The 268,097-nt window shown below is 41.6% G+C and overlaps 2 protein-coding genes and 1 long non-coding RNA gene across 6 annotated transcripts; 2 read left to right on the top strand and 1 right to left on the bottom strand.

The window, feature by feature from the left end:
• The first annotated feature begins 40,868 nt into the window (after window positions 1-40,868).
• Window positions 40,869-242,259, top strand: TMEM108 (transmembrane protein 108). Of its 4 annotated transcripts, none has more exons than XM_044419167.1 (6): window positions 40,869-40,939; window positions 53,696-53,827; window positions 147,001-147,082; window positions 222,653-223,795; window positions 238,942-239,192; window positions 242,108-242,259. In XM_044419167.1, exons 3-6 carry the CDS (start codon window positions 147,043-147,045, stop codon window positions 242,228-242,230), a joined length of 1,557 nt encoding a protein of 518 aa, XP_044275102.1. In that variant the 5' UTR covers window positions 40,869-40,939; window positions 53,696-53,827; window positions 147,001-147,042; the 3' UTR covers window positions 242,231-242,259. The 4 variants fall into 4 exon arrangements, with proteins under 4 accessions (XP_044275102.1, XP_044275105.1, XP_044275104.1 ...); XM_044419170.1 differs by having other exon boundaries at window positions 239,038-239,192; XM_044419169.1 differs by lacking the exon at window positions 40,869-40,939 and having other exon boundaries at window positions 53,760-53,827; window positions 146,997-147,082.
• LOC123017678 lies at window positions 114,221-118,443 on the bottom strand. Its single transcript, XR_006413643.1, has 2 exons — window positions 118,062-118,443; window positions 114,221-115,247 (listed from the first exon to the last, which is right to left on the bottom strand). It is a non-coding gene; the product is annotated as an uncharacterized LOC123017678 (long non-coding RNA).
• Window positions 242,260-246,207: 3,948 nt separating the features above from the next.
• Window positions 246,208-261,692, top strand: BFSP2 (beaded filament structural protein 2). Its single transcript, XM_044419171.1, has 8 exons — window positions 246,208-246,678; window positions 251,755-251,837; window positions 252,061-252,217; window positions 255,165-255,326; window positions 255,705-255,836; window positions 257,745-257,965; window positions 259,680-259,751; window positions 261,448-261,692. The coding sequence occupies exons 1-7, from the start codon at window positions 246,223-246,225 to the stop codon at window positions 259,717-259,719; spliced, it is 1,251 nt and encodes a 416-aa protein (XP_044275106.1). The 5' UTR covers window positions 246,208-246,222; the 3' UTR covers window positions 259,720-259,751; window positions 261,448-261,692.
• Window positions 261,693-268,097: the final 6,405 nt, after the last annotated feature.

A 268,097-nucleotide genomic window follows, 5' to 3' on the forward strand; every position in this document is an offset into this window, starting at 1 on the left:
AGGCACAATCATTTACACTGTGGAACTGATTTGTGTAAACAAAAATCCTCTCCAACAGGAGAGCTGCTGTCCTGTTGACCCTCCAAAAGAAATGCTGCCACTCTTGTTGGATCATTCATTTCTCTCTTCCCCACCCAATGTTTTGCTGTTGTGAAGTTGTGACAATTCAGGGGTCAGTAGTGCAGCTAGGCCAGGACCTTACAGCTGATATTCACAGCCCTGCAGTCCTGGGAGCTTGAAATGAGCACCCGGAGAGTCAGAAGGATGAGAGAATCAAAGACGTTCAGGATCACTGAGATTCTTTGGACTCTGCCTTGATGTTTGGATTGCCTTGCTCTTACTTACACTTTGTGATGTCTTTCTCTTTTCATTTAAATGCTGAAAGTGGGCATTTTAGGTTTTTTTTAAAGAATGCATTCAAATGCAGAATTTCCTCCCATACACTACAGAGTAAAGCTCATAACTGGGGTATGGGAGTTCACATTTTTAAAATTGCAGTTTTCTAAAGCCAACATTTAGACGTCTTAGCTTGCCCAATGCCAAATGCTTTTGTGTTCTCATTTGTAGACATAAACAGGGTAAATTGAGTAGAAACTGGAGAAAACAACATTTTCACACATCCCTTGAGAGCTGCTGGTGCTGAGAACATTAAAGCAGCAGAAGCAAAGACCTTTTAATCCTGTAGACATGATTTCATCTGTGCAGCATTTTTTGGAGGCAGGGATGGAGGTGCTGCCATTGAAAGGTGAAGCAGAACATTCTATACCAAGCCAGAGATTGGACCCAATGACTTTCTGGCCCCTTCCAACCCTACTATTTGATGATTTTATGATCTACAGAAGCTAAACCTGTATAAATGTGGATCCACCCCTTCCTTTTCAATGCTTAATGTGTTGCTGTTAGTGCTTGTCCCATAGATTTCTTTAAGGGAATGATCCCCAACCTGCTGCCTTCTAGATGCTGCTGGAAGATGCTAGGAGTTGTAGACCAACACATTTCTAGGCCACTAGCCAGTTTCCTTTAGGAAGGCTCCTTCCAACTTGTCTCCTCTTTCTGTGTTACCTGCATCGGTTGCATTTGGGAGGGTAAAACTGGACACAAATGTTCCATATAAGGTGCCTGAATAAGGAGCCAATTGCATCGCCATCCTTTCTGGATGTCCAATGAGGAGAAATTGCCCTTTGCAGCACTAAACACATGGATGGGTCAGAGCATTGTTGCATAGACTCAGAGTATGTTACACTGAGATCAAACACATTTATTAAATCACATTACTATGTCTACATGGCCACCTACTACTTATTTATTTAAACCATGTAAACAGGATTTGCCACTGCATTTTGCATGCCACATGATGGTAGGAAGGTTTAGAAATTTCCCCATCTAGTTAATGATAGTGCCTGCATCTAGGTTTATCTCTGCAACAATATTTATTTGGAATAGGTTTGCTTTGCTTTGAGTGGATACTAGTGATACCAGAAGATGCAAATGTTAGAACTTTTCTACTTTTTCCTATATTGGTTCACATTATAATCAGCTGCTTGTGCATGGTCTGAAGAATTTATTTCTGTACAGAGAGAGGAGTGCTAGGGAGAACTACTTGAGGCTAAGATGTGAGAATGCTGGGGCAGCACCATATTCTCTCCTTCTGAAAAAGCAAACATGAAGACACCCATAAGGAGAGCTGCATTAGATATTATAGATAAAGCTTTGCTCAGCATTATTAAGAACACTTAATCTAGGAGAACAGGAAGATGCAGTAAATAGCAATACTTTCTTATAGACATTTTTATCCCGTAATATAACAAACTTACAAGCTGGTTTTCCAGGTTACACAGCAGTTGGTTTCATTGGGTCATAAAATGTCTAACAACTGTCTTTTAATCAATAGGTCATAAAATGCATTACATTTCCAGTTCAGGCCCTGTGGCCCCAACTGCAAATTGCTGAAATGCACGATTTCTAGATTCCTTTTCACCCACCTCAAGTTAAATGCAGATGATACCAACCAAGGGGTCATGCCCACAACAGACCTGCTTCATAGTATAAATTGGCAGGCTGATAATAAAGGCAGTTCCATATACTGATTATGTATTTTTTTCAGAATTTATATTCCACCTCTTCCCCAAAGTTTCAAAGTGAGAACAGTAAGACACACAATAAAAAATGTCCCATACTGACAACCCATCAGGAACAAACAGAGCTGAATTTGCAGATAAAACCAAATAATCATTTAATAACTAAAAGTCAGTTGTAGTGGAAAACAAGGAAGAAAACTCAGAGAATGTAAATGCAACATATACCTGACAGTCACTTCCTGCAGCTGCAAAGCCCCGTTCCGCAACTGGCTATTTGTGGCTACTCAGTGGAAGCAGCACAATCAACATGCTTAGAATGGCTTTCTATTTTACTAGTACTTCACATGCTGAACTGGGTCCATGCTTTTGCAGGCCCTTAGAACAGACTGTGTCAATGGACCCCCTCTGTCAGTAAGCCTCCCTTCTCTCCATCATTATCACAAGCTTGTACATCATTGTCACAAGCTGGTACCTGCTTCTCATCATTGCTACCACTTGCCTGCTTGACAGGCGGAGAGCCAGGGAGCCAGTGGACAGATGCTCACTGCCACTAATGTCTAGGCTGGAACAAGGCTTGAGCAAACAAGCAGGTTGCGTTGAGGGAGATCAGATCCAGGGGGCCCAACCATGCTTGCAGTTCTGTTGGTGCTTTGGACTGAGCTTGCCATTTAAATTAGGTTCAGGACTGAGCCTTAGCTAGAACTCTGCTAGCAACTTCCTTTGCTACTAAGTTGCTGGCACTAACCCAGGAAATGAGAGCATCATCTCTTTTAAGGCATGCTTAGAACTTTATCTAGCAAGCCCCAGAAAGCTGCGGTTTGTGAATTCCCAGGAAGCCACCTGTCTTGTATCTTACTCTCAGAGAAGAGGCATTTCTGGTTTAGAGCATGCCCTGTGTCCCCTGCAGTGCCCTCACCACACTTAATGAGAATGTGAACCATCTGGAAGCAATGCCTGTGGGAACAGAACAATCAAAAAGGGGTGGGCAGGAGACATATTGGTAGTTAGCAAGAACTGTAGCAAAAGCAGCGATATCTTGCTCCTCAGTAACAAGGGGAATTGCAGGTCACCAGTATTAACTTACAATGGGCATTACAGAAATAATAACTGAAAACAAAAGCCTTGGATTCAGAGGTCAGAACAAGGCCATTTGGATCACAGTGGCTCCATGACAGGTGCTGCATTGCCCCAGTAGGAAAAAGCACGGAGAGCTGGCCTGCAGAGATTAGCACGGCGTTTCGAGGAAGGAAGTCACACGAGGCTGGCCTGGCATGCTGTGTGTGTCAGTAGCAATATCACTATAGCTACTGATGCTAGGTAGGGGGTATTTATATACTTGCCAACACAGATGGCTCCTTGGTGATCAAAATGTGTACAGCAACTTTCTCCAACTAGATACACTCCAGATGTATTGAACTACAACTTCCATAATTCCTGGCAAAACATCTGGATAAAGGATCACTTGTGCCTGAGCCTATTTACCTGCTAGCCATGTAATATCCTTTTCAGTGTTGTGTTAGAGTAGTAATGGCAGCTCCTGGCAGTGGTGTTAATGGAACATGTGTATGATGCTTTGGTACATTGTTATTTGACTATTAAAGAATAATTTCCTTTTTGTATTCCAGAAGATTCAAGTAGGTTCTCTCTCCCAAAACAGGGTTTTTGTGAAGCTTCTCTTGAATGGAACGCTCCATAAGCATTGCAGCATTATTCCATATATTCACTACAGTCCTTAGCTTAGTCACTGAGTAGCTCTCTATATCCTTGCTAAAAAAAAAACATGCTCAGAAACATGTAATTGTTATGATTTCTATATCTTACTGGTGTATTTGTTTGAAGACATTAGGACATCTTCTCATTAATCCTATATAATGTATGTCTCTGTTAATAATATTATTGATATCATCATCATCATCATCATCGATCCTGGAGTGGATCCAGATTTAGACATAAGCTGTGGAAGCACACTTCCTCATCTCTTTCTCTGATGGCAGTTACCAATCCAGTTCTGTTCACAGAAGGAGCCACCACCAAACTTGAGGGCATCTCCCTCTTTTCAGCCCCCACCCAAACACATAGCTTTCCCCATTCAGCCGCTCCCTGTCCTCCCCCAGATCATCAGTACAGCATTTTCAGAAGACTGGAACCTCATCTTGGATCCAGGATGTCGGGCTGGCTATGAATATAATCCTGTGGCCCTTGGGAGAAATTTTGATTGAATTCCAGGGGAATTTTTGAAACACATCCTTGTGATATTTCCATACCAATAAAGGTGTCTGCAAGGTAATGGGCATTGCTTGGAAAAACTGAAGTATACACAGAGTGTTGTCCTTATGGAACAGTGTGAATGGTTGTTCAACACTGGTTGTATCTGTAATCTACTAATGGGTTTTGTTTCAGTGGAGATACAAATCTCCTCCCCACTGCACATGTCACATGTGCTCCCCCTCTTAGATCCCCCATTCTGAAGACCTATATTTATACTATTTGAATGAGCAATTCATTTTTACTGCAGTTTTTGGATGCTTGTGGTGATACAGAATTATCTGGAATGTTTAATCAGAAAACACTCAGTGTCCCATCTTTCTGGGTGCAAAACACTGTGTTTACTATTCGCACCAGGTTGCTTTTAGTGTATCTGTTTTATAGCAAAAGAAAATAAAATCCTAAAGTAGATCTCACAAGCCTGTTATCTGCCCAGCCTGTTCCAGAAAAAATTCTCTTTTGGAGCCTAAAGATAATTCTCAGTGCCTGTAAACCCCAGAGCTTTCTGCACCATCTAATAGCTCTCACTTACACATGCTATAAAAAGAGTACATCACTTGGTTTGTCATTAAATCAATACAGTAATGGGCCAACTGAGCATTATTCTCTAGCTCATTTTCTACCAAAAATGCAGCACTCCTGTACTGTTCCACAGACTGTACCTATGATAGATACACAATGCTGTGTCATCCCCAGCCCACCATCTTAGAGCTGTGTAAAGCTTGCTGCCTTGAAAACAGTACTGCATCCTGTAAACATAAATTCCACATTCAGGTTCAGACTGATGGCTGACCTGATCTGGATTGGAACTGTCACTAGATGGACTTGACTAGGTAGACATATGTTCTAATGCAGTAAGGCAATTATTATTTTATCACTTGACCAAGTAGGAGCAGTCCATTGCAAGGCAAATACTGGGCCTGATCACCACCTGTCATCTAAACTCTTCAGAAAAAAATAACCTGTTCAAAAAAAAAGCTTTCCACCATTTAAAAAATGGAATATCACAACAAGTGGGCATGAGGGAGTGCCTATCAGTGATCTTTGCAATAAGTTGAGTTAGAAAAGACGAGAGTTTTCATATTGTAATTTTCCTTCAACATTCTCCTTTTTATTAGCTTAGAAACTGCAATTAGGGAATATGTTTCTGATTATTTTGATGTGCCTGCACTTGAAATTGTTCTCATGATGAGCTCTCTATTCTAAATAGCATATAAACTGCCACCTTTTCCTTTACTTTATGACTACATAGATGCTGGAAGTCTAAATTGAAGGGACCATGAACTCAGTGAACCTCAGTTTTAAAAAAATGGTTACTTCTAGAATGGGTACTGCCTGTCCGTAAAAGGCAATCAGGCCACTATTTTTAAAAAAAGCAATTATCCTTCCAATTTCAATCCAATTTATTGCTTAATGGAAATACATCCCTGTAAGGTAGCACAAATTGCTATGTCCTGAAAAAGAAATCTTTATAAAGCAACACAAGAGATTCCTCTGGAGTGTGCTCAGTGTAGTATTTGCCCCTTGAAAAATTGCTTGTTTTTCCCTCTATTCAGGCGCCTTCTGGCCTCCTTCCCATTCCTTTCATTCAGTCTGTCTTCCTGCTTCTCCTTGCATCCTCATCCTGAGACTAACCAGATTCCTGCCTCATCCTTTGCTCTGCTTCTTCCCCTGCAGCTTTCCTAGGCCCCGTTTCTGCCTTCCCTGTCCAGCTCTAGGATAAGGACAGCTCAGCTAACATGGAGCTGGAGACTCTTAACTTCCAACCTCCTCCCCAATGAAATGTTGGCGCCTCTGCCCATGAGCCCTAAACTTCATCACTCTTGTCCTTGCCGATGCATTTACTTAAAACATTTTTATACCACGCTTCATTTCAAAATTTCCAGGGCAACTTCCAATAATAGTTAGAAACATATTAAAACCAAAGAAAGGCCATCCTAAACACAGTAGAATAAAACTGGGGTCTACTGAGGGATTTTTTGGCCAGCATTGCAACACAAGGAATTTGGTTTGGTGTCACATAATGTTCACCCCAAACCAACCTCCTCACACTATTATTGCCATGATATCCTGGGTTTCTTCAGATATTATTGCAACTGTTTGGTATGTTGCTTTTTTCCTGTTCTATGGGGAGGGAGATTGTCTAGTGGGCTGGGAAAAGTCACCAAGGGAAACTGTCAATAAGGTTCCTCATCCATTGCAGAATTTATTTTCAGGAGCTATCTATGGTGCTGAACCTCACCTTCAAATAGGTTGACCACCATGGAGAACCAAGAATAGTCTCTATAAAGCTAGAAGTAAAAAATGTGCTTCCTGTAAACAGAAGAGCTGTAATGTAGATCCCCCACAGTTCTATCTAAGGAACAGGTGTTGTTTCAATGGTAGATCCATAAAAAACAGCTGCAGAACTTTTCAGAATGAGGAGTTGCCTGCCGTGCCCCCCAAGTAATCTGTCCAGTGCACACATAGAGAGAGAAAATCCAAGGATGCAACACAGCTCAGTTATAATAAGAAACTTTGCTTGGCTCACTCCATCACAATATAATGTATTTCCCAATCTAACACAAGTAGGCCTTGCCAACTTTTAAGCTGAATCTTAAGTTCTTGTAATGAGAAATAAATTAATATTTTATGTTGTCTCTTATGACAACTCCAGGCAGTTTAATCTTAGTATGTGAAACATATTTTAATTTGTGCATAACTGAAAGCTAAAATATGTGATCTGCAATGAGGCTTGGTTCCTTCCTATACTGTCTTGGACTGAAGCCAATGCAGGGATGGGGTTCCTTCCCAGTGCAAGTAGCAGCCAGGCTGGGAAATTTCTAATGGCCCCATGAAGGCTGGGAAAATTTAACTCCTCCTTCCTACCCACAGTTTTTGCCAGATGAGGATCCACCTCAAAGATGCCATAGGGCATCCCTTCAAAATACTACCCATTGTTATTTCCTTGCATTGTCCTACAAATAATTGTTAACTCTGGTAAACGGAGAAGAACTAAATAGAAATCATATACAAAATCAATAGTTAACATGTTTGGGAAACTAAAAGTCATCACTGAGGAGGAAAATGGATCCTGATAACCCAGCTGATATTGGGATGCACCACTGATATGTAAATAGCACAGTTCCCTCTTCAGGTATTTCTCAGTATTGCACCAGAACATGTAGAGCCCGGTGCCTATAATGTCAGTGGGGCCGTGTATCCACTCTGGTTTTAGTCAAAACTTTCAAGGAGCAATCCATGGTGCAGAGCCATAGCTGCCAAAAAAGTTCAGGACCATGGATAGCTCCAAGGTCAGGCTGAAGCCTGGAGTGAATACAATGCCCTGCTGACACTGGAACCACCAGCCCCCATGTTAAAATGCACAACTGACTCCCCACCGCACTGATATTTAATGCTCGTGTTCAGATCGAGCATTTCCCTGCATTCTTTCCATTATGCAAGGAGAAGCAAGGAATCCCCAAGGGTACCCATTAAATGAAATACAATTATTTGGCATTTTTGCTAATGTTCAGGTTAAGCTTCTCCAACACATTTTAAATTATCTTTTTAATGTAAATATCCCCAGCCATGTATCGATCACAGACAAATGCAGCTGCTCAGAGTGCAGAAAGCTGCTTGCAACATGTAGACAGGAGGTCACAATACTTTGAAATGTGATGGTGCAATCCTGTCTGTGTTTACTCGGAAGTAAATCCTGCTGTGTTTAATGGGATTGACTTCCATGTAAGTGTGCAGAGGACTGCAGCATCATACCCATGTGCTTGCCCAGGGAATGACAACAAAAAGGGATTGTAGGAGGAATGAAATAAATTCTGAGCAGGCAATGAAAGGGGAAGGAAAAGGGAAAACTTGTCTCTTCTGGTTAAACAAAAGACTGCTTAAAGCTCGACAAAGCCTTGGAGCCACTTTAATGTCGCATTCTGTTCACCCCTTTACAGTGAAAGAACAAATCTGCAATGGCAACTGCACAAACTACAGATGCCATTCTGGATGTCTATGTAGGCGGTCTGAGTTTTTGACGGAGGAAAACATCTAGAAGAGTTGCTTGGCACAGTGAACTTGGGGATCCACAGCCTGGTCACTGAACCCAGAGCAGGGGGAGAGAAGTGTGTGTGTGTGTGTTGGGGGGGGGGGTCTGTCTTTCTTTGTGACCCAAGTCCTGGTTCACACTTCACAGGACATCCAAATAAAGCTGTATAGGATTGTTTTAATATATTCAAACTTTAGCTCAGTTAACACAACCTTTTCAGTTTAGCATATTTTGTTATGTGCTTCCCATGTTTATTTAGGCTCCAATATGCTGGGAAATTACAGGCCATAAACAGAAGTATTAATATAGTTATGGTATTTTATTCTATGTTGTGATTAGTTCTTGCTATTCAGAGTAGCACCACTGAGTTTTAGATCTGCCTGTTTGTGGAACAGACCTTGGAGGGGATCTGCACTACAGCTCGTAGTGCAGAACAAGGGTGGAGATTTTTTTTAAGCGGAGAAGGGAAAAGGAAGAGGAAAAAGGGAGGCGCTGCTGCTGTTTGCTGCCATTTTCCCAAACAGGTGAAAGCCAGCAGGGTCAGTACCCCCATTTCTCTCCTCTCAAAAATATGTCTAGTGTAGCTTCCTCCTATGGAATCTATACAACTGCAGCTACCATTCCTCATTACAAGGACCTAGCGACTGTTACCATCCACAGAGATTTATACTAAACCACTGACCTAACCTGACACAACACATCTTTTCCCCAAAGACACTGCATCAATGGAAAAATTGGCCCATAAAATTTAAAATCTAGCTAAGTCTATGAGAAACAAAACAGGCAACAGCTGTCAAACTGCTTGAGGTCACCTATGAAACTTTTAACTCCCTATAAATAAGCCATTTAGTACCCTTTCTGCCTTGGCACAGACCAACCTCAGGCCATTCTCTTCTACATTACCAAGTCTCATTAGTCCTTTTTCTGAGTAAAAGCCAGAGAATCTTCTACCCTCCTAATTTCTGGTTATAATGGTAGAATGTAATTTAACTCACCCTCAACTTGTTAAACCAGCCTTGTTCATGGGGAAAAGCTTTAGTAATATCAGTCTCCTGTCTAATTTAGCCTAAATATAAAGGATGGTTTTTATGTAGACATATGTGAGTTTCTGTGCCTGTGACCCTTCTTGGGGCTAATCTTTTCATCATAATCTTAAGTGATTATTTCTGTCTGATTGGTTGTAGAGAAGGATGATATCATGAAACTCCAATTTTAAATGGGAAAGAAAATGTTGCTTAAGAAAGTGAATGATCATTGCTTATTCTTGCACAGAATATAAGCAGAATATATAATAATTCTATGCTTCTTAAAATGAGTATTTTGGACCACATAAACTGATTATGATTCAAGCATGAGATGAGAATGAAAGCATTGTCTGTATAGGTTTTTTAAGAGGTATCTGGATTTACTGATCTGTGGGACACAGAGTTAAGACATATATGTATGTCTTTAAAAACAGGTGTTGTCATTGAAGACATTATTAAACTAAGATAGGTCAAACAGCTGCTTGCATTTGAACTTTGCAACCCTGAGTTCACTTCTGATGAATGTCAGCAATCCACATGTGTTGTGCTGCTGACTGCTTTCCAGTTCTTTAGAGCAAATTTATGGCTGGCAGCCTCTTTCTCCCATCTCTTGTTCTTCACTAAGCTATGTATAATGCTTCTTTATTCTGTGGCTGGTAGAAGCACGACTCATGGCCCTAGAGCAGGGGTGATGAACCTGCAGCCTGTGGGGCTCCTGAAGCTGCTACCCGCACACACTTTAAACAAATCTAAATAGCAGCCAGGCTGGTTGGGGAATGCTGGGAATTGGAGGGCTCTTTTCTATCTGAATGTTGCATTCTTACTTCCAATCTCCCCTGTCAGTTGCTACTCTCTTCACCCCTGGGCCTCCTCTCACAGCCTTAACACCATGGCAGTCTTTCAGTTTAACCAACACATGACCTTCCTTAGGACAGAGCACTGTTACGACATCAAATGCAAGCATGGGACCATCCCCAGACAGGCTTCATGCTACACTGATGTGCTTTTCATGTAGGAAGACTGTGGTATGTAGAGAGGAACTTGTTGCAGATTTTCTTCCCAAAAGTTAATTATATTTTATCAGTAAAATAGCAAGAAGTCTGTGGAATGAGGCAGAGAGAGACCTCAAATGTGTATGAAAAAACATTGTCCCAACACATCTTACGGTGAAGCCCTCTTTCTTAGGGGTCTCCTATTCATTGTTCCCAATGTCATGTCCACCTCCCCTTTTATGAAGTAAATAATGAAGACAATGTATTTTTAAGAGCGTTTCTAGCCTGCCTTTTTGCCCTAACAAGATCTGGAAAAATATGGAAAACAATCAGTTTACAGTGGACCCATTAAGCTGCATGGATTCTTCCGAATGAGTAGCCAACTCTGATCTGTAGTCAGAATTTACTTCAATAGTTCTGTACTACAGTAGATTATATATTGCCTAAAAAAAAAATTGCCCCACCGTTCATAAGGTCAGAAGGGCTTATGTTGGTATTACCTTACCAGTCAGGTGCCCATCCTACTTTCCAGAAGCTATTTCTGTCTCATCTCACAAACCTGTTAATGTGCATGCAGGTGTCATAGTTAACTCAGTGAGGGTGCTAGTGAAAGCACTCAGACCTGGGCATGAAACATTTTTCACCTAGCATGGCACTGAGGAAAATGAGGCTGTCTTTTCTCTTGTGCCGTGCTGGTGAATTTTCCATTTTTGAGTCTCTTTTTTAAAGAGACTAGAAATATTTTATGTTTTTGAATGTTTATCTTATATTCTCAATAAGGCATCCAAGAAAAACAATGAACAGCAAGAACTGAGTGTTAGTAGTCAAAACAATAAAAGCAGAGACAGTAAAAAGGAACTCTAACTGACCCCAGAATGTGAGAAAACCATCTAAAATGCCAGTAAAGAGCAAGTCAACCATATCTACTGAAATAGGGGGCTGCAACTAAAAAGACCCTGTCCTGGATCCTAGCACATTTTCAGTGGCATTGAGACAGAAACCATGATTTGCACTAATGTGTGCAGCGGACCAGCAGGCATGGATGGATAAAGACAGTCCCTTCAAGCACCCTGGACCCAAACTTGAGGGCTTGGAGGCGGGCAGATAACCTTTATTTTGAATTGTGCATGGTAGCAGACTGGAAGCAGATGAACTTCGAAAAGTTAACATACATCAAAAATGACACTCCAGCCAAATTCCTAGATGCACTATTGTGTTCTAGCTAACACTTAACACTTTTCAGAGGCAGTGGTGGAAAATACTGCAGCGTTATAAATGGAAGATGATGTCTGGACCACTGCAAAATTTCAAGTTTCAAACAGAGCAGTGGCACAATAAAAACACTTGTCTAGAAACACCTATGACACCCTTTCTGTAGAAATTACACTGTATGATATTAGGTTTGAGCCAAAAAAATCCCTTATTTCCATTTTTAAGGACTGAAAACAGTGTGTTCATGGGGATCACAAAGCAGTTGTAAGCATATTCAGCTTTCTCAACTCTGTTCACTGCCAATTTACTATTTGTCCTGTTTATTAAAATTTCTGTGATATTTTTCTTCTACTTGCTGCTGCTCCCTGATTCATTCTATGAGTGTTTCCAACCAAGCATTTTGGCAAAAGCCAGAGAGCTTCAACTGTTCAGAAGTACAGCAATGCAGTAAACCAATCCATCAATATTTCTCATGTAGTGACTGTGGTACCTTCACGATCCTGCATATTGGTTTTGTCTGTGTACAGACATCCCTGAAAGCCACTTGATTTGGACCAAAGATGCATACATTCTTGTCCCAGTTGTTACCAGAATCTGCCAGTGATAATTGGATTATCCATAGATAAGAAAGAAGCACATACCTGCTACATTAAAAGTAGTTGTTTTCTCATTAGTAAAGATAAACACAACAAGAATAGGCTTGGCTACAAAGGGAGGTCAATACATCTGCCAGCAGCACTGGCCATTGTTCTTTGATGGTTACAAAGGACCTGCTTTGTTGCCACTGCTCCTCGCCTTCCTCTTGGTGGGAGGATTGGCAAGTATAGAATCTTATTACTTAAGTGGTTCCATTTATTCATTTCTTCAGAAAACAATTTCCCTTAGCACCACAGCTGACAGTTCAGCAGCCCCGTGCTTCCTCAGGGCCCCAGCACTGGCAATATATTTTAATTATTTTAAAATATTTATAGCTTTGCTCCTATCTCTGAGCTCTCATTAACAGCACAGGGAGAACCTCTTCCATTACATGCTGTCATTGTGTAGGGATTTATTTTGGGGGCATAGTACACTTGGCGTTTAGAACTAAAGTCTTTCTTTGGCTGAAGCCAATGAAAAGGCAGATTATGGCACTGCATTATTGCACCCCCCCCTTCACACAACCCTGCATATTGATATTATAACATCTCATCAGTCAATTGGTTAATTCAAATCTATTTGTGTGATTCAGTTTGTCTATCCCACCATCTCAGGCTGTCTAGTTGGTGACTTTAAAGCCCAGGATTCCAAATGCAAGGGTGGGCAATCATCAGCCCATGAGCTCTTCTTGTGGCCCTTGTGGTCCCAAAGAGCCTTATACCCTTTTCTTCACAGCTTGGGAATTCAGCTGGAAGGCTGCTACCTCAGCAGCAGAACTGCAATTCTCATGGTAGTTGTGGGGTTGCAAGGAGGCCTTAGCCTTCCCCTTCCCCAGTAACCATGCCTCTCCAATTCCTGCCCTTTCATCTCCTGACCTCCCAGGACAACCACCTGATCAATATTACATTATTTAGTCTCCCTTCTTTACCCTCTCCCTCACAACTCCCCCTGTCCCAGTGGTTGGATGAGAGTTTCCATAAACAAGCTGCCATTTAAATTTGACTTAGCTGAAATGTCACAAAATATTTAAGGCTTGCAGTTGACATCAGAAGACAAAAGGCTGTTGAACTTTCCAAGAATCCAGAACAGGTGGACCAGGAAGTGTGGAAGAGGGAGGCCTGTATTAATAGAAGTATCACGTCCAAGCCAGTTACTAGATCCTCTTTACTCAGCACATGGGCAGGCCATGTTGCAAGGATGCCAGACCACCGCATCCCCAAACAGCTTTTCTATTGTGAGCTGTCTCAAGGAAAGCGATTGCACAGGGGACAAAAGAAGCAATACAAAGTCACACTAAAAGCCTCTCTCAAGTCCCTGGTTATCGACACCACCTCCTCGGAGACCCTGGCACAAGACTGATCGACATGGCACACACTGATCCATCAAGGCTGCCAGACTTCTGAAGCCAGAAGGACAACCATAGCACAAGAGAAGCAAGCACTCTGTAAAGCCAGAGTTGCAAATGTTGCAACAGTGGTGCCCACACATGTCTGCCTGACATGTGGCAGGACACTCTGTGCCCGTATCAGCCTTATCAGCCATCCGCAGACACATCATGGACAACTCACAACCCATTAGATGTCAAGGTCCTCATCGAAAACGATGGACAAACATCACTCAGAACTGGTTAGGACTCATCTGAAGAACTGTGTCCAGTTTTGGGCACCACAAAGCTACATATAAGCTGGAAAGAGTTGAGAGGAGGACAATTAGTATACTCCAAGGACTGGAAACAAAGCCCTATGAGCAGAGATTGAAAGAACAGGGCGTGTTTAGCCTGTAGAAGAGAAGACAGGGTTGATATGATAGTGCTCTACAAGTACTTGAAAAGCTGTCACACAGAGGAAGGACAGGATCTTTTCTCAATCATCCCAGAGTGCAGGACACAGAATAATGTGCTCCAATTAAAAGAAGCCAGGTTCCTGCTAAATACAAGGAAAATTTTCCTGACTGTTAGCACAGTATGACCATGGAACCAATAACCTAAGGAGGTTATGGGTTTTCCCACACTAGATGCTTTCAAGATGCAACTGGACAACCATCTGAGAGGGGTGGTTTCACTGGGTCCTGCAATGAGCAGGGGTTTAATTTAATTTTAATTTAATTTAATTTAAATATTTATATGCAGTCCTTTGCAACAAGCCTCAGGATGGCTTGCACTGGCCTTCTGCCCACTTACAGCTCTACTATTCCATGATTCTATGCCTCTGCATTCAGCAGCTTCTTCTATTGTTGAGTTGCTTTGACATATTTGCTGACGGTTGTCAGGACTATATAAGGCCTAGTGGCCTTATAAAGATTGGCTGGACTCAGCTGATAATATTGGAGCCCTAGAGGATACCCTTGCCCATGGTTAATCTTCCTGGTTTGTGGACAAGCAGGGCCAAACCTATCATTAGACCAAAGGAGCAGCTGCTTCAGGTTGCGGACGCCAGGGACCAGGGAACAGAAGCAAAATAGTGCAGGCCATAGAGGCCACACAAGGTGGCCAAGTCCTCGTTTTTGGAGAACATTCCTCCAAAAAACAGTGCATTTGATTTGGAGGGATGCTAGAAGGTAATCATGCATTTGAAGGACTAAAGGACCAGTTCTAGTTTAAAAATAATGAATCATAAGAAACATTGCCAAACACCTGGCATCAGGCTGGACAGGCAGGCCCACCAGTCTTCCACAGTGTGGTGCAATGTACTGTATTTCCATTTGATTTATAATAATTATTTCTAAGTTTGCTTCTATACATATATGCAAATACTATGCAAAGGCAGCATTCTGTTTACCCACTTTCTTTGGACATTCACAAGTGGCCACAAGTGTTGACTAGTATTTGAGGTCAATGGAGAAAATACTCAACATTTTGTAGGATTTGTGGATGCTGTCGATCACATCCTGAGCCTATGGGGCCTTATTTAATCTCCTTTCAAAGTTTTGTCTGGCATTGTGCTCATGAAAATGAATTAATGAGTCAGTTAATCTTTCACCTGGCCATAATGTAAACACATTTATAATGCATATAATATTTTGTAATTTTGTTATTAAATGTTAAAATAATGGCATGATGTAGGAAGCTTGATCTTTTTGATTCTGGGGATGGGAAGATATAACTGTGATGAACATTGGGAACACATAATTTCAATACACATAGCTTTAAAAAAAAAAGAAGCTCATATCTGTGATTCATATTCCTTTTCATATGAATTGCCCTTCTTCCACACTTCACTCAAGGGCATGGCCAATTACATATGCTACTCAGAGGAAATGCTTTTGATCTGTCAAAGCAACACAAGTCAGCTTTCATCTCATTTCTCTCAAGCTTGATATGTATTAATAATTTATTGTCATTATTATCATCATCATCATTATTATTATTATTATTATTAGACACTGTGTGTGTATGTGCTGCTAAAATTATAAATAAGGAAACCATAAAAAAGGGCTGACACTTTTGATTCAGAGGCAAAATGCTAAGTACTAAAGCCAAACTAGTTGGCTGAAGATCGAAAATAGCCATTATGCACTATCAAATACAGACTCCCACTAAGACCATTAAAAGCCATCATGGCTTGGGCAAGTGGTAGGAAGGCTACAGAAGTGATGAAACTCATGAAAGGGAACCTTCAAAGAAAGACTAGCATGATGAACAGTATATTTCCTTGTGTCTCATGACTATACATACAATGCAACATAGAAACTTGAGACAGAATTTCTTTTTAATGAAAATGTCCAGTGAAGCTATGCAGTATCTGGTAGGACAGGTGCTTGGATCCTTGATTAGATTATGAATAAGAAATCAGATCTTTGCAGGTATGAAATAACCTGCTCCACAGCACTTGCAAATTGGTACATAGCTATCCAGGAGATCAGGGGCCCACAATCTTGTTGGAATTTTGGAATTTGTGAAACTGTAGTGGGTACCAACAGCACAAAATGCCTAATCAGTGGATCACCCCTTTGACATCTACCCAGCTCATCTATGGATCTTAGATTAGTGTAATTTGACAAATGCTAAGGCTTCCTATTTATTTATTTGTATATTTATTTCTATTTACACTATTTGTATATCATCCCATATTTAGGCAGAGTCCTAAAACAGACAAAAGTGTAAAAACAATGCATTAAAACATATTTCTGAAAAAATATGCTTTGGTAATATTCATTAGCTACTTCTTTTTTGGAGGCAGGTCTTATACAAATCCATTTTTACTGGAACAATCTTTAATATTCATTAATGTGCACACCCTTTTAAATTATTTATCTGCTTCATGGAAATTAACAAATTGTCTGAGTCACTGGGATTCTCTGTGACCTTTAGATAGCTAGGAGACTGCTATTACAACATTGGAAGGATAAACATGCAGCATCAACCATGCCATGGATTGAGGACTTTACAATGCTTTAACTGTATGAGCAGGTGGCAGATAGATGCCACCTTCACATGAATACTTATTTGGATACGCAGTCCACTTTGTTGAAGCCTATCATAGCTGAAAAGCTGCATGCATTTCATAAGTATTCACTGCTATAGATATATAAAATCAATGTACCTTGTTTTGTAAAAAATATATTTTAGAAGTTAACTGGATGCCGATGGGTGCCACACTGGGGAATCCTTCGTGGGTGTCACTGGGGGTGCCCACAAGCTCCATGTTAGAGATCCTTGCACTAGGTATCACAGTTCAGCAAAGCTCACAATACAGTTCTCAGTTGTTTTAACCTATTTCTCTTACTTGCACATAGCTTATTAAATGTTCACTCTGAAGCAGTGTCCCTTTACTTACATATCATTTATTCTAGGCTAGGAGTACTATGTTGTTTGCAGAGCTTTGCATATAAAATTCCTATTCAAAGCCTATTTGCTGCCTTTCATTTTCAACTCTTCTTGAGTAAAAGCTTCTCTACATGAGGCACTTATTTATTTATTTATTTATTTATTAAAACATTTCTATGCCGCCCCATTCACCGAAGCCTCGGGGCGGCTCACAACATTAAGTTAAAATACAAACATTAAGTTAAAACATTAACTTAACATAACATTAAGTTAAAATGTTTGTAAAATACAAACATTAAGTTAAAATACAAAAAATAACAATATAAAATAAGACGCCCTGGCCATATTGTGTGTGCTTGACCCTTCACACATGGAATTTTGTGGTACCTTTCCCAGACATGATGGTCCTTCAGAGCCTCTTCTTCAGCCATTCAGAAAATTCAGCCATTTTCATGGCTTTTTAAGAGTGAAGAAAGTGAAGAAAGTTAGATATCTTACTAGATAGCACTAGTTTTTGCTATGGAAGTCTAGTGCTATTTTGTAATCCTACTTTTGTAATTCACAGTGCCCCTTTGTGTTGCATAACAGAACATATGGGAAGAAATAGAAAGGCAGAGAGGAAAACGCCAGGAAAAAATCCTCCTGCGAAGGATGCTCTAACCTTCCCGTAAAGAAGTGAAAAAAGCAGTGTTGGTAAAATGCTGGGTTATATGCCTGATGTAGAGAGATCCTAGGTCAAAAGAAACAACATAGGATCCAAGGGAACTTTGTGGCTTACTCTTTTTCATGATTTTTTGTACCACTTTTCAATAGCCTTAACAAGGACACATGCAACTTTAACCATAACTCATTAAAGTCACTTTTATCTTGCAGGCAAGTTTAAAACAATAAAATACAGAAGTTAAAAAAACATTTAAAATAATTTTAAAAATTTGAAATAGTATAAAATTAAAATGCAATACAAATATTCAGTCCATCTCCTATTTGGTCTTTCTTTTCTTCTTCTGTCTTCAACTTACTTCTCCAGGGAGGTATGTCAGCCTCAGGTTTGTCATTTTTGCATCTACAGAAAGCTCTGGTTTGTTTGATTTAATCTAGGACTTGTTTGCCTTTCTGTAATTCCAGGGTATTTACAAAGAACTACTCTAGCACCATGTTTCAAATGTTTCAGATGTGGTCCTACCAGATCTAAACTCCTATAATTGGTTTGTTGATCTGGATCAGTGCTTTTGGATTCTTCTTGGGAGAGCACCTGCGCTTACATTTACCACCAGCTCACTACAAGGATTGCAGTCAAGAAATGCAGCTAGGAGTCAGAGTAAGGCAACACACACAAACACAACAGCAAAGCAAAGAAGATTCTGTTGGTGAGGACGTGAAATGTAAAACAAAGTGAGCTATAAAATTAAACACAGGGTTGGAAAATAAGGAAGAAAATACAGCTAGAAAAGGTTGAATACACAGTTTGAAACTTCACACCTATAAACTGATGAGTATCTTAGCTTTTTTCATACAGTTTCACACATACTCAACCAAAGCTATGGCTCAGATACTTTCTTTTCATTTGTAAAAAGAGAGGGAGAGAGATAAATAATTGTGCATTCCTCAGGGAGAATAACTTAATAAGTCTTTATGCCTGTTTCCGCTCACTTTTTAACCAGATAATTGCTTTCTTATGCCACTCTGTAAGCTACTATGACTTAACTATTCAAATAAGGAGCTCATTGACTTCAAACGGAGTGGCATTTGGTTGACTTTACACATTTTTGCCTCTGAGGATTAGTGGTAATAACAGAACCTCAGGCATTAGTGTAGCAAGAGCAAGGGAAAAGGAGGCTCACTGCCAAAGAATGCCAAGAAGTGTGTAGAGGAGTGGGAACTTTTGCTGTGCTCACATCCAAAGGGTTTGGATGGACCCTGAATTCTTGTACCAGTAAACATATTTGCAATTGCTAGGGTCTCTAACATGGCACCTATGGACACCAGTGTGTCTCCCCATGCCCTCCAAGTTTCCTGGACCTCCTGGTTTTTATTTTATTTCCAATGTTTTCAAAAATAAATTTATTTTGAAACTAAAAGGCTAGCATCCAACATCACCTTTATTTGGCTTCAAAAAGGTGGTTTGGGGTACTGAAGCTTTGCCCTCACCTCTGACTCACACTTAGGTTCTTGGGCAAGTTACCTTTCCTTCAGTCTTGTCAATTTGTTTTCTGGGAAGTGAGTGTTTTGTAATGGCTGTGTTCACTATGGCAGCCATTTTATGACTAAGCAAGCCTACTGGAGAGCACTCATTTTTGTGAGGGACACCCCTTACACCATCTCAAAATTTCACATGTGCCGCCAGCCCCAAATGGCTGGATATTTCTGTGCTACTGTCACTGCCCTACCCTCTCTTCAGGATATCTCTTCTCCCAGCTCCCTTCACAATCCTGTTGACCACATTATTTGTGTATGCCACACTTTTCTTTCTGTTTTCTTCTAAGCAGCAGTAGCTTCTCCACTCACAGTTCTTAAATGCAAGCTGATTTTTAACCGGAGCTTGATGGTAAGTGATAAAGTTTAAAAAGAGACCCAGGTTGGTGTAGTGGTTAAAAGTGCAGGGCTGGGACTCAGATAATCTGGGTTTTAGTCCTCACTCAACCATGGAGCCAAATGGGTGACCTTGGGCCAGACTCTCAGCCAAAACTACCTCAGAGGGTTCTTGTTGTGGGGATAAGATTGAGAGCCAGAGGAGGAGAATGATGTAAGCCACTCTGAGTTCTTTAAAAACAAACAAACAAACAAATATAAATCAGGTCAGGATTGTTAATGCTTATGCTGTCATTTGCCCTGCTTGAGTGGACCATTCAACTGCAGAACCATTCAAGGTCTCACTAATGCCATATCCTGTTTCAGAATAGATGCAAGATGGTTTGAATTAGCACCTAAATGTTAGCTTTTCCTCAAGAGATGCATTTCAGTAACTTCCCATTTCAACTCAATTTGTAAGAGTTGGCTTAGTGCCTCATTCGCTAATATCATCCTTCTAACACATTCTTCCTCTACGGATGTGTCTACCACAGGCTTTTTGACAGGAAGTAAATGTGCTTTCAGGTGACTCCTGGATGTCTCTAGATTTCAGGTGGATATAGAGTCTTGTTTTAGAATACCTCAAAATTTAGAATATGCATGGGCTCTGATTGTGAGCTCACAATTCAATCCTACAGCTCTGTATAGAACATTATATTATACTCTTGGTGTCCTGATGAAAACAGCTCACCTGCTCAGGTAAGTAGGTGAGCTGGATGGATCAGGTTGATACCCATGCAATCCAGCATGAAACCTATTAGTTTGGAAACCTACATTGTGAGAAGCTAGTAAAGATGATTGGTGCTGAAGTTCTCAACTTATTTTCACTTAGAGGACTTTGGCAGACATCACCAAGTTGTGGGGTGGTTCTGTTTTTAAAGTGGGCCACAATTTGTGTTCCTCTCCATGAGTCAAATGACGGGTAATTTGTTAGTCCTTGTACGCAAAATCTATTAAGGTTGGGAAAGCTATTTATAATTAGCAATTAAACAGAAATCTGTAGAGCTCTAATTATAATGGCACAACAGTGAAAAGAAGCATCTTCTGGACAGGGAGAAGGGAAGGAAAGGATAAGAGAGGAGAATATGCATCTCTCCATTTTTGTAATGTTTATCATGATGCCATGAATTGCTAGCCTCCCTGTTGTCAGGGTGATGATCTCCAGAGAGTTCCTCCTAGATTTATATTACAATGCCACCACACAAATATAGGCATTATTTATTAAAACCTTGTGGCATCATTAAATGCTTTCCTAAGAATGTTTAGCAAAAGAAATGAAGATAGCTAAAGCTGTCTCTATCTCTGCATCTGACTCACATCTATTATTAATTCTTCCCCTCTTTGCAAGCCTGTGCTTTTATCTTCTGCTACTGAAGCTGTATCACTAGGAAGCACTTTTGTTTGATTGAAACTGGGGGAAACAAAAGAAAATTGTGAAGATTCCCATTTACCCCCAGTACACTGTTCATTCCTGGTCAAAAGATATTGGCGTTTGTTCAATTAACTGCAGAGTAGGGCCAGAGCTATCATTAGGCAGAGTGAGGCATCCAGCTTGTGCAGGAGATGCCGTGGGGCAGGCAGGAGGGCAGGCAGGCAGTGGCTGTAAGGTGTTGGAGGACAATGCTGTGTGTGCTGTAGCCCCTAAGCTAAGCTGCTGTGGTGTAGGTCAGAGTCCCACTGACACTGGTGAAGAAAAATTCAACTCTGATCAGCTTCTCTATGTGGAATTAGAGTGAGGGTTGCCAATTTGTCCACTGCCTTGGGCAACAAAATGCCTTGGGACAGTCCCTAAGGTGGAGGTGTTGCCCATAACTAAGCCTTAGGAGAGGCATTTCAATGAGTGATGGATGATCTTACACCTTGGAAAGTAATAAATTAGCTCAAATGAGCTTCAGTGAGCATTCTGCTTTAATGTATGCTGTTTATAAGACGAACATTTTGGAAGCTGTAGTCTGACCATACATAGGGTGGCATGGTGTCACACACACCGCCTTCCTAATTGCTTGTTTCTGTATGGCATGTTGGTGTGCAGTGATATTTACTCACATCTGCAGTTGACAGTACATGGAGGAGAGAAAATGATGGATGGAACCAGAGTGCAGCAATGATGACAAGGGAAGCACGGGTGCATATGTAGAAATGCTGTTGCTTAGATGCAGACTGAGCATGCGCTGAAGCTCAAAATCCATTGCAAACTGAATAGCAAATCTGTAATATATTGTTCCTGGCTGGCTGCAAAGGTGAGGAGTTTAAACAAAAAGGGGTTGACACAGGAACAGTATAACTCCTTTCAGCCTTTTAGAACTGGGGGGAAACTGTACAAAAGCCAGGGCACCACCACCAAATAATTGGCAGCTGAGAACTTGGGGAGAGGGACATGGCCATCTGGGGAAACTCCAAGGGACTGGGCTTGAACCCCTGGAGGGCAGATTTGCCATAAAGCATCATCTTACAATACAATATGCAAACAGTACTTGGTTTTACCCTCTCTGATTGGCCATTGCCTCATCCTGGACAGGAAGACGTCTAAGAAGGCTTCCTGCTTCAGCTGAGCCTTACTTGGACAACAGAATCATACTTTGGTTCTGACTTCTGGCTTGCATTATCACCCTGGCTCTATTGGTCCTAGCTAATCTCATATGGATGCTTCCAGCCCGGCACCGACAGCTTCCTACCCTCCACATTTGGATCCACTGCATATTTTTGATATTTTTGTGCCTAGGCCAATCTTTCATTTTTAAACTAACACTTTGTTGTTGTTTTAAAATGTTTTGAGGCCCTGTCCTATCAACTGCACCTTTATTACGTCCATATATGCCCGACCGCCCTTTGAGATCTGCGGGAGAGTCCCTTCTCCGGGAACCCTCCATGAAAGAAATTAGGAGAGTAAGTACTCGGAGGAGGGCTTTCTCTGCGGTGGCGCCCAACCTATGGAATTCACTCCCCAAAGAGGTCCGCCTGGCACCGTCGTTACTGGTTTTTCGGCGCCAGGTAAAGACCTTTTTATTTAAACATCATTTTAATTGTTAAAACATATGATCTGGCCAGGGCAACTTCTTCTTCCTTCTCTTTCTCCTCCTATATTTTTATTTACTTAATTTATACTGATAATTTTAATCTTATATTTGTAAATCAATGTATTTTTTGTATTTTTGTATTTAATGGTAATTTATTATGTGCTATTGTATTTCAATGTATTTTATCGTGTTGTAAGCCGCCCCGAGGTTTCGGCAAGGGGCGGCATAGAAATGTAATAATAATAATAATAATAATAATAATAATAATAATAATAATAATAATAATGATCAGAAGCCCCCAAGCCTGGTGGCATTCAACCATCCAGTGCAGGGTGGGAGGAACAGTGGAAGCAATTTTGCCTTCCCAAGCTCCTGCCTTCCAGACCTTTGGCACTTTGGAAGGAGAAGAAAGGATCTGTATCCTGGCCTTTCCAGTCTGCTCACCTCCTTGCCCACTAAAACACCCCCTCTCCTCATCTGCTTTTCTGACATTGGAGAGTAGCTGAGATTATTCTTTCTGTGCTACTTACAAGGGGGCAGGCTTTCCAGCTCTCCCTTTTGAGATCACAATGCTGGGTCTGACCTTGCAAGGGAGAATCTGAAATTCCTTCGTTCCCTGGCATGTTTCTTCAGAGACCAGATGATTGTGTTAATTTTTTCTTTAAGAAGAATTATTACATTATGCTTCTTGGCAGATTGAGCCTTATGCAGAAGGCAGGATATATTTTCCTACAGTAAATTGGTCAAAAATTCAACATTGGCCAATACCTTCAGTAGGACCAACCAAAATGCTACCAATTTGGATACCACCCCCCACCCCCGCAATGGACCAGTGACATTTAGAGTTTTTTAATACATTATAAATCTATACATAAAGTTGGTGTGTTGTAAAGCATTTGCAAAGCCATCTTGCATCATAACAAGGTGAGGCTAAATCTAACAGCACCTCAGCCCTAAAAGTGTGGGTAAGGAATTATGGCCACATTACTGTATCACTGGTACAACTTAATTTTTCTTTATGCCTGAAGCAGCTGTTGTGAGCACACAGCAAAATGGTGCACTGATTTCTCCAGAATCTGCCATTCTTGCTGCCATCCTAAGCCTCCTCCATGAACCTTGTTCAGTATGGCAGGTAATCTCTAAGACACTTTCATCTTTCCTGCATTGCTGAAGTTCACATGTCTGTTGGGGCTTGTAACCGTGCTGCAATCTGCAGTAATGGAGCTATTCTTATTCGTTTAATGATTTATGTCCAACACATCTACATAATGCCATTGAGACTTAATCAGTCCTCTTTGAATGAAACTATTTACATCTCCCTCTCTCCCTTCTCCTAATACTTAGGGAAATAATTGAGAATTTGGATGCCTGAATTTACTTTGTAGGATTAATGAGCTTAAAATGTCCAAAAAAGAATGTTTGTTTCTAAAATCCATTTCACGTGGTTCAGCTTCATATAGGTTCATCCTCATTGATGCATGAAAATACAGGTGCAATGCAGTGTTAAAAATATGTCAGTACGATACATTAAAAACACACTCCTATTCTTTAATTAGAAGCTTCCTTCATCTGGTTTCTGCCTCAGTTGCTTCCTCTGCATTAGAAATTATTTGTGTCTTAATTACTATTAATTATTGTTCTGTGGTAAGATTTAATTTATGATTCCTTCCCATTATTGGGTTTTTCCGCCTTAATAATGCTATTCCACAATTAAAAGTGAGTGGGGGAAGAATGAAACCAGTAATTAAAGTCATTTCTTAAGAAAAGAGCAACTGCCTATTTAAGGTGCAATGAAGGGGAAATATATCACTAATGATGCCCTGAAAGGGATTAGAGGAAGTAGCCCCAAGAGGGAAGCTTTTAATTAAAGTTTCAGGAGACCATTGCTGAATGGGACTCAGTACTAAATATTTTTATAAGATGTATCCATTTGGTGTATGGCATATATCTATTTGGTGTATGGCATATATTGCCCGGGAGTCTACAATGTTTTACACACAGTAGATGTTCTGGCACTTGCAGTTCCTAACCTGGTACTGGGCCAGTGCACCACAGGGAGAGAACTAGCTTAGCACCAGTTGGCTAGTGACATTCTTGTTGAAGTCAGTTCATCTGGGGCTTTTCTCCGCTGCTCCTCTGCCAAGTGTGCCCAGACAGATCCAGCACCAGTGCTTGCTTTGCAAATGAAGCCAGCAGGTTTCCTACTGAGGAGAGGTGGTCCCTATTTATCTACTTGCAGACAGATAAATGCTTTCAAACTGCTAGGTGGGCAGGAGCTAATGGTGAACACTTAGCTGGACTTGAACCACTGGTGTACTGACCATTTCTGAATGGCAGTTACAGTGTTATTAAGCCACTGTGTCACCCTTTTTTTAAAAGAATCCAGGAATGAAGTGAGGTATTCCTGGATAAATGTAAACCTCTCTTAAATGCATGTGGAACTACTATTTTTAATTCTACTTTCAGCTGACAGCAGAAAATCAGCAGTGTTAAAGAGCCCTAGTGTGGAGGCAATAAAAAATCTTTAGCTGCATCTACTTGTTACGTCATATTTGTCAGTATGAATGCCTGGCATGTGCTATTTGACCGAATCCCAATATTCATGGATTTGTGCATAATTGTTTAGAATCTAAACCTATTGTTTATGCCAATGCCTATTTATGGCTTCTTTTAAAAATCCAATCATGCATTTTAGCTTTGATGCAGATGATTAAGACTTCTGGCTATTTGTCTGATAGAAGTCTGAAGTGATGTTGATTTGAGATACTATTTCTCATAATGTTTTAGCTAACTACTCATTTAGACTCTGCCGAAACTCTTTTACTTGTCCCCAGAGATATATCACAAATGATTCAGCATGACTTGAAACAGCTTACAAATGAGATATTATACTTTATCATTAGAAGTCCATCTTTAAAGATGAGTTTGTGGGAAAGGGTAAATATACTTAAGATGAATGCAATACTTCAAATTGTCCATATGCCACATAGTATTCCTTTACTTATACCTGGCAAATAGTTTAAACAATTCAATGCTATGTTTTGTAAATTTTGATAGAGCTCCACCCCATCAAAATATCTTTGCAAAGGATGCAACAGCGGATGAAAGATAGCAGGTTTGGGTTTCCTAATCTCATCTTATATCATCAGGCCTATTTGTTGACTAGTGTTACATTTTGGTCTTTTCCACTCAGATTACAATTTTCACTTTGGTCAGTTTTAGAATCTTCATGTTTGAATCCTCTCCCCAAATGACTGCATAGTGATCTCAAAATAAGCCAAAATGAATAGCTTATCTCTACCCTTATATTTGATATATACTAATGCATCAATTAGTTTGATCCATATGTGCACCTAAAATTAAGATTATGGGGAAACCCAGATTAAAGAATTGACCAGTAACTATTCATTAGACAGACAGTCAGCCAGCAAGCCCTCAGCATAAATGTCCTCAATTCTCTGTTTGGCAGGCTAAATATGATCTTTCAGAATGGCAATATGCTCAGTCGAAATATGTGCTTAAGTCTGGGATTGGCCCTGATACTTTTCTGCTTCAAAGCCTCCTGTATTATTGGAAAAAAATTAATAAGGCTGAGCAGCTATACTGATCCAGGTTTTTAAATATTATTGGCCATTAAATATTATGCACTGGAATAAAGAATAGGATTATCTTATTTTACCTGGTCAAAGAATTGCAGGCTTGGTGTCTGTTACAGAAGAGTCAACACATCTGAGGTATCATCTAATTCAGTAAAAAAATTACAGCTCAGGTACATTAAATGCCACAACACTCAGCCATGGAACCAACTGGGTGGTTTTGGGCCAGTCACAGGCTCTCAGCCCAACCTACCTCACAGGGTTGTTGTTGTGGGAATAAGATGGAGGAGGAGATGTAAGCTGCCTTGAGCCCTTTGCAGGAAAAAGGCAGGATATAAATCAAAAAATAAATAAACAAACATCTTTTTATCAGAGTTTATCAAAATCAGCCAACTGCTTGGAGGTGTAATATAATGCTTCTCTCATTGATATGTTTTGACAATGTCTAATGGATGCCTCATTTGGGGACAAGATAATAATATGGGTAAACTTTGTGGTGGAACGTTCTTTAATATTCACAGATGTGCATGTTCTTTTCAATTATATACTTCTTGGAACTTAATTAAGGTCAATGTACATGGATTTTCATTGTCTTTTCTATAGCTAAAAGACAAATATTGCAAGACAAATGTTGCAAATACTGAAGGATAAATTGGTACCTTCAATAATGCAATGGACTGAGGACTTAATAATGCTTTCAGTTTCTGAAGTGGTCATTTTTGGGTGTAATTTACAAATTATCTGCTTTTCTTGAAGCCTATGCATATATTTGCCCCGAAATAGTAGTACATCTTGTCAAATAATGTGTGTGTCTCTGTGTGTATGGATACATGAGATATATGTCTCTATTGTGATATTCAAACTTTATGCTAGAAAATGATCATACTTTACTTTTATTTTTGTGTTGCTTAATTAACATTCAAAATAAAAATAAATGAAAATTATTTTTGCCAGTATGGGGCCCCTTACCAAGACACTGTAGGAGCACTGGGACACACCTCACATTCTTTTCGCCTTTCTTGCTTGAACAACCCACCCAACAGCAGTCAATAGGCTTCCTTCCTGAGTGCCAGAAAGATATCCCCAATTAGAGCTGAGGAAAATGGGATAAGGAAGGATGACTTCCTTAAAGGAGTTAACAACAAAAACCAGAGAGCAACCGCTGGGGGTGTACAGTCAAAAGAACACTGGCAGTTTATTCAGACATGCAGGAAATACATGCGCCATGTAGGCAGCCCCCGAAGAGACTACAAAGATGGAGTCTGTACAAGATGCTTTTATAACCCAGCAGTTACATACACAGTTTCTGGGGTGTGGGATCAGGTGGGGTTTCACATACACAGTATACAAGAAGCACATTAGAATAAAAGGTTTGAATGGGGTTAGGACAATACAAAGAGAAGAACCTTTAGGACAGGTAAAGAATTGGCACATCTAAGAGTGCAGCTCCGAAGGCCAGGCCTTTCATGACAGAGATATTAGCATTTCTAGGGTGTATGTGGGAAGCAACACAGTTTGGAGAAGGATGGGGGGCATGTAGACAGGATTACATAGGCAGTTTGCAAGAGGCACATGAGAAGAAAAAGATGGGTTGAATGTGGTTAAGACACACAAGACAGGCATACCTTAGCATATCTGTATGTGGGGAGCAAGATTTGCAACATGGATTCCTGATCAGTTCAGGAATCCCACCTTAAGCCTAAAGCTGTTTACAGTGTCAGGCTTTTAGCAGCCATATTATGTCAGAGCTTTTGCTCATTTTGTCCTGACAGAGCCCAGAGACTGTATCCAAGGGGTTGTAATGTTACTGAAACGTAAGTCCCATTCATTTCAGTGGGTCAGCTCTTAAGATGTACTTATACTGGGTGCAACGCAAGGATAGATTCAGTAAGCTAAAGGAACAGACATCTCATAAATAAGTGCCACCTTTCCTTATAAATTAAGGCTGCCATTGTTGCTGAGAATAATAACTGTTAATCACTGAGGCTGCTGAAACTCCTATGCTTATCAGCATGATTTCTTTGAGGTTCTTTGTATGTAGTATTTCTAAAAGAGACCACATGTCTATGTGCCCTTACTTGGAAGTAAACACACAGAACTAAATGAAGCTTACGCAAAAGAAACATGGTTAGGAGAGATTGTTATTTTCATTAGGCAAAAATAATTGTAGTGGCATGAATAGCCATGATTCATTAGATGAAAATAATCATAGTTACATAATTAACCATGATTCAGTACAATGTGAGAACAAAACAGTAAATAAGGGATATGAAAAACCTTCCTCCTAGAAAAGGAAGTGGCCCTAATGAGAAAACATAGGTTGATTACAGTGACAACATAACATGAATGTTACATTAGTAAACATTTTGGCTTCTACCATTGCTTTAAGACTTTAATAGTTATGTTATTTACTTATTTTAATTTTTATATACTGTCAAATTATTTTAAAATCTCAAGATGGCTTGCATATGTAGCAGAGTATTACAAATCGGGATCCAGGAGGGACTGAGCAGTGCCCCATTCCAACTCCCACTTACTCATGCTAGCCAAGACATAAGGTCTGTCTGAAGATGTTTTCGTGATATAATATCAAGTTTAGCCTGCCTGTGGACCTTAGTGAGGATCCTCCAGTGCTTCCCTCCAAATGCCCCACTTTGGGGCTTGAACCCAGGCCAGGGGGGAACCCCAATTCTTCCAATGAACTAGCTTTATGAAAAGGGTGAGCAATGTGTGTCCCTCCAGATGTTGGTAGTCTGCAACTCCCATCATGTAGACTGGCTATGCTTGCTGGAATGATGGGAGCTGTGGTCCACAGACATCTGGACGACTACACATTGCCCTCTCCCATGTTCTTGTGATTGTGACTGCCCTCATCATCACTGGGATGCCCAGAAAGAAATTGCACTGCTGGATGCTTTAATATTAATTCATGTCCATCTCTGTTTTTCTCTGTCTCTCTATATAACCTGCTTCCAGTGTTTCATGAATTTTAAAACCACTCCTATTACAAGCCACACCTCATCAAATTTCTTGTGTAGATCAGATTATTTTTAACATAAAACACATTCATTTTTAGTAATGTTTCTCTATCATTTATTAGAGTGTTTAATAAGCTCAGGGGACAGGTTTCAAGTGTGTGGGGGTCGATAGGAATTATCTACTGTGCAAGCAGCGGAGGAGGAAATGATTACAATTTTCTTAGGCAAAGAGATTGGTAAAATAAAGAACTCTGTATGAAGACTTCTTGTTGCTTTAGCTGTTCATAAAAATGAAAAAGTTGTTTCCAATGAAATACAACGGACGAGTGATTCACAATGGTTCTGAAGATTTTAATTGTACCAGAGTGAGGCCCCTTATATATGCTAAGTGGCCTTCCAGGAGTTAAAATTAATGCAGCCATAGCAGTAGGATAATTTCCATCTCTTCATATACTTATCCAGACTATACTTATGATGCTATTGAGCCAAATGCTGTTGCCATGTCCAGCAAAAGTGAGTCACATCAGACAAGATGCTTCCAGGCACTGCCAACCCAGCCACGTGCTACATAGGGAGTGTGGGAGAAAACCTACATGCAGCAGCAGCTTTGCACACACAGGGCTCATTGCTGATTCAGGGCTGCAAGTGACGTGTCAAATAGATGGAGCCAGTCTTCTGTTGGGATGTGGTGAGAAACACACACACACACACACACACACACCTCCCTTGCCACACACCCCTAATGGTATAAGAGGTGCTATAAAGTAAAACATCTGCTTGAAGCCAAGTAAAAGGATTTATGACCTGTCCAATATGCATTCAGTTAAGGCTACAAGAACCAAGGACTAGCCAATCCAGAATTCCATTTCCTGCATAACCAACAAGATGCCCCAGAGAAATTCGTTAGCTACTGTGGTCCGTATTGTTGACAGACCTCTCCTCCATGAGCTTGGCTCAATCAGGAATGGGGAATTTGAAGGCCTCCAGGTATTGTTGGAGAGCAGATCCCATCATTCTTGCCTATTGTCCCAGTTGACTGGGACTGATGAGTAGGAGTCCAACAACCTAAGGGCCACTTATGCTAACCTTGTTTTGAGGTATTATCCTTTTCACTAGATAACTTCCATTTGGAACTTTCTATGCCTTCTTTCTCAGCAAAGTTTCCAAGAAGCCTGTGAAACAACGGTTGAATAGCTTGAAGGAATAGCTAAGAAACTCTAATAATTAAATTGTGAATAACCTAAAAGGGTTTCATTGAAACATAGTTTTCATATATTGGCTATTGAACCTGAAATTATGTATTTACAGCAGCTAATATTTTTCACTGGACAACAATGGGTAAAGCCACTTGCAAAGGCCTTTATAAAGTCAAGCAGTTTTTTTCCTCTCTTCCATCAGAATGTATATGTGGGTGGTATGGCTATTGAAAAGAAGGCCTTCTGCCTTCTTTGTGAAGGATTTGGTATTCATAAACCATAATAAGCCATCATGAGTCAAAACTAGGAGTGGGTCTACAAAGCCAGGGGCAGGTGAGTGGGAAGTAAAGGAAGCGAAAAGTCACGCACTGGGAGCTGTCTTGTAAATATTGATACTAAAGGGAGGAATATATTCTTTTCATATAAGTAATACTTCAATCATCTATGTTGTTGTTGAGTGTTGTGGGTACAGTACAGTGTGAATGTTCAAAAGCTTTCTTCTGCTAGAAACAAGGCATGGCTGGGGTGGGATGGGGAGAAAGAAATGAAATGAAAAGGTGGCTAAAGAAAAAGCTTGTGAGGCATAGAGATTACAAGTCTACTCCATCAACTGAAAATGTTCCAAAGAGATTGTGTGGCCCATGGGAATGTTAGTGGACCACCCCATAGGGAATATCACAAAGGCCCTGTGATAGGAGGGAGCTTACCAGCCCCTGCAGCTGCCCACAGGACAACTGACCTCCCAGGCTGAAGTCCCCACTACCATAGATGGCTGTGTTGCTGCTGGGGAAGCCTTGCTAGGCATCAGTGCTCATATGATTTTAACCAGGTGATACATGTACTCCAGAGAAGGAATGGAGGAGAGTGGAAAGGGGACCCACAGAATTGTCTAGAGAGGAATTAAGATCTCTTTGAGAAGGTGGATCCAGAGACTTTTCACCCTCTGTCAAGATCACCCAATGAAGCTGAATGGTGGGAAATTCTGGACAAATAAAAGGAAGTATTTTGTTGCATCGTGCACAGTCAAGCTGTGGAATTAGCTACCACAAGATGGAGTGATGGCCACCAATCTGAATGGTTCTAAAAAAGGATTAGACAATTTATGGAGTATCAATGGCAACTACTTATAATAGGTGAACATTACTTCCAGTATTGGAGGCAATATGCCTCTGTACACCAATTGCTGGGGAATACAGGTTGGAGGGTGATATTACTACACTTATCTCCTTATAGTGGGTTTCTATGTGTATGTGGTTGGCCACTGAGGAAATTGAATCCTAAATAGGTCTTTGTTGTGATCAAGTACAACTCTTCATATGCTTTTAGGGGCAGGTTGCTGAGCAGTCCAAACCACTATGGAAGGAGGATGATGAGGAGTAGAACTTGCTCCCTTCTAACACAAAAAGTGGGATGGTTCTTTCTTTATGATGTTTGTGTTCTGTCTTTCCTCCAAGAAGTCCAAAACAGCATAAGCTGATCCTCCTCCTCCCCATTCCATCCTCTCAACAACCTTGAAAATAGATTATGCAGAGAATCAGTGACTGGTCCAAAGAGCACTACATGGCCAAGTGGGAATTAGAACCCACATCTCCTGAGTACCAGTCAACTATCCTAACCACTACATCACACCAGCTTTCTAGTGTGCCACTTTATTTTCATTTATTTACTGTTTCATGTGCCTGGGGTGCTTTGGATTTTGTTTTCCCAACATCAGCCTTCTGTGCTGCATAAGAAGCCACATTTGAGACTCAGGAGAAATCCACTGATGCTGCTGACACAGCCTAACAACGAAAAAAGCCTGAATTTATTAATTGTCAGTTTTCCCCAAACAATGGCTTGTGGTGCTATAAAGAAAGATAAATGTAAAACAGTGTGTTGCATTGCAAATGTAAATGACTATGTTTAACTGCAGATTGCTTTGAACTGTGTAATGAACATGAAACCAGCAGGTAATGAATGCAGCCTGTGCATTTTGAGAGTAGAAGGGAGAAAGTAAATCCAAATATGAGCTTTGGCACAACAGCGCAAGAGTTGAATATGCACACTGAGATGATAGCAAGTGCAACACAATAGTATTCTCTTGATTCTTGAGCAAAAACATTTTACTGAAGAAATCCAATGCTCTGTTGTCACTGAAGGACCTTTTCACATTACACAGCAGTACTGAGGCCTGCCCATCATGGGAGGCTTACAGGATACATTGGTCAGAAAACAAGACAAGAACTTTGTTAATTCTCCTACAAGTGCAGAACAGCAGCAGGAAACCCCTGACATAGTGAAGTCTAGCACCAGCTAGTGACTAAACTATATAATGACATTATCCACACACTCTCTGGAGGCCCAGTCAGTCTTGTCCTTCTGATTGGTTCACCGGCGTGATGCACTTGTTTCTGGGCACTGTTTTGTTGCATTGACTTGGTACATATTTTGGTTAACCCATAAAAATTTGGGGACTACACCAGCTATGACAGTAGATAGGTGATTAGGATCTCCTACATTCTTTGTTGTACCAATTAGCAGTCCCGTAGGGCTACTTTGAAGATCAGGAAAAGGGTGAACACCTGCAAAAGGGTGTTCAACATGTTCCAACTAAAGGTCCAGAAGAAGCAGACCACAACTCAGTGCTAGGTTACATCAGGACCTTGGCTAGGACATGACAGGCAATCATGACTAGAGTAGTCTTCCAAAAGGAGTTGTTGCCCCAGTGAGGGAGGGCAGTCTTGGCAGAACCTGGCAGGGCTGGGTCATTCAGAGTTTGCACTCATACTGCATGCTGACCACAATTATTAAAAGACCAGGGTTTGTTTCTGCTCTGGAACACCTAGGAGTTACCCGATCTGTACCTCCCACACTAATTTTCACATCAGAATGGGTCATATCCTTTGGATTTTGCACTTCTATGCATTTTGTCATGTACTTCTTGGCTCAGTAAAACTGTGAAAAAGTATTAAAAATCCTATCTTGAAATAAAATGCAATCCTATTTAAAGTGCAATCCTATGCATGATTAGAGATACATAACGAATACCTCCAAAATGTCAATTCCTAACCACACACACAGAGGTACACATTCAAGAGGAAAGGAAAAAAGATTCTTAGGCAAAACATTAAGCCCTCTAATATCTGATGTTTAAGAAAAATCAAGAATAAAGAATTGCCAAATATTTCATGTGTATTTTAATATTTCTGTTTTGGCATGACATGTGCCATTTAAGCCCATTGCTCATTACATCAAACTCATACTGCAGCAATTTCTCTGTGGATTTATCTTCTGATCTTTTTTCCAATCACATTCCTAGCATTAACCGCCTCCCTGCCAAATAACATATAATTGCTGAGGTTGCATAACTAAAACACCTTTAAAAAAGGGAAAATGCAACAGGGGCAATGTTGATTGTTCTTATAGCTTGTTTATTCAGTCCTGTCAATTGATTCGCTATACATTTCAGTGCCTACTTGTTCTTCTAAATTGGAGGAGCTCAGATGGTTTCCTGGTTAAATTGTAGGGACACAGGGAGGCTGAGTTCAGATTCTTATCCATCTCTGATTCTCACTGAATAGTCTTGGACAAGTCACTGTTTCTTAGGCTAATCTACCTGATGGTAAGTTAAACAGCTGCTCTAAGCCCCCTGGGGGAATCAAACTGTAATGAATAAGAGAGCTAAATGTCTCAAGGGTCATGTTTGCAGGAGTTGCTTAAGTGTGTGCTCTCAAATGGGGCTGACCGTCATACATTTTGAAAAGAAATGCCATATCTGTGTGCAGGGACACCACCAGTACTGGACCAAGAGGCACAGGTCCAAGGCATGAAGCCTCAAGGGTCCCATATGCTGTCCCCTTAAAACATAAGTCTTTAAAAATAAGCAAAGACATACCCCCACCCCCACTGGCTGAGCTTTCCATCTATCTTCTCTTTTCTCTTCCACTTGCTTGCATTCCTCAATACAGGCAGCCACTCTTTCCCTTTGTTTATCTTTCTTTTAACTTTGATACAAGACCTGGCATGCTGTGGAGGAATGCCTTGCATTTCCTTACTCCAAAGAGCCACATGGACCCAGAAGCATGCTGAGAAAACCAAGATGTGGCTTTCCCTTTCCTAAAACTGGGGAAATAAAACTAGGGATGGAGTGGAGCACCAAGGAGCACCAGGGATGTGCAAGGATTTTGTCTGGCATATATTTCAAAGTGCATTGACCTGATGTGTACCTCCCACACTGACTTGCATGTCATAATTGAACTATCCTTTGGGCTTTGCATTTCTACAAATTTGGCATGCAAGAATAAAAATACTGGCTGGGGAACACTGGGAGCTATAAGACTTTTTCTCTCTAAATATGCATCAGATTGTTTTATTAGTCACACAAGCTTGAAGAGAAAATAAGTTAGAGTGCAGTGCTGTTAACTTGTTTGATATTGTTAATTTATAGTTTTTTAATTGATTTATTTGTAAGCCGCCCCGAGGCTTCGGTGAATGGGGCAACATAGAAATTTTCTAAATAAATAAAATAAATAAATAAATACCTGGGAGTCCCAGTGAACTCAGTGGAAAGTATTTCTGAGTAGTTATCAGAGGACCATGCTGTAAAAAATGCACATTTTGTGAGAAAATATGTTCAAAATCCATTCACAAACACATGAATGGGTTCTGCAGTTTTGTCTGAATTGCAGAGTAATGTAGATATAGGATGAAATGGACTTAGGATGGAACATTTGGAAAGCAAACAAGGGGAAGAAATAAACTGATCTGTCCAGCCCTAGTAAAAAGTTTGTGTATGTGAGCTGGAGTGGAACTGAGATCTAAGCCCACCAAGCACCAGGATGAGATCATCTCTTGCCACAACAATAATCCAGGCCACTGGGCAGTTTTCAAGATCTGCATTGAGAGATCATCTAGCACACCCTCTACTATTCTGAGGGTCCAACAGCATTATCTTTTTTTCAATAGTGCCATCAATGTGCACAATGCTTATTATGTAAAAAGAGGGCAGATCCCTGCCCCAAAGGTTTAACAAGGAGGCCTGCCTGGCACCAACATGTTTGTCTTTGTTGTACCAGGTTAGGAACATCCTCTTCTCTCAGAATGCTGGTAGCATTTTTTAATCTATTCCTGGATCTTTCTTATTGATGATAAAAAAAAACCAGTTTAGATAAGTGTGTGTCAGTGTGTGTATTGTCTCTTTATGTGTTTGTCTGAAAATGGGCTGTTATACGATGCGTCGTATATTTCTAATGGCTTTTAAACTTTGCATCTGTCTAGAGAGATTCAGCTCTTGGGTGGTATAGAAATGTAATAAACGAAATGAACTATCTGAAGTTCAACACAAGGGAAAGAACAGAGGAAGGCAGGACGGGGTGGGGGAGTACAAGTAGAGCTAATCAAGTGGATCTTGCAAGTGACTTCCTTCAGGATCACTGGCTGAACTCTATTGTTCAAAAAACATCCCTTTCTTGGAACCAGCTATACCAAATCCCTGGAGGCAGAAATACATTATGCAAAGAGAGCCTGGGGAAGGGACAGGCCTTCCTTCGCATAGCAGGTCATCACTCACTCCAGCATCCACCAGAGAGCTTTTCACTCTGTGGAAGATGCTCTTAGGCTTCTGAATCCCCGTAACTCAGAGCAATGGTACAACTAGGAGGCCTCCAAATGGCCACCCAGAGGGCAGCAGGTGATGAGGGCATCTGGACATCAGGAGCAATTTTAGTTCATTTAGCTGTGATGGCACTATGATTTAAAGGAGCTTAAAAAGCACAACAGCACATGCTCAGAGTATTTCATTTACTGGGGTTGGAAAACATTCTAACATATTGGGAATGCTGTATTTGATGGAATGCCTCTCCCATCCACAGTCTACCCAGATACTACAATCAATATCCAGGCATTCCTCCAACTGCCACCTCCAAGGGAGGTTTGGTTGGCAGCAACAAGAAGAAGTATCTTTTCAGTGGCGGCCCCCCAATTATGGAACGAGCTCCCTGCTGAGATCTACCTGGCACCAATTCTATATTCCCTTCAGTGCCAGATGAAGACTGTTGTCTATGCCAAGTCATTGAGCAGCTTGAAATAGTGTATGTTAGCTGTTGTTTTAATGTGTGTTAGAGACTCAAGTTGTTTAAATTTGATTTGTAAATCTGGTTTTAAAATCTGTTGTGGTGTTTTATTGTTATCTGTATTTTATAATGTATTTTATAAGCTGTTGTAAACCACCCAGAGAACTTCAGGCATTGGATGGAGTGGGAATAGAAATAAAATAAATAATATTAATTAGACACAGTTACCAGGCATGGGATGGTGGCTGTGGGGAGAAAAAGAGGTGTTATTTGGGTGTTTCACATGGACCATCATGTCTAGTGTCAAAGATTACCTCACTGAACAACTGGCTAGGATATATAAAGGGTGTGGGTGGAGAGAGGAGTAAGAGAGAGAAAAAACATTAATTGTGCAGCTAAAACGACTGCCTAGTGACAGTGACACACGCATTGGTTACTTCGCGGTTGGATTTCTGTAATGTGCTCTACATGGGGCTGCCCTTGAAGACAGTCCGGATACTTCAGATGGTGCAAAATAGAGCAGCCAGGTTGCTGACGGGCATTATTCTCATATAACCCCAGTCCTCTACCAGCTTCACTGGCTTCCCATCGAAGTCCGGGCTCAATTCAAGGTGTTGATAGCCCTTAATGGCTTGGGACCCGGATTCCTGAAGGAACGCCTGCGGTCATATTTGCCCTCCCACTCCTTGAGATCGGCAGCAGGGGCTCTCCTCCGGGAGCCTTCAGTAAGAGATATCAGGAAGCAAAGTACCCGGAGGAGGGCTTTCTCTGCGGTGGCACCCCATCTGTGGAATGCGCTCCCCAGAGGTCCACCTGGCACCGTTGTTATTTGTTTTTCGGCACCAGGCCAAGACCTTTTTATTCAAACACTATTTTAATAATCTTTAATATTTATAGTTTTAATTTTGCAGCCAGTGTGTTTCCAAGTTTTAATTGTAATTGTAATTCTATTTGTTTTATTTATTTGTTGTTGTGAGCCGTCCCGAGGGTGTGTAGGAATGGGGATGGCATATAATAACTTTAAATAAATAAATAAATAATAAAAGGCTGAGTACAAGAGGGATAAATCTATTACCTTTCTGTGCAAAACTGAAATGTCTTCCTGTCTCCTTTATTACAGTGCACCATCTTATCTGCGATGGAAACGATGTGTTTTAATGATAAAGTGGCCCATTCGTGCTCTTCTTCTTATCCCATTCATCTTGGCAGGTGATATCGCTCATGTATTTTGGCAATAAAAATGTTATCCTTATCCTTCCGTGTGTTTCCTTTGAACCCAAAGGAAGAATCATGAATGTCTGTATACACTCTAGATCTCCCCCAGGTCTAATCATATTCCCTGGATCTTATTCCTCTGCTTTCCAGACAATTCTCAGTGCTTAGAGGAACAAGTACTTCTACCTGCTGCTAAGCAAGTCTGGGCAGCCTGCAGCACCCATCTGCAGTGTGACTGATGGCCAGGGATGGTGATAATTCTAGCTAAATGACACCAAGAAGGCCACAGGTTTCCCGTCACTGAATCTAGAGTATCCATTTGATCCAAGAAGTCCTTCCATTCCAATTATAGTTCTTTACAGAGCTGCTGGTCTATGTCTATTAACCCCTTTTTTAAACAGCTGGATTAATGGAGTCCATCTCTGCAAATCTTTTTGGAATGGATCATCATGGATCTGGAATGGATTCAGACTGAGCCTTTAGGGGTCTCTAGGCCATGAGCAATGTCCCATATCTGGTCTTGAGAGCTAAACCCTTATTTTTAAATTTTATGTATTAGATTCATATCCTGCTTTTTCTTTACAATGAACTCAAAGAGGCTTACATCATTCTCCTCCTGCTGCTCTCAGACTTATCCCCACAACAACAAACCTGTGAGGTAGACTGGGCTGAGAGTCTGTGACTGGTCCAAAGTTTCCCAGTGGGCTCCATGGCTGAGCGGGGACTAGCACCCAGATCACTAGAATCCCAGTTCCAAGCTCTTAACCACCATACCACACTCTTAACCACCTTACACCACAAACCAAAGCATCCCTACTTAGAGTGGCCATTTGCACAGTACCAGAAAAGAGGGCCCAAGTATGCATTCGCTACTTTACATCTATAGATGCACATTTAGAAATAGTTGCTATTATGTCAATAGAAACACATCACATCTCATCTGGAATGTGGCTAGGTGACTGTTGTACCTACTCAGACTGCTGTCCACGTGCGAACTCTTGATGGGCAGCTTCAAAGCCCAGCACCTTCTTTTGAGAGTTGTTTCTCTAAGCTAAGCTTCCACAGGGCAACCCTTCAAATGGAGCCAATGAAATCAATACCATATGGAAGTTCTAGGTCCTTATCTTTTCAGCCAGACAACATGACCTAATCTTAGGGCAGTACAGATGTTGCTCTCTACTGTTGTTGCTTTTCTTGTATTCCTTTTCTGTGTTACTGTTAGCCACCCACAAAGCTATGCTGTTTGCACAGGGTAGAATCTTGTGTTAAACAACCAAATAAATAAGGAAAATGCTAATGAGAAAAAGGCACCAGAGGACCATTACATGGAGCACTGTTTTGAAGCTCTTCCTGAGTAAATGCTGTTTCTGCGAATAATCCAAAATGTGTTTGCTAGTAATCCTTTTGACTTAACATCTCATTCACAGTTGGATGAAACCCTGGAAAGTTTGCAAGTATCTTAGAAGTCAACCCTAAGCAATCAGTAGAACAACTGCATGTAAAGTCTGTTTGCTGTACAGCTCTTGGCACCCAGCTGAATGTCTTTTCAGTCCTGTTTACATACACTTCTATTGCAGCCTTCTCCAGCTTGGTGCCTAAACTTGGTCATGAAAAATGAAGCTCTTCTGACTTTAATGAGACTAAAGCATCAGCAATTCTTCTGGACCCAGCCCAAAATATACAGGGAGGTTTGGAGCTCGTAGGGGTACTTCCCCAACAACCCAACAGACCTATGAAGGAAGTTGATTCCAAATATCACTGCAATGACACAGAACCCCAACTGTGGGGAACCATGTTCAGTGCTTGCTTGATATGCTCCAAATCATAATCATTTGGAGGCACAAATCTTTTGAGGCTTTTTAACTTAGTAAAAAGATGAGTGGAAGCAAGGTGGACATGAGAGAGGTATATAAAATTATGCATGATATGAAGAAAGTGGATGTAGAGAACATTTTCCCTTGTCCCATGATACTAGAAGACCAAGCTTAATGGTAATATAAGGAAGTGGTACCACTTCACACACTGCATAGTCAGATTATGGAACTAAGACAAGATGTAGCCATGGCCGCCAGCTTAAATAGTTCTAAAAGGGGATAAGATAAATTCATGGAAGAGAAGGCCATCCTTGGCTACTAGTCCTGATGGCTATGGTGTCTCCAATACCAGAGAGGGTAAGCTTATGTACACCAGTTGCTGTGGAACGTGAAATGGAAGAGTATTATTGTGCTAATGCCCTGCTTCTGGTTGATCACTATGGGAATAAATGCTGGAAAAGATGGTCCTTTGATTTGATCTAGTGGTGCTCTTCTTGCTCAAGAAATGAATCACACAAGTTTACTCATGTGCTGAAGGTGTTCCATATTGGCATTAAAAATTCTTTTACAAAACTGTCAGCATAGCCATGTCTGTTCTGAAATGGCTATTTCAAAAAGGCTTGAGTAGGATCGTTCCACCTTGCTAGAGACTTCCTAGATTGCAATGATATACCTACCATCCTGAAAGAACTGCACCCCCTAAATTGAATTACATTTACTTTTGAGTAATTCCTTATTGGATTGTACTGTTAGTTACAAGGGGGCTATTTTTTCTCTATCAAAACATGGAATTTGTGCAATTCCAGACTGGAATGTACTCATGATATTGTTGTTTTTAAGTGCTACTTATGAATAACACCTGTTTCCCTCATGATGTTTTTAATCTTTTAAAAACTATCCCAGCTAAATAAGGGACTTCCCATTTTGGCCCAATTATGGCTAATCCAATACAGCTCTTGTAAATCCTGCCTCTAATCTCTGTAATAACCTGTCCCTGCTGTTGTAAAGTCCTCATTTATATTCAGCCACTTCTGTTTGTCTTTAAGCTACTCTGCTCTGCATCCCCCTGAAAAGACTCAGGGCTCCTTCCCGGACCCAATTTGTAATGTTTTCACAGCTGGGAATTCCTTACCCGCCTGACCCCTGGTGACCTCACTATTGTCAGTCATTAAGTGCCAAGTGCCTGTTCCTCGTGAGGCTCATCCAGACAAACAAGTGAGGGGGTCGAGCTAAACTCCTGTTCCTTCCCCGCGCCCCATTGTGGCTGACCTGAACCAACTGGGAGCTCTGTGAAAGATCCCTTGGGAAGCAGGAGTGAGAAGCGCCGGGGGATTGGTTGGCACCTGTCATGTGACTAATGCTAGGCAACATGTGCTATTGGCCTTCTGGATTGCAGGCAGCTCTGAAGGAGTCTCAGTTGGTGTGCATATGTGGGCGAATGAGCCCCGATTTCTTCTCCGAGGCAAGCTGGGAAATCTTGAAGTGACACTTCAGGTGAGGTAGGTGATCACCCAGCCTCTTCATTCCGATAAATTTCCTACCCGGGGTGCGGGGAAGGCTTCAGTGGCGTCTTCTGGATCGTGTAGCACAATCTCCCGTTCATTCTGTCAGAAAGGGGTGTGTTTTCACGTTCCCAGTTCAGTGTGGTCTGCAGCGAAGAGCTAATCATATTCTAAACAGCCGTTCTTGCTGATGGAAGTGATTGTATTTCACACTGGCTGAATGCAGATTTTTCTTTGTGAGAGTTAGAGTCCAATTAAAGAGCAGCTTGAGATCAATGAGCCTGCGAGGAAACGGGGGTGAACCAAAAATCTGACTTAGATTTTATGTTATTGGTCATTGTGGGGGGTCACAGGAGGGCATTGCTCTCCTCAGAGGAAGGGCATCCTGGCACTTTTTTTTTTTTTAAACAAAGCATACTCTTTCAAATAAAAGCCATAAAATAAATGCCTCTCTGGTGAGAGATAATTTAGTGACATTTTGCCTGAAGGACAAGACGAAGGATGCTTGGCATGCCCAGATGGATGGAAATGAAATGGATCCTACGTTCCGTACTGTGAATTTTAAGCAGAACAGAGCTACTGAAAAGAGCCGCCTTTTGAAAGCGGGCTGGAAACACAGCCCGTTAAAAAGGTATCTTACAGCCCCGATTTAAGTATACGTCTGAGCTAGCCAACATATCGAAGCTTTTGTGGCGGGAGGAGGGGCTGGAGAAGGGAAACCAGGAGCGTTAGACCAAATATTAAGGGAAATAAAACATTAACTCTTTGTTGGACATGAGCACCTATACACAGAATAGACAGAATGGTTGCTTGAAGCAGAGAAGTCTTACTATTACTGCTCCAAAAGGAAAGCATCTGTGTACGTGGTAGACATTTCTAAAAATAAAGGATTGTACAGCAGAAGTAAAGAACCCATATAGTTAAGCAGAGAAAGGTTTTCCTTGATGTGGTCAGAAAATGTAAGTGTGCGTGTTGGCATTTGTGTGTAGACACATGCTCCCGTACATTGCTATGGAGATTTCCTAGCTTGTCGGAACAAGATTAAAGAATGAAATTCTTCTGTGCACACTTACCCTGGAGTAGACCCCACTAAATCTAGGAGAAGTTACTTCTGAATAAGCATGTACTAGATTGTGCTCAATTGGGTTGAGTTCACTGCACCAGATCCTGGAGACAAGTTCCTGCAGCCTTTTCCAGTCTGGTTTCCTCCTGATATTTTGGGATAGGGCTCTCACTGCCTCTAACCATTGGCAATGCTGGCTGATGCTGTAGGGAAATGGAATCCAGACATGTTGGAGAAGGCTGATTTAAGTTTTTAGAGTGACTTTCTTGATTTGCCTCTCTGGAAGTAAGCTAGCAGAAAGAATATTTCTGAAAAATGGTGTTATCATATCTCCGCATCCCACTTCCACCATGCTAGCTTCGCTTTATATTGCCAAAAAGACAACAAGAGAGAAAAAAAGTTAACTGAAGCTTTGCATATTCAGCACTAGCACCAAATATCAAATGTCTCATCCATAAAAATATTTGAGTATTTTGCATCAGCAGATTTTTTTTTCATTTGTCCTGGATACTGTGAAGAACTCCTTTGTCATATAGCACAAACAAGTATATCATGTGCTCGCTAGCATTTTGTTATCTGCTGAACATTCTAAACTGAGAAAATCTATGTCTTCAGCAATATTCTGCCTTCCCAGAACCTACCCCCTGTGAGCATTTGTGTTTGTACAAGTGTTTTTATGCAAGTGCTTTCAAAGTTATCTTGAATACACAGGCACTAAGCTAATTATGGTAAACCTATTTCTGGCAGGTCTGATTTTCAGGGATTCTTTAGATGCCATGAATTCTACAGGAATATTTCAGGATTCAACAACTGAGGAAAACCTATAATCCATTTAAGGAGCAGAGAGTTTACTTCACACTTGTAAATTGGTGTCCTTGGTCTGCATGCCAGATATGGATAGGGAAAGTATTTATTCATTTTAGATGGTGGGTTGGAAGAAAGGATAAATCAGAAGGGCATGAGCAAAACGATTAATGAAGATGACAACCCAATGAATATGTACAAACAAAAAAATCACAAGAAGATATACTCTGTAGGCTCAGTTCTATGGCCTCCTGACATCACTTGGGAAGCCAAAGAAGGTTTAGAGTCACAGATGTCCAAAAGTCAAGCCCCTGCCTCTACTTCTCACAAGCTGGCTGTCCCACTCAAGGTTGCAAGAGGACCTTGAAGGGGAATAAGGGGGCCTGCTGAGGGGCAGAGATGGGAGAAGCCTGGGCCATGGAATTATACCTACTCCAATCAGACCCCTCCCCCCCCCACTCTGATGCTGAATCTAGACAGATGGAAAGAGATTTCTAGAGAAAATGCAGGACATGAAGTTTGCCACTATGCCTTCTGCCTTGCACTAAATGTTTGTAAGTCTCTGGGTTTGGAGTTTTGCAAGCATCTGCCCCGGAGGCTTAATTTATTACATTACATTTCTATCCTGTCTTTCTTCCTCTTGCAAGGAACCCAAGGCAGCTTACACAGTCCTCCTCTGCTCTATTTTAAACTCACAACAGCAACCCTGTGAAGTACATTAGGCTGGCCCAGAGTCACCCAATGAGCTGCATGGCTGAGTGGGGACTAAAACCCAGATGTCCTGAGTCCCAGTTCTGCACTCCTAACCACTACACCACACTGGCTGTCTTTTTAAACTTGCACCTAAAATACTTTAGATCAGGAGCAGGCAAAAAAAAGATCTGGATTTCAACTCTCTCCTGGCTAATGTTGGAGTTTTAGTGGAAATTTACTTTCTTCCCAACCCTGAGTTAGATGCAAGAGCTGACTGTTTGGAAGCTGAAGTCAGAAATGCATTCATATCTCAGCGTATCCCCTGGCCTTCACCCAAGGATAATTCTGTGTGCTTAAGGTTTCAGTCATACTGACTAAGAAGCAAGTCAATACTCAGGAGGGTTTAACTTCTGCCTGCGTAAACTTACATGTATCATGCTCCATGCCCCATTGAATTCAATGGCTAGGGTCAGCTAATGTTGGTTGTGTCCAGCTCCTACACATAGTCACAACTAATCTGCTTCATTGGTTTTGCAGCCTCATTATGATCAACTTTAGTTGGGTTTGGTTGCAATGCTTGTTGCCCTAGAAGGTACTCATCATATGGAAGTAGGAATATAATATCATAGAAGCTCCTCTACATCACAACAAAGGAACACTGATCCTGTATAAGAACATCACAAGTTGACTAGACTAGACCAAAAAACCAAATGCCTATTGAAATTTCACCAACATGTCACAAGCATAAAACTCTGTCTTATCAATCTTCCCCAGCAGCTGGCATACAGATGTATACTGTCTTTGATGCTGGAGGCAATCTATAACCATCATGACTAGTATCCATGCATAGCCTTCCTTTAATTTGCCTAATCATCTTTTAAAACCAACTTGATGGCCATCACTCTATCCTGTGGTAGAAAATTCTATAATTTGACTGTATAAAGCAGTACTTCCTTTTGTTTATCATAAATATTCTACCCCTGAGGTTCATTGGATGACCTATGGAAGCCAGTGTGGTATGGTGCTCACAGTGTTGGACTGAGACTCTTGAGAATATGCACAGTATTGTATTTTAAAGGGTTTTTCCTCTTATCAGGTGGTAAAGAAATGCAATAAATGAAGTGGTATTTCCAGTTTCCTTTCTAATGATCCTCAGCATGGAGTTTGCCTTTTTTGTAGCAGCTGCATACTGGGTAGCCATTTTCACAGAGCTATCTCCCACAACCCCCTATCTCCATTCCTGCTCAGTCACCACCAACTCAGACCCAGTCCACATGTGTGTGAAATTAGGAGTTTGATTTGTTTTTGTTTTTGCCTCGATGTTACTTCACACTTTTTTCATGACGCATTTACTGTGCACTCTTGATTCTTCACTCAGGATAGTTTGTGGATGTTTTACACAACATTGTCATCCTCCAGGTCTCTGCGGTGCTTTGCAACCATTTTAGGGTTGGTTTCACTTTTTTCTGACAAAGTTCAGGCATATCCCTGAATGTTGCCGTGCAATCTGACATATTTGCAAAATTCTGCTCTACCACAAAGCCAGCTAGAACATACGTGTTATGGAATATATAAAAGATCAGAGGATGAAAAACTCTGGAAGAAAGCATGTATAAAGTAGATAATTTTAATCCACAGACGATCCAGAAGCAGAAGCCTTGGTAACATCATGAGTTAAAAGGCCCACGTAGAAAAGGCCTTGCTTATATAGAATTACATTTGCCATTTTAGTATTCACTCTCCAGTTTGGAGGGGCCCTTTTGAAATTGCTTACCAGCCCTTTTTGTTTGAACCACCTGACTAATTTGGTGTCTTCTACAAACTTTGCTAACCCCTGAAACCAGATAATGTATGATAATTAATATCTATTTGAATTATTATTAAAAGCACCAGTTTCAAAGATCCTCCAAGGACCCCATTGTATTTATTTATTTATTTATTTATATTTTCTCTGCCCTTTTGCCTTCAAGGAACCCACAGTGGCTTACATAATCTTCCTCCTCCTCTTAATCTTATCCTCACAACAACGCTATGAGGTAGGTTGGACTGAGAGTTAGTGACTGGCTCAAAGTCACCCAGTGAGCTTTGTGGCTGAGTAGGGACTAGAAACTGGACCTCCTGGATTCTAGTCCATCAGTATAACCACAATGCTACACTGAAACTCATTGTCTCCAATGATCTCTCTCCTTTGTGAGTGCTGGCCATTCATTCCTACCCTCTTTAACCAGTTTCAGATCTATAACAGGACTGCTAAGTCTTCTTACTGCTAAGGACGTCTCAGTAGTGAAACGGGTAAGAAGCCTTTTCAAAGTCCAAAGTCTGTCAAACGAATCACTAGTTTTGGAAGTGGGGAATGTCCTGAAATGTTTGAATAAGCTTTTTCGATTTGTAACAAGTATCCTTGGTCCTGGTGGTGGGGGCACTGTATTGTAAGTATTCTTTTGATTGTATGTTTAATTTTATATGTTTTTTATTTTAAATGCAGTATCTTTTGGCTGTATTTTAGATTGAAAATTAATTTAAAAAGTCCAAATAAACAATGTTTCCATGAATGTTTTCTGAATTCCTGTTTGAAGTCACCCAAGTCATCAGTCATCATTATGAAGTCCTTGTATTAATGGACTGCTTGAAATTTTGGTTCTACATAGAGTAGACCCACATCTAACTCAAGTCCCATAAATTCTATGTGTGTATATTGAGTAGGTCTAACATGGCCTGCAGCCCAATGTTTTCCATGGCACTGCTTTGTACAAGAAGATAATCTCCATGTATATCTCACATATTTGTTTGTGCATGGCATGACTGTTCATTTTGCCTCAAAAGAGGAAGATATAACCTCATGAGTGAGGAATGTGTTGCTTAGTACATTATCTCTTCTGGGAAAAGGATAATGCATGATGCACCCCATTGCCCCATTTACTTTCTTGGAACTTTCTTCTAGGATAAAAGTGTCAGGTCTAGGATAAAGATGACAAGCAGAAGATCCATTAAGGGAAGACATTCCAGAGTTATCTCCCTGGGATTGGGGACTAGGGTAGTTGTCGTTTTTTTAAAAAATCTGCTTTTCATACAGAGTTAGATCAGTGGATATAGGATGGATTTAGCATATCAGCATGGAGTATTTTGCATTATTTTTTTCTCCCTAATTCTTCATAATACTAAAGCCTGAGATCACCTGATGAAGGTGAATGGTGGGAGACTCAAGACAGACCAAAGGAAGTACTTCTTCATGCACTGCATAATTAAACTCTAGGATTTACTTCCACATGATGTAATGATGGCCACCAATTTGGACAACTTGAAAAGAGGATTGGACTAATTCATGGAGTTAAAGGCTATAATTGGCCCCTAGTCCTGATGACTATATGCTACCCTTAATATCAAAAGCAGGAATGCAAGCTGGATGGAGCTGTCGCACTCAGGACAAAACAGGACAGACACCAATACTCCATTGTAGAGGTCTCTTGGGCATGGTAAGGGCAGCATTTTTTATGGCCTGTTTTTTCTATCAGCCATAAGATCTTCCCATATGTACACAAAGGGCTTTTCTACAGCCAGTTGTTAATTGCATGGTGTTTTGTTGCATCTGCTTTTGAGTTTCAGCACAAAACTGAGAGCTGAGCCCTATAGGAGCACAGTTTCTTTTCCTGCTTTTCCATTATATAACCTCTAGGTGGCACTGTGGTATAATAAAGGTTTCCCCTTGACATTGAGTCCAGTCATGTCTGACTCTAGGGGGCGGTGCTCATCTCCATTTCCTAGCCGAGGGAGCCAACGTTTGTCCAGTGTTTGTCCTCAGACAGTCTCCGTGGTCATGTGGCCAGCATGACTAAACACCGAGGTGCATGGAACACTGTTTACCTTCCCACCAAAGTGGTACCTTTTTATTTACTTGCATTTGCATGCTTTTGAACTGCAAGGTTGACAGGAGCTGGGACGGAGCGGGAACTCATGTAATAGAACTCATGTGGTGTAATAGAATAGCACAAATTAGCAAGAGGAAATTGCATTTTATTTCACTTTTGCTTGCTTTCATGCCTGCTCTAAAAATATTCACTGCAAGCCCTATTGGATACAAAAGCAAAACTGGAGGGTCAGATAACATCTTAAGTACCTGCAAACAACTATAAGGAGAGAATGCCAAGTGTGTGATAAATGCCCCTCCCCTTTTTAAGAAAAGCTCAACTTCTGGTTCTTTGATGCTTATGGAAAGTTGTTTCTTTCAAGTGGATGCTTTAGGGACCTCTGCTTAGATGACCTGAAGGAAAAGAAAAAAAGCATACTGCATAACTTGCTAATGCTTGAACTTCATATGTACTGGGGTAGGCATATTAAAAAGATATATTAAGTACTAACATTCAAAGACCTAAACAACCTAGGGCCAGGTTATCTCATCTCATATATACCTACCTAGACCCTGAGGTCATCTTTGGGGGTCCTTTTCTGGAAGCTCCTTCCAAAGAAAGTGAGATGGGTATCTATCAGGAGGAGGGTGTTTTTGGTTGAAGCACCCTGGTTTTGGAATGAGCTCTCAAAAGAGGTGCACCTGGCACCTGCTTTGTATTCTTTTTGGCATCAGGTCAAAACCTCTTTATTTTCCCAGCATTTTAACAATGTAACTTTTAAACTTTATTTTATATATTCAATTTTATTCTGTACCACTGCTATGTTTCCATGCTAAATAATAGCAATAGCAATTGCTATTATGATTTTCTTCATTTAAATTAATTCTTTTGCACATATCTTTTTAACTTTAGGGGGACCTAAGTGGGGGACCTTTAGGGGGACCTAAGTACCCTCAATTGGGTAGCCTGGATCTAAATGGGAGGCCTTGGCCCCCAGTTCTGCATTGGCCCCAAAGGAGGAGGACTCAGTGGGGGATCTGGGCCGCCCTGAAGAGATTTGAGGGGGCATGATGGGGATGGTGGAGAGGTACTACACGGGTGCATGGAAGAAAATGCAGGGAAAGAAAGGAATAAAAGTGCAAAGGTGAAGCAATCAGCATGTCTTCTAAAAGAGACTGCTTTGCGCAGGATGACCCATGCAAGCAACCAAATGTCTTTCATGCAGTGAAGTTCTTGTCACAAGGACAATTACAAGTGGATTTATGGAAGAAGAGGAAGAAGAAGCAGCTATGTGTGACGGTAATAGCAGAGCTCATTAAAGGTGCAAGAATGACATAATGAACAGCCTTTGGCTTAAGCGAGGCCCTGAGCAGTGCTGAAACACCAGCTGTGGCCAATGCCCTGCCGCTGAGCAGCAGCACCACGCTGTGTGGCTCAGCTTGAGTAAGGGCACGTGGGGAGCGGCTCCGTGTGGCAGCTCCTGCTGTGCAACCCGATCAAAGTCCTGTGCTCATCGGGACACCCTCTCTGCCGCCAAACATACGCAGGCCTCAGCAGCTGGCTGCTTCTATATTCTGCAGCGGGCCACACTGCCGCAGTTGGCATTCACAGTTCAAAACGGCATCCCAATTGTGGCAGGCTATCTCCCGCTCTTCGCATGCCCCTCGCCAGTTTGAAGCATTAGCAGGCAAGCCAGTTCCCCCTGTTTCACAAGGCGTCACAGTGCTTTGACAAGGCGTACACAGGAGCATCGTGGAGAATGCCTTGTCAAAACATCCTCCCACTGCGTAGGCTGTAGGCGAGATGGGTTACACTGAACACATTGCAGTGCATATTCCATGTTAGTGTAGGAAGAATAGTCTGTCTTGGGTAATTTCTAGCAGAGCGGTAGTGCCTCTATTTATAGATTTATGACATTTCTGTACCACCAAATAGCCAAAGCAACCCAGGCGTTCCACGAAAACTAAAAATCTAAAATGCAACATTTAAGAACCCGATATAAAACCTTCAGCTGTTTAAAGCATAATAAACCCAGGGTAAAAAGCACCAGCAAGGAAAGATGTAACAACCCAATAAAAAAGTGAAAGATTGAAAGGCCTGAAAGGGTGGGCAGGGAAGGGCTTGGCTGGCCAGCAAAAAGACCACATGTATGCACCAGGTGAACCCCTTTGAGGAGCACATACCACAAGCATGGTGTCACCAACAAAAGGTCCTCTCCTTAATTGTACCTGCCTCCAAAGCCCTGATGTCGAGCCCTGCTGATGGGAATTGTAGTTCAATGCATCTGGAGGGTTTCAGATTGGGAAAGGCTGAGCTAGACCTCTAAATATTTATAGTGGCATGTGTTACATTTCAAATGTTTCAAAATTAGGAGACTGACTTAAAATAGTTTTTAAAAATTAATGCCAAGCCAATCTTTATTAAGCATTAGTCATGTTCTCAAGACATTGCTCCTATTTCTTTGTCCAAATAAATGGGTCTTGCTTGGCCAAATATTGTGCACCTCAGTGATATATGAGCTTGAAACAGTTGGAGGGGTATAGTTTTGAACGATTGAAAAGAAATGCTGCATTGCATGATGTCATCTGGCGTTTTTATGAAGCCAGTTTCAAAGGATTTCCTATTGTCAGCTGACTGCTCACAATATTTGAAGTGAGTATGTGCCTCATCAAAGTAATTAATCTTATTGAGCGACTGAGAAAACATATGGCTCCAGATGGTATCATGCAAACTCTTTGGCTTGTTTAATTCCTTTGAGACTATTCCCCCCTTCTCCCACCATGCATATTGCCCCATTGATATAATTGTATGTATCTCATCCTGCAGCATATCTTATAATCGGTCAAGTGCAAATGAGATAATGTCTCAGATTAAACTTTTATCTCATGGAATTGCAACAGTGTATTACTGCTTTCTCCCACCTCAGTGTTAGCTATTACTAAGGCAGTGAGAGGGTGGGGAGGGCTTTGGACACAGCTTTGGCCTTGGATGGGCTGTGCTTCAGTGTCAGAACACATGCTTTGCACGCAGAAGTTCCAAGTTTGAGCTCTGATATCTTCAGGTAGGGATGAAAAAATTCCTGCCTGAAACCCTGGAGAAATGCTGCCAGTCCATGCCAAGGATACAGTGGTACCTTGGCTCACGAACGCCTCAGTTCACGACCAAATCAGGTAGCAAACAAAAACTTCGTAAAAATTTTGACTCAGGTCGCGAACTCCACATTGAGTGGCAACTGTGATAGTGACATCTCCCCCCCCCAGTGTGCCCATGTTCACGCCCGTCTCCCCCCCCCCAGCACACCGGGATGATGGGCATGTGCAGGGATGACAGGTGCAATTGCAGTCATGCTGGGGGGCCGGGGAGATAGCCTCACTCATGCTTGGGGGTGGGGGGAGATGGCCGCAATCTTTGTTTTTCTTTGTCACTTTGCTTCACATTTTTCTGATTAAAAAAAAATAGTTACAGAACGGATTATTCTTATTTACATTGAACCTTATGGGGAGATTTAACTTGGCTCACAACCAATTTGGGTCATGACCAGAGTCCTGGAACGGATTAAGTTTGTGAGCCAAGGTACCACTGTACTGGTTTAGGTGTGCCGCAGTCTGAATCAGTATAAGACAGTTTCGTATACCGCTGTGTCCCCATGTGCTGTGCCCATTCCTGGAGAATGCAGAGATGGCCACAGTAGCATGTGATTTAGTTACAGCGCATGCTCTACATAGGCCCACCTTTGATAAGTGTTTAGAAATCTTTGGGCCAAATTCCTGCACCCAGGCTCTTAAAAAGGCCTGTATACAGAGAGAACATAAGGAAAGTCATGCAGGATCAGACCAAGGTGCATCTAGTCCAGCGCTCTCTTCAGACAGTGGCCAACCAGCTGCTGATGGGGTCCTACAAGCACAAGCTGTCTGGAGGCTTGTGTACATACTGGCCAGGTTGGCATGTCATGAGAAGCCATGGTGATTTCTTACACTTGTCCTGTTGTCCAAACCCTGTTGTGCTGTTTCTACATGGTATGGTTGGTTTCCCCAAACCACGAAGAGAAGCTGTTGTCTGTCCTAAGGTTTCCATGCTTCACTGCAGCTTCTGTAGTCGTCTGGGCACAGGATCACCATTTAGCCATTGCTGGTTTGGAAACACTATAGAATCCCATGGAAAGAGCAGTGGCAGAAGCAGTCACTCAGCCATTTCTTCTCTACTACCCTCAACTTCTCTACTACCCTAGCAACACACACATCAGCTGTATTCACATATAATGACCAGCCATGGCAGGAATGGCCTGTCATTATGTATGAGTTCAGCAAGCATGCTGAAGCATGGCCATTCGATTACCTTGAAACCCCATGGAGAATTACTGGTTTGTTGTAAGGTTTCCACATTTGAGCATTGCTTGTCATTATGTGTGAATCCAGCCTGTTTTTTTGCTGTCCAGTTCTGCCTAGCAACTGCTGAGGTAGCCACAGCCATACTCTGATTGGCTGCCTCATGCTGCGTTTTCCTTCTCTCTGTGTGCTGCCTTCCTAATTCCCAGCTGCAGTTCTGGAATAGCAGCAGGGCATTGTACCACCCCATCCTCAACAGCAGCAATCGCGGAGGCAGCCATGCTTGACACTCCAGTCTGGTCACTTTACCGGAGCAGCACTTTGAAAAGGCTGAATGTTTGCTCAACTCGGGCACCCAACTGTTTCCTCTTCTGAAGGCAGCTTTACACACAAGAGGAACACACTGGCTGTGCACAGGCATCCTCATCAGGACGATCCCCCTGCAGAAGCCCAGGTCTCCCACTCTTTTGCCTTGCCCTCTGCTCCTATCTTGTCCCAAGCATTTCTGAGTGCTGTCAACAAGCCCTGCTGCCCCTCACCGCCTCCCCACACCTGCAGGACAAACACCTTCCTTGTGGCCGGCCAGCAAGCTTCCCCGTGCAGATGCCCACACATGCTCCTCTGAGAAGGTCATTCTGGCGACACACTCCCTCTCTACCTGGCATAGCCTGCCCACAAAGAAGCACTCAGCGTGACTGGCTGCAAAGGGAGGTGGCCTCTGGTGGCACATCCGAGTCATATAGCCATATGTATCCACTCCCCACACCATATAGCAGTGTGGGGAGTGGATACATGTGGTGAGCAAGGGGTAGAGGTGGGTGTGTAGGAGGGTGTGCTTGAAGGTGGAGTCAGAGCAGGGCCATTCCTGCAGTGCTTCTCTGGAGCAACAGTGCTACTCCAGTGAATGGGCAGTTGCTTCACAGAGCAGCAGAAAAGCAACCACAAAAAGGCAGCTTGCTGAGGAATATGTGGACCCATACTCCTCAGAGAGGCATGTGGGGTGGGTAGCAGTGGTGCATGTTGGGATTGATTTTCAGCCATGGGGGCTGATGGGATACTAGCTGCCGTTGGGAGGGAATATGGCAGTATGTAGAAATGACTCATGCTTAGTTACCTTGTGAATGTGAGTACAGGACACAGAAAGAAAGGTAGCCTTGTTGTATTACTTAGTGTTAAGTGTGAACAACCCCATAATCACTTGCTTTATTCATATTTGCTAAGCAAGGATCCCATCTCCCTGTTTACTTTTGGAAACAGGAGAAAGTGGATAAACAGAAGGAGGGAGAAGGAGGAATCATGGCAAAATTATTATGATTTAATAAAAATTCATTTGGGAGCTGGAATGGCTAGGAATCATTGCAGGCATGTGGGCATACTTGGAAGGGAAAGAGGGAGAACTCACCTCAAAACCTCAGTGGACCAGTTAGGTCAAGGTTGCTGAGGTCCACAGGGAGCAAAAGAACTAAGACGGAAGTATTGCTCAAGGGGGCTGATGGGTTCTGTGGTAAGAGCAGGCAGATGGAGCAGGGAGCAAAGAAACTGCATGGGGTTGTTTGGTAAGTTTGGGCAAAAGTTCACATGTCCCAGAAAGAGTGTATGCAATGAGTATCCACTGTGAATGAACTGTCATTCCTCCATCCTTCCCCTTGACAGAGGGGCTACAAAAATAGCCCACTGCTGCATATCACAGTGATGGTGCCGCCATTAGAGAAAATGGTGCTCTCCCATTTGGGAGCTCTGATTCATAGAACTGTGGTAGCCACTGGAGAGAAAGGTGACCTTTCTGGAGAGAGGCTATATGCCAACTTCCCCCTGCTCAGATCTTGCACTACAACTCCTGCCATCCTCAGCCAGCACTCCAAGAACAAACTTGGCTGGGGATCATGGGAGTTGTAGTCTGGTGTGCTTGGACGACACCAAGCACACCAGGTTGGGGAAGCCTGCTGTGGGCATTTAAAGTGAATACTGAGCAGAATGTAATGTGAGTAAATATGTTGACATCAGCACGTTTCAACTTTTTCAGGCTTGTCTCGAGCTGGTAATAATTTCAAAAGCAAGGGACAGAAGGAAAAAACACCACTGATGAGCCAGAGGAGAACCAATGGGCTATGGGAATGAAACTGTGACCGAGAGCTTCTGTACATCTCACCCCAGGGTACGTGTGATCAGTTTCTTCCATTGTGGTATTTCTGTATGTGAAGCAGACAATGCAGAAGATGCATTCAGCTTGTGCAGGACAAGATTCAATTTCAGTACTAATGTCCCGGTCACTATTAGTATTAGTAATGCCATTGTTTCTGGCAGTCTTCAACTGTGCTGCAGTACAGGGGGATTGCTGAAAGCCCCTGAGCTAAACTTGGCTGTGCAGAATCTGATCTGGCCTTGTAATAGCCAATGGGAGGCAAAAAGGTGTAGAGAATGTCTTGGGCAATGGAACACACTGGCAGACCCCATCCAGAAATGAGTAGATGCTGGTAGTTCAGTGTGGTAGAGTGGTTCACAAACCATGTTGCTGGGTTCAGACAACACAGCAAGCCACCCCTGGCTTATAAGCCACCATGGCTTTCATATTGTGTGAACCTAGCCACTGAGTTAAATGGGGCTTACTTTCATTTAATTGCCCTTAATGCCAGGTAAGGTCATAGAGGACTGCAGTTTCTCCACAGCAACAAGCCATCAGGAAGAATTAACTAAGGACTAAATTAGTTACTATTGCTATGTTTTGAGTAGAATCAGTGATGTGATTACTGCTTAGTTTAAGATTAAAGAGCCCTTGGATAAACAGAAGCCATAGAGAAGGGCCACCCAGATGGCACACAGTTTGAAGGCCCCTGAATCCTAGCAGGCCACTGGAGAGCAATCCCTGAATGAAACATCCTCCAATGCTCTGGGACTCTTGAAAACAGGCATTCCTGTAAAAAGAGATATATAGTCCATCATGCACAGGTAAAAGCATCTACACTCCAAACGATGAACATGTACAGTGGGGGACAATAATAAAGAAATGTTGCCCGAATAAGTGCAAAATGCTGTCATCAGCATCTTTTCAGAATTGACCATCGATTCTGGAAGATTTGCTGAGACTCTTGAAATAAATACAGTACTCGCATTTTCCTGGAGCTGGCATGTACTCAGGCCAAATGGCTGCATTTTAAATTCAGCCCACTGTGAAATAGATGCTACTGTGCACAGGACAACTCAGAGAAGTTATTGCACCGTTTCCTTGTACAGATTTTATGCCATGACTGAAGAGCAGCTACTGAAAAATAGGTAGAATAAACTTCGACATTATTGCTCTTGTTGATTTCATTTCTATATTGCTCAATAGTTGATGCTTTCTTGGTGGTTCGCAATAGCCAAAGTTCTTTGTCACTCCTTTTGAGATTTTTTTTAAGGTTCAAAATAATGCCTTGAGAGCTGCAGTGATATCTTACAGGTTTATTAGGATGCTGTTTATTAGTTGATAGCTAATGGATCTTGTCCATAAACACTATGCAGGAATGCAGTGATCCAGCATGTGCTCACATTTTCCCCCCCTTCAGAGCAAACAAGCTAGGAAGGATCTGAGTTATTTTACTTCCAAGAATGTTGTTGACATCCCACATTTCTCCCTCAAGGTAATTACCTCAGTGTAATGAGACTGGGGGCCAAAGCAGACCTTGCTCTATACCAGTGTCTAGCAGCTGCACCTTTAAAAATGTGTAACTGGGTGCAACTGGATAGTGATCCTACATGAGGAGAGCTATGGAGCTTTTAAGATTGAGAATAGGGCCACTGTGTCTAATCTAGAGTAAAAAATAATTTAAAAAGAGAGTGAGTTTCTAGACATTTAAAATAACATCTGGTTTTGCCCTAAAATATGTAAGGAAGGGATGCTTTCAGAATGTTTCCTAGCCTGAGTCAGACAGTGACTTCTGCCATTCTTCCTTCAAAGCTTGGACTGTGGGCAGTAGCTTAGACATGTGACTATGAGCAATACAGATTCTTTGTCTACAAAGCACTAACCTGTCCTAAATATCAATTCAAGCATAGACAGTTGACAAATATGGAAAGCAGAGATATTGGTGAAGAATCTAAAGGGCAGTTGGCAAAGATCTATCTATAGTTTGATTTGTGATCATAATAATGGTAGGCCAAAATATAGTTTTGAGTTACTGATTACAGAACAAGACTGGCTTGATTTATATCAGTCTATTAAGCATCTATCTGTATGTTTCTCAGTGTATCAAATACAAAATAAAGTTTTTCTTAATGCTATGTAACTCTAGGATCTTCTCTGTCTGCAAAGGACCCAGAACAGAGATATATCTGATGTGGTTGGGGGCAACTATGTATATGACATCTAGTATCATCGGTCAATATTGTGTGGTATATAATGTATGGTAGGACACACAATTTGTTGAAATTCTTTATTGATCCTACTCAGTGTGATAGAGACTAGTGTGTCAAGATGAATATGGTTATTCAACTGTTGTTTCCAGCTGCTTGTTGTTAATATTGCACGAGCAAGTTATTGGGAAAAATGTGGTCTTCTGTTGATGTTGATGACAGAAAGGGATAAACTACTGAAGTCTAAGGGAGACAGAGGGAGCAGCAAGTATATTCTCTAGCAGATATATGGGAAGCTTTTGTTATATAGGGTTTACATATTTCTGTAAATATTAATGTTTTCATATTTTGTACTTTGTCCCCTTCTTTAGTCTCTTCCTTTTCTTTATTTTCTCCTTATGTGAAATTGTTATATGTTGCAATGATTTTATACAAAATATTTTCTTAAGAAAGCTTGACAAAGGAAGAAGGAAGATATCCAGCTTTTCCAAAGCTGAACCTGCCTTTATGCCTCCAAGGCTATGATTGACTATGTTCTCTTGCAGTTCTTCATGCTTGCAATTCAGTCCTTCCAATCTGCTCTTTCTCCCTTCAGACTGCAACTCATAAGCTACCTCTTCCTGGAGCCTTTAATGTAACCCCATAGCATCTGAAACAAAATCAGACATAGCAAGTTCAGTCAAATCTACTCCCTGTGTTTAGAACTGTAGCCGTGGTAGATGTAGATTTGTGCATTTTCATTCCTTGGTTTCCTTTGCTACTGTCTTTTTCCTGTCATTAACCATCCACTAAAATTTAGATTGAAAACTCTGCAGGACAGGATTGCACTTGTTTGGGTTGTTCACACAGAGATGCAAGTTAGGTCATCTATAGCTAGGCTGCCCACTTATGAATTGCCCGAAAAGGAAACCACTCAGAAATGAGAACAGTCACCTGTACATTTGCACAGGCTAATTTATATGTAGGGATGCAGATTTAAGAATGGGCATAATTTAAATACAAACACAATATTATTGCTCTTAATTATATTTCTACACTGCCCAATAGCCGAAGCTCTCACCATAGTGTGGAAGATGGTGACCAGGTGTTCACTGTGCCTGACTTGTTTATCCTGTTGCCCAGGGCCAACTGTTCATGGACAAGAGTTGGAAAGTCCTAAAAAGAGAGGACTTTCCTCTGTAGAAGAAAGCAAATGACTGAAGTTGTTGGCAAGCTAGACTTCCTCCTTCAAGCTCTGATGGGTCTCCAGGTTTTTCCTGAACATTGGCCAGCATTCATAATGATACCACTATGTTTTTACACAATATGCGCAATGTTCAATTGGCCCAAAAGGACAGCTCAGTACCGAGCATGGTCCACATTGAGTAACTGTGCTTGCATTTATCTTGCACTAGAAAGGCTCACTCAAACAAGTCTGAGGTCACCTCCTGTTCCTGTTCCAAAATCAGAGCTCCTATATGCCCCAAGGCACCTCAGTGAAATAAATTAATATACTGATATATATCAACAGCCACACTAAATGCTTAACTTCAGAAATATTTTTAACATAGTCTGGTCTAATTTTAAGGGCACAGAATATAAACCTTACCACAGACAGGGTGGCATACCTATTGGTGCCAGTCAAAGTTAGAAATCATGTCAGCAACAAGGGAACCTGTTCAGTAAAGGTAATATAAACTTGCTCTTACAGAAGAATATGGATGACAGCTGAATAGAAAATGTGGTAAAATTTCAGTCACACCTCTATCATAAGGGCAGGGTCTCTGCGGGCAACTAATATTCTCACAGCAACCTAACAGTTCTGCAAGTGGTAAAGCGTTTACTCTAGCCAAGAAAAAGACTTGGCAGAAACATGGGACTATTATAGAATTAAAATAGTTCAACAGTACAGGAAAAAGAGGTGCTGAGAAACCTCCCCAAAAGAAGGGAGCAACGTCTCCTAGCCTCTAAATTAATAGCCTCCTGGTCTCATCTCCTCAACATTTTCAAAGCCCCCTTTAAACATTAGAAATATCAGTAGGAAGGGCTGATGAAGATTAAGCGGGGTGATACCCTTGAAAACATTCTCTTCATAGCCTGCCTTCTTTAAACTGTAGCCTCAGAATGACTTCCTTCATGTAGCCCCATCTCCTCCATCCCTGGTGACTGCTTCTTCCTCTTTTCACAGAACCTACTTTGTATTTCTGAAGTAAAATGAGTGAGGTTGCAACTATGGTTTTACACACACAAGCACGCATGCACACAATTTCCCTTCCACAGCAGGAGGATATGTTAAATGATGCCATTAATTCTTCATGAGACAAATAATGAAGGGCTTAGTTGCAGAAGTTTGGCCGTCCCCAGAGGAGATTTTACCATGCACATGTATCAACAAAGCCAATGCGGCAATATGAAATGTTCTGCTGTTAATTCTTTTGCCACTATTCTTACTAATATTTAGTGTCTTGGCCTCAAAGTGTTATTTACATTCAGAAGCTGATCAGAGAGAAGGAATCTGAGACATAGTGAGTCTAGAGAATGAAACAGTTAAAACTATAGAATTTGCTGCCATAGGAAGTGGTGATGGCCACCATCTTGGAAGACTTTGAATGGGAATTAGACAGATTCTTGGAGGAGGTGGCTATCAGTGGCTACTAGCCTTGCTGGCTATGTGCTGCGTCCTTTACCAGAGGTGACATGTTCAGGAAGGAGTTCAGGCAGGCAGAAGTCTTGCACCCATCCTGCTTGAGGGATCCTATGCTTAGCTGGTTTGCCACCAGGTGTGCAGAGTGCAAGACTAGATGGACATTTGGTCTGATACAGCATGGCTTTTCATATGTTCTTTAATTGCAGGGCTTTTAGATGAGAAAACTTCTGGGTAGTCCGTCCCAGGATTTGCTCTCTCTGAAGTGAAGTGGAAGCCAAGCATCAGTTTTTTCCCCCCTGGAAAGACTGGAGCACTAAAAGTTGCTGTTCTTATTCTTAAGGTTTCAGTTCTATGCACATTTCCTTGAATAATTTCCAATTAACTTAATAGAACTTACTCAAAAGTTAATGCACAGAAATGGCATTTAGTAAATGTATATTTATTCTAAAGTGGTAAATTAAATGTTCTGCTTTTTTTCTTTTTTAGTATCCAATATGGTTAAGTAGAGTCAGGCTTCCAACATTATTCTTGAATGAACATTTTCTGGAACTCCCTAGCTTTCTCCATGATCCAACGTTATGTTGGCAATTTGATCTCTAGTTCCTCTGCCTCTTCAAAACCCTGCCTGTACTTCTGGTAGTTCTCGGTCCACAAACTGCTGGAGCCTAGTTTGTAGGATTTTGAGCATAACTTTGCTAGCATGTGAAATGAATGCAATGGTGCGGTAGTTTGAACATTCTTTGGTATTACCCTTCTTTGGAATTGAATTGTAAAGTGACCTTTTCCAGTCCTGTGGCCACTGTTGAGTTTTCCAAATTTGCTGGCATATAGAATGTAGCACTTTAACTACATCATCTTGTAGGATTTTGAATAACACAGCTGGAATACTGTCTCCTCCACTAGCTATGTTGTTGCTCAGACTTCCTAAGACCCACTTGACTTCACATTCCAGGATGTCTGGCTCAAGGTCAGCATCCACCCCATCATGGTTGTCATACACATTAAGATCTTTCTTGTATAGTTCTTCTGTGCAATCTTTCCACCTCTTCTTAGTCTCTTCTACCTTTGTTAGGTCCCTGCCATTTTGGTCCTTTATCATGCCCATCTTTGCACAAAACATTCTCTTCATATCTCCAATTTTCTTGAAGAGATCTCTGGTCTTTCCTATTCTGTTGTTTTCTTCTGTTTCTTTGCACTGTTCATTTAAGAAGCCCTTGTTATCTCTTCTATCTGTTCTCTGGAATTCTGCATTCAGTATCTTTCTCTTTCTCCCTTGCCTTTTGCTTCCCTTCTTTCCTCAGCTATTCGTAAAGCTTCCTCGGGCAGCCATTTTGCTTTCTTGCACTTCTTTTTCTTTGGGATGGTTTTAGTTGCTACCTCTTGTACAATGTTGTGGACCTCTGTCCAAAGTTCTTCAGGCACTCTGTCTATCAGATCTAATTCCTTAAATCTATTTGTCACCTCTACTGTATATTCATCAGGGATATGATTTAGGTCATACCTGAGTGGCCTAGTGCTTTTCACTACTTTCTTCAATTTAAGCCTGAATTTTGCAACAAGAAGCTCATGATCTGAGCCACAGTCAAGCTCCTGCTCTTGTTTTTACTGACTGTATAGAGCTTCTCCATCTTTGGCTGCAGAGCACATAGTTGATCTGATTTCTGTATTAACTATCTGGTGATGTCCATGTGTAGAGTTGTCTCTTGGGTTGTTGGAAAAGAGCATTTGCTATCACCAGCGTGTTCTCTTGACAAAATTCTGCCAGCCTGTGCCCTGCTTCATGTTGTACTCCAAGGCCAAACTTGCCTGTTATTCTGGTTATCTTTTGGCTTCCTACTTTAGCATTACAATCCCCCATGATGATAAGGACATCATTTTTTGGTGTTAATTCTAGAAGGTGTTGTAGGCCTTCATAGAACCAATCAACGTCAGCCTCTTCAGCATCAGTAGTTGGGGCGTAGACTTGGACGACTGTGATGTTGAATGTTTTGCCTTGGATTTGAACTGAGATCATTCTGTCATTTTGGAGATTGTATCCCAGTACTGCTTTTCCTACTCTTTTATTGAATATGAAGGCTGTTCCATTTCTTCTGAGGGATTCTTGCCCGCAGTAGTATACCTGATGGTCATCTGAATTAAATTCACCCATTCCTGTCCATTTTAGTTTACTGATTCCTAAGATGTTGATGTTGTCATGTCTTGTCATCTCATGTTTGACCACGTCCAGTTTACCTTGATTCATAGGTCTTACATTCCAGGTTCCTATGCAGTACAGATCTTTACAGCATTGGACTTTCCTTTCACCACCAGATACGTCCACAACTGAGTGTTCTTTCAGCTTTGATCCAGTTGCTTCATTCTCAATTAAATGAGACTTTTGCATAAATCTACCCAAATCTGCATACACTTCCTAATTGGCACAAATTTCTTCCCTAGACTAAAGAGGGGCTGACTCAGTCTACTGAAGAAATTTGTGCAAATTAGGAAAACCAAACAAATTGAGCTGGGAATTGAGCATGGGACGAACCAAACACATGTTAAACAGTGTAATATTTTTGGTGAAGGCATGCTCACACTCATGCTCAAAGCTTCAGATGGAGCATGCTCACATGTTTTGTGAGCAAATTGAAATTCACCTACATCCCTGCTCTTGGCTTATCTCCCTTCTCCTGTCATGAAATAGTGTAAACAGCACACAATTGTTAAGGTAAAACTCCAATTCCACACACCAGTGAATGACCCAGAATAGTCATCTGCAAAACAAAACAAACAAAAAAACCCCAGGTACTTTGCTTCAGTGTAAGAAATAGAGTTGACTCTTCAGATTTCAGATCAGGTTTAGGATTATCCCAGAGTAGGAGGTAGTTGGAGAAAAGTTCATCTTGTTAGAACAGACTGCTCAGACTGAACTTTTCACCTTTTCTATCTGTCTGTGAAAGTAAGCTATAGCTAGAACAAAGTCACCTTGTCTTTCTCTTTATTATTAACCAGAAATTGTTTAAAGAGACAATGCTAAATGGTGTATGTGTTGCGCTATATACAATTATTTAACCTTATGTTACTAAGATGATGGTTTAATATGCATATCATAAATCCCATATTCAGCTACCTTTATAATATTTTTGCTCCAAATATTTTTCTTACCTGTGGAAATATTAACCTTTGCCTCCAATTAGAACTCTTTAAAATTCAACCTTTTATAATATCTAAAAATAATATATGCATTTTCATAGTCATAAAGGTAAGGGCACAATGCCAGCTGAAGTTAAGCATTCTTCAGTTATATTAGTTGCAATGGTAGAGTCAACTGCCTGTTCAGTTCTCTCCCATTAGAATCAATAGAACTATCAGTCGAAAAATATGTTCCTTTCACCAGATCACACCTAAACATTTTACTTGGGAACCTAAGTAGATACTGTAGAAAAACAATATAACTGTAGATTTTTTAATAAAAGAATGCATTGCCATCAGAGAGTCACTATTATTGTTCTCTAAAATACTATTATAACACCTATTGTAAGTAGAGAAATATTGCTGTAAGGATCTGATCTCTTTGGTTCCCTTTCATTAATGTTATCTCTTAAAACTGTAAGATTAAGTACAACTTTAGACTTCAAATGAATTAAGCATACTATAGGTATACGTAACATAAACCTATCAAGGTTAATTTTGATGAGCTTAAATATGGTTACAAGGAATTAGTACTAAGTAATATTCCATAAAGGGACGCAGGTGGTGCACTGGTTTAAACTGCTGTGCTGCTGGGCTGGTTGATCGAAAGGTCGCCGGTTCGAATCTGCACAATGGGGTGAGTTCCCATTGCTCCGTCCCAGCTCCTGCCAACCTTGCAGTCTGAAAGCATGCAAATGCAAGTAGATAAAAAGGTACCACTTTGGTGGGAAGGTAAACAGCATTCCGTGCACTTCCGTGTTTAGTCATACTGGCCACATGACCACCGAAACTGCCTGTGGACAAACGCTGGCTCCCTTGGCCAGGAAATGGAGATGAGTATCGCCCCCTAGAATCAGACATGACTGGACTCAATGTCAAGGGGAAACTATTCCATAAAGGCATATTTTTCTGCTCTTCCCCAACAAACTTCTCTGAGCCCAAGAACTCCAGTGCACACACAGAGATCCTTCCGCACAACAGCTTCCACATTCATTTCAATGGTGTAGGAGTACAAGAAAGAGAAAAAGGCAAGGTGTGCATGTTGTGTTTGAAAGAGGAACTTTTTATACATGGGTGGAGAATTTTTAAAAAATCATTTTACAAAAACTTATCCTATATGAAATAAAGCTACCCACAATGTATATTCCAATAGATTCTGTAATCTTACAGCCTTTATACTTCATTAAGTATAGGGTGTTGCTTAGCTAAAGTAGTATTGCTTAGCTAAAGCAGTCTTAGTACCAGTGGAATATATATGGATTTTAAGGTAGGTAGAATTCTCAAACTCCACACATCTAACAATGCAGCAAAGGTATCCAAAGGAAGAATTTGGGTGATGTTTTGACGAAGACTGACGTTCAGAGAGCTGTTCTAGAAATTATCACCAGATTGTGATGAATCAGTTCGAAGTATGTGGTATGCCTGTGCATAATCATTTTCCTTGATAGACAAATCTGAAATGTCTTCAGTCCAGTGCTCAATTATTCAAGGGGATAGTTCATGAGTTCAAGAACTGTAATACAGTTTGTTTTGCTACAAATGATCTCTTGCAAAGCAGAGAACCAGGGAAGGGGGTTTGAAAGAGTACAAATTGTGGGAATCTGCCCAAAATAAGGTCGTTGTATAAAAATTCTGCTTTTTCACAGACAAGACTAAAATTTCCATTAACTTTCATCCCCAAAAGATTCAGAGACACAGAAATTACAGATTATGTATAGTAGAGTTGCTGGAGAATTGCCCCAGCTCTGGCATGTGTCATCTATAAACTGTCCACATCAAATAGATTTTTGGGAGACCAATTATTGTGAAAAACTATCCTCTGCTCAATGATTATAAACTGTAGGTCAAGAAATGACAAAGTGATTGTTTTAAGTACAGTTTAAAATTGTGGCTATGTATTCTTTTGCCCAGAATCCAATTAATACTTTGGTAGTTCGTTTTAGGTTTGGTATCATTTGGACTAAATGTATATAACATTACAGCTGGTCTCAGAAGAAAGAATAAAACATTATTTTACTGTTAAGAAGATCCCTATTCTTATGTCATGGGGAACATGTTAAGAGGGAAGTAGGAGAGTGCACTGTTCCCAGTCATATCTTTTGCTGAACATCTGCAGAGGTCCTAAACATGTGGAACCCTGGGAGAAGCACAGTTGCACATCAGGTTAAGGCAAGTGGGACACAGCCAAACCAAACCAAAACCAGGCAGTATTCTATGACCTCTAAGCATTTCTAGACCTCACTGGACTTTTTTGTATGCTTTTGTCTCCTTGGAGGAGGCCCCCTGAATGTTGTTTTGTACTTCTGCAGATTTTCAGATTGACCTGAGCATGGCAACATTACTGCTTGTTCAGGGATGGTACCAATTTGGCTTATAAGGATACACACTTGGAGGATGAGTTCACTATTGTGATCTGGAATGAAATGTGATGGAGTGGCATATTCTCCTGTTCAAGGGTCCAACCAGTCAGCCCTACCTTCTTCCAGGATACCCCATTCCCTTTCCCTGCCCCATATGGCCTTTCAGCCTCCCCACAATCAGCCAGCATTCATTTTCCTTTGCATATGCCCCATCCAGATTGGGCTGATCTGGAAGGGTGTGCATCTCTCCTTAGGTTTTCCTTACCTAAAGAGTTTTTGTACTTCTATATAGCTTGGAGTTCCAACAAGCTTGCTGTTTTCTCCCTCTTTACCTTAGATGATGCTGGACTGGCTACATAAGAATACACAGAGGATTCACTATTAGCATGTATGTGGTGGTGCAGTGGGTTAAACTGCTGAGCTGCTGGGCTTGTTGATCGAAAGGTTGACAGTTCAAATCTGAATATGGAGTGAGCTCCCGTGCTTTGTCCCAGCTCCTGCCAACCTTGCAGTTTGAAAGCATACAAATGCAAGCAGATAAAAAGGCACCACTTCGGTGGGAAGGTAACAGCGTTCTGTGCACTTTGGTGTTTAGTCATGCTGGCCACATGCCCACGGAGACTGTCTGCAGACAAACGCTGGCTCCCTCAGCTAGGAAACAGAGTTGAGCACCGCCCCCTAGAGTCAGGCATGACTAGACTTTAACATCATGGGGAAACCTTTACCTTTATCTATCTATATGGCTTTATGCGATGCAGACCTTCAGCTGAATGCAGAGAAGATAGAGTGAGGACAGTACACACACAATCACCCATCTTTCTTATTCCTTGCATTGACTGTACCTTGAGAACAGGATGATGGTCTAATGTTTGTAGAGATCCTGAGGCCAAGGGAGATAAGTAGCTGTAACTGATTATATTAACATTTTGCTGTTGGTAGCAATGCATAAAATTGTTACTATAAGAACAACAATAGAATTTAATCACCAGAGAGCATTATTTGAGATAAACTAAAATTCCACATGCAGTTCATTTCTTCTCACCAGACCCTCTGAAATACTCATAATTATTATTTTCATTTCTATACCACCCAATAGCAAAGCTTTCTGAGTGGCTTACAACATCTTATCACCAACACACACACAAACACACAGCATAGCAACAGACATACCTTCCTCCTGAGTGAAAAGAAGCTAAGCATGAGAGCTATTCCTGATGCACATGGACATTTGGACAGTTAACTTTTATGGAAGGCAATCCTCATACTTGGCTAGCTTTTAAACTCAAGTTAAATGCACAGTTCGGCATTCTTGTGTCCTATCCTGCCCTTCAGCCTCTCCTATCTGAGGCTCCTCTTTGCTGTATCTTCCAGTCTGGTATGAATGCAGAACCTTCCTTCGAAAAGTCCTGTGTTGCTTTTTGGATGTGTGATGTCTGCATTGTCTGTTCATATTTTTTTTTACAGCAGATTGTACCTACTTCCTTAGAGTGTTGCTATGGGAATAAGCCGATTCACCTCCTCCCACCCAAGCCATAACATCTCACTAGTCTGGTTGTTAAGGCATGCTCAATTTTGGCATGAGAATGTGGAACATTTGAACCCACCACCTTATGACACTTCACTACCTTTGTCATGCTCCCTCTCTACCCATTTAAATAACACATGTGGGGAAGTAGCAGCTATTCTTGGCCGCAGCTTCTACATGAATGACACCCCATGCCTTGGACAAGAATGGGCCCTAAGTGCATATATCTACACCAAGAGGCCCATTGACTGAAAATTCTGGTACTATCAAGTTTTCCACACCTGCATAAAGGCCCTGTGTAAAGTATGCACTTAGATTTAGGGTGCATTCTTGCATTGTGTTTAACAGGAGAAGGTTGGGGACAGGGCTGACCGCTGTACACGGACTGGGGGAGCAGTGACCACCATCCCACTTCCCTACATGATTTATTTAAACCAGGATGTAGTAATGAAGCTATAGCATTTGCCAGCAGAAATACTGCCTAAAAATGACATGGTTGTCTATTCATTTGAGAAATCTGTGATCGGAATTGTGTTCCAATACCTGGAAGATGCTTCTTTTGTGGGGCAGAATAGAAATGAATGCATGCATACATGAATGAATGAATAAAATGTGTAAGTAGAATTAGCATTTTAAGCCCTTGGTATGAATGCATTTTATAACAGAAAGGTGACCGCCTCATTCAAGAAAATGAAGGTGGAAATGAATGGAACTGGTTTTGAAATTGCTTTTAAAAAAAGAACTTCAGGAAAAGATTTCAGAGCATTAATTCCTCTAACACCTCAGTGAGATATGTTCTTATTACATAAACATTTTTAATTATATCCTCAATTGGTAGTTATTCATGTCAAATTTTGGGATATTAGATTACAAAAGGACTAAGAGCTTATGCTACTAGCATGGAATGTGATCATGATGTCCCTGCTTCCTCCCTTTAATGATTTCCCTGAATTTGTTGTTTCCCCTGAGTAGCCACATTAAGGTTACACTACTAAGGTCTCAAGCAGGCATACTATCAGCTTTAATCTGCAGGCAGTGCACTAGTACATGAATTGCCAATCTACAAAGCTGGTGGTTCTTTTTTTAAAAAAGCAAAACTGGAGTGGCTGCAAAGCAGTGCTGTGTGTCTGTGGCAGTCCTGCTAGTTCTTTACTGCACTGTCTTACACAGTATCCCACAAGTATAGAAGGCAGTTAAAACCCATTGGTTATTTCTGATTTTTGTAATGGTACATACAGCATATTATCCAGGGCTTCACATCCAGGAGTACTTTTAGAAGAATGGATTAGTAACACTTCTGTCTTCTGGGCTACCTTTACTGATGTCATGAATTTGTATAGGGTCTGGACCCACCTACACAATTTGGGAGGCCCATTCTTGTTGACCCAAAACAGCTGTGGCTGAAACGGGTGGTCCCAATGATGTCTTGAGATCTTCTGCACATGAAGCAGGGTCTAGCCCACCATCCTCGATTCACAGTACTTACTGCAAGAGCTAAGGGCAGCACTGGAGAGTTTCTGTCCACTCATTTCACAAGGTCCTAGGCCAATGGAAGCTTCTTATGGCTGATGGAAGCTTTGGGCATCACGGAGGATTTTTATTGGGCTCACATTGTGATTATGCTTACCCCAACCTCACTGTTTGTTAAATGCAGACATGGTAACCATATTTTCACATAATGATAAGTCAGGAATCCAGATCAAGTAAATCATGTTCTGAATGAACTTCATTGCCACCAGCAGCCCCCATCACATCCCCGAGTAAACAGATTAGAAAATCAACTTTGTGGAACTATTACGTACAACCAGAAAAGGCTACATTGTAAACCAGGGTTTGTTGTCTTATACATCCTGTCTTCTTCATTAGCCATAATGCTGGTGTTTGAAGATCCTACAAACCTATCCTTTTCTTAGTTTATTTATCTGCTTGTGCATAGGGAAGAACAAAGTGAGAGCTAACTGGCTGGATGGACTAGCATGGAGCTTGTTAATATCATGGTTTATTAAGCCGGAATGTGAATGCTCCCATTAAATGCATTCATGCATTTAACATCATGTTTTGGTCCTGAGTGGATTTAAAAATGGTGTATTGCTGGGATTTGCTAAAAGAAGAAAAGACTGGAGCTGTCAGCCTCAGATACTTACTTGAAACTATGTTCTATTGAAATGCAGAAGGCTTTGGTTTGCATAAATATGTTTAGAGTTGTGGTGCAACTTTGTTCTTTACCACAGGGGAAAAATAAATGAACAAAATGTGCTGGTTCCTCATAGCTGAGATCCTGCCATTTTTAAAAATTCCTTTACATGACAAAGGCATTCAAAAGAGAGAGAGAGAGAGAGTGATACAAGGCCCAGATTAAAACAAAGCAGGATAAAGCCATAGCACGATTAAGCAGACAGCTAGACTTAATTAGCATGTGAGAGGGCAAGAAAATAATTTTTCCAGCCTAACAAGAAAGGAAACAGATGTCAAATGCTGGCAAAGAAATTGTAATATTTATAAATACAGGTAAGGGAATGATGTACTGGAACACAATGCATGTTTAAGGCTAAGGATGTGGGCAAGGTGCTTGGATTGGTTCAGCCTACTACCTTTATACTTGACACTTGCCCTTCTTGGCTGGTCATTCAAGGTAAAGAGGGGGTGCACCCCTGGGACCTGGAGACTGTGAATGCCTCATTAAGAAAAGGAGTGGTCTCAGCCTTGGCAAAAGAGACTGTAATTAGACCACTCTTGAAGAAGGCCAATTTGGACCCAGGGGATGTCAACAACTATAGACCAGTTGCTAATATCCCCTTCCTGGGCAGTGTGCTCAAGTGGGTGATGGCTGGCCAACTCCAGGCTCTCTTGGTTGAAATAGACCATCTTGATCCATTTCAATCAGGATTCAGGCCTGAATTCAGAATAGAAACTTCCTTGGTCACCCTGTAGGATGACTTATGCCAGGAGAGGGACAGGGGGACTGCAACCCTGTTGGTTCTCCTGGACCTTTCAGCAGCTTTGAATACAATCAATCATGGTATCCTTCCATGCAGGTTGGTCGAGTTGGGAGTAGGAGGCACTGCATTGCAGTGGTTTCACTTCTTCTTGGCTAACCATGTCCAGAAGGTGGTGCTGCAGGATTATTGCTCTGTGCCATGGCACTTATGCCATGGCACTTATACATGAAACTGTTCAGGTGGGAAACATCTTGCCTGCCCTGGATGGGATCACACTTCCCCTAAAAGACAAGGTTCACAGCTTGGAGGTGCTCCTGAACCTTGAATTGTCCCTGGAATTCCAGGTGGATTTGGTGGCCAGAAGCGCCTTCCATCAGCTGAGGCTGATCTATCAGCTACAGCCATATTTGGTCAGACAGGACCTGGCAACACTTATCTATGCACTGGTAACCTTGCACCTGGACGACTGCAATGCACTTTATGTGGGGCTTCCCTTGAAGACAGTCTGGAGACTTCAGTTGGTCCAGAATAGGACAGCTAGACTGCTAATGAGGACTGGCAGGTACAATCATACAAAGCCAATCCTCTACCATCTTCTCTGGTTACCAGTTGAAGTCTGGGCCCAATTCATGTTGGTAACCTTAGTGTTTAAAGCCCTAAACAGCTTGGGCCAGGATATCTAGAGGAGTGCCTCTTCCCATATGAACGTACCCACCCCCTTAGATCTGCATCTGAGTCCCTTGTAACCCCTCCTCAGGATATTATGAGCATGGCAACTAGAAGGGCCTTTTCAGAGAGATTTGCCCAGTGCCATCTTTATACGCTTTTTGGCACCAGAAAACGACCTTTTTCTTCTGCTGGTATTTTAATTGTTAAACTGTTAAAATTGTTAAACTGGTTTTTAATGGTACCATTAGGGTACCAAAGAAGGGATATGTCTTTTATGAAACCTGGAGTTCTGGTGGGTGCATTTTATTGTTCTATTGTTGTTTTTATGATTTATGATTGTGATGTTTTTACTGTTTTTATTTTTTATATGGTTTTTATAGCAAACCATAGTTAGCAATACACTATTCACAACCTAACAAAAAATCCATAGATTTTCTTTGTGGGTTGCTCATCATTAACAAGCCATGGCTTGTTCGTATAGCTGGGTTCATACAACACAATAACTCACATTTTAATAATCCATTGTTCAAGGACAACCCACACTTGATTCAACCTATATTCAACCCTTGACTGTGGGTTCTTGTGTTGACTGTACCCAGCTATAGAATCTAGAAGCTATCCAGTTTGTTTTTTCTTCCAGAAAGGGAAATGCATTAAATAGGAATCATGGTGGTCACTGCAGAATATAATATGATGCCAGGTTCATTCTGAAATGTACAGAACTGTCACTACTGTTACAGTATGAGGGAATATGTAAGGCTTTACATTTGACTGGATCACACTGCATGCAGAATTGGTTTTAGCAGGAATTGGTTTTAGCAGGTGGCGGTTGAGATGCTGAATGCAGCTCTCCTGGACAATGGAATCTGCTTCTCCATTATTAACCCATTTCCTTCCCCATTGTCCCAGCCATAGCCTTGAACACAGATCATATTATTTAGAGGAGGATGAATTCTCCCTCTTTCTCACTGTGTCTTGCCACAGAGATTAAAGGAAAGGAGATAAATATTGGTTTATTCAGGTGAGAGAAATGGATTCCTGCTGGTTCAGAACTGTGTCATTTATTCTTTCTCTTGCCTGAATAAAGCTGGATTTATATGTGCTTTCATACCTTACCAGTGCATGGATCCAGCTTAGGTTGGAATAGGACTTAGGTTGATTAAGTGAAGCCTTAAGGTAAAAACATGCGGCTTCCATCACTGAAAAATACTGCTTCTACCTCATATGAGTGAAGAAATGGCCATTGTCACCCCTAGGTATTGGACAAGTCCATAGCCTGTGGAGAAGCCACACCAACAGACTTCAATCACATGAACACACACAAAAAATGTTTAAATTAAATAATGCATTTTAAAAACAATATAAGCCCAACATGCACTTCCCTAGGTTCTCATTAGGTATGTCACATTTCAGATATCTAGAGGCTTTGGTCTTGATGCTGTGCTGTTAGCAGAGAGTAGGAAGGTATAAGAAATCCAGTGAAATGAGTGAAATGTTGACAGATTTTTCTGGTTCAGCCCTGCTGGCTTTCATTCTGTGTTCCTTGTGGTTTTGACTTGACTTGATTGGAATCCCATTTTTTAATAGTGGTAATTCATGAACATTGGATACTTTTGGAGCAGGGGGGAGGTATGGAAACTTGACGCATTGGGGTGGAAAAAAATAATTGAGTTGATGCTAGTAGGGGGAAATGGAATAAAATCCCTCATTGGAAGAATCTGTTAACATTTTACCCCCCAAATAGAATTCTCATACATTAACATTTATGCAAATCATGGGACCTGAAAAAAATGCTCAAAACATTTCCAGAATCGGGGGGGAATCCACTAGTTTGCCACTACTTACCGGAGCATGCACACTGCAAGCTTAGACAGAAAGAAATTCCCTGTGTCACACATCTCTTACAAATCTCTAATTGATGTGTGATTGTCATTACCGAAGACTACTCACTATTCACTCCACCTTTGCATCTCAAGGAACATGGTACAAAGGGAAGAGTTTAGGAGAGCAGTAGCTTGACTTGTAATAGGTCACCCAGTTTGGGTCATCTGGTCCCATTAAGGGACACCCATCCCCACCCCCAAACTCAGAGTTGTTCACCTGGGGTGTAGAATATGAAATTTCTGCTGAAAATATGGCAGAGTGATGGATATTTGTAAACTGCTTTCTTTTCAAGGAAAGTAGTCTATATCAAAACATTATAAAGGCAACTACAGAAACATCCTATGGGAACTTGAATGAGTTGTTCAATGAACAAGCATTTGTTCTTTATTTGAAATATAAGAAAGTAACACGATTGCCATACTGTTTGATATAAACAGTTAAAAAATGATTCTCACCACCATGTGCAATGGTCAACTGCTTTACTGTTGCTTACATTGGCAATCCATTCTTCATATACTGAGCTTACAGTTGCATACATGGGGGCAGGTTTGCACACTTCATCCTCATAGTAACTGTGGAAGGTAGGCAGATGGTGACCTGCACATGGTCACCTAGTGAACCTGGTGGCTGGACAAGAATATGAAACCAAGGTGCATCCTTTGACAGCTTATATAACATCCCAGTCAGCTAATCCGGATAAAATGGGCATTATTCTATGTGTTGCTACTTTTGGGAGATGGTGCAGTACTCTCCACGGTAATGTGGCTATTAGAGCTGTTGCAATAAGCTCCTGCGCTTCAGAGTTCAGCACTGCACCATTGTGAACAAGACAACAGATTGAATCCAGATTTACAGATGATCCACTAAAATCAATGAGAGTTCAATTAGTCATGATTTACTTGTCCCATTGATTTCAGTTTGTCTGTTCTATGCACGAATAAATGTGGATCCAACCAATCTGCTGTCCAATTCTATTAAGAAAGCAAGTGGACAACATTACAGAGGTGAACGATACAAGGTGACTGCAACTCTGTAGCTATTTTTAGCTTGAATTTAAAGGAAAAACAAAAGAAAAAAACCTTGCTTTTGGAGAACAGTGATGCAGCAAAAATGAGTGGACTAGCTCCACCCTTTCAGAAAAAAATATGGACAATTTCAAAGTCATTACATCAGCCAATTAGCAATAATGATAACAACATCTTGTGTTTGATTAAATGAAGGAGTGAAACTCAGAAAGTGAATGCAAGACCATGCTTTCAAGGCAGAGGCAAACAGAATAATCAGTGTTGTTAAAAATAGCTCTTTCTGAAACTCATGGAAACCTCCACACTGACTTGGCCCATGAGCTAGGACAGACCAAGTACAGCACATCAGATATCCTCTTCTATCATGATAGAACATATTATCCCACCCTTTTACCCCAAAAATCAGTAAGAAAAGTGTAAAACAAACAAGTGGTCCAATCTATCAATGCAGGTTTGCCCAGAATAAAATAAATAGTGATCTCATAGAAACATAGTGAGTCAGAAGGGGCCTCCCAGGCCATCTAGTCTGACCTCTGGCACCAGCCGGCTCCGCTCACGACATGCCCACCATGTGCATGTCCAGCCTATCCTTGAACACCCGCACCAATGGGGTCTCAACAACCTCTCGTGGAAGCCCATTCCACACCCTCGGGGTCCTAACTGTCAGGAAGTGCTTCCTGGCATCTAAATGGAACCTTGGCTCCCTGAGCTTTGCTCTGTTGGAGCGCGTCCTGGCTTCCTCTGCAGGTGAGAACAGGTCTCTACCCATCTCCATGTGACATCCCCTCACATACCTGTATGTCGCCAACATATCCCCTCTGAATCTCCTCTTCTCCAGACTGAAGAGACCTAGTTCCCTCAGTCTCGCCTCATACCCCATCCCCTGCAAACCAGCCACCAACCTTGTGGCCCTACGCTGCACTGACTCTAACCTGGCTATATCCTTTCTGTAATGAGGGGCCCAAAACTGAGCACAATACTCCAGTTGTGGGCGCACCAGAGTCATATAGAGTGGTAGTAATACCTCTCTTGATCTAGAAGCCACACTTCTGGCTATACAACCAAGGGTGGCGTTCGCCCTCTTGACCACTGCATCACACTGCTGACTCATGTTTAGCCTGCAGTCAAGCAGTACCCCGAGGTCCCTTTCACGAGTACTGCTCTCCAGCCACTTGTCACCTAACCTGTACTTATGACAGCTATTCCTATGCCCCAAGTGCAAGATCTTGCACTTATCCACATTGAACGCCATCCTGTTGTCTTCTGCCCACTTCCATAGTCTGTCCAGATTCTTTTGGATCTGGAGTACCTGCTCCTCAGTTGTGGCCACTGCTCCAGTTTTAGTGTCGTCTACACATTTGATCAGCAGACTGTTCACCCATTCTTCCATGTCATTAATGAAAAGTTTAAACAGGATCGGCCCCAGGACAGAGCCCTGGGGGACCTTGCTTGTCACTGGCCGCCATCCCAGTGATTCCCCACTAATGGTTACCTTCTGCTTTTGGTTAGTCAGCCATGCCCTGATCCACTGGACAGTGCTTTGGTGTATCCCAAAACTCCTCAGTTTCTCCACCAGGATATCATGGGGCACTTTGCCAAAGGCCTTGCTGAAATCTAAGTATACCACATCCACTGCATCCCCTCCATCTAGCCATCTCGAAACCTTGTCATAGAATTCCACAAGGTTTGTCTGGCAGGACCTGTTTTTGCGGAAGCCGTGTTCTGTGGCTGTCAGCCTCCCTTCCCTATCTAGCATCACTAGATCTCTCTCTATTATGAGCCTTTCCATTGTTTTTCCTACAATGGACATAAGGCTAACCGGTCTATAATTCTCCATGTCCCTTCTACTACCCTTTTTGAAAATTGGGACCACTGATGCCACCCTCCAGGCCTCTGGAACTTCACCCGTTCTCCACAAGGCCTCAAAAATGGAGGCCAGCGGGCGTGAGAGAACCCCTGCCAACTCTCTAAGTACTCTCGAGTGTAACCCTTCAGGGCCTGGCGCCTTCGTAATGTCCAATGCCCTGAGGAGCCCCTTGACTTCTAGGGGGGGTGACTCTAATCTGTGCCCCTAAGTGCCCAGCCTCATCTAATCTCCTATGCAGATATCCCCCGTCCTGCTCTGGGGAGAACACAGAGGCAAAATAGTCATTTAGCATCTGTGCCTGTTCCCTCATATCAGTCACTGGATCGCCTTCCTCCTTATTTAGTGGTCCCACCACTTGTCTCCCCTTCCTCTTCCTATTTACATGCTGAAAGAAGCCCTTTTTGTTGCTCTTGATATTCTTGGCAAGTCTCAGCTCATAATCAGCCTTAGCTTTGCGAAGAATCCTTCTGCAATGGGCCTCCTCCTCCCGGTATACCCTTTTGTCTATTCGTCCCAGTACCCATTTCCTACGGAGGTTCCTCTTTCGTCTAATCCCTCTAACCACCTCCTTTCGCATCCATGGCGGCACTCTCCTCCGCCTCCCTACCTTACTCACTAGAGGTATTGTCAAGGCTTGCGCCTCCAAAACCTCCCTTTTGAGTGCTAGCCACCCCTCCTCAACTCGCTTACCTTCCAGTAACCTATCCCAGGAGACTTTCCCCAGTCTGGCCTTCAGTTGGCCAAAGTTGGCCCTCTTGAAGTCCCAGCTTCTAGTGCTCGACCTGCTGCACGTCCCCAGTCCCCTGATCTCAAAGCAAAGGATGGAGTGATCACTTGCATCCAGAGCTCCCCTAATCTGTACATCACCTATCAGCTCCACATCATCTATCAGCTCCATGCTGACAAAAATATTTCTCAACTTCCCTTCAGCCAGATGAATACCAGGGCAGTGTAAAAAGGTTTGAATTAAACTCATTATCCCAATATAAATTTATTATTTATTTATTTAAAACGTTTTTATGCCATCCCCATTACAACAAAGCCTCGGGGTGGCTCACAACAGTAAATACAGTAAAATAAACTTTATCCTGACTCAAACCACACAACAGAAACTGGACCTCTAGTGGTTTTTACATTGCGGGTTCCCACTGAAACCTTTTTGTTTAAAAATGGCCACTTTGAGCTTAGTTGCAGAGTGCCCTGGAAAACTGAGTTATTTTCCCCATTGGATTTTGAATATTGCCATCCTTGATGTTAGAGTTATGTTCATTTTTTCTTTTGCATAAACTAGAGATTGACCTGTTCATTCTATGCAAAATTAAGAAAGTAATTGTTATCAATGGATGGCAGTGTGGTCAATTAAAAAGCTTTTCAAATAAAAGTCCAGTTCCATAACAGCCCCAAGCACATAGTTTTTTGGGCTTGTTCACAGGCTATTAATCTAAATGACCGTTGTCCTCTCTTTTGAGAGAAAGAAAATATTATTATTCCCATCTCATAGCTGGGAAATACTGAGCCAGAACTAACTTTTGAAAGAACATGAAAATTCTACAGATGGACCCAGATTTCAGCCTAGTTTTTCCTCTCCACCTTTCTTGTGTAGCAGCTTCATAGGCACTGAAGTATCTTTCCCAACCAATCACAATGAATTCTATGATTCCATTAGTAAAGTATGCTCCCTCACAGTTTGATGTATGAGGACAGATTTTTGTAGCCTGACTATTTGAATGTCTCCTAATACTACATCGATTGTCATCAACATAGGCAGGTTTTGTTCATACCAGGTGAATGAGGATGCTATAATCTAGACCTGACAGATGTCCAGATAACCTTCTCAGGACTTGATAGAAAGATGATAGACCTAGCGGGAGGGAAGAAGGAGCCAGACATCTGTACTTGCTTTTTCTACAGAGACTTCCACCTAAATTAAAACCTTGCTAGTTCTCATTGGTAACTGGACATTGTAAAATCAATGTAATTTGTTCATTAAATCCCTGCAGCTGCTTTTAGATTTAAATTTGCTAAAAATGAAACAGCAGCCTCATTCAGTTTAATTTCCAGATTGCTTACCTCTTGCCAGAGAATCAATAAACAGTGCGTGAAAACTGGCAATACTCTGGCTGATTTATGATGGAACATCTTTTCAAAATCGCCAAAGCATTCCATAGAGCAGGGAAGGTTGAAAAACATCAACATAAAGAGGAAACAGTCTCTTTCTTTCTTCAGATGATCAGCATCTCTTGAAAGGCCATATTATAAGATATGTGGAAGTAAATGTGGCCCCTCGAGTAGTGACACTAGAGAAGACAGGGTACTGAACAGGCATACCTGGCACCGTAATGAGCATTTTAGCTTGAATTGGTGCCTACAATTCTTGCCAGAATAAGAACTCCTGGCTATCCTGGATATGTGTGTCTTCAGAGGGCTCTATAATGAGCTGCAGTAACATGTAAGAGGAGAGGCTAGGGAAAGGAGTGAGCAATGGTTCATGACAGCCCTTGAACAAAAGAGGAATGAAGGTCCAAAAGGTGCTAGTTAAAAATGTATTGCTGTAATTCAGCAGGTGTGTAAAAGCCAGAGTTCCCTGAGGAAGGATCTGTAATATGACTAAAAATTGGATGTTTTTTCCTTCCCTTGGTTACATGGCCATCATATTTGTCAGTTACTTAACCATCTGAGCCATCTATAAGCACCATTAACTTGTGAATCAATTGTATGAAGGCCCCTTTCTGGAGCTATTATTGGGCTGGATTCAGATTTACTCATGTGGAGGGAAAACCTATTAAAATAAAAGGGGCTCAAATTAATCATGACTAACATAAGTCTCATTGATTCCTAAGTGTGGGTAAAGCCAGATCTGACCCATTAACTCTTTGCCAATTGGAGTGAACATTTTTATCAGTAAGGAAGCACTAATCTAAGTCAATCATTTTCTCAAGGGTTGCTGTTACTGGTGCATTGTGATGATCCTAGAGAAGAGAGATGTCTTACAACAGGAGGAATTCCAGGAGACTGACTACCAGGCCTCTCCCTCATGACTTGCACTGCTCCCATAAGTGCCCCCTAACCGCACTGATGACCTACATAAACCAGCATTGGCAACTACAGTAGACAGCGAGGGTCAAACAAACTCACCATTTAAAGAACGACAAAGAGTGTCGTGGCATCTGAAAGTGTAGCTAGTTCATTCTGACATGAAGTTTTGTGGACTGTAGTCCACTTTGCCAGATATATCATCTTTTAAAGTTCCCAGGTAGGGGTTTCTTATCCCATCACTACAATCAACAATAGACTTCAACTTAACCAAGTTCCGTTGTCAGATTCTAAGACAAACAGAAGCACAGCCAGGAAACCAGTTATTTCAGCACTGATCAGCCTTTGTCCCAGAAGGAGCCATGGTGGGCAACAAATTCAATGCATACAATTGAGTTGATGGTATTTATTTATTTATTTGTTTATCTAGCTATTGATCGATTTATATCCTGCCTTTTTCCTACAAAGGGCTCAAGGCAGCTTACATCTCCTCCTCCATCTTATCCCCACAACAACAACCCTGTGAGTTAGGTTGGGCTGAGAGTCTGTGACTGGCCCAAAGTCACCCAGTTGGCACCCAGATCATCTGAGTCCCAGTCCCATGCTCTTAACCACTACACCACACTGGCTCTCCATATTACTGGCTTTTACTATCAAAAACATTTAAGATTTACTTTTTCTATATCATTACTGGTAGAAAGGAAGTATATCCATATTCCACATGCTTATCCCAGGAAAAAAAGTCTGCCTCTTTTCTGCATTCCTCCTAAATCCTTAATTGTATATTATTCATATGCATTAATTTTATCCTGTTTATTTTCTTCATCTTAATTTTCATTGTAATATCTTCTAGAAATCATTTATATTTGATATGCAGGAGCTACAGTGCTCATTCACATGCTTCAGCTCTTCTTCTCATGCCACTTGAGCAGAGCAGTGCAAATGAATGGGTGCATGTAATGAATGGACAATAAATGACAACCAGTATAATTGCCATTAGCTGGTGTGAATGAATACTGCCATCTGCCAAAGTCACGCGTGAGACTTTCAGACATTTGAGCCATCCTGTATCCCATATTCTGGTTTTCTACACTTGCATGAAAACTCTGTACAGATAAGCATCTTCTATTTTTAAGAAACACATTTCAAAATGTGAAGAAAGAAAATGGATCACAGTGCTTTTTACTGTTGCTTTCCTGCCACTGTTTTCTTTTCTTGAAGAGTTTTGATGAAAGCACTTTCCACAATGAAGAGGGAGAAAATAAATTGGAATCTCTCATCAGTACAATGGAGTGCCATTCAGGCCATACTCCACAAACCACTGGAGCTGATGAAGCACTTTATATCACTTTATATCACAATGGCTTGCAGGGTGTGTTCAGGCCATTGCTAATTGCATAATAGCTACTCAGATGGTAGCTCTGAACCAAATGAAGAGGCATCCTCAGGCCACATGGTAAACCCAGTGCTTCTGTGCTCTCAAAACTGCTTGAAAGTTGACAAGCTGCAAGTATTACATGGACTCACATGGCTAAAACCAACGCACAATAAACTTACGTTCATTTGCTGCATTATTATCTTGAACCTCTTCAACCAAAATTATGTGCCTGCAATAGGAAATTGGGAGCCACAATTCATGACTTTCATATCTAATTTCCCAGGGTTTTGTCAACAACACTATGCAGGTTGAAAAACAGAAAGTCCTATAATTCCCAGTGTTCCACAGACAGCATGCAAGGAATTCTGGGCGTTGTGGAACCCTTTTCTGTCTAAACATGCATAGGATAGTGCCTTGGGGCTATAATCCTTTGTATACATCCTCAGCATAAACTACATCAGACAATGCATCTTACTTGGATTGGATGTAACCCAAACCAATGCATATATTCTAGAATCCAGAAACTGTGTCCAGAAAACTGCAGAGAAGTTTGCAGTCTTAATCCAAGTAAACTTGTACAGAATTGCACTGCATGTTGGGTAAAACAGACACCCTTCTTAATGGACTGTGATGATTATAGATATTTGAGTGCATTTAAGGCTCTTGCCTGATAGATTTGAAATCATATTGAATGGTTCTTACCACACACACACTAAAAATGCTGTTCTGTTTTAGGGATAGTCAGTTATCAAATTAATAAGATTTCTCTTCTGGGAGAAGCCAGATTCAGATACATTGTTATTAAACCATGGGTTGTTGTTGAAATGTGTGTTACTGTGTTGTTTGAACACAGGCACAATAACAGCCTATGGTTTCTTCTATGAACAACTCATAAAGAGAACCCATGGCTTCTTGTTGGGTTGTGAACTGCAGTTTGTTCGCCATAGTTTCTCATCTTTGCTGGGTTCAAAAAACCCAAAGTCTTTTGACTCAACAAGAACCCACACTCAATCCCTGAGTGTAAGTTATTGTGTTGCCCGAGCCAAGTATGCATAGCCTTCCTTTGTACTGGAATCAAAATTGTGTATGGTGCCACTAGAAAAAGATGTAAATGCTTCACACTGTTTCTTTCATGTCAACTCTGTGGGTTTCTTCTAGAGCTGAATGGAGATTTCTCAGGATACTTTTTTCTGATTTTAAAAATAGGGATTTTTCTTTCTTATGCCTCTAGGAGGAGGAGACCAGTTTGCTGAATTTTATTTGCATAGTCTGTATCGTATTGTTTTGGGCAGCCACCATTCCACTATTTTCCCTTTGCAGCCCCACTATATTGGGGGCATTGTGGAAAATGAAAAATGGTGGCCAGGCTACCAACAGAGACACAACTGTTGCCACCTGAACCAACAGCAATAAAACCTAAAGAAAGAAATCAAGCCGTGCACGACTGCTACTGCTACTGGTGCTGCAGAATTTTGCTTCCATCTAGAGAGATTCCATGAAATGCTTCGCCAAAGTTTCTCTGCTTAGAGTTGGAGGATTTGTGGAGGGTGGCATTGGCACACTGCTCTTGTTTCCAAAATAATTGCCCACAACTGAGTTATTAAAAACTCTTTTTGTGGATGCCTCATTTTTTTCCAAAGGAAAAGACAGTTTGAAACTTTATGACAGAAAACCCAAGTAGGTAATTTTGGTTTATCAACCCAACAAAACCTGTTTATTCAATCATTAGACTTTTCTTGGACATAGACATGCTTCAGTTGTAATTTCTCAGATACTGTGTGTTCCTTACTCAAATCAGCTAATATTTCTTAATACAGTTGCCTTTAAAAACACACGGGTACCCTGTTTTATAACCCTGGGATGGCAGAACTTTTCAGGTAATATGAAGGCTTAAAAATACATACCCAAACATATATAATCCAAGTTTTTTGTGACTTGGCTTGCAGAGATTTCTATGGCTTTAATTCAGTGATAAACCATACAGAAGTTAGCAGATAATGTGAAAAATAAGCTGAGATGGCATTTTTAAAAGCTGCATTTCTTTAAATGCAGGTCACAGTCTGGGCCAAAAGTAAAATGGAATATGCCCATGAACAAATATAATTGGAGAAGCTCATATAATGTTTTAGATGAATTTGGCAAAAAGCAGTAATGAAGCAGTAACTTCCATAGCAGCCTGGAGCCTGTTTCTCCCACAAGGCAACCCACAGAACTTGTGTTTGGTTCCATAGGAATTACTCATGCCATGGGAAGGAAGGATGCAGCCACAGCAAAGGACCTCCAAACTTCTAAGCATGTGGCACTGTTCCATTATCAGATAGTGGCCACCACTGATCAGACTCCTTGGGAGTAGCAATGCCACTGAAACTCAAAATTAGTTTGTAAGTCAAGTCTAATAAGTTTACAATACTTAAATGTATAATGACTTCATTCCAGTGAACTAATATTGCCATAATTCAGATAACAGATTATGAGTCAATTCATCTTTTCTGCCCTTTCACAGTCTGCATCATTGGTTTGATGAAGCAGCCAAATTCCCCTACGTCCTCCTTTATGGGGTAAGCAACATGTTGGCATTTTACTTGCTGTCTCTGCTTTGTTCTGATCCATAGATGTTGCCTCTGCCTGTGGTTCCATGACAAACTACTATTTTAAAACAAAGCACATGTGATAACAGCCGATCAAAGAAGGAATACATCATGCCACATGACAATATGACAGATGGGAGAAAGAAGCACCCATAATACGTACCACCCAAGATGCACACTGCTAATGCTGTGCTTTGTCCTGATTTTCTGTCTCTGATTTTGCTGAAATTATGACTTCTGGCACGGTCACTTCTCCCATCACCATTCAAGATGCTTCATTATTGTAATATTTGTGGTGCTGGGAAAATCTCTGTGGTCTTTCATGGTTACTGAGAATGTTACTCTAGGTTTATTGCAAATAGCTGTATAGAAAGCCATAGACTGCTGTGGCCATATGGAAACCATTGATCCCATTAGATTTATGTCCTGCAATCCAGATTCCATATGGATAGTCATCTCTACCAACACCCCCCTTTTTTAAGCAAATGGGAACTGAGTAATTATTTCCAAGTTCTGTGATCAACTTAAAAAAAAATCCTGGCTACTTTAATGTGAATGAAAAACCTACACTGCTCAGAATGAATATTTGCTTTAATTAAAAAAAACTCTTTTGGGGAATGCATTAATGTATTCAAAAGCAAAGTCTTCCAAATTAAAATAGAATTTTAGCATTATCAATGCTACTTTTGCACTCAACCTTTTTGCTGTAACCTCTTCTTCACATATTTTTCAGAGAATCCAAATATTTCACATCTTTCGGAGTACTGCTATGTTCATGCACCCCAAGAAGTGAGACATTTCAGGGGTTCTAGCACTTAGTCAGACTTCAGTGTTCTGAGACAGAGGACACTGGAGACTTATGATATTTCTTCCATAAAGGATGTACTCATAATGAATTCATGATATAGTCATGTAATATTGCCAGCAGATCCCTGCCCCCGCCTCACAATTCTCTAGGGATTTAGAAGAGAAAACCAAAATTAGCTTTTTTCTCTTTCTTAGAACCTGATAGATACAAAGGCCTCTCTTGGTCCCTTCCTTTGGCCTAGCAGAACAAATCATTACTAGCTCCATTGTTGGGGGTGAAATTTTGAATCTCTTTCCGATCAGAGGCAGTGACTGGATTTAGACAACCTATGGATCAACATAGGTTATCATATTGTATGAACCCAGCCACATTAACAAACCCTGTTTTATTTTTAAGTTGTGAACTGTGGGTTGTTCATGGATAAACTCTGGTTTGATGGCATGGCAGGGTTCAGAGAATACAGCAGCCCCAGTTTCAGTGACAACCTATGGTTCAACCCTCTGCCCTTGAGTGTGGGTTATTATTATTATTATTATTATTATTATTATTATTACATTTCTATGCCGCCCCTTGCCGAAGCCTCGGGGCGGCTTACAACACAATAAGATACATTGAAATACAATAGAACATAATAGAACATTAGAACATAATAGAACATACAATAGAACATTATGTTGTCTGAATCTAGCCACTGAGTTATACAGGAACCTGGAGGGTAGCTGAACACATAATATATAAACTTACCAAGAATAGAAATCTGCATTTAGAGTTTTGAAGCCATAGAGAAAAAGACAGGAAGACAAGTCATCCCTTGAAAGGCTATTCTAGAAAAAAACACTGTAATTTAGTATATTTCCCCATTCGGGATTACTATGGCAGACAACCAACCCATAGGATGACAAAGCAACCACTGAGAAGAGACAATGCCTATTATCTTATGGTCCATTTGTAAGCCCTGCTGAGCCTGCCTCAGTTGGCATGCCCTTGATCCTTCTGCAATGTTATTAACAAGAACAGCTGCAATGGCATGTTCAGGGGCCGCATGGTTGTGAGTTATGATCTGCTGGACATATGCTGCATGTCCAGGGGCACTGAAAGGATTAATTTACATGAGTTGGGCTGCTGAACGAAGCTAGTGATGCTTAGCTGAGATTCATTAGCCACCATGCTGAAGCACACAACATTGCACTGGCTTGTTTCTGTTTATTTATCTTCCCCAGTATTGGGGAAGCAAGCATTGCATCATTCTGTAATTACATCTGGTGACAACTGTCCCTTATTTATTATTTTGGAAAGGACAGAGTCACCATTTCATTGGTCTAAAAATACTACCACATTTATTCCCTTATACTACCATAACTCTTCCTGATATGACATGCATTGTACTTTTAAAAATTCTGTTTTACACTTAAGCCAACAGAAAAGTAGTTTTTGCATGATTATTCAGTTTTCCAAATAACTGTTCATTTTATTTAAGCTTTGTTTGGGGTTGTGTCCAGGTTTGTGGCCACATGGTATGGTTTCTGCCCTTCTTTCTCTTTCTTTGGCATTATCATTTTCTAGGGCAGCCATATTGTCTATTTTACAAAGGCCTCTCTTTGAAGAGCTGCACAGTCCAGTTCCAATTTAAAAATAGACAACTGTTCTTTCGGTTCTTTATCAGCAGTCAGCATCTCAATGGCAGTCCAGGCATAATTAAAATTATTTATTTAAAACACAGCAATTATTTCTTAGGCCAATCTGTACACTGGTAATGCCTAAGTGGCATTGCCTAAGAATATTTTCCAGGTGTTTTGGAGTTCACCTCTTGTCAGCTCTACTTAGCATGGTTGATTGCCAGGAATGATAGAGAACCCCAGCTTTGGGAAGGCTGGTCCATATGTTAAAGGACTGACAAGGGATTCTCATGAAACAACAAGTAGGTCTTGCCCTGTGATGCTTAGATGGGACACTGGCTGTGAACTAAGTTTAGGTCCCTCTGAACATCTTGGAGAAAAAGCCAGGTTTAAGTATAATAGATTGGTTTCATTGCAGCAACTAGCTGGTTGGAAACTTTCAAAACCTACAGATTTCCACAGAGACGATGCGTTCAGAGGAGAAATAAAAACAGATTGTGTTCAGTGCTTGAAGTTTTGCAGAGGCAGTCTTTTATCCAATTAAATCTGTTATTGTTTAAAATGGTTGCACATTTTGAACCAAACAGATGGCTCTTGAACCAGACATACAGCAGACTATGTGAATGATGGCTGGGGGGCTTTTTATTACTTATTTTTAAAGGGGATGTAGCCATACTGAAGGACAGAACGTTTCAGTTGAGTATCCCAGCCAGCAAGCCAAACCTTCTTTCACCTTTTCCATTTTCAGCCTCCCACCCCATTCCACAGCAGACACACCGCATTCTGCAGCCACCAGGTATGCTTATTCATGATAGAGCCACCTTGAAAAACATCCCCTTCTACAATTGATACTGGGTAACGCTGAGCTGCTGATGCCTAATAAATTAGCATTTAGTCTTTTTACATGAATATGAGTGATTTATAACATTCCCAGGTCTTCCTCGGCTCTGTATGAAGACTGAAAATTGGCAAAAGACTTCCCCCTCAGGCTTATAATTTAAAAGACATAACAAAAGGAAGGAAGGAAGGGCCAAGGAAGGGAACAGACACATTCAGGAACTTCCTTAGACAGTATCCCAGGGGTGATCTCTTTGTGTGTGTTATAAAACTTCTGAACCTTTTACTGGCTCTCTTCTCAAATTCAAACCTATCTCAATGATTCTGCCTGAGCACTGTGAAAGTTAATAAAAACTAAAAATTTGTCTGTGTGGGAAATTATGTACCAGTAAGGAATTTCTGAGTGCATTGGAGGCCAATTAATGTCTGCTGAGACTGACAAAAGATTTCAGGTTGGCCCATTGATGGACATGTGAGAAAGGTTTGCTATTTACCAAATAAAAGGCACTAGCATTGCTGTGGCAATTTAAAAAGCCATTTAAGACTTATATCAACAACATGGTACCTTCCACATATGTGAAACTACAATTTCCAACATTCTCACAGCATGGAGGCTGGGGATGGTGTGAGTTGTAGTCCAACACAACTGGAGTGTACAAGTTTGGAAAGAGTTGATATGAATCACTATGATATACACCTATAAAGCAGGGGCACCCAGGAGATAACTTTACTAGACTAAGCACACTCATATACATATTTACTCAGATGGATATCTCACTGATTTCAGTGAGACTTGCTTCCTTGTAAGTGGGCATAGGATTACAGTTTTAATTGAGGAACTTTCCACTTGGGAAAAATCTGTTTTCCTTGTTCTGAACTAGAAGCAGGAGGGTTTACAGAAAAACACAAGCTTTTATGTCTCGCATTCCAAGCTTAAATTGGTGAATGGCCATGAGGTGAAGGTTGCTAAGTCAGCTAAGCACCGGTTAGGTTTGTTTAACTGAGATTTAAATCCTCAGGAAAGAATTTGCTGATTTTTAAAATAATAGGCATAAGACAATGTGGACAGATCTGAACAGGATGATGATAAAGAACTGCCATACTATTAATTTGCGCCCCAGAGATGTGAAAATCCCAAAGCCTCAAAGGGCCACAATTTCAGACAAATAAAAGGTTCTGTTCCGAATCTGTAGTAGAACAAGTTACACTAAAGAAAATGGTTTAGTTACTGCCTTGAACAGATTCTGTTAACAACCTTAATTAACATTTCTTTCAAATAAAATCTGTAAGTGTAAAAAAAGTAAATACTGTTTTTTTCCCTTGTCTGAAAAAAGGAAAGTGCCAACATGCTGCAGAACCTGTGCAGCCTGCTGTTGAGAGAAAGAATTTCAGATTGGGTCTCAGAATTTTATTGCCAAATGTGAAAAGTCTGTTCTAATGTTTTTAGATGAGATCATCACTCCTTTATTTTGAATATCATTTTATGCTGACTTACCAAACAGAAGGAGAGCACTTTCATGGTTTGCTGTCAACTAAAAATACTTTGAAATTGATTCTTTAAATACCAAATGCCACAGACACCCAGTTATTAACCTTGGCTGTCTGCTTTTCTTCACAAATTGTACTCCAGAGACAAATCAAAGGCTGCTTTTGTTTCTATTTAAAAAGAAAATAAAATTTAAGGATTTTTGCTTTGCTTTCAACAAATATATCTCTGCCAAATGCATTCTAAGTTTCTAAAAACTGGATTGATTAATTAATTACTGCAACATGGTAATACACCAGTACAATATTCATTATTTTTAACCAGGATTGAGCCAAAAAAGTGTGGGGGTGTGTGCAATGGTTTTTTGTGGGCTGTTTTGTGCCCCTCTTTCTGTGTTTTGTAGGTGGTAGTTTCAAAACCCTGGACTGACAGAAGACCAAATAAGTGCGTCCCAGATCAAATCAAGTCAGAGCTTTCCCTAGAAGCAAAAATGACAAAACTGAGGTTTTTATACTTTAGACCCATTGTGAGAAGGCAAGACTTCCTGGAGAAGACAATCATGCTAGGGAAAATCAAAGGCCCCCCCAAAAAAAAACAAAAGCGGGGGAAGAACATGAGAAGGCAAAACTCCTTGGAAAAGACAATCATGCTAGGGAAAGTTGAAGGCAGAAGAAGAAAAGGAAGACCAAATATGAGATGGATTGTCTCCATAAAGGAAGGCATAGTCTTGAATTTACAAAAGCTGAGCAAGGTCAAGGACAGGATCGTCTGGAGGGATTTCATGCATAGGGTTGCCATAAATTAGAGATCATTTAATGGCACATAACAACCACCAGCTGAAAAAAGGGCAGAGAGCTAAATTCTATTTCAGAGAAGCTGAGGGCACATTCCACTGGTGTGTGCTGGGGGGGGGGGGGGGAGAACGGGAACGGCTAAGCTAAAAGGCCCAAAATACTTGCTACCAGCAACTAAGCCTTAGGAGAGCTATTTCAGCCTTTTAAAATGAGAAAAAATCTTCACAAAAGCTGGGAAACCAAAAGCCCCAAAAGCTAAGTGATTGGGGCAAGGGAGGCACAGCCAGGAGAAAGTGCCAGTTTGGGACCCTCAGGCTTGAGGTTCTTCAGCCCTGCCTTAAACCAAGCTTCCCCATCGTGGTGCTTTCCAGATGTGCTGGAATACGTCTTCACTCATCGCCAGCCTCACTAAAAGGCACAGGTTCAAGAAGGCCGCCTTTAACCAAAGTGCCATGTTCCACATCGCTTGCATAATATTGGCCCTTTGGCCACCCTAGACCAGCCTTCTCCTGCTGTGTGCCTTCCAGACACATTTGGACTGCAACACCCAGACTTCCCAGTCAATCGCCCTGCTGGATGGGAATTCTGGGAGTTGTGGTCCAAATGCTTCTGACGGCTGTCCTAGAACCAACAACAGCATAAACCAACCTTCTCCAAAGCTGTACCCATTGAGATGTGGTATTCTACCACATCCATCTGGCCCAGGCAGCAGGCCAATGTTGGGGTGATGGGAGATGCAGTCCTGAGCATTTGGGGGCCACAAATTTGGGAAAGACTGGCATAAATCCACCTCGATATTTCAGTGCTTTCTTGCAGCTTTGGCCATGAGGCTGAATGCAAAGGCTGTGAAAGACACCCCGAAGTGTATTTTACAGGGTAGCTGAATGCAACACCATTGTATCATCCACTGGGGGTGCTATAAACTGGCAAGACACAGACCAAAAGCTAACTCTAATAAATTCCTTCCTCCGGTTTTATCTCCAGTGGGTGCTGACCTCTTGGCACCTTTCTCTAAGGGGTAATGATTGTTTTGCACAGTGAATCAAGTCTGTGATGGAATGTGTAATATGATGCTTCAAAGAGCTAAAATAGCTATTTACTTAATCGAAAGGGAACTTTTTCACATCTGTTTGTTTTACCTCCTTGCTTTTGGACTGTATCCATTCTTCTGTGTGCTTGTTTTTCTTTTTTCTTTTGCTGGTTAAATTTGTGCAGCCAGCAAACAGATGATTGATGACTGGGAGTTCAGGGCATTGGGGAAGTACGTGGCTCACTTGCTGCTGCCTTGTTTTTCCGTCTGGCTCATCATATTTCTCCATTTGGTAAAGCCTTGTTCCCACATTTGTGGTGCTGCTTTTTTCCACCAGCCTCTAATAGAAGTGAGGCAGTATTAATTCACAAAAACCAAACACCTTTCAAAATGCTGCACCATAATAAGGTGAATGCAGAGAGTCCCGCCAGTTACAGAAAGATTTTGCTTGGATTGCTGATTTGCTCTGTGAGGCATGGAGAGGGGAAAGCAAGTTCAGGGCACAGAATCCCTTTCCCTGCTCAGCCTTCTTATGTAGGAGATTTGAACAGAAATGGCCCAAACTTAACTTTGTAGCCATAAGTGCTAAAAATTTGCTATTGAAAAAATGAAAGCTGAGAATCTAAAATTAATCGCAGCACAAGTGTTGGTCTTCATATTTCTGAAAGTGTAAAACACATAGAATCCAAAGAAGCTATTAGCAGTGAGAATATAGGACTTTTTTCTACAAGAGATGAAAGGTGCAAGCACTTGAAGTCTTTGAGGGCAATAAATCAGCTCCTGTGACACATTAGAAAATGAGTGTTGATATGAATGGATTAGAGAAATACAACTTTCACAAGCCTGACACCCTCTGGTGTTTTGGACTACAACTCCCGTCACCCCCAGCCAGCATGACCAGCAGTCAGGAAGGCTGGGAGTTATAGTCCAAAACATCTGAAGGGCACCAGACTGGGGAAGGCTGGCAGTGTGCTTTTATGGACTTTCCCATCTGAAGAAGTTTCTTCAGCTTTGAGAGGGGCTGGCAACTTCATGTGGTGTTCATGGCAGTAAAACTATGTACATAATCATTATGCAGGTGGAGGGAAAGGGATGTTTGAAATGCTTCCTTTTGTGCTCTGTATGTAACTTTCTACATTTGGGGATAAAACAAGTATCAGCATCTGTTAGCAAGAGTCAAATGCTGATGCATTTGAAATTATGTGCCTCTGAATTTCTCCCCAGATTTGGGCAGACCTGGTTTTGTTTTTGAAGTGGAATCAATGCTGTTGCTATGTTTTGTATTTCTGAATTGGCTCAGTGCATGTGCAATTTGCTGTAGTTTCATGTCTGTCTTTGCCCCCATTCCACTAGCAATGTCCATGTGTGCATTGATAAAGCACAGCCAGATGAACAAACAACATTAATGAAATTGTATGATTGGTGTAGTAAGATGCTTTTACCTGAGTAAAGAAGAACACATGTGCAGTAGGAAAATATCACACACACATACATAAGTTGCTGCACCTGTACAGACATTTCATCAAGATTGCATTGTTTGTACAATGCTTTATCCATTTTCACAAGTGAACTTGGAGAAAGACATAAAAGAGAAAGAACTTAAATCATACATGTTCCAATTCTGAAATTAATTTTTAGCAATTTTCTTAGTTAAAATGGAATTCAGGGAAATTTGAACCCAGGGCACAATGAATTTTGAGGGTTCCTGGAGCAGGAAAAGGGGCAGGTGGGCATGCAGAGAAAAGTATTCTGGTCCCAAACTGTTTAGGTATCCTGGTCCCAAGCCATTTAGAGCTTTATAGGTCAATACCAGCATCTTAAGTTGGGCCCGGGCTTCAGTTGGAAGCCAGTGAAGCTGATAGAGAACCAATGTTATATGAGAATAATGACCGGCCCCCGACAGCAATCTGGCGGCTCTGTTCTGAACCAACTGAAATATCTGGACCATCTTTAAAGGCAGCCCCACATAGAGCATGTTACCATAGTCCAACTGGGAGGTTACCAGAGCGTGTGTTACCATTGCTAAGCAGTGCTCATCCAGGTAAGGACGCAGCTGATGGATCAGTTGAAGCTGAATGAAAGCACTCCTTGCCACTGCTATCACCTGGGCCTCTAGGGACAGCTCCGGGTTGAGGAGCACTCCTAAGCTGCAGACCCTGTCCCTCAGAGGGAGTGCAACCCCATCCAGGACAGGGCCAAAATCAGTTACCTGAAAACCTGAACCACCTACCAAAAGGACCACTTTCTTATCTGGATATAAGTAAAGAATAAACTTTACTTAGAACCACATCCCTTGAAAAAGAATATATGTATAAAATATGTATATTTGCTGAGAAATGTTTAAAATACTATTTCAATTAGTATTTTGCCTGGATATATTTTTTAAAAAATTGCAGAGTAATAAGGAAACAGGAAGAAATGAACTTATGACTAAGCATGTGCAGAATTAATCCTTGCCATTATTTACTTGGCAAGTAAATAATGAACCTGCTTGATGCATTTTATTATGTATTTATTAGCCTGAGATGTTGTCTACATCAGAGATTCCCAGAAAGTTTCCTGACCAAAAACTTTCATTCTGTTTCACAGTCAGGAAAGACATTGTTACACAATCCTCTTGTGACGCTACTACAACAGTATTAGATAAGTACAGAGCCTTCTGGAAGAGTGCCGCCTATTGATTTGCCCAGATCATCTCTTACCTTCTGCACCCACATTTACCATGGATGCCTTCCAACAGACGTAATATTCTATTTCTCATTCTAGAAAAATAGAATAATAGAGTTGGATGTAACAAATAAAATCCAACTTCTTGCTCAATGCAGGCCTCCAAGTTAAAGCATCTTAATCAGATGGCTGTCCAATTGCATCTTAAATGCTTCCAGTGTGAGAGAGTTCAAAACCTCTCAGGTAATTGGTTCCATTGTTGTATTATTCTAACATCAGGAGGTTTTTCCTGATGTTCACCTGGAATCTGGCTTCTTGTATCTTGAGCACAATATCTCATGTCCTGCACTCTGGGATGATGGAGAAGACTAGCGATGCTTAGTAATAAGGAATATAATAATAATAATAGGAAGAGGAGGAGGAGGACTAGCAATCACTGTGGGGAGGGGGGAGCAGGCAAGTCAGTCCCTTGGACCAAGAGGGAGGGGTACAAAGAACCCATGGTGAGCCCAAACATCTGTCAGGCACATTGTAGGTGGTTTGCACTCACAATCAGCTCACCTTGGCTTAGGGCAATCATACTGCCTAAAAACTGAAAGATTCCTGAATCATCAGTAGTTGTAAAAACAGGGAATAATATTGGAGTCAGTCTTTCCTCTCCTTTCATAACAAGCAATGCTTGCCAAAATTCCTTCCAACCCTGTCTTCACAGGTGAGATCAAAGAGCAAGGAAAGTGGCTTGCCCTTGCCCTTTGCTTTCCTATTTCATTGTTATTTCTTTCATAACTCTTAACACATGGGGCAAAGTTCACCTTTGCAGCAACACACTCTTCCCCCCTTCTGTGCCAATGGTTCTGCCACTGCCTACCTTCCTTCAGTGTCAGGTCACTGTAGAGTTAATTCATTCATCCAGCCAAGCAGAGACCATAAACTATATCATCTGCACTTGGTCTAAAAAAATCACCACATCACTCCCACATAAATAATGAAATATGGACCACAAACTGCTCTTTATTCTAATTATCCTCTTGAAAGGGGTAGGAGCATTGATAATAATTAAGGTAGGTAGTATACAAATGCCCATAAGTTTAATGAGTTATTGTTCTAATTCTCAAACGTCTCTCTAAGGCTGATGTATTTTTGGTGAAGCTAAGCGTCCTTATTAGACAGGATTTATATGTTGCAGTGTAGCCCTTTTTGACACTGTATTTTTCCTCAGGCCAGGGTGGGATGGCAGGAGGATCTCGTAAAACCTGTGTGCAGAATTGCAGGTTAATAGAGGATTTCATCCTTGTTTTATTTCCCTGCTACTATGACTGCTGTGCCTTTAACAGCTAAGCGGAAACTGAGCCAGGAGACCCACCAATGTCCCCAAATGCTGTGAGAAAAGCTTTACCAGATGAATCACTGTTTGTCATGCTCTTAAAGTTGAGAACATTACAGAAAACTGGACATCACCAAGTTTATCTCCCAAACTTGCACTTACTGTTGCTCCGAACCGTTGCTGTAGGTCAAATGATGCATAATAAAGATAGAACTCATGTCAAAGGTAGGAATGGCCAGCCATGTGTCAAGATCCCCAGTACAAACCCATGGACAAGACCCCTTTGAACTGCTGTTCCTCTTCCCCATTCCAACCGGCTTGTTCACCTGCCTCTCATTCTGGGCACAAAATCATGGTGGTGAAGAGGAGCAGAAATGCCACATCCTACTCATTTCCAGGCTCTTTCTTTCGATGAGGGAGAAAATGCACTGCTAGAAAGTGAAGGGAATTATGAGCTATGTGTTCCACTGTTATTGATTTTATCATTAATCTCATTGGAATCAGAGGAGCTTGGACAGTGCACAGGATGTCAAAAGCTAAATTTCAACCTTTTTCTTTTGTTTTCTTTCTCCGTCACCGCGTCCACTCCAGCTCAGCAGGAGAGGAATGAAGCCTGAAACACGCATTACTTTCAGTCCATATCTACCAGCCAAATCTTTCCCTCACTCGTTTTTACTCTAGAGCTGGTGCCGGGCCCCTAATCTGGACATTTAAAGTCTCCCTACCAGCATATACCCAGACATAACAGTTCCAGTCTTTATTGGGCCTCCTGGGGCAACTCCAGAGGAAAAAAAACGGTGTGAGGGAGAGATGTAGCTTCAAAGTATGGGTTTAAAGGAATGTCTGTGTTGTGTGTGCCCATCCTGCCAGATTTCAGGCATGTGCATGGGAGGCTACTTGTTCCGGTGGGTCTGACAGCTCAGATTCTGAAGATGAGATTGTTTTTGAAATGGTTTAAACCCCAGCTGCAACAAAAGATCCTGAGATGCCATAGGAATTAGCTGTGGGGCAGATTATCCCAGACAAAGGGATGAGTCTACTCAGCTATGGGAACAAGAAGGAGTTGCAGGCCAAGGGAGGAGACATTGAAGTGGGTCGTTTTTCCAATGGGGAACTCCCGCCTCCTGAAGAGGTAGATCCGGATGCTAGATGTCATCATTGGAAAGAGGTCCAATTAGGAGCACAACAGCAGAGGTGTGCTCATTTTTACAACATCCCTTCCCTGGGGGCAAGCCACAGAAGGATACATAAAAATTGTTTTGGGTAATGAACAGCAGAAAGGGTTCAGCATTTTACTTTGTGTATGCTCAGAGACTTGAATGTGACAAAGAAATGCTGGTGATACTGATTTTGCTTGGAAGGAGAAACATGGCTCATAGCAGTCCATTCTGCACCTGACCTGTGAGCCCGTGCTAATCTGGCCCAACAATACATCACAGCCTACTTGCCATGCTGGTTGGGGAATCTTGGGAGTTGTAGTCCAGCACATCCAGAGGGCACCAGGTTGGGAAAGAGTGCTGTCTGGCATCTTTGCAACTCTCAGTAGAAGAACCTGGAGGTGCTGTGCCACCAGTTCCAATCCTTAAATGAAGCCTGGATTGCCTAAGAGATTTCCCAGTCCTGTTGTTTCTGGCATCAAGCCTGCTGCCAGCTTTATTACTTGGAGAGGCAACCATCATGCTGAGAAGCTCATTTGGCCCCAGCTACACAAGCTGTAAGCACTGCCTGGAGACACGGGAGTCTCACTTTCTGCAGGCACCTGCATTTTTTAAATAATGCCATCAGATTCTTGAGGACGGAAGCGGAGTGTGTGGAATAAAGGAACCTGCAAAGCAAAGGTTAATTCCTATTCCCAGTATCCCATTCATTCTGCCTGCTTCCACTATAGCTCTCTGTTTTGTAAGTCTGCAAGGTGGGCTGCTACTGATGTTTTGCCTGCATATAAATCAAATGAGTCATCCAACTGGGCATTGCTGGAATATGAAGATATTGGGGTGCAGGGAGGAAATCTGATAACTGCTCTTGATTCTTGTTTTCAGGGTGAAATATAGATTCTGTTCTTCTTAGCTGAAAAGTTCAAGTATGATTTTTTTTTTCAAAATAAACCAACCAGAATATGGGGCTTAATCAGACTGATTGAATTTTTAATAAGACAATGCCATTTATTTGACCTTTCTTAAAATATTTTGCCTTGGGTGCATGAAAGTATAGCATCTTATTATGGCTTTTTGCGCCTTCTAGGCAACATGGTCTGGTGAACTGTCTTTCAAATGAAACTATTTTTACTTGTCAATGAGAGGTGTTCAAGATTCACATTGAGAACTACTTCAGATTATAATTTACTCAAATGTGACTTTCTAATTTGGAACAAGAGGGTTCAGTCACTTTGAGAATTGCTTATTCCATCTACTTTATCAAATTGTATAGCTCTGGAACCCAAATAAATTAGATCGACTTAGACTAGTATATCCATTGAAATTAATGGGATACATTAGCCAGGACCAACTTCAGTCCCATTGACTACAGTAGGGTAGTTTTAAGCACAATTAAGACTGGATCAAACCTACTGTCAGTATTTGGCAATGGGCAAAAACAAATTTTATCAGCTATATTTTTCCTGGAAAGAGGGTGTGATCACTGTTGCCCAGTTGTCCTAACTGAGCTGTCTACATGGGGCTGTCCTTTAATGATGTTCAGAAGCCACAGTGGTTTAGAATGCAGGAGCCAGATTACCATAATATCAAAGTACAGAGTTAATTTGTGTTATTTGTCTCCACTAATTGTGATAGCCTTATTATGTCCTAGAAGAAAAACCTGCCCTTCTGCAAAGCAGCTCAGTCTACACCAGTTTCCAGAAATTTGCAATCTGTATGCTGCTGGTTAAATCAACTTCAACATGGCACTTTTAATTCTGTAAACAAACCATTTCACATCCTTTTGCAGACCCTTTCAGCCCTCCTGCTTTGCTTTTGAGAGCAAAGTTTCACAAATTAATACAGCTTATTCACTCACATGTAATAATTATAGTGTCTACTTCTTAGAGCCGCCAGAAGCTGCACCCCACCAGGGTGAAAAATAGTGACAGCAACAAAGAACAATGCACTGTACAGAATCCTAAGCAGGGATTTGCTTGCTTGCCATGTGTAATGAAACATCAGTGCCTTTCATCATGCTGAAGTAAGTTATCGTACTAAAAGCTCTTTCTATATTGCAATCTGGGCAAGTACAGAGTGGGCGTGCTCAAAAGGAGACCTGAACAATGGATAATTTAATTTTGCTGTTGTTATGATGATTGTCATCTCCTTGGCAGTTTTCCATAATAAAGACAAGTACAAAACTGGCAAATTTAATTATTGCTACCTCAACTCGTAGCGTGAAGTAATGTTTAAAGCTTCACATGGATTTGGAAATGCTCGTCCTTCATGTACTTTGCTTTCCCTATAATTTCAGAAACTCAGAACAAATCTGGGTTTCCATTCCTAAAGACAGTTGTTTCTACCACCAGCTCCAGTGGTTCAGCATGGGGTAGACAACCTTTTTTTTGTTCCACGAGAACTTCAGGCAATTTGAGAAACTGTCTGGGAATCCATCACATAATGGGCATACTGCAGGTGAAAGCCCACAGACACTTGCCATCTTCATTTCCTAAGAGCATATCTTAGTCTCATGGGTGTCCCAGAGGCACACATGGGAAAAGATGGAAGCTGTTCACACTCTCCGGCTTTGAAGCAATACAAGCTTTGACAGCAAAAAAGTTTGCTCTTCTCCTAAAAAATTAAAAGTGCAAGCAGTAGGACACCTCTGTGTGCAACAAGAAAGCTGCCTGAAGGCAAACATGGCCCACAGGGACTATATAGCCCATCCAAATTATAATTGAGAAGCTGTTGCCAAATTTCTTGCCGTGAACAACTCATGTGCTCTTTCTTGTTCCTGTTCTCCACTGCTATGGCAATGGGCGGTGATGTTCATTCTCTCTTTTTCCATCTTTCTGGCTTGTACTATGCAACATTTACAAGAGCTTCTGTGCCATGCATAATTCTCCTTCTATCCTCAGGGATCTCACAGATTGCTCCCAGTTATGTATGTCCCCCAGCCCATGACTTCTTGTTTTTGCCCTCTATAACCTTAGTCCTCGTAAGAGAAGAAAAGGGGTGATGTAAAAGAACAAGCACATTCACCATGCTTGACTGAAGCTTTTTATTATCCCCGGCGCTTAAGCTAATTAACCAAGTGATTCTCTGAGTAGTTTGTTTCTTAACAGCAGCCTAATAATAAGCAACTTCAATTCCCACTGAATTCACTCAGAGAGTCGAAGCCACACAACCTTGCCAGATAGAGTCTTAAGGGAACATATAAACATACTTGAGCGACCAATATTTTCATAATGGCTTTGTTTATGTGCTAGTAAAACTACTGATGGAAAGAAACTCCTGCCCAATGATGTGGAGATGCCTGATGGACAAAACACCTGTCTCTGGCCTCATCAATTTGAACTTTCTATTGTTTTCCTTTTGTCTTATATGAAGCATCACAGGATGGGGGTGCTTCCCCACTCCTTTGTCGTGTCTTACTTATTTTTAAAATTCATTTGTATTGCAAAATTTTGAGAAAAAAATGAATATTAAAGAAATTCAGCACTGATATGCATTACCTAATGTGATTAGTGCAAATGGGAAAGTATGCAAGAGTGTATCACTGCTAGTTGCATTTATTTATTTTATTATTTTATTTATTATGTTCCTTTAGTCAAATGACTCTCAGGATACGTTATAAAATCAGCCTTTCCCATAAGAGAAAAAAATTATCTGCAAATCTTCAGAATCCAGATGACTCAGAAAAAGCTAGTCCGCTAAGGGATCTGCAGGTCACATCTATAGAAATCCAAAGTTATTTGAATCCATTGTGGATTTCCTTGACATCCCTACTAGAAACTCCCATTTTACTCTGTTCCAGGAAGTCAGATCTCTGGCAGCTTCAGATCCAGCAGGCTCTGCTAGTACTGACCCCTTCCCATAGCTACTACAGTTATTCTCAGCCCTCATTATTGTCTGATCCTAAGCTGCAGCATAACATTGGCATGTCTTCTGGGTTTTCTGATATTTCAGATATTGCAGATATTTTTCACCAATGTGTTCCTCACATGTCTGAATGTACCCACTGGTTTTAATTTTCACCCAGTCTCTTGTCCCAAGGATTCAGCGAGCGTGAGTAGCACCCATAAAACATTAGAGACATTTCCCTGTCTCCCAGAAGGCTCACAAACATATGTGCAGAATATTGCAGTCTAATAGTATAATTAAGATGAGCACTATTGGCTTGATTGCTCGGTTTTCATATTAGAAGAGATACATTGTTGTCTCCTTTTGCTGACCCACCGTTCACCCACTTTTTAATCTTGCTTTAAGTGTTCCCCTGGCATTTCTTTTGTTCCCTGGAAGCTTTGAGGAAGACAGATTGTTTCATCTGAGTTTAGTTCTGGGGCTGCTAAGCTGCTAACAAAACCCTTGGTGTAAACTAAAGCAGCTTCATTACCACTACATTTTTCACATGGCTGCCATATGTGGCTCCAAGGGACCATTCCATCAACTGAGAACTACTCCTCGTTTTTTTCTAAATGCCTTGTGTGTACTTCTGTTTGTGTGGTTTGTGAGGGAAACTAAACTGGGAGAAGTCCTCCAGTTTCAGCTTTTGTGTGTCATGTTTATTGGCTTGGAAGAGGAATTTAGGAAATGAGCGGTGGGGTATTTTCCAGGCAGTCCATATTTTTCCATATTTTCTGGATGGCAACTTCAGAGAGGGGTGAAAGGAGATGAGGAGGGGAAGGGACTGAGGAGGCTAGGGTATGAGGTACCCTTCCCCCCTCTTTTGAGAAACTCCAGCTACATAGGCAAAAAAGGCAGATTACCAGGACAAGGAAGTGAGACTTCCCTCCTCCAGTCCTGCTCTGCAATGGATGCCCAGAAGCCTCCTAGTTCAAGGGCCTGCAGACATCACAATAGGACTGTGCCCTCTGTTAATTGCTTAGAAAATGTGAGTGTCCTTAGTGGAAGTCAGAGAACATCACCAATTCTCCATCCTAACAACTGTCAACAAGAACAAGAAATCTGCCTGCCCGTCCCCAGGGAATTCAGTTTCAAGGAGCAGGACATAGAAGCTAACCTGCTACAGTATAGATTCCTTGTTAGGAAGACAAGATTTGACTTTTTGATAGAAGATTCTGAAACATTGTCCTGCATATCCCACAGGACGTTTTCCTGTATTCCCTGAGGAAAGATTGTTTGCATTGCTGCCTAACTTGCTATCTTCTAACTTGCCTGGAGGTACCCCACTGGATATTTTATTTCACACTCTGCAGCAATATTTTGCTCAGAAGAAAAGTAGGCTGATTCATTCTCTCTTTACATCAAGAGAGTGACTGATGACAGAATCTGTAGTTTGTCTAAGGGATTTTGCAATCCCCAGAGAGTCTGCAGCTTCCTTGCAAGAATGCCTAAAAGAACAACTGGACTTTGAGGTCTTCTGTGAGGTCTTGCATTCAAAGTTGTTTCCTGCCAGCTATTCGAAGCTCTTAGCCCAAAGCCATGGAGAAAGAGGTTATCAGGTCAAGTCTGCACATTTTTGCTTCTGCAGAAACCATTCACCTGAGACACAGTTCATTCCATTTTGACAAAGGATGGAGTTAATCATTCACCTCAATCTGAGCTTTCTAGTTGGGTTCAGCTAGAACTATGGACTTTACAGACAAATGCTGGGCAGCTACAACTGGTCAGCCATGCCTCCATCACTTAGGCAGTCTTTTCTCATAAGCATATCATCTCATGAACACTGACTGCAACACCTGTAAGAAACAAAGATGCTTGGCTAGGGCATGCACAAAGCATGGGGCAACCCAGTGACATCAAAATGATCACTGAGTGGCCCACCTCAAACACCTGATGGACAGAATCAAGACATAGAACCATTTCCTTTTTCTGGTCCACAGGAATGGGACTTGCATGCCTTGCAGGGACCACCAGCAGTTGTCACCGTACTGAATTGTGGTTCATATTATGTATGATCTGAAGGCACATAAGGCATCCACCATGTTGAAGCTAAACAGGTCTGGGGCTGGCCCTTGCTTGGATGGGAGACCACCTGGGAGCCACATGTAGCCACCTTGAATTCCACAATAGGAGAAAGGTGGGATATAAATATATATAAAATATAAATAATATAAATATAAATGAATAAATATCCTTTATGGGGCACCAATAGACACAGTGTTAGACACAGTAGCAGCATGAGGCACAGACATTCTACCAGGCACACTCATCTCACCTTGTTCTATTTGCTGGCAGGTAAATGGAAGCCGCCCCGAGGCTTTTGCGAATGGGGCGGCATATAAGTGTTCCAAATAAATAAATGTCTTCTGTATCGGTACATGGTACAGTTACTGGGGAACCTACAAGTTCCCTGCTGTTCACTTCAGCAGAGCCAGTTTCATCTACTCATCACAAAAGATGCACATAGGATGCAACTCATAGGATGCAACCGGCCTGAAGGTTTTAAATTGAGTTGGTCAGCTCTCCTGCATTGTCAGATGCAGTGCACCAACTATGCACACAATGTGGACCTGTACTTGACAAGAGAGGTGCTGAAGGGATGTCAGGTTTGAATGACTACTGAAGAAGGAGCTACAGTTTTTCAAGGCTGACCCAGGGAAATCTGTGTTGAAGGAAGGCAGATACCACTTAGATCAGATCACCCAATTGCCTATACATCTCAGGATTATGCTATGAATCATTCTATTCCTTTCTTATATTCTTTGTTCCAAGCATTCTTGATCTGTTGAAAGATATTGTGCATACAGTCTTGATATTCCAAGACATGAACAGTGCACCCTTTTGCTCTTCTCCATTTTTTTTTTTTTCTGGTGAGAATTTCACGCTCCATTCTGTATCCTCAGCTGTGCCTCACATTTAGTAAATGCTCACATCAAGGGAATGTTTGTGTTTCTGTGTCTGTCATTTCCAGCCACTGACTTGGAAAAGAAATCCTTTTATCCTGTTATGCGGGATTTTCACAAACACCAGCTTCTGTCAACCAGGCAATCAAATCAGTCCAGATCTGACATGATGACACTAGATCTATTCCCCATTTGTGTTATCTTACTGTGCAACCCTCAGGTAGACCATGGTGCGCATTGCTACTGAGTGTATCCTCTGCCATCCCATTCTCAATGCTATGTGTATTCCTGTAATAATTGCTTCTGCAGACCTCCATGTTGGTGCAGTGCTGTTGGGCATAACTGTACCGATCTGAAAACATATGTTCTTTTCCCTGCTAACATCCAGGACAGATGTCATGTTTTATGGCTCTCTGTAGATCCTTACCTCAAGCAGACATTGTGGTAATGACCAAAGTATCTTCCAAGCTTTACTCCCTTGCCAGTTAGGTGGCACACAGTTTAAATAGTGCTGTCCCAATAGAATTTTCTCACTTTTATGCCCATTCTCATTTAATTTGATAAATGGGAAGTTGACTTTGAAGAGAAATTCAATAGTGAAGAAAATGTTAGAGAAGTTCTCATAGGTTGTGTTTGGATTTCTTGCACTTACCTTACTTAGCACATGGCCAAGGAGTGTGCACAAGTGTCCTTTTATTCATTGCATAAGTTTCTTGTCTGGCAGCCCATAGCCTCCTTGGCTTCCCATCCTTTAATTAAAAGCCAAGGGAAGACATCATGAAGGCATTATTCTCACTGGCTTTTTCAGATCAGGATAGATAGGCAGCCTGGGAAATTGCAGGCCAATGGAGAGATGCATGATAGAAATAGCACACATATACATGAGCATGAGCACTCTCATCCACCTCACTGTAATTAGATATGCTCAAAACCACCACACAAATAGAAGATAAACCATCCTGAGAACCAAGTAGAACAATGGAAGCCTCTTTCATGGGGGAAGAAAATATTGAAAGACTCAGAGGATACTGGAGTTCACATGATACTGTTCCCCTCATCCCTGCAATGTGGTGGATATGGAATGGGAAGTCCAGCCTGCCCCCAGAGTTGATGCTGTTGCCAGTTGCAGCAGCAACCCAAGGAAATGGAAATCCCTTCGGAAAAATGAAATAAGTGGTGCTGTACCATGATGACAGGGAGCCCTACCTGTGAGAAAATGTGAAGCATAATTCCCACCCAAGAAGAAATCCTGTGGAATTGTCCCCACAATTTCTCTGCCTACTAATAGGGCACAGAATTTTGAGAAGCCATATGTGCACAGTCTAGTTTAAAGTAACTCCTCTTTCTTGAAGGAAAAAAGTAAAGCAGATAACGATGATAAAACCATGGCATGCAATGTTTTTAAAACAGAATTTTCCATGCAAAAGCTCTACTTTCTGTTCATGGTGCCTTGAGGAAAGAATGGTCTGATCTAGCTTTGTTTGTTTTTCTTCTGATTTTCCTGCCTCAGCTGTGTACAAGAACTGCATATCACAGCAATTTTCAGCAAATGTAGCAGACCTATTTTTAAATGCAGAATGATTGTTTTGTTTCTAGAAAGATGGCTGGGTCCTGTTCAATTTTTAAATGAAGATCATTACTGAGTTTAATCATTTTAATCCTGTAATATGAAATTTAATTTCTAAATAATGAGGTCACTCAATTCTTGGGAATTCCAATATGAGTACATATAACCTGTTGACATGAGTTACCCAGAAGAATACATGGGTTTATGGGAGTGGCCCATAGGTGATGTTTCACAAAGTAACAATTGTAGAGCTTCATGTTAAAATCCTGATAGGCATGAGCAAGTCTGCAAGATGCAGCAGTTTTCCTTTGTATTCTTTCCATGTGGATCAGTTCAGCCATGTGGGGTGGTTTCTCCATGCCTGCTTTAAATACCTACTCAGACAGATAAAATCTGAGTCTTCATAGATTTGAAGCTCTGCAATGAAGGGCAGGGACATCTGGGGAATCTTTTTCACTCTGTACCTGTAAAGAAAGCCTCTAATAATCAATTATGGTGTGGTTCACCCCTGCAGATTAATCACTTGATGTGACTGGATTATTCTGGGTATTACAGGGAACTTGTACCTCAAATTTAGTCTTTGTCAGTGGAGGCAGTTCACCATTCAGTTGCCAGATATCACATGTAGATTTTCCGTGTAGATTTGAGGGGAGGTAGTCAAGAACCCTCCTTCATGGATCACTGCCTTGTCGTGGCAAAGGGTCTTGTGTAGCTCAATGAAGCTATGAGCTATGCCGTGCCCAAGACAGACAGGTCATAGCAGAGAGCTATGACAAAATGTGATCCACTGGAGAATGAAATGGCAACCCACTCCAATATCTTTGCTATGAAAACATCATGGACAGTACCAAAAGGCAAAAAGATAGGATGCCGGAAGATGAGCCCCTCAGGTCGGAAGGTGTGCAATATGCTACTGGGGAAGAGCAGAGGACTAGTACTAGTAGCGCCAGAAAGAATGAAGCGACTGGGTCAAAGCCAAAAGGACACTCAGTTGCAGATGTATCTGGTGGTGAAAGGAAAGTCTGATGCTGCAAAGATCTGTATTCCATAGGAACCTGGAATGTAAGATCCATGAATCAAGGCAAGCTGGATGTGGTCAAACAAGAGATGACTAGACTGAACATTGACATCTTAGGAATCAGTGAACTAAAATGGACAGGAATGGGTGAATTTAATTCAGATGACCATCAGGTATACTACTGTGGGCAAGAATCCCTCAGAAGAAATGGAGTAGCCTTCATAGTCAATAAAAGAGTAGGAAAAGCAGTACTGGGGTACAATCTCCAAAATGACAGAATGATCTCAGTTCGAATCGAAGGAAAACCATTCAACATCACAATAGTCCAAGTCTGTGCCCCAACCACTGGTGCTGAAGAGGCTGAAGTTGACCGGTTCTATGAAGGCCTACAACACCTTCTAGAATTAACACCAAAAAATGATGTCCTCATCATCATGGGGGATTGGAATGCTAAAGTAGGAAGCCAAAAGATAACTGGAATAATAGGCAAGTTTGGCCTTGGAGTACAAAATGAAGCAGGGCACAGATAAAAACTCCTGTGAGTCCCTTGGACCACAAGGCAATCAAACCAGTCAGTCCTAGAGGAGATCAACCCTGACTGCTCTTTAGAAGGCCAGATACTGAAGATGAAACTCAAATACTTTGGCCACCTAAGGAGAAGGAAGGACTCCCTGGAGAAGAGCCTAATGCTGGGAAGAATAGATGGCAAAAGAAGAACGGGATGGCAGAGGATGAGGTGGCTAGATGGAGTCACTGAAGCAGTTGGTGTGAGCTTAAGTGGACTCCGGGGGATGGTGGAGAACAGGAAGGCCTGGAGGAATGTTGTCCATGGGGTTGCGATGGGTCGGACATGGCTTTGCAACTAACAACAACAACAACAACCAAGAACCACTTTAAACCCTTTGAATCCACCTGCAGGCCACACACCACCTCACTGCTGAATATGGCAGCAGCGAAAGGAAAAAAAAGTGGCAGTTTGCTAACACATTTAAGCGGCAAACTGTTCTGGAGTGGTAAAAAGGTCAAATTTAGTCTGAGAATAAGCTAAAAATGATATTTGTCAGCAAACCACACAATAAATTTTAGAAATGCAGTGGAAGTGGCAGCAGCACTGCATTGGGAAGTGGTGTTGAGGCATGTGGGAAAGACCAGGTCCATGCTGTTGATTTGTGTTGTGCAAGTGAAAGCATGTTTAGTTGGGCTGCTGGTAACTGAGAGCCAGTGTGGTGTTGTGATTAAGAGCACAGGACTGGGACTCAGGCAATCTGGATTAATGGAGCCAACTGGGTGACTTTGGGCCAGTCACAGACTCTCAGTCCAACCTGCCACACAGGGTTGTTGTTGTGGGAATAAAATTGAGAGCAAGAGGAGGAGTATGATGTAAAGCTCCTTGAATTCTTTAAAAAGGAAAAAAAGGTAGGATAGAAATCTAGTAAATAAATAAAGATTTGCCTAGGACACAAGAGAAGGTCATTCTTCCTAGGGTCATATATGTGAGCAGACTGGGGGGGGGGGTTGCATTCAGATGCTCCAACCACTAAAGCACTTACTTTTCTTCAGTCCAGTAATAAGCAACATCTTGTATGCTTGCCTGAAAATTTAGTGATGGCTCTACTTTTCCCTGATAAGTCAAGAGAGCTGTCTTTGTAGGTATTGGCTGGACTTTCTGCTTGCTGTTCGGATTTGTACTGCTGCCTTACCTACTGAATTAATAGCAGACTGTTCTATTATGATGCCCTGAATAACCATGGTGCCAGTTGTCAAAGAGATAACGCTTGATGTTCTGGGGTGCAGACTTGGATGGGAGGAAATGAACTGCATCATTGTTAATGCTTTAATACTTGATGCTACTTAGCCATGCATAGTCAGATCAAAGCTTTCCTTGAGAATATCATGGCTTCGGGATAGAAGATCCTGGAGGCAGTTTGGATGAGTGCATTTTAGCTGCCTCTGGGATGAGAAAAAATATGGAAACATAAATTGTCTTTAGGTTCTCTTACACCCTGTTTTCTCTCATCCCATGCTACATAAATACGCATAGGATTTCACCCTATGTGCTTCAGAAATCTAGTTTTAATCAAGATTCCAGCATTTCATCATTTTGTGACCAAGGTACACCTGCATTGATTCTATTCTATTCTCTCTCTCTCTCTCTCTCTCTCTCTCTCTCTCTCTCTCTCTCTCTCTCTCTGTGTGTGTGTGTGTGTGTGTGTGTGTGTGTGAGAGAGAGAGAGAGAGAGAGAGAGAGAGAGAGAGAAACTTTTAGATGTACTTTGAAGCACATCCAGCAGGTAACAGTGTGGCAGGAAAAATTAAGCTAGTTCACTCAGCACTGACCAGTTGCCCCACAAACTTAAATATTAAGAGAGAGAAGGCATCACAAACCTGGCAATAAACCACAGAGGGTTAGGTGTTGTGCAAACAGCCAATGGTGCACCTGACAGATGATCAAGCTGATTATGGGCTCCCTGTTTCTCCTTCCCCCTTGATCTTTTCATGGGTATCCCAAGAACCAGTTTGCTTCCTACCACATTTGTGAGCTGCTTTTGCCCCACTGTGGTATTTGGAGATTTGTCTTTTCTTTCTTCAGAGAGCTGCTGTGGAGTAGTGGTTAAGAATGTTGGGCTGACACCATCTAAGTTTCTAGTTCCCACTTGACTATGAAGCTCACTGGGTGACTTTGGGTCAGTCACTGACCCTCAGCCTAATGTACTTCACAGGGTTCTTGTGAGGATCAAATGAAGAGGAAGAGGAGGATTATGCAAGCTTCAGGACAGAAATATAATAAATACATAAAATAAACTGCTGGCAAAGTTATATTGGGAGAGACTCTCAGTTTCCTCCTGAAGTTAAATATTGCCAGTGCCCCAGTGCTTTGAATTCTGATATGAGGCGAGTGAGAACAGCAGATTGTCAACTGAAATCAGATTGATGTAAATTTGAAGGTTGAAGGAATGACACACACAGATTGACATATCACTGATGCAGAGGGGGATGAAAAGGAGAAAAGCAATGCTGGACTCCTGTACAGGCTCACTCAGAATAGCAACATATTCTGAACATATACAGTCATGTCTATTCATTTACACAAATCTATCCAGTTCATTATTTGTTTGTGTTCTCTTTTTAGTTTGTGTTTGTGGGGGGTTTTTTTGTTGTTGTTTTTCAGAACAATACTGTAATAATAATTTCCTTTGTAAAAACTGAGGAAATTTAATGAAAAAATGCTAGTTTAAGACCAGAGTAAAGGCTATCTCATCTTGGCTCTACAAAGTCAGGAAACAGGACAGCCTTAACAGACTTTGCCCCATGATCGCTAACTATGCTGTGCAATATCACAAATGGTACTTGCTTAGAAGCGATGAACAGGGGTGGGTCAACTCTCCAGATGATTCTTCTGTCAATACAGGAATGCTCCAATGCTTCAGAAAGCAATACAGGGCCAGAACTACTTAGAGTTTCTGTGTTGGTCCCCAGCATTCAATCCCACCCATCTGAATTTGAGCTTGAAAGACCAAAGAAAACTATGGTGCATAAGTTATAAACAAGCACAGTTTGTGATATTGTACAAAGATCAGAGGGCACATCTGTTGAAGTATCAGCAGCCTTCGTTTCAATTTCCTGCCTTTGTGTAACATGAGCAAACATCAGAAAGCCTTAACTGTGGTCTTAAACTGGCGTGTTTTGTTTTGCTTTGCTTTGTATCATTGAATGCACACACAAAGTCAACTAACGAGCCAGGTACCAAATCACAAAGATCCATCCAAAGTATTCTGATATTTAACCAGAATTATAACAGGTGTGTGTGTGTGTGTGTGAGTGTGAGGATTTTTACTGTTGTGAAGGTATAAGCAAGCTAAGAGATATTGATAACAAGTGTTAGTGTAGTTAATAAAATGTGGAGGGAGGAATCCTTCTGGACTCAAAGATTTTTAATTGCCACCCTTTAAAAGGTTGATAAACAAAGAAAAGGATATGCCTTTATATTATGTGGTTGTTGCCACTGTAGTGTATGCAACACATTGGGAATCTAATCAACTGCCAGGAACTCAATATTAGTACACAGGCAGAGTCCTGAACTCTGCAAGAGTCCCTGTGACCTCAGCAGAGGAAATCTGATAGTGGACCGTTCTCTCTTTCTGCTCCCTGTGCCCTCACAGCCAGGACAGAAAGCACTGCTGCAGCTGAATTCAAGGTTGCAACATAAACTGCGATGACTTCATGCAGTCAAAAAATGGAGAGGGACAAGAGGCCAGGGTCCACAGGATCTTGTAGCCTTTCCATTGCCATCCCCACCTAGCCCCATTAAGTCAGCTAGATGGGATTGCAGGCTCATCTGGCTGAATTTGACTTTATTTTGGGAGTAACAAGAGGCAAAGGTGCCACCATCATTCCTCCTGTTCTGCCTGGATCTTGGAGCCCTTTGTCTGTTAGTAGAACAATCCATAGAATTGCTTCATAAGCTATGGTACTTTACCAATCTAAATAAATCAACTTGGCCTACAATCCTGAACATACTTACCTGGGAATAAGTCCCCTGAATGAGGCCACCTTCTGAGAATTCATCACCAAATAGGACCAGGTTCACTGCAAAATGATAGTTTTGAATCTGATGTTGGGCAAGCATCCCAGAAGGATGCTGTAATAAATGCTGTGGAGTGATCCAGCAGCATTAGTAGGGATACACTCCCTCTGTCCAGCTTCCAGCACAGATCCTCCACTGCAGTGATTAAGGCTGTTCCTGTTGCCACTCCTGGCCTGAATCTTACTTTAAAGAGCAGAGATTAGAAATTGACCTAGAATGCAGTCCCACACTAATATACACATTGAGACAAAGAGCAAATTAATCTACTTAAGAACAATAAAACAGAGGAAATGTGCTTTTTTTTAAAATAGCGTAAGTTTTCTAACTTGCACTGAAATATGTGTGTGTGTGTGCATTAATGCACCTCCTCAGTAATATTGGAGAATTGCCTCTTAGGCAGAACAACAGTAGATCTTCAGATTAGCATCACAGGAAGCTTCTTAATAGAGTGGGAATAAGCCTCTCTGTGCAATCTTTGTACATATCACAGTACAAGAGTACATAATCACTAGCCTATAATGTATTTATTTTCATTTATTTATATCCCATCCAAAGCAGGTGAACACAGTTTAACACATAAAAAGCATTAAAATCCAAACTCTTAAACAGGGTTAGGGAAGCTCTTTCAACTGCAGGGCCAAATTCAATTTTGGAGGCACTGTTGGAGTCCATATTCCTGTGGTGGGTGGAAATGAAAGCAAAAGGGGACAAGGGCAGAATTTAAAGAAAAAAGATGTGCACTGAAGCAAAATAACAAAACCTTCAATGCAATCAGTCAGGGAAACAAATAAAACTGTTGGTCATACTGCAAAAGCTTGCCCAAATAATTATGGCTTTAACTGGAGTCTAAGTGACATGCAGCCTCATTTCAGGAATGGTGGAAACCAATGAATTTTTCATTATTGAAGGCCCCGAGGAAGAGAATATTGTACCAATAATTGAAATGGGCTCTTAACCAATGGATTGTCATGTACAAGTGGGTACTCATGGCTCTTTGCTAAACAACACTACAGTCGGAGTCCATGTGTCACACTAAACAGCCAAAGATTGGGGTGATCCTGGGTTGTGTGATAACCTGCAAGCGGAGGGTAACCTGCAAGCGGCATGCCCATGTGATTCCAGCAGCCAATCAGTTTGGGGTTTCTGTCATGTTCATTGCTGTTTAAGAGTAGAGCAATCACTTCTCCCTAACATGAACTCTTTGTACCTCAGTGCTGTCAGATCACAGGAGGGATGGCTTTCAGAAGCAATATCGACAACTTTCTGAAATCTGACCTCATGCCTCTGGCAAAGACCATTCCTCTCTTATGGAGCAGCTGCTCTTCCGATGAAAAGTCAACCTTTCTTCAAGGGACTGATATTTAGAAAAGTTCAGTAGCAGTCAAGCAGCAAAAATATGTGTCAGACAAAAAGTATGACAGAGTAGAGCAAGAAGGACACACAATCATATAATGCTCTTTTTCTTCATTCTTCAACCTATGTTGTGAAACTCATTGCTGGAAAAGGCTGGATGGTTTTTATCTACTCATAGAATACCCCAGTGGCACATTTCATTCAAGTTCGGAGATGATTCATTAATGACTTGCAGCTCTTTAAAGTAAAAGAAGCAATTTTTTTTTAAAGATGTTGAGGCTTTAAGTCAGCCAATAATGAATACATTTATTCCTTTGAAACTTGGTACCAGCCAAATGTTGACAAAATGAGTCAGCCTGTGGATGTAAAGCAAAGGGAATAAGCATATGGAAGGCAGCAACTCACGAAGAACCCAAGGATTGCAGTTGCATGTAAACTAGATTGATGTAAATTATCAAAAATGGAAAACAAAATGCATAAAACCTTTATTTCAAAGAAAACTCATAAAATAAATCAAATATCAGTGAAGAATTGGGCCGAAGAACAAAAGAAAGAAAGAAGAAATAGATTATTTTTGTGCAATCTGATAGTGAAGTGTGTGCATGCGTGTGTCTTCATAGACATACACTCTGATCATTCCATTGTACTGTTGCATTTTATCCTTTATTTTTGGTTAACCTCCTTTGGAGCCTCGACTGAGACATATGCTGTAAATCTGAAAATTAAGTACATGATGATAATTTATCTTTTAGATGTAATTTTTATTTCCACTCTGACAATCCCTTAAAAGGATAACCAAGATACTTTTGAGATGGAGTAAGCTAAAGTGTACTACCAATGATCATGTGGTCCCTCCTTTTCCCACTGTTCACCCAAAATTACCAGCTCCATTTCTTGTTTCTGGAATGCAACATTTGTACTCAGTTGCAGCTCTGTTGCTAAGGAATCACAGCAGATGCAGTAGAGCACGTGAAAGTCTGGTTTCTATGGATTCTCGCAAACAGCTTCTAGTGGGAATTCCCTTTGGATACACATCACATTCATCTTTCCATCTCACATCAGAATGGTAGTAAATGAAGTTATGTTCCAATATCGCAGCTTGGCTGTGGAACACTCTGAATGATCCGCTGTAAACACAAATAAAACAAATGACTCTCCTGTGAGCTTTAGTTGCCCTTTCCCCCCCTTGTCTCCACAAGGCAATTGCAGAACAGTCAAATTATTTTCAAATTTCCATGCAAATTTGCTGTTCAAGAGTTTAGATACTCAACATCCTGCTTTACTCACACAATGACACGAAAGAAAAAAGCAAATGTCTTTCACTGCATATCTCTAGGTGGCAATTGCATGGCTGGCATTTGCTAACCAGGAATAAAAACAGACCTAATGCAGTCAGCAGCAAAACCAACACCACCAAGAAATGTACAATGCAAAAGCAAATCCTGTGGCTGTTAGTATTTGTACTTCAGGTGGGAGCACCACACAGCAGTGCCGATGGTTGTAAGAATGATAGAAATAAACTCATTACAAATGCAACAGCAACAGTGGTTACATGTGAATCACCAAAGAAGAAAATTGTGCCTCACCAAAACAGAGGACTAAAGAGAAAAGCTGTTTGTGTAAAATTTGCACATGCTCATTTTCATATTTATATGGAGAATGGAAACAATTATAGTTTAAATATAAATGCAGTACATCTCAAGATGAGACACTTGGGCCAGGATTGTAAGGAGCTCCAAAGGGATCTCTCTAAGCTGGGAGAATGAGCATCAAAATGGCAAATGCAGTTCATCATAAGCCAACGTAAAGTAATGCATGTTGAGGCAAAAACTCCCAAGACTGATGGGATCTGAGTTAGCTGTGTCTGAACAAGAAAGGAAGGTTGGGGTGGTGGTGGACAGCTCAATGAAAATGTGTGTGCCCTGAAAAAAGCAAACTTAATCCTGGGCATAATTAGGAAGGAATTGAAAATAAACCTGCCAAGATCATACTCCTTTTATACAAATCTTTGGTGTGGCCTCAGTTAGAATATTGTGTAAAGTTCTGGTCACCAGACCTGGAAAAGGTCATTACTGAGTTGGAAAAAGTGCAGAGGAGGACAACTAGAATGATCAATGAGCTGGAGCAACTCCCCTATAAGGAATGGCTACAAGTACTGGGATTATTTTGCTTAGAAAAAAAGGCAAGTACTGGGAGACATGATGGAAGTGTTTAAAATGATGCATGATGTGGAGAAAGTGGAGAGGGAGACATTTTCTTCCTCTCCCATAATACTAGAACCCAGGAGCATTCAATGAAACTCATTGGTCAGAGATTCAGAACAGATAAACGCAAGTATTTCTTTACACAGCAAATAATTAAACTATGGAATTCACTGTTATGGGATGTGGTGATGGCCACTAATTTAGCTTTACAAGGTGACTGGACAAATTCATGGGCGAGAGGGCTATCAGTGACTACTAGCCTTGATGGCTATATGCTACGTGTTATCAGAAGCAGCATGCTTGCATACACACGTTGAGCTTGGGTACGGAGACACTTTGAAGGGTCCAGTGGGCACCTGCTTTGCTACTGTGCAGTTGAAGCGCTGGACTAGAAGGACCTTTGGTCTGATCCATCATGGCTTTTCTTATGTTCAGGTGCCCTGCATGCCTTGCTCAGTCTGCTGAACAGGTGCTACTGATAAGTAATTTAAAGGCCCAGCTCTACCATCTGATGGTTCTTTATTTTGAAAACAGATTTAGGACTGGACAACCCTTCAAACAAAGGATGCCTTCAAAGTAGAAGGTAACCCTCTGGTAGCCCTTCAAACAGAGGGCTGTGCTCTGTAAAAGAGAACAATCCCATTATGAGTGACAGAGGCAGTCATGTTAACTTCCCACACTTCTGTGAAACTCGTCCAGGGCACTGTGGGATATTTAAATGGCAGCTCCCTGGAGCCATCATGAGATCTAAGAGACACCAGAGCAGATGTCAGCAGCTGGGCCTAACAAATACCCAAAGATGCTGTGTGATGACACCAGCCCTTTCTAATAATAACAGCTGGCACAATTAGTGGTGCTATTACTGTCAGGATTTTGGCCACACACAGCTCCGTTACTTTCTTTTCACATGCACTGCATGGATGTGGTGCTTTCATCCTTAATATTCTTGATAATATTTCTTGTCTACATCTATTAGTGTTCTGCCCTAAAGTCCTGCATAACTTGTGACAGATAACCTCCCTAATGAAGCCTCCAGTGAATTTCGAGGGATGCCGACTCCCTGTTCTGTGCCCACGAGGGACTTCAGACACAGGGGTATGTCAAGCACATGGGCTACTACAGGTGCTTGGAGGGCCACACAATAGAGGGGTGGTGATTTGTAGTGAAGTTTTAGAGAGCTCTACTAAGACTTTTTGGTACAGGGAGTAGAAATGCACAGGTTCTTTCATTTTGGCAGATCTGTAGCATAGAAAAATAGAAGTATTAAAAGTAGAAGTATTTACTGTTATTTAAAAAAACAACCCTGTCCAGGACATTCTGATAACAGTGTGGATTTTACTCCCAGAACCACTTTGCTCACCTATATATTACTATATCCCAAGAGAAACACATTTAGAAGTAAACCAGAAGTATGCATAGCCCTTAAATATTCTGATAAAATCTATGTGTAATTTGTTCATAGAGATTCTCCCACATGGAAAAAAGAGAACAGCACACTTCTGTGCATGTTTACTGAGAAGTACTTTTGTTCAATGGATCTTATTTCTGGCAATGTATGCATGATAGCCTAACATTGTAGATATATCTCTCAGTGTTGTATCTATTTTTTGCCTATATGGGTTATTTAAGTCTAGCAAAGTTTCATCCATTTTATTGCTCAATATGATGAAAAGGATATAACCTTTGAACTGCAAATCAAACTTACCCCCCATGCAGTTTATTACTATCTGGAGAATAAGACATTTGAAATGAAAGAAGAGAGTTTCTCCACCCCACTCCCAGAATAAGATGTTACAGCTTAAACCCACGTAAAGCTTCAAAAGCTACTTCTTCTTCAGACACATGAATTGTTAAAGAACTCTTCACAGCCCATCAAGCAATGCCAATATTATAAAATTTATAGTCACGATTAGCCCTAGTCTCATCAGGGAAAGCAAGCAACTGACCTGGAGCTTTTAACTCTCTGGGTCCATGAAGCCAAGGACTGAAGTAATGCTGACAAAGCATTATGTTAGTAAGACCCAGGACATGAAAGAACCAAACAGGACTGGATGGGAGCAAAGTGATTTTGCTGGGGGATCCAACTTGTTCAAAGAAAGAGAAGAGTGCAATTCTGCAGGTGACTTTCTGGAATTATTGCACCAGCAACAAATTCCTATACCTTAAGTGGAAGTTTTCTGGTTTGGATTTGCAGAGATTACACAGTCATGTATGATAATGATTTCATTCCAAATGTGAGAAAAAAATACACCAAAGCATCCAACGCCCCATTAGAATAGGAGGCAGATGTGATAAATGTTCCGAATAAAACATGGCCATTAAAAGTCATGCAATGTGGAGTGCCCTTAACACATCTTGTATGACTCACCTCCTCCCTTGGGAGGGAAGGGTTATCCTTTGATTGGCTGACTCAGGCTAGGCGAATGAGCCGAAGAGCTTTTAAAAAATTATATTAACCCAGGGAATGTGACCTCAGGAAAGGGAAAGCATTGCACGTGTGTGCCAGCATGTGCATGCACAATTAGCAAAATGCTGCTGCTGAACCAGGATTCACACCTTCTTCCTGACACTGCACTGCAGCATGCCAGCAGCCAGGAAGATGGAAGAAGCCTCTGCACAGTACCGGGGCAGGGGAGAGGGAATTTGGCAGGGGGAGAGCATCACATACCCTACCCTTTGATTGACCCCATGTCTGGTCAGGATGCTCTATGTCTTTACCTGCCTAATCATATCCAACCATAGTGTATACAAAATGCAGGTTAGCAGGGAGGTTTGATCAGCTTCTTAAAGAGAAAAGCAGCCATGGAGCAGTTCAGCAAGATTTCACAGTAAAATCCAGCCGGCTGCTATGTAACTATTACTTAAATAGCAAATGTCCATGGTAGGGAGAAGATAATGGGTTATATCTTGACATCTTTCCTGACACCATTGATATTCTCTTTGTTTTGGCAGGGAGCTACCACAAGGAATAATTTCTCTAATGGATATCCTCTCTGCCAAGGCCTTGATACCATGATATGTATGTCAGCCATTTTAATTAAGAGACAGAATTAGACTTTCTCAATAATTAACCTTTCTTTATTGTTGTATGCTTCCCCCCCCCCATTTCCCTTCCATGTAAGAAAAAATGTTCAGTAGAAAAAGAAAGCCATTGTCTGTATGCAGATGTTCTTCTCTCTGCTCCACTGCAATGCTTTTCATCTGATAAAGGTGGCATGCGTGTACCAAACTCTCTAGGCAACTTTCCACATGGGAAGCAGCTCAGGGTGAATGGTTGATTGGCATAGTTGGCTGAGAGCATGAGCTAATTGATGCTAGCCCTGTTAGGAATGAACAAGCATGCATGAAAAAAGGGAGGTTTTGATAGCATGGCTGAAATCAGCCTGTATCATGTGAAGAGGATCTGAACTAGAGCCCCTCCCCTGTATCAGGGAGTGCTGTCCTGGTATTTATGCAAAACACATGTACAACTGTTGGGACACCTGCTAAGGAACACAGCACAATTTCTGCCATGCTGAAAATGCAGTCCACATGATTGCAATTGCCCAAGAAATAGGAGGAGTTGGAAATTTATTTATTTATTGATTTACTAAATTTGTTTAAAGGCCACCTATTAGCATCAGGAAAGGTGACAAGTGCAGGGGAAATGACCCTTTTGATTTCATTTTCGTGTATTTGTTTTTAGATCTGTTAAGCTTATGCGCATATTAACCAATGTGAAGGAGCAGAATTTTTTTAAAGTCACTTTTTGCTCTTTTGCAAAGCCTGAACAAACCCTGCCTTCTGTGCTGACCTAAGCACTATGGAAAACAGGGTGATTTACTTCTGAGTAGATGTGTACATCAGGTGAGCTCTCAGCTAGTTGTTCTCAGAGGCAAGAAAATTAAAGGGACAAAAGAGACAATTGGAAGGCTTGAAAGTACATTCCAAACTTTATTTTTTCAAAGAATATGACAGAGGAAGGAAGAGTGAAAGCATTGCATTTATTCTCCAGTTCACTTGGCAAGGGGTAAGCCATTGTGTGGACAGTGAGGGAAGAAGGAAAACAACTCAGGGCTGACTTGGCTTGCCTCCTCATTGGAGATGCTGCTATTCTGCAGTATCTATTTACTAGACCCTGCTAGCACAGCCTTAAGCAGCCTTCCTCACCAGACACTTGAAGCAATGTGAGATGTCTGAATTAGTCATGGATTCCCCCTTCTGCACATGCTCATGAGCAAATCCTTAAAAAATAAAAGGCTAAATAGGACATGTCCTCATTGCAGTGCCACTCCCCACCCCTCTACCCAACCGCTTTCTTTCAAAATAGATACTGCAGAAAAACATGCAGGGTATAAACATGTAGGATATAGTAGTAGAAACCATGTGAGGTCCATTTAGGGTGAGTGTCGTCGGACATCCTCATGAGCCATGCATTAGGGCAACTGTCAAAATCTGAAGTATAGATCCCTCCCATGTGGGAGTTCATAACTGGCAAGCACTTGATTCAGAATGGGTCCAGTAAATTTGGGTCCAGTGCAATTTGGATCCTATACAGCAGGGGTCTCAAACTCGCAGCCCGCAGGCCAATTGCGGGGATGGGCGGGGAACAGGGGAGGGGCCCTGCAGCCTTCAAAGCACCGGTGGCACCCAGGCCGGCCTCCGGATGAGCGGCCCACCACCACCGCAGTGGTGGAATACTTGATGTGGCCCAGCCTCACCCAGACTCTACTTCCAGCGGCCCCCAGGTAAGTTGAGTTTGAGACCCCTGCTATACAAGATGGATCAGGAGCAGAATGGGGGCTGGACATGTCTCTGCTCCTAACTCCTTCTCAGTCATTCCTTTTCCCTTCTCTTGCAGCCAGATGATTGCTTTCTTTTCTTCCTTTGAACATAATAGGCCTTTGCCTACTAACCAGAGATGGCCTCTTCCAGGGCTTCGGTTCAGTCACTTCAGGCATTTTGTACCTGTGGGTACAAAACAAATATAGATTCTACCAGAATGCATAGGGTTGTCTCACTCTCCAAATGCTGGCAGGCATAACAGCCACCCTGGGTAATGCATCATTTCAGTCAGCTGGGCTTATGTGTGTAGGATTCCCTCAGTCTGACACTGATGACATGGCCTGCATGCACATTCATGGCTATCTCAGGAACAAACTTATCCCATGTTTTCTCAATAGCTCCTTCACGTTTTGGCCTTCCGACACACCAAAGGAATGAAGGAATACATAAAAGAAGGCACAGTTTCCAACTTGGAAGAACTGGACAGGACTGTTTGGAGGGCTGTTGTTCCTAGGGTCACCATAAGCCAGAGATGACCTGACGGCAAATAAAAACAACATGTACCAAATGCTTGAAAGGGGATCTAGATAATGGTCTAATAATGCATAATACCAGCTAGACTGTTAGGAACTGTAAGATGTGTAGCTCCCTTAGTTCCTGATGTTCCTGGATCATGAACAATGCCTTTGACTTTCTAATTCCCCTTCTGAGATCTCCGAGTATCGTAGCATGGGCTGTTTTCCACAGCACAGTCCCATCAAAGGGCAGCCAAGAAGGAAGGCACCACAGTGCTTGCTTTTATGGTCACAACCATGCCACAGATTCAGCATATTTAATATTTCCTGTGCAAACTCACTCTTTCAAATGTTTAATATTTCCTTTCAAACTCGCTTGTTCAATGTTTGTGCAGTACCAGCTGCTGAAAGAGTTTACATTATTTCAACAATTAATTGTAATGGCATATGACATATTTCTGGTGAGCCCAAAGGGATCTCTTCCCTATTAATTTTTATTCGTGGTGAGAGGTCAAATATATAATGACAACCAATTAGGAACGTTACTTTTCTTGGCATTTCACAGATATATTATAGGAACTGATAACTATATGAGGAGGCAGATATAACTATGCTTTACAATTGCACTGGCTTTGTTTAGTAAAATAATTGTGTGGGGCAACTGGGGGAAAGTGGTAACGCCTGGATCTCTCTTGCATTAGTGCTATTATTTATGTATTGCTTCCCCCTCCTATCTGGTGCTTTTCAGTACTTCACTCCAATTAACTCTGTTCTTTATATTGTTTTGATTCCTTCATCTTCTTAGAGCGTTCATGATTCGACTGAAAATGTCTTTCATCCATAATCAAAAGTAGATTCTGTATACTAAGCTCTATGTTTCAATTTTTGTCTTCCTTGTTAACATTTTGGGAAGTTAGTAAGATCAATCTTTGAAGCACAGCTACCCTAGTAAAATGGAGTGGAATAGGATAGCTACCTGGCATAGCATTTCCGTAGCTAATACTACTATAAGTCAGTCTGACACTAAAGGGTATTCCAAAGACCAGGAAATAAAAAGGCATTAAATGAGAATGCTGACAATTGCTAATTGCTTCTCTCTTTGTTAATGTATATGGGATATCCAGGTTTTAGTTTCAGTACTGCTTGTGTGTAATGCTGGATTATGGTGCTGAGCTTGATCTGCAATGTTTGATCTGCAATGTTTAGCTGCAATTCTATGGAAGCTTTCCTGGGAGTAAGCCCCATTATTGTTACCCTCACAACAACAACAACCCTGTGAGGTAGGTTGGGCAGAGAGTCTGTGACTGCCTAAAGTTGCCCACTGAGCTTCAAGGCCAAATGAGAACTAGAACCAGGATCTCCTGGGTCCCCCATCCAGCAGTCTAACCACTACTCTGCACTGGCTCTCCATTGAACTTTTTGAGGAAAATGCATAGGATTCCATTCTTCACTTTTACTCTTTTGCCCAGTTTGCATATAATGACATATTAAGCCATGATTTATGTATTAATGCATAACTGATATGGTGAACTCCACTATCTCTTTACATATGCAGCCTCCCATAGGCTTCAGATTTGCTCCACAATAGGATGACACCATGGGTTAACCATGGGTTAAATAAACCAAAGGTTCAAAATAAACCAAAGATTTATTTTAGGGTTTAGTTGCTAAGTTCCAAATAGTAATGGCATACATGTAGCATGCACTGCAGCAAATTGTGAGTTAATTATTCTACAATTTGCCACTGTTACATCCAAGCAGACTCTTTATTTTCATCCTTGTTCACAGATGAAAAATTATACAGAATGTATTAATGCATAATTTAACAGTACAATATATGGCATTGCCTGTCTGATCATTCTGAGGCCTCTTTGCCTCTTTTGAGATATAGATTGTGTATAGTTAGACATTGGGCTTTGGGAGTGGCAGGAAATTTACCCCTCCTTTCTTCCCCACTCCAATTCTGTGGATGCTGGCTGATTGGCCATAGGAACTTTTCAGGACCCAGCTCCAACCTTGGAAATGTTCGCCCTCTGAACTTGCAGCTGTTGCAGAAAGAACTACCCTGACTGTAGCTCTGGCATCACAAGACCAGGAAGTGTGGCAAGGAGGCTCCTGTAAGATAGGCTGATTTATTTATAATTATATGCCACCTCATAACCCTGAGGTGCATTGAAAACCTCTGAGGTGGGCTGGATCTGGCCCCCGGGCCATAGTTTGAGAAACCATGTCATAACCCAAAGGTGCTAGAGTGCTAGAGCATAAAACATGCATAAATTACATTAAAACAGTTATTAATCAAAGATAAATCTATAAAATAATAGAATGATAGCATCTCAAATAAAATATACTCACATGCACCAGTAAACAAAACCAATAAATTAATCAAAATTAAATTAAGATTAAAAAATCCATAACAAAACTAAAAGTATTAAATAAAATTAAATCAACCAAAAACTTGTTTAAATAAAAAAGTTTTCACCTGGCACCTGAAAGAAAGAAGAGTAGGCACTGGCTGGATATCCCTGGGGAGTGAATTCCATAGTCTAGGCACATCCCAGTGGAGATCAGCCTGTCTTTTCTACAAACAGGAGCTGAAATCGTCTTAGTCTTTGGCAATCTTCACATCCATGCTCCACGTAGCCTTGATCATAATGCTCTGAGCATTGAAGGTTATGGATCATAATGTGCCCATAATGGACTGAGTGCTGAGGGCTCTGGGCAGTCACATTGGATCACACTAAGTGAAAGCAGCACACTCTATAGTGCCCATATTTCTCCCAGAGCTAGTTTCAAGTATTCATTCTCATCCTGGGTGCTCCTTCGCTGAATTTTGTCTTTTCATTTCTCCATTCAGTGTTTGCACTCCTATCTTCAGAACTCCTCCCTCCATTTGCCAAACTTGGCAGCTTGCCTGTCCTTATCTTTCTTCATAAAGCCAGTCTTCCATCCTCTTAATCATATTTGCCTTTGAGCTTTCTCTCATTTGTCAACAGCTTTTCAAAATGCAATAAAATGAATGCAGCATTTCATAGGCACTTACTCAAAACCCTCCTATCAAGGGCCTGGATCCAAAGAGCTACTTTAGGCATGACCAATGGCTTGGACATGTGCAACCAGTGAGATGAATGCCTCTCTTCCCTTTGAACTGCAGGGCCCCTGTGCTGTATCAAAAACTCCCTTTAAAAGCCCCTTTTGTTTCAGGACTACCGTATTTTTCGCTCTATGACGCACTTTTTTCCTCCTCAAAAGTAAGGGGAAATGTCTGTGCGTCTTATAGAGCGAATGTGTGTGTGCCCGACGCCTGGGACGCTGCCAGCCTGCCTGCACCACATGGCACCACCTGGCCAGCACGCGCTCGGCGCACGCTGCTCCGCCCCCCCCTCCAGCGCAGGTGAGAGCTGTGCCGCTCAGGGGGAGCAGTGTGGAGGAGGAGGAGCCGCAGGCTTTAACCCACTGGCTGCACGGAGAGACAGACTACTCACCCCCACTGCCCGGGAAGACCTGCCACGGAGGAGGAGGAGCCGCGGGCTTTAACCCGCTGGCCACACGGAGAGACAGACTGCTCACCCCCACCGCCCAGGAAGACCTGCTGCCGCCGCTCCACCCGGAAGACCACCGCTGGCACGCTGCCGGCCCGGCTGCACCACACCTGGCCGGCACGCGCTCGGCCTGCCCTGCTGCGCCCTCCTCCTCCAGCGCAGGTGAGAGCTGTTAATCACAGGTCAGTGTGTGTTTTAAAATGGCAACCTGTCTTTTAATGAAGCCCATGGGGAAGTGATGGGGAATGTGCCTGTGATTATCAGGAAGCTTTCCATGGATCCCTCCTCTAAAAACTAGGTGCGTCTTATGGTCAGGTGCGTCTTATAGAGCGAAAAATATGGTAATTTGTTTATGGCAATGCAAGAGGCAACTTGAGGAATATAAGCCTAATTCTGGCACCAGGTTAAGACATTTTTATTTGAAGAGCATTTTAATTGTTGACTGTTTTAGGTTTAATTTTTAAAAAAAAAATCTGACTGTCATTTTAACTAGTTTATTTAACTAGTAAATTTGGTATTTTAATTGTGATCTTTTAAGATTTATCCAATCTGTTATGTTAATATATGCTATTACTTGGTATCCCTGCTGTGATGGCAATGTTGTATTGTTTTATTGTCTATTGGTATTGATGTTTTAATTGTTTTATTTATGTAGTTTATGTTTTGTTATGATTTTAGTAGGTAAGCTGTCCAAAGAGCCATGAGGCTATTGCAACAGTATACAAAAGTGTTAAATAAAATAACTAAATAATGGATGAAACTAACTTCAGTCAGGCTGGCATTAAAGGTAGGCAAGGTTGTGATCCTGCCAAACACCAGCAAGGATCCACTGAGAAGAGGTCCCTGAGCCTGTTCCTTGCCTATTTCCAGCCCAGACAACACTGGTGGAAAGGAGGAACAATGGGTTTATTTATTCTTACATTTATATCACTCACTGATGGGGAGAACCCACAAAGGTGACTTGGGTCTGGCACTGGCCTGAGTTCTCTGTGTCCTACAAGAAGTTTAATATTACTAATAATTTGCATGGAAGGATACTTTAAAGAATGGACAATACTTTTAAGGATGGAGAATTATGCTGTAGTTATTGGCTTAACTTTGGGATTTAAGGACTCTGGCCTTTTCATCTTCCTTCAATTTTTAGTGCTGTTGTGGGCAAGTCACTCAAACTCTGTTTCATCTTTTAGGTTCCGAAGTAGAAAGTGAAGATCAACATTTCATACTAGTAATCAGAGAGTTGTTTAGAGATATTTTAGCAATAGTATGGTTTAGCGATAGCAAGAAAATGCAGGTATCATGTGTCACAGCCAACAGCCTCCTCCATAACATGTTTAAAATAGAGGTGCTCCTCAGATTTGTTTGAAGCATGACCTGAAGTAGGCACTTCGGATCATTTCTGGCACTTCCTTTTAGAATGGCCAGAACCAAAGCTGGGCCCTGCATGAATCCTTGTGTGCAATTTAAGCTTTGGAAATGCAGGCGTTTTATTTCTTTGTAAATGCTGAAGTCCAAAAATCCTTTTCTTTTCCCTTCTCTGTTATCAAATCAATCTTTCTCTGGGACCTTTGACTAAAGTGAAACATTCCTTTTTGTCTAATGCCACCATGCTTCACTATCTGTCTATTTAAAGAAAGCTTCAAATGTTCTGTCTTCACTACTCCTTAGCCCCTTCTCCTATCCTTCTAACACTTTGAGCCTCCCATGCCTGGGGACACCATTGTGATGGGTGCAACTTTCATGTAAATTGTCCAAACAACCACGAAACCACTCCCCACTTTAAATGTGGAGACTCATAAACTGCTTTACCTATCCTTCCAAAACTTTTCAGGGTTCTTTCTTGGGACTACTTCTAGCATGTCTATCATTTTCAGAACAATGGTATGCAAGGAATAAAGGGAAACAAGTGTGGCCTGTTCTGGATACCTTCAGAATATAAAGGCTGTTCTTGCACAAATATCCCTGTACCTATTCATCTCAAACTTATGAGGCTTGATCCTCTCAGAAGGGATAATTACCCCTACAAACTTAATTCAATGCTGCCAATAAATTAAAGGTTACGAGCCCTAACCCTAACCCCAACCCCTTTAAAAAACAAAACAAAAACAAACTATGCAACAAAGATGCATAGCACAAAAGAACCTGGTACATATTTTTTTTCTGAAATTTAGCTGGCATTATGCCCTGCTAGACTGCAGGTGGCGCAGTGGTTTAAACCGCTGTCCTGCTGGGCTGGTTGATCGAAAGGTCGCCGGTTTGAATCTGCCCAACAAGGTGAGTGCCTGTTGCTCCATCCCAGCTCCTGCCAACCTTGCAGTTCGAAAGCATGCAAATGTAAGTAGATAAAAAGGTACCACTTTGGTGGGCAGGTAACAGCGTTCTGTGCACCTTGGTGTTTAATCATGCCAGCCACATGACCACAGAGACTGTCTGTAAACAAACGCTGGCTCCCTCGGCTAGGAAATGGAGATGAGCACCGCCCCCTAGAGTCAGGCATGACTGGACTTCACGTCAAGGGGAAACCTTTACCTTTATTCCCTGCTAAGGGGATACTTTGCATGAACATTCATCTAATACTGACAAAGAGGATAGTCATAGGCCTTTTAAAATTTCCCATGATGGTCAATGAGAGGAAAACATTGGATTTCCAAATCACAATTCTGATTCAGTCTGAATCAGTCCAAGCAAAAGCAGACCATTTTCTGAAGTTCCAAATTGGGCACTGTGTCAAATCTGGTGGTTGGCACACACCTCTAATGTAAAGCATGTTTCTTATCACATTTGTTATGTTTGATGTGTCATCTGCTCTTACATCTATGGCAAAGTGCCTGGCATCATAGATTGCCATCTTTATATCTCCCTGTAGGGGAAATGCTTCGCTTGTAGCTGTTCATAGTTTTCCTCCAGATATCCTGTTGTATATAAGATTTCTGCATGATGTTTCTCAGCTCTGACAGCCACAGATAGCTCAAATGGACAGAGCTATATATCAATCAGAAGCACAAAAACCAAGCCAAGAAAATGTCGTGGTGAATTTGGAAGTTGGTAGATTGGTTTTTTAATTCTTTTAATGGAAACTCAATTATATACATCAGTCCCAACCAATCCACCTTTTGTAGGCATGCCATATTGCTCATGCAGTGGGAGCAGGTGGCTGATACCTGCATAATATGGTTCTGTGTACTAATACCCTAATTCAGAATCTCTTGAAGGGATTAATATCTTGACTGTTTAAAATGAGATATTGCTGAAATATGATTGGCAGCTTGTCAGTTCTTCCCAAAATGAAATTGTACTTCTTTCCCAATCTTCTTCCTTTTTATTGCATTTCCTTCCCATCTTTAAAGGTTTAACATGATTTGGCTTACATGCCTAGTAACTTTAGGCTGAAGACTCAAGGAGTGTAAATTACTGTTATTTAAAATAAACGAGGCAAAGCAGGATTATTTTAAGTTATTTTGAAAATAAATCTAGCAGTGGTTGACTGGGTCCAGTGGAGCCCTGTGGCTCCAATGTCAGTGGGGTGGGATGTCTGCATTTTTAAGGAGAAACTTATCCATGGTGTCGAAATTTGGGGATAAAGTTCAGCACCATGAATAGCTCCTTTAAGGTTCTGTTTAAAACCCAAGGAAGATACACCACCCCACTGACACTAGAGTCATCACTCCACTGGCCAAGTTTAAGCTGAACATAACACAATGCACTAGTCAAACATCCACGTCCTTGACAGCTCCCATGAATTCCAGTGAGACTTGAAACTCCTCGGTAGAGGATTGTGTCCTGTGGTCTTTGACATGCGTATTTTTGTGACATATGAAAGCTTCCCCCACCCCCATGAAAATAGAATACTTGGAGCTTGCCTTCCCAAGTCCCATATATCCCTGTCGATCTAATTTGGAAGCTATGTAGAAGCCTCTACATAGCTTCTTAAGCACCACAGAATGCAGCAGATACCCCATCTAAGAGAGACATGGAGGGCTCTGACATTGCAGTCATCTGTCATTTCAAAGAATCATAGAATAGTAGAGTTGGAAGGGGCCATGGAGGCCATCAAGACCAACCCCCTGCTGTTGCAGAACACCATGTTACACCATCCTACTCAGATGGCTGTCAAGTCATCCTCATCTAAGATCTCCTCATCTAAATCATTAATAAAGATGTTGAAGAACACTGGGTTCAGGACTGAACCCTGTGGCACCCCACTAGTTACCTCCATCCATTTTGAGAAGGTGCCATTGATGAGCACTCTTTGTGTCTGATTTAGCAGCCAATTTTGGATCCATCTAACAGTTTTTCCATCTAGTCCAGTTTTTGCTAACTTGCTTATCAGAATATCATGTGGCACTATGTTGAAAGCTTTGTTAAAGTCTAGGTAGATTATGTCCACAGTGTTCCCTTTGTCCATTCGGGAGGTTACCCAGCCAAAAAATGAGATTAAATTAGTCTGACAGGATTTATTTTTGATAAATCCATGCTGCCTTCTATTAATCACTGCATTTTCTTCAAGATGCTTGTACATGAATTTTAACAATTTGCTCCAGAATTTTTCCAGGGATTGATGTAAGACTAACTGGTCTATAGTTCCCAGGTTCATCTTTTATTATTATTATTATTATTATTATTATTATTATTATTATTACATTTCTATCATCTTTGTTCCTCTTTTTGAAGATAGGGACAACATTAGCCCTTCTCTAGTCATGTGGCACTTCTCCTGTTTTCCAAGATTTATCAAAGATAATAGCCAGTGGCTCTGAGAGTTCCTCTGCTAGCTCTTTTATGACTCTGAGATGGAGTTCATTGGACCCTGGAGATTTGAAAGTGTTTATTCCACCTAGGTATTTCTTGACCATTTGTCTGTCAATGTTGGGTTGCCATCTCTTACTTTCAGCTTGTACTTCCTCTTGATTGCAGATTTCAGTGTGGGAAAAGACTGAGGCAAAGTAGGAATTGAGTGCCTCTGCTTTTCTTTGTTGGCTGTTATTACTCTGTCATCCACTTTAAGTAGCTGGACACCCTTCTCTTTCTAACATCTTTTGTTCTTGATGTAACTGAAGAAGGCTTTCTTGTTGTGATTAGCTTCCCTTGCTATTCTCAGTTCATTTCCTGCTTTAGCCTTCCTGATGCTATTCCTACAATTCCTTGTTGTTTGTTTATATTCTTCTTTTGTAGCCTGGCCCTGCTTCCATTTCCTGTACATGTTCTTTTTTTCTTTCAGAATGTCACTTAACCTTTTGTGGAGCCACGTGGGCTTCCTCTGCTGTCTTCCACACTTTTTTCTTAATGGAATTGTTCATACTTGTGCTTCAAGAATCTTCTTTTTCAAGATTTCCCACCCCTCTTGGACACCTTTCCCCTTAAGCGTGTATTGCCATGGCACTTACTATTTTTCTGAGTTTATTAAAGTTGGCTTTCTTGAAGTCCAGGATGCTTGTTTGGCTCCAGTTACCCTTTGTCTCCTTTATAACTGAGAATTTGAGTATCATATGGTCACTTTCCCCCAGAGTTCCCCTGGCTGTTACTTTGTCCACCAGGCCATCCATGGTAGTTAGCATTAATTCGAGGATAGCTGATCCTCTCGTACCTTCCTCTACTTTCTGCTGGAGAAAGGTGTCGGCAACACATGTCACGAATCTCTTGGAGGGACCATGCTTGGCAGAATTTGTCTCTCAGCATATATCGGGGGAATTGAAGTCCTCCATGATGACTACATTATTCTTGCAAATGCTGGCAAGTTGCTTTTCAAAGGTTGCATCCTTGTCCTCTTTTTGACTGGGTGGATGGTAATATATGCCAATAACTATGTTTTTCTTATTTATTTATTGCTCCCTTTAAATTTAGCCAGATGCTCTCAATGGGACAACTAAGTTACTCTCTTGTATTTCTGTGCAGATATGTGTGTCTTGTACATATAGTGCAACTCCACCTCCCTTTTTCTCCTTTCTATTTTTCTTGAACAGGTTCTATCCATCAATTTTAGAGTTCCAGTCATGTGAGTCATCCCACCAAGTTTCCGTTATTCCTATAAGATCATAATTGCCCTCATGTACTATGAGCTCAAGTTCATGTTGCTTGTTTCCCATACTCTGGGCATTGGTGTAGAGACATCAAAGTTCATTCTTACTGTGCCCTGGTTTTCTTTGGTTTTTTGGGAGACTGGTTTTGGGCCTTGCTTGAGGCTTTTTTCTCTGTTGAAATGTGTAAGTCTTTGCCACGTGATGGTATACCATGCTGCACATCTCCCTCCCCTATAGGTTTTAGTTTAAAGCTCTCCTAATAAAGTTTTTTCAGGTAGTGGCCAAACATCTGCTTCCCATTCTTTGTGAGCTGCAGCCCATCATTTGCCAGTAGTCCATCTTCCAGGAAGCTTAGCTTGTGATCCCAGAATCCAAATCTCTCTTTACAGCACCACCATCATAGCCTCTGCCTGCCTCTGTCTCCTCTTCCACTACAACTCCTCCTCCACCACCAAACTCCTGTTCGCTCACCCTGGACGCTTGCTCCCTGAGAGCTTTGCTGCTTATGTTCCAGAGGCCCTAGACCAGTAGGAGCAGCTTGCTCTGATGTGCTCTGCTCAGAGTCAGGAATCAGAATTTGTCTATTACATTGTAAATATACCCCAGTCAAGGAGCAGCCGTTTCATGAATGGCATTGGAGTCGCTCGCAAAGAAATATCTACAACCCAGCTTTATAAAGGGGTAAAGTTCAACCACTGAAATTTTTCTTGGCATGGAGGTACAAGACTGGAAAAGCTTTAGCTGTTATGCAAATGCTGTGAGCATGGGAGCAATACAGAAGAAAAGATCAGCAATCCTAACAAAGGTATGTCCACACCAGCAGTTTCTCCCATAAGCTTTTTCCCTTAAATCCAACCTCTTTCTGTAATGCCTTCCATAATTCTTCAGCAGTTTCTCTTTATGCTTCTCCATGTTAGGCTAGGTATCCTCCAGAATTCCAACTCTTTGCTCAGCAAACACATCAATAGACTTTCTAGGAAGAGCAACATTGTTGGAGAGTTAGCTGAGACACTTCAGAATCTAAGCATAGAACCTACCTCAGCAGGGAAAAGTCAGCTCAGCTTTCAATTCCAAAACAAAGATAAAGTATCCATGGGCAACCTAATCTGCTGTCAGAGCACTGACAACCTTGGGCTGACCTGCTATGCTGTTCATTTAAGTTTTGAAGAGAGAACATCAAACAAATCTCCAACCCCAAAATACTAGATTTTGGTTCTTATCCAAAGTAGCATGGCAGCTTTTGTCATTCTTCTCAGCATCCTGCAGTAAGACACCAGTTATCTGGTCCCCATTTCACAAAATCTTTTGAACATCATGCAATCTTATGGCATCAAGTTTATGGTGCTTTTTAATATTATGACCAAGTTCTTGCTATACCTGGCAGAAGCAGATGTGTCTACTTTTCACTCCCCCAAGATGCTGCACAGGCCTTCGGGACTTAAAAGAGGCAATTACCTCTTAAATAACAGATGGCATCTTAGATTAGCCAGGATGAGCAAACGCACAGTTGCACTGAACAAAGCACTGTGATTAGCTAGTTGAATAACAGTAGGAAAAATCCAAACAGCTGTACTAGAAACAAAGGAAGTTTTTAAATTTTATTTTATTTTTAATGATCATTATCTTCATTCATGGTCACAATGCATTCTTAGTAACAAGGTCACCAATTATACAGGTTCCTTTTCACTTCTTTCGACAAATTACATTTTGCAATTAAAGCAATGCATTAATAATTGCTCCCCAAAGGAGCACTAATTTAGGCTTAGTGCAGTTTACATATAATTAATGCATTTGTTGCAAAAGTCTTAGCAAAATCACTAAACACATGTTTTAACTAATTTCTTTTAAGTAATCATACTCTTAAAAGGGTTTTCCTTTATCATTCATCTGTGTTTGGTTTTGCAAGGAGGGGGTTAATTGGTATGTACGATAAGGGTTCTGTTACAGAAACTCTTATAAGTATCAGGATGAATGTGTAGTTCCTCATGAGTTGTACAAAGTTGGCTGTTTCATTTTTTTTCTTTTTTCTCTCTTCTCCTCTGGAAGTATAAGTAAATACTAAATAACAAAAGGACACACTTCTGCATGAAACACCAATCCAGTAGAATCAATTAAATGCAAGGTTTGAATATATTCATGCAGGAGAGATTTAAATTTTAAAAGTCAATTAAAAATAGTATTATAAAAAAAATCCTTTTTTTCATTTTGAAGAAAATGTAAATAGTTTCTTTTATAAAGAATAACAGGGTTAATGTGACATAATACAGATATAAGCATATTAGCCCTATAGTTAATCTGTAAATTGAATCAGTGCTCCCACCACTGATTAAATATGACTGTTCTATGTAAATTAAGAACCAGTTTGATAATTTTTCAAATACAAATACTTTCACTATCAAGCCACAAGCATTTAATTTTCACCTGATGGAAATTAACTGCTTTAGTCTGCCCAGTGTTGGGAAAATTTGGATAAATCCTGGCAGAAAAGCATAGCTTATATGTGCCTTTGTGTTATAAAATCAAACCTGCACCTCTTTCTCACAAAGCACAGCTTTCTAAGCCAGGTCACTCTTTAGCACTGCTGTTGCCTTAAGAAGATGGCATTATTAGCTAGACTGGGGAACTACTGGGAGGCTAGCACCTGTGCAGAGCTGAAGCGGTGGTGCCCATTTGCTTCTGAATGGGCCCACCTAAGTCCCACAGAGATGAGCCTGAGTGAAATTCTCAAACTAGACTTCCTGAAGGGCTCCTCCATAAGACACATTTGCATATGTAAACAGACTAACCTATCAATACAGCAATCAGTAATGTTTTCTATACTAGCAATGTTACTAGTATTTCTGATTGGTTTAAAACATTATGTCATACCTAAAGACATCAGGATGCTATTCTACAAAGATTATCTGGAAATGTAACACTCTGCAACTGTGTACGTGACCAGGAGAGTATAAAATGCTCTGTACTTGTATTGAAACCTCACAGTTGAGTTTACCTCTGCCCGGTGATGCATTATCATTAGTTGACTGCAGAAAATCCTGGGGCTCTGGACAATAAAACAGCAGAGGGTCAAACATGTGATCTTTCCCACAAACCCGATTTCCTCCTCACAAATTGAAAACTGAGATTCTGTCACCAGCAACTATCAGACAGGGAGATTCGGTTCAGTGCTTCTATAAGACTACCTTCAAGCAGTTTCTGGAATTGGATTCCAATTCAAAAGAAGAGGAGGGAGGACCAGAATCTGCAGCTGAAATGCCAAGGCCAGTGGATCCAGAGACAGACCAGGCAGTTGCTGAGAATTACATAGTTTCAAGTTCTATGGGAAAGCTTAATGAGCAAGCTGAAAGGGGAGGAACTTGACACAACATCATTAGTCTGACCATACAGCATCAGCTTAAGAGCTCAGACCAATTGAGAAAAATCAGATGCTCCTGTGGTAGAATCAGATCTTCTCAATCTGGAGGGCAGGAAAGGTATTCAGGATGGAACTAAGTTCTCCATTTCCTTAAAGGCCAGTGTTCTAACATAGCTTCTTTCTTTTTTAATTGACTTCTGCAATCTTCATCTTTTGTACTACAGTCAACCTAGCTGTTCATCTTTAACATAATAAATACTTTTAATTAGAAATCCTTTGTCCTGATCTGCTTGAAAAGGGGGTGGCCAACAGTGGCAAGACTGACCTCAGAGCACTAGATGCCACTGAAGATCTGCTGTGAGCCTTCCTTATTTCAGGTAGGCAGGATTGCTCTGACAACCTTATAAACTGTCATGGCTCCTACTTATAAGAAAGGCCCTATTATGGCTATATTTTAAAGACATGTCTTTCACAGGTAAGAAGTAAAGCGTGGAACAATGACAAGGCCTGCCTATAAGAAGGAAATAACAGTGTGAATACTAACTCTATTTAGTTGTAAGTTGAGATGTTCTAGGAAATACATGACACAGTATCAAAACAAAGCATGGTTTAAATCAATTATTCCAATTTAATAATTCAAATCAATTAGTTCAGTTTTTCCTTCTAATTTAAATTGCCTTGATTGCATGCAAAACAGCCTATGTTCAATCTCCAGCTTCTGGGAAAGACTTGCATGTGAAATTATGGCTAGCTGCTGTCACCTGTGTAAACAGAGTTGTCTTGGAGGATGATGACTTGCCGAACACTTTTTCCTTCATCTGTTCCATAATTACATATTCTGTGACATGTGAGCAGTTCTATCATGAGGGAATTCCAGACATGTCTGGCAGTGGGCAACATCTTCCTCTCTTTGCTGTCTTGATTTTATCAGATAATATGGAGTCAGCTGAGTTGTAAAAGCACAACTACTAATATATCATATGGTTAGGAGTTCAGAGTTTACATGTCTCACTTCCTCAGTGTTTCTACTTTAGAGGCAGAAACTAGAGAAGGGCTGGGAATAGATATAGATACATTTTTCAATTAACAGAAATATTTTGCATGGAAAAAGTTAAGGTGATGGATTCCTAGGTTGAGTTGTTAGTTTGTGTAAACTGTGAGCAACAGATGAGTGGTAAGGAGTGAAGTCTTTGATAACTGTCTTTGATAACAGTGCATGAAGAAGCTGGAAGCAAGATGCAATACATTAATTAACCACATTTGGAAATCTGTACACAAAAGATAATGTGTGCACAGATATCACAGCTGACATGTGAGAATGCAATTGGCACTCTGCTGGCGATTCACTGACAAATTGAAAACAAGAATGGGATGTAGAGTTTTTTCCTTATTTTTTATTATGCAATACAACCACCCATTAAAAGATGGAGAGAATAAAACTGAAACTGATAGACCAAATCTCACACCATTTGAATATTAGATTAAATCCAGATGAAAACAGTAAGATCTCGTTCTCTAGCTCTCTTTAACTTCAAGGTTTCTCTTTTCAAAATTTACATAATAGGATAGGTCTCTTTAACAAATTAACGATGTATTGGTGTTCAATGGAAAGTGGTTATTGCAGGAATAACTGAAATTTAGTGAAATAGCAACCATGCCTGCAACTGTTCCATCAATAAGTGAGTAAAAGAAATAAGCACATCTGGTAAATAAAACCATGTAGCAAAGCATCTGTTGACTCTCTAACCAGTCCTTTCTTTAAACTGGAGGATTTCTAAAAAGTCTGCAGCTTGTATTAAGCTTGTGGTCTTATCTGAAAAAAGCTCCCTCCTCTATTCTGGGCCAAATGTCTTACAATGGTAATGTTAACATTTTTAAAACATTTTTAACGATCAAAAATAAAGAACCTTTTTTTCATGAGAGTTAAAACTCAGGTTTGGGTAAACAAATGAGAGCTCATTAACTCATTAAAAATGAACTGTCATCTTGACACAATCCAGCTTGACAGCAAGAAATGCATCCTAATGGAGCTTTTTGAAAGCCCTTGTTTCCATTTGCATGCTGTTTCTTCAGGCTTAGCTGTACTTTTACAAATGTCAGTGCCCCAGCCTATTGAAAGAAAACAAAGCCACTTAGCCAAGAAAGAAAGCAGGCCTTGCTAAATGGATACAGCAACAGGGTTGTATCAGAGGCAGGCAGGGAGTCACACAACAGTCTTGGGGTTAAATCCACCTTACAGCCACACAAATCTTTTTTTATTTCAAATTAAATCTACATTTGCATAGCTTTGTTGAAATAGTCACTCACATTCCTTCCCTCATTTCCAGACACCTGAAGCTAATTTATCATATTGACATAGAGTAGGGCTGGTATTATTGAAAGATGCATCGAAAGTGAATTTATATGCAATAAAACCAAGGAGACAAGCTGGACTGTGGCATCTATATTTTGCTTGAAACTCTCCTGGTTGATCTGGGAAAATATATATATATATTTCAAAATGAAAGACTGCAACTGAAGTACAGTAACCCATACATTTCTGGTTGGAGACTGAACCAGGACACATTGTTCCTTCCCAGGGTTTGTTTTAGTCTTGTATTGTTGGCCTGCATTTTCATGCAGCACTGTGAACATTTCCTCTCATTTTATTTCTAACACTATACAAAATATTGTGCTATATAAAAAGGGAATTATTTATGGCCAGGCCACCAGCTTATGATCCCATGTCCCTTTTAGAGAGGAATTGCTTCTTTTGACATTCTAACCCTGGAGCTCAAGGTTGAGATAAATAAATGGCATCCCTTAAAGTAGAGGCAGCCATAATAAACCGAAACATGAAATGTCACATATACACCAGTGCAATATCCGATTCTTCTGTATATGTTGATTGTGACCCTTTAAGCCAGAAGAACTCATATTTCAGAATTCACTATGTTTCTTGTCTCTTCTGGCTATATTGAGAGCATGATTATAGGAAAGGCCATAAAGTGCTTCCATTTAAAGGAGGCTTAACCAGCGAGACAGAGGTCAAGGCATTCCATGACACAACTGTTGTATATGTGCATTCATCTATCCATCCATCTTGCTTGCAGTTCTTATAGTCTGAGCACAGGTTGTAATCATTTCACAGCAGAGGAAAATCAGAGCTTTTCCAGTCTAGATGATACAATAGCTTTCTCCTCTACCTCAAATTGCTCAGTTCTTTCTCCAAATAGCTGCACAGTCTCTGTGCTATTTTTCAAACAAGGAGCAGAGCAGAGCATCACACAACAAAAGTAAGAAAGGATGAAGGAAACAAAATGGCAGAATGTTGCTGTGGAGGAGGGGTATTCTGGGATTCCTCACTCCATGTGTGTGCGAAGAGTTCATTTTTTAGGGCTACATTGGTAATCCTGCCAGGGAATAACCCAAGAAGAGCCCTGCTGGGTTATATTGAAGGCCTGTGGCAGTACTTTTTCAATCCTTAATCCACTATGTCCCACCAAGCAATCATTGACTTAGCATCAAACACCTCACACACTAGTCATATGTAAAAAATTGGAACATAAAAACAACATTCCAGACAAGGATAGATAGAGAGGCAGATGGATGGATAATATGATAAATGCATTGGATACACAGTTCTCAGGCATTTGTTCATGAGACCCTTGAGCTTGATGGCCATCAGTCAATTTCTTAATATTAGGTTTATTTTAATCTGGCTTGGTACTCTTTCTCTTTCTGGGCTGGTCTGGCTTGGCTTGGCTTAAGTTTTAGACCCATTTCTCCCTTGTCCTTGTTGCTACTGCAGAGTCCCTCCATGCTGTTTTCTTTTTTATCACGCATACTTGCATCATAAATAATGTATTTAGTCCCAGAGCAGCTAACATGCAATCAGTAAAACAAAGCAGTCCTTGCCCATAGGTGTACAATCCAGAAAGATGTAACACACAAGGAAAATGAAATGGGTAGGGAAGAGGAAGAATAAGTAGTTCTTCAGCAGGGCTGGTGGAATGCTCCTACTTCCCTTCTCATATCCTTTTCTCACTTTTTTCTGCACAGCCTGTTGGGATGGCTGCTGATGGTGACAGCTAGGTGAAGAGAAGATTAAATAGATGGCAGAGTATCACCTTTTGCTCGTATTTTACCATAAGCAGGGAAGAGGCATTCCTGTTTGATACCCTGTTGCCACATGTCTCCCTTTTTTATGGTCCTGAGGTTGAGGGTGGGTGGAAAAATCTGGGATTTTTTCCCACAGGGCAGAAGGAGCAGTACTGCAATCCTCCTCTTCTCCTATCAGAAGCCATTGCAAGAGTATAGCGCACAGCCAATGCTCCTAATGATTCCAATATACACAAAAAATGTTAAAATACAATTAGGGCTTAATCCTATGCAATTTGAGAGAGGGGGGAGAGGAGAGACAAAGAGAGAAAAGTCCTGCAATTCTCTGCAACTGGGAGCAGTAGGACTTTTCTCTACGAATCCACAGGATTGCACCTGTAAAAGTTGCACATGATATTGCAGTCAGGAGAATTTAGTGTGCCTGTTGCCATAGCCCTGTCAACATGCCCATGGTGCTACTCAAGCAGCAGCGTTTCAGATAGCATTGCAATAAAAGAGTAAATGAAGAAGCAGCTGCAGGAGAGAGAGGGGAATCCTCTTTTCCCAATACTGAGCATAAAGAAAATTTCATTCTGCTGTCGCAGGGGTAGCCACTGCAGGAAAAGACAGCTGTATCCCCCTCAACAGCTGAGTAACAACTACACATCTATCATGCAATAAAACAATTGTTTGGAAACGTTCTCAGTATTCAGAAAGATGGATGGTCTTTTCAAGAATAAATAGCTGTTATGAAAAGAACAATTTGAAGAGTTTTAAAAATCCATTTTGGGTCCTGAAAAGAGGCAAATGTGACTGGCACAATGACACATGAAATCCTAGTCATTATTAACAGACTGTTGTTGTTAAAACTGGAAATGATGAACTGCATTTAAATTTACTGTTACTGATGGCATTATTAGATTGCTTTCATATTATAATCCTTATTCATGTAGAACTGTCTTCCCTTACCTGGTGTTCTCCGCATGCTGTGGACCTCTGGCATGGGCCGGGGAAGAGAACAATTGAACATACTGGGGGAGGAGCACCATGGGCAAAATCTTGAACTATAATTTGATTATCAGAGATGAACCTAAGTGTATGTAGTTGTATCTGCATAGTGATCACCCCATGCTATTAGTTTTTCCTAAAAGGAAATTCTGCAGAGGGTTTTTCAATAGTACATGAGGTCTCTATATTGCAAAATGACAAATGTGAACATTTAAGTCCAGTTCATTTGAGCTCAATGGACTTCCTACCCACTTCTGATTCATCGATAGGTCATGGGTTGAGTTGCTATCTTCTTTCCACAGAATAGGCCACAGTTTGTGTAATTTTAAAAAATAAATGCTAAAGATGTGTACAAATCAACCATTTGTACATATTTGTACAAATGTACATAAACAGTCCATTTTACCCAACTTTCCTTAGCATTTTTAAAAATTCATATATCGCAGCCTATCTTAGAGACAGGAGGGCACCAACTAGGCACTAGTACAGGGCTGGCAAACCAGAATCAGTAGGCCAAATTGTGAAAACCCATTGATTTTTCACACTGCTGTAAGATTCCTCACCCCCCCCCCCAACATCTAATTCAAAAGATACAAAGGAAGCAGATGACAATGTTAAAAGTGCCAGCCAAAGAAATTTTGGTATATGAACAGAAAACAAAATAGGAGCTCTCTGCTTTCCCCACCAGAACCAACACTTTTTTTATTATTATTATTATTATTATTATTATTATTATTATTATTATAACATTTCTATGCCACCCCTTGCCGAAACCTCGGGGCGGCTTACAACATGATAAAATACATTGAAATACAATAGTACATAATAAATTACCATTAAATACAAAAATACAAAAAATACATTGATTAACAAATATAAAATTAGAATTATCAGTATAAAATAAAAATATAGGAGGAGAAAGAGAAGGAAGAAGAAGTTGCCCAGGCCAGATCATATGTTTTAACAATTGAAATGATGTTTAAATAAAAAGGTCTTTACCTGGCGCCAAAAAAACCAGTAACGACGGAGCCAGGCAGACCTCTTTGGGGAGTGAATTCCATAGGTTGGGCGCCACCGCAGAGAAAGCCCTCCTCCGGGTACTTACTCTCCTAATTTCTTTCATGGAGGGTTCCTGGAGAAGGGACTCTCCCGCAGATCTCAAAGGGCGGTCGGGCATATATGGACGTAAGCGCTCGTTCAGGTAGCCAGGACCCAAGCCGTTTAGGGCTTTATAGGTCATAATCAACACCTTGAATTGGGCCCGGGCTTCAATGGGAAGCCAGTGAAGCTGACGGAGGACTGGAGTCATGTGAGCATAATGCCCCGTCCCCGTCAGCAACCTGGACTTTGCATCTTGCTACACCACTTAGGCAGCTGCTTTTACTCTCATCTCCCTTCATCCCTGCAAGAGAACAGGCTGTATCTCATCTTGCTGCTTGGTAAGACAATTGCTGCCAGTTAGCGCCGAAATGGAGAAAACCTCTCATCAAAAGAGAAGCCAAAAGAGGACATCAATGTGCATAAAACTAATGTGCTAATCTATATGTAAAAGGCAGGCTTAAACATTGTTATTTTCATTTAAATGGAAATACTCTACAACTCACCTTGTGTGGAAGACTGTGACTATTCATAGTTCTTTGCCTGTCCATTCTGCTGTCCAGGTGGTAACTGTTGAGGAATAACTTTCAAGGAACCTCCTGGCAGTTTCTCCTTGGGTTTTTTTAATGTTTAAACTGGACTTGACTGGGACAGTTCTTCAAACAGAAGGCTGTCCTTGGTAAAAAGAGAATACATGCCCATCCTAACAGTAAGCATTCTGAATCAAAACTGCTTCCAACAAAAGCAGATTGACTGCCTGAGATATATAACATTTATTTTCCACAGCCCTTTACTACCAGTGGAACATGCCACAGTTAATATAATACCGATACAACCCCATTCCCCTGCCTAGCTTGGTACTGAATATATATTAATGCTATTCTAAATTAGCATCTATTCAGAAGTACAAATTTAAGTCTCGGTATTGTTTACAGCACCCTAGAGTCAATCTAATCTGACCACTGAAAGCATTAATGGCTTGCATCTATGTGCTGAATTTATTGAATGATCCAGAAATTGTTTGACACATCCATAAAACAGCTTTGCACAGCTATAACACAGTAATTTATCCCTTTTCTCCTTGCTAATTCTAATACATGTTAGTGAGCAAGTCTTAGTTAATTTTTCTGTAGGCAATCAACATAATATAAGAAAAAATGGAAGCAGCTTCTTGGCTTCTTTTAAGAGTCTCATCAGGGGTCCAGATGAAAGGGAGAAACCTTCACAGTCTGAAATTATCCTTCACCTTTCATTCTGTAAACAGACAGTCAAGCAAGAACCTGCCACAGAAAGAGAGAAAGACAAAAGTAGAGCCGAAGACCTTAGCTGCAATTGATGTTCAGATGTGTGTCTCAGTGGAAACTGGTTCAAAAAGATTTACCAATGGTGAATAATGAAAAGCAAGATAACCAGTCAATAATGCCCAGTGCTGTTGATTCAGTGTAAAAAAGACCCAGTACGAGCATACATACAGCATACGTACTGCAGAGCAGGAGAAAAGATAGTTTTATCACTTCAAGACACTCAGGCTGGCTTCACATGACACAGTAAACAACCCTGCACTGTTTCCATTGCAGGCAGATTTTTGTCCCCCAAAATGGTCAGACTGGTCAGACATTCATGCGGTTTAGAGCGCAATGCTGTTTCTGCACTGCCCACTCCAGCCTCACCATGCAGCCTAGCAGCCCCCAGAGAGGCAATCCCCATCCTTTCCCTACGCTGGCCTATGAACTTCAGCAGCCTCCTCCTGATTGGCCCACTGTGGTCCTGAGGTGGGTCCCTTCCTTCCCCCTGCTGAGTCTACCTGCATTTCTGTGGTACCTTCCAGCTGCTTCAGCCCCACAGAAATCAGTTTTGCTGTGATTGTCCACCCACTTTTCCCTCTGTGCATTTTTGTGCTATCTCCCTGTTTCCAGAAGTAAACAGAGGGACAGTCACTTCTTTTGGTCTATGAGAATAAAGATAGCAATGATGTGTCTGTTGCTAAAAAGCTGAGGGGCAGTTAAGAGTGAAGGCATGAAGCAGCTACTTCCATGGCTGCTTTTGCCAGGGGATTCTATGTTTTTCCTATTGCCAATAGTAAAACGGCAGTCCCAGGACCAGACACCTGGAGAAGCATGTAACCTTAGAACAAACCATTGATTCTCTTCAGAAAACTAATCCTACCATGCAGGACTTCTGCAACTGGATCCAGGCAACACCACAGACCCATGAGGATAACATTTCACTATGACTTGTTGTGTAGCATGAACCTCCCCTTACTTTCCACCCTCCAGGAATTGTTGTGGTGATTTTAGCTGACCGGAAACTATTCTGAAATGTACAGTGGCCATGTGCCCTCTTTTACAGAGACAGTCATTGCTCTGAGGCTGCTGCTTATTTGAAGGTCTGTCCCATTCTGTTTTGACAATAAAGAATTTTGAGAACTGCTGTCCCTCAAAAACACCTAAACAATAGAGTGAGCACTGACACGCTGCCAGGTTACCAGGTCACCATCTTCCATGCTATAGGGAGATGTGCTTCATTTATTTATTTATTATATTTGTATCCCAGCATTCCCCCATTGTGGAACTCAAGGTGGCTACATAAAGTTCCAGATGATCTCTCTTCCAGGCTCAGGACAGCCCCAAACCTGCTTAGCTTCACCATAACAGATATGTTATGTGCCTTTAGATTAAAATTATTTCTAAGAAATTTTCTACAAAAGTCATTCATCAGTTGCTCTTTTTTCCTATTCAAAGTTGTTTATGAGTTCTTAAGATAATGTTATGATCCTCCAGTTTTGCTTCTGTTTTTAAGGAGTACTTTTCAGGGATATTTTTAAGAGCAGATTAAAGACAGAACTATCTCTAGAAGCAAAAGAAAACTTGTTATTCCATCAGTGTATTTGTGCTTATCTGTTATACCACAGTGCCACCTAGAAGTTATGTAGTGGAATAGCAAGCTGTTTGGGTAGCTGTGCTCATGCCCCACTTGTGGGCTTTCAAAGGCAGTGTGGTCTGATCAGAATGACTTTTCTTTCTTTGCCACCGTTGCTGCCTCCTCCTCCTCCTCCTCCTCCTCCTCCTCCTGTAAACTCATAAATGGCCACCCTACTGAAAAGGTCAGAGTGGCTTTTCAGACCTCTGAAAAAAAGATTCTTGCCTGTCTCATTTTAACCTCTAGAGAATTGCAAAGTCTTCATTTGCAATCCTTCTTGAATACTTCTTTTCTACGTTAAACGCTATTTAAGTAGGAGTAAAGTGGAAGTAAAAGGAGAGATTCAGTGGTGCATTTGAAGGTAAACTGGTTGCAACATTGCAGTTCTAACCCCCCCCCCCCCCGGAAATTGTCTGTGTTGCTTTTCTTGTGCCCCACTTCCCACCACTTCCTTTTCAGTAATACTGTGCAGCTTGGCCTTCCTTCATAAAACATAAAGATGGGTTTTGAAGTATAAAAGGGAATTATTTACCTAAAGGAGACATTTTACAGCTGCTGGGTGATCCAGCATTGCTTTAAAGTGAAAGCGATGAAAGGCTCCTGAGCAGATTTGTCACAACTGAAGGCAGAGTGTTTTATCACATGCTGAATATATTAGATTTAATCACAGAGAAGGCTTTGAATCTTGTGTTGGGTCACAGGCCAGTTATTTGCAAGGCCAGCTCTTGCCGCTTTGTTTTAGAATGGAATATGGAGCTGTCTGTGACAGACTGAAAGTGTAGAAGGAAAACATGTTTCTTGAACATCACACAATTAGGTATGATTGGCAGTGAAATGGTGCAGAAATATTTCTGATTACTGCATATTTATGTTTTTCCCTGGAATAGTTTTAACACCAACATTCCTGGAGCGTGTCTGCACCATAAATTCACATTGCAGTCTTATAAATGTCTACTCGGAAGCTGGTGCTCTGAATTCAAAGATGTTTACTCCCAGGTTTGCCACCTTAAAGTAGTACTTGCCAATTTCCAGGAAACATAAGTACTCCCATGATTGGATAGTATAAAGATCCTAAATTCACAAGTATACTGAGTTAGCAGTGACTGGCCAAGGAGGAAATCTTGGGGTTGTGGTGGACAGCTCAGTGGAAATGTCAACCTAGTGTGTGACTGCTGTGAAAAAGGCAAAATCCATGCTGAAGGTAAATAGGAAAGGAATCAAAAATAAAACATGAATACAAATGTGTAATGCCATCACACTTGGAATAATGTGTACAATTCTGGTCACCACACTTTGAAAAGATATTGTAGGGCTGAAAATTATGAGAGAATAGGACCATCTTCCTTATAAGGAAAGGTTATGAAATCTGGGAAGGTTTAACTTAGAGAAAGTTCAAAAAGTGGTCAGGGAGATATATTTTTCTGCTTTTGCATAATAGCAGAACCTAGGATCATCCTATGAAATCAGTTGTGAGCAGTGAGAGGAATATTCAGGATGGATAGAAGAGAGCACTTATCCACCTGGTGCATCATTAATGGAAACCACTACCACACAATGTAGTGATGACTACTGATTTTGGTTGCTTTAAAAGGAGAGTAAATTCAAGGAGGATTAAGCTATCAATGGCTACTCATCCTGAAGGCTTATGCTACTTCTACTGACAAAAGCAATATGCCTATGTCTGAAGAACATGAATTGTAGGGAGCTATTGGACTCATATCCAGCTTCTCGATCTCTCATGGGCAATTGATTAGCTGCTGTGTAAACAAAATGCTGAATTAGATAAATATTTGGCCAGCCTTTTCAGCTCCCTTCACCTGCTTTGTGGGCAAGTGTGTGGATCAGGCCCAGAGGGAGCAGGAGAGAAAGCCAGCAACAGTACATTGAAAAGGGAGCATCCGGCCCAAGGGCCTTCCTGCACCTGGTGCTTTCCCTAGCACTTCACAACTGCTGATCTGCTTGATTTGTAGAAAGGAAATGGATGTTTGTAATAGGAATGCATCATAAGGCTGGGAAAATATTTAGCTATATTTAAGACTTACAAATTAGAGCTGTGGTAAAGTGCATGCAACAATACATGCATCATGTGGGTGATGAAGGGTCAATATTTATAGGTTGGACCATCAGTCTTCCAGAGTCAGCACAGAAGGAAAGCCCCTGCTTCTCGTTACTATACAGATAACTGTTTTGTGGCTTGAAGTTGGAGGCCTCAGTTGTATTTTATACTAAACCACCTAATTTAATTCCTAACAAGCGCTGTCTGTTCTTAGTAGAAATTGCAGAACCCCACTGCATCCCTATTACAGCAGGGCCAATGTAAACATTGAGACAAATCATAAAACTAAAGTTGCCTAAATGTTAGATACTGGGAACAGAGGAAACTATAAAATGAATAAACATGCTGAGACTGTATGCCAAACATTGTGCCAGCATTTCTCAGTGCAACTTTGAGCTCTATCTGAGCATTTCTCTACCCACGTTCCAGAACACATTGCACAGCTTCACTGAGGTAAACATCAAATCACCTCCCCAGGAGCTGACAACTATTTTATTCCCCCCACCCTGCACCTGGTATTTACTTTAAAACAACAACTAGGTGATTGCTAATCACGTCATTAACATCATACGCTGTTATGCCCTGAATGTGCACATACATGTACGTGTGTGTGTGTGTGCATGCATCTATCTCCTCTACACAACCAGACATCAGGGAGAATGTTCTAGACTAGCTTTACTATCAAGTTTGTTCCACGGAGGGTTTTGTGAGTGTGTATGTGTGTTTTGGAGGGGAGAGGTGCTTGCTTGTTTGCTTTTGCTTCAGTCTATGAGACTGTTGCCATCTTTCTTCCTTGAAACATAATCCACAGCTCAGTGTTTGGGGACCTGTCAGCTCCTTTGAAATCTTTTGTTTTCTATTCATCATTGGCCAGCCAGATAGCCTAATTCTAATGGGGCACCTTTTATACAAATTTAATAAATTAATTAATAATAGATAAAACTATACCTCAGTTGTTCTTTTTAATTTAGCTGAAGTACACTGTGGAAGACAATACACACTTTGATTTTGCACCTCTGTTTATCACTATGTGCATTAAAGATGCAGTAACTAAGGTTAAAAAATAAGGTAATATTTGCTAGAGTCCATAAGAGATGAATAGACTATATATGTATATATTTTAGACAGATGTATTAGTTTTGCTGTTGCTACTGTTCATAAGCAAAGTCCCTTAAGGTGCCACCACACACATATCTGAAGACAGTAGTCTGCTCTGACATTTTCTTAGACTTAAGATAGACCAGAGGATGGTGGGATCTAGTTGTTTTGTTTTTGTTTTAGTAGAACTTTAGGATGCAGCATGAGTTAGTATAAAAGACATACCCTCAGGGTGCAATTCTGTACACACTAATCTGAGTTCATTGCCCTTGATGACACATAAGAAATACCTCAGTGGAGGTTGAGTATGAAACATAAAGTATTCTTTCTGAAAGCAAAATGAAACTCATTTTCCTACTTGTGCAGTTGCATTATTCTGCTACAGTTCAGAACCACTTGATCAGTACGTACTTGATCCATTTGATCTAGGAAGTCATAATGAAAGTAGTTTTCCATAGTGTCCTTTTATGACTTCAGGTGAATTGCAGTCTTATTTTTCTGTAGCTCATAGTAATGATTATCTCTTTACTTGGTTCATCTGAAGGTTTTTGTGGAGTTTAGAAGTAAATAGATATCATTAGGGAGCTGGAAAGTAAAATAGCTTTTTTTTTTCAGATAAAGGTAATGTATTTTTATTTTCATGTTTAACAGCTGTTGGAACTTTTTTGTTATACTTCTGGAAAGCTCATTGATTTTGATAAGTAAACCTACCCAAGAAGACAAAGTGACTCCAGATCCTGAAATATTTATGCTTTCAGAATTGTTGCACCTGGCCTTTTCTCTTTAGCAACAACAATGTTTTGTTGTGTTTTGCAACACATTCCCATTGATGACTGCTGCTTTCCTTTTTTCCCATTTCTGGTTTCCTGTTTTCAGCAATGCAAGACTATTTGCGTGAGCAAAACATCAGTCAGTGGAGACAACTTTGGAACATGGATGGGGAACTTCCAAACTGCTGTCCAGATTCAGACCTCAGGACCTCAAATCTGGACTGCAGAGATTTCCCCAGGCACAAGCTCCTCCTGTTAGACCTCCCTTGTCTTCTTGCCTACCTCCATGTCAGTGTTTTTCTCTCCCTCCTTTCCTCCCTCATTGAGAGAGGATGAGAGAGATAGTGAGCAAGAGGCAGGCAAAGAGGACAACTGACTATGGAGTGTGGGCACCTAGAACATCTATAGATGGTCTAGCCATTGCTCTGTGTGGTGGTGTGTGTGGCTGCTTGCCTTGCAGTTGGCATCTCCTGCTATCTTAGTGGAACAAGATCCACTTTTCTGAATATGCAGCACAGAACTGAGTGCAAGTTGTGCCTACACACTCTCATGCTGCCTGTATGTGAGTGAGTGAATGGGGTGTGTATGTGACTGAACGGGCTGTTTTTGTGCACATGCATTAGCATGAATGGGTGCCTATGAATGTGTGTGTTATTTTTAACATATCTAAACTGCTCTTCACACAAATGGATTCCTGGCCAGGTAAATAACAAATTATTTCTTTCTTAGTTGTATTTATATGCCTCCCCACAGTCCTGAGGCTTTCTGGGCTGCTTACAACAAAACATCTAGATTAATTAAAACAGCAGCAACTAATACAATTCATCAAAACCATACAATACAATACAAAATACAAAAGTAAGATACAAAAATTGGCAATGCAAAGTGAAAAGTTCAGTTAAAAAGACAAGTAGCAATAATATTAAAAAAAAAACACTATTAAAAACTAAGTTAGCTACTAAATGCCTGTTTGAAGAAAAAGGTCTTTACCTGATACCTAAAAGAGATCAACCATGATACCAGACACACTTCCCTAGGGAGCATGTTCCATAAGTGGGGTGCCACCACAGAAAAGGCCCCTCTCTTTGCCATTCCTCCCCTCAGTTCTTTGATGGGTTGTCCACAGAGAAGGAACTCCATCAGTTATTTTAGTGAACAGCTGATAGGTGTTTCCTCAGGTATCCTGGGTCAGCACTTTGAACTGGGCCTAGCCTTTGAACTGCGCAGGTAACCAGTGCAGTTGGCAGAGGAATAGCATAATGTGTACTCGATGGTCAGTCATTGTTAGCAGCCACGGTCCCCTGTTCTGAATTAGTTGTAGTGTCCAGACCATTTCAAAGGTAGCTACATGCAGAATGCATTACAGTAATCCAGATGAGAGTTACCAGTGCATGACTCACTGTGGCTCTGCGCTGCTTTGCTCATCCATGTAGGAACATAGCTGAAAAATAAGTCGAAGCTGATAGAAGGAGCTCCTAACCACCCAGCGTTCCTGAGATTCCAGGGAAAGATTAGGGACCAGGAAAATCCTCAAGCTACAAGCCTTGTTCTTTACAGGGAGTGCAACCTCATCTCGGACAGGTTGAAAATTTCCTAGTTGAAGGGATTTGGAGCCCATTCACTGTCTGCCTCACCTGGATTAGATGAAAAAGAGAGGTTGAACTGAGTGTCATCAGCATATTGATGGCACTTCAGCTCATACCTCCAAATGACTCTCCCAGTGGTTTCATGTACATTTTGAAAAGCATGGGGGATAAAATTGAGCCCTACGGAACTCTGTGGCACATGTGCCAAGGCACAGAGTAACAATCCCCTAGCTCCACCATCTGGAGAACGTCTGGCCAGCCTCTCCAGAAGGATACAATGGTTGATGGTATCAAAAGCTGCTGAATGGTCCAGGAGGATCAACAGTGTTTCATTCTTCCTGTTTCTCTCCTGGCAAAGATCATCATACAGGGCAACCAAGGCAGTCTCTGTCCCAAACCCCAGACACACTGAATAGATCTAGATAATCTGAAAAAAAAAATCAGCACCAGACAATTCCTCAGTATGTGAATTGGTGTATAAGAGTGACTTGTGTGTGTGTGAGTGTGAGTGTGTGTGTGAGGGGGGGGTGTACAGAAGATCCCACCTACTTCTAGTATGCAAATTGCAAACATTTTTCACTAAGAAATGTACTCCTCTAGGAGCAAATAATTTCCTGCCCCTGCTGTAAGAATCAGTTCTTTCCTTTTTTTTTTTTTTTTTTTTTTTTACGGAAATAAACATAATTTCTACTTTCAAGCACTATCAAATAATTTGATTAGAAGAGCAAACTTTATGTGCGTGTACTAGAGCTTTGATCAATTTTTATGCATGTTTCCTCTTTCAGGCTTCTCTGCCCTTTTAAAATGATGTGCTACTTTAAAGAGCTGTCATTACCTTTAGCATTTTACCCAAAAGTCTGCTGAAGCTCAGCCTGATGGCTTCACTTGAAATTTATAAGCTATAAAGTTGAGGCATGATTTGACCCAAAGGACCTTATTCAATTTATTGTGTAGAATTTTATGTTAGGTTCATGACCGTTAAATGGTCTTTGTTTTTAAGACATCAGCAAAAGAAAGATGAACATGTACAAACAAAATGTCATATGTTGTTTATTCTTGCACACATCTGTTCTTGCCTCACAAAAATCAATAAATTATCCAAATTCAAATCAAAACCACTGCCGCAACATATCTATTATTATCAGTATCATAGTGCAATTGTCAGTAGACCATTCAATCCAAGAGGCAGCCTTGCTCAGAGAACAGTTAAATAAATGCAAATCAATGGCAGAAGCCTGTTAAATATAGATTTTATATTCCTAGTGATTATTATAGAACAATATCCTTGGTTATTGGCATGTGTTGGAGAATTAATCATTCTGTCATTTGGAAGCAGAAGCCAAAGCAACAGTGCAGATCAGTAATTGGCCGTTTTAAGATGCTCTTTTATCAGGGCATCTATGCCAAGTATAAGCAGGAAAATAGAAGTCTCCCTGAATACTGTTATACCTAACTCCAGTCAATGGGAAGCCAGTGCATGCCTCATTCAAGATTTAAGGCACAATCCTATGCATTCTTAGACATTTAAAAAGTCCTTCAGCTTCCGGCATTTCCCAACCAGCTGGGGAATTATTAATACATAGGCAGGCAACCCTCTGCACTTCAGAAGACTCTCATCAAGATCATTTGGGATTGCTCTCAGATAAGTCTTCCTTTAAGACTGTAAACTTAAGGTACAATAGTATTGTGCCCTTACAATCATATCTGTTCCTTCTCATTTTATTTGCTTTTGTGTAATATACTTTCATACCCAAGATAAAAACCGCATAAATAAACAGGTAAATGAAGTGAAAATTATGTCTACCCAGAAGGCAGTCATGAAAGTTTTTTACATTTGCAACAGATTATAAAAGTAGGTCTATGGAGGGAGAGATCTCCAAATAGGAAGAATTCTTTGTCACAGTGAGCATAAATAGCTGTAAAGCGATAACATTAGTGAATATCTCACCTCTTCTGTTGGCAAATGGAGCTAATAAAAATGGCAATCCTAAGAGACTTCCACCTACAAATCAAATGCATCCCTTCTGCTTTCATAAACTCCTTGGCAGTTATTTAATCAGGGGCTGAGTGCCGCTTATTGGTTTAGCTGGTATCATACATACCTTCAAGCTCATCACTCTAATAAGCTTAGAAGGAACAATCGTGGAGGACATTAAAACAGCTTGCAAGTACCTTTAGTTGTGGGAAGGGCAGGAAGTCCCTCTGAGAACCCTATAATATCAAGTGCCTAAAGATTGTTAACTGTTCTCAAGGGCAGGCTCTTCAATCTGAAGTAGTAGTGTAGTGTGCAATATAGCTCCAGATACTGGCAAAGGTTTTGTAGATAAACTACTTAATATCTGGTGGCAAGTGCAATGGTTCATGGCCAGGATTCAAAGCCATGACCCAGGCTCATGCAAGGGGCTTGTACCTGCTCGGTGAGCTTTTAAGCCTTTCCCCCCATTACATAACTGTTCTCATGCAATAACATAACCTGCTTTTCTAATTTTCCATGGTTTGAAAAGCATTTTGCTTTCTCAAGAAAAATAAGTCTAATGGCCTTGTGCTGTCACCAAGTTAATGTAGTTGTTCTTTGCATCTTGGCCTGTGCATTTTTGGGGAAAGGATCTAAATGTACTTATCAGTTATTTACCTTCTGTGTACTTTCTGGATGTGGATTCATTAGGAACTGGCTGGATGCATGTCAACTACGAACATAGGGGAAAGAGAGAAAGGAAGGAGGGAAGGGAAAGCAAGAAAAAGAACCTTTCTTCACAAGGGCATTATTTGGCTATTAATCCACTGTACCGACTTTCAATTTGTTGCAAAATTGAGATCTGAGCACTACAGAAGAAGCATTCCCTTTCCTCTTTTTCTAACATAGAACCTTAGTTGGCACTGTAGTGTACTGGATTAGCACAAACACACAAGAACTAGTGCTTTTTCACTTACACAATTAAATGCCACATTTTCCCTGCCCATAAAAAATAAAATAAACTTCACTGAAAGTGCTGGTTAGACACAAAAGTGAAACTGGAGAGCCATAACATTGTCTACTCTAAATAACCAATAAACAACTGAGTAGGGAAGTGCGTGATAAATACCTCTGGAAGAAAAGTTTAGAGAGAAAGAGAAAGAGGGGAATTAGTGATTGTACTAATTGTGTAAGAACAATTGGTGGGAAAACTTAGCTGGTGGTATGTATATGAATGAATAAATGAACATTTTCGTAATAGGGTGGTACAGCTTTGTGTTGAACACTACAAGCTTTCTTCAATCACTTGTCCTTTGGTTTAGCTCCAACAAGCCACAAACACAACAAATATGGGGCTTTCCTGCTCCCTCATCCGGCCGCAGCTCCCCACATATCCTCCCTCAAAGGCCAGTTTGGAGGTTCAGGATGGATCCTTGGTAATGTTAATAAGTGGCTCATGGAGGAACAGGAGTAGATTGACTAGAAGTTATCAGACATTGTTGAGACGCCCTTGTATGTGTGGAAGTACTGTCTTGTTACTTTATGACCCTGCTGAATCCAACCTATTGTGTTTGCTGATATTATAAGTTATTAGTTTTCTCTTTATCTTTCTTTTATGTATTACTTGTAAAGTTGAATGACCTATTTTTGAAAAATGAATGGTTCTCAACATGTATAAGAAAGAGCCAGCAGCAAACACCCATCTTCTCCATCCCTTATTCTGGAAAATGAAATCAATACACTTCATATATCCTGTTTCTCTCAGGATTCATTATCTTCCTGGCCTCCCATGAAGAAGGATGGCCTGGATTTGGCAATCTCTGAACCTGATTGTGTTTCTCAGCAGAGTCTATTTGGCCAGAAAGGCCAATTAACCAGTGTGCCTGCTTTCTGAAATTAATCGATAAATGCCTTGCTTTCCCCTCTTTATCTCCTAGACAGAATCATGAATAAACTGCAGGACAACCAGGAGCAGATGATACCATGAAGAGAAGTTTACAGGTCCTCTATTGCCAACTGCTTAGTAAGTAGAGAACCATAATGATTCAGTTTCTCTGCAGTTTGATCTTCCATGAGAAATCATTATTATTGTGTAACTGTTGGATTTAGGTTTGTGATGATGTTCCTTGGAAAATATACAGAACTAAGTTGACTACAATCCAGGTGACAGGGTACAAAATTAATATTGGAGCAAAAAAGGAGATTTCAGTTGTGATTTTTTTCCAAATAATAAGGTACAAATTAATAGGGAAGCAAAGCAGAAAGTCAGGAAATGCTTTCCACCCAAATATTTTGTCATTTTCTCTCTATGTTTGATGTATTTATCTACTAACTTGGCAGCACTGAGCCTCCCCCCCCCTTTTCGTCTTTATTTTATTTATTTATTTATTAAAACATTTCTATGCCGCCCCTTGCCGAAGCCTCGGGGCGGCTCACAGCACAAATAAAATACAATAAACTACAAAAATAACAATATAAAATTAACAATATAAAAGAAGTCGCCCTGGCCAGATAAATAAGCAAATATTGTTAACAATTAAAATGACGTTTAAATAAAAAGGTCTTCGCCTGGCGCCGAAAAACAAATAACGACGGCGCCAGGCGGACCTCTCTGGGGAGCGCATTCCATAGATTGGGCGCCACCGCAGAGAAGGCCCTCCTCTGAGTACCTACCCTCCTAATTTCTTTCACGGAGGGTTCCCGGAGAAGGGCCTCTCCCACAGATCTCAAGGGGTGGCCGGGCATATATGGATGTAAGCGCTCCTTCAGGTAACCTTTAAATGACCATCTGCTTAAATTTGATTTTGCCCATCATCGTCTGTATTATGTAGCCCATCTTATCCATTCATCTCAACTCTTCCTATTCTTTCTGGATCTAGAATTTAAGAGCATCACCCTTTGGATTGTGCTCCTGTTAGAAGAAAGCCTCCAAACTCAGAGGCTTCTAAAATTTTTAATGCTTGCTGGATTGCAGGAGGAGGAACTGATGGAATTTTTGGCCTTGTCTTCTTGCTGTTCGCTTTCCTTTAGATAGGCTTTGGGAAAGGAACTCAGATTGTTAAGCTCCCTCCTGAAGTTGTAGCTGTGTCTATAGCTTTAGGAGAAAGACATCCTATGGTCTTGTTTTCAGAAAAGTCACGAAGACATGCAAATCATATGCAAATCATATGCAAGTCTGGGCAGACAAAAAGGGTTAGAACTATGCTTGCTGGGGCATGCTGGGGATCATAGGCTAAACCTTTTTTGTGGCTAAACCTTTATTGTGCTTTAACTTGTTTTCTTTTAACGGCAAATTGGCAAACTAGAAGCATATATCTAAACTAGATCACTGCATACATAGTCATTGTATGAACCCAGTGCTAAGGGACAGTCTAGCCATGTCTCTGAAGGAATGGCTGCCACTGTAAATTACAGCCCCACATGTAATTCCTGTTTTCCCCCCTTAATGTCTAGGAGAATTAAACTCTGCCAAGGGATGGAGAGAATTTTGTTCTGTTCTCATTTTAATGCACACTCACCTAATTTTGAACCTTTCAAACCACAATGGAAACTGAAACCCTGCTTATGTTTGAATTCTGCACTTTTGAATTCTGAATTTTGCTGTGGAACTTCCCTATAAAAATGCATGAATTAGAAAAACGTGCATAACAATGCTTGGGAATTTATGTGTGATGTTTAAACAAAAAAAGTCCAGGACAAACTGAACTTAAGTCTGGAGAAAATCTTGGAAGTTCAAGATGTACCATATTAACGACTGCCAAAAAGAGAGGGAGAATCTGAAATTGACCCATTGTGTCCATCTCTACCTTGTTTTAATGTTCTGCTTTTCCTCATTCTCTGCCAAAGGCAGCCAGTGATTTAGAGAAACCTTGTGATATATGATGCAGACAAACTCTGCTAGATATTGCAAAGTTGTGTGGAGGCAGTGGGGAGTGAAATGTGCCCTCTCAGATGTAGTGGCTTTTTGCTGAAAGATTTTGGTTATGAGCTCTCAGACAGTCTCCATATAGCTCATCATGATCATAATAATTGAATACAGTGGTTGTAGTTGTTTGTTTGTTTATTTAAAGCACTTATATTCTTCTCTTCAGCCAGAAAGGCTTCCAGAGCAGCTAAAAGATCTATGAAAACAAGGCAGGAAAAATAGTTGGGGAGGTGAAAGGAAAGCAGGAAAACTCAGGGAGCATTCTGAATGCTATAAGGCTCTTAGAATGAGCAGCTTTAATGCAGCTGCAGTGCTGTAATGGCTGTAATGCAGCCAGATGCTGATCTTTTTATGAGCAACTAGAACAGAAACTGTTCATAGAGAAGAGGAACCAAAGTTGCTTTTTCTTAACTGAGTTAATGGAGTAGCCTTGCTTTCTCTTCTTTCTTCCACAAATTGCTGGAGTGGCTACAAGAATATATTTGGAGGAGAGGCCTTTTCTAGTTGGCATTTTCAGTCCTGATAGTTGTCTGATTTTCACAAAAAAATGGTCTATTTTTGAAATATCTAAGTATAATTCAATTAGAGAGGACACAGTTATACTCACTTCCTGTTTCCTGAGTATGTATTGCATGCAAATATGTTACAGCCAAATCCAGAGTAATGCAAGTTACTTCCACAAATTGCATTCTGTAAGCTACATGTCATGCTCTCTAATTTTATTAAAAGTTATTAGGTATTTTGACAGCTATAGTTATTAAGAATTCTTTTGTGTTCATTTTTCAGACAGAGGCCACATGTTACTAGTCAGCAGTAAGCTATTTGGGAATTATATATTTATGGAGTTAAAGACTGGGTGGAAATTATCTTCATAGGTTCATGATTTACAAATAGACATGCACATTTGTTTGCATTAGAGGTTTATTCCTCTCAGAAGTAAGCCCAAAATTGATAGATACTCCCATGATTACAGCCTAAAGTTCATACCAGATAAAAGGATTTCTGATTAGTTCATAAGGGACATTTTCAACCAGTGTATGAAAATAATATGAATTTAGAGTGCTTTTGATCAGGTAAAGCATTGTTTTACTGTTACTTGCATTGCCAAAAATAATTTAATGGGGTTTGAGCTAGTGGAAATATTCAGATATCATACCCATGCATACTGAATTGTGCATTTGGTTCCATTTCAAGCATTGAATAAAAAGCTTATATAACTCGCCTAAAATTGACAGTAAATAAATATAAAGGATAAAATTTGCAAACTACTATGCCGGATGTAACATTATGGCACTTTGGTACACAAAAGAAAGCAGGTTTTCCTAACCAGGTGCCCTCCAGATGCTTTGGACTCATTTACTCTCAGCCTAGGGGGAATGGCCAATGGTCAGGAATGCTAGATGTAGTCCACAACATCTGGGAGGAACCAGGTTGGGAAGGATGCAATAAAGTTCTTAATATTTATATTTCTAAACCAAAGCCTATCTTAGCTGGTGTCTGATATGCATTTTGTTGACAAACTCATGTTATAATATGTCAAATCCTGGTGGAAATAGGCCTAAATTAACAGGAAAAAGTGACTCAACAGTATTTCTTAAGGATATGGTTCACAAGGCAAAATCAATTATACACTTGTGCAGAGGCAGAACACCAGGAGACTGCCTCAAATAATATAACAAAGCTTTTACAGTTCACATTGCTACTAAAGACTCTTTCCCATGGGCCCCCTTCTTCTTGGTTACTCATCATACAACTTGGCATGTCCTCCCTCCATTCACACCTTATCTCTATATTTTACCTGTGTAGTTCAAAGACTCCTGCTTGTAACTTCTCTGTTGTAACTTCTCACACAATATTACAATGCCTGATTGTAGTTGTGTTGGTAAGTATCTTACTTTTCCTTTAGTTCTACATGCTTCTGCATTATCTACTCTCATATATCTGCTTCTTTGCCAAGGCTGAGAAACTAAGAAAGAATTTATCATTTTTCTCTCACAAATACATACATTCACCTTTAAGGTGGCACAGGGACCTCTCTCATTTTTGCTGCAATGGAGTAAGAACCAAACTATACATTGCATTGCTCTTCCCCCTTCACTCCACTTGGGAAAATTAGCCATTAAGAAGGGAAGTGAGCAGAGATAGACACTGGATCATACTCTGCAGCCCCTTCCAGATTTCTTTGCTTGTCTGTAGGGGGTCCTGCAAAATGTTCAACAGCCAAGATCTTATCATGAGCCATGTAGCTCAGCGATTTGAACTGCTCCATACCTTGTGCAGGCCAGAGCAATCTGCAGAAGCAGTTAAATTCTCACATATTGCCATTGAAAACAAGGTTCTCAATTTCTGGAGACTGTCAGAAGCAGTGAAGGGTGTTTTTCAGTCTCATTTCATTAATGTTCCTGATTGAGGGTTAGAATGCAGGAGAGGAATGGAAGGGTGTACTGAAGTCATATAAATATTGCAAATAGTAAGTGGGGATTATAGGCAGAGGGACAGAGGCATATGATTGTGATTGTGTCATTACTAGTTACTAAATGGGAGCTTAACTTCAGGTGTTTTTAAAGAAACACATCAGTGAACATTTATTTGTGAATAATTCCCATTGCATTCGGTGGCTCTTCTTTCCAAATAAATGCATTGTGGTTGAAATCCAGATTTATGCTGGATCAGTTGCACTGGAAGAAAGATCAGTTTCCCCACCCTATCCTTCTCATGGCAGCCCCTCCAGCACCCTGAAAATGCTCCTGGGAGAGTCAGGGGAACCTGTTGAATGGGGTGAGCTGTGGTGTGTGAGGAAGAGGGAATTTCCCCCAAAGGCAGTTCCTTTCATGGAATGTCCCTTTCTCTCAGGGAATGGAGTTCCTAGATTCACCTCTCAATCTTCAAAGGTTCTGCAGTAAAATGTGTAGGATTTTAAAAGTTTTATATATCCCATATTTATAAAAAATTTGAATGAGGATTTCAACATGGGTATCTTTATTAGTATTTTTAAATCACTAGAAGGCTTCAGTTGATAAGCCCCAATTAGAATGAACATGTGTCCACAGCTTGCTTCCATTTGCTGCCAAGTACATATTATGGGTAACATTTGCCACTTCCATTATGATAAATACGTAGTTGGCTTTGCAATGAGAATTTTTAAAAGAAAACCTAATGTGGTGATTTAAGCCCTGCAGCATGAATCACTGTAATTCAATATGGATGTTTATTGTGTTTTCTTTCTCCATGGGTGGCTGAAGCTGAATATTTAATAGTGAAAAATCTAGAAAGAAACTACCGAAGTGACTGGAAAATGAAGCTCTAAGGAACATGCCTGTAAATGTCCCATGTGCCTTTCGAGTTAGGTTGGACTGAGTGGTGGGAGCATGTGGGATTGTCTGGGAGAAACAGTACAGAAGGTGTTGGGTATGATCCTATGCATGTCTACTCAGAAGTAGGCTCCACTAGGTTCAATGGGACCTACTCCTGGTAAGCACGGGTGAAAGAAGGGAACAGGTTGCTCTTGCCCCCCGCAGCAGGGAAGTGACAAATAATTAGCAGAGCAGGCTATAGGTACCCTTTGTGTCCATCTCAGCCACGAACCCCAGGAATCTCAGGCCTTACAGGACATTCCTGGAGCTTAAGAAAGAAGGACCCAAGCCTACTCCTACTATTTTGAAGCCCTAGGCCTGAAGCTTTCATCGGAAGCAATAACCAAATAGAGGGTTCTGGACTAAGCGGGAATAAAGAATGCACAATTATAATAGCTGGTAAGTTTATTTAAGAAGATGACATGAAAGAAAACAAAGCAGTGTTTGAAAACATAACCTTGACACAGAAAAATAACCGAGCTACCTGAAAGTGTATATATACACCTAAGCATAGGTCTTCAAGCAGGACACGGCTCAAACATTTCAAACCAAAAGCAAGGCAGAGACAGAATGAAACCAAACCAAGTACAGCTGCAGGAGCAGGAGCAGCCCTTGTGACTTTATACTCGAGAGCCTTTGACAAATCTGAGGTGAGCCTCCTTAGCCGGCTGCTGGCTGGCTGAATAGTTTCCTTGAGTTTTCAGGGGCAGGAAGATCTCACAGAAGTCCAACTGAAAGCATCTAGTCTAATTGGCAAGAGTCATACTCCGGCTCAAATGGCTCAAGCCCTTGAAGCCCAAATGGCTCAAGTTCACACAAACGTGTAGTTTAAGAAGTGGGTGGATGCCCAACTTAATGAAATTGAGATTTTTACAGGCAGCTGGATCACAAAAAGAACATGGATTTCTTGACAGTGTTTATAGAAAGGCAGCCTAAGTCCTTTTCTTTTGCCCCTCATCATGTCGGCAGACATTTGGGCTGTTTCAGTCTTCCACATTAAATCGACTGTTGGCTACAATACAAGGTGCTGACAGGCTTGTGTAAATGACCTCTCCTAAAACCAGTACCACAGATACAGTTCTCATGGAAAAGCATTTGGACACGATGCTTTTCCTTGAGGGCAGCTCACTGATGCCACTGAGATGTGTAAGCAAGTGAATGGTCCACAAGTGATAAATTAGGGTTCCATGGATTATATCAGTGCATTGAACCTCTTTCAGCCCAAATGCTGAAGTCAATTTTTGTGCTGCTCTCAGGAGTCAAAAGCAAAATGGGGTAGAGCCATGGACAAGGGGGTAGGACCACAACCCTGGTGGCTGTCCAGGGCTTCAGGCAGGATTGCGCTTTACCTGGAGATACTGGGGGAGTGAACTAGGGACCTTCCTTATGCCAAGCATGTGCTCTCTGCCCCTCCTCATATAATTCTTACATATTAAAAACATATCACCAGAACAGTAATTTGTGATCATTGGATCCATATGTCTAGGCTGCTGTGTTGGAGATATTCTTTGGAAGTTTCCATATTCAGAAGAAAAAGTATTGCTTCTGTGACCTCTTATGTGAGAAATGAGTATTGTGCTTTGCAAAAGATATGGTTGCAGGCAATATCTAGATATTTATTCCATCCACTTTGATTTAAATGTGAATCTGCCCCTGGTGGAAAGCTTCCATGTGGAAAGCTTCTTTGGATGTAACTAGGTTGGAAGGAAGCTATAAGATTTGAGTTATATGACTTAGTGACAGGCAGTTCACAGAAAACAACAGGATATCCCCCTTCCTATCTTGAAAAGATTGTTGTTGACAATTTTCCCTCCAATTGGAATTGCTTGCTGTCACTATTTTTGCATCAGAATTCTTCTTGTGCGTGAATCCATATTAGTCATTAAGCTGTTGTTACTGTTCCATTGCAAAAATCCAGCTGGCATTTTAGATTTCTTTGATGATGTCAAATAGGGGTTTAAAATGATGCACGAGGCTGCAATCCCATGTATAGTTAGACATCCATAAGCCCCAACAAAGTCGACTGGTTTGTGCATACATAATTGATGGCAAAACAGCGTCCTTGGTCTTCAGTGAAATTGCATATGCCTTCCCTTGTTCAAATTGCCTGATTTTAAAGCCACCAATTCTTTGCATTTCAAGCAGCCATTAGCTTTCTGTTCATCAGGTCAATGAGCAGAGAATTTGGAGTTAGGATTGTTGCGCATCTGAATTTCATAGCTTGTGGTGATCAACAGTTTTTTCTGAAGATGAAAGAGGAGGCAACATTAGGGTGACTGGAAGCCAAAAAACAGTCAAAGCTGCAAAAAGGTGTCCAAAGTAGAAATATTTGTTGGAAACACATATCAATACATCTTGATATAGCACCCTCTTCAAGGGTAAAGGAACTTTTATTCCAGTTGTTATTGTAGCTCCTTAAAACAGAGGACACATGGATTAAAAGAGAACACAAGTTTGTATGAAAATTCCACATTCTGATGTAGATGCATACATGCAACTTTAGTGATAATTACTACAACCAATATATATCACTCCATACACCAAGATCTCTTGTCTCCCTTTTGTGTTCTTTTACCTTTAAAAACCACACTTGGCTGTATAGATTTTCAAAGAACAGAAGCCTTTAAAGAAAGGACCGACATCCCTTCAAAGAGAACTGTTTTCTGTAAAGCGGGAACACTGCCCACCCTATTTGTTGCGGGATTCATTGAAAGCGTGCACTCTCACATTTCTTTGCCTTTGATGAAGGGGAGATGCCCAGTTCACCTGGATGTATTATATCTCCCATAAATGTGTCCTTATTTAGTTCAATATTTTCTTTCTTTCCTAGATAAGGGCTGTTGTCCATGAATATTCTTGCTATGCACACACCATTGAACTCTGTGAAAAATACTTGAATAAAATCTGATCATTGCCAGACTGAAGAATGTGAGAGGCCTGTTGCTGTGGTTTTCACATATGTCTTGCTCTGTTCTCTTTGTGGCTACCATTCAAGACTACACATTTTCTGTCTTTATAGTTCCATACCTCTAATCTGCCACAGATGTCTATAGCCTGGGCCTTTCTGTTATTTATCCCCACAACTGAAACAAAGACACAGCACCATTGTGTGGGAAAACAGCACAAGGGGATAAGATGACCCTTGTTGAATCAAAGAAAAGGCCAGTCGAATTCCACATCTCATTCCCACAAGGGCTAATCACTTCCCGCTTAGGAAGCTCACGAGCAGAATATGAGGAATATCCTTCCTCCAATTTTGTTCTTGGCCAACTGTAATTCAGAGGCATCATCTTCTGAACTTGGAGGAAGCCCTAGTTCATTCCTCCAGCATCCCTGGGTAGGCCTAAATCCTGCCTGAAACCCTAGAGAGCTACCACCAGTTGGTGTTCACAATACTGGGCTAGATGGACCAATGAGCCAGTGAATAAGCTTCCTGTGATCCTAGTATTAATGTCTCTGCACTCAGCAACATGAAAATTCAATGAGCGGGTCATATTGTGCAAGTCTCTAATCCAGGTGTGCAAAAGCACAGGCCTATAGTACCAATCTGAGCCTCTGGCATTTCCTGGAGGGTTAGGACTCCTGGCTCCATCTCTTTCCTCCAAGCATCATTCTAAAATTTGAAGTGTCTCTTCAAAGGGTTTTTGACTGGAATAAAAGTTTTCAGTTAAAATATGTTGCCATTTTTGGTATTGTGGTCCTACTCTCTTGCCCTTGGCTCTACCCCATTTTGCTTTTGACCCCTGAGAGCATCGCAAATAATTGGGTTCAGTTTCTGGGCTGAAAGAGGTTCAATGATTTTGTTGGTTGTGCATTGTCTTTAGCATTTCTCTAAAATCACAGGTACATTTCAGAAGTGCTATCATAATTCTTGCAGCCTTGGCAAAAAGTGCACAAATGTAGGCTATTGAAACAAGGTTGAATGTATAGATTTGCAGACCATGTTTTATAACCCAGTTGGTGAATTTCAGATTAAAAGCCGATCAACTCTTACATGAAGGCGCTAGCTCATTTTGTCAGCAGACAGGCAAATCCCCTGCATCTATCCATGGTGTCTCAGCATTCTCTGACAGAAGGCATCTTCACTTTTATGCTCATTCTGACACATTTATAAAGAACCAGAGCAAAGCTCTTTCAAGATTAATGAGAAATGGTAGCTTTCTATAATTCATATTCTCCATGCACTTGCATTCAGCATAGCAGATACAGCTTCCTTTTACTAGGGACCCGAGCCATACAATGAATGTATCTTATGCCAAGCATATAAGTGCAAATTCATTGTCCAGTCTAAGATTTCCATGAGCAAGGCATTTTCCTGCCTTTGGATTTCTCTTGCACTGCATGTGCAAATGCAGTTAGTTCAGGATAAAAAGGAAAGAGATGGTTTTCAAATTGAATGTACATTCTAGCCAGTGTGGACAGAAGGAGGAAATGTAAAAACTCATGTAAACATTACTGTAAAGAGTCAGTGATGCCAAGGGGGACTTGTGACTCCTGGTTTAGTGGGGCTTCTCAGCCACTTTTCTTTGGAGCTTTACAGCAGCTCTGCAGAAGATATCTGTGATGCTAAACTCTATCCCAAAAATAGCCTAGCATCATGAAGCACCATAAAGCACCACAGACAGCTCCAATAAATCTGAAGAGAAAAGCTGAATGGATTAGGAGCTCCACTGGCATAGCCTCCCTTGATACCTACAGCACATTGGTTTGATCAGCAATAAGCAACTGTCTGTGGAAAGCACTTCCGTAAGCTCTGTGCAAGTGCTCCGATTATGGGAACCTCTCCGCCTGATGAGAGGTGATGGGGACAAGAACATCACCTCTGCCCTCCATGGTGGCTGTTCTCATTGCCCTAGTTTCCCCAGGTTCTATATTTTAGGGAAAGCATCCATGGGTCGAAGAATTCTTTCAGTGCACACAGCTGCCCTCCAAATACAGAGGGAGATGAAATCAGCAATGCAGAGAGGTGGAGCTCGTGCATTCATTTCCCTTTCTCCACCTCACACGTATTGCTTGCACACAATTAGAATGTTTGCACAGGGGTTTGTACAGGCCTCATGTGATGTAATTAGAGCTGTTCCTCATGTAACAACTTAATGACAATGAAAATCCTCACACAAGGTACTCCACAGTCAGGAAATATAGTGAGGGAAGGCTGTACCCAGACTTTTTGCTGCCTGAGGCAAAGAACAAAAACCAACCGGACTTACATAGTTGAATGTCCAACTTAAGCAGCAGACTTGCTTAGGGGGCACAGAGCAGGCCTCTGGTACATACTGCTGTGTCCTCTAATAGCTTAGAGCTATCTAGCATCTGCCTCCTGACACCTTATTCTGCCAAATGGTACAGCTGGCCCTGGAGTGATTTGTGCACATGACCAGTCAGAGAAAGAAACAAGTAAACTTTGGTAGCCATAAAGTATCCCCATAGATCACCAGTGCGATCTATGCATCCCCCCCCCACACACACACACACCTTCCAGTTAGTTTTCCTTCCATCCCCAGAGTCTGCAATAGTAAGGCAGTGGAAACTAAGCAAACTAAGCAAATCTGCATAGATTGTAATGCTGAATTGTAATCCAGCTTCTTCACCGGCATATAACATGGGGTTTTCCCCACACAGTTCTGAGAACAGCAGGTCCTGCAATTACAGGCAAAGTTTCATAACAATCTGCTGTGACAGTTCTTAATAGATGGTTCAATAGATTTGAATCTCACTGCCTTTTTCAGCCTGGAGGTCTCCTGTGCTGCTTAACAAGTGTTCAACAGCATTGCTCAGCCTGAAAGAATATAGGACAGAACAGCATGATATAAAGAGTCATTTGGAGCTATGAATCATTGCAGAAGTGCTTGAAAGAAGCTGAAAATTCACACACTCCCCAAAGACTTCATGTCATATCTTATTTGTACTTTCCACAAGAACTCATAGAATAGTAGAGGCGGTACGTCTCCAATAAACGGCATGAAGCTCAGATGATTCCAGGAAAAGTTCTGTCTCCCCTTTTAAATCCTAGGTATTTCTGAATTCTCCTTGCTCTTCAGATTGCTTTATGAGTCTCTCCTGGTGCTTCTGAGTTCTGCGATTGTCGATGGGGAAATCCATTATTTGAAGCTGAGTTCCCTGCAGGAAGCTAACACCAATTTCACAATAGAATCTACAGTTTTTGAAGCCATGGCAGTCAAAGTGCTCAACAGTCTCAGCAAGACAGAAATCAAGCTTCCCATTGCTGGGGATATCAGTGATTAATATGCAGACATCATTGCTAAGGTGTTGTTGAAACTTTGAAGCAGATGAACTTTGAAGGCCAAAAACCGTGACAGGATGTATTAATAGAAAACAAGGATCTGATTTCTTTGCTCTTTAAATTCCTCTTTTATAAGAATTTAAACAAAGATCTTGAAGACTGTCATTGGCTTTCAAAACTAGCCTGTTCAGCTCAAGTGTGCAACCTATTTCAAGAGATGTCAACTAGCAACCTAGTAAATTTGAAGAACAGTCATTCACAAAGCACACACATTCCACAGGTACAAAAACACTCTAGGCAAAGACAATGTGTGTCTTTGCCACACAGAAAAATTCAAGTGAAAAATGTTTTGCTCTTCCAGAGAGGTGTTCCAAAAGCAGCAATATGCCTTTGGGAAAAAATAGTTGATTAGGCAAAACCGAGGTAGCCTTGATCTGTTTCACACATGCATGATCAGAACATTATAGCCTCCCTTCAGGTGCTTGGGGATACATGTTCTAACCCTTACCTTCCTGACCTGGCTTCCCTGCATTCAGGGTGAAGATCTGAAGAGGAAGTATAGCTGCATTTGGCCAAATGGTGTTACAGTGCTGCACATGAACAGTAGGTCTGGTTGTGCAGGGTCTCTGATCACACAGAGCACTGTAACAGTGGTAAACTGGGTTGCCCTTCCTCATTGAACCTTGCCTGTTGATACAGAGAGGTCAGAGGTGGTGGGAGCATACCAGGAGCATTGGTCCCCATCTGCACTCCAGGGGAACACCTTTGCAATGCATGTGGAAAAGACCCATCAAAGATAGGATACCCCAAATGGAGCATTCCTATCTTCCCATATCAGGTGTAATGCAATCTTTTCCAGTGGAGTCCCTGATACATTCATCTGCCAGGAAACAAGGTCATATTCAACAAGGAATTTGCGTGCACGGGTGAACCAGGCTGTCATATCCCTAATTTGAGAGTTCCCACTTGTGTGGAGCTTCTTTATGCTAATGCCTCTATGATGCAAACAATCTGAGTTTCAAGTCAACTTGTCCCTCTATTGGCATATTATTCAGCTAGGCAATGAGTGCCTAATCATGATAGTAAGAAACAATAACATTTACCTAAGAAGAATTAATGATTAAATACTCGTCCAATTGAAAGGGCTTTATCAGCTTATAAACATGCAGCTCATTCAAAATTGATTTTTTTTCATTCTGTACTTTGGCTTTTGGTTGTGCCTTGCTTAAAGATAGCCAAAACATAAAAAGCAAATAATTCCAAAATTATTTGGAATTTTAAAGTCGGTGTGCATCTTTTTTTAAGTTCTGAAAGTCTGAAACATCTAGAGGACACCAGGCTGGGGAATGTTGTTGTATGACCTGTCCTCAGTGCATTTCGGAAAGATACTGCCCAGCTCAGGCATGTTAAAGGATGGGAGAACCTGGGATGCTTTTGCTCACCAAAATTTGCTGAATTTCAGTTTGAATGGGAAAAGCACGCATTTCTTTGTGCAGTTTTCAAAACTTTATTCCCATTGACTAAATCATGAAAATACGTACTTTTTTTTAAATAATGCATTTCAAAATGCAGTTTTTGGGGAAAATATACACATTTTTCAAGTGCAATCCATAAGTACAGCAATATGCAAACTTTCTTCCTTGAGAAAAAAAAAGGATTTCATTTCAAATTTGAGTTTGAAGATGGGCATGTTCGAATGATATGCATAATGAAATGAATATCTCATATAATCCTAGGAACACTGGAATTCAATTCTATTCTAGTGAGAGTGTAGCCATTATTCCCTTGATGCTGCATTGGTTGTGACTGTTGTTGCTGTTGTTCAATTGCATTTATATCCTACCTTTTTTCCTTTTGAGCAGAACCTAAGGTGTCTTGCACAGCTTCATTTTATCTTCACAACAAGAACCCTGTGAATTAGAGTAGAGCTGCAAGTTATTTTTCCCTGGAATTCTGTGTACCACTGCCTAGGAACCCCTTTTATGCCCCAACCTTCAAATCATAAGTCAATTCTTTTCTAATCAGGTATCTTCCAGATGAGTTGGACTTCAGTTCCCATTGACACCAGCCTGCGTGGCCAATGGTCACGAACAATGAGAGCTATAGTCCACAATATTTAGAGGCCATTGGGTTGAGAAAAGACTGGGTAGGCAGCTGGCTACCATGGCCTTTTTGGTGTGGAATTCCTCCAAATAATGTTTGGCTCATACTAGCTAGCTCTCTTTAGATGTTAGTGCTTTAAGTTAACTGATTATATTGTGCTTTTAACTGGAGGGTGATTCATTTTTAGTACTACTTTTACTGTTTTATGCTGTTTTTGTGCTGTTTTTAATGTTCTCTTTTGTATGTCTTGATTTCATGTCTTAGTTATGTCTATTTTAGATTTCAGTTTGTAAGCCACTTTGAAGATTTTATCCAACTTGGTGATGGGATATAAATTCTTTAAATAAAATATAGTCAGGAAATACACAAGTTCCGTTAAACATAATGTGAAAATCCTGGTTGCAAATGCCACTGGGCTGGTATGTTGCGTGTGGGTTAAATGATGGCTGCAGAAATCACTGAGTAATCAAGAACTTTGGACCTGTCAGACAACTTCAGAAGCTTACTGTTACAGCATGGAAAATTTACTGGGGCAATTTTTATCAGCCATTCTTGTAAGCATATTACAGCCATATCTCCACTCTCCAAAGTTACAGCAGATCTCAGCATCAACAGATGTATTATTAATAATTCTTTGGGAAGCAATATATTTTTGCACAGCTTGAGCATTTTTCTTGTTCATGAATTTGAACACTCCAATCATAACGCTAAAAATTGCCATAAATCAGATTTTTTTCCCCTTCCTGTAATGAAACTTTAATAAATCATGTGTGGTGGAAAGAGTCATAAAAAAGACTTTAAAGCCGGTAAAGTTTCAAAACAGCTGTCAGTTACCTTTCCTCCACTGAGCAGACTTGGCAACATGACATGGCAAACTCAGAGAATTATCTTTCGCTTAAAATGAATGGAATAGTTCTTTTTATCCCACACTGTTTGATGCAAACTTTTCATGGTTAAGCTTCACTGTCAGAGGCATATTTTAAAGGAAAGCAAAACGGGTGAGTGTTGGTCCTTGTTCTTTCTTGGTGGGATTTGGAATCGCAGTAAACTGGATTAGGAAATACCTTCTTGCAAGAAGAATTGTCTTTGGAAAGAAGGCCATGATCCCATCACCCCTCTCTCTGGCATATGTAGGGCATCTTTCATAGCTCCTTTATAGTATAACTATGTGTTCCACAAGACACTGTTGTGCTCAAAGAGTTCATCAAAAATAAGCAAATACAGTAGACATAATACAATATTTATTCAAAGGGAGTTCATTTCAAAAACATAAAAATAAACAAATAAGCACAAGACATAGCAAGTCAGTTAACCATATCCAGCACCAATAATATCAACATTATGCTCACATTAAACAACTTCCTAGGCAGTTTATATTATGACATCTAAGGAAAAGAAATCTTTTCCACATTTAATTCACACAAAACAAAAGTTGGGAGAACCCACAAGGCACTTCAAACAGCTTAGCATCATGCTCCAGAAGGAGACTTTCCTCTCTCCAGCGTCCTGAGCTAGGGCCGTATGGCTTTTGTTAGCCCTGTTTCATCTGTACTTCAAAGACTATCATGCATCTTTTGTGTCATCATCCAAACATTCATGGAATCAGATTTTTTTGGAAACAGAATTTCTTTCCACTTGTGCTAATTCGCATTAGCACAAATGCTCATGTGCATTAGCACTAGTGCAAATTCCCCTTCTGCCACCCCAATTTCCATGATTGCAAGGTGAAACCTGTGATCTCAAAGATACATTTTCTTTGCATTTTCTATCACAAGCAAGTATATTTGCCTAAAGAGCTGGGCAGCCATTTACACTATCAGTCTGTTACTTGAACAATTATTGATGTGCTTCAGTTAAGCTTAATTGCAATCAATTTCTCAATATTCAGTTTCTCTGACTTTGATGCACTGCTTGCTTTGTCTTTTTATAATGGTAACTTCTGAAAACATAATAACCCTTCCTGTAGTTGTTTCCTCTCCTGCGGCTGCATGGCCTGGTTCTCACTAACAGGCTCCATCACTGTCTTGGTCGTAGTGCTTCAAACAGCAAATATAAGCTTGCATGATTCAATGCTCTGCCATGCAAAAGCATCCCTTTATTTAGCAAATCATAAGTAGAGTACTGTGTGCCCTACTTTACAGATGGCAGGGCTCTCTTTGAAGGGCTGTCAGAGAACAGTCCTCTCTGTAAGCATATTCTTTATTTGAAGGACTGATCCCTTCAAGTTGAATTTCAAGAAAAAGCATCAGAAGAAAGGAGACCTGGCCCTTGCAGTTGTCCAGCACTTAGACAGCAGACAGAGCAAACACACGGGTCACCTGGCCATAGGCTGGATTGCATTTCTATTTAAATTACTGCAATTATTTCTTACCTGCAATATATACATGTGAATGTGTATGTGCAAATTCTGCAGAAATTGTGTTTGGCAATGCTTAAGTGACCACCCAAACCAGAAATTTTTTGTCTAGGTTTCTATATGAGGATTGGATATTTGTTGTTTGACAAGGGGAGGGGACATTCAATTATGTGGCATGCATAAAGCAAGGGAAATGGTTAAATTGATCACAACTTCTCCATTGTGAAATGGCCTGAAATAGGTTTAGTAAGCCAGTGCTTTTGTAATCCAATTCTCCTGGGGAAAGGACAGAAAGATTTCAAGTCTGTCACATTTATTATGCAGCAGTATGTATGTCAAGTCTTACCAAAACTGAGATGGGTTTGCCTCTAGGGCAAGTATTCCTATGAACAACATTCCTTTTCTGACTATTTTGTCAATCTTATCTCTCTGTCCCCTTTCATTTACAGAAAATCCTGTCAATAGCCGCCATTACCATAGTAACATGGCAGGATATAGCAAAGATGGGGGGAGTGGGAAATGCAAATATTAAAAGATAGCCATAATCTGATTGAGATTGCCTTAGCAAAAAAGTATTCCCTTAAAAATGAGGTAGATGAACTGAAAGTAATTATCAGTAATTATCTGCAAAACATTAGGTAGACCCTTTTAAACTGAGTATATATGTATGTTTGGAGAGAGTACATTTCCAGCAGTTAGTATACATGGATAAATAATTCCCTACTCTATTTCTCCTCCTCGCACACAAAGTCATATGGATGGTGAGGGTGGGGGATGAGGTTTCCTGTGACAAGTGGCAGGAGCCATAGCTCTTTTTTGTGTGTGTATTCTTTCTTTCAGTTACTGCTCCTCTGCTGCTCGTAGTAGTAGAGCTGCTGCAACTGGTTCTTGGTTTTATAAATACATTGATCACAAAATATTTTTGGAGTCATGTGATTTAAAATAATCATTGTACTTGTAAAGAACTGTGAACAAAATGGAAGTTAATGGATGATACGGACATTTCCTGAATAAATACAAAGAAATTAGAACAATAATAGCATATACCATTTGGACTGAGTTTAGATAAAGCCCTTTCTAGAGGAGGAGAGATTTGTGAATAAGGTGGTCTTTGCCTGCCAGCAGCAATACAACGGAAAAGAGTGTGAACCTGGCTTCCCTTGGGAGGGAGTTCTATAGGTTGGTCTTCTCCGTCCCCTGCATATTGTGTTCTTCTTGGGAGGAAGAGGTACCATCTCCCAGGGCCCTTGGTCTTCCATTTTCTGTACACCATAGTCAGTTCCAAACATAACTGCTCCATAATTGTGAGGCAAGTCCTTACTAGTAGGCAACACTGACTATTGGTGAAAGGCTTGTATGTAAAGGTGCAATATGATTCTGGCCCTCAATTTGTCAGCAGGGAATGTTGTTTTTCCACCCCAAGTGGGCATAAATCTGCTGCAAGGGATAGTGACCTAACATATCAAGAATACAGAAGTAGTTGTAAAGCATGGAATGGTAGCAGGATGGTGGTGGTGAAGGGAAATGTTCCTTGTGTGCTTTACAACTAGTTGTCTAAAAGGAGGCACCCATAAGACTCATTTAATTCAGTGTCTAAAATTACCTCATTGCACCACTATTTGCTTCTGCAATATATGCATATTAGACCATATTATCATGGGCTTGAGCCTCAAGGCATGATCTCTAGCGTCTAATTTTCTCTTGATTCTTGGGAGCTTGGCACCAACCAAGGTTGACAAAATAGAACTCAATAGATTATCACTTCACCTTATTTTAAGGTACTTCTTTGCAATTGTATACTGAAGTTGTGAGTTATTCTTGGCTGTTCCCCCAATGCGCGCTTGCGCACGCACGCACACACACACATCAGTTTATTAGGGCTGATGTAAATTTGAGTGCACGGAAGCTGCCTTCAAATTCTCCTCACTCAAATCACATGCAAAAGTGAAATGGATATTCTGCTAATATAATAATTATATTATGCAACAGCCCCTTCAAGACTTGTTTGAAAGGCTGCATTATTGTATTTTGGAAATGTGACTCAGCTTGTTTCTGTCACTCGCTTGATAATGTGTCTATGAAAATCCTGAAATGACTGCTTTTAAGAGGCAGTTCCTGTGTATACTCTGGTATAATTGGAGAACATTATATAACTTAATAGAAACCTTGAAAAGGACAGTCTGGCAGATGTGATACTGGTAAATTACTAGTGGCTGATCAGTATTTCAGCTTCCATCACACCCTCAGTGGCCTGAACAAGCAAACAGTTGAGTTTTGCCAGACTTGATTCTGATATGCATCAGTACACTGCCCTAAGGCTATTTGCAGTATATATTCAGACTGTGACACTTTATAACAAAACCGCTATTGGAACTAGGGGAGTTCCAGCAGTTTCTGTACCTTTAATTTTGCACTATGCTCAACTGCATCAATAAAGGAGCTCTTCAAGGGCCATGAAGGACTGGGACCTAGCAGGCAGGCAGCTTCACATTTGAGGAACGGCTCTGTAAATTATCCTTGGTGAGCCCACTCCTTCCCATGTAGCAATCCCACCTCTAAGGGAGCGGGGAGCTTACCTTGTAGTGCACCAAGCTCTTGTTGCATGGCTTTTCAAACTGTAAGATGAAGCAATAGCTGTGAGCCTCAGCCCCCTCCCAACACCCTCCATTTTGTTTTCCAGTGTCCTGGACATTCCATTGGCTAAGAGCACTGTAGGAAAAACAACATGGTGGCATTAAATGAACTCATTGCTCCGGGAGATGGGAGTAGAGGCCAAGGTAGGTTGAGCTTCATGCTCCTGCAGGGGATCAAGGCAGGCAGGCAGGCGTAAGTGCACTGGGCCTTACACATAACATGAGGATTCCAGCACCTTCCGAAAGATGCCTTCTGCCTCTTTGGGAAGATGCTGTCCTCATGTCTAGAAAGGCCTTTTGGCTAGAGTGGCTGGATTTATTTCTGGCTTGGAAAGTGCTGTATGCCTCTTGATTATCAGTGCTTCCCAGAGCCAGCCCTGCCAAGCCCTGCCAAGCAGCCCACTTCCTGCAACACCACAGGCAAATGTTAGAATGCTTATCTGAATAGTGCAGCAGTGCTGCTTAAAACTGGGGGCATTAGGGCTCTACTTCAGGCCGCAGAATTTCTTGGGAAGGCAGATAGAGAGGCTAGGGTTCTGAGGAATTCACACTGAATTCGTCAGATTCCCACAGCTTGACTCCCCAAACTCTGGCCCACTTCTTGCAGCCAAAAGTCCAACTTGTCCAGTGCATCAAACAAGCACATAGGTGTCTGCCAGGAATCAAGCCCCATGTGAATGCTCTGTATGCCACGTCCCTCCTTCATGCACGTGACTTGCAGCTTTGTGCTGCATTTGCTTTGGAAAAAGGTTGCCAGTTGCACAAGCAGAGCTCTGTTAGCATTCATGCACTTCCTCTGGGTTCAGCTTGCTTCCTAAGCAAGAGCCAAGCATGAGATGAAGCCTGATGAGCAGAAGAGGGCCAGGATTCCTGGGAGATCATTGCAATCCTAAGGGAAACCATGTGCCTTCATTTCCAGTGCGCATTCTTTTAATTAAGGGGTTGTCAGAAGACTTGTCCTCATTTTGAAGGTGTCTTCCGTTTGAAGGGCTGCCCTATTCAGTTCTACTTCAAGGTTAAAGAACCATAACAGCTGTGGCCCACCAGTAGTTAGCACCTGGGCAGAAAGTAGGCAGGTCAGAGTTTTCCACACTACTGTATTTTTTTAATTATAGTATTTTTTCTAGATGTGCATCTACATATATAAATTGCCCTGTGCATTGTCCTCTTTGTGAGTCAAGCATTTCCTTCCTTTTTTGGGGGGTGGGGGGTGGGGGTGGGATTCATAAGCGGCTTCTCCAGCTGCAGTTTCTCTGTCTTTGAAGAATGGACAAAGAGAGTGACACAATGACATTTATACAAAGCAAAGACAGAGGTTCATTTCCTTTACAAAAAGTTTATCATTCTTTTTAAAAAATCAGACAGCAGGAAAAAGAAATATAATTTTGTAGGTGAGGACCTGAAACCTAGCGAGACCTGGGTGTAAATGAAGGAGTTTAACTGCTTAGAAGGGACTGGTCCCTGTCATTTCTGTGAGGCAAAAAGAGGACTTTGGACAGGTAATGGGGGAGTCAGTGCTTAGCCTGATAGATAGAGAATACTGAAAGTCACGTCTACTGAGCTTCTATTGGAAGGACAACTATGGCTGCAACCGAGTGATTCTATAAATAGATTTACATATCCAGTGAGTTTCCCAGTTTTTTGTGCACATGTGCACTTTCCCTCCTTCCTTTCCATTATGTGCTGTGTCTGTCTGTCTCTATCACCCTTCTCGGCCATTTATCTAAACAAATCACACACATATGGAGTCTTTGTTCCTGCTGCCTCCTCATTGGCTATGCCAGGAAGCAACTGGCTACGCATGATAAAGGCACTTTAGGGTTCATGCTAATTAAAAGCTTTCATTAAACATCCAACCTCGATCGATTTCCTGGTGTGATGCAAGACTGGGCTGATTCCAGAATGTCAGATGTGCATTTGCATGACTGCTGGCAAGAAAAATAAAATAGTATAATTATATGCATGTGAGCAATTTGGGTATTGTTCCCCTCTGGGGGGTTTCTCTCCTCCCTTTTCATTGCATCATGCTTTGTACCTATGCAGAAACAGTATGTGGGGTAGTGCAGTTGGAAGGCACTAGGGATCAAGTGGTTAACAGGCTGTGAAGATTCATTCAAACATTTAGTTCTGATGCTGTACTCGGAATGGGGGATGCCATGTTGTCCTTTGCCTCAGGCAGCATATTAATGTGGTCATCCCTGCACCTCAAGATTGATGTGGAGGAATCAATTGTTTGCCTGCTTCCTTCCCTTACCTTCTTTCTAATATTTTAACTTTCCACATGCACAGTTTAATGTGAAGCATTTATTGATTGCTTTGATTTATACCCCACCTTTCCACCAACAGAAATGGCGCACAAGGAGTCTTTTAATTTAGTGGCTGCCCAGCAGCATTCTGGATTGGTGTATGGTGCTGTGGAGAATTGTGTTGCATCCCCACCTAAATCTGGAATCAGCTGATCCAATTTTCAGAGGTTCAGCTACATGAGCATATAAATCAATTGTTATTATTTTATAATAATTAGCTGCATTTCAATTCTGTTCTTCCATCCATGAGTTTTAGGGAAAGGAAAATAATGAATAATGCATAAAATTTGCATATGCTGATGCATATGTATAGATGCAAAGTTAGAAGTAATTACTATAATTCAGATATGACTATAGAACACACTGTGTGCCTGTTCACTCTACCACCCAAGTGTATAACTGTTCTTTTGGTTCAATCTGGAATTGGACAGGATAGCCCTTCAGGCAGAGAACAACATCAAATAGAGAACCATCTTCTAAAAGAGGGCACATGGCTACCCTAGTTCAGGGTGATATACAATGTCTCCTATTCTTCTGATCCAAGATTTCCTTAAAAGTATGAGATAGGATGGGGCAAGAATTTAAAGCAGTTTGCCTAACTATTCAATAATGTCCCCTACTCCATTTCTGTCTACACACTTGAAGTGCCTATCTGCTGCCTCACCTTATCCTCAACCAAGATACAATAAAGAAATAAAATCTTATTTTGGGGAACAGGGAGAGGATAGGAGAAGGCAGAAAGTTCCCCTGTTTATCCATGGAGCATCTTTCACCACTGCGGATTCAGACTGTTATAGTCAGATCCCGGATGGGAAAAGATGGCACCTTCCACCATTTCACCCTTCCTAAGGTTTGGCCTGGGGAAAGGAGAGGAAGCTCTGTGGGGCTTTTTCCAGTGTTTGATCAGACTCTCAACTCTCAAAACTTTCTAAGCTATGAACTGAGGAATCATAGAAACATACAGCTGGAAGAGGCCTAGAAGGCCATAGGGTCCAACCCCTGCTCAGTGCAGGACTCAAGTCTCCCATCCAGATTCTAACCAGCCCTGACCCTATTTAGCTTCCAAGGTTGGAACATCAGATAGTATAAAACATTTTCTGGATGAATGAGAGGCCAGTTGTCCAACACTCAGGATGGCTGAAAGGTAGTGACTGGCCTCTGTTTACCCTGTGAGCTTAATAAGCAAGTATTAATTTGAACCTGGGCGTCTCTACTACTAGTCTGATACTATAATTACTGTAACCTAATGCCTGCTTTTGATCATCTTCTTAATTATAACAACAGCAAGGGGTGGCTGTGAGCCCTGCTTTACAGGGCACAGTCTTCCTTTTGAAGCACTGTCAAGACCAAGTCTTATAGGTGAACAGCCCTAAGGCGAAGCCGAAGGGCTTTGCTGTTGCCCATCAACACTTGGCATTTGGGCAGTAGGCTGGGCAAGCACATGGAACAGGCTGTTGCAGACCTTGCTATACTGTACTTCTGAAACTATACCGTACTTCTGTTTAAATTATACTTAGTATTTCAAGAGGGGTTGTGAAGCATGCATAACACCTTTATAAGCATTTTAATATTTATGGCATTAGCTATTTAATATAAATCCCTTCTACGCCTGGTGGTCGTGAATTGTGTCACTCAAGACAGTCACCTATTATTTTACTTAGAGCTCAAGAAAGTAGTTATCAAACTTCTTTCCTCCCTAGATTTGGCTTTTGGTCTGTTTTTTTTCCAACTGAAGAATCATTCATGTATAGAAATGGGAATGAAAACGTTAATGGGCCTCATAATGAGGACTTTCACACAAGGGAGTGGACTGATGGCTTCAAATCTTATTTCTTGACAATTGCTAAAGAGCCTTGTTTTGACTCAGTGGGGACACAGTGAATAAACTTGAGTCAGTTCTTTGTAGAATTGTGCAGTAGATAAATGGAATTATCACTTGTGTGAGTGCATGACAGGGGGTACCCCACACTTTGGAAGGACATTGGTTCCCTATTGTTGAATACCCCCCAACTGTTCTGTGATGGTGTATGATATAGTCATCATCTCTTGTTACAGCATGCCCTTATAAAATCCATGTCCAGAGTATTGTTCAAAAGCTTGTAATCATAATGCTTCAGTGAGTTTCAAGACAAGCTGCCTACCAAGCTAATTAGTTTTAACCACATGGCCAAATGCCTAGCATAGAGAATGGCACAGCCAGGAAAATGCCAAGGGCCAGTTTGAATGTAGGAAATCTTGTTAGGTCACCAGGACAAGAAGATGCATTATATTCTGTCTGATGCAATGAAATAAAAGGAATCATTGTCTTTATTCATGTGCAGTCTCGTCTTCCACCTATAAAGCTTCTCTTGCCTCAGTTACTTTTCTTTACCCGAAGTTGCTGTTTCCTTTTACAAGATCTCTTTCTCATGAAAATGTCAAAACCAGACAGATTTCTTCAGACATTGCCAAATGGTGATTTTAGATGCATGTTCATAATTTGATGATTTATTTCTATAGGAAAACACCTTGAATGTGCAGAACAGTCAACACAGATCCCAGCACTGTAGAAATAACTGTGTGAGTGCCACAGTATAGTAGTAGCTAGATTGCTAGACTAAGTGGGAATTCAAATTCCCACTCAGCCATGGAACATGCTGGGTGACCTTTGGCCAATCACTCTTTCTCAATCAAGCCTACCTCTCAGGACTGCATGGATTGTCTTTGTTGCGAGAACAAAACGATGAACAGAACCTTCTATGCTTTTCTGCCTATATTGATAGTGGCAGGATAAAACAGAAACAGCATTCCTTTGCACATTCAGTTTCAAAGCAAGTTGATCCTACATTGAAAGGGGGAATTGGAATAGATGCACCTTCTCTTACTGCTGCAGCTTGCTGGATTGTGCATTGGTCTTGAGATAAGAAGGCAGAGGTGTCCCAAACAAGGGATATTCTCAGGCATTTGAGTGTCCTTACATCTGGATCTCAATTTCTTTTCATCATTTTTATTGTAAAAGCATTTGTTTCATCCAAACAAAACCAGGGGAAAAGGAAAAAATGTAGCTACACAAATTCAAGTATATCAGTTTCGATGCATGCATATGAAATATATGAGCATGTGTATGAAAATATTGCTTTCTATGAATTATATATAAACTTCGACAAAAGCAGATCAAGTATCCAGGTGGCATCTGTATGCCACCCATTCAAATGTTGAAAGCATTATGGGGCTTTGGTCACCACCTCCCGGCTGCCTCATTTCAATCATCTGCTGAGAAAGAATCACACATGTAAACCCAACAGAATCGGCTAGTATCACTGCATGCCTTGCTGAAAACCGTACCTTCCCCGTCCTGTTCAGCATCTGTAATTATTGCTGCACTGAGGGAAGTGCTTCACAGCTGATCAACTGAAGGTTGTGTAGCCTCAAGAGTGTGCATGTGTATCATTGGCAACTTTCTATCACATATTGAAAATGTAGAAGTCTCTCAATGAGACCCATTTCACAGCTGAAATAGGTAGTTGTTGTTTTTTCCCTGTATATGATCTTTGTTGCACACCCATAAAAACAAGGATCAAAAACTACACTGGTGCTTGAGAAATGTGACACAGGTGTTCATTTGATGTGCATGGGCTACATAGTAAATTGTACATGCACACTTCTCATAAGCAATGACCTACCTGGTGTTTTCGTGCATAGAAAATTGGATCCAGACACAGAGCAGACCCACCGACAATGGGACTTAAGTTAGTCATTATTAACCCAAGTTCCTCTGATTCTCATGGTTCTGTTTTAAGTATAATTAAATCTGGATCTAATTCAGTGACATCTGGCAGGGCAAGCTAAACTCAGTACGTTATGCATTTACTTTCCTTGAGACTAAACTTTATTGAACTCAGATGAGCTTATTTCTTAGTAAATAGTTATATACTTGCACTGGTAATGTTGAACTTGAATATAAGCCAATTGGTCTTTTCAGTAGAATCCTATGTATGTCTACTCTGATGTAAGCCCTACTGAAGTCAGTGAAACTTACTGCCAGGTAAATAGGTATAGGGTTGTGGCTTTATGTGCATAATAATAGTAACACTAACAACAGTAGTAGTGGTGTACTTTGAACACTAAAATGCCTGTAAGTACATTGCATGACATTGTGATCATAACAGTCAAGCAAGGTTGGGTAGGGTGATGACGATGATGATGATGACAGTGATGATGATGGACAGACTAGAGTTCAGAGAAAATGGCCTGCCCTAAGGTTAGTTACTGAATTCATGGAGGAAGTGAGATTAAAATCAGGGTCTTCCTGGCTCACCAGCTATTAAAAGATTCAACTTGGTATATAAATTGTAGCAAATCATTGTCATGCCACTGGGTCTATCTTAAAATTTTTTTCATTCAATCATCTGCAAAGCAGCGATTCACTCTCTGAAGTCTGTTGTCTGTCTGACGCCAGACGAGTCAAAACCAATTAAATCTCACCATGCCGGTTAATTCTTAAGCCCAAGTGTCTGAAGGTTTTCTTCTCCAGCAAGCCAGTGCATCAGATTAAACAAACATTTCAAAAGCAAGCCGGTATAACAAAGGGAAACTGTAATCTAACCATTTAAGGTCTGGAACTCAAATGAGTTCCTTCATATGGAGAAGGAACTCATCTCAAATGATGACATTAGTGATCTGATTAAGAGCGCAGTTTACTGGAAAGGTGAGTTTGGATTGGCTGGGGACTAATCCATGGCAGAAATCCTAAATTAGCTGTCGGACTGCTGAGCGTATTAGGTATTACATAAACCTTTAAACTGCTCATGCCATTCATGCATTAATCTACATTTTAATTAATATTATGTAAATTAGCCACAAAGGGGGGCTGCTAGACCCTACTTCTTGGTTTGTAGTTTTATATACGCTGCTCCATCCTGACCATTATTTATGGCAAGCTTCAGGTTGGATTGAGGATGTGTGAGTGGAAGGGACCTTCTGCCATAGGACTGGGTCTGCTTGAGGAAAGTCCCTCTGCCCAGTTTTTGGGGATTCCTCCACCTGCTCCCCTCCACATCATGGATCACCCCATTCAGCAGGTTTTCCTGACTCTCTGTAGTAAATTCAGGGGGCTGAGGACCAGTCATGAAATGGTGGGCACAGAAAAGTCCATTATCAGCAACGCAGTTACTCCAGCATAAATCTGGTTTCAGTCCTCCCTATTTTATTAATCAGTTAACACAGAGCTTTGCAGCTCTCTCTGTTTTCTTCTTTGTATCCTTATGGGCCCTTCAGTTCTCCTTACTGCTTCAGTGGTGCCTGTACTTGCTGCCCGTCATATACTGCTGCTTGGATTGCATATAGACAGAGGCACCTGCCTTTGCAGTATGCAGCTATGCTAAAGAACCATTGGTGGCTTCTGGTCTTTTTCACTGATCTGAGCAAAATCAAAATATATTGTCCCTAAACCACAGAATTCATTGTGTAGTTAAAAATAATAATAAAAAAATCAGCTTAGGCTTTGGTTGCAAGGAAAGATGTGTGGAAATCCCTTCCCAGAAATATTGCTGATCTCCCTGAAATGCTTTTGACTGCACTCAAAAGCCAGACAGACATGCCTGTTTGGCTTGAAATATATCTTTAGGTGAACCATTCTGGACTCCAGGCAAAGGCAGGTGCTGCATCAAATCGGGTTTGTCCCTAGAGATCAGTTCAGCAGTGAAAGGCCACTTGTGCTACTCAGGTTCATCGTTTTCACCCCATTCATTGTTTTAAAAGGGGGTGTTGATCCTCTTTCAGGCTGAGACCAGTTTTGGAGAAGCTTTTGGAGACAGCATTCATGAGGTGGATTAGAGCAAAGGCAAAAGAATCAGGGCCAAAAATACTATATATTTTAGATTGAAGCTGTTGCTGCCAGTAACTAAGACTTAGGCAAGGCATACCAACCTTTTAGAAAGGGTAAAAATTGTGCCAAACCCAGGAAATCCCCAAAGCATACATGGGGAAAAGTCACCGTGGGTCTGCATCTCAGGAGGCAGTGTTCTGACCTTGTCAAGGGGAGAGATTCAAAGTCTCCCAGCATGAAATCATTATCCCCCTGGCTGGCTGGAAAAAAATGAAGAATGGGCCCTGGTACATGCATTGGGCCAATAACATGTTGGAGCAGCAGCCTGGGGGACCTCAGTAACACAGATGGGACAACTTCTTTCAGCTCAAGTAAGGAGGCTATTGTGTCTCAGGTTGGACAGCACACCAGCAGAATCCCCAATATGTCCCTCTGGCTCAGCACAAGATGCAAACACTCTAGACTAACAATCAGATGGTTAGGAACCTGAAGAAAGAGAGGGAATTCCTGTAGACCATGGCAACCCGTCCTCCCATGGTACCTTGGTGCTGTACCAAATATCCAACTGGGAAAAGCTGGGAAAGACTGGCTCCCCCTGTTCACCCACCCAGGTTATGCATGCCAGATTGACTGCTACATCCTCTATTAAATCATGGATGCGGGAGGTCTTACTGTGTACCGATCTGGCATTTAAAAGCAGCACCCAGACACCCAAAGGCAGGCTGACAGGGCAACCATCAAACCTGCAGTTGGGAGCAGGGCTGGAGCATGGCACAGTCGTTAATTGCCTGGACCATATTCCCCTTACCTGGCTAGCCCTCCATTCAGCAACATATCTTCCCCAACCCATCACTTGAAGTCCCATCACAATGCCCCACTTGGTCCGATCCCCATCCTCCACTGCATACATACGGGCTTGTGAATAGGATCCCCCTGCCCCTAAACCGTTGGGAGGTTGCCCTTGCATTCCCTGCAAAGGACTGACCCCTTTTGGTGTCTCTCTTTTCGCAGTCATAGCTGCCAGGGCCACCTGTTTTGGTCAGGCAAAAATAGTCCTGCTGGGTCTCATGCCAGATGCGAGCTGTTAACGATTGAGTCCGTGGCAGGCAGTCTTGCAGGCAGGCCTCTTCACAGGACCAGGGCTGCCTGGAGCTTCTCCCGGCAGTGCCTCAATCCAGCCAGCCCCAAGGTCAGCCAGGAGAGAGAGGCTGACAAGATAACAAGGGGGCTGGTGGAGAGACTAAGCCAGGTGGGAGAAAAGTCTAGCAGGGTGGCAAAGCCAGCACTTCTGTCCCTGCTGAATGCGTACAGGGCTTGTGTGAGTCCTCCACCAAGCCAGCAGCAATAGTTCTGCTGCATCTCAGGCCAGCTCCCTCTGTACACACTGTATTTTTGGATATTATTACTTCTCAGCAGTAAAAATTGAATTTCACCTTTCCAATGTCTCACTGTACCCTCCATCTCTATGTATGACTAATGCTTAACTTTGAGAGCAGGCTGCCCGTTAGACATTCCAAAAGAAAAAGAACAGATGAGAATTTTCCCAACAGCTTTGCATTAGTTGCCACTTCACCATTTTACAGCACTAGAAGATTACAGCAAGCCCATTGTCAGGTGCAATTATTTCAGCAAAATTGGTTGAATGATCCAAACTGCCAATGCTGCATCTTTCCCAGGCACCCTAGAAATCTGGAGGTTTTGGAGGGTTTTGGATTTTTTTTTAATATGAGGCTGTCAATCCAGTGTATTTACTTTTAGTTGCATTGCAGAATGAAGATTCAAGCATTATATGAGGAGCATTTCTATTCCCACTTTTCTGCTACATAATCTGTAGTTGGCACAGTGGTATAGCAGAATAGCACAATTACACAAGAGGAAATCATATGAATACACAAAAGGAAAATGCCCACCTGAAATTTTTCAGTTAGATATTGCATTTGCCTGCTCTAAAATCTCTCTCAGAAAGTGCTGGTTAGACACAGAAGTGAACCTGGGTTGTAATAATGTCATCTAAAGACCCCATAAACAACCATGTGTAGGAAATGTTAAGCACAGGAAAACAGTCTCATGTAAAAACACTCCCTTTGCTCCAGTATTCTCACCTGTGATATGAAATCTGAAATGAAGTGACTAAATGAGATGCACTTGGAATGAGAATCCACAAAGCTGAAAATCATGCTTTGGCAGGTCAGCCTATATGTGATGTTACATGTATATTTGCACTTAACATGCAGGTTAAAATCAACTATAAATGCTCAAAGCAATGTTAAAATCAACTTGCATCATTTGAGGGTAGGATGATAATTAACGGGTGTGTGGAATAGATATTTAACCCCTTGCTCTGATTCAGTGACATTGAAGAAGATGGCTCTTTTGAAGCTGGCATTTGCTTGGCAATTTGCATTTTTTAAAAGAAAACTAGTTAAGACCTATTTAATATTCACTATCAGGTCTCATTTGGCTCTGAGCATCTTGGCAAGATGATTACACTCTTTTTTACAGGCTGTCCCACTCTGCAAGACACAAATCCTGTATGCTTCTGCCAACTTCTGCCCCTAAAGAACACCCAACACGGGAAATGAAAGAGGCTGTTATTCTCGGTGAGCTTTCCAGGACTAGGTGGCATTGATTTTGGAAGAGGGCTGGGAAACGGGGTCTGTGGACATAGAGATAGCAGAGGAGATAGAGCCTATCTCAAGGCCACCATCTCCAGGTGTTCTTGCAGACCTCAGGAACCAACAGGGCTTGGAAGTGCCAGGAGGGGACATGGGTGAGGAGCAAGAGAAGACTGGTCCTATCTCTGACCCCATGATGCAACATCAGGAGAGAAGGGCTAGCCAAGTAGAGAGCCTGTGTAGATCTAGGAGGCTAGCCCTTCTCCAGAGGGGCATATCCAGAAGGATTGGGAGCCGAGGGTTACTCAAAAGGAGAGTTCTCAAAAATTGTTTCTAGTTGTGTTCAACAACCTGATCTATGCTTGCTCAAAGACTCTTCCTCTGTTGGCCATTGTTTTTCTGCCTGTACATTGGAAATAAAGTGCTTTTTGTTGTTTGAGAGGAAAAAAGAAGGAACCCAGCTCCCAGCACCCAACATTACAATTCCCCCTCCCAGTTCAGCCATTAGGAATTCTGAGCGGCTTAATACATAGAGAACAGAGTGCATGCAGCATGGGGCAGGTGTACAGAAATGGAAACTTCAGAGGAGATTTTTGTTTTTTCCCATTCAAACAAGCATGATGTGAATAAATTTTAATATGCGAGCATGTTTGAAATGTTAATGGAATCCCTGTAGTCATCAAAGTGATTTCAGTAACGCCTTCTAGTAAGATTCTGAATTAGGAGAGCCCCTTGTACATCACCAAAATAGAGGATATGCACCATTGAAAAAGAGGACAAAAGAAGATAAGCATTGCATAAAATTTGCTTCTGCTAATTTATATGCATTGATGCAAATTTAGAAATAATTACTATAATTTCAACAGAAAAACAATACATCTCTGTATAATGTGGAAGCCTGGGACTAGATGAGCTGTCTGCCTCTTCAGTCTGCTGTCCAGGTGTAGTTGATGGGCAGCTTCAAGGCCTCTCCCTCTTATGGTTCTTTACACTAGCCTGCAAATAGAGGATTCTCTTCAGCCTTTCAAACAGAGCATTTCTTTCTGTAAAGTAGGGAACATGACCACCCTACTCCAAGGTGTAATGTGAATGGGACACTGGTTGAGACTTAAATGTATTTGAGACATGTAGTGTCACAGCTGGAGTCAAAATAACAAACTTGCTTTATTAAGCTCATTGTTAAATGTGCAAATAGAAAGTCCTTGCTTAAGAACTGCAGATTGATTTGCCCACTTTGGTTCCAAAACAAGGTGCAGTCCAAATAGAATCTTAATGGGAAGTGGAGAACATGGGGTGAATAGATCAATGGAAACGTAAAGGAAGACAAATTATATTTAACTTTCTTTCCCCCCAGCAAAACAACATATCGCCCTCATGTTGAGCCAATCAAGAATAAAATCATATGAATAACAATTACTCATGCATGTTGAATATCTCACCTTTCCAACCCTCCAGCATTAATGCTGCACATTAAGTGCACAAGCAGCCACGTTGCCAATTTTTTCTATGATGTTAAAATGAAAGTTTTAAATTCAGACTAACTTTGCTCTACATCAAAGAGTCACCAGATTGTTTATATAAATAGGAGAATGTATAAAGGAAGCAGTAAATGGAGAAGACTGCAAGATAGAGAACTTTTAAAAATCTATACTAAATGCGTAGCAACCGGTCTGAAATCATTTATCCTTATTACAATTGTTGGTTTCACTCTGTTGCACATTTTTGCTTTCTAATTGATTGGTGGCCTCTGGGATCCCTAGGGAACTATGAAATAAGTGTAATGATTAAGAAAATTAAAAACAGGAATATTTGTGGGGCAAGTTGACATAGCATCCAAAATACTGCAGAATTCACACTAAGCTGCATATGGGTAATCCTGAATCCATAGAAAATGGGTAAGATCTTTTACTTTCATCACATGAAAAGATAATCAGTTCTCACAGTGTGAATATAGCTGCTACAGCCATTTTCTGTAATTCTGGAATAAATGAATTGTGGTAGTTCCCTTAATCAGGACACCAACAATCTCCAGTGCAAATCGATGTTATTTTAGGGTGCAATCCTATGCCTGTTTGACAGAAAAGTAGGGCTATTCTCTGTTGAAACAGTCAGAATTTCTGTTCCTTCAGGACACCTCCCCCCTCCCCCCCCCACACACACACCTGCTAGTTTTAACCAGGAACAGAATCCCATTGTCCTCAGGTCACTAAAAAAGGGAGAAAGGGGGCAAAACACCTGCAGCGAGATGCGTGGATAGAATGTTGAGGTGTTGAAATAGACTGTTTTCAGATTGCAAGGGGAGGGGATCTAATGCTGCTCCATATTAAGCCTCCCTGAAAACAGAAATCTAGCATCCCAGGAAGAATGTTTCTTACAAGTGTGGCATGGTGGGCAGGGTGCAAGACTGGAGATCCCACTCCACCATGAAGCTCACTGTGTGACTTTGAGCCAGTCACTCATTTTTTGCCTAAACTACCTCACAGGGTTGTTGTGAAGATAAAAGGCAGTGGGGGAGGATCATGTAAGACACTGCAAGTTCCTTGCAAGAGGAAAAAAAGGTGAAATAGAAATGCAATGTACTAAAAACATATCAATTTCCTTTGAACAGATTTCTCTGTTCTTACTATTTTTACCCCATTTGTCCTCCAGGGAGCATGCGGGGGGGGGGGGGTTAAAAGTTCTCCCCCATCACCCCCATGTAATAATCCAGCAGATGCATTCTTTGTGATTTTTTTCACACCAGATGAAGAAAAGGCTTTTTATTCCACCAGCATTCTACAGTGCAATCCCATCCATGTTAAACCCCACTGAATTCAATGGCTCTTATTCCCAGATAAGTGTGTACATGATTACAGCTCTAGGACATGTTTTGAGCCATTGTTTGTTTATTGCATATTTTTTGTCTTTCATGCTGGACATGTTGATGGTGTTGTTGGTGTTCTTCCCTAGCCTATATAAATGCTGCAGATCAATAAATATTCGTAGCAGGTGACACAGCAGCTGAGCTAATGTGGATGCACATAAGCAAACCAAAACAAACAAAAAATCCAGATGAATTCGGCAGATACCCAAGGGCCATGGGACAGCATGGCTGGAAGCTTATAAAACAAATGAATATTGAGCCACCTTCTTCGTCCTCCTGCAAATGCTCAGTGACCTTAAGATTATCCAAACATCAGGTGACCTGGATACTTGTACTGTATGCAGCATCTTTGGTCACACGGAGCTTTGCGATTGCAGAAAGCTGCATGTAATCTTGAAATGACATGTCAGCCAAAGGACAGCACCGCAGTTTATTCCTTCCTGTCCTTACATCCTCCTTTTGTGCTTATTGGCATGCGGCTGATGTAAAAGCAGGAAGAGATAATCAACACAGCTGGAAGAGGTAACTGGATGCTCTTAATAGAGAGAGAGAGAGAGAATAAATATGGTAGTGACTGCAGCTCTTGTTGAGTATTTGAATGTAGGAGAGGAAACTACATCATTTTGTGACATATTCCTTGAGTTTAGGGACTTAGCCCTGACTAAGGTTGCTACCCACTGGGGGGATTGTTTGCTGGCTCAGAGACTTTAGTGTTGGAAAGAAAACTTCTAGGAGGATTTAAACCAAAGCATCTGCCAAAGCTAAAACCGTACCCGAACCGTCATTTGTTTTTTGCACTTCTTCTCATGAGCAGGCCATAATATGAGATTGTATTTCACCTTGTATTATTCTATGGAGATTTTAAATCATAGCATCTTGGAGCTGGATAGGTGCATTCATGGCTGGTTCATGTCACACAGGTTGTTTCCCTAGATACAGCTGCAGCTGCAGCTCCATCTAGCAGGGATTTCCACAACTCCAGCAGCACTTTTACTGTGATTACGCAAATCATTGAAGCTGTATAGTGATGCCATCAAAGTTCAATACCATCTGGCTTGCAAGGCTAACCTATCTAGTTCACAGTTTGCAAATGTATTTCAAGGCAATCTCCTTTGGCCCTGAAAATGATCTGTTTGCAACTTAAGCTGAGAATCTGGCAAGCTTCTTTGCACATTTTGCACCTGTGCAGTGTACATTCTTCAGGCCAGGCATTCAAAAAGGTCTAGACTATGTTGACAGTTGGTTCACCCCTGTTTGTTGCTGAAACTGACATGAAATTGACAGGGGTGCTCTTGTAATTTTACACAACAACTTCGTATTTACACACACATGTGTCTTCTTCATAAAAGCAAATCACAGGGTTGGGAGGAAATCTCTGGCCAGGGGAGGTGAGGGCAATGGAACTCTCACAAACAACAAACTGACCAGTTTTAAAAATATCCAAATTAACCAATCCATTTTGAAAACTACTCATGGTGCAAGTCCCTAAGAAGCAAGCTGTACACATGATGTATGTACCTGAAAGGACAGGCAATCTAGTAGCATTGCAAGGCTTCATACTTTCCCCCTTACCCCTAGATATAATTCCTAATAGGTTATTTTGGTTCTTTTTTTTTTTAAACACCGGTTAGACTGTTGTTTATGAGAATCCCCACCCTGCCCCAGCCCTGGCCAGATATTTCCTCCTCCACTTCCTTTGCCATGTTCTTTCTTTATTTATATCCTTTCCATCAAGAAATAGGTGGTCAGGGTGACTATAAAAACCAAACTTTAAAATGGAACAAAAATGTAGTTGAAAACAAACAAAAATTTTAGGAATACAAACGCTTTAAGTCTGAACACTCCTGAGGAACTAGAGTAAATGTTATACTACTACTTGCTGAGAGAGACACACAAAATGACCCGGTTGAAAAGAGGAAATAAAACAGAGTTTGTTAGTGGTAGGCTGTGCAGAAGCACATAGGTGGGAGGCAAACAGGCCAGCTCCCAATCGCTCACCCAGTTCTGATGCACTAAAGAACCCATCCATGGATGGGAAGAGAAGCTACCTTATCCAAAACTTTCCAGCTCATTCCCATGGAACAGAAGTGAGGAGAAGCAGTATTTTTCTTTTTCCCACTTTTCAGATTTGTCTTCTTACTTTTGCAGTTTCTTTCCTGCTGGTTACAGTTGGAGGGATATTATGTTTGCCTCTTACTTACTCCAATTCCAGAGATGTGCTTTGGGAATAGGAAATCTGAAGATCCTGTAGATCCCAGCTTTTGTTTATCCAACTCAAAAGCACCCACAGAATAGTCCCTTTTGCCTCTATACACAGCAGTGTCCCTGAAGTCAGAGAGGAAAGCACCACAGAAGTTTCTCTGACAGTTGAGAGCTAGTTTGCAAAGTCAGATTTGCCTCTTTGTGATTGGCCTTCTCTCTCTATCCTTGGAGAGGAAAATCTGAAACATCTAATGTTCCCTGGGATGCCCTTGAAAGGCATGTAGGATTTCAATCTTAGTCCATGTAACATTTTGGTATGTATTTCTGTACCACAGAATAGGGAATTCTTGGTTCCACAATCACCGTTCCACCAGTCAAGTCTTCCTTTATGTATTCACAGGACATCATTAGCTGGGTTGCTGGAATATTGATACTGCAGAAAGGAATGCATAGATTTGGTAGAGGTGGTTCCTATTGGACCAAGCAGCTGGTCTGCACTAACAATAATGAAGATGTCAATGAAAGGTGACTTTCAAGGTCACACAGTTCTCTCAAATGCAAAATGGAAAAAGAAAAAGAGCGAGAGTTTGTCCCAGTCACATATTATTTCCAAGACTCGATTCAAAGGATAGTTCTTTTTCAGAGACATTAATATGGATTCAAACGAGCAGAGTTTAACCAGAATACATTTTGTGGGCCCTGTGAATGAATTCCTTTGATCTGATTGTTGGACTATGGCAATTGAAAATCCTTCTACTATTCACTATTACGTAGCCTTGTTGGACTTTGGGCATTAGCATAACTAGGTAAAACCTTAAAACTGGAGATTTTTGAACTACTTTAAATTGAAAACCCATGTCTTGAATCCTGAAACAACGTAGTACCGTCTTTAAACAGGAGGCTTATACTTTGAAAGCAATCGGGGTGTGGGAAGAGAGAGAACCAAAGAGTCACATATCATAGATTCAAACCTACAACACATTTACAACATGCACTAGATAGCGGGTCAATTTGCCTTGAATTCTGTTTCAACCCAATATGCTTAGCTGGTGGAGATGTGGTGTTAAAATCTTTAGAATATCCTTTTTTGCTACAGATGTACAGCATGTGGAATGCTCTGTACTACCAGAATAACTTAAGACCTTTTCATATATCTGTCTTACCTATATGTACCTTTCAACATATTCTGCTGAAAAAGGAACTTTGTTCCTGACAGGGAACTAGCAGTAGTATGTCTTGAACAACTGCTGTAACAGTACTTCATTTAAGACTGGGAACTGTTCAGGTTCTGTTAGAGTGTGTGCAAAGAGGGTATAGTCACTACAAAAAGGCCCTAAGCAGGCCATCAATCACTTTGCCCTAATTGCATGTGACATTGTGGTGTCACTTCCATGGCTTCCCTGTTATCTACTAAGAAGATTTACTTCAGGTGTGCCTGGGAAAGACAGAGCAAGGTCATGTATGAGTTTTTCCTCCTTATTCGGAGAAAGGGAGTAAAGGAGCAAAGCCAAAGGTCAAAGACTGCCTGTGCTTTCTTCACCGTGTCTTAAATTCTTTGCCTGGACACACAAGCTTTCCTTCGTTGCCAGTTGGCCTTGATTTTGCTGAAGCAGCAGCCCCCTCCATCCAAGAGCTGCTGCAAAGCTTGTAATCTGAAATTTTATAAAGTGGCACTTTATAAAACTTTGACATTGTTAGTCATTGGAATTTTGATTCAATCATCATAGCCAAGAGTGGAGCAGAGCGGCAGACCTTGCTGCTCTAGCTGCAGCAGGAGCTTTGAGTTTTGCGTATTTCTGTGCGTGTGTGCACGTGTCCATGCATTTGGGGGGAGACACTGTTACCAAGGCTGCAGGTATTGTGCAGCAGGACTGAAAAGGGGGAAATTCTGTGCCAAAGTTAGCCACATGCTGCACTAAGAAAATCTGAAATTTCTGACTTATGTACATTATGCCTGGGACCTCCAGTGCGGTACCCACAACACTCTCACAATGTTCCAGATCTAAATGCTGACCCAAAAGGGTTAAGGGCGCCTGTGTAATGCAAATCAGGCACTTTTGAATAATGTCTCATTTTTCAGATAAATTATTCTGTTCTCATGATAATCTTGTGAAGGGCACCAAGCTAAGCAGCGGCATGAACTGCTCACCCTTAAACCATCAAAAGGGGTTTTTAGCAACCCACCAGCTGTTATAGCAGTCAATAGAAACCATCATCTCCACCTGCTGCTCTTTGACCAGACTTATTTGCTGTGGTGGGAATGACAAGAAGCTGACATTTTCCAGCTAGGCTCACAGACCTATCACCAACATATTTCACCAACATAAAAATGTCTTAATAAATAAATAAATAAACATATTTCAGAAAACTGGGGTAGGTTGGTAGCTTTCCTTCCTGACTAGATTCTTCCTTAGGCTTTCCTGACAACACTCTGCTTAAACTGCCTTTGAACAGGTCTTTCTATTCATTTCACCAAACTGCAACCAGCATTCCATCACATCATTAAAAAAGCAGATTCCAGAAACACTTGTAGAATAGTCACATAGCCATCCATCAGAGCATACCAGTTTGGATTCCACAGTCCCAGTTCATTCGTTATATAACAGCACACAAGTATGCTTTGAATAGTGCCATCTGAAGAAATCTGAAAAGCCACATCTTCTGTATCGATAGCAGCTAATTATAACTTAAGGCACAATCACTTGAATTAATTTATCAATGCAATAACAGTGGTGTTTGGAAAATAATTGCAAGGTTGTTTCTCATTAATTGTGTCCATGGATCATAACTGGGGTACTTCTGAATTTATGAAGATTACAGGAACCATATGGCACTAAGTGTTACTGGAATGTTTCTGTCAGGGGAAAAACAGTATGAAATTGGAGACTAAGTAAAACAAAATGCAGTGCATAGAGGATACAGCTGTCTAAGAGTATTCATATACAATGCCTCCAATGGCAAAGACACTGATGCCACTCTGTACCAGATGCCTGCAACATGTGCACGAGGCCACAGCAGCACTCATGTCCAGAATTAGGGCTTTCCGTGGATGGCCACCGTGGCTCTAGAATGTGAGGCTAAACAGACTTTGGCCTGATCCAGCACTACTTTTCTTAAGTTATGATAAGTGCAGTTCATCCACAAACTTTTCACAGTAAACAGGCACCCTTAAGAGATGCAGCTCATTATGATGGTAAACCGTTGTTTAACATATGAAGGGCATAATTCTTCAAACAAACAAACAAACAAACAAAAAAAGCTCCTGCAGCTTTCGCCACACTCCAGTCATCATTGGCTATGCTGACCAGGGGTAATGAGAGTTGTGGTCCAGCAACATCTGGGTTGTGGACACAGGTTCCCCCTGTTGCTACAACAAACACAAGTGGGAGTCTTCCAAATGTAGCTGGATCAGGAGCTGAAATGGCGGGGAGCGTCTCTGCCTTTGGTGCAGAATTCCAGAAGCCAAATCTTTTCTTTCACAACCACCTCAGAGGGGATAGGAGGGCTCATCTTTTTGTCCCCAAAGCAACTGATGAGGCGGACATTTCCTTCAGGGTGCCTTCTCGTGTGTTCAGACAGGAGAAAGGTTGTCGATCACTTTGGTGATTCTAAATAACCCCAGGCCGATCTCACACCCCCATGGCGGCAGCTACACACTTGAATTTCTGCTCTGTCTTACTTGAATATCTGAAAAACTACCCAGCCAAAGTTAGCCAATGTGAGGTCACACATTGATTTAAGTGTGAGAGTACGATGTGCTGAAAGGAATGTTCTATACAAAGAACACTGGGAATTATTTGCCCTGCCATTCTGCCTAACGGAGACCGTTCTGCCACTTCAAAGCTCCTGTTCACTTACACCAACAGCATATTGTTCAACATTGTAGGGTATCGCTCTATTTTTAATCTCTCATTATTTATATGGACAGCTTAATGAGAAGATGGTGACAGCCAACTGTACTCTGCAAGCTGACACAATCTGTTGTATTCCCTGCAGTCCATGCCTTGCAAATAAAGGATGAACTTGCTCCATTGAGCCATTCGCCTCATCCTTCACCATGTGATAACACCACAAGTTGCTCCGTGCGTTCTTATGAGGGCCAACACCACTGCATACATCCACTGTTGCCCTTGAAATGTGTCCTTTTCAAACCTGTCTCGGCTACAGATCTCCCCTCCGGAGCATTAAATGCTAGTCCTTTCTGAACTAGCATAGCACAGTGTAGTGCCCGAGTTGTGCCCAGACTCCAGTCAGATCTCACTTCATTCCTTTATACTCTCAGAGGCTTCAGGCAAGCCAATGTCTGCCAGCATCAACCTTGCATTTGTGTATTGGGGATAATAGTAATACCTCACCTCCTATACAGGGGCCATGTACAGAATACTGATGTGATGCATATGAAGAGTTAGAACACTACAAAGCGATAATTCAGTGCTAAAAGTTATTAACTGTTGCCATTCTCTGTCTTCTCCCATACCCTGTATAAGCCAGATATGGGGAACGAGTGTCCCTCCACATGTTGCTGAGTTGCAGTGCCCATTAATTCCTCATAGTTGGCTCTGCTGGCCAGGGATGATGGGAGTTGTGGTCCAGCACTGGTGAGAGGGAGATTTCTTTCACAGTTCACACACAGCTTCAGAATTTCATGGATTTGCCGATCATTTGTTTTTTTAAAAAATCACACAATACTGTACTGAAAGCACAATGTAGGTAGGTAGGTAATTGTATTAAGTTATAGACCATTAGAAATTTACACAACCCTAAGTTACAATTTAACAAAGAAAAACTTTACAACTGATAATAATAAGTTAATTAAAACTAGAATAGTTAAAAACGGATAAAAACTAAAAATGGATGGGTCATTTATCAAGAAACTAACCCCTTTGAAACCTCCCTAGATCTTATCTTCTTAGCTGCAAAGGCAAAGACAGATATGTGTGCATCAAGGTCTGAGAACAGAAATACTATATTCTCAAAATCAGACCATACATTTGTAACAGATAAGATACCGGTCAAAAAATTGTCTCTCGGCTCTCTATATAGAGAGCAATAGATAATGTAATGAGAAAGGTTCTCCACTTTGAGGGATCAGACACAGTACTCCATTGGAATTTGAGAATATCAGCCAAACAGGAGAGCTATATGCACAGTTTGAAAGTGCAGGGCCATAGAAGCCGCACTAGGTTGTAATTAGAGATGTTGACTAAATAGTTAGATCTAAAGTGATCATGCTTAAATAGTTTATAACAAGGAACTTGCCATCTCCTTCACTCCTGCTGGAGGGAAGGCCACTCAGGAGGGGATGGAAACCTGGGGCTCGACAGGGACAGCCGAGAAGGCAGCCAAGAAGAAAGCATCCTCACCTAGCTCAGGTTCCCCTGCCCGGCCCAACTGATTACCTGCCCCTTGCTCATGCCTGAGAGGTTTTCTCTCACATGCAAGCGGGGGAGGGGCAATCAGCTGGGAGCTGCTGTCTCTGCTGGGGAAACAATCGTCTAGCTGAGTCTCCCCTCTCCCCCTCGCATGTGAGAGGGAACCCCTCAAGCTTGCACTAGGGGGGACAAATAGCAGGTCAGCATTGCCCAGGAAATCACCTGGCTCCTTCCCCAAAGGACTCTGGGGCAGAAGGCAGGAGGAGCCAGGATGCCTGTGACACCTGCACCAACTGGGGCAACTGTGAGTGGAGCTCTCTGGCTAGCCTCTTGCAAGAATGGCAATGGCTTTTCTTGCCAAGCAGCTCTCTTGTTCTGGGCTTCCAGGTTTGGACAACACAACAAGCACTTGTGGTAGGTAGAAAGCATAGAAGAAACCACTGATTTTTATCGTGCTTTCTAAGGACCAAATTTACCACACTGAAATACCATGATGGGGTTTGTATGCCGTGACAGACAATGATAAAAAACCACCATAGCTTGTCATGTCATGTAAATCCAGTGTAAGAGGATTTTTTCCATTCTTACATTTCTGTACTTTCCAGTACCTAACCTCTAGGTGGCACTGTGGCATAGCTAAACAACACAAGTACACTAGGAGGAACCTGTGCTGTTTTGCTTTGGCAAAAAAAAAGACATTTTCCCCACTCTAAAACCACCCACAGAATTGCTTTTGAAAGCAAACTTCAAACAGGATGGTCATGATGTTGGCCAAAATACCCATAAATAATCATGAGTGATGAATGATGAGTGCACAGTAAAACCTTGTCTAGACAAACTTTAAATCAGCCTTCCATGACAGCTTATAGCAAAGAATTCAGCCTAGCCGTGCCAAGGGGTCTTTTGAATTTGGGAATTTGTAACGCTGCTAAGGATTGCGCAGGCTGCATGTTGGCCATAGGTTGTAAACCAAGATACACTGGCAAACAACCCACTCTTGCCTAAGCAACAGAGTTCTGAATGTTTATATCCAGTCTCCATTGCTCGATACAAATAGTTGCCTTCTCCAAACCAACTGGAAGCAACAAATGTAATGAGTAGCCAGCTAAGTTGACTTTATTGTTGATAGCTTTCAACCATAAAGAGAAATAATTATCAATTAATTTCAGTTACAGAAAGATTATAAAGAATTACTTCAAGGAAATATTCGTTCATGAGGAGCATAATGGTTTCATTTGAATGACATTTGCAATTCTGCTTGGTTTGAAGTAAGGGAATTTTTGAGCTTGTTTTAAGGAAAACAGCAAAGCAAAACTCTTTTGGTTTTTGATCTGATAAAAGATTGTCCTCTTTGCTATGATTTATTTATAATACATCCAGCAGAATGTTCGTCACAATTTGATCTGTTAGAAATTTGCCTTTATCCTAGGCAAATTATGAGAGAAATGAAAAGAACACATTCTTTGTAAAAGGGGTTTTCACATTACTTTTTATGTCAAGGCAAACGAATGGCTCAAGATTAAAAGTAATGGTGTGAATATGCATGGCAGTGAAAATTACTTCAAGGGAATATTAAAAGAAATCAGAGAGATTGAGAATGAGAATGAGAATGAAACCCATGAAATTGGCCACTCACCAGTTTTCTGACTTTCAGTTAGTCGAAGAAATGCCAAAGGTAGCTTAGCTAGTACAAACACAAAAGACAAAATTATTAAAGCATTCATCATCTTCCATCTAGAAATAGCATGATTTAAAGGCAGGAGGACAGTTCTTGAAAATTCTGATTCTCCTGCCACTTCACTGATTATTGTGATGATAGGCAGTTGCAGACTTTCCATAATACACAAATCAGTAGAGTTCTTTCTCATGCAGAACATGGCAGTCAAACACGAGGAAAGGTTTTACAAAACTAAATCTTCCTGCTCTGCCCTCCTAACACTGATTTTAAAAAGACAGGATGGGCAAACAGGAGATAATTAAATGGTTGGATTCACCAAACATTACCTCCTTGCTTCTCATGTCAGATTCCCCTTTGCATGTGCAATTGGTGCTTATACTGCACCAACAGGAAACTTATGCAAATCAAGCAGTGATCAGGCAGATTTGTGCAAGTTTTCACCACAGACTAAAGTGGAGCTGATTCAATCTATTGAGGAAATTTGAGCAAACTGAACAAGGAATAGGAGCCAAGATGAATGTGAGTATGTGTTTGACAAATTGCAGATAGGTTCAATGGGAATGTGCTCACACTCATGTTCAGAGTTTTGAATGGAGCATGCTCACTTATTTGAAGAGTAAAATTGAAATTCTGAAGCATCCCTAGTTGCTTGAGGGAGATCCTATTTACTTTCAAATTAGTTAAACCTGTATAAGGTGCCTACTCTGTGGAAATAAGAGGTTGGCATTTCTACCAATTTTTCTTCCATTCCTCTGTACCCTCAAGAATGGCAGGGCAACTATACTGCTGTTGATATATAAAATGTCAGCTGTATTTCACATGGATATGGAATTCCATAGTAGATGTATATTTATTTTCTTATTAAGAAACATCCATTTGTGTTTTTTTAATGTCAAGTCAAATAAGAAACCAGCACATGCAAGGAGCTTTTATACATGGCAGTTATCCCATTGCATCTACTTTTATTTTTGTTGCGAAATTGAGACCAAAGCACTGACCAAAGTGTTTCTCTTCCTGTTTTTTCATGACATAACCTCTAGGTGGCACTCTGGTATCGCAGAATAGCGCAATTACACAAGAGAAAAAAGCATTTTTTTAAAAAACTGTATTTCCCCTGCTGGATAGCCAAACATAGCAAAAAGTGGTATCTAAAAACAGAAGCAATACTGGAGGATCATCACATTGTCTATGGAACTCATAAATGACTGTGACAAGTGCACAATAAATGTTTCATACAGAAAAGCTGAAAGACTTTTAGAGTGCCATTTTAGGCATGTTCAGATAGAATGTGTGTGTCAGATTGCTGGCTGGGAAATGTTGGAGTTGTAGACTTTTTTCTGCCTAGACTTGCATAAGCTTGCAGCCTTAATTCCAGCTTTCCACTGTCATGAATCCAACCAGCTAATCCCAGTTGGGTAAAGAATCGCACTTGACATGAAGTCATGCGCCTATTACAGCTCATCCTGACAATAGATACAGTACACTGGACTATAATGAAGACAAGCCATAGACACTCATAATTGTGCAAATAAATACATAAACACCGTTTGCTTTTCAGGATACTAGCAGAAACAGAGAGTATTATACAAGGCATGGAAACATGTATATTTTGCTTGATAATAAAAATATTTCTCTTGAAATATCTCTGCCTAGACTTGGAAGCTTGGGTGCATTTTGGGTGACCTTGCCCCAATTTTTCATTGTTTTGGAATACCTAGGATTAGATCCAGATGTACTCATGCTTAGTATAGATCTGTTGAAATCAGCACAACAAGTAACACATGTCTAACAAGTCTCTTTGAGTCAAGTTGGTATATGACAATACTAAAGCCAACCTAGAGGTATATGGCACCATCAAATAGAAATAAGCTAACTATATTTTCCTCAAACTGGGGCAAAAAGCATCTTGATTGTTAAGGTTGGTTCCCTCACCTCATCCCCTTTCTTCATAGAATTACAGAGATGGGTTGCAATAAAAATAAAACATTTGGCAAGCTAAGTTTTTGCAAGAGACTGAATATTCTCCATTCATGAGAAACCAAGTAAAAACCATGCAAACAAACAAACAAACCAAAACTTTACAGGGTGAGCTAAGTGTAAATGGACCTGTTCTATTGAAAATAGTGGTACTGCACTGATATGCATTAGTGGACCTGCCACATCTCAAAACATTTTCACAGCTTCAAAAGTGTTGCAGAGCCAGGCCTTTGCAAAACGAAAAGAAAAAAATGTGTGAATTTCTGAGAAATGAGAAGACAGAGATTTTGGAAAGCCTTTTCCAAGAGGACCAGGTCTTGATGAGGGCTACACTAAATACCAGCCTATCTTTTGTCTCTAATCATATCCTACAGATCTGCTCATCTTTTCTTTCTTCTGCTTACCTTTGGATCCTGCTTTTGTAATCCTGATGTGAAGCAGAACTACTGTGCAGAAGGAAGAGAAAGATGATTGACTGTGTTTGGGCAATATGCAGCTGTTTGCCCTTCAAAAAAGCCCCTCGAACGAAGTAGTGCAGGAATGAGCAACATGCAGCCATTAGACAAATGTGGTTCCCTTGGATTTTTCCTGGGCCACTACTGCTGCTGCTGAATTTGCCGGAGGGTGGAGGGGGGAAGCAAAGAGTTTTGCTTGAAAGCAAGGCTTGTGGAGACTCTACAGCTTGTTTTCAAGGAAAAGCATCTGCCCAGGATCCTCCCAGAAACACAGTGTGGGTGAAAACAAGAGTCACAGATCCTGTGGCTCTAATTTCTGGGCACAGCCACCTTTTCATCACTGCTTCATTGCATTTCAGTGGGAAATTTGGTGCAGAATCAGAGGAAGGCTCCCAGGATGGCCCAGGGAGAAAAAGATGCCTCTCTAAACCCAAGATGTTGCCCTCTCCTAGTATAGGAGCGCTTGTTGATTTTGTTTCTGAACATTCAGAAGTAAAGCCACAATTTTCTAGTCCTAGTTGTTCAGGCATGATCCATGCCGCCAAATACAGAATATTAATGTCCCAGGGTTAAATCCAGATTTAGTCATACTCGGAGTAGCCCCGCTGGAAACAGTGGGAGAAGTTAGTCACAACTGACATAATTCTCATTGATTTCAATGGACCTGGATCTAAATATTTTGTTTTTGTTCTTACTGTTCAGTTATATTCCTTGCTTAGAATGTGCAAAAACTTGTACATGTTATGCCTAGCTATGGATCTGCCATGAGTCTCCTATGTTGTACAGTTTCTCTGTAGGCAAAACACATGTGAAAACAGTAAACATGAAAAAATAGGAAGGGACTTCACAACCACTAAACAGGGTTGCTTCAAACCCTATTTAGTTTGATATGTCAAATTAAAGAAAGATCATGAAGAAGCTGAGCCATTGGCTAAGATTATGACAATAAGCACCTCCACTCTGTAAAATATGGAAAAATGCCACTGCTTATTGTGTAATACTTTCATGCATGGCATAGCCAGCTGGGTTATGTTTAGAAATGGACATGCATTTTACATTTATTATATTGAATTACAGAAGTGTGTCATGAAAAACGAAACCAGTAGCTCCTGTATTGGTTATGTGGTTGATATAAGAAAGTCTATACCCTATTTGGGAAGAAAGGCACACATTCATTGAAATGTGCTGTATTTCAATAAACTCTGGATGGGGTAATTTATTTTTACCATCTTATCCATAGAAACTGGGTTTTGTGCTGGGCTTGCCAGCCACAGTGTGTCAAGTGAAACTGCATTTCTGTGTAGAGCTTTTTGCTCTGCCATCCCATCACTAACAGCTCTTCCAGGCTTTTCTGTATAGGGAAGCACTCCTGAGGATAGTTGTGTGCATACCTTGTGCAACAGGAACCTTTCATTCTCTCCTTCACTCACAGCTCTCAGTATGAATGTCGAAGACTGAAATATAAATGTTGTTTATCCACACAGCTATAGAGGCGACTCTGGGGAGTGTCACCCTCTCTTTGTCAAGTCCTCCTCTTACCGTCACTTTAAGGATAAAGTGAGATGTATTTGTAATCTGCTCTGAACCTGAGTCAGGCTAGGAAAAGTTCAGGGCAAATAGTCCACTGGGATCAACCATTTTTTCAACCCAAACCATTTTTTCCTGCTAAAACACTGCAACTCTCTATAGCTCTCCAAAATCCTGTTGCATAGATAGCTAGATATGCACATATACATTACTTGCATGTACCTTTCAGACATACAGTGGATACCAGGTTGGGGAGTGCCTTATGACTTTGTGAAATACTGCATGTCCTGGCATGGGTTGATTGCTCAGAAAATGAGAAATCACTCAACTCCAAGAAAAATGTGCAGTTTGTGCCCTGATAGCAAAAATAAAAACTAACTGGGTTCAGACAACTTGAGTTTGTTTATTTTTAAATTAGTATGCTGTCCACTAATCCAGATGGATTCTTCAGCCAGCTTACATGTTTGAGTGTGAATCATGGGTTGTTATTGAAGTGTCCTCTGAACCCAGCTGTGTTAACACCCATGCTGTGTTAACCACAAACAATCCATAAAAAGAACCCATGGTTTCTGAACTGTGGGTTGATCACCATGGTTGGTTATCTCAGTTGATTCAGACAACATGGGAATCCATGTTTCAACATTGACCCATAGCTCAACAACAATCCATGCTCCACCCATTGTCAACCTTTGAGTGTTGCTTGTCATTCTGGCTAAACACAGTCAATGTTTTAATGCAGGCAGTCCTATCTTTACTAGCAGCTGTACATAATAAAGATGACTTGTATTACCTTGGAGTTATTGCAGGACTGGATTCAGACTAAGCGTGCAATCCTATGCATGTTTAGACAGAAAAATGGGATGCAACTATGCAAGCTGGGGCATGCTGGAAGCTGAAGGCCCCTTCTTCCATCTAAGCATGTATAGGATTATACCTTGAGTGTAATGCCATGGATGTTTTTCTAGGAATATGTCCTACTGGACTCAGTGCTTTTGATTACATACTCAATACTTTTGATTACATATGCAGAGCATTTCATTGTGAATGGTGAGGCACCCTAGGATGTTTTGACTGAAGGGACATGTGTTTTATTCCTTTGATTGACCACACTTCCTGGCTCATTTCCATTGACTTACCATATGACAGTGACTGAAAAGACAATTCAGAGCAATAATTAAAGTGCTAAAATGGGGTAATAGTTCATGATCCTCAGCTAATGTGTCCTCAGTGACTGCTGATTTTGGGGAGATACTTAGCCATTTCTCCTTTCTGCGGTATGTGATGACTATCAAAGTATGAGGAGTTGGCATCTTCCACCAACTGAAGTGGGAAGGGGATTCTGTGAGTAAGAACTTTTGTAGACAAGGCTGTTAATCTGTATCTGCTTCCAGTTTTATCACAGAATTGAATTCTAAGCACTACATGAAGAGCTTTTTCTGCTATACAACCTCTAGGTGGTGCTGTAGTGTAGAGGACTAATGCTAAGACACTAATAGGAAAATATTTTTCTTTTGGTTTCATAAATAATACTGCATTTTCCATGCACTAAAAACTTGCTAAACATTAGCTTTAGACAAAGAAGTCAAACTACATGGTCACAATGTAATCTAAAGAATCCATAAAAACTATGAAATCACAAACTCATAAATGTTTTGTGTAAGAAGCAGTTAGGTGGCAAATTTGAAACAGATGGATGCAGAAAGTGAGGTATGATTTGGTAGAATGCAGGGATAATTTCTTAGGTAGGGTAGCCAGAGGCCCTACTTTCCAGAGGACAGTCCTCTATTTAAAGGTGTTCTTTCTTGAAGAGATGTTCAGGACAAGCCTGGTTTAACAATAAAGAAGGGAGAGCAGAAAAGGGCTTGAGGTTGTCTATCAACAGACAGCACTCAAAGTGAGCAAGTGCCCAGGAAACCTAGGCTTCTCTGCAGTGGAAGCTGCAATGTATTTCTTTGTAATTCTCAGCAGTGATTTCAAATATTGTATCTATATCTACAAATTAGCAGATGAAATGCTATACAAAGTGTGTGGTTTTTTTTTTTTTTTTGTCTCCTACTTTGGTTAGACATTTACTTTTTTTTTTGGCAACTTGTCAATTACTGCCCTAACTCAAAGGATCTGACATGCGGTGGCAGAGCTGCTCCTTACTTCCACATACGTTCTACCTGTAAATTGCAAATCTCATTCCAAGGAAGCCAAATCCGCCTAGCATTGTCCCCTGAATTATTTGTCAATGATTCTGTGTGTGTGCACATGCATGCCCACATGTGTACATGAGGGAGGGAGACTCTTCCTTAACATCAGTCTCGGTCTCAGCTGTTCATCTGCATCCAGTAAACAACCATATTAGAGACAATCATTAAGCCTCATATCTTTTCATGCTGCATTTGGCAGAATAATATTAAATCAGTGAAATACATCTTTCCATTATTAGTTTCCCCCTTCTCTTGGTTGTCCAGACCTTGCCATTAACTCTGCTTAGCAGAGAGGAAACATGATGCAGACTTCCTACCCTCTCCATCTCCTCCCACCCCTTTGCTTATGACCCTATTAGCTTTCTGCCCCACTGCTCCATCTTCTGCATTCCAGAATTGCTTTGCTTCTTAGTTCCACTCAGGTGTGCAGAGCGAGGCCCAAACAAGCAAGGGAAAGGGCATCAGCTCAGCTGCAAAGGTCAGTCTGGTTTCCAAAGTTCAAGCATCAAAATGCACATCCCCCCTGTCATTTCCATGTACAAAGTAGTGCCAGAAAAGTGCCTAAGGGTGGAAGTCTATGCACACTTACCTGGGAGTATATCTCAGAGGAGCTCATGATTCTGGTTTCTGAGTGGACATGTAGAGCTGTGGTGCAAAATGGTCTTTAAGGACATGACCAATCTGCAGCATGCACTGTTTCTATAGGAAAGACTCACACGTGGTCACAGAGGAATTTGCATTTAAAGAAAGGTTAAGATTCCTCCCACCCCGCCACCCCCAGTAAACTGCAAAAACTCCCCCTCCCCAAATTATTCCAGTTTAGGTGTTTGCAGTCTTCTCGCAGCTAATCTTTAATTGGAGTGAAAAGAGTGATTTTCAGTCATCTGACAACACTCTTGATTCTTAATAATGTACTTTAGAAAGGAGTACATGACTTGTCCAGTACAATTCTGCTCTAAATGGAAATGGCAACCACCAGTATTAGTCACACATTAAAGCTGGAAAATATATACACACATTCAGAAAAGATACATGAGAATTTATCAGAAACAGTGCTTCATAACACTACTTAAATGTTAAGCAAATTGCAGCCATTGATGTAAGATTAGGCCTGCTGAAGAATAATAGATTGGACTGCTTTAAAAAAAAAAAAAGGAAGCTAATTTTGTGGCTTGCAATAGGGCCACTTTATAGCCGAGACGGGGTGAATCTAGATCTTGGCTATACTAGTAAACATCTGAGTTTCTGATGCCTGCTTGTTTAAAAGAGGGTTGCAAAAACTCTTTCAGCCCAAGGACCAGATTCCCTTTTGGAGAAGCTCTTGGGGACTGCATTTCATTTTTTGGTGGGGCTAAAGACAAAAGGTGCAAGAACGAAAATAGAAAACACACCATCATATTTTAGCTCAAAGCTAAAGCTAAATTGTGACTGTCCAATAAGAAGGCCTTAGGAGAGCCATTGCACTGCTTTGGAATATGGATGCACCCACACAACACGGTGGGAAAGTACACTTAACAGGATATTATTATATGTACCACTTAGTTGACATTTGCTTCCTTTTTTCAAAAATATAGCACTATATCCAACATTATTCCTATTTAGAATATACCCACTAAAATGAATGAGGTGTGAATTAGACTAACATTGCCTATAACCCTGCTAGCTACATGCCTTTCTGCATTTATCTGAAAATAAGCCCCATTGTCCCTAGTAGGGCTTAGTGCAGGTAGACTTGCATTAGACTACAAGGTTAAGAAGGGGTTTTACTAAGATCTCTGTAAACTATGCTTTTCCCACTCTCCAGTGCTGCAGTGCTTGTGGACTATGATCAGAAAAGTGCACAAAACCTGAACTGTTTCTATTTCCCAGTGCAGTGGTGCTGACCTTTCCCTTGCCCCCCATACCTCAACCATTATTTGGAGATGCAGTATTTCTGCTGGGGTTGGGCTCAGTAAGGTCACCAGTTTTTGAAATACAGCATTCTGCTTTCCCAGCTGTGCTTGGAGTCAGAGTTCCCAGACTGGAACAGGGTGGCCACAGGTCCCATGAAATGCCCTCTTCAGCAAAATATGAAGGTGCGGAAGCCCTGCCTTGTTTTTCATCTGGCCACCAAGGTGGCCAGAGGCAAAGCATTATAGGGTGGCTATGTGCCAAAACTTCCAGGAGCAGTCCTCTATTTAAAAATGTGTCAGAGGGACAATCCTCTATTTGAAGGTATCTTCTATTGGAAAGGCTGTTCTTTGTTTTTGTTTTGTTTTTTAAGGAAGATGGATGGAGACCAGAGAGAGGCCTTAAAGTCACCCATCAGCAGTTAGCATCTGGGCAGCAGATTGAGCAGAGACACAGCACAGCTGCTTACAGGCTTTCCCCACTGGGATGAGAAGTATTGTATATTTATTAAAACTGGAGTCATTATTTCTAAATTCCAGCCACCCATAGACATTAGCATAGGCCAATGTTATGCAAATCAAGATCCTCTTTTGTGTGAGTGTATGCAATGCATAAATGGGCACTTTAGGAGCATAGCATTTATATTCTCAGGGAAGGACCCAGTGTTTTTCCTGGATTTGGGGGAAGACCCTGGTACAAAAGCTATCTAGTCACTTAAGAACTTAAAATAGGAAGGGAAAAACACCACATTGCTTTTGAGATACCTGTCCCTGAAATGCACGTAGAAACACACACAAAGAAACACAGTATTATTTTTCTTTGGCAGTTAGCAATATGCATCTAGTGCTAAGGATAAAATCATTGGTAAGGGGTTAATGTCTGGACAGGATTTACTAGTAAATAGTATTATTATTGGTATTTACTATTACCATCTAGTTTCACTGGCTATTATTAGACTAGTGCTATGAGATATTTTTCTAATGATGCGTATTTTCACTTGAGACTCACCCAAAAAAACTTTTAAAATGCCTAGCTATTTTCTCTTCCCATTCCTGCCGTTAATGATAATTTTTCAAGGTAATTGTGTATTTTCTCCACCAGACTCTGGCTGCTCCAGCTGTGATTTCTAATCCTTTGTTTATGATCTCATTTTTTGTTGCCAAGGGAATTGACTATGATTTGTGAGTTCCCTAATGAATTAAAATGGAGAAAGTGTTAGGTAGCTGAATTTTTAACCAAATAGAAAGATCTGGTTTTGTCACAACAGATTCAAAAGTGAAAATCCATTTGAGGAAAATCAAGATCTCCTCCAATATATTTATATAGGCAGATTGCACTGAATTCTGGTAAACTGATCCAAAGACAGTTTTATGGTTCAATCCAGTGATTCAAGTGCACCTGCAGGGACAGAAAAGTATACAGAGAGCTCTATATGCTGCCCCAGGAATGTTCGCAATGCTTTGTGCACACACCATGATCTCAAGGAGTTCGGACGGCAGCTGATGTGGTTAAAAATATTTGAATACTGGGATGAGGGAGATTATAGGGAAAGTTGTTATTGTCCCATCCCCGCCATTAAGGGTGTGACAGGCAAGGAATCACAGGCTGCTTTGTAGAAAATATTCACAAGTTACCATTTCACACCTAGACTGTATCTTTTTAATGAATGGGCTGCACAATTTTTTTGGCTGCAGCATTCACTTTGTGCTGCTGACTCAAGGGTTGCATGCACATGCATGTGCAAATGCACATAAGCACAAAAGTGCATGGATGCATGGGCACACGCATGTTCACACAAAAACACATCCCAGCAATCCTGATACAGACACCAGCGATGGGGAAATGGTGTTCTGTATGAAGATTGCTGGAATAAGGGTGTGGAAAGCCTTCTTTCCTCCCATTCCTCAGTGATCCTCAGTGGATAAACATCACTTGTTCTCCATTGCCCCTTTTGGCAAGGAAAAAATAAGCCTCTGAGGAATTTTGCAGTGGCAAAGGAATCAGGCCACCCATGGGGAGCCACCATGAATGCCTTGAGTTGTGCATGAAACAGATTTTAATGAAATCCAAGGGAAAATGCTAACATAGGAATGTTAAAAGCTGGAAAGTGCTCATGTGATCACTGCTTGTAGCTGTTTTGTGTAGAAAGAAAGAACTCAGTGATGAACCCCAAGAACAAAGAGGAACTCAAAACCCCTAAACAACTCCATGATGACTTCCCATTTTTCATGGCCAGGAATACTGGTGCTTTGGGGGTTGTTAGGAGCAAACCCTCAGGGAGAGTGGGGAATGCTTTGCAGGATCTGTTATTGTTAACAGAAAATGTTCTAACATTTTATTGCAGGCTCCACATGTATGATCAATATTCTTTTTTCGATCATCTTTAGCATGCCTTTTCCAGGAAAGATCTCCTGGGACTTTGCAAGAAAGACCTGTGTTCCTTCAAAAGCTGAGTTTTGGCCAGTTGAGGCAAAAATCCAGGATTATGGGACAGCTTAAGAGCATGCTATCATCATAAAAATAATTAATGATACCTGCAAACATAAAACACTTGGCAATCATTGTGTATGTCATCCAGTTTCTTAATGGGCAGCATTAACACAGTTCTTGGTTTCAGGAGTCATATGTTTGGCAAGGGGCGGGGTGGAGGGAGCATTTTTGGTACAGTATTTCAGAGTGCTTTAGAAACCTGCAAATCATTTTAATTATTGTGACATTAAAGTGAGTTACCTAGTGCATTAGTGCAGTGAACATCTGCAAGGAAAATGTGTTCTTAAAGTGAGGACTATTCCAGTTACTAATACATACATGCTGTTTGTATTACAGTACTGTCAGGAAAAATGCACAAAAAGCAGGAATTTCTTTGGTATGTTTTTCATTAAAGACCACGATCTGCAAAGGATCCAGAGGTTCTTGTGGGGAAGGCGCTATTGCACGCACCTCCTACTTGCTGGATTCCCAGTAGTATCCCGTTGCTCAGTGTGGGAACAGAATGCTGGACTGCAGGTAGTCCCTTGTTCTGATCTAGGAGGGCTCTTCCTAAACCTTTGCTATCATTAGCTGGACATCGCTCCGGATCAGACTGGTACACCTGACTGTGTTTGCTGCAGTGCCTTGTGGGCCTCCAGTACCAAACAGAGCCACCAGGGGCGCTGGTAAAATGCAGAAGCCCAAGGGAAACCAGAGAATTCATCCAAATCATCGGCATTTGAGCACTGTTTCATTTTGATAACTGCAGCCCTACTCAATTTGCTAAGCACGCTGACACTGTCCTCTGTTGCCTGGTCAAATGTGGGTGGCCACGTATTCTACTGTACATATTTCAAGTGATACCCTATGAATGGCCCAGTCCTAAGACAGCAGGATGGCTTACAAGATCAAGTCATCACTGTGGCACCAAATGCCTGCTGAAGAGAGACTTGGAAGTCCTGACGAAGGGCACATGCGTTCCTTCCCAGAAGGGAAAGAATTGCCCCTCTCCCCACTCCTCTAAAGCCAGTTGAGATGATCTGTTCAATCTAAGGAGTCACAAGCAATGAATGCTGCTATAGCAATCTAGTCTCATTATCTGTTCCAAATTAAAAACTGATTAATCCAATCATGCCATGCCTAGTAGAGCTGGAACCAATGTAGAATTCTTCCAGTGTGATAGGAAAGAGCTTTCTTTAAAAATCCAATTGCAGTGAAAAACAGAGAAAAAACTCAAAACATTTACATCGAGTAATGTGTTTCTGTCTGGTTATAAGGCCTGCAGGCAACTTATAGATTGATTACCTCTGCCATGTATAAAATAACTTTCTTGTACTGCCTATCAGCCTCCCTTCAAACCAGAAGGCTACTTACAGCTTATGACACATTGCATTTCAGCCAGATGATGGCTTTATATTTTACGTCCTGGCTTGGATTTTGCATAGCATAGCATTTGGGAAAACACGGGAGCTCACCTTGCTGCATGTTACAACAGCTCTACTCTGCTTGAAGTGTTCTGGAAAACCAGCCTTGTTTCCAAGGAAATCAAAAAATAAACATCCACCATACCACTGCTTTTCTGGAAAGCTTCCTGTCCATTTCCTCCTGCTCCCCACTGAGAACTTTGCTGAAAATTCCCTCTGCACCCTTCAGACAGGGCAACAGCAGTGGGAGCATGTTTTCTACCTGGCTCTAAATCATATGATTTCCTGACTTCCCTAGATTTTTAATGTGCTGCAAAAATGTAATAAAAGCAGTCCACAGAAACAGGGACGGCCCTACCATAAGGCAGAGTGAGGTGGTCAGTTTGGGCAACAGATGCTGGGAGGTGGCAGCAACATGTTGGAGGAGAGAGCTGTGTCTTCCATGCAGCTTGCCTTCAAGTTAGCCTGAAACCTTCCAGTGTGGAGGTGGTGTCTCATCACCAGTGTCAAAGAAAGGGTTAGTGTTAGGGTTGACTTTCTTACGTGTAATGAAAGGGGACACCATCTTGTCCTTCACCTTGGGTAGTAAAATGCAAGCTGTGGTACTGTTCCACACAGAACATATTCTCTGCAAGTGAAACCTACAGCATAAAATGTTGCTGTCTAGGATTTCAAGATACTCTGTTTTTCTGCCCCACTTTTCCAGCAGCAATCAATCAAGCAGTACATGCCCACTGAGCCTGCACAACATTCACTGGGCTTTTAGGTCTCCCAGTTAGTTCCCCATCTTAATATTTTTGTACTTCTGCAAATCTTGGGCATCCCCAACCCCCCAATTTGATGTACTCTTCCATATCCAGATAGTGTTATTTCAGCTACATAAGCACTCACATCCTGAACATCAGAAATAGAAGGAATGTTGGCCTTTGTAGATCTTTTATGTACACAGCTGTTAATTGACTATTAAACTGCTGTATGTACTTGCAATTTCATCACAGTTGAGACCCTTGCACTTCCACATTTTCACAGTTGCTTTTCCGTTGTGCCAGAGTTCAGTGGAATAATGTAAATATGCAAAGGAAAATTGCACTTTTTCACTTTTACACTTAAATGCTGTGTTTTTCCTGTTCTAAAAATGCTTACAGTAGTGATAAGATGCCACTTGCCTTCCACATGAGAAAAAATGATCAACTTGCCTTCCACATGAGAACATCAATGAAAATTATCCCAGATCCAGAATTCAATATATATTACCATTTCTTCTGAAAGCCAGTCTATTTACATAGATAGTTGGTTATTGTTGAACAGTCTTTTATTTCAGAATTTCAGTTACTACAATTCAAAACAAATATGCTGCATCTAATTCTCATACCATGGGCACTGATGATACCCAGTCTTTTTCCAGGGAAAACACAACCTTGGTTCATAAAATACTAGACACATACTTGAAAAGTCAACCCTGAAAGAGAGCCTTCTGATTTCTAAAATTGATATAAGATGAAACAGTGAACTTCATCCATCGGTGTATTATGAGAAGACACACGTGAATATTTAGAACTTGTTTACTGTCATCAAGCAGTTGCATAACTGTGATATAGGTAGCATACTAGGAATTGTAGAACTTACTGCTACATAAATACACATAGGATTTCACCCTATGTGCTTCAGAAATCTAGTCCTAGATTCCAACATTTCATCATTTTGTGACCAAGGTACACCTGCATTGATTCATTCTCTCTCTCTCTCTCTCTCTCTCTGTGTGTGTGTGTGTGTGTGTGTGTGTGTCTGTGTGAGTGAGTGAGTATAAAAATGAAAAAAAAAAAAAAGATTCCAACAAAAAGGTCTTAGCAGATGCAGACAAACTCTGGTCTCTGTCTCTCTTTCCAAAAATTATCCATCCTGATCTTTGATAAAATAACCTGGATGGTCTTCATTAAAGGCTGTGTTATACAAGAACAAAAAAAAAATCAAAAGAGGATACAGATTTGCATTTGCTAAATTATATGTATAGATCTTGTGCAGACATAATTACTATAATTTAACAAGAAAGACAATACATCACACCCTAGTAGGAAAGAAGACCAGGTGAACCAGGTGCGTTCAAAGGCTTTCCTTTCTCTTCATTTATTATTTTTAGGATGGTTCTTACAGTTCTTTATCTTTGAATAAAGTTTTATTTAGACTCAATCTTTGGATTCAATAGCCTTCCAAACAGAGGACACCTTCAAGTAGAGGACTGCCCTTTATAAAGTAGGGCACATGCACACCCTATCTATCATAGTGGTTTTCAGCTGAGCCATTTTCCTGGACTTGGATTACTTTTTTCATCTTTTCTTTGGCATTCCACAAATTCTCACATTTATGTTTTCATAACTCCTCTACCTATGGGCTGCATCACTGTGTGCTTTATAAATAATGTTATATTCTTTTTAAATGAAAGTGCCTCGCATTCACCAGCAGCCCGCAGTGCTAAATCTCCTTTATTAATTTGTCTGCCGACCCATCATTATTCTTGCGCTCCCCCTATTAACTTAAACGGGAGCTACTGTGCCACACCGAGGGAGCAGAAAGCCATAAGTATGCATGCAGGCAACACCTGCCGACAATGAAATGTTGTCCTTGCTGCTGCCATGCTGCTTCTTACCTGGGGCTGCCCTTGATGGCCGCATCAAAGGCTTGTCTGGGGTGCAGTTTGCAGCATGTATTTCCTGGTAATGGGCCAGCTGGGAGGATGCAACCTCAAGACATAAATACAGCATTAGCTTCTGGCTTTCTTCTGAAGTAAAGCAGCCAGGGGCCCTGCTTTACACAGGACAATCCTCTATTTGAAGACATCTATCTGAAGGACTGTCCCGTCCAAGTCCAATTTAAAGGTAAAGAACCCTAGAAGGGAGAGCAGGGAGAGGCCTTGAAGTTGCTGAGTTTGTTGGTGGATGATGATGGAATGTACACTTCTGGCAGATGTCAGTTTGGGGGTATCAGTTTTATACTCTAGAGTTCATATTCTCATAGGGGCCTTCACTTTTAGATATGTGTATTAGTTTGCTTCCTTCAGAACGTAGTAAGCAGACCCTTCTTGGAAGCCTTGCTTCTTATTCCACAGAGGGGGCCACTGGATGTTTGCCCCCAGATACTTCCCTAATAGCATCACTGGGACTGGGACTACACTGAAAGAAGGCATGGTTGGTTGGCTGAAATCCTGAACAAAACTGCAACATTTTGTTGCCAGCCCTAGTCATTGTATTGGCCATTTTAAAAATGTTTCAGACAAATTATGACTCACCTGCTCAAGTTTTCAAGATGGAACTATCTAAAAAGGTCTCTCTCTCTCTCTCTCTCTCTCTCTCTCTCTCTCTCTCTCTCTCTCATGCGAGCGCGCGCACACACACACACACGCCCGTGATTATTAAGCCCTTATTTCCAAAAAGAAGAGATACATGCCTGCACAAGGTAGCCTTTCAGCAAGAGTGCTGTAGCATCTTTATTCCACTTGACTTGCTTCTGCTTGGCCAAGGCATCTGTGGTCCTTTGCAAAATTCACATTACATAATTCTTATAGCAACACAATGAGTGTATTTTTGCTTGCTTGGGCCAAGAGTTTTGCTGCCACTGTTTCAGCTGCAGTCTGGACTGTGAGACTGCCTGTGTAAGATAAGAGCTGCAGAGCTGGCAGTCGGGGGCAGGGGATTGTTTCTTTTCTTTTTTGCTTGGCATCGGCTGCACAACATTGGCTGCCAGAGGCACAATCCTGGCAAGCAGTTGGCATGAGAGGCTCACAAAGCCCATGCTTTAAGGGTTTCTGAATATGGAGAAAACAAGATTTAAAAGCTGCAGGGGGCTAGGGGATCCCAGCCAGAGACAGATGGAACTTGATAAATGTGTTTCTGCAAAGAATGGAAAACAACATAATAAATCTTGCACCATTATGGTCACAGAATAATTGTCTTAGAAGGAATCAAAAAGCTCACCTGTAACAGTAGAGGATAAGGCTTGGACTTGGACCCAAGGGGCTTTGGTTCAAACTCTGTTTGTTGGATAGTCTTTGGCAAGTCTCCCAGTTTAACCTTCCCCATAGGGAAGTTATGAAGATAAAGCAGAATAACCTCATGGAAGATGGCTGAGATACGAAAATGACACATTGATTGATTGATTGATTGATTGTAGATACTTCTCCATCAGTTATGCTGTAAGTTCATATTACTGCTTCAGGGTCTACCAGTTTCTCTTTCAAGTGCCCCACGGTCATCGCTAACACAATAAATATTCTTCCATTGTCCATGTTTCTGGGAAGAGTTTCCCCTGACCATTTTTGTAAAGTAGCCATACCCCATACTTCACTTTTTGAAACTTTAACAACAGACAGTCCTCCATCTGAAGGTGTCATGTGTTTGAAGAGCTTAAACGTTATTTAAAGATACTGTTGGAGATCCATTTTCCATCCATCTCTGCTCTGTTTGATAGGCTGTTTGGACCTGGTCTCTTAAAAGTCAATGAACCATAAGGACAGAGAGCAGGAACCCATTGGCAGTTAGCCCCTGGACGGCAGACTGCCCTGGTTACAGACTTCCCCACTGTGGAGAACTGTACTATATTTCCAACTAAATTATACTAATTCTTTCTATATGGGCATTGATACATAACCATCTGCTTATGCACATTTGTGCCCTCTTTTCTCCCATGTTTCGGTGACAAGTTTCTTCTTCTTAGCATTGGGTAGGTGGCCACCTGACTCTTCTTTGATGGCCTTCAGGAAAGCTTTGAAGACCAACATGTTTTTGTTGGCTTTCTCCTGAATTGTATTTTAGAGTTGAGGATGCTTGATGGCTTTAGTTATTGAAAAAAAATTGACTGGATTTTGACCATTTTTTGTCACTGGCGTTGATTGATTTTTACTGTTCCATTACTGCATTGCAGCTTGTCCCAGCCCAATGTTCACCAGCTGCCTTGGACCACAACTCCCTTTTTCCTTCAGGCAGCATGCTGGTTGGGGACTGATGTGGGTTGTCACCCAGTGCCACTGGGCAGTGCTAGGCTGGGGAAAGCTTCTATACCATCTCTTTTATTAGGAGTGCTTCCTGGAGAGGGTCTTCTCCTTCCCCTTCCCATAAAATTGTTTAAAATAAATAAATGAAAATAAATACACACATTAAAAAATATCAAGAGCACCAAACCATTTCTCTTTTTGCCACAGTTTAGATCAGCCTTCCCCAGCCTCCCAAAGCTTTGGACTTCCACTCCCATCCTGCCCAGCCTTCATGGCCAGTGGTCAGGCATGCTGGAAAAGGAATCCCCAAGTATCTGGAAATCTCCTTTCTGTTTGCCCCAGTTCCATTATCCAAGCAAGCCCAGCTCATAATGTACACACATCATCTGGAAGTGTCAGAAAAAAAGCTCATGTGAGCCTGCTTCTGCCTCCCCCACCCCCACTGCCACCTTACCACCCCTTTTCTGCTTTACATTTTATTACCCATGCTAATAAATACCTTGCGGCTAAGGTCACCTTGAGGAAATCAACTTAAGGGCCATCGAGGTGCTTCTGGCTGTGTAACTGGCAGCAAGTGAATGCGCTTGGACAGCTCCCAGCAGGGACACTTTGGAATAAAGGTACAGTAAATAGCCTGTAACTCTGGAGGCATATAAGAAGAGGCAGAAGAGACAGCGCTGCAAGTCCTTCACACTTGCATATGCTCTGTGGCTTGGCAAGGAAACTGCTACCAAATACACACCTGGTTCTGAGCCTCCTTGTTTGCCTTTCTTCTAGCCAAAGAGACCATCAATATAAGACAGCTGCCCACCCCCACATGTCTTAGGCTGCAGGGCCCATGCTGTCTTGGAATGATGAGCACTGTTGCTCAGCACATCTGCAGGGGCACAAGAGGGGAAGGCTGCTGTACCATATTTATGGACGCATCATGCAGTAGCCAATGCTGTCACAGTGCTAGCACAAATGCTGCTGCACCAGCAGAAACATGAGTGCAGCATCACCAGTCGGCAAAGTGATGATTTGCTACCGCTTGACACAGAGTGCAAATAAGGCATCCTGCCTGGAATGGCATCCCTGTGCATTTGAGCTCTGTACATTTGCAGAATATACCTGGTGCATTATCTTCTCTAAAGCAGAGGGGTATCAGTTGGGGAATATTCTGATCGCTGAGAAATGAACCTCTGAACAGCAGAATGTTCATCAACAGTCCAGCTTCTGTTGAGAAAGTGAAAGGTCAGTTTGGGGAAACCCTCACACTGAGTTAGGGATACATGCAGTCCTCCAGTTGTTGTTGGACTCCAACCACCATTAACTGTAGCCAGCATGGCCAAAGCTGATAGGATTTGTAGGAGCATCTAGAGGATAACAGGTTTGCCACTCCCTGCAATACTCACAGGGGAGCACAAGGGCAGCATCGAACGATGCACAGACACAGACTTCTGTGTGGCAAAGAAGCACCCCTTCTGTGAAAGCATTATTAATTGCAACTGGCTGAAAACAGTGAAATGCAAAGCTAATAATTTACCATTAAGTTTGCTTCACTCTGATTTTGCAGTGCTTCTTTGAATACTAATATTTTAGGAAGGCCCTTTCATTTGGATGGTTGTAGTAGATCAATATAGAACGAAAATGATTTTGGATGGATGGATGGATGGATGGCAGGCAGGCAAACAGAGACATTAGTATCTATTTAGCTGAATTAGTAATGATTTTGAAGAATCCTTGATGCTAACAGAGAAGACAGGAGATCTATTTGAATAAAGCTGCCTGAAAGCCCAGGTTCACATTCAGCAGGACTGGCCCTGTAAGGGTTGACTGCAGATGAGCACTGCAATCCTATGCAGCTTTCTTCAAAAGTACATCTCACTGCATTTACTCCCAAGTATAAATATACAGGCCACCCCCAGGTTACAGACAAGTTCTGTTCCTTAGAACATTCTTATAAGTTTGAATTTGTAAGTCAGATCATGTATAGAAAAGCATATAAAACACTTAAGAAACACTTCCATACACACTGAAACATCTAAAACACAATACAGCATTTTAATAATGATAATAATGGTAATAAAAAAGTAACTACTGGTACTGAAGGGGAGGTTCTTTGTGTATGTGTGTAGCTATATAGCACAGTTCTTAAATCAGTTTAGATAGATAGTGGGGGGGTTATCACTGGAGTCACTTTCTACTTCTGACTTTGCAGCTCACCAGCAACACTTTCTCCCTCTTCCTCCCTCCCTCTCCCCGCTGCCCAGCATGAGTTCTGACTTTTCAGCTTGCCGACACTGCTTTTTCACTCCCTCCCTTCCTCCCTTTGTATACTTCCCTCTCTTTCCTCTCCCTGCAGCCCAGTGTAATTTCTGACTTTGCAGCTCACCCAGCAGCAAGCAGCAATTAGCAATGGGTTCCTGTGAGCTCTGCTTGCCACTCGTTTGCTTGATTGTAAGTATGGGTTGTTCATAAATAACCCAGGGACTGCCTGTGTAAATTAGCCTGTTAGTTAAATTTAAGTCCCGTTGATCATGTTGAGTTTGTCATAACATAACAGGAGCCACCAATTTCAATAAAAACTATGGGCACTATCTTACCGGTATTCCAGTGCGTATCTACTCACAGCTAACATCACCGGGACATGCTCTCCCATAAGGATGTATGAAACTGTATCCTTAGTCTGAATCCAACCCTGTAGCTTCAGAATTCTGGTAGGGGATCATATATTGAATGCACCCTCATATAAAAATTAGCAAGCAAGCAAAAAATGCCCTCAAGTCTCCTCCTTGATTGTAGAAATCTAGCATGTCTCAGAAAAAGCTAGAGCAGAACTCACCATGGGAAATTGCTGGCATGTGAGGAGCCAGGGGAACACTTTCGTCATGTACTAGATAGCTCCTGAATTCCTCTTCTCTCCGAATCACTGCTCTAAAACCCATTTGCTTTTAGCTATTTTATTTCCAGCCCACTGAGGCAGTCTTTCAAAGGGAACAGCAGTGGAGCGTTCCAAGTACATGGCTAATGTTTCCAGGATTTCAATGGAAAATCAATAGTGTGCACTAAGACGGCCATAAAATAGAAGAGCAGTGAGCAAAGCACCAAAAATGCCACCTGTCATGCAGACACCTTGAAATTTCAGAGAGCATTTTGTCATGGAAGGATTCAGCAGGTGGCATGTTCACTCATTTATTTACATATTTAGTCACTTTCCTTCTGAATCATTAGTAAACAGGTGATTTTAGGTGGTTTTCACACTGGCTCAGCTTTTAAGGTGCATTGTAATATAATCCTATTAATGACTGAAGGTAGTATTTTAGACCAAAACATTTCATATTTTAAAATGTCAGTGTATTATATCTATCTGATAAATATTTATCAATTTTAAAGAAACTTCTAATCTTTAAAAGTTTTTAAATCAATTAAATCTTTAAATTTTTAATCTATAAAATTTGTAGATGCAATATTAGATGCAATATTGGTGATCAGTTTGTTTGCTTTAAATGACATTATAGGGTTATATATAATAACCATCTTATTAGTTGGGGAGGAGAGATAAATGCAAAAGCCTCTACTGAAAAGCACCCTGTACCAACATGTTCTCTGAATATGTTGAGCTGCAATTCATGCTGAATGGGAATGATGGAAGTTGCAATCTAGCACCTCTGGAAGTCACCATATTGAGGGAAGGCTGACCCATGGGTTCTACATGAGGGTCTTTGCTCTGTTTCTTAAAAATAAGAATAGGCCCATCTCACAGCCTTGGGTTATACCAACAACAGGAGACCCTTCCTTAAGAGAGCATTTCCCTGCATTCTAACCACTGGGCCACACTGACTCTCAGCTTCAGTCCCATTCAGTGACTAAATAAATGAGCGAACATGCCACCTGCTGAATCTTTCCAGGACAAAATGTGCTCTGAACAAAATGCCATGCTCTCTGCATGACACATGTTATTTTTGGTGCTTTGCTCACTCCCCTTCTTGTTTATGGAAGCCTTGATGCAAACTATTGATTGGTCTGCTCTAAGTCTGAACAAGTCTAGATCCAATCATCTACTTATATTTATTCACTTCTCATTTTCCCCTCTTTTCCTTTAACATTTCTGCCTCAATTTTTCTCTGAAGAACTCAAGGCATCACATATTGTCTTCTTCACCCCACTGTCCCCCACACACTTTTTTATTTTTGAGGTAAAAATGGCTCAGAGACAGCAACTGGCCCTTGTTGGCCATCCAGCCAGCTTCAGGGCTGTGTGAAGAGTTGAATCTGATCTCCTAGTGCTAGTCTGCAGCTCACTGGCCCCTTGGATCTGCCAGGGCAGGGGGGTGTTGAACCTAAAGCCATCTGAACCTCAAGCCTGCATCCTGTCCTCCTGTGCTTCCTGCTCCCTTCCCTCCACTGATCACAGATAGCTTGGTGGTTTCCTGGCTTGAGCACTATTTTCCCTCATTCTAAAGGGCTGAAATACCTTTCCCAAGAGAGCCACTGCAGCACAGTGGTCAGAGGGTTGAAGTGGGACCCAGAAGATCCAGGTTCTCCTCAGTGGGCCATGAAGCTCACAGGGTGACATTGGGCCATTCACTCACTCTCAGCTTAGCACACTTCCCCAGGCTGTTGTGGGAATAAAACAGAGAGGAGCAGGAAAATTAGGTAAGCTCCCTTACATTCCTTGCAGGAAAAAAGACAGGATAGAATTTTAGGTTTTTTAAATATTTAGTGGCAAAAAATACACTAAAAAGGATATTTTATCTTACAACATTCCTTTGCCTCTGACAACCATTGGCTTCAGCTATTGCATTATAGAAATATAATAAATAAATATATAATGTGGCTCCAGAGCATTTTTTTTTCTTCTAGACTTGGTGGTTTGTACAGAAGTATTTTTGGAGCTACTTTATTATGTGTGCTTGAAACGGGCATATTAAAAATAAGGAGAAGAATCAAACATTTCAAAGCTGGAAAATGAGTTTTATTTACTCATTATGGGCAGTATCCAATAAGGCTGTCTGCCTCTGCCATCTCCCTTGCCCTCATAGGACCCACGGCTTGGGCAAAGGGCTTTTCATGCCCTGGAAACTGTAAGAAGCATTTCTTTCCGGATCAGCACAAGCCAAAAGAGTTTCCTTCTGCAAGCTCAACTGGCTTTCCCCATTCCAAGAACGAGTATTTCCACTCCTTTTGGATTATGTTTAGGAGTGCCAGAGACCCACTGTGTGAACAGTGGGTGTCATGAGCACAATGACTGAATAAGAGAATTCTTCTATAAGTTTGTATTTTATGTCATTTTTAGCTTCTGGTTTAAACTTCACTGAGCAGTTGTTTATTGAAGATTGCCATACTGCATTGTTAATGCCATGCAGCAATTTTTTGCGATGTAGTGGACTAAGCCTCCTGAAAAAGCAGTAAAATTTAATATGAAAAATGTCTATTAAAACATAGAACAGCTGGAGATTAAAAATACCCTTGTCCTGATCTAGCCAAAGCGAAGCACTTTTAAACCATGCAGGTTTCAGTGCAAGTAAGTTAAGCATGTTTTATATCACATAAACTGAATTCCTTTGAAAGGGTTTCTGTTCTTGATCGCATGTAGGGGTGACTTTTTATGAATCACCACAAAAAGACAAAAGAGGATATAAATTTGCGTAAAGCTTGCATATGCTAATTTTTATATTCATGCATAGTTAAAATTACTGTTATAATGTAAATGAAATATGAAACAATTCAAGGTTGTAGAGAAGCCCGTCACCAGGTGAGAGCTGTGTGCCCAATCTGATGTCCAGGTGTTAATGCTTCTTATGGGCAACTTCAAGGCTCCTTCCTACTTTCCTTGTTAGGGCGCTTCATCTTTAAATTGGGCTTGGACTGGACAGCCCTTTCATCAGAGAACTGTGCTCTGTAAAAGAAGACACACGGCTATCCTAAACATGCTCTTAACATAGACCTGCTAACTAATATTTGCAAAAGCTATTCTGGTGTCTAAAGGGAATGTAACCATAAGAATGAAAAACAGTTTTAAAGTAAATTACAGAAGGGGTAAAAAAAAAAGAGAGAATTCATTTCTCATTGGAAACATAAACCACCAGTCAGACAGAATATATGGTCAAATAAATCACATCCTTTATTGTATTAGATCTCTATTGCATATTGAATCAAGGATTTTTAGTTTATCCACCATGTGGAATCAGCAGAGCGGAGACTTCATATGCTGCTTCAGTATTCGCAGCCCTCACCTCCACCACCAAATCTAATTAATCAAGTAATGGATCATAAAAGTTCTTTATTAAAATGCCAAGAGCTTTCGCCCCCATTAGCAGAAGCTGTGTCCGGTGTTCTAAGTGAGGTTGCTCAGTGTAAAAGCACACAATTTACTGCATAAGCTCAGGCAATCCGTTATTCAGAGGAAGGCAAAGATCCATCTGTGCCAAACCAGTTCTGCTGTCCTCTTTGGTGGGAGAAAAATAAGTTACAATTCCTGTTGTAATTCTGCAACATTTAGAAGCATGGGATACAATCAGCCCTTTATGGATAACACCTGTGGAGAGCCCCCGCTATCAGAGGCCAAATTATCTGATCCTTTTTTCAATGCAGCTGTAGCGTCTTGTCTTTGCGATTTCTCTCCTCTGTGAAAGCTGCTGTAGCCTACCTCTCTCCTCTAAGATTAATGTCTTTGAAAGGTTGAAAGCAAAACAAATGTCTGACGCCCAGGGAAAGCCTGAGCATGCTCACTCAGCAGTTCTGTAACTCCAGTTATTTCTGTAGCCTTTGTAGGATCCCAACATCATGCTTTAGTGCATCCATTTCCATTTTCTTCTTCTGCCATGGCTGGCATTTACACATTTCAGATATATGTAAACAGTCAAGTTTAGCTTTAAAAATGGTTAAGATCTGTAATGAAGCCTCCAGTTTAGCCTTTTCTTTTCTATCCTCCACCTGCTATTACTGTATCTGTCCAAGTCTTGTTTTAGCCATGCTGGAGAGCCATTTATGCCATTGTCACAATCCCTCCAAAGTGCCTGAGAACATTAACAGGAAAACCCCTGGCAGCCTAAGGCCACACAGTCAGGTAAATAGCAACTGCAAGTCTTAAGTGCTGGTGAAAGAAAGAAAAAAACAGCTGCATATCTATTCTATCTCCCTTGGCAACAGCATCCTTCCAACTTAAAATGCTGCCAAGAAATGACTGGAAAAGAGAATGGGATATAGAGTAGAAAACTAGAAGGGCAGTTTCTGCTTGAACAAAGAAAATTTGGGAGTGATTCACACAGACACATATGTTGCTCCATACCCTTTCGCTCTTTGTGGCTGCAGATCTCCAGCAAATGTGGCTTTTGTGTACTCATGAATATCAGCATTGCAATGATTACTGGCTTTGTCTCACTTTTAGTATTTTTACAGCATCGTAATAATGCTTTAAGATCCATATAAGTATAATCCCTTTATTCAGATAACCAAAAGATCAGAAAGCATGTGCAAACTTTTGAAATCTTCAGATCTCTTCTTCAAGCAAGAGGTAACAGCTTGAAAGTTTGTACATATGTGGTGGCCTTTTGTTGACTTAATAAAGGAATTACACTCATGCAGTTAGGAACTTTGCCTATGGTGAACACCTTTGCTTTTGATCATCACCACCACCACCTCCACCACTGTAACATTATTCAAGCTCTTTAAGAATGTTCAAAGCATCCCACCTGCTTTGGTCATTGAACCATAACTGGTAGGCAAGTATCATTTCCCCATAATGCTGGGATGAGCCTCCTCAGGCTTAAAGTCAGTACCTTGCTGAAGGCAACCTAGTGAATTTGTAGCAGAGGCAAAATTTGAGCCAGAGTCCTCACTGCCCCGCCATTTCCTATTATGAGTTATGCCCAGTATCCATTGTAACTCTGATGCATAGAGAAACCATTCCTATAGACAGGGTTCTCCACGCTCAAGACTTTATTCCCCACAATTTATTTCACTGAGTGGTGCATCAAATAAAGAAGCTATAAGGAACAGTCCAGGTGAAAGCTTGGTCCCACTAGGCTTGTTTCTGATTTAGACAAGAGCACACATGTCTGAGTGAAGCTGTTCACCATTGCTGTGAGACAGTTTGGCTTCTGTACCTTGTTACTAATAAAAGGGAAGCATTTTGTTAACCTTCCGGTCTCCACCTCAGAGCAGAAGTGATCAGGGCATGGAAGTTTGAGTACCCCATCCCTGAAATCAACAGACGAAGAGATTCTGTCCTCTTTCTCTTAGCCCCACCACATAAGAATGACTAAATTTTCTAATGAGGCAGGAGGAAGAGCCGAAGGAGTTTGCTACATCATTAAGGCTAATAAGAACATTTAGTCAGACAATTAGCCAAAGCTGTCTGTGAAGAAAATCTCATCCATTGGCTGTTACAGCACATGCGTTGTTTTGATAGGCCACCAGGTCTTGCCTCAGTTTCCCTCCCATCTCCACCCCCCCCCCCATTCTGGAGGAAGGGCTGTGTGTACTACTGCTCCAATTTTAATAGTATGAGAAGGTAAGAACAATATTTGGTGGCCATGGAAATGGACTGTTTATAATAGGTCCTGGGCTGGTTTCATTATACCAAAACCACAGAAATTAGTGGGTTTAAGTGCACTTCACTCAGTGCTAGATTGTGACCTTTCAATAGGTCCTGTACAAGTAAATTCAAATGTTGTAGCACTTTATGATGGAATTTAATGGGGCTTATTCCCAGGTAAATGGGTAAGGCTGCAAACATTTATCTGGAAGAAAGCCTCACTGAATTCAGTGGGATTTATTTCTGACTGAGTAGGCATGCATAAAATTATACTACAAAGTAGTTATCTCAACTTTCTCCAGTTATCTCAACTCCTTGGGTTGCATCCAATATTAGTCCTACTTAGAAGTGATCCACTGAAATGAATGAAATTTAATGTTGGCTAACATTGGATATAATCATAGTACTCTGCATGCCTTTTTTCAATCAGTGCTCCCTTTTACACAGCCTAACCCCTTTAGATCAATACACTGAAACTTCCAAATGCTTTCAATACACAAGGTGCTTTTAGTGAATCAAAAATACTGATAGAAATCTTATCTTCTGCCCCATGCTCATTTCCTTTTCACACATTTTCTTGGGTGTACTTTTGTTCTGCCCTCTTTTCACAGAAGAAAACATTAGAAGTGGGAAAGTAAAGAAAAAGAGAATCACTTTTATTAATAACATTCTTAAATATTTTTAAACATCAGAGTAACTGCATCTTGCTTCGCTTCCAAGAAGCTCAAGACTGCCTGTTGTAATCATTGGCCATGCTAGCTGGGACTAATGGGAGTTATAGTCCAAAATATTTGCAGAACTGCAGGTTCCCAATATCTGGCTTAGACATTCTCCCCATTCTACTCTTACAACAATCCTGTAAAGAAGGTTTGGGCAAACATTTGGCCCAAGGGAACTGGTGAGCTTCATGGCTGGAGCTGATTAAGATCTTGAACCTGTCCTAGTTCAAGCTTTAAAGAGCACACCAAGGACAGCAATCTCTAGAAAATTGACTGATTTCATGGGCAGTCCTCAAAGCACTGGGTTGGAGCCTTCTCTCCGCTGGGAAGAGTGTGTGTATAGTGGAAGCACTTTGAGAAATGGAAGCAAAGAGGAAGGACACACCAAAGAACAAGGGGCAAAACAAGCTGTTTTGTTTTGCCCTTTTTAAAGCCTTCCAAGAGCTAGAGAACCAACACAGAAACAAGCTCCCTCTTCGGAAAACACAGCCATGTGTGGACCAAATACATTGTTGGAGCGTGAGCAATCTGCCTTAAATATAGGAAATCAGGCAAACACAGAAGATGTGGCACTGTTAGGCCAGTGCTTCCTTTCTGGGAAACGAGAGCAGCCAGAGAGCCTCCGTTGTAGCATCTGCATATGACACATCCTCAGCTTCAGTGTGTGATGGGTGGGTGGGGAAAAATAATAAACCAAGCAAACCCCAGGCTGGAATAGAAAGCAGCTCAGCAGGAGAGCAAAAAGCCTCCATAACTAATAAGTCTCCTTGGCAAAACTATCCTGCACAAAGGGAACGGACCCTGGGCTTCGAATTCCTGCAAGGCACGCCTGCGTACTCGGCGCCTGTCGCCTGCGCTCCAGAGCGATCCCAGCATTAGCCAGCAAACTCTCCTCTCTGCCAGTCGCTCAGCCGATGTGCTCTGCGGGCGCTTTCTCATCCAGCTGCTAGAGCACTATGAAGCTTCCCAGTTGTCTACATGATGTGAGCAGGTGAGAATGTCTGCTGGCAAGTCCAAATGATATTTTCAGGTGGGTATTCTGTTTTTTATTAGCCTGGATCAATCCAATCAGTCTTGATCTCACTCCCCCCCCCCCCGCTCTCACTTCCTTCCTTTCCCTTTTTGCCTTCACCCCACACCTCCTTTCATCAATTACAGGGATATTAATTTTTCCATGATCATTTCCAGAGAGGTCAGCTCTTCAGATGCCTGAATGGGTTTGCTTCAATGGGCATTTCTAAAGCATCTGTTCTTGCCACCGATTCTTGCTTTCTTCCAAAACGTCCTAAGAATGAATTGGAAGCTGCCTCTTCGTGTTAATGTTCTCTTTATACTCTCCATTGTTCCTATAGCTTGACAGTCTGAGACCGAATTGAATTTCTTAATTTATGAACAGACTCGGCTGAAACCTCAACCATGAATCTTCCTAGCAACAGGGCTGATGGATACTATAAAGCTTTAAAATTGTTGAAGAGCTACAGGACACAGGGTTGCTTTGTCAAGTGCATAATGTTGCCACCCTGAGCTGATTACCTCTAGCCGTGTTTCTTCCTTTTTCTTTTAATCTATAAATCCTGAAAATAGATTTCTTTCTAAGATTTAGATGAAAGATTTGGGGCTTGATCGAGAGTAAGCTGCTATCTTGGGTCTTCCTTATAAAGTAGGTTTTATCAGACTTAAACTAGTCCAATACTATGTTTACTTGGAAGTTCAGTTGTGTTTACCCCTCCAGATTGAAGACTTGGAATAATAATGGGTGGGATTCCTAAACTGAAACCAGTGAAATATGAGCTGGAGATACCCCATCCTTCGTCTCACATACTAAATGAAAAGTACAGTGTATTTTTCTGTGTAAAACAAGCTGTTGAATGAAGTGCCCCAATCCTGGCATTAGAAGTATTGTGAAGACAAACAGCTTGCAAAAGAATCTTTCTTGTTGCTGGCATGTCCATTGGAAAATGATTTTTTCAGTCTTTTATAACAATTTCATTTCATGTCACCTATCCCCGAAAGTCATCTTTATGTTTTATCTAAGGGTCTATTGTATGCAAAGAAAATAAAGTAACACAGAAAGGGAGAGAGCAGGGCAAAAATACAGTAGACACTGCCCACATTTTAAGAATTAGTGTTGCCACATACTACTTTTAAAGGAAAAGATGGCTTATTCATAGACTTTTTTCTGAAGTGGTGAGACAAGACAAGGAATGACTTCACACCTTCATTTTCATGTTCCCAGAGGGGTAGCTGCAATACTTTGTTACAGCAAAAAACAATGGTGAGTCTTGTGTCCCTTAAAGATGAGTACATACATTCTTTGGGGTCTCTGTGCATTACACATGTGGGCATTTTCTGGCACAAGCTCTCATGGACTACAAGCACATTGCATCAGATGCATGAAGCGTTATCCTGAGTTGTATATTTGGAATTTAGAGTAATACCTCATATATCTGTGAAAGCTTATGCTGTTAGAAGATGCTTTATTCTGCAAAAGGCCACAAGACTCTGTTGTTTTCATTGTCATGTGTTTGCCTAAAATACCCTACCACAACTCAGTTACCTTCAGATAGGTTGGACTACAACTACCATCATCCATGACCATTGGCCACACTAGCTGAGGCTGATGGATGCTGTAGTCTAAGGACACAAGGCTGCAGAGGGTTGGTCTAAAAAGCACTCTTATGTGAAAGTCTCCAAAAGATCCACATCAGGAACCAGCACCACAACTAATTTGAAAATGTTTTGTTGGGGTTGATGATATTCATATGTAGTCTCTTTTGGGCATATGACCCACAAAGTAATCAAGCTGCATCATATGTACTTTATGACCTTAGATACAAGAATATGATTAAACGAATATGGGATTGCTAACAAGGGCAAAAGATCCCAGGCTGATCTGGTATATGCATCTTTTAAATTAAAAGAGGTTACGTAAGACTGCACGTAGTACTTCCCATATACTTATAGGGAGATCATTTTGTTTATTCATTGACTTTGAACAAATCTTGTACATGCATCATTCCCCCTCTCCCTCGTGTGTGTGCGCATGCACACACACGCGCGCGCACACACACACGTATGTGTGTTGGAGGAAACCCTTATGTCAGCACATGCTCTTCCCCTCCACTTCCATGTGCTTCTGTCATTTGATGGGGCTCCAGACGCTGCTCTTTGCTTTCTTAGCCCAAGGCAACTAATTGAAGATAATGGTTCAGTGAGTAGGTCTGAGAACAAAAATCTGCTAGTGACTTCCCTGCATAGCAATGTTTTTTAAGCCCCGTTGATCAAGAAGACTGGTTGATCCTGCCACAATGTCTGAGCTCAGGGAGCTGCAGAGAGGCAAGGAGGAGAGACTCTTGGCTTTGGAATGTGGGACTGATCTCTTTGTGCATGGGTATTCACAATGGAAAATGCCTACATAAGCAGCACTTTTTCCCACTGAGATTTGTATGATTAGAATTGAGTCCGAAGCCCTCCAAAATAGTCAGGAAACACCTCCTTTGCACTGAGAAAGATTTGCAATGGCACTTTGATATCCGATTGAAAAATTTGCACTTGACTTCCCATGTCAACCTGATAAAAAGACCTGAATGGCTCCATTTATCTACTCTTATGTAACCCCAAGAACAAATTCAGGTGTTAATTTCCCCACTTCTCATATTTTAATCTGTAATTCCCGACTCCCCTTACCATTGGCTATGCAGACTGATGGAAGTTGTAGGCCAGAGCACCTAGAGGACCACAATTTGCCCACCTTTGTAGAACGACCCATGTCCTGTTTAAGGGTTTCGTACCTTGTGTACGAACCTGCATGCCAATGCAGCTGTTGCCTGGGACCAAAGATGTGCAATATTCCATGCATATGGTCTAACACATAGGTTAGAAAGACTTTTAAGTTATATTTTTACTGCCAGCCCAGCTGACTTCTAGCAGTAGATAGGACTGGGAAGAAAGACCCTTCATGACCTCAGGGCAGTCGGTGTCAGTTCTTCACTCAACTTGCAGATCTTAAAATTAGACACTCACACATTGAAGAGCCAATGAACATTCATTTTGCCGTTGTATCTAGTTTTGGCATGGAAAGACTGCTCTTGCCTTATGTTTCTACTAACAATCACTCTAAGTCAGCCTTCCCCAACTAGGTGCCTTCTAAGTGTCTTAGAATACAGATCCCAGCATTCCTGATCGTAGCCCATACTGGCTGTGGCTGATGGGTACAAAACATCTGGATGGTGCCAGCTAGGCAGTGAACTCTTTGTCAGTGCAGCAAGAGCTGGTGTACCAGATTTGCCCCAACACTGAGCAAGCAACAAAGAGCTTTTGTATATGGTTTCTGGTACTTGAAATCATGTGAGGAGACCACAGAAACTGTATCTTCCCTTTTTCTGGCTGTCAGCTGGCAGAGTCCAAGGGATAGTGCAATCCGATGGATGGATGGATGGATGGATGGATGGGACTCAGAATTTTTATTAAGGCTACAATTGTAAGCACATATATTTTGTTACATTTCTACACTGCCCAATAGCCAAAGTTTGCTGTGTGACTCACAATATTTACTTGGGTGTGAATCTGCTGAGAAATACTTTTATTCTGTTTCTAAGTAAATACTTTTTAGAATCAGTACAGTAATTTGAAATACAGATGTTTCCTGTCTGAAGATATAAGGGTGCTTCCAGATGGAGAGCTCCTAGCCTTACCAATCAGAAGGCCTTGTGCAGAATTAAGATCTGTATTTTTTTTAATAGATTTTTGCAAAGGGATGCCACCATAAAAGTCTTATCTGGAAGCATCCTAAGAAGCAGAACTTAATCTCTTAGGATCTGCTGCTTCCCTTCTTTATCCCCCTCCACCTCTCTCTCAATACTTTAGCTATCTGGAAGATATGGTATCTAGAGTGTAAGGGCAAAAACATGTCTTGATAGAAGCATCCAAATGAGGTGGCTTGATTCTCAGCATTTACTTTTCAGTTCCCTGTTTTACTTTTCCATTTCAGTCATGTGTACCAGGCTTTCTCTCTGAATAATGTAGGAGTAATACTGACATTCTCTGGAGCACCAGTTTAAACTATGAAATAGGGTTGGACAACAGCCACTGTTAGTCGTTGTAATGGTGGGAGAGCTGCTGTGTTGTATTAAACCAGTGATTGGAAGAGAAATGTGTCCTACAGGCACCTTGGTATGTAATGCCAAACAACTATGCAGAAGCTCTCCAGAAAAACTTCCCCCAGCAGAGACTACAAAATTTTGGCTTGGAATCAAGAAGGAAATTGTCCATCTTAAGATTTTGGAGGTACTTTTTCTCCTTCCTTGGACATCCCTGTGATGATGGTGACTGCAGGTGCCATTTTGATAGGTGTGGACTTTTGTCACAGAGCTGAAGGAAGTTTTGATTGAGGAAAATTCAGCCAATATGCTTTGCCTTCATGCTGAGATGTTAGCCGATTGCCTCGCTGTGAAGGAATTTTCCCTCTAGCCTGACCGGCTGGTTCATTCGCCTTTTGCTTTCCACAGTCATGCATGACACAACTCATTTGCCTGAGCCATCTGGATGTGCTTTAACTAAAGGTATGGCTTGTCCTGCCTATACCTCTGACTTCTCTGCTCCATCTGTGAGATGCTGTAATTCAGATAGAACAAGGAGAACCATTGCAAACTTCTGCATTCTCAGAAGCCACTTTATTTGGTCCACAGTCCCGAAATGCATTTTGCTTCACAACAAACTAGCCACCTTCCAAGTAGCTGGTTCCTTAATAACATTCCTAGAACATTCCTAGGCACTGATTTTACAGTGGTCATTTGGAGGCAAAAGAGATTTAATTGAGAAAGTACAATTCCAGTTCAACAAGAGGTTCATTTCTACCACCTGTAGCTTTAATAAAAATAAAATGTTTGGATCTTATAATTGTATGGGCAGAGCATCCCATGGGCCATAGGATATTCTGCTTTATTCCACCCCATTCCCATGTCCACAAACCCTGCCATGAAACCAGAAGGGGAAAATTAAATGGCTATTTCCCTCCTACCTTCACCTCACAGTTGCCTTGGAAAGCTCTTCAGCTGCTCCTCTTCCAAGGTTGCAACAATGACCTCAGAAGAGGAGCAAGGAAGGAAAAATTGGAGCAATTTGGTGGGTGGGGAGGAAGGGGAGATGTGGATTGCAGGGTTCATGAGTGTCTCCTTTCCCATCCCTTCCCACTGAAAAGTAAGTCAGCTAGACAGGTTCCGAGGCCCATCTAGCTGAACATAACTCAGATGGAGGAACAAGAGGTCACCAAAGCTTCTGTCCTTCTGCCACACAACCTGGCTCTTGCTAAGGGGCATTAGATAGATGGAAAGTTCTAAGGCTGGAGTCCTGCTTCTAGTGCAAGCACATTCCCTAGAAGCACCCCCTAAATGGGTTAAGTGGCTTAGGCAACCCTGAATTGTGTTACCTGAAGTGCCTGATCTTGCCTGATCTTGGAAGCTAAGCAGAGTTGGGCTGGGTTGAAATCTGGATGGGTGACTTGAGCCCTGCATTGAGTAGGCAGTTGGACGCGATGGCCTGCTAGGCCCCTTTCAACTGTATGATTCTATGACTAAATAGTTTGTGAATGCCCACCGCTAATAGTGCAAGTCACTGTCTGTACTTTTGTAGTGTCATTTCCTTCTGACCTCGCTGCTTGCAATCCCCATCCTCACTCATGTGTATCCACACCTGTCACTCTAGACAGCATTTCATGCAGCTAATGAAGAGGATTGTAGGCCATGAAATCTTAACAACACACTGGTCAGTGTCTCGGGTACCTCAAGACTCTGTTGTCTTTGCTAGGAAGAAATGTGTCAGAGAGATCACGTGCTCAAGCGCCGCTGGTATTTCACTTACAAAACCAAAACTATATATTGTGGAATGCCTTTCTTTTCTTACAACTTCCAAGACTGGTTGTTGCTATTCCTGATCTGGATAATGGAAATTAATCTTTTTGCAGATGCATAGCTGAGCGTATTCTGCACAGTCGTTATGGTGAGCAAGTGTACCGAAGTGGTTCAAGTGTTAGACTTGTCTTAGGGATCTGGGTTCAAATCCCTGCTCAGATGGAGCTCTCTGGATGACCCTGAGGAACACACACACACACACACACACCCACCACCTTCCTTACTTTGCAGTTATTGGCAGAATAAAATTGGATACCCCCAGGTGCACTGCCCTGTTCTACTTGGAGTAAGAGTGGGATTTATTAGCAATAAATCTGCCTCCATTCCCTCACACACTGCAACAGCAACCAAGTTCCTTAGACAAGGAATAAAGATAAGGAAGGGCATGGAAATCTGGGTTAGATAACAAGTTGGATCACCATCCCCACTTGCTGACTATACTTCATAAGCCCCTCTACACCACAAAAAGTGCATTAAAACATCCCTAGTCACATTTTACATCAAAGCTGAGATTGTCAAGGTGCCATTTTCTGCACCCGAGTCTGTCTTTGCCCAGACACATGAAGTACACATGACCTTGCATTCAAATCATCCTGTTTCAGTGGTAGAAGCCAGCTTGTATTGTATTCATACTAGAGTGACCATGTGTGCTACATAGCAAAGGACAATCCTCTGTTGGAATGAATCTTGTATTGGAAGAGCTTTCCCATCCAAGTCTGGTTTAAAGATAAAGACCCTGAAGGAGGGAGGGCAGGCTCCATAATATCACCCATCAGTGCTCAACCCCAGGGTGACAGCAGGTCACCTGCTCACAGACTCTTCCACTATGATGGGATGGATTGCATATCCCTTTACATTGTAACAATCATTTCTAAATTTCAATCCATGGGTATTTATTAAGCATTTCCAGATTTTATGCAATTAAGCATTCTCTGTTACCCTCTTTTTTCATTGCAGAATTGGCAACTCTAGCTCTGTTCCAAAGTTACCAGTCCATGAATTTATGAAAATTCTGCACCCTTTGCTAGCCATGCACTCTGATTTCTCTTTTACTCTGATGGTCTTCCAGGTGTTCTACTGATCTTGGCACTGACAGAAGAATTAGTGTTTGCTGGTCAGGTACCGTCTCCCAGCTTGGCATCATCCAGGGGCTTCCTGACAGACAATATCAGTATCTCAACTATGGGGACAACTGCTGGACACAAAGGCCATCACACAGCCAAACGTCTGTCCACAACAACTCTTCCAAATTTTCATTCCACCAATGCAGCAGAGACTTCTGCTCCTTCGGTTCGCGAGAAGAAACCAACCAGCAGCCTTTCTGTTAGCAACAAAGGACCATATCACTCGTACAACCAGAGTACTTTGTTTTATGGAAAGACTCGGCCCAAAGGGAAACTATTCCAGATTGTCCAAGGCAATTCCACAGAGGTGACAGAGCCTTATCTAAAGACAGAACTGCAGTCTCCTGCCACCACCAGGAACTGGTCTCCACACCATCCACTTCAGCTCCGGCCTACAGCCTACAGCAGCCAGAGTAGCAGCATTCTGCCGGTAATCACAACAGACTCAGTTGCATCTTTCCACAATCATACCTTGGAAGGCCTTAACAAAGCAGAGTCGGGGAGCTCATCAGAACTGGTTATGCAGGAAGCTGATCTTAACACCTCAGAAAGTGGTCTGTCAACTGCTCCAGAAATGGTGACAGTGCCTTTTAAACCCCCACAGTATGGCATATGGGATATCCTAAAGAAAAATCACTCTTGGGTAAACTCCAGCCAGAGTACAAACCAGGGACCTATTTTTGTTGGTTCTGGGACTGCAACAGCAGCAGCAGCAGCAACTACAACAACAACAACATTTAGTCATCCTGATCAAACTCATGTGGATGCCAATGGTTCCACCTTGTATACGACAAGAAGCCCTACTCATGGGACGTCCATTGTATTGCATCCCTCTGAGCATAATGCCAACTTGCCGAGCAATGTGCTTTCCACAGAGCCCTTCACCTGGCTGCCAAGTTCCTCTTCGACAGCAACAGAAAATTTCCTAAACAGACTGGTACCTGCTGGAACCCGGAAGCCTGGCCTGCCAGGGAACATTTCTCATGTCACAGAGGGTGACAAGCCCCAACACAGGGCAAGCATCTGTCTCAGCAAAGTGGATGTAGCGTGGATCGTACTGGCCATCAGCGTACCCATATCTTCATGCTGTAAGTTGTGTTGTTGTTGTTATTATTTACCTAGCGCTCTCCACAGGTTTTGGACTACAACTCCCAGCCTTCCTGACTGTTGACATGCTGTCTGGGGATGATTGGAGTTGAAGCCCAAAAGATTTGAAAGATACCAGGTTGGGAAAGTTGTTCTTTGGGAAGGCTGTTAATTGAGTTTGCTAATAATCAATGGCATGTGTAGTTTTCTTCTTGCCTGACACCATCTTTGTGAGTGCTCTCAGTGCTAACAAATAGCCATTCCCAATAGTGGCAATGCTTACCAAAGAGGCATCACCACTGCAAAGCTAGCAAGTGCTGCTCTCCCCCATATTTGCTGTGGGAAGAGTGGTTGTGTCCATGTCTCTGCTCCTTTATTTGGTTGTGGCCATGAGGTATCATAGACCCTTTCCCACCTTGCCATGCCATTCTGAATTCTCGTGCTTCAGGTAGGTAGTCCTAGTACACCATCACCCATCTGCCACTTTTTCATAAGACACAAGTGGAAATCAGACTGGAAAAGTCCTAATTAGGCAAGAGGACAATCCCCATCCCCTGCTTCCTGCCTCTGATTACCCCTCTCCCACCACCTTCATTATACTCCTTAATCTCATAGAGTAGTAAAAGGAGGGAGCATCAGTTCTCTTGATGATCATGCAAACACTGCCAGGTATAATCAATTTTCTCTTCTACTTATGAATATCGTTTCATTCCTGATAATCACAAGAAATTAAGTCTTACAACTTTCAGCAATCACCCCCACCCACTCTGCACAAGCCATGCTGACTGAAGGATGTTGGGAGTTGTAGAATTTATTTGCAGGACTTATTTCTGTCTAAAGAGGCATAGGATTGCACCCTAAGAGATTTGCTTGCAGCGATATTTAGAGCACTGCAATTCCAAGTCTCTTGCATCAAGTAGGTTAGCATGCCCTGCAATTCCCTACCTCTCTCCTAAAAGGCTGTATTTGTTGACAAAGCCTTCCACAACAGAGGAGCAATCAGGCCTTGTATCCACAGTTTAGACTTTATGGTGTACAATTATGCAACAGAAAATGAGCAGGTGCACTTGCACCTGACACTTGATCTTCTAGCTTACACAATTTAACTTTTGCAATACTATAATAAGTTTATGAGCTGGTAGCCAAGCTGGTTCATAAAGGAATTGTCTAGGACTGAAACACTGGCCTACACATGACATCTTCCCAGTTCCTTTATAACATGGGCCCTCCTATTCTCTGATCTGCCTTCCCTGTAGAAGCTCCTTCCACATGCATCTGCTGCTTCTAGGCACCACACTCTCCAACGACCTCCATGGTAACACTTGCACAGCCTTGCAAAAAACTGTGGCAGTCCCAAGCTGTATTTCAATGGGTATCAAGAAGGGAAGCTGTACAGAATAGCATGAGAGAAAGGAGCTATTGTCTTTGCATGTATTTGTTTATCTGAAAGCTATTTTTATTACATTATTACATTTATATCCCACCTTTCTTCCTTCCTCTTGCAAGGAACCCAAAGTGGCTTACAAGGTTATCCTCCTCTATTTCATCCTCACAGTAGCAACCTCTAAGGTATTAGGCTAAGAGTACGACTTAAAGTTACCCAGGGAGTTCCATGGCCAAGTGGAGGCTGGAACCTGGATCTCCACACCAGTAGGGTTTAAAACAGCTTCCCCCTGGCCAAATGAATATTCATTTCTTATGTTCCCCCAGTAGAAAGACATGGTATTAAGCAGAGTGCATGAAATGAAATTCCATTACAATTTTTAAAGTTGTTGTTGTTGTTGTCGTCACCATGCCTGGTGAGTAACAACTGAAAGAAAAACTTACTAGAACAGTGCAAAAGACACCACCTAACTCTCCAAGGGGTTGCTGTTTTAAATCAGACCAATGGTCAGTTCCTGCAGACCTCCCTGTATCCCTGTCAGTTCCTGTATCTCTTGCCCTAGAGAGAAGACCAACTGAGACCGTCTGATGTCACCTCAAGATTGCTTGCTGAGAACTAGGATGTTCATGTTTTCTTTGCTGTGAAAACATTTCGCACTGGTAGAACTGCATCACCGTTCCAGAACCCCCTGGATACACATAAAGGTTTTAGCAGAATAAGGCATCTGTGTGACATCCACATGAACAAAACAGCCTCTCCATTAATCAGAGGTTCTAGAAGCAAGTTGCATGGATTTAAGTCACGTTTTCAAATGTGCCTACTCCAGGAGCCATCTTGTGGATGTAAACTGTTTTTTCGGCTCAAATGGTTATGCAGAAAGCACCACAAGAGATGCTTCCTTTGTTTTCAGATTAGACACATGACCACCTGTGAAGCCTGAATGTAGAGTAATATAATAATCTTCATGTTTTCACAAAGAACTATGAGCTTCCCCAACAACTTTGTACTGCTAGAATTCACACATTCAAGTTTGTGCAATAAGAATGCTGCCTGATCCAGAGGAAATTGTTCACCCCACTCAGATTTATAAGACTAGAACTTTTATCTTATTAGAATTTAATTGAAGGCAGTAATTATGATAAATTGATGACAGTGATGGTAGGAGTTAAAAAGCATTTATCAAATTTTGGAGTAGGATCTGGGGGAGAACTGGGTAATTAATGGAGGGTAACCTGCTGATTTGCCCTTGGATTCTTTCTGAATTAGTCAAGTTTTTGTAAAACTTTGTTAAACTATTTGGGTATACCAGTTGCCCTTTGCAGGGGGCTGAGGATGCCTATGAAAGGGCTTCTAAAGAATCCAATCAGCCTCACATTTAATTTCCTTTTTCACATCTGCCCACAGCCATTGCAAATCAATTGTATCGGAAAAATGACTGATTTGGGATGACCCAGTGGTGGACTGCTAACTAATTTAAGAATTTATTTTACTTAGTATGATTTGGACAAGAAATTACTTCTCTGGATTGCCATCTGTAACAGCCAAACAAATCTTAGTCATTGTTTCTAACTCTGCATTTGTGGATATAAATTAGTCTGTGCAAATCTTATCTCCAGTTGAGTCCCCTGGGCCTGTGCCCCTAATCATAAGTGCCTGGCAACTTTTTTGGGTAAGTAGAGCTTCGCGATCACATCAGAGCACTCTGCCTGTCTCATGCACACATTCACATATACCCAGAAGGGCTGGATTAGGGTAGCGTGTTCTGCCTGTTTCCTCATTCTGCGTCACTCACTTCATTCTCCTTTTTCATTTTATGACCCTGATTGCTAATAGCAGAAAATGCTGAACAGGCCATACTTTAGGTAAAAGGTACCATCTTTAGTTCATTTTCTAGTGCTCACTTTCACAGAGCTAGTCTTAATGCAGTGCAATTAGCTGCATCATCCAGAAGAGCAAGCCCAGATTTTAAAAGTCAGCAGTTCCACTGGCACAGCTACTCCTTGGATCCCGGCTCCTGATCAGAGTCTTTGCAGGGTTTGGGAGTGGTAGAACAGGGACAGTGCCAGGTTCCAAGACTATGTGATGTTCAAGACCACAGCTTTAAAAAAGAAAAAAAGCACACATTTTTATATACTAATTTACAAATACTCTAAAGTCTCTCTCTCTCGCTCTCTGAGTGCGTGTATGTGTATATGTGCGTTTAAAGGACATTTCCTCCTAAAAACACCCCTATTTGAAAAAAGGGAGGTATGGACAAGAGAGAGGAGGGAGCTTGAGTTCAGAAAAAAAAAACTCAGGTGGGAAGATTGAAGGGATGGGGCAGGAGAAGATGAAACACACATGAGCAAAATCCCAGATAATCCAAGGGGATTGGATGCCACAGAGGTCATCAGGGCCCCTGTGCCCATGGACACCAGAGTGGTGGAGCAGATGATCTCCCAGAGATCTGAGGCTTCAAATGAAAGATCTGCGGCATGAGCCACAGTGGGCCATCACCCAACACCACCTAAGCTTCAAAGCACAACCTTTTCTACTGCAGTTGACCAAATGACTGACCAGTAAGGCTCTCATGACCTTTCCGCTCCCTCCAAATGATGCTAGACCACAACTCCCATCAGCTGTAGCCAGTATATCCAATGATGAAGCATGAAGAGCACTGCAGTCCCACAACATCTGGAGGATGACACCTCCCCCTACCCCTGCTTTACAGCTGTTTTCTGGCTCTGCCTGGTGAGGAAAGTTGCTGAGAGGCACATTTCTCAAGTCAACAGCTGGCCTGTCCGATTCACTTTGCGTTCCCTGAAAAGCCTGCTCTCTCATGTGCAGCACCCTCACCCCCTCCTCTTCTAATTCAGGGAGCTGACTGTTTCAGGAGGCAGGTGCCATTCATGGCGTCACTTTAGGGTAATGTTCTATAATAACCATTGTCATAGTATAATCTTTCCTTTGCTCTGCTTGCTCCGCACACTGCTCTCCCATCATCTTTCAAGGTGAAAGGCATACATTACATACTGGGGAATGATACAAATGCCCACCCAAATGAGTCACTTTACTTGTCATCAGAATTAAGTGAGATAAATAACTTGCTCTCCCTGATAGGCAGCGGCCTCTTGAGACTCCCCTGTGCCTTGTTACCACGGCAGCTGGCTTTGTGCTCCTGAATTTTTAGCCTCACTGAAAGGTTTGGCTTCCGATTCGGCTCCACCACAGATCACCTGACACAAGCATCGCGTAGCAAGGAGTCTACTGCCACCTTCAGGAAGTAAGGCAAATACAAAGATGCCACATTTTGGCTTTCCATGGTTCAGTGGTCACTGCAAGTAGAACGTTGCCCCAATTTTGTTTTGTTTTGCTTTGAAGCAACGGGATTATTCATAATCAATAGACTACAGCAGACAAAGAAGGAGAGATATCTGTGAAGGAGCAAGCTGAGACAAATACCATGGATGCCCTTGGCTCGAATGCTGATGGGGCAGTGCATGCGCTCTGGCTGGCGAGGAATTTTTAAGGAGCTATCCATGGTGTTGAACCTATTTTGAGCTAGCTGCATGGAAAGCACCTTTAAAGTTCAAACTAAAACACTGCCCCACTGAGAATGGGATCAGCAGCCTCCACTTTATGTACACATGTTATCACAATCCATGGTTGTATCCTGAGCAAAAAAGCCCAACTTGTGCCAGTCCAATGGAATAAAGAACCAGACTGGTACCAGGAGTACTAAAAGGCCCAGGTGTGGCACATGTAAAAGTCTCTTGTGAAAGCTTCTTCACATGCTAAAAGTATAAAATGAATTCCTTGACAAATTATTGCAGTCATTCCTATCTCCAGAATATGAGAACTAGGGATGGATATACTTGTCTATCCTGGTTGCTCGCAGTTTCTCATTTTTCCAATCAGTTGGCCTCACCATAGTTCACCTGGTCTTAAACTTGGGTAATTTATCCATCTTAAATCCAGTTCATCACTATCTTTAGAAGTTCATATAAAAACTTACAAGCATGCATTATTGTATCCACTTTTGCTTAATATGCACAATTTTGCAAGCAGGTTTCCTAATATAATACATTTTGATGTAATTTCCCCCGGTATATACATTTTTGTTAATCATTTTAATGTTTATTGAAGAATGTCACAGTAACATTCAGGGAGCTGTAAATTTTGAAGGATTACTGGGTTTCCAGCCACATACTGGTTTGAAAATGAGAAATTAGATGTGTTCACAGTAAAATGTGACATGAATGACTGTCTCTCCTACCCCTAAAGGTAACCAACCATTTTATCTACTAAGGCTCTTTGAAATTTCATAGTTTGGGCTGGATCTGTATGCATATTCTGTTTCTTGTCCTAATGTCTTTTGAAAACTCACAATGAGAATAGTGCGGACTGTTTCCCTAATGGTATTACAGGGTCATGGTGCCCATATTTCCACTTGAAAGGAAAATGCAGTTAATCTTCTCATCACAAGAAAGGGAAGAGAGAAAAAGCCTTCATACAGGCAAGCATGGGTAGGGTAAAGTAAACAGTGGAAATCTCTATGGCTGCTTCTTTTTTCCTGTGCAATTTAGGCAAAAGAGGGAACTTGGACACATATATACCAAACAAGGGAGTGTGGTCTTCTGCAAAGCATTCAGCATAGGGTTCCCATGTCCATAAATAGAGCACAGAATGAATTTTCAGGATAACACAGTATTTCCCAATGGTGAAGTAGCACAAGGGCAACCTTAACTGTCCACAGGAATGTACTTTCTGAGGCTTTAAAGTTTCTCCAGCATCCTGACCAAATCATGAGAGCTGCCAACATAGGAAGTACCACATCAAACAAGCACATATTCAGCTCCTGTTGTCAGCTTAGGTCACTTAGAAACAAATAATTACCCCCCCCCCCCAAATGGTGTGGTTCTGACCAACACATTTATGAAGTACAGAAACTCCCGTGGCATGTGTTTCCATTAACCAACTGGAGGAACTAACTGTTCAGTGGAGAAGGACTCAGTGGCATTCATTTCTTAACCACAAAGACGTCTTAATCAGCATTCTCATTATGTTGTCATTCCATCCAAATCCAAACCCTTCAAGCCAAAACCACACAAACTTTTCTGCAGTTAAAGGGTGACATGATGGCAAACAGGATGGAAAGCCCTGACTGTAAATGCATTTAGCTGGTTCTCCTGATGTGGGGGAAGTTAGCTCATGTTGCGGCAATATCAGCAGAACCAAAGATGCATAGTGTGTGAATCCTTTTCTGGCTCATATTTCACACTATCATAATATCTCAGATAACCTTTATCAATGCCCCCTGCTTTGATTATTAACTCTAGAAGTGAATGAGCTTCAGACTCCCTGATTACCACCTCCACCCTCCAGTAATCCCCATTCCTGCCAAAGGCCTGGCCCTGCCTTCTTCTTTACATCTGAAGCACAATCCTTACACTAGGGTGGAACCCCAGTGAGAGCACAGGAGAGAAATCCTGTGCTCTCACTTTGTGTAGTGCAGTTTCAGTACACTGACTTCTCCTGTCTTGCCTCATAGTCAGAACTGTGTTTTCTCCCTGTTGCACTCACACTGGTGCAAACCTAAGATTGTTAATTCAGAAGAAAGTGCCATTTTGCTTCATGTGGTTTATTCCCTTCTAGTAAATGCACTTGAATTGCAGCCCTGGGTGCATGCATCCACTACACCTTTCCCCAGAACAAGTTTATCCCTACTTGGCATTTCTGCTGCAAAGAGATATTTGCATGTGTATGTTCAGCTCACAGTGGCCTTCCCCAGTTATAATTTCTGTAGGCCAACCCATCTGGAGGACACCAGGCTGGGGAAGTCTGGCTTACAGGATAGCAATGCCACATTATGTTCTCAAAGCAAATCCCATCTTTGTTTTGCAAATTGTCAAGCATCTTCCATTCTATCATCCATTCACTGATGGAATTGGACTTTTTGTAGGAGACTCTGGTTCAACTTGCACTCATAAGCATTAGTTGAATTTGCACACAGAAAAGTGAAAATCTCCTCCCCTGCAACACACACACACATTTGTGCCTTAGCCTATGTGAGAAATGCTCAGTGGTTTTTGTTTTGTATTTTTGTATGGCTACATTTGTGCACAATTCTAGAAAGTCAAAGAACAGTCCACAAGTCCATGGAACATGCACAACTCCAAAAAAGTAGGTTCACTGCAGAATTCGCAAGGCAGATGTGTAGAAATCAATAATCATTTGAAACCACTGTGGATTTCTCCAACTTCCCTACACCAGAAACATGGGAATAGGAAGACCCTCAACCATTGCATTCAATCAATTAGGCTCTTTGGGTGTGAGTCAATTGCTGCATAAATGGGTGCTGCTCCACTGATGTCTTGGAGTTACAGCAGTGCGCGTCATCACTGCAGAGACCTTTTGGACTAAATACATCTCTTCAGTCTGACTGTTCTTCTCTGCAAAATAAATCTTATCATGGTTGCTACTAAGTAGATTGAAGTTAACCTAAAATGCTTAGAGAGTAAGAAACCCCAGTTTACTTGGTCATGGAACATTGTTGTTTTGTTTTTTGTTTTAATCAACTAATCCAGCCCTTTTGGATTCAGTAAGAGAGTTGAGCACGCACTTATCTTTCACCCATTGAAATCAGCCAAGCATAGAAATGCATACCTTTTCTTGGACCATCATTACAAAGGGTTGGATCCAACCTTAGTCACACTTCCAGTGACTAAGTTACCTAAGTGAACCTACTGTAAGTATGACTAACGCTGGACCCAACCCAATGTATGAAAATAAAGGAAGGGCAAGCACTGCATCCCACCGTCCCATTTTGAATTAACTCAGCATTGTAAGGTATGCATGGCATGATTCTTCATGCAGACCACCAGTGACTCTCTAATACCTTGGATAGAGGCTTTTCTTAGTTCTCCGACCTGAAATCCTGCATGGGAAGACCCAGGAATTAAGTTCTCAGGCATATTATACGCTACAGCCTAGTGTAGAAAAAACTGGTGGCCAAATACAAAAGGGCCGCTGCACCTTTATTGCTGCTCAGAAGGGAAGTGTCCTGCACCTTTGATAGTGGCAGAGAAGAGGAAATGCTAGCCTAGGGTGCATGCCTACTGAAATTCCATCTTTTACACAAAAATTAAAGCTGATGCTGTTCAATTGGCACCTCTGCAGGGAATCCAAATTGATCTGAAATAGCCAAGGCTCTAAAACCACAGCCCTGTACCTGTACTATTTACTGTTTTACAGTTTTCAAACTGGGATTGTTTGTTTGTTTGTCTAAAAGGCCAGTACAAACTCACAGATGTTAAGTTTCAATGTGTTTAAAGAGCCTGGAGAATATTTTGTGCCATTCCACCAGAGGATAAAAATAGAGCAATCACTGTGGCTTATATGTAGTAAACTATCTTTCCAGTTCACCAGAAACAAATGGGATACTTTGCTGGCAACATACCTATAATTTGACAAACAGCAACCCTAACATTTTCCCCAAAGGCTTCTTCTAAGATGTAGCTATAGAACCTCATTCCATTTTAACAGAAGCTCTATAATTAAATAGCTAAGCAATTTAGAATGGTTTATCTAGATGAAAGTACTTTCAGATGTCCAACAAATAAAATAAACAGAGGCCAAAGATTCTTTAAGAAGAGAAGCATAAGCTGGAAAGCAGATAAAAAGAACCTGGCTCTCTGACCATACATAGTAATATTCCTCTGCTCCCCTGCTCTTTCTGTCATGTGAAGGGAACTACCTTTCCTTTAGTTCTCCCTGTTCTTAGAAGAGAGCGAGAGACAGAGATCCTCTTTGTCGACATCGTTCATAATTGTTCAAGGGTGAATCAATGAACTGTGAATGGTGTAGGAAAAGCAGAGGCACAATGAGAAAGAGAGGTGTTTGTCTTTGGCATTTACAATGCTTGCATCCATAGAACTGGGATGCATTCATGAAATTGACAGCAGATTCTGAGTCACAACAAGCAAAAGAAAGTATTTCTTCACACAATCCATAATCAAAGTGAAACATTCACACTCAGTGTTTGGTACTGGCCTTAAAGGGGAATGAGACCGATTCGTGAAGCAGAACTTGATTACTGGCTGTTCTCTGTGAGAGCTGCCTGTTCACAGAGGTACTCCACTTCTGAATACTGGTGGCTTGGGATGGCTGGGCAGGTAGGGCACGGAGGGGGGCAGGTTGCCCTTGTGCTTTGTTGGTGGGCTTCCTGAAAGTATTTAGCCGGGAAAGTTTGGTGGTCTGCAATTCCCATCAGCCTGACCCAAGGAAGCCCATGGTGGGAGATGAAGGAAGTTGCAATCCAACAATACTTGGAGCGCCATGCATTGCACCACAATTGCTCTAAGCGTCCATCATGTTTCAAGGAAGGGAGGCCTATTGTGGTGGTTAATGAATCACCTTACATCTTTTTCTCATTCTTAAAGGACCACATGAGCAATCATCCGCTGCAGCAGACCAGCAATCACCCTTTGCCCAGCCTGTGCAAAAATGTCCTAAAATGGTGCTTAGCATGGAGAGACGAGTTAGTTTCTCAACACCTTTCATATTGTAGGCACTATCCAACAGGTACCAAAGGTGGTCATGCAGCAGTATACAGGCTTTAAGTTCAGGTGAGAAACAACCTAAATATTACGTATGAGATCTGGGATGATCATACAACTTGAAAACAAACAAACAAAATTGATAGCATCTGTGATCTAGATCATGCATGCTATTTTTCTCATAAAAATCTCCCTTTCCTTGCCCACTATTATTCGGTGTGCTGAAAATGAGTGATTAAACAGTGAGCAAAAAACGTTTCCTCAAACTATTTAATCTTGGGATAGGTGACTGCAGAAGAAACAACATGTTAGGTCCAAGCTTACCTGCACTTAGTTCCAGTTGAAATCAGTGGGACTTAAAGTCAGAGCTAACACCTATTGACCTCCATAGGACTGAAGTGCAACTGACTTCAGTCTGACTTCAACCCTATAAGCTTTCTTGTGAGCTTTTGGTTTCATCCTAGCCTTGAAATCTGAGATCTACACAGAATTCTTCATTTTTTGCCTTTCCACTACAAACCTCTAGGTGGAGCTATACAATTGTGGAATAGTGCAAATGCACCAGGGGAAAAAAGTACAATTTTCCCAGTTCTAAAATAAAGGACTGGAAAAGCACTCTGAGAAAAGAGAAGCAAAACTGGAGGATCACAACAAAGTCTAAAACATCCACCTAGAACCATGCACAAGGAATCGTAAGTGCCCATAAATGTCTCATCTAGAAAAGCTCTGTATCTTTAACACTTCTAGAGGCAACTATAGTTCAGGATTTACTGCCAGCACCAGTGCTGAAGTGGCTAATTTTGATGTATGGGCACTCTGTATGGCATTCTCATAGCCACACTCCTCAAAAAGTGCCCAAATATTCCAGCAGCTGTGCTGATCACACCATTGCCCATTCACTACCAAGCCCTCCCAAACATTTTGGGCACAACTGAGAAGAAGAGACTGTTACCTGGAACATTCTTCTGCCCTCCCCACCCAGCAACTGTGAGGATAATTGTGGACTGTGAGGGCTGAAGCTAAACTCGGGGTACAAGAAATTCTTAAGGGGCTAGAAGATGATACCAGCACCCTAGTCAGCACTTGATAACCCAAGAGGGATCCAAGAATGGGGATGTAACTAATATTTCCTAAGAATCCCTTCCTGTAAATACAAAGCCTGTGGATTCAGTTTCAAGAAAACCACACATTCAAGCCCAAAAAGAGAGAGGTACCTAGGGGATCCCCTCTTCAATTAAGTAGGCACTCATACACAAAGCACTTTTTGTGGCTTCTCAGGGACTGCTTATCTCCCCTTCTGTTGCTTAGGCGTTAAATAATTTGTACAGTAGGAGTAAAATGAATGAAGGTGGATACACCGAAGGAAGGATTGTTCCTGAACATTCTAGTCAGCATCACGACAGCCTGAAGTTTTGAAACTGACAGTGGTAATAACAGTCTTTCTATTTATTCAATGAAGTGATGTATCATACCACGGGTCTTCCTTGGAATAAAGGAAGAGCAGATGAAGCCATCTGATTAACCATCTCATCATAGCAATGTCCCCTGTTCCTTCACAGGCAGCTCTGATCTTTGTGTATTGATAATGTTCTCAGTCATTGTGCTGAGGTGGAAACTGTTAATTTATGATGCTAGTATTTGTCCAAATATTCCAAGCTTGTCTCACCTACTAGTATTCTTTCCATTCAGTGGACAGCACCTTTCATTCAGAAATCTGATTTATCATTTAGATTAAGCATTTTATCCACATTTCCCAAAGAGCAAAAGAACATTAAAATCTGCATCTTGCAGGGCCAAATTAGGCTGCCTTGTGCAGCTATCAGCCTCAGTGTTGTGGCAATGCTAGGTTCAACCCCATTGTATCAAGAACAGAGGGTTTTTTTTCTAGGCATAGACAGATGATATAGATAGATATAGATATAGTAGATTTAGATACAGATATACAAGGGATTTTTTAAAATTTAAAGTTTAAACTGCAAGTTGCCTTGGAGTTTCTATTTAGGCTGAACAAGGACTCATAAATTTAGTCATCACCATCCTCAAACCACACTTAAAGCAAGATGCTCATAGCAGATTTCTTCTACATCCTTTCTCTTTGGGGAAGCTGGAGGGGTAGAGTGGTTAGAACAGTCTTCCTCATGCTGGTGCTCTCCAGGCATGTTGGACTGAAATTCACATCATTCCCAGTCAAACTGGGCCATGCTGGGACTATAGGAGATGCAATCCAAGTTGTCTCAAGAACACCAAGTTTAGGAGAGCTGGCTTTTAGCTTTGCAGTATTCTAGTTGCCCATCACAAGACACACAGAGAAGCCAGAACCATGTGGCGTTCTTAGGCTGCTCTTTCCAAAATGGGAGATCGGACATGAGACTACATGAGGCAGGAGGTGGCCACAGAGCCCAGTGTAAACTGATCTCTTGTACCTCCCTAGTGGGGCAGAGACATGAGATGGGAATGTCCTAAAATGGGGAGAAGAAGGGAGGCTGGCACTCTTCAAATACCTGAAAGAATCAGAACAAGCAGAACTGAGGGTAATTATTATTAATTTTGCTATTTGCCAAGAAACGGGGAGTTCTCTTTATGGTTTTCCCTGAATTATTTGTTATGACAAATCAATATGACAGTGAGTTACAAATACCAGAATGGCTGTCACATATGAGAGCACGAAGACTTCCAGAGGGGAGAGCTAGATCTAATGGGCTTAAGTTGCAGAAAAACAGTGTTTGCTTGTTTATTTAATTTCTATACCACCCAGTAGCCGAAGCTTGATTGAACGTTACGATCAACATGGACTGGATCCAGGATGAGGAACTGATCCATCCAATTTTTGGGGGATCTTCTCTCTTCCACAGCACAGCCAATCCCATTCCACAGGGTCTCCTGTCACTCTGGGTGGTATTTGGGGGGGGGGGGTGAGGGGATGCTGTAGCAAGAAGGAGGAAGGGAAGCCCACTCCCATCAGTATAACTTGTGAAATGTTCTCCCTTGCTGGAGATTTTCAAGCAGAGTTTGGGCAGCATCTATGGGGGATGCTCTACCCCCTAGATTTCTTCCATCAAGCAAGACATTGACCTCCATGACCTGCAAGACACCCTCCAACAATGACAGTGACCAGTTTCACACAACACCTACCATAGCTTAATTTAGCTGTGGGGGTTGCCATGTCACAGCATGCAGGACAATTGCAGGTACCCTTCCAATTGGTATCTTGTGGTTTCCTGTGTCATGCAGACCTAATGTTGTGGATCGTCTAAGGGGTAAACAATCCACAGATGAACGCAAAACAAGATGTGGGTGATTTGAGGGTTATGGACCTGGCTTGAGATAACCAGTGTGCTGCCATCACTTGCCTATTCAAAATGGGGGCTCTGTGTGGGCACATAAACCCATAGTGGCTAAACTCTGTGCGCAAACAAGCCTTCTGCATCTGCTAATAAAACAGTATGGGAACTGGGCAGAAAGTTAATCCTACCCAGCTGAACACAATCTTCCTCTGTGTTTGAATTTCCTCAGCTAGGCAATACAGAAGAATATGCCTTGCAAAGCAGTCATGAGTGACTTAGATGAAATTGCCCAGATTCTAAAGCTTTTTCCATGGTAATAAGGCATTTGCCTGATCCAAATCAAAACAGATATGACTGTGCTAGTGGTCTCCCTCCCTCTCTCTCTCCCTCTCTCTCTCCCCCTCTCCATTTCATGTTAAGAAGGCAGTATGCTGGGACTGGCAATACCAGTCCAAGACTACCCCCTGCAGCACTGTGTTATCTGGAGAATAGCCATGGAGGTATGACCAGGGAGGGAACTTTGCACATTTCCCATGCAAAATCCTCTCCCACTTCCCAGCTGCTTTTTCCACCAGGAAGGGAATGACACATATTAAGCAATCTGGAAAAGCAGCAAAGGATAGGGTTTGAGCATAAAAATAGCTGGCAGGAAAGGGTTACACTGCCCTTTCCCCCTCCCTTTCCTTAACTTGAAATTTACCACCTCACATAGTTACTTTTTATTAGGTGATGCTGATGCCACCGCTACCTAACTGGCCAACTGTTACGTGCATCTAACTGGTGTGAACTGGCCCCTGCCCTCCCTCCCTCAGGTTCCGAATCTCAAGACAATCCTTTGAAATGAAGTTCATGTTATTGAAATCCCATAGTTAACAGAACAGTTTAAGCTCTAAAGAGCCTTCTAAAAAGCTGGAAGGGGAAGCCTCTGCTTAAGTAAAAAGTTGAATCTAACCTGGAAACTTCTCCTCATTCCCTCCCTTTCAGTAAGGCTGCAGGCTCCCTCCTCAGCAGGCTCTCCCTGCTGTTCATGAGAACAATGGAACCCCTCCAGCTGAGCAGCTCATCTCTCCTGGTGCCTCCTTACAGGGTCAAGGACTGGGTCTTGAATATTCTTCCCCCACTCCCAAAAACCCTTCCATCTCTTCCAAAGCAGATTGACTCAGGCTCAGTGTGAGAAACTTCCCTAAGCAACCTTGAAGGAGCTTCCAAGGGTTCAGCCCTTCCCCATTCCTGCCCCTCCTCCTCCACTTCAGAACCTGATGAGGATGCCCACTGCACAACCTGCAGAGAGCAAGAGACCAGCCCACTCTCGAAACTACTTTTATATGGATAGAATCTTTGTTTACCTGGTTATAAGGCCCTCCTGAGCATATTTCCTAGAAATACTAGGGCATGAGAATAGTATTCACTGTGCAGTAGTGGATAACCCATGTTGACTGGTGAAGAGTGGATCATTGTTGAAATGTGGGTTCTTGTGCTGTCTGAACCCAACTGTGATAACAAACTATAGTGAACAACTGACAGTTCATAACCCAGCAATAAACCATGGATTTGCTTCATGGCTTATATCCTTATCACAAATGCACATGTGTGAGGAAGGAAAGTTGAAGTGAAAATGGCAGAAGCTAAAAGCCCACAGCTTACAGACCAGATTTGTAGCTGCGGAGTCTGATCAGGCAGAGGTTCTGAGACAGTTCCTCAGTATGGTTAGCTGTGGGCTTCAGTACAGTCATTACCTTTAGTTGGTTGCTTTGGGAATGGCATAAACAGATTATGACATGACTTTTAAGGGTATAAACAATACAGGTATGAAAATGCAGTCATCAACATAGTCATTTTGTAAGGTGAATTATACACAGACTTGAAAGGGCCTAACAGTTCCAGCTCATGTGTCAAGGCAGGATGCTTCTCTTCTCACCATGCTGTCATATGACACAACACAGGGGGACTGGAGCAACCACGTGCCTGCAGGGCCGCCATGCCACTGCTTGATTTCTCTTTGGTGCACAAGACCATTCTCAACATGCTTGTGTCAACAGCTGTCCTGCTAACTGTCTGCTGCATGCGGAGAAAGAAGAAAACATCCAACCCAGAAAACAACCTGAGCTACTGGAACAATGCTATCACCATGGACTACTTCAACAGACATGCTGTGGAATTACCAAGGGAGATCCAGTCTCTTGAAACATCAGAGGTACGATTAGTTCAAATCAGTAGCCAGATTTCAGCTTCTTCTTGGCCAATGGGTTGCCAGCCACAGTGCTATGGCACTGGGGGAAATGATCACTGGCAGCATTTTCCCTTCTGCTCAATTTTGAAGGCACATCAGTCTTCTCAGATCTTATACTATAACTTTCTGACTCTTAATAACTCGGCCTCGACAGTTCCCTGGCCCATGCATGTCCCTCCAGCTACCAGCATAGAGACTTCTCTGAGGCCCGAGATGAGGTCATACCCCACCCAGGGAAGGCAAGTGGCTCCCATGTCATTGGAGTGGTGTATCCATTCTGGGGCTTGGTTCAAACTTTCAAGCAGCTATCCTTGGTGCTGAAGCCTATCCCTAAACTAGGTTTCATATCATGGATAGCTCCTTCATACTGCCACCTGCACTGCCCAATTGACATGGGGACCACTAGTCCTCACTGTGCCCCACTTTCTCCTCCACCTTTCTTCTACCTCCACCATCTGTCTGATCCTCAGCTTTCTGCTTTTCAGTCTCCTGACCACTCTGTACCAATCACTTTAGCCATTCTGACTTACCCACCTACCTCTCCATCATTTCCGCTTCCCCACACTGGCTCACCATCACTTCCTGCAAATAATCTGTTCTGCGAGATCTTTTGCCCAGTGCTATATGACCTTCTTTTCCATCCCTTCTCTGTTCTATTCTTTGGGACTCCATTTTTTCCACCTACCTCAGTTTCTGTTTCTCAGGTCAACTGTTCTTTGTTTTTTGCTTTATCCACTCACATGCCCTTTAGTTTGCCTCTTGCCTCCTAGTAGTGTCCTTATGTATCCCAGCAGAGTGGGGCCGGGGAAAAGTAGCCCTCCAGATGTTGTAAGACTGTAATTCCCATGACCCCTTACATTTTGCTAGCTAGGCCTGATGTAAGATGCAGTCCAATAACAGCTGGAGGACCACATGTTCCCAACACCTGCACTAGAGATAGTTTCACCAAACTGATCTTGCACTTTCTCAACAGAAGCTGGACCAATTGTGAACACTCTCTTCTTGAGAGAGTCATATAACAGCACCTAGAATATTCATATACTTTCCATGACATTCCAGCAGGACAAATCTTCAGCAGTCACAGGTTTTTTCCATCACCCTATTGGTATCATGGATGAAGCATGTAAAGTATTCTGCATACTTAGCAAACATTCAAAGGAGCCATATTCCTAAGGCAGCCTTCCTAACCCCGAGGACCTCCAGATGTGTTGGACTACAGTTCCCAGCATAGAGGAATGCTAGGAGTTGTAGTTCAACACATATGAACGGGGAAGGGAGCTCTAAAGAATCATCAGTAGGAACCCTGCAAATTTATATTTGCTGGCATAAATATGCTGCCAGTAAAGGTTTATTTGCACAAAAGCAAAGCTAAGATTTACAATACTCTCTCTTCTTTGGTCTGAGACAAAAACAGTAAGAGAAAGAAATGGAGCAGTCCTGGGGTTGGAGCCAGATTTCGTTTGCTTATGGCAGACCCATTTAAATCCATGGAACCAGTAAGTCATCACCCACTTAAGTCATTGATTTCAGACAGTCTACTCCAAGGATCGAAATCTAGATCCAACTATTCATTGTGGTCCACTTTAACTTAATTTACCTTACATTAAAAATGTCATGAGTCATTTTACATTGCCCTGTAACTTTTCATCTCGAGAAGGAATATAGGCAAAAGAAAGTGAGCTATATGGGTTGCTCTTAAACTGACCTGGATGGTTCCCCTATGGACATAGCTCTCCTTGGAGGTAAGGAGAAGAACTGCTTGTTGCGAGCAGCCACAGCTTTTAGTAGTTGCATAAAGTGCTGGATGCAGGAGCTTTACAGGCAAAAATATTTCTGCCCTGAAACCTGCACAGTTTCCTCCAACCCATGTCAGCAATACTAAATTAGTTGGACCACAGGTCTAACTGTAAGGCAGGGTCCTGTCTTCCTAACCCTGTCCCCACACAGAAGAAAGAATCCAGACTGCCGCCAAGGTGGGTTTTGTTCTTTCCTTAGTATTTAGAGGGGGGACAAGCCTGCATCACCATGCCCAAGTAAAGTTCACCAGTGCCTTCATGATACGCCATTGCTGATTTCTCTACTACAGTCAAAATGGCCAAACATGTGGTCCTCACAAATACCTGCCAGCATGCATAAGGTGGAATTTTGCTAAATGTGATGAATGTTTATTTTTTTTAATGTCACTTAAAGAAAACGTGATGACAAATTTCACAAGGCAAACTTACAGTTGTTCAAGTTTCCAAATGTGAGTGGGAAAGACTCCAAATTCACTTCTCTTTCCCTTCTGAAGCTGCATTCTTTGTGCTAATTGAGAAGTCTGGTATTAAGAGCTTCTTCTCTCATATTAGACAAAATCCACAAAGCACCACTGAAAGGAGCAGATCTTGCAGATATGGGGAGCTTAGTGGCCTACAGCAGAGGTGGGCTGAAAATGAGATCTACTGGTTGGGCAATCTGCAGTCTCTTGGCATAAATGTCTGGCTCCTAAAGGTTTTACATTAAGAACAACAAAATGGCCCCTTGCACCAATTATGCTGCTGAAATGAAGAAAGCTAGAGTACCCAGCCTGGATGTTTGTGTGGATGGACTGTGAGTGCCAGTTCTGGTACTCAGAACAAATCCTTGGCCTCAGAATTCTTTAAGTGTATTTCTTTAGCACCAAGCAAAAGATCAAAACACTAGATCCTGCAAATCTAAAGTCTGCCCACACAACCTACTCGCCTGGCCTATACACACCATTTCAGCTGCATAACCACTTTATTGAATACAGCTTGATGCTCTCTGCTGTATGCCCACTGCATATATACACACCATCGTTCTGACAGCCTATGTCTGATGAAATTTCAGCAGCTTGGTCTTTCTCTCTCCACTTTTTCCAGGACCATCTGTCTGAGCCTCGCTCCCCAGCCAATGGTGATTACAGAGACACCGGCATGGTCCTTGTGAACCCCTTCTGTCAAGAAACCCTATTTGTAGGACGTGAACAAGTGTCTGAAATATGAGCCCTTCCCTCCTGCTCTGGTACTTGCAGTCCCACCTTTATGGTTTCCAAACTATAAATATATAAATATATATATTATAAATATAACATTTGTGTAACCCTGAACTATGAGAAACATTTTCAGCTTTCCCCTCCCCAAGAATTATCAACCTCTTTTTTATAAGTGTGATTAAAAACTTTACAGACCAAACTTAAGCTTTATAAAATAAAAGCTATTTCTAAGCAAAAATGAAAAAGCCTGATGAAGCCATTTCTCGTCACCTTTACTAAATGCTTATCATGTGTACTTTGTGTGCAACTGTGACAGGTTTCTTTTTTTAAATCATTTTGTTCACATCTCCCCTCCCTTTCACAAGCCCCTTTCAGAAGCTCAGGCCGATGCAGGGAGCCTCCGACTGCATTGATATACTGGGGCACAGCCTATCATTCATTGGGGTTGAGCCATGGAACAAAAAAGACAGCTGTCCCTCTTCTCCTAACACAATGTGCTATGACTAAACTGCCCGCTGACAGAGCATTCTCTGAGCATTAAGGGATTGGCCAACAAACCAAGCAAGAATCCGCATCTATCATAAGTGCAAATATAGGCAGCCAGGCTCAGAGGATATATGGGGCAGTCTGGTTTGTGAGCCAGGGCTGACAGGAATATGATGCTGCTTTAAGCCCAGGGGCCTGTTCCTGCCAAGGCCCCTCACTCTAGATTTGAGGTTCCCTCAGAAGAAATGATACCGCCAGTGTCAAAGGTGGTATAGAGTTTATTGAACACTGTGATGACATATAGGTGCAGAATATGAATGAACAAAAGAAGGCTCACACTCCCCTCATCTGTGGCCATCTTGGTTTCCTCAGTAGGCCAGGACAGGGCCATGGGCCTACAAAGTTCTTTGGGTGAGCCAAGCATCAATTCCTCACCCTAGGCAGAGAAACAGAGGCACCTCCGGTCATGGATTTTGTAGTTCTTCTCTTATGAAGTTTCAGAAGCTGTCAGTATGCACAGGCTCTAACCCCACCTCCTTCCTTGAAGACAGGGAAGGAATAATGCTGCTTTAGTATGGCAACAGTCTCATTCTTACTGGAAAAGCAGCTCTTATCTACAGAATTATTGGGAAGGCAGCTTCAAGGCAATTATCACCGGTGCTCTTCCTAAAAAGCTGAAGGCCATGATGCTTTGGAATGACTTCATGAAACTATCCTGGCTTTGAACACTGAGAATGTTCATTACACTACCTGTTCAGCCTTATTAACCTTCAGGGTATTCCTCTGGAAGAGCCCATACAATACACTAGCCTTCCCAATGATTTTCTAAGTCTGATTTGCCCTCTTTTTATTCAGTCCTTTTTTCATTAGGTCTCCTTTGAATCTTAGCATTGCTATGAGCAACAAGCCAAAGTTTCCATGTTTGCTGGGGTCCGTGGATGCCTTGGATCATGGATCCTTCCTATTTGGCCATCCTTAACATCACCAAGGCACTTTTTTTTTTAAACAGCCTGCATTGTTTGAGAGCTAAGACAATGAAATGTATGATTATTCATCATTTTCTGTCTGCAAATATGTTACTGGCACATAAAATAGCTTTGGTGTGTTTAGCCTTAGTCCATCCTTGTGTCCTCCAGACTACAACTCTCAGCAGGGCTGCTCCTACCATTAGATTCAGTGAAGCACCCACCTAAGCAACAGGAAGAGACCTGTGCGCCATCAGTCTTGCTCTCCACCCCTAAACCTATCACCTTCATGTGCAGTGGAGGATGTTGTTCCATTTGTTGAAAGCAGAGTAACTAAAGTCTTTACATGCAACAGGAGTGAGCCCTGTCTTGTTCTTGGCCTTAAGCAGCAAAAATCCTAGGGCAGCCCTGACTCCCAGCATTCCTGACCACGACAGCAGAAGCAGGTAAGAATCACAGCCCCAAATAAGTGAACACCACCAAATTGGAGAAGGCTGATTTAGCAAGAGGATATTATCATGCCCATTTTACAGAAGAGGAATGGAGGCTGGGAGATGGTACTGCATTTCCTACACATGGAGCCCACTTTTGATCTCTGAGCTGAATCCAACAATCACGTGTCACCTTCTCTACAAAAGCTCAGTGTTTCTCTGTGGGTGAACTGAGTTAGGAAGCAAGTGGTGATGGGAATATTTCCCATATCTCTCTCTAGTGGAAATAAGCAGTCCACATGCTGGGTGTCACACCAGAACCTCAGAGCAATGAGGCCAAAAGAGGGAGATAGAATCCTATAATAAGATATGAGACCCCTTAAAAAAGATTGGACGGTTTTCCCTTGTTTTTTCTTTCTGGTTCTCTGCAACCAAGATGGCAGCAATTATCACAATGGAAGTGTCGAGATTTCTTTTACAGGGTTAATTTGCCAAGTTAAAAAAACACATGATTTCCCCCCACCTCTTCCTGGCTTGCTAGCATGCCTCCCCTTCCAGATCGTAAATTTTTACAAGTTTCACTCATGTGAGATTACTTCACTCCATTTCTGGCCAGTGAGGCTTGGAACACAGCTGTTTGTGAGGTCTCAAAATATGCAGATGGAAGATCTTGCCCCATTTACACAATGCTGAATAATCAAGCTTTCATAAAGAAAAATCTTGTGCCCCATGCCTGTGGTGAAATATGGAAAAGCCAGACATGCATTTACAGTGCAATCCTATATGGGTCTACTCAAAAGTAAATTCCACTGGGGTCAGGTAAGTGTGTCCAGGATTGCAGCCTTACTAAAGCATATTTTGGGTACCTTATATGGTGATGTGGGTTAGCAGATGTTTTTCTAGCTAAATTCCATTATTGTTTCTGGGGCTTCTCTAGATATTCAAAGAATGCAGACTTCTCTTCCAAGGGTAAGCTCAGCTTCCTCCCGCCTTCTCAAAGTAAGTGACAGCTGGGAACCAGATTTAAACTGACTCTGCTTGTGGAGGTGACTTTCCTGCCCCTTCCATACCACAGCAGCCATTCCAGCCAATTCTTTACAGAAGCTGGACCCACAATGGGGTGAGCTGCAGTGTGTCAGGGAAGGCAATCAGCAAAAACTGGGCAGTGGGGTCCCCTGAAGGAAAGCAATCTCTGCTCCCAACCCAAGAGATCAGGAATCAAATGCTGGTTCAGTCATTGGTCCCTCTCTCCCAGCATGCTTGTGCTGGATTATCAGGTTTATTAAAAAAAATAAGCAAACCAACAGATGTATATTTACGTATGCACATGTTCATCCATCAGCACGTTCTTGCTTTTTAAATTTAAAAGGAGTTTAAATTTCTGGGACAAGGATGAAAGGTGTTTCATGGCATCATGGTACTAACCAGCCAATACTGTGCAGCGTGAGCTGCAAATGCACTGAATCCCAGCTTCTGTCCTACAACGGGAAAGCTGCTTGTTTGAAGAGTGCTTCCAGAGCCTTTCCATAGCTCAAACAACATGGCATTTATATGCACGCAAAAGAGATGAGCACCAGTTTCTGTTCACAATCCAGTTTGTTTCCCGTTTCAACTCTTTCTTTTAAATGCATTCATTCATGCATCAAAAGCTAGGAGGTTTTTAACTCGAGTTCAGATGAAAAGACACAAGCCCTTTTACTCCAATAAACAGAGCTCCTCCCGATGGAAGGGGATCTCAATGAGTTGCTGGTACATGTAAACTCTGCAGACGGAAGTCTAGAGAATGCCAGTGCTTAAAAATATAAAGGAGTTTCTTCTTCTCCCCACCCCCACTATTATGGCCCAAAAGTGCATTGTCTTGTCCATGTGCTGCTCTTGCAAGCAGAGAGATTTCTCATGAAACAGACTGCTGACCGAGTGGAAAAGGCCTGAACAATTGCCCTAACAAACACAGCCGGGGTGTGTGGCCAAAGACAATGAGAAATGTCCCAGAAGCTCTTGGGACAGAGCACAGATAATGACCCCCCTGCTGCCCAAATCTGCTTGGTTCTGCAGATCTCGGGCAGTGTGTGCAGCAGCAGAGGGCCAGGGAGGGGAGAGGCCCCTGAGTTCGGCGCAGCATGCCCTTGCCGAGGCACAGGGCGTCCTTCCTGGGGCAGCAGCCCTCCACATCCACCGCGGAGAGCTCGGGGGCCACAAGCCGCAGGGTGAGCATTGGCGGAGGCGGAGGCCTGACCAGGCCGTCCGGGGTCTATGTGGGCGTTGTCCCAACGGGAGGCGTGAGCAGCCTGGGCACCCGGGTCTCGCGCAGAGCTCTGGGGATCAGCAGCGTCTTCCTGCAAGGCCTTCGTAGTTCTTGCGCTTCCATCCCGTTGCCCCAAGGGCTGGAAAGGGGACGGGGCCTGACCTATGAGAGCCTGAACGGGTGCCTGGTGGACTACATTGAAAAGGTGAAAGCCTTAGAGCAGGTCAACCAGGAGCTGGAGGACCGCATCCGCGTTTACCTGAACAAGAGGTCTTCCAATGCCAGCAACTGGGGTGCCCTGAGAGAGAGCTGGGAGGCCATCTATCACCAAGTGAGTATGAGACCTTTCTGGCTGCAAAGACTGAAATTAATGGGTCATTAACAAAAACAAAGAGCTTCTTATGCCACTGATTAAACGCAGATGTGTGCTCATAATGTACAGCTTCCCCGTACAACACATTTTAATTTTAATCTCCAGGATAATTAGCATTTATCGGCTCATACCGAGCTCTGGAAGGCCAGTATTATGTATGAGAACTGCCTTAGGAGGTTCAGGCACAGGAGAGGAAGAATGAAACGCTCGCCTATATTTGGTTGGATTATAATCAGCTATTTCTCCTTGGATTGGTTACTATGATTAAGAGAAAAATTACTGAGAGATGCTGCCAAAACTGTGTGAGTTTATCCACCTGACATTGCCTCATTAGCAGCCTGATAACTGTTTGTAATCAGGCAAGTGAGATTTGTGCTTGTGTTTCCATCTTTGGTTCCTCACATTTTGAGGCTGGGTTTATTTTTAAAGAATGGGCTGTGGAGTAAGATACTTCCATCCTTGCAAACAGCAAATCTTTCCAATGGAGGTGAAATTGTTACCTGCAGAGTGCATTTGCAGACTTTTGTCCACAAATAATGAACATTTTAACCCTCTTATTATGAAAACCAAGCACAAATTTATGTATGAAGGGTGGGCAACATGTGGACTGGGGGTCAGTTGCAGTCCCTGCAGCACTACCAACTTTGATGGCAGCAAAAAAGTGTGTGTGTGCGCAAGGGGGAGTTAAACAAAAATATGTGCTTTTAGGTCTACCAAGTGCTGAAAGGGCCCAGTTTAGCTTGTACTGTAAGAATGTAGGGTCTCCATGGGGACTTGTGCCTGGCTGAGATCAAACAAGGCAGTGCTTTGCTTGTCTACTCAGAAGTAAGCCCCATGGAATTCAGTGAGATTTATTCCCAGTTTAGCATGCATAGGACTGCATACAATTTCCTTGGGATGTTTGGGTGGACATGTGAAGGTCTGAATGCTGGAGAACTGGACTTGCTCAAATCCTTATTTAGCTCAGTAAATGGCCTTGGGCAAACCATTGTCTGATTGCTCTATTTTACTGAGCTTCTCTGAGGATCAAAGACCCATAAAATATTGAGCAGTATAACAGTGAATGCAATTCATAGGCAGGTAGGAAAGGGCCATACAGCTGAGCCTTCTACCCAGCCCCAACAGCTGTTCTTTAGAGCTGTTAAGTGCCTCAGGAAAGTGATCAGTCTTAGTCTGATGCCAAAAGAATTGTAAAGTTGGCACCAAGAAAGTCTCAGTGGAAAGATCATTCCATAATTTGGGGGCTACCACAAAAAATCCCCTCCTTGCTGTCATCAACCAAGCATCCCTTGGAGATGGCAGTTAGAGGAAGGCCCTGGATATTGATTGTAGCATCTGGGTAAATTGTACATTGCAGAAGTCTAGCTCTGAGTTCAGAGGCTTAAGTGCCTCCAGGGTATGGACCATAGCATTGTCCCAAAATCATTTAAAATTCTTGTGAAGCCAGAGGACACCCTTTCAATGAGGCTGCAGGTTGTATCTCTGTATGATTATCTGCTCTGGCCAAGCCTCTTTTCAGTCAGCATCTGCTGGAGGCAGATAATTTCACAGTATCGCTTTCAAAGGAGTGCAACTCTAGATGAGTCACCACACTGGGCTGACTGCCTAATTGGAACAGAGACAAATGTAATCAGGAATGCAGGACAGTACATCAAGCAGAAACGCAACAGGTAGCACATCAGGGTAGAGGGAGAGGGGAGTAATTCAATGGCATTTCCAGTTCAGGTGTCATTGCACTGCATCCAGCAGGGCTTTGGCGCAGAAATCCAAGACTTCACTTAGCTGAACAAACAAGGGAACTTCCAAATGCCGCAGGGCTGGCTTGGCACATTTTGAAGTCAGTGATGTAATATATATTACCTTCCAAAGAGTATGGGAAGGGCATATGACTGAGTGAAGAGTCAATTCACCTAACTGCATCACAGTGTGATTAGATGATTCAGCCACTTTCAGATTTTTATGCTGTTGTAGCTCTTGCTAGGTTTCCTGCCTCTGAATGGAAACATGTTCAGATCAGTGGTTCAGGCAAAAACACAGTTTGGCAAACTCCTCAAGGGTGGGGTGCTGTCCTGCTTATGCAGGATAAAAGAAAACATTTTGGATGCAGGTGAATCAGGCCTCCTATTTAATTCAGGAAAAAATTGAGCCATACATTTACAGATTTGTAGGGGAGAGGAGAGGGGGAAGACTAGGTTTGGCTACATCTAGATTATAAAGAAAGAAAGGAAAAAGACACAGGACCAGTTCAGTGGTTTGCCAGAGTAGCGGCACAACAGGGGACTGTATGATTGGGTAGAGAATGGCATGCCATGATTTTTTAAAAAAATATGCAATGCATCTAAGTCCCTCATACTAGATAGAAAACAGAGATGGTCCCTGCACCAAGCATTCCTGAAATGTCCTGCTCCACTATCAGTTCAAGAAGAAAGAAAAACGGCAGCAAGCACACCCCCAAAATGTCACCCTCTACAGTTCCTGCAGCAAATTTCCCAATCACAATTTAGAGAAAGGAAGAAATGGTCCCGTCTCTTTAAGTATTTTGATCACTGGCATTAAAAAAAACACTGAATAAATTATCATTCAAGTCTGTAAAACCACATAAAACCAATCGCCAGTAACCTGATGTTAATTTTTGAAGTGCCTCAGCTCCTTACGATACTTCCCACTGGCCTTACCTGCCCTCTAACCAGGAGAGTCCAAAGATGCAAATGGCTGTCCTAGTAGTTTTGATCTCCACCAGGAACAGGTCTTTTGCAAAACTGATAGGTCTTCATTTTCCATTCAGGAGAAAACAATCCCAAAATACTTTGCATAATTTACCCTGAGTGGGTATCACTGAGGAAGTAGCAAAACTTGAGGGAAACCCCCAGAGGGGCACAAGGCTTGTGATTCAAAAGGGCAACTATATCTCCATGGGGACTTCCCCACAGATAGCAAAGAAGGGGAACCTTTTCCTACTGACTCAAGTTCCTCTTTGGGATGCCTGGAAAAGAGAGTTGTCTGCTAGCCACTTGGCTAAGTGGCAAGCCTCTCTTGCCAACAGGATCTATAGGTTTTTTGGCTAGACCACAGCTTATTGTGTTCCCTGGGTCTATAGAATAACCCCTTGTATACTGCAGGTTTATTAAATCTTACCATGAGCTATCCCAGAGTGACTTGTAAGCCATCCTGGGGGGGGGGGGGGCAGGTGTTGGATCAGACAACATGCTTAACCACCATGGTTTATAAACCAGCATGGCTTAATGAATTGCATGAACCAAGTTAGTGTGAATTCATAATAAAAGACAGCTCTTTGGTCTCTTAGCCGCAGGCTGAGACTAAGAGAGAGCTTTGCTCTTCACTTCCAATTGCTTTATGGAACCAGAAGCACAAATGAGCTGTATACACCACACTTGTGGTTTTCAGGAATGGGGCCAGAGAGTTATTCAGGAACTCAATTAAGCAATACATAATAGGCATTTTTATTTCAGAAATACCTCACACTATCATTTGTGAAATGTCATAGCAAGATGGCATTTTGCCACGAGTGTTGTATGGGAAATGACTGCTTTAATGAAGGTTTCATAAGGTCTTTCTTTTCCCCATGTTACAATTTTTCCATCCACACAATGCCCTGAAATCAGTATGTTTAACACAACAATTAGTAATTATTATATAATTATAATCCAATTCAAATTATCAGAATTAAGGTTTTATTACATGCCTTTCTGCATTCTACATATAATTTTACATATAATTAAGTCATTAATATTGTGTTTATTGTAAATGCTGACTTCAACAGACCTTGTCACTAGAATTAGCAGGTGTCAGCATCAGTGAGGAAATATAAATGAGGATAAGAATCCAGTGCTCCAATGCACAGGGCATCTGGAACAGAACAGTAAAATGGAAAAGGAAATTGAAATGACAACCTCCTAGGTCCCTTGCACTTCAAATGGTGATGTGTGCATTTGTCTGTTATGATGAATAGCCACTGAAACAATTCTCATCCACAAATTGGTCCAATCTTAATGCTATCACTATATCTCATGAAAATGAAAACCACAAATTAAATATAAAGAACCATTTCTATTGTCAAAACCAGAAATACTATAAATTAGTTTCATAGGGTATCTTCGTATGAGACATACATGTGTGTACACAAAATATGTCAGTTCTCTCTACACTAGGTCGTTTCCAGATGTCTTGGACTGCAACTCCCATCAGCCCCAACCAATAGAGCCAATGGTCAGGGATTGATGGGACTCATAATGCAAAACATCTGTATGGCACCAGATTGGAGAAGGCTGCTGCAGACCAATATTGACCTATATTGTGGACAAATTATATTGTGCAGCAAACTTGTTTACCAAGCCTGAGTCATATGAGTCAGATACATACTGTCTATAGGTGCTTTTAACACACTCCTTTCTGGTAACTAGCCCATGTAGGAAGTCATCTTTATGCAATAGCTCCTGATGAAGATCTAATGAGTTACACACAGTCTTCCACACTGCCAGAGGGAGTGCTTCAGCAAGGCCTCCATGCTGCCATTGGTTAATTAATTAAAAGACTGATCAATTTTTAAGAGTTATATGCCCCCTTCTCTGCAAAAAAGCCATCAAGGTGGTATGCAACAATTTTAAAACATAATGGAAAGAGTTTCAAAAGGAATTAAACTCTATTAATTGAACTCAGAAACCAGGCAGGTTAATAAACTTTTTCTCAACTCAGTGCCTTCCAGATGCTTTAGATTATCACTTCCAGCATCCCTGAGCATTGGCCATGCTGGCTGTGGCTGATGGAAGCTGAAATACAAAATATTTGGAGAGCACCAGGTTAAATGTTATAAGCCTACAGAATTGTTGTGGCTTCACAGAGAACCCAGATGTGGGCTATTGCGGTGGCATCCAAATTGAAATAAATAACAAAAATGCATATTGATCAAGGAATACATTATGTGTAGACCCAGCAGCCCAAACGTGTTCCTATCCAACCTAGTGTTGAATCACAATGCATCATGTTCTTTCTATCTGCCTGCTTGAACCATTTTAGGTTGGAGATGCTGTCCTGGAAAATGCCCGGCTTATGTTGCAGACAGAGAATATTCAAGCCTGTGCTGAAGATGTTAAAGACAGGTAACTCCCCAGAGGTTCAATTTCTTCCTTCTTTATTCCCCCAGAAGAGGACAGTAAAAGTGATTTGCACTGGAAAGGATAGTAGGGCTGGAGTAAAGAAAGGGATGGACTCATGAGGCATCTGTCAGTTGGGCAGGGACACGATTTCAGGAGCAGGCAAATGGACCTGCCGGGAGACTGAGCTCTGGGAGACTGTGTGACATACTGCCCCTTTGCTCTGCAGGTATGAAAATGAGCAACCTTTCCGAAAGGCAGTGGAAGACGAAATTAACTCCCTCTATAAAGTGATTGATGATGCTAACTTGACTAAGGTAGACCTGGAAGGACAGATCGAAAGTATGAAAGAAGAACTAACTTTACTGTCAAAGAATCATGAAGAGGTAATTCAAAGTTTAAAAACAGCACATGACTAGAATCTTTTCATTTAAGTTACCTCCTTTGTTGTTGCCTCCTTTGTCTACCTGAACAAAGGCCAGCTTTCAACAAAAAAGATGGTTCAGGTTTGTGGTTAAGCTTCAGTGCCCTCATTTTATTCTTCTTGTTTTGCATGTGATAAGTATTAATTTCAAGACAGCTTCCTGTCAGAATCAGTGAACAGGTTGTCTTCAGTGCAGTGCTGTAATAGTTGATGGAGTCTTGCTTCACTTTTGTGCAAAGTAATTTAGTCTCACCTTCACAGAAGTCCAAGATCAGGTTGATAAAGTCCAAAAGTCAGACATCTTAAAATCACATCAACTAAAATACAGGTTTTAAGGCCTCTGTTCCCCAAAGATAAGACAACAAAGTTCTTTGCTTGCTCACTTTTGACATTTCAGCACCTCTGCATCAGACTTCTTCAACCTGGTAACTCCCAAATGTTTTGGTCTACTACTCCCAGACTTCCTGACCATTAGCAATGCTCACTGAGGCAAAGGGAGTCTGTAAACCAAAGTGTCTGGTGGCCAGCAGGTTGGAAAAGAGTGTTCTAGATCCTGTCTAGAAACTTTACAAGTTCTCATTCTATCCATTGAAAAATGCAGACTTTTACAGAAGCAAAGTTTTTATTGAATTACATTTATACCTCACCGTTCTTCCACTTGCAAGGAGCCCAAGTTGGCTTACAAGGTTGCCCTTTCCTCTGTTTTTTCCTCACAACAATAAGCATGCGAGGTAGATTAGGCTGAAAGTCACCCAGTGGGCTTCATGGCCTAGGACAGGGGTCAGCAACCTTTAACGCTCAAAGAGCCATTTGGACCCATTTCCCACACAAAAGAAAACAGAAAAGAAAAGAGCTGCAAACCCCTTTTGACATCTGAAATGAAGATAACACTGCATATACCATTTTTTACTTTAATACTATGTATATCTTCACTATGATTTAGCTGCAGCTCTTGTTCCGTCACTAAAACCTGTTATTTTTAATCTTACATTATAAACTAGTAGGACTCCTTTCATATATTTTGAATAGGAGAACAGCTTCCTGAAGAGTCAAAGTCAGTGCTAAAGGGCTGCATGCATTAAACAGCAAACCCCATAAGTTTGTCAGCAGTAAAAGCAAATGAATCTACCCACATATTATTAAAGCTTTGGTTTTCTTCAGAAACTTCTATTTATCCATGATTGGCCTGGGGGGGGGCGGAGTCACAGATATAGGTGTGTTTAGTGACAGATTAGCAGATAAACAGTCAAGTGATGTGAATTGTGATGGGTCCCAAGCACAGCTTTTAACATTCAGATGAAGGAGATGACATTTGGACAAAGAGAATCTTTTCTGCAGCATTTCGTGTAGCATGAGCGCCTGCAGGAAGCTTGTTCCACTCTTTCCCTGCACAATAGCAGAGGAATGTAGCAATTTACTTAACCAGCTAGCGCTGCATTCCTGCTGTACTTTGAGCGATGGAGCCTGGAGCCGCAGCAGAGAGATTCAAGAGCCACATGTGGCTCTGGAGCTACGGGTTGCCGACCCCTGGCCTAGTAGGACTAGATCCCAGTTCTTCCTGGTTCAACACCACACGATACTGGCTCTCAGATGCCTCCAAAGTATGCAAAGTAGTCTATTACTTATCAGACATGCTGTGGCAATAACGAGTTACAAAAAGTAACTTCACTGCTTCCAATCAGAATAGTAGTGTGTGCATAAGTGACATTCAACTGATTATCCAAGGAATTAGTATAAAGATGTTTCTCTTAAGAGTATATTTTTGGATTACACCTTCATTTAATGAGTGTTCACTTAATGTACAATAACAACACAGAGGATAAAATTAGTACTGTGCTGAATTTTTCAAGTTATTTTCAACCATTTATTGAGGAAAGGGGCAGAAAGAAATTACACATGAATATTGTGGGAATGGGAGAGAATTTCAGAGACATTTTTCAGGGCACAGAGCATCTGTGATTAACTCACTGCAAGAAAGTGGTGGGTTATGTTCTTTTATCATTTTTATCTTGCTCTGCCCTTGGTGCCCACTCCAGCTTAAGCTTTCCTGCTGTGGCCCTAACCAGGCCTTCCTCTCTCGGGGCTTTCCAGTACTGCTACCTGCTGAGAGCCTCTCAGCTAAGTGAGACATTTTTGCTTTGGTTTGGTTCCAGTTAAAAGTTCTCTAACAACAATAAAGGTTGTTAAAAGAAACAGCAACAATATCAACCTCTTCACTCAATAAAATAAAGAGCCTCTCAGCTCTCAGAGCCTTTCCTTACAGTACAGGAAACACTGTGGCCCTGCACATGGGAGAGATTTCTCCAAGATTCTCAACATCCCTGTGAAAAAGACTGAAAAAAATGAGGGCTGTGAAAAACTGGTGGGGATTTGGCACAGCACTTATTGGAGTACATGGAAATACAAAATCCTAAAACATATTTTGAAACCAGGGATTATTGATAAAAGAGAGTGGCATTAACTGTTAAAAGGTCTGCAGACCAATATTTGTCTTCAGCTATCTGAAGGAGATGTAACAGCACGCTCCTATGCATGTCTACTCCACTGTAAGTCCTGCTGATTTCAGTGAAACTTACTCCCATTTGAATGTGTATAGGATTGCAGCCTAAGGAGGTTAGTCTCACCTCCCTCCAGCTTATGTTACCCAACAGGAACACTCCTGCACCAAGGGCCTGTTAAGAGGCCTAGAAAGGTCACCAACCTCATTGTACTAGGAGACGGGACACACAACAGATGAGGAGCACAAAGACAAGGTGGGAGGTCAGCAAGAGAGTCTTAGCACAGGCTGCCAGAGTGCTAATGCGCAAAGGAATGCTCCTGTGCACCAATGGAGGGCTGCACCAAAGAGAGCAAACCTCTGTCTAGAATGTCAGTGACAGCTTCCTTTGTTGGATGTGGCTGATTTTCAGGATGTCAAGATGCTTTACAAGCAGCTTGCCGTATCACCTCTGGAAGAATTAGATGCTCCCATTGGAACTGGCCTGGATGACATCTTGGAGAAGATCCGGATTCACTGGGAGAGAGATATTGAACGGAATCGTGCTGAGACTGGTGCATTGCTCCACTCCAAGGTAAGCACAGAACTGGCTAAGGGCAACGAACAGTGCAATCCCGTCCATGTCCACGAAGTTCCATGGGACCTCCTCCCGGGTGAGTACGCATTTTGCAGCCTAAAATGGTTCGGGGCACAGAGCATCTCTCTGTGATGCTAGGCTTAAGAAATGGATATCACCTGTTCATTGGGCAGGACCCAAATGAAATTGATCGTTTCCAGTCCTGGGTTACATAAAAGGGAAGGAAAGTTGAGGATTGAGACCTGAGTGGTCTTCTTTTAAATTTCCATGGATCTACCTATGCCTAACAGAATGACAAGTAAGACCCTTTGTGCATGTGTGTGGGGGCGGAATCCTTTTCCTCTCCCTCCTGCTCATCAGCATGACATGTTGCAGCAATCTACAGAAACAGCCCCTACTGTACGAACTCAAGAGGAGGAATTGGTGGAAAGCCTGAGGGCAGAGTTTCATGAAACAGCTTGCAAAATTCAAAGCCTGCAAGCAGAGACCGAATCTCTGAGAACACTGGTGAGTAAGGAATCAGAGCTGACATCTGTTTATTGGCACAAAGTCATTGCTTCCAGACTTGGGTATGGGTATGAGGCTGTATGTTGAAGGAGTAACACATACCAGATCCAACACAGGTTTGCTGCAAAGGGAATTCTCCTGTTTTCAGTGGAACTTACTTTCAGGGAAGTGTGCACTGGAATGCAGTCTAAATTTTCAATTGTGTTTAACAAACCAGCCCTTCCATTATAATGAGCATGCCATTCTTAGGAAAAGCATGGCTTGAGAATTCTCTTTTTCAACACGGAAGACAAGATTTGTAAAACCTAAGAGCAGAATCCGGGCGCATCTAAGCACTAGTCCCACTGATTTAGGTGAGAGCATTTAACAAGTGCTTACATCTCTTCCACTGAAATCAATAGCTGTCTTTCCCATTCCTGCCAAGATCGCGGGCTGGATCCAGATTTTCACTGGGTCAACTATAGTGATGGAAGGAGACTTCCCCACCCCCTTCTGCTCATGGCAGCCCCTATAGTCTCCTGAAAATGCTACAAAGGGACCAGGAAACCCTGCTGAATGGGGCAAAGGGAGGGGAGATCCCCTAAAGTCAGGTGCAGGGCCCTTCCACAAATACTGGGTCCATACATGCTGCAATCCAAAAAGTGTCCACCCACCCTCTAACATGGATGTCATCATTTGTACACACACTTCTCATGACCAGCAGCTTCTCTCACTGCTTCAGAGAGCACATATGACCCCCACCCCAGCTTTCCAAAGTGATGTGTTGAATGGTCTGTGGAGTAAGGCTATTGTTGGTTGGTGGGTGGGGCAGAGCATGACAAATCCCATATGCTGAGATCGCCAGAGAACCTCCTGCATTCTGGCCATGCACACATCAGGCCTGGCCCACTCATAATCCCCAAGCTGTATACAAGCCCCTGTGGTATGAAGGCAGGAGACAGATGCTTTACCATGTGTTCCCACTGCCTTCCTCTCTTTCTTCAGACTTAGTAATTTAAAGCCAGGAAGTCTGCAGAGCCCTTGCTGGACCATTAGGCCACATGATGTGGCTAGTAAGACCTGGAATACGTAGGATTTTAGATGGGGGCAGAATCCTCAGGATCATCTAGTCCATGCCTCTGCACAGTGCAAGCTCTGCAATGCAAGGGTACTAGTTTAGCATCTCTGACTAATGGAAAGATGCTGCTTCCATACCACCAAACAAGGAAAGACCATCACGTTTTAGCAGTGAAGCAGCAGAACTAGAATTGGAAGTTTCTTATTAGCAGGGATACTGTGTACACCACCAAAATTTCTTGTCCCCTCTAAGGTTAGCTGCAATTATTATAGTAGCTGGAGGAAAATATATTCCCTCAGCAACTCCTTATTTAATTTCATTATATACCACCCATTAGCCAAAGCTACCTGCACAGTTCGCAAAAAGGAACTGTGCAGCTTAAACTGCATTATTAGCAGTAGAAGTCAGTGTTATTACATGGCGGTTTCCCCTGTTCGTTTCTATTCCTGCCCTCTATAGCAGCAGATATGACGAGTGCTTTTATCACTAAACAGAGCATGCTTTAAGCTCTAACTGGTCAAGGCAGTGATAAGCCTGCATTCTGACAATGCAGAGGCAACTGTTGACCTGAAAGTGCCTTCCCTTTTACCACAGAACTTAGGGCAGTGATGCCAGCAAGAATGAAATACCCCTGAATATGTCCTGATGAGAAGCCCATACGCTCCCATCTGACCTGCATTTCTTTAGTTCTTCCCTTAGGAGAGAAAAAGGGTTCAAAGTTTCCCTCTCCTAAGAAAATGTACAGAGACAAAACACGAAGAGCATTGTGCATGACCTTGATAAAGACACTTCTGCAAAGTCAGCCGAAATGAGCCTCTGTTGCAAGCCCTGCCATTCTCTTGCTTTTGCAGAAGAGAGGATTGGAAAACTCCCTCTATGATGCCAAGCACTGGCATGACATAGAGCTGCAGAATCTAGGCTCAGTCATTACCAAGCTGGAAGCAGAAATAGGAGAGATCCGAGGCGAGACGGAGCAGCAGCAGCGGGATCGTGAAACCTTGCTGTCTATGAAAGCAGAACTGGAGAAAGACATTGCTGCGTATCACTGCCTGTTGGACAAGGAAGAGAGCAGGTATCACTTTTTGTGCTCTGGGAATCTTCAGAAGAGCCTTTCTGTGCCCTGGCTGTGGCGGGGCAGGGTGGGGGGCAGGCCAGTGAAAACAAGAGGAAAGCTCAAACAGGACCTAGCAAAGGTGACATCGCTAAGTTGCCATGATACTGGATGCTTTGCTGAGATAAGACTTTGCCCACTCTGTTCAGTGTTGCTGTTGATGCCCCAGGTTCTTATTTGGAAATACAGCAGCCCATTAACGGAATTTGCTATATCCTGAACATGACATTCCAGATCAGCCTAACCATATGTGAACCATTTACAAGGTATTTGCTCCAGATTCCTGTTCTCCAGCCCAGGGAGCAGCAGGAGCAGCCCAGTTCATCTGATCCTGTCCTACATTAGGTCTCTGCTGTCACTTGAATTTTATTTTAGGCCTCTGGAGGACCAGCTGGGGCAGAGTGGGTGGTGCACGAAAGCTCCTTATCATACCCACACTCTCATCTGCCTTTCTCATGCAGCATAGTCACCTGCTTGCAGGCTCAGATTAGTGACAAAACCACATGAAGTCCCAGAGGAGGTCTCCCCATATACTGAGTTCACTGGAATGGCACTATTGCCAGCTGTACACCAGGAATGGGGCAACTTGCCCACTAGATCTAGTCCTCTAGATGTGTTTTGGCCTACAACTCCCACTATCCCTCACCATTGGCTATGCTGGGTAAGGTTAAAGCAAATTGTAGTCCAAAATATACATTTATTTATGTATTTATTTAATTTCATCCGTACTGCTCAATTGCTGACGCTCTTTAGACAGTTCTCAACAGTTAAGCAAATACAAAACAATAGAATAAAAATGCAAATACAATAAAATGCAATATAAAATTCCAATATGTACATTTAAAACAGCTTAATATTTCAATATACAACAATATAAAACAGTTTAGCATCTAAAACATTTTCAATAAAACTAATTTAATTAAAACAGTTGACATAACTCATCATATGCTATTAAATGCCAGGGAATAAAGGGCAGTTTTGACCTGATGCCAAAATGATAATGTTGGCATTAGATTGGCCTCAACAGGGAGACTATTCCACAATTGGGGAGCCACTACTGAAAAGACCTTCCTCCTTGTTGCCTCTTTCTGGGCCTCCCTTTGAGGTCCCTTCGAGGCCCAGAAAGAGGATCATAAGGTCAAGGTAGATTGATGTTGGGACAGGTGTTCTGGCAGGTATTGTGGTCTGAGAATCTGAAAAACTTCAAGCTGGCCTCCCCCGCTATAAGACTAAATTTGTGGCACACTTTCCAAATAGGCTGATGATCTTAGTCACTCCCTAGGACACCTGTGCCACAATGGTGCCCTCTGGAAAGTTTGGGACTAACACCCCTCCCCCCCAGCATGGCCTATGAGCAGAGATAACAGGAATTGCAGTCCAAAATATCTTGGGGATACTGGAAAAGGCTGCTTTAGAGTCTTGGCTCACAGGGGTAACAAATGGGAACTGCAGCAAAATCTTGCAGCATGACATTCTCCTGTGCAGGGTTCCATCCACACAGCCACACATGCACTTTTCAAGGAATGCTCCTTTCCATCTCTCCGCCGTCCTCTTTCAACATTCTGCTAGCATCCTGTGGCCACTGGCCCTTAGGACTATTGTCTGTAAGTACTAACAATGCTGTACTCCTGCAAATCCTGAAGTTTGCTGATATCTCCTCCTTGTGTGCATTCAGTGCTGCTTTGGCTACAGAAGGATCCACACTGAGAGAATGACCTTGCTACGTGTATATAGGATTCTTGCACAGGCAAGTACATGCTGCATAGCTCAGTGATACTGATCCTAACCCAGATAAAATTCCCCCAGTCCAAACGTTCAGAATAACATATATGTAAAACATAGGTTGAGGGAGTCATGCAGTTTTGCCCCCACACATTATTCATGTGTGCAGTTTTGGGTTTGGAAGTGAGGAAAATTCAGTTTGGAATCAGCTTTGTATCACTAAGACACATTTCACTAACAGCAGCCAGTGTTCTAGCGTCGCTTGTTTCTTTCGCCAATGTCTTCAGCTAAATGCTTCTTTTGAATCAGAGAGCCGGCCTAGCTGGTCAGCTTTAACAAACATTCTATCAGTTAGAAAGCCTTTGCCCTGATCTGCTTGGAAGGAAGTGGAGAAGACCAGCCACAGTACCAACAATTGCCTCTCCACCAATGCCCAAGCAGAATTTTGAAGTGAGAGTCACTGGTTCATCACCCTTTTCAGTAGGAATTCAACCCCAGAAAATTACACTTCTCTTTTTATTTTAATTTTGTTGCTCTTTCACAGGTATGCAAGTGTGCACTTATATAGATCTAAATTTTGCTTGGACAGTAGCCTTATAAGTTTCAGCTTTCAAAGGCAAGTGATCACATTTTAACAAAAGATACTAGCTGGACAATTGAGGGGAAGAACAACCCACAGTCAGTTCGTCAGGCACACTGTGGGTTTTTCTAGGAACACATTGAGTGGCTTATTCACAAAGTGGCTTATTGTGGTGTGTGAACATTGCCAGTATAATGCTGTATCTTGTCAGATTTTCTAACTGCAACAGATTTGCAATACAAGGTCTTGCTATCCTTGTAGTAATGAAGTATTGGTCCCAGTCTAGCAAAGTATTTGCATGAATGATAAAGTGATTTCAGGAAAAACACTGCTGTTTGCATTTGATCATAGTTAATTAATCACCTTTCACTTTTAAAGGCTACTCAGATTCTAATTCTACAGAACATACAGTAGTTACATTTTCAGCTGGAGTAACATATGACAAAAACATGAATTCACATTCGCTTAGTACATGCTATGCAGCCTAAACATCCAACCACATGTGGCACACTATACAGAGCAAAGAAGAGAAGCAGTGTTGAGATTCCAGAACTACCATTTCAAACATAAAAGCAAAACCAACCAAGTTTTCTCTGTTGGAAAAGTATGCTTTCCAGCAGAAAGGCTACACCAAAAATGTATGCTTGTGGTTGACCATAAATGGAACTCTCATCTGTAAGACTTCACCAAAAGCTGCCCTTTTCTTTAGAAAAGCATTATTTCCAAAAAAGGTATATTCCTTCTTTGACAGTCATGCCAGCTGAGTCTGATTTTTTCTTACCCAGCCTTGAAGTCTTGGCCAAACCTGCATACTCTTTGTAGAGGCATATATTCAGCCCACTCCCATATTGAATGCATTTGGTTTAAGAATTTTGACCAAGATTTGGAATAGCCAAATCCCACCCTAGATCCCTTAGCCTAAATAAACAATCTGCAAAAGGTCAGGTAGAAATGAATCATTCATGTATAACTGTTTTTGCCACAACCACAGAACTGATGTATACAAAATGTGTGTTGGTATGTGACTTTGCTGATTTATCTTGCCAAAACCACAAAGCACTCTGTGCTATTAACGGTTTGCTTATTCCTGAGGAAATAATGATGTTGCAATTTTTTATTTTTTATTTTGTTTCACTTTCAGCTGGATTTCCACATTCTCTGTCTTCAGAAGACAATTATTGCCATTCAGCACAAACACTGATCTCACTGGCAAAAAGTGTCCATGGAAACAACAACAGACAGGACAGTCTGCTCCAGCCCAATTTAAAAACCTAAGTAGGCCATTGCTTGTCCTACCGTACTAAGTGCTGCCCCACATGTGATTGCTTTGCATGATGGTTGCAATATATCCATTGTGATTATAGAATAAAATTTCAGTTCCAATTAGCTGATTCTATTTAAATATGTATGTATGTATGTATGTATGTATGTATGTATAGAGAGAGAGAGTCCACATGCAGAAAAATCGGGTGAACAGTCTGTGGCTTCCAGATGTTTTGGCCTGCCACTCCCATTAACCCTAGCCAGCATAGCCAATGGTGAGAAATGGGAGTTAAACTAAACTAATGTTGCATCCTTACACATGCTTTTTTAAGAGCAGAACATACTGATCTAGGTGGGATTTGCTTCTTAGAGAAGGATTGTTAGAACAAACAACAACATCTACTGAAAACCAACTTTGTAAACAAGAATAATTAGTTGGAAAGTCACTCAATGGTTAATGCATGTAGGAAGTGGAGGGGCTGGTTTTAGTTTCACTTTTTCCTGCTCTACTTGTCCTGATTTAGTTTGGAAGATGCTTATTAATATAAAGGTCCTGTTTAAAGCTTACAGTTGTCTTCTGTCTCGATTGTGGTCAGACAAATCTTCGTCTGCAACAAGAATTGCATGTACAATTGGGCTGCAAGTGTAATAATATCTAAAATCTCATTTTTCAGGAAATGCTTTGCAAATCTTAGGATTCCCTGGAAGGTTATTTGAGATTCAACTTAGCCACCTTACTGATCTCACCCTGGAATACATGACCACAGGAGAGACTGGATGTTTTCTATACTATACTCTGGCTGGGTTCAGACAACATGACATGCCATGGTAGTTTTCACCATTGTTGTGGAATTGTGATGTCTGGTATTTCACTGTGGTGTCTGCTCTTTAGAAACCATAACAAGAAATGCTTGTTTCATGGTTTCTCTGTACCACCATGACTTGTCAAGTTATCTAAACCCAGTATCATGGTTTCCACAGTCCTAGTATGCAGCTCCCACAGAGTCCTCTGGAAAGAGTTGTAGCTGCAAAGAGGCAGCCATACAGCCTCTTTGTATAAACCAATGAGGACAAAGCAGGCAACACAGACAAGGAGCATTGCATCTTGGGATTGAATTTCAAGGTTCAGTGGCTGATGGGATACATACCTATAGTGGGAGGGCTGAGCAGGGAAGGATGGAAACCATAACAACACAGAAACCACTTAATTCTCTGTCAGGTAGATAAAAGCGCAAATCATGATAACCTTGCAGGGTTGCTTGTCATGTTGCTTGAACCCAGCCTCCCAGTTCAGACAGGGCAATGCTGAGACTGAACTGGCTTGGCAAGTACCCTAACTAACTGTGATTGCTAGAATATGGACCTTGCCATACCAAGCAAGACATGATTGGTTCTAACATTCTTTTTAAAGCTTAACAGCAGCATTGCAGAGAGCGGAGGGCAGTTGGATCTGTTCACAATACTGGGAACTGTTTAACTCATACCTTGGTTCCTGAAACACTTTGCCTATCTAAATTTCTCACTTTGCCCAACCTGAGTTTTGCTCCACTACGGAAACATTTAAGTAAGATATGGAGATGTGTGGTAACAGAGGGAGATGCATTCATATATTTGTTTGCTGCATTGTAAATCTAATTTTTAGATAATATTTATTTCTCAAAGCACCAATTAAAAGAAGAATGAGACAGGCTCCATCCTCATGCTTACAGATTAAAATGACAAGAGGAAGTGAAGGCAGATCAGTTTCCCAAGGCCAGAACAAGGTGGTGAGCTATATGTAGACATTTATGCATGTCAGCCTAGGCTGAAGTGTCCTGCTTTCCCTTGCAGGGGTCCTGCTTGAACATCGATTAATATCTGTTCGGTCCATGGATGGGGGCAGAGTATTCTTTCTGGCAGCTAGCAGTAGGCAGAGTGAAGTGTTCTTTCTGGAAGGGAGGGAAAGCAAACTTCTTCGAACTGCTCCTTATTTGATTTAAAACAAGAAAATTACTCAAGGGACCATGTTAATTCTGGCTTCCCTGAGTGCCATGACCCTGCTCCAGTTCAAATCCATCCAATCCTACAGCTGCTTCATAGCTTTAAAATATGATTCCACATCTCATCTAGCATGGCCTTTAAAAAGAGTTCTCTTGAGCCACAAAACTTCTCAATGCTGACTAGGACCCAAAGAGGCCCATGTGAGCTCAGATGATAGTGCTACACACAACCTTTAACCTTCATAAGCATCCCTCACAACTCATTAAATGCTCTGACCTTCATGGGGTCTGTGGGAATGCTACTTTGAGAAGCAAAGCTGCTAAAAGGCTGCTGTGGATATAGAGAATATCATACACAGTGGTTGGCTTCCAGCCACCATTCCAAAATTCAGCAGGTGGTAAACAAGCTCTCACAGCCTTAGTGCTGTTTCATAACACTATTAAATCACAGTAGAAATACCGTGTACACATGATCACTGGAAAGTTTTGACTCTGACAAAACTTACCAGGCTGAAAGAGAAAACTGACAAGATGAGTGACAGCTGCAGGTGTTAATCCATTCACATTTACCTGAAAATGTATTCCTAGCCAAACCACAGTGTCTCTTGAGCTTGGAGACCGTCACACAATGCCCACTCACTCTGGCTTTCAAAGCAGTGTAAAGCATTTAAACCATTCTAATGAACCATGGTCCAATAACAACCCGTAGTTGCCTGTGGCCATGCCCCACACTTATTCACAACTTTCACTTTCTTGCCAGATTGCAAGGTAATCCAGAGTTTTAACCCAACAGCAACCCATGGCTTATTATTGGGTCAAACTCTGGGGTATTTCTTCCTCAGCAGCATCAGGTCAACATGTTACAACAACAATCCAGTCCTGAGCTGTTTTGTGATATGAGGGAAAAGCTGAAATGATGAGCGCGCTCGCTCTGGCATTGCCACAGCTCACTATGGGTTGTTTATCCCATAGCTGGATAGTACATATGAACCAGGTCACTCTCTCCCTCCCTCTCTTCCTCTCATCACCCTGGATTAAGGTCCTACAGAAGTACACAATTCATGCATGTTTCACAAAGAATACAGCCTTAATTCAAAAGGGAAGCTGCATAGCTATAGGACTTCTGTCTGAACATGCATAGGGCTGCACCCTAAGAAATATTTAATTTCTCTAACAAGCAATATTACTGCACATAAAATGCTGTTTACACACACACACACACACACACACACACACCATTATAGAGATTAATGTTATACAAAACTATAGTCTCAGTTTGTTACAGAAATTAAATGTACACTAATCACATTACTGGGCTGTTTCTCATTTTATTCTGTTCTACACACTGGGTGGGCAACAGCTGGTGGCTGGGAAGCTGCATTGCCTTCCTTGGTCTCAACAGGAGCCATAGCCCTGCCCCTGAGTGTGCTGCCCAAATTTGTCAATACAGTAGCAGTGGCAAAATGGGACAATTTTACTTTAAAGTGCACGTGCTAGTTGGCCTGTTCTGGGAGCAAATTATGTTTGAAAGCACAGGTCCTGGGAAGCAAGAGCCACAGTAAAATAAGGAGAGCTGCATGCAACCCATGGACAGAGTGTTGCCCTCCTGTATTCTGCATTTATACTATCCTTGCTCAATGAAAATTGAAGATGATGGGCTTGATTCCTTCATCAGTTCTTTAAGTTTTATAATGAGCATTGTGCCTTCAATGTGTTTCCACACACTGCAAATACCTCCGTTATATAAAGGAATCATACACTAGTGAGGAATATGCAGCAAGTTAAAAACTAGGGATTGGCCACAAAATGCCTCCAGACATTCCTACAACACCTATAGGATCCAGCCAACTGGAACATGTGTCAAACATCACGGGAGTTGTAGTCTTTAAGACTTCTGGAGGGTAGCCAATTGCCTGCTTTAAAAAACACTTTAAAGTTGAATACTGTACAAAAAGTTGAAGAAAAGGCTTTAAAAAAAATGTGAAGCAGTTGTGGACTATGGCTATCAAAGTCCCTATTTACTGTATCCTACAGTCTTATCTAATGGATCAGTTATAGCAATCTATTGCAACACTAATGCAACCGTCATTATTTGATGTGCTGAGCAGTGACCCCCTCTGAAGGTTACTGGAGGAACCTTTTTTTTTTTTCCTTCAGGAGTAATTGCCAGGGGCTGTATGGCAGTGGTGGGTAAGATCAAAGCAGGCACAGATGGGGTCAAAGCCACATGTGAGCAAAGCTACCCCATTTTTTTCTCCTGTTGACATTCACTTCTTGCTCCATCTCCAGCCAGCAGCCTGCCAGAAAAGGAACTAATTGTCCTTGCCAGATGTGTAAAGTAATTACTTGCAGAGAATTTTTGACATGAGTTCGAGTGCCATGGCCTACCCATCTCTGTCGTAAGGGAATAGTGATACCTGGGGATGGGCTGCCAATCAGCCAACAACTTCAAGCTCATTGTATTTGGTATTTACACTGGAATATCATATACACTTACCTGGCAGGGAGTCCCACTGAACACAGAAAGATTTACTTCTAAGCTAATATGCATAGGTCTGGGCTATTTGTGGTAATGCCAAACTGGGTAGAGTCATTCATAATCTAGATGGGGCTGCAGTTATACATTATACCATTAACCCTTAGATACTGAAGATGAAACTCAAATACTTTGACCACCTAATGAGAAGGAAGGACACACTAGAGAAGAGCCTAATGCTGGGAACAATAGATGGCAAAAGAAGAAGGGAACGGCAGAGAAAGAGGTGGCTAGATGGAATCACTGAAGCAATTGGTGTGAGCTTAGGTGGACTCCAGGGGATGGCGGAGGACAGGAAGGCCTGGAGGAATGTTGTCCATGGGGTCGCGATGGGTCGGACACAACTTTGCGACTAACAACAACAACAACAAATTGACCCTTGCTCCTTTTTGTTTCCTTACTATTTGTCTCTCATGATGCTGTTTTTTCCTGTGCTGTTCACATTAGAGGACAAGAGACAGAATAAGGGTTCAGTATGCCACCTGTAATAGTAGAATGCAGTGAAACTTGCAAGTAAATGTCACCATCAGAATTCCCAACAGCCAATTCAGATAGCATGCTGCAGTGCTCACTGAAATACAGTGGTACCTTGGCTCATGAACTTAAATCCATTCCAGGACTCTGGTCGTGAGCCAAGTTAAATTTCCCCATAAGGTTCAATGTAAATGAGGTTAATCCGTTCTGTAACCATTTTTTTTAATCAGAAAAATGTGAAGAAGCAAAGTGACAAAGAACAACAAAAATTGTGGCCATCTCCCCCTCCCCACCCTGAGCACAAGCCATCTCCCCGCCCTCCCAGCACGACCAAGATCGCGCCCGTCATCCCTGCACACGCCCGTCATCCCTGCCCCCAGCACGATCGTGGCCATCTTCCCACTCGGGGGGGGGGGGGGGGAGATGACTGCGATTGCACCCGTCTTTCCTGCAGGAGCACGCCCGTGATCACATCTTCCCTGGGATTGTGGCCATCTCCCCACTCAGGGGTGGGTGTGGGGGGAGATGGCTGCAATCTTGCTTGCCAGCCAATGCAGAGTTCGTGACCCACGTCAAATTTTTCATGAAATTTTTGTTCGCTACCAGATTTGGTTGTGAACCAAGGCGTTCGTGAGCCGAGATACCACTGTAGCTCACTGGAAGCTTGACCAAAACAATGGTGTCTGCATTGCCTGTCCAGCAGTTTCCCTTCATCTAAAAAATCCATGGGCCAGAAACTGCATAAGGAATTTGCCCCTAAATTGAATTTCAAATGAAGCAAGTTTCAATATATGTATTCTGATTTTTATTTATTAAATTTGAAAGCCGCTCTCTAGTTTTAATGCTTTCTGGGTGGCCATCAAGCTTTCTGTCATTACTGACTCCTTCATTCTTCTTGTTGAAAAAGGGACATTATAAAATAGGGATGGTTCAAAATATGTCCCATGTTATGTGCTTCTTCCTAACCAATTTGAATTTAAATTATTTAAAGTAATTCTTCAGTCATGATGAATCAAATAACCTATCATTTAATGTTACTGGAATCTACTTCATTATTAGGCAGAAACATCCGATTTGTCTCTACAAAGTGACAAGTCCAACTGGCCTGCTTTGGAGTTACGTGTTTTAGTGAAAACTGTAGCCCTGCAGTGTAAGGCACAAAGTGTACTGCTCACAATTTTATTGTGAAACTTGCTATGCAGGAACAAGAGTGGAAATTTTCTACACAACAGCAAAAACACCCTCACAAAAATGCAATGTTGAATTATTGCGTAGCACATAGCTGTTAAAGGCACGATAATCCCACGGGAGGCACGTTTCATGTGGATTCATTCTCCAATTAACGATGAACTACAGATGGATACAAAATTGCGGCAAGGTGAGCCAGAAGAACAACCCAGTGGAATCCTATTTTGTTTTCCCCATGCTCTCCATTTGATCTGTGCTCAGCGCAGAAAAGACCAGAACAACCGTGGCCAAAATTGCACTTCGACAGAACATAGCCCCAGCCCCGCAGGAGTAAGCAACTTGTTGCCCTCC

The sequence above is a fragment of the Varanus komodoensis genome, unplaced genomic scaffold, assembly GCF_004798865.1.
Source record: "Varanus komodoensis strain SLA01 unplaced genomic scaffold, ASM479886v1 scaffold10, whole genome shotgun sequence".
Lineage (NCBI taxonomy): Eukaryota > Metazoa > Chordata > Lepidosauria > Squamata > Varanidae > Varanus > Varanus komodoensis.

Bases quoted from the DNA above. Each gene is read 5' to 3' on its own strand.
- BFSP2 (XM_044419171.1), top strand. From the start codon at position 246,223: ATGCCCTTGCCGAGGCACAGGGCGTCCTTCCTGGGGCAGCAGCCCTCC. The intron at 246,679-251,754 runs GTGAGTATGAGA...GAACCATTTTAG, and splicing joins GGGAGGCCATCTATCACCAA to GTTGGAGATGCTGTCCTGGA. The intron at 252,218-255,164 runs GTAATTCAAAGT...GCTGATTTTCAG, and splicing joins TGTCAAAGAATCATGAAGAG to GATGTCAAGATGCTTTACAA.
- TMEM108 (XM_044419167.1), top strand. From the start codon at position 147,043: ATGAAGAGAAGTTTACAGGTCCTCTATTGCCAACTGCTTA. The intron at 147,083-222,652 runs GTAAGTAGAGAA...ATGGTCTTCCAG, and splicing joins CCTCTATTGCCAACTGCTTA to GTGTTCTACTGATCTTGGCA. The intron at 223,796-238,941 runs GTAAGTTGTGTT...GACACAACACAG, and splicing joins CGTACCCATATCTTCATGCT to GGGGACTGGAGCAACCACGT.